Source organism: Falco rusticolus, chromosome 1, assembly GCF_015220075.1.
Source record: "Falco rusticolus isolate bFalRus1 chromosome 1, bFalRus1.pri, whole genome shotgun sequence".
NCBI lineage: Eukaryota > Metazoa > Chordata > Aves > Falconiformes > Falconidae > Falco > Falco rusticolus.
In genome coordinates this window covers 3,341,657-3,588,899 of record NC_051187.1, presented here as the reverse complement: position 1 = coordinate 3,588,899, position 247,243 = coordinate 3,341,657, and the positions used below count along the sequence as shown (strand labels likewise).

Below are 247,243 nucleotides of genomic sequence, written 5' to 3'. Positions count from 1 at the left end.
CTTTTAGACATGCATGCTTTCCAATGAAGATTTTAATGTGGATGAATATACCAAGCTGCTTCTTGATTGTTGATCCTCTTATCTGTCATTTGGGAGAACCAAAGAATGGCAGTAAATAAATCTGGTAGTAGCTGAGCTTTCTGATACTATCATGGCAATGTGCCAAGGGAGGCACAGGGTATTTAAGACCGCTCTTGTTTACCCAGACATCCCTTATCGCAAGGGATGGAGTCTTCCTAGCATGAAAACTAGCAAGGATTGCTCAGCTGGATCACAAAGTGGTAAAATACTGACAACAATTTTGAGGTACCAAAAATGTAAAGTGTGTTCTTGTAGCACTGTATTTTCCTTGGAGAACTTGCATCAGATCCTGACCAGATCTGCACTCTCTCCGGCTTGTAAACAAGGTGACAACCAGAGGCAATACATATATATATGAAAAAAAAAAAAAAATTAAAACCAAGGTCAGATGCTGCTCCTGCAGAAATCTGTGGCATCTGGCTTAATAGAAATCAGAAGAATAATGATGAAGTGAACCTTGAAAACTTTGTTTCAAACTTGATGGGAGAAGAGAAACGGTTTGGCCTGAGCTGGGGGAGCACTGGTCTTTTCTGACCTCTCCATTAGGCTGGCTGGCTTCTCCCTTGAATGCAGTTGTGTACCTCTACATCTGCGCTGAGGGAGAAACAGAAAGATGAAGCGAGGCAGAAAAGGGTGAGAAGGTCTGTGGCTCCATACTGTGCTCTTATGTTGAATTCTGAGAAGCTGTCCCTTGCAGAACTGTCACTGCAGATCCAAACTCTCATAAAGAATAATTTGCCCCCAAGGCTTCCTAATTTAACATTCCCGATTGAGAAATTTAACACAGAATATTTCAGACAGCGTTTTGATGAATTTATCAGAGGAACAGATTGTTTCACGACATTTGAGTTGCAGTAGAACTGTGAGAGAGATTCTCCGGATTTTCTGTGCAGAAAATGAGAAGGTGGAGAGGAGGAAGTAGCTGTAAAATCCTCTTGGGTTTTGTACACTGTGAGTTTAATGTATGTGAAAACTAGAACACCTTCATGCCACTGCAAGAGAAGATAGGCCTACAATCACCTAGAAAATTTGTTACTGCCAGCCCTCCACATCTCAGATTAATCCAGGATTAGGTATTTTAATACTACATTTCCAGTGAACTGGTGGGTGCTTGTAACGATTTAAGGTCTAGGACTAAAAAGACAATTATTTCACTAACTTCAGAAAAACCTTTCTGAAACATCAGCGATAACTAGGACTGCAGTCTACTGCTAAAATACACTGCTAAGTGAAAATAATCTTTTTAAGATATACATAGACATTGCTTACTTCTTATTTCACTGAGACATTCTTTCAGGTCAATATTTGTTACTGCGTGTTTACTTCCAACATCTCCAAACACATGAAATGTAAACTTTCACTGGAAAATAACACACTGCAAACAGATCTTGGGCTTCTGGCTGGCTGAATATTTTGCTAATAATGAATGTACATATCCAAATTATCCATACATTAAATAGTAAACACAACTGATATACAGGAAGTTGTAAAAGTCTCAATGTGTCCAGAAAGTAGTTGGGGTTTTTTAAGGCTCAAAATGACTCAGTTTACCTTCTTAATTTCTATTTCTTAACTTTTCAGTGCAACAGAGCATTCACTTCAATATTGGATGTATTGAGTAGAGGTGATAAAAATGTTTGTGCGGTGCATAAATGAACTTTGAACAAATGTTAATAGAACTATCTTGGCAACACGAAGGGCAGTGATTGGACCCGTGACTTAACACCTGCTCCCGCAGAGGAACAGGGATACATCCCTCAGCCATCTGACCATCACCTCTTCACACTCCAGAGGGAGGAAAGGGCGCACACAGGAAAGCTCAGCGACTTTCATGTGAAACAAAAGGAACAGTGTGAAGGAACCTGGAATCTGGATATCCTACCCTTGCAGGAAAAGGATGAGATTGTCTGTCCAAGTACAGTCCCAAGGCCAGCTTTCATGCCAGAAAGAGCGCCTCAGCAAGCAGGTGCTGGCACATAAGGGAGGACTGCATCCAGGCCTCTCTTTATTATTCTGCCTCAGTGTCCCTAATCAATATGTTCCTGTTGATTTGAGAAACCTCTGCATTTTGAACTGACTATGTTGTGCATTTTCTGGTTGAGGGACAGTCATTAAATCTTGAGAACGGTGGGTGATGCAGACCCAACACTCACTGCCCGAATGGACAGACTGCCAGGAAGACTGTGGCAGGATCAGAGGTGTGACATATCCTACAGTATCAGGAAAATTACAGCATCAACTAGAGAAGCAGAAAAACAGAGTAGAGGAAGGACATAAGGTCTGGCTCATTAGCTGGGGAACCTTACCTCGCACTGACCTTCAGACTGTTTAGTTCTTCCAAACTTTCTGCATAATATCTGTAGGAGAGACCAACTCCTGTCTGAAAGTCTTTGTCTACCTTCTTATTATCTTGTACCCTGATTATTACAACGTCTTTTCCCATTGCCATGACAGCTGCAGTTGACCTCTGGTGTCAATGAAGAATGCTGCTGCATAGACTGTTTTTCATTATCATTTTTCTTTCAGCATCCTTCTACTATTTTTTCCCCTCCTTCTCTTCCATATGACAGTTTTACCTTCACTTTTAAAGCCTTTGCTGGCTTATCTTCTTCCTCACTGAAACCACTCTGATCAGCCCAGTGATGCCAGTCTCCATCATTTAATTGCTATCTTTTCAAACATGCACTCTGATCTCTGCTGTGGTGCCCTTCATATTTTTGGCTGGGCAACACCGCTTCCACAAAGCCCGTTTGTTCACATCCCTCCTGCAATCTTTTAGGTTATGCTAGCACAAAACTGGGTAATAATTAGACTGCTGTGATACCAATACCCCACATACAATGCTAGCTGATACCATGTCAGGACATTCTTGAACTACTTTCTCAGCTTACATTTATAATTTCTTTCCTTAGAATATAATATTTTTTGTGGTAGAGACCATCAGTTTGCTCTGTATTTATGTGGTCACTAATGAAACAAAAGTCTGCTTCATGATTTGCTTTATAGGAGCTGTAAAAATAAATAGCAGACATGCTAAAGGAGCAAGCTGGATTACATGGAACATTAGATGATATATATATAATTGTATACTATAACCAAATACAAAAGAACTAGGTTGGTTTGATCACGCTCTGCCAAGGTAAATCCATACAATAATAACCGCATCTTCTCCAGTTACTGGAAAAGACACAGCTATTTGTCACAAACATTCTAAAGTTTCTTATTGCAGAGAAATAAGTTTTCAAAAAGAATCACAACATTGGCAGTTATTATGCAGTTGTGTGAAATGCATACTTAAATATTCATTCCTTAGTTTCAATTTTCAGAGCAGTTATCACACACAAAATCTATGGCAAAATTAAGGTGCGTATAATTTAACATACACACACCCCTTTTTTTTTTTTTTTCCTTCTTCCTCTCTTCCTAAAGTAGTATAGAAAACTTTCCAGTTCAAGTTTCTACCTGTAGGGTATATGGTAGAGTACATTCTGCCATCTGCTGAGCACAGGGAGAAATGCTCGTATGGTCAGCATCGAAACGGATAACACTGTGCCCATCTATTCCTGTGCTATTTTAAACACAGGAAAGAATGTAATCAAAACAGCAGGCGGATCTAAGGAAGGATTTAAACCAGAGGCAAGAAAGTTCATTACAGCATTGCAGTGTGTTAGGAAGGGAAAAGATACTTGTGAAATTTTGTAGAGAAAGAAGAGGAAGAAACAGGCTGTGACAAATGGAAAAATACTCAGATGTAAATACAGAAAATTAAGTCAATTTTTCCTGTTGATTTAGCAGCGGTACTTTGCCCTTAGGCACTGTGCATTTGGTAAATATTTCAAGCAGGACAGTCAGAGCATTTTCTTTCTGAGAAGAATAGCGTGTTCCTAACTGTTCAACGCTGTGGCTAAAATTTGTATTTTAAAAGCAAACAGAGAAACTTTAAAAAACAAAAATAAACAAACTAGAGATCACAGCAGTAAGAGTTTGACACAGCCTAGCTTCTCGTTAGAGCTTCAAATGTCCCTCACTCCCCCTCACAGGCTGTGAGTCAGCAGGGGAGGAGGATACTTAGATTAGAAACACCAAACTGTGGAACAATGATTACACAAATGTTATTTTGGTTGCACTTCAGATGCTCCTGCAGTTAAGATCTGCTAAATTCAGATAACTGCAGTGATCAGAACTTCAGCAGATATCTGTGGAGTTTTGACTTGAGGACCCCAAATCGCTGTGCTAAAACAAATTTTTACACCACCCAAAAATATGGTTTAAGTTTGACCCCCTTGTCACAAACAAGCACAGTCCAGAATCGTTATTTCACTTTTTCTGCAGTGGTGGCATTGTGAGCACTGTCTCTGTTGCTTTTAGTTATCTGTTAATTGAAGGATGCTTATTGACAACATGAATCTGATCAAACAGGCCCCTGAAGCCTGACATTTCAGGCCAAATCATCATCTAGTGTAGACTGGCACCAAATTGGTATTATCGCTAGAGGTGTATGAAAACACCAATTTCACTCCATACTAGAAATTTTGCCTTAAAAAACATTTTGTTATAACTCTCAGGAACCTTTGGTACATTGAAATATACACGCGCAAGTGATAGGTAAACAAGAGCTTCTTAGTGACAGTTCTATTATTTGATCTAATAGCATATTCCAAATATCCTCATCCTCTAAAGAAGCTGAGAAGATAACACTGTTTTTTTAAAAAACATTGGTCCCAACAGGAGATGCTCCACAGAAGCAACCAGAGAGGAGAGGTTTTCAGTGGAAACCGCTATTTCAATTCCTGCATTATGTACGAATGCAACATGTGATGGTTGTTTCATCCTTTATTACAAGCAACACAAGGAATCTTTTATCTTCTGTTTACAAGGATGGGAATAAATACAAAGAGTTAATATGTAACTATCTCTTTGTGGATGCCTTTATTTTTAAGAGAAGAAACACAGGACCGAGGGTCATTTGGGAAGCTTGTGGACTGGCAGCAATGTACTCCCTGGCACTGGTTGCGTGTGTAGTTGCTGTGAGCCACTGTGCTCTTGCAGGGAAAGGTAAGTGTCTTCCACTTTCTAAGGGCAATACTACCCTGAAGTGCAAATGAGGGAAGCTGGAGAAAGCAACAGCATTTTAAAGCCTTTAGAAATTCTGGTCAAGCTTTTTGAACAGGAATTTTCTCTGAAAGCTGTTTCTCTTTTTTCCCCCTTCCATTCCTTCCTCTGTCTCTTCCTATGGTGAGGTGAGTTGTTATATACAAAAGTATAAAATGGAGCCAAACAGAAGAAATATTGACAGAAGTTGTGGAAACCAGGTTGCCTGCATGCTGAGGCACATTGCGTGTGCCAGGACTTAACCTCGCTCTGTCCCTCTGCCCAGCTCCCTGCTCGCCTCGCTCTCCCCTCCGCTGCAGGGGCTGCCTGGCACAGCTCCTGCCTTGCTTTTCTCCTCCTTTCCCCCATTCCAAGAGCTCCTGGCACTGTTCCGTGTACTCTCCCCCTCTGTTTGCCATTCATTTCTACCACATGAGCTCTGTGTCCCCCTGTTCTCCCCCCCCCAATCTCAGCAGGAACCTCTCTCCGCGTCCTTTGCAGGAGCACAGTCTGCACCCTCTGTTCCTCTCGCTGCTCCCCTCCTGTTCTCGCTCTCTGGGTGATGAGTTGTTCACACTGTCAACACATTAAAGCTGTTCTGGAATCAGAATTGTCTAACGTAAGAGTGTTTGCCCCACTGAACAGAAAAATTGGGGACAGCAGAGAAAAATAAATTTAATAATAATAAAAAAATCATCTCATTTCTGACCCCACCAAACTAGTTTAGATTAAAAATGAAATGCATTTGTTTGCTTCTAAGTCCCTCTCAACCTCTTTTGTCCACAATAATTCACCACACTTGACTCACTTTGCAGAATACCTTCATAAATCTATTCTGAAGCAAAAGTAAATTTTAGTTAAAAAAAAAGTGACAGAAAAATCTAACTGAAGCCATTGATAGAGCTGCTGAGGAGAAGGGTAAGAACGCATTTTTTTCTGGCTAATACTTGGAGCAGCCATCAGCTGCCTCGGTAAGTTACATAGCTATAGATTACAGGGGGACCGGTTAGCTCAGTGCAGGAACATTTTCTGGCTGATGATAATACAGAAACCTGTGCTTCCATTTGAGAAAACTCCCATTTTCTGCCCGATTTCTTGTAAAGCGTCTCCTTTCCTCCAGTCTGTCCCAGGCCACCAGAAGTGCTATTTGCCACAATTGATGTAAACAAAAACGTGTATGAAGTGGGTGAGGAAATAGAATATACCTGTAGGCCCGGGTTCGTCCCCAATAACGGCCAAAGGAAGTACACCTGCCTGCCAACTGGCAAGTGGCCTCTCAATACGCTGCTCTGCCTACGTAAGTAAAACAAAGTAAATCCTACTCCTAGATTTTATGCCATGCACTGATCTGAAAAGGATATTTTACAGTCCACGTGAGGAATCTGATGTATTTAAACTGATATACTCCTGTTCTCCAGTTGTTCTTCCCTTACTTGCTGGGAGACAACTGGGTGTGGGGTCGAAGAGGGGCAAGTGGCGGGGGAAGGATCTTCCCATACATATCCTACGCTTCCCTTAAGCTGCTGCTCCCAGGTGGTGATGGACATAGGACCCAGACAAGGTAAATCTTAATTTGACTCAGACCAGCAGTGCTTATACTCTAATGACGTACACTGCTACATAACACCTGCATTTACTGTATCCTTCATTGTTCATTTTTATCATGCCATTGCATAGAAGTTATTTTCCTCAGAAAATCGAATGTTAAAAATTATTTAATCACGAAAACTCTGAAACCACTATGTTTTAAGAGAAATGCAGAATAGCTAATTTATGAAGCATGGTACATGACAGTGGAGAAATGTGAAAGACACCAGGACTCCTTTATGATCAACTTGTTTCCATTATCCTAGCTTCATGCCTTATGAAATAATACTAGTTTTTAAAATCTTAATTAACAGCAAAGAGATGTCCCAGTCCTGGACCCTTGCAGCACGGAAAAATGGATTTTCTAGACCTCCGCTATCAGAGTTCTATAAGTTTTTCATGTGACCCAGGGTAAGTGTTCCCTTCCTCATGCTGTTTAATAAAAAGCCTAAATCACGTATTACATTCCACTATCTCCTGCTGCAGTATAGCAAGCCACAAAACTGAGAAAACTGCACATAAAAACCCACTTCCACTTCAGAATCTTAAAACCCAAAAAACCACACACCCCCACCCCCCCCCCGAATATCTGATGATCCTCCTCTTTTCAGGCTTGGCTATGACATCCTGGAGCTTTGCTGCTCCAAAGCAATGTCTTACAGATGTGGAAACTGTCAAAATATCAGAGATTTTATTCAAAGATTTATTCTGGACTGCTTTCCCCAGCTTTTTAAATCCTCTTATTACATCACAAGATGAAATCCTACAGCAGAGAGAAGATAATCTCTATCTAAGTTGTTATGCTGTTCGGCACTAGAGACTAAAAATTTTGTTTCTATGCCTCTCCAAGCTCAATAAATGAAAACACGACATAAATCCTAATTTGGCCCCAGGAGCAAATGCACTTTTACTCAAGGTTGCTTGCTAGCTTTAGATAGAGATAAGGATGCACTTAAAGAAAAATAGTTATGGCAAATGCAGGGAAATATTTGATAGTAGCATGCAGTTAATTTTACTTGGGTAATTAATGAATAAACAGCGCTTAGCTGGGAAGATCACAGACAGAGCCTAGAGTTTACTGAGAAGTGTCAACAACCTCAACTTCCTCCTCCTCCTGCTCCTGCAAAACAGAAGCAAGATAAGGAATAAATAAATTCAACTGTGACATCAAATGTAGCAATGGGACTTGATTTAATTTTGCTAATTGTAGCTTACTGTTTTTCAGCTGAGTGATAGGGAAATGATAGATATTTGATAAATATTTTTTTAAAACTCAGACTAAGTACTAATAATATAAGTATGGAGGATAGGAGAGAAGCATTTAGAGTGCATATGGAAATTAAATTGGGCTATCTGGCATGAAAATAAAATAATGCATCTCAGTGACTTTAGTTCTTAAGTGCTGAGCTCTTTGCAATTGTTTGATCCCAATTGTCATAATTAGCTAGGAGCTCCTCCCAAGAAACCATAACATTTACATTGGCAAGCACAGATCAGTGTTCACTACTTACATATATTCACAGTATTAATCAGTTGTAAAAATTAATATGCAAGCTAGAATATATAGTTGAAACAGCAAAACATATTGTATCAAGCCTTTTGTCTGGATACTTGGAACACTCAAAGACTAACATTTTTCGTATTTGAACCTAAACTTCCTTTGAGGTCAGTAAGTGCTAGAACTAGAGAATGATTTCAGAACTGGACTCTTAAGTGCGTTTATGAGAAATGATAATCTTTCTTGCAAAGAAAATTGGATTCTTCTCCATGTTCATTAAGCTTTCACATAAGCAGGTGTTTTTGTTTTCAGTTACAACCTTGTTGGGACAAGAACGAGCCAATGCATGGCAGATGGAAAGTGGAGTGGAACTTTTCCACAGTGTGAACGTACGTGTTTGAATACTAAAGAAACAGTCTATCCTTACTCTTATAAAGAAAGATTCCTTTACATTGCTCAGAATTACATGTATTCTTATTCAGAGGCTTCCTATAGTGCCGTGCAAAAAATGATTAGGAGAAATCAAGAAGAACCCTCTAGGTTTTGTTTTAGATGTATGGATTCTAGTTTCAGAAAAACACAGTTTAAAGGTCTGTACAAAAGGCCAGGATCAGGGATGCTATTTACAGCTGAAGGTAAGGTGCTTATCCACTCACATTCATTCTCCCTGTGTACAAAAAGAGGATATTGTTGTGCCTTTGCAACTGTGTTACATGTTTTTGCTATAACCTGTCCTGCATAAACACTACTGAAAAAACAATATACTGCATAATATTGTCTGCAAAATATAGCAAAAATAATGAATTACATACTCTAAGGCTCCTGATACTTTTAATTTGAAATTTTTGGTTTGTTAGCTACACTTCCATAACGGGTGGTGTGGATTAATTTGGTTATAAGCATGTTGCTCCCGTGATTCTAGTAGCAATTTGATATTTAAGCTTTAATTTCTACAAATGCTATGCTTTTCTAGCGGTGACTTGTGCACCTCCCTCGCTTCCTGAATTTGGAGTCCTTTCTTACCGTCGCTTAAAACCTGGAAATATTTCACATTTCCTGGACACAATTATTTTTGAATGTGTACCTCCTCTTGCACTTATTGGGAATGAGACAGCTACTTGCATGGCCAATGGCAACTGGAGCAGCATTCCAGAATGCAAGGGTAAGTTACTTACTTTTATAAACACCTAAAAATATTCCCTAGAATTATATATATTAAACTATATGCACAACCTTAATAATATATATATATATTTTTACAATTGTTACTGCAAGCATACAGTAGAATTATTCTGAAAGTCAGACTCGTGCATGCAAGGTGATTGCTAAGAAGATTGCACTCAACATGGGATTGACGAAATATTTGCTGCAGGTATAAAGGTTATATAAACAAAACCTGCTAAATGTAGCTCACAGCGGGGAATCATAGCCTGGCCTCCAGAGCGCAGCAAGTATTTTATTCTGCTAAGTGCTAGGATTAATCTAAGAAGTAGAAAACTTTACCTTTAGTCCTAAGAACTTCACTGGTTTCACTGAAACGATGCCAGATTTAAAGTAGGTTTTGGATATGACCACGGACTGCAATAGATATGTATTTAAAAACAAATAATGTTTATTTATTGTGGTGTTTTAAACTGTCTTTCTTCTGGCTGTGTTTCCCTGTGCCCAAGGCTCAAATGAACCACCACAGAAGTTTCACATATTTTTTGAAGTATACAGCGTGTCTTTTAGAACCACAACATTGCTAAAGCTTTGGTTGTTGTTTTTTTTATTTTTTTTTGTACCACAGTTGTCACATGCCCCACTCCAACAGGAATAGAAAATGGATTCATAGAGTTTGCTGTTCGTAGAACATACCACTATAATGAAAGTGTCAGCTTTGGCTGCCAGTCCAGCTATGTGCTGGATGGACCTAAGCATTCCCGCTGTGAAAAGGATGGAAACTGGTCCACAAAGCCAACCTGTAAAGGTATACACACACTGTCGGTTAGAAACCACGTATCAAACTGACTTTTCCTAAAACACCACTGCTCTGATTTTAGTGAGCTGTTACTTCTTTGTGCAAGAGCTGTCCTCAAAAGAAAACCAAAATAGCAATTTCAAGGCCCTGATAATCTAAGACCACTCCCAACACTGTACGTTGTATGATGTATCTGAATTGACTTCAGTAATCAGCCATGTAAATTTGTCTATCTCCTCTCCTCTTCTTATTTAATAATAATCAGAAATTTTACTAAGGCTGGATTTTCACCGGAAACTTTAGACCCTATACTTAGGGGTCTGAAATTCTTCAGCATTGTAACACCAGCAGAAGTACTATGTATGTGTGGGACACATTATTTTTCATTCCCAAATGTCACTTGTACAGATTTCTGACAGGCTCCAATCTACCCACTTATCAAAATAGAGTCCTAATTATCCTTACATGTTGCTTATAACTGGATTTTTTATAGGACCATGTAAAATACCAGTTAAGAAAGCTGTAGTATTATACAACGGCGAGAAGAAAAGAGTTCAGAATGATCTTAAGGAAGGCATTCAGCATGGTGAAACTATATCCTTCTTCTGCAAGAATAAAGAAAAATCCTGTGCCTATACTGTAGCTGTTCCATGTGTGGATGGCAACCTTACTCTCCCTGCCTGTTTCAAAGGTACAAGCTAGGCTAATCAGAAAACAGCTTGTGTGAGTGGAATGACAAGTACTTTAGTGTGAGAGGAAAAGTCATAATTGATCTTCAAGTACTATTTGACTGGCCAATTCATCTGCCTTGTACTAAAGTTACTGGGTATTAAGGAAGAAATGGCCTGAGAGAAGGAGAGAATGTACCCCAAGACTTTTAGATACATCAGAGCCCTACTTTAATTCCTGTTCTGTTCTTAGAAGGTGTTATTTAGAGGTCTAGCCCCCCCCAAAAAAGGCCATATGTAAAGTATTCTGGAATTTCATGAATCCTCAGGTCAACATCTTCTCTAGAGAAGGTATAGAGCCTGAATGCTGCTGCAGCCTTCAGAACCTGATGTATTCACTTCTATTCTGGTGAATTATTCCCGCATTATGCTGATAGGTGACACACTGGTCTGACTTTAGAGAGTTAACAAGCAGCTGATAGCTATAGTGAGGAATTGGTGCTGGACGAACTGGTTCACAGGCACACAGGATATCAGAATAAATACTAAAGTTGGTTAGCAAGAGGAAATGCTTTGCATTTATCATATTATTCTCATTTGTAAGTGATGGAAAAAACACAGCCTATGCATGATGAAAACATCTTCGTATTTGGCTTGGCTTCTGTGTTTATAGCTTAGCTTTCATTAAAATAGGGTATTTCTTCTAGTGGTTTTACTATGATGTGAAGAGTGAGTGCTCACCTAACAGGGTCCATGAGACATACTGTTTTAGCTATCACATTTCAAGAATTTAACCCAAGTTCTTGTTTTCAACAGAACGTGGCTTTTTCTCATCTCTTGTGAAGAAGGACCCATCAGACATGAAACCATGTGAAGACCAAGAATGAATCAGAGAAATAATTCAGTACAAAATTTCTGCCTTACTGAAGCAAAACGTTACATATAAGAGAGGAAAATTGTGAGTGTAAATTTCCAGGTGAACTCTGGACTCTGGGAATGCAGTCTCAGCCGTTTTCCCTACTGCCATCCCTACCAGGCTGTTTCACAAGCTATGACACATTATTTCAGCCATTAACTTACATCCTTTTTTGTCTGCTTTCTTCAAAATCCCTGCAATACAGCTTCTCTTTCCATATTTCCGACATCTATGCAACTACAAATGACTTTCTCAATAGCAGTCCCTTTACAATAAAGTAATTTTCAGCCAACAGCGTGCTCTTATTTAATATTACCTAATCATCAATCAGATCCTTCAGCTCTTAAGTGATTTACACAGAAAGGCCTTAGTCATCGGTAATTAGCTGGGTTCTGATTCCATTACTGCTCCCCTGCGACAGGGGGTAGACCTTTAATTGTAGAGAGACAGAGGGTCATCAGCCTGGGATTTTCCCAGATTCATGTAAGTAGGAAGATCAAGGTTTCCAAGTGAGTTTAGAAGCCAAGTGTCCAACCATGGTTTAAATATCAATAGCACCAGATAAAGGGTTCTTTTTGCACTTTTTTAAAAAAAATTGCTCAAGTTAGTAAGACTGTTTATGTTTTTGAGACTCTTAACTTCACCTGAAACTGTTGCTTTAAACAACTGTTAATTTTTACCACTGTTTCAATATTACACAATGTAACTGACTCCTTTTTCTTTTTAATTGCACATCACTGGGCAATAGTAATCATTACGTAGCTTTGAAGAAAACTGTATTTTTAATTTGATTTATGATACACATAGTTCACTGATATGATCCAGTCTGGCAAGTTTTGTGCTTACATCTGTATGCTATTCAGGAAAAATAATTATAACTTCAACATACTAGAAAGTGAGACAGAAATATTTGTTGTACACTTACAGTAAATTGTCATGAGTCATATGCGGCTCCCCCTGAAGTATAAAAGCCTTCTCTCTGATTAACAGCAGAAGCTACACAGTAAGCAAGCTACTGTAGACCTTTTTAAAAGAACCATTTAACATTAAGATCAAACTACTTACACGATGCTACAGCCACCATTAAAAAACACTCAACATATTCTAATTATCTTTTTTTTTGAAGGCTGCACATTAATATTTTAATAGTATGACTGATATAATTTGTTCTTATATTTCCTCTTTTTAAGGAGAGATTGAGGCAGCCATTATTAAGTATTTAATACTTTGTACTCATCAGCAATTTAATTCTCTAATGTAGAGAGAGACCAATTCACGGCAGCAGCTGAAAAGAGTATTTTGTTGGTACAACGTGTACGGTGTTTTGGTTCCTAACATGTTTAAGTGGGATCCTTGAATGACGTTGACTTACAGGCCAAGATATGTGTAACTAGTCTAGATCAGCTGGCAGGAACCTATCTGTTTGGAAATCTAGTCTAAATGTTGTGTGGATACATGTCTGGGATCAGGATGTTCAGGATGGTAGCTGAGATACCACACACAGTTTAATATTAACTTGTCTTTCACAGCAAAACACTGTGAAGTTGGTGTAAGTAAAGTTAGCACTCACTGCCAAAGAAATGCTGCTTCTCCCTGAAATGATTTGTATTTTGCACAAAAACAGCTGCCCCAGGAACATTAGATTTTTCTAAGCAAATTTTCCCAGTTCTAATTACCCATGCAGCAGGATAACAACTGATCGTGTCAGCTGGCCCTGCTTCCTAGCTGGGTATGCGGTATTTGAATACTTGAAAGAACCACCCTTAGGAGCCAATGTTCATACGTGGAATATATTATCTAGTCTCCTGAAGCAGTAAGAGAGAGAAAAAAATCTGTGACCTGATGAGTCTTTGAAGTAGTGAGGTGTTTGTGAATCACAACTTTTCAGACATGAAAGGTTTGCTTAGAAGGTCTGAAAAATGTATTGCAACTAGAGGTATTCCAAATGCTGCTGTGAGGGAGTGAAACCTGCTTTTTTTTTTACATTTTTTTAAGATGTTTGAAATAATGCCTTAAGCTGTGCTTATGTTACTTGTGGCAAACTGCTGAGACAGTTGCAGAGATAAGAGAACATGGTAAAACGAGATGAAGAAAAAAAGTACTGAATGTGTTTTACTTAAATGAACATATTTTTACAATTCAAACTGTGAATTTCTTCTGTATTCTGGTTGGGATATCTGTGTGCTCTCTAACGGTGTATCTATAGTGATTTCCTCAGGAGGGCCAGTGCACATCAGTACTCATCATGTCCAGGCTGCAGCTTTGGCTGGAGACAAGACCTCAGTCATTTCTTGAATCTTTAGTTTCTCTTCCTTTTTTGGATAGAAGTTGTGCAACTGCCAAATCAATGCAGGTAGGCCTCAACCCCTCTGGCCAGCCTGCTCTGCATTGGTAAGCAGACCCAGAAACTGGATCTATTCCCTCAGGGAATTTCTCCTGGAGTACTGGTTCCAGTTTCACTGGTTCCGCTCTGATTCATGTTCTTTTTCACCATATACCAGAAAATCCAGTTTTTTGAAGTATTTTGTGATGAGCATTGCAGAGATACATTCAAAACTGAAGGCAATGTGCAGATACGAATCAATGAACAACGACATACAAAAAAGTTGGCTTAGAAATTGCAACTCTTTTCAGATGTCAAAAAGGAGATTTGCAAAGCTGGACAGAAATGCAAACCTCCCATTGCATCACCGGTCCAATAGGCTGATGTGTTCCTCTTGAAAAACCTGCCTGGAAGGAGTCACGTTGTTAAACCTGTTCAGCCTTCGATATTCTACTAAAAAACTCTTGTCTGTCTCCTGTGATTTGGACAATCTTGGACACATTGATTTCATAATGATTACAAAATTCCCATGACACATCTGCGTAACTGAAGTGGTGATTCAGAGGTGAAAAGTTCAGCACATTCAGTTGTTTGAGCAAGTCAGCCACCCAGTAGTCTTGCTGTGCTGCAAGAACGTACCACTCTTTTAAAACAGATTAAAAGTAGGCATATATTAAAAAAAATAAATAATGAAATGACAGTTGTTTTAAATTTGAAATTTAAAGATAATAAATAAACTTTGTAATCTACTCATGAGGTTCTACCATGGATTAAATACTCCACCACTGATTTCTGCTCTGCTTCTAAGCAACCAGTGTAGCTGTCATAGCCATCACTGAATGAGCCCTAACGCAGAATCATTCCTGCTGAAGATGAGCTAAGAAATCAAAGAAATCAAAGAAAACAGCCAATTTTCTACCATAAATTTAAGAAATTGTTTGATGTATATGTGCATGTGAATCAAGCTTAGAAGAGCTGAAGAGTTTAATCCTTTGAGATAAAAGCATTTTAGATGCTATATACACAGGCTGACGACAGATTTTCGGGAAATAAATGAATCAGAGGTCAGATGTTTTATTTGGGATCACACATACACACAAACATTTCATTAACTGAGGAAGAGACTGAAGAGCTGAAAGGACTAGGAGATTTCTCCAATTATTTTAGATTAATTGATGGTTTTCCTGACATGGCCACAAAACAAGTGTAACCTATGTCTTTTGTGTAGAAACGTCAGGCATGGACTTTCAAATTTTTCTATTCCCCAACACCCTCTCATATGCTCCATCCTTGGGATAGGAGACAAACCATCAATGAAACATGGGCAATATTGAGCATATCAAATGTTTTAATGTGAACTCAAAATCACTGTTTTATCTACAAGGATATACTAGAATAAGTTTTACCTAGAAATAACCAGAAACTGTGGATAACATTTGCTGTGATTATTCAGCCTGTACCCACAATTTCAGTAGATAAAATTTCATTTTATCCGCTCATGTTTCTGGCACCCACTCTGGAGCTACAAAAACATTGCCCAGACTCAAAAGCTGCTTCTGATTTACTAACCTTTAATTTTGGACTGGCAAATATTTTTCACCAAGCTTTGAGTGGAAGCACTTTTATCCCCAGATATTGATCATAATGGAGATATAACAATAGATACAGCTGATCTCCAATTAGCAGCAATTAAACCAAAGAAACACATCCCAAACAACCCGGAGTCATCTCCCACTGCTGCTGCACCCTCATGCTTCCAGCCCAGGCCCTATCCCCACGTAACGCCAACCAGAACCAATATTATATTTGTGGCATCCCCCATTTCTCCCTTGGTGCCCCCTCAGGCTCTGCTGGGCCCTCCCGAGGTTTGTAATGCCTATGTGTGACTGAGTGTATAAATAAACATTTATCTATGTGCATGTATGTATTTTGGAAGGGAAGAGCGTTGGGTGTAGCGGTGATTGTGCTGTTTGGTGTGGTGGGCCCAGCTGGGACAGCTGCTGCTGACCGTGCACCAGGTGACATTAATCACTTTGGTAATTAATAATAGCAGGCGGCGACCGCGTCTCTGCGGTGTCACAGAACCATCCCCAATGCACCGTTTTACTCTCTCAAGCCCACGAGTTTTTTCAGTACTGGCTGACGGGCACACGCCGCTCAAGCTCTGCCGGCCCTGCCTCAGGGCTCTCCTCAGCGGCAGCGCCAGGGTGGGCGGCCACGTCAAGCCTCCCGCCGCCTCAGGGTGGGCGGCCGCCTCAGCCAGGCCTCCGGCCGCCTCAGGCCTCCCGCCGCCGGGCTGTGGCCGGCCGCGTCGCCTGGCAACCGGCGGGCGGCCCGCGGAAACGGAAACGCGCGGGGCCGGCCGCCGGCGGGGGCCGCCGGGAGCGGGGGTGGGGTCGGTTTAAACGGTTTGGCCGCTCGGCCGGGCCGGCGGGTTGGAGCCCCCCCTCAGCGGGGAATAGGCCGGCCCGGCCGTCTTTACCACGTGGAGCCAGGCCTGGGCGCTGCGGAGAGCGAGGTAACGGCGGCGGCGTGTCCCGGCGGAGCGGGGCCGGGGGAGTCTCGCCCAGGGGTGCCCGGCGGGGGCTTGGGGGCGGCTTGTGGCATGGCGGGGGCCGGGTGTTTCGCTGAGCGCGGCCCCAGCAAGCGGCCTGGTCGGGCAGCTGAGGGAAGGGAAGCAGGAAAACGCTTGTTCCGGCCCGGCGGCGGGGCTGGAGGTGTTGCGGGGCCAGGCCCGGCGCTGCGGCAGCCCCCCCGCCGTGTGCGGCTGCAGGTGGCCGAGAGACGCTGGTGGCGAGCTGGGGTACAGGGAAGGTGCGGGGCCCAGCTGGGAACCTACTGACAGGTGACCTCGGGTAAGGGGCTCTTGTTGGGCTGTCTTTGCAGTACTCCTTCGTTAAAACCCAATTCTGACAACGTTTGCTTGCTCTATTTCTTTTAACTTACTTATTTGCTTATGTTTATGTGTATTTAACAGGTTTATTTGCTGTTCTCCATCCTTTTTTCCCCTCCTAAAAGATAAGATACTAAGTCTAAGGGAAAAAAACTTAGAATGCAGCTATGACGCAAATGCCTTTAGGTGGTTTATACAAATTGTGTGTAATTGAACACTTGTGTGGTTGACTTTTCATTTTCAAATCTCAGCAAACCCATTTTTGAAATAAGCTGAACATCTGTTGTTTGTGAAGAATCATCTTATGGTGTTTATTTAAACATAATAAAGTACTTAGTTTTATTTTCCATATAGTTCCAAAGTATGTCTTTGCATGGCATAAGATGAACAGAGACTAATGTATAGAATCATAGAATCATTTAGGTTGGAAAAGACCTTTAAGACCATCAAGTCCAACCATTAACCCAGCACTGCCAAGCCCACCGCTGACCCATGTCCCCAAGCACCACATCCAGGTGTTTTTTTAAATACCGCCAGGGATGGTGGTTCCACCACCTCCCTGGGCAGATGTTCCAATGCCTCACCACCCTTTTTGTGAATAAATTTTTCCTCATATCCAATCTAAACCTCCCCTGGTGCAACTTGGGGCTGTTTGCTCTTGTCCTGTCACTTCTTACTTGAGAGATTGCCCCTCACCTTGCTGCAACCTCTTTTCAGGTAGTTGTGGAGAGATAAGGTTTCCCCCCTGAGCGGCCTCCTCTCCAGACTAAACCCATGCCCCCCCCAGTTCCCTCAGCTGCTCCTCACCAGACTTGTGCTCCAGCCCCTTCAGCAGCTGTGTTTCCCTTCTCTGGACATGCTCCAGCACCTCAATGCCCTTGAAGTGAGGGGCCTGAAACTGACCGTAGTGTTTGAGGTGCAGCCTCACCGGTGCTGAGTACCAGGGGATGATCATTGCCCTGGTCCTGCTGACAACACTGTTTTGGACAGAAGCCAGGATGCTGCTGGCCTTCTTGGCTACCTGGGCAAGCTGCTGACCCGTGTTCAGCCGGGTGACATCCAGCACCCCCAGGTCCTTTTTGGCCGGCCAGCTTTCTAGCTGTTGTTCCCCGAGCCTGTGGGGTTGCTGGGACCCAAGGGCAGGACCTAAGCACTGAGCCTTGTTCAAGCTCATACAACTGGCTTTGGCAGTAGTATAGTGGTGTTTGATCTTTTGTACTTAAATGTGAATAATTTTGCAGGTTACCTTGTGTTCTTTCAAAATGAATGGTGAAGAGGAAGTCTGGGAAAAACTAGATGCAGAATTTGATCACTGTGTTGTGGATATAAAGCCTCATGTTCTAAAACTACAGTGTAGGTCAGGTAAATATGTTAACGTGCATGTAAAGAAACACTAATAACAAAATCTACTGATAATTATCATGTGTATTTATATCACTTTATTTAACCATACACTTAATTTTACAAGGCACTGTTTTGATGGGGAGTTTGTACAACATCTGAAGGTGGATTTTTTTTATGTAGCTACTGCTATTGTTTGAGCTTATCTGTCTTACCTTCGTGATGTAAATGTACTTTTGCATAAATACATTAATGTCTTTTTTTTACAAAAACAAATCCAGTAGAAGCTAAAAGCTTTTAAAGGACATTGTTTTTGAGACTGCATTTACAAAATTGCAAATTTTTTCAGAGATAAAGTTTTTAAAATTTGGCTTAGGAATGCATAATAATAGAAACATCAATTGATGATGTTTTGTAAATCTAATGATTAGAACAAACTGGTTATTATTAAGGACATGAACTCTGCAAATTAAGACCTTGTTTTAGAAATATTCAATCAAATGAGTAATTTTATCATGTGGTAGAAAAGCTTGTGTATATAGTGTTTTTTTAAATGAATGAAGATTTATTGTGTGTTTAAAACATTAATGCTCATGCAAGCTTTACGTTATAGTCAGTGGCAGCTCTTGCAGTGAGTTTAGAATTCCTGGTGTTGTATGAGTTCTGTACTTACTAGAGATTGATTCCAAAACATGCTGTTCCTAGAAGACATGTAAACTTCTGGAAAACAGGAATTTATGGAAAATACTTCTGGATGATGTAAATATGAACTATTATTAAAGACTTATTTTTGATCTAGGTGTTCAACCATTTTTGCCCTTTGGTTCATACATTTGGGTTTTTTGTTTTGCTTTAAACTTTTGGATGGAAGGGAAACATCTACAAGATCAGTGACCAGTAATGGCTTCTGTTATCTGTGTGTTGATTTGCTCTGAAAATGTATAGTGATTATATATATCTATATTTTTAGAACGACAAAGGTGTGCACTGTGGATTAAAAAGCTATGCGAACCCTCAGGAGCAGGCACAGGAGCGGCGGGAAGGAAGAATAGAAACCTATATGCAAAACTTTTGCTCCACATGCTAAAGCGAGGTGTGCTGGAAGGTCCTTTTACACATAAACCAGAACCAGGGATACTGAAGACTTTACCTTCATACATGGTGGGTGTAACTTCTTTATAAGACAGACTTGCAGTAAAAGACTCTAGAGGATGTACTTTGTCTTAATCAGCAGATAGTTCTTGTGAAAGAAAAAACCCACTTAAATGAGGTGGTTTTGTAGCCTGAGGTGACTATTGCAGTCTACCTTTCTATGAGAGAAAAGATATTGATATTTCACACAGATATTGTTAAGCTTGTAGTTTGTTTTCTGAAGATGTGATTATACTGTGGCAGTCATTGGCATCAGCTTTAGTGAGGTAACAGTCCTAATTTATGCTAAAATTACCCATACTCAAACAAGTAGAGTACTGGAAAACACTTAGACCATTGCCTGTTGTAGTAGTTTCCATGGGTTGGGAAGGTAATATTTGCATATCTCACTGACTTAATTGGAAAAGGAATTTTTATACTGCAAATATTCCTGCAAGAAATTACGTAACAGTGTAAAGAATATGTTTGTGTAACTATAGTGTTGATTTTACATTTTTTAAATTATAGTCAATTTATTGTGATGAAGCAAATACAAGAGTTCGGAGTAGTAGCCCAGACTGCTTACCTGACTGGGTAGTGGGAGAACTAAGAAACAGTGAATCTAAGCAGGAAGAATCATGGAAGGTATCATCTAAAGAGGAATTACCTTTAGCAACGCCACTTACATATGGGTAAGATTCCTGCATTTGCTTTAATCAATATTTATTCATATTTAATAGATGTTTGATATGATAAGCTCTGTCTGTTTCAATTTGTATGTATGAATTTGTCACGCTGCCTCTGGGACTCAGCTTAAATATGGTGTTTGTACTTTATATACAGAGACTCTGATAATAGCTTCTAATTTATGATAACTTTTATGCTTTTCTGTTATTACGTTCCTCTGTTATGTCTTCTTCTCTGGCTTCTGTAAGTCTTCTTCTGTGTCCCATAGCTCTATCCTCTTTCCCTTCATCTTGTTCTTCCCCTTTCAGTTACAGACACTTAGCATGGAGGATCAAAAAGGCCTAATAGTTTGAGAAATTTAGCAGCCGCTGAAGAGAGGGCTTTACAGTGATTTGGGCTGATGGTTACCATGGGGTACATGTGACTTGCACAAACAGCCTTTCTACAGATGTAGGAATAGTCAAAGTCCACTTTTTTTGCACCACTAGTTGTCTTCATGCTCTGTGTAGACTTCAAATGTAGATAATAGCTATCGTTCTAATATTCTAAATATCTATCAAATAAGCTGGTACTCTGGTTATGTTTTTGAGACCTCAGATACTATGGTGGAAAAGCACAGTGGTCTCAAGGCAAGAGACAGAATTCATACAGAATTATCTAACTGGGAGTGGGAAGCCCAGACAAATGTGGACAGGCAGTAAGGAAGAAATGTGGTAAAAGACTGCAGAGATGCAGAAGACTCTCAGGCCAGATTTTTCTTAAATTAGATAAAAATAGTTGCTGTCCCCTTGGAGTTCTTGTACATTCCTGTTTTCTGCATGTTGATGTATGAAAACTGGAAAGTGGTATTAACTAATGAAGCTGAGGTGGATTAATCTTCACTATTTCTGTACAGTTCAAAATATAAGGAATGTACAGTAAGCAAGTGACAAAAAATGTGGGGAGCATAGATTTATAATATTAAATTTAAAAGTTATAAGGTCCTAATGGTAAAAGGAGCTTTTATATAAAATAGTTTTAAATTATTTTTTCTGTGGAGGATAGAAATATAAGCAGGCATACAGATGGTAGATTTCAAGGATGTTCTATCGTTGTTGCTCACAGCTCTTTTAGAGGAAACAGAATAGGGGCTCCCTGCAGATAGGCAAGTTTTGCTGTTCTGTGACAAAGGAAGAAAAATTAGATGCATACAAAGAAAGAGGAATTTGATCCATCTTTTTGTGAGCATGTTACTTCTTATTAAACACTTACCTGTTTGTCTTACGGCTTTATGAAATAGCAAGATTTCTTCGTATTTCCTTTGAATCTTGGATTACAGAAGGTCAGACTGGACCAGATATACTTGTGAGAGCTGCAGCCTGTGGGTTACTCTGCTGTTTTGTTTTGTTCTCTTGTGTGGGGAAGATTGTTTGCAATGACTCCATCCTTGTTTGAACAATCTCTGAGTTTGATTTAAAATCTTTTGATTTATATCATGCTGTCCACTACAGACATGCTTTGTTGGTGACTAGCACCCCCTATGCCTAGATCGGGTGTTTGTCATTTGGGTAACGCAAAATTTTCAGTATTCCTCATTTGCAGCTGTACAGCAGAATCCTGAATATCTGCAGCTGCACCTTGTTAAGGCAATCCATCAGACAGTCTCTTTTGGTAGGTTTGCAGGAGCCAGTAAACTTAAGCTGCATCGTTGGTTCCAATCCATTGGGTATATAGAGCTGTTTACAGAGCAGGTAGGGGAATGAAATGTATCAGATTAAGGCTTGTTTTCCTCTTGGCTTAGAAAAATGTTGCTGCATTATTGATAGTGTGCCAAGCTGGTTGGTTGGACACTGTTGAAAATCACAAGCTTTTTTTCCTGTCCTGTTTTGTGGGAATCTTGGGTAAATTTCAGTTCAGTTTACATTCTGAAGTATTTTCTTTCTTGTTTTTCTTATACAGTGCAATTTTGTGCTGATTATCAATATCTGTGTTATTTTTTTTAATGTGGCTCTGCATTAAAGAATTCATGGATGGAATTACCTCTTGTTTGCTTGTTTTAAGGTTTAGTTAATGTTTAAACTCTCTGAAATCTTTGGTGAAAAAAGCAGTCTTAGAGGTAGAGTGTGAATATTATTCAAAAATCAGTAGGTGCTGTACAAGAGGAAGTGTGTGTTTGCTCTACTTCTATATGAAACTTCTGGTTTAGTTTCATTCCATTATAAATATGCTCACAGGTTTTGTTTCAGAAGTCTAATGCTCTTCTTATGTGTTTGCTTATATTTTTCATAAATTGTTATCATTAGCTGTTTTTTTTATATATTTTATTTTTAGGTACACTGATGTTTATGCTATATATCACAGTGCAGAGTCCCACATTTTTTAACTTCTCAGTGATTTGAATAGATGACAGATAGGCACTCTTGCAAGTTACATCACATTGATATCGAGTATCATGAAACTTTTCCTCTGTGTAATTCTAACAGTCATTTGAAAAGTTGCTCTTGGGACTCTTGCATCTCCTCTTTCTGAGTACTGCAGTGTTAATGCTAAGGGGTCTTCTGGTTGCTTGAACTCAGATGCTCTGTGGTTTTGATAACAGACTTGTGGTTTAAGAAACAAAAGTGGGGAAGGGAGAAATTGCCAGCTTTGTTACCATTAGTGCTTTAGTCTTGCTGATACAAAGAACTGTTGGGAAGAGCTGTTCAGATGCCCTCAATAAAAAGAATGAAGTTTGATCTTATGAAAATAAGGAATGTGTTATGCTTTAGAAATGCTGTCGTGCCGTGTCAAGATACCTGGCATATATCTGATCAGATTGTCTTGGTTGCTGGGAGTGGTGCCATCATGAGAAAGGATCACTCTGGGTGTTCAAAGTAATTAAGCAATACCAACACAACTGGGCCCTATTAGGCCTAATCTAGCATGTTGGTATCTCTACAAGGCCACATCTGCAGCATAAAAATGCACCTAATTTCTTCAAGTTCCTTACCTGTGCTGTCAGCTGCAGTGTTATTTGAGTGGGATGAGGCAGCATACTTTGGATCCAACTGGGGCTTGTCACCATTTGAGGAAGGCTGAGTACAGTTCCATCTACTCAGTCTCTTGATTCTCTGTGATGTTTTTCCTCTCTTTGGTACTTGGTTTATAGTAGAATATTGGAGATCTGACCCCTTTTCCCATTCACTATCTGAAGCTAAGATTCAGCTTGGTCTGGCAAAGTTCTCAAAGTCGTAGGTGGGCTATTGAGACTTTATTTCATTTACTTTGTCCTGTGGGACTGTAGCAATACCTGACATTGGTGATCAACAGATGGTTCCCAACGCTCTGAGTTTTCTGGAGACCCTTACTGCATATGCATTTCATACCAGCAGAAGCACGTAAATGGTATGGCATAAATTGCTGGTTTAAAGAAATCTGAAAGTGAAATTTAGCTGTATAGGTATGGCTGTGCTAGTGGGTACTCATACTGAGAATGGAGCTGTGTCTAAGGAAATTTGAATTTTGTTGGCAATTAGAAATTTTGATAGCTCTGTAGATTACATACATTAATCTTCATAGAAATGAAAAACTTGTTACATGTATGAGTTATGCAGGAAGAAATAGTGAAGGTAAATGTTTCAGCTGTTACATTTTGTAGAAATAGCTTTTTAAAAACTTATTTACAAGTGTCTATATTAAGATGTTGCTATACTCAACATATAGATCCTGTCTGTCTTTGTATTTACAGTTTTGAATGAGCTGTCAGTTTAAGATGTAAAATATTAATTTCAGGAATCTGCAGTTTGTAGAGAGAGTCAGCAGATGGTGATCTTGTTACATTAGACTTGTCTCTTTACTCAGAATGTGCATCAGGAAAATTGTATCAACAGGCATGTAATATATGTGGTTGGGTGAAAATTTTGCCTTCCAACCATGACTCAGTTCTTACAGATAGACTACAACGTTTTCTCAGGGTAAAATAGATAATGTCAGTGAGAAATGTTTGAGTAATTTTTTTGATGTTGTTTATCTCAAGATTCCCTCCTTTTAAAAAAAGCAAACAAATTGAGAAGTTCTTTTAGAAGTTATTTTTATCTTTCAGTACACAAACAACTTTACATAGAAAAGCCAAAATACTCATACAGAGAAGTATATCTGGCTAAATAAGAAGTAGATAGACAAACCTTACTTGCAAAAACTAGGACGTAAGTGAGTAAGACCAAGCCAGCTGGTGCCAGAAAGGTGCATCTTTATTTTGAAACATGAGAGAATTTGTTTTAGGAATGTGTAGTTTGGTTTGAACAGAAACCTGGTCTTTCTGACCCCATAGGAAAATTCTACTGTATGTTTATAGATAATGCCTGAAGAATATTGTTAAAGGTCAGTGTGTAGCTGTTTTGTACCAGGAGGAACCATTGAGTTTCCCTTACTTTGTTCCTAGTAGGAAATTATTTACTGATTTTTTATTAGCAGCAAATTGCTTCCTTCTTCCAGGCTAGCTCACTGTTTTGGCTGAAGCAGGGCTGTTGTCAAGACTCTGGTGGTTCCCCACTCACCTGTTGTGGGAGGAAAGAAAAAAACTTTGTAATTTCTGGAGCCTGACTTTGTATCAGCAGAAGGCTGGGAAAGGGAGTGAGTGGATAGTATATTCTTGATATGAGCAAAATTGTGGTCCATCCTTAATGGTTTTTCAAATTCTGTTTATAGAATAAAGCAAAGCAATTTCCTTTTCAGTTCCTCTTCAAAATAGCAAATACAGAACTAAGAATGTATCTAGACTTTCCCCTCATTTTGTTAATTTAGAAATATTGCAAGTAACTTGGGTTGGTTTGAATATTTATTGATATTCCTTAATCTCTTAATGATAGGGGCGTGGATTCTGTTTTCTTCCATTTTAAACAATTGAAACTTTATTGAATTTTTAGGTCATCTGAGTATTGTTCAGGAGAGTTGGCTGATGAAAGTGCAGATTTACTGACAGGCATTTGTCTCCTTTTAATGAAAGATAATTTTGTGTCAAATGAACACTTGGTAAGAAATGCATTATTTGGAATGCTAGAGATAGTCATTGCATTATATTTCTTTTGATCTTTTTTACTTCTGAGACTTTGCTTATCTGAAGTATTTACTGCTCTGTAACTGTTATTTTGCGTCCAGGTATGTTGTTGGTATTTGCTGGTGCTGGAAGGGAAGGTATGCTCCCAGTTGTTATATTTCACTGTTCCCTGCTGTTTTGATGAAAGCTGGGGCAGTGTGCTTCATGAACAGTTTGTGTTTGTCTTCCTAGAAGTGACTAGTTTGTATTGTACATCCAACAGTTGTCTTTCTGTTCATAAACACTTAATCCGTCTCTGTCTTTTTGGCATAACTTACTAATTTGCAGCCAGATGGAAGGAAAGAAAGGTATTTTAATGGTCTGATTTGATTTTAATACAATATAGCTAGTCATAGGAAGGTGAATGGATTAAGAGGATTTTTTTAATTACTTTGTGTGGATTTGACAGCGGAGTGTATGCCGAAGGGTGTTTTGCTACTGCTTTGGATCTTTTGCTATATCAACCTATTTAATAACCTTATTTTTATTTTATTTTGTTCCAGGCTGTTCTTTCCTTTCACTGTTCTGTAGTTGAGAAGTGTCTGTTGACCAGGTGCATCAGTGAAGGTTATCTTCACCTGTCTGCTATTCTTAATTTCCTTTTGTTCAAGTGTTTTATTTATGACAAAAGCTTTTCCAGAAAATCCCTGTTCTCTATTTTTCTCTATTGGACAGAGTACTTGTTCATGCTGTACTTGTATCCTGAGTTGTGGGCCTTTCTTTACCATCCCCCCGTACATACCACTGTAGTCCGTAAAATAGAGCTGAAATAAAATGCAACTAATGCAATCTTTATGACTTGTATCTTTGACATTTTACTCTGGCCTTTCAAGTCATCACTTTTCTATTGAGCTGTATGTGTAGTTCTTGTCCTTATCTTTGGGTTTGTATGTTATATGATATACCTTGATCTAACCTATTTTTTTGGTCTTCAGAGTCTTCTCCTCTATGATGTGGCCAAGCATCACCTGAATTCTTTTTTGTTCTCTGACTTGCTGGATTTTATCCTATGCTGTCTCATATGCTTAGCAATTTTGTTTCAAAAATATTCTCCTAGATCAGCCTTGTTGGCCAGCTTAGATGTATTCTAAAATTTGTTGGGAGATGTTGGATCATGTAGTAATAGAAATGCAGAAAATGCCTTTTAATATACTGTGATACACACAATATTGCTGGTGGTTTTGTTGGTGTGGGGTTTTTTGGGTATTGGTTTTTTTAATGGGATGCTTAACGCTTTTGTTTGCCTTTAACAATAATTTTTTCTTCTACTGTTTTTGATCTTTACATCTTGACAGTTATTCTCTTGTATATTTTCAAAGATTTTATTTTAAGATTAACATCCTTTGTGTGGCACAAGTTGTTGAAAATGATTTCTCTTTCTGCTTGCTTTTTTTTTTAATAACAGGGAAAGATTCAAGTACGATGGGAAGTCAGCATTAAGATCACATTCTATGAGTCCTCCTCGCCAGACAGATAGAGATAACCTAGCCACACCACTGTCTGTAAGATGCTTCTCCTTTTTGCCATAAAACTTGTTCTAGTTTCAATTAATTGTTTGTGTATATCCCTGTAAAGCTGTTACATCTAATTGCATGAGTCATGATCCCTGTGTACAAGTGCAGACATTTGGGAAGGAGATTTAGGAAGGACTAAAGCTCATCAAAATCTGCCCTCTGCCAGTGCAGGGGAAAAGAATTTCTTGTAGGATGCTCTCAATTCATCCTAATGGTTGACCTCTGTTTAGTGTAGTGTGTTTAATGTCTGCTGCATTGTTTTCCCTTAGGCTTGGCAAAACTGACTGTATTGACATCATCTTGTATTTTGCAATAGTAGATTAAAGAAAGCTGCATAGATGTCTTTGGCTCTGTTTAGTGATGGTTGACCTCTGAAAGAGTGAATTTTGGACAGTTCGTTTTATCAAACTTTCCACAACTAGCATTATGGCTGATGGAAGGACACTAAACAGACTTTATGTAAAACCCTTTTAGTCCAAAATATTTAATAACATTGTATGTGTAATTGCAGGCATTTAAACTGAAATTTACTCCTGACAAATATGTTATCAACTAGTATGCTGTTTTCCTTCACAAATGTGTACTGTAGCCTTGTAGTGTCTAGTCTTTATTATTGGAGAGGTCTGTCTCGTACGATTCTTTTACCACAACCAGTGCATCTGTAACAGCTCTCATTCCTCCCTGAAACACTGAATTTGCTGTATGTCTGTTGTAGGTCTGCCCACACTTATTTTTTGATTGTATCAGAGGAAGTTTAGAAATATTGCAGCTGGAAGTGGGCTGTTGACACCTGAGCAATTCATATAGATTATTCTTACCCTTCTTTACTGAGCACAATCAAGAATTTATGAGGACATGAAGTGCAAGTGGGTTAAACTGGAAGCTTGGTTGTGAGGTCTGTCTTTCAGAGGAAATTTGTGTTCTGCTATGCATTTGGAATAGAGAACTAGCAAGGGGATGCTTTGTTGTGGCAGGCTGCAAATGGTCTGTGGGCAAAAATCGAATGTCTCTGCTCTAGGCTCTGGTTGGTATGAATGTACTTGTGTGTCTTGGTTGTATATATACAAATGTAATTTTAAAAAGAAATGCCATCATGAAAAATAAAAAATAAAACAGATGCTGGATTTACTAAATTTCTCCTTATTGGTTTCCTGTTTGTTTTACTTAAAGAAATATTTTTTATGGAATGGTTATCGTAAAGAAAAGGATTTCCTTCATCTGAAACCTGGATTTGGGGCTTTAAAGTTTTTTTGGGTTTTTTTTGTTGGCGTGGTTTGTTGTTGGTGGCTTATTTTTTTTTTGTTGTTGTTGTTTTGCTTCGTTTTTGTTCCTGGCTCTGCCACAGGCTTCCAGGGCAGTATTAGACAAATCACTGCACTTCATTGTTCTTCAGCTCCATATACTGGATTCTGCTGGGATTACAGCTTTAAAAGGGCCTTTAAGTGAAATAATCCTCTCTAGCTTTGCCAAACAGTTTGATGGAAGTTTGGCTGGCTGGAACAAATAATATCTTGTTCTGTTGTCAGTGACGCACAGATGTTCTGGCATAATTCAGGCCCAGGTAAAGGAACAGGGAGTCTTTTAAGAAACATTAAGAACTGCTTCAACCAAGTGTTGATTAACTGAAGTCAAAGCTCCATTCACTATATGTTCATAACGAATGAGCAGTTTTAAAAAAGAGGTGCTTGCATGCCAATACACAAACCTCTTGCTGACAAAACTTGGTGAGACGAAGTAATTCATGCTTCATTGTTCTGTTTTTTTAAATAGCCTTATATCTCAGTTAAGGAAAACTTTCTATACCAGCTCCCCTACTTAATACATTAAATACAACCAGTAGTTACTGTTATCGTAGAGGAAAAACTTTCTTCTGAAAGACATAGCCTGGCGCAACAGTAACGACAGTCGTTACAGAATGTTGGAAATTCTTTCTGCAAAGAGGACCCCAGGCTTGAGCTGGGCAGGAGTTAGGCAGTCCTCCGCCTTGGCAGTACTAGCCACTGTAACTATCGCTGCCTTGCTGTGTTTTTTTGTTTTTGTTTTGGTTTTTTTTAAATTTATTTGAAGGCTGATCTCTGAATTCTGGATTAGCCCCACAAAGACACTGTTGAGATGGATCATTTCTAGAAAAAGTATGTTGCCTGAAGAACAAAGTATTTTGATTTTTGTGTAGTAAACTCACTCTTTGTAAAGGAGGCTGTTGCTTTGGAAATAAATAAAATAAAGAACAAAATTAAAGTGAGGAGGCAGGCTAATTTATCATCTGAATTCCTTTCTTAGCACAGTATCCTACTGGTAACTGAGCCATTTAGATTAAAGCTGTCAGAGGTATCGTGACACTACTAAGAAGTGCAGCATAGGCACGGCCAAGTCAATGAGAAGCTTTTTTTTTTTTTTTAGACTATATATCTGCCAACTCTTCTAATATTTTCTTTGACTTTTTTATGTTCCAGGACCATCGTCATAAAAAAACCAGTTCTTTGGATGACAGTGACCTTGAAGCACGTCTCAATAGTTGGAATCTTGGGGTAAAATAAACAGAGTACTTATTTATTGACCTGAAATGACAACTCCTCAATAATGTAGCCTGCATCTGAATTTAGTCAACAAAACTTTATGTAGGAATCCATCTTCTAGAAATGAATTGGTAAAGCTTGGAAAAATTAATGATGAATGCATGTCATTTTGAGAAGAAAATGTTAAAAATGCCTCATTTGTAAACAATAATAATCCTATTGTATTCAATATAGCTACTGATAGATCAAGCAAAATAACAATACCTGCTGGTCAAAACCAAGTGTCTTACTCTGGTAGAAATTCAGACTGTTTCGTGGTAACTCAACAACATAATTTTGTATTTATGCTTGTATAAGAGAAAGAAAAGCTTGCCTTTCTGTATTTTATTTTTTTTTTTTAAGGAATACATAATTTGCAAGCTATTAATACAACTTAACAGGTCTTTTTGTCAGAGTTTGGCTCCATTTGGAATTGTTCAAGAAGTCTTTCAGTGTGTTCACCCCTTTCCTTTTAATAATTAGAATCTTTAGACCAGCTTTGTGGCTTTTTCTCATGGAAAGAATAACATGTCTTTGCAAATGTTTTGCTGAGGAAAGAATCTACCTTTGTGGAAGCTTCTGCAGCACTTTGGCCCATGTTCTTGTTTGGCCTTGACTTTAGAATTTTTTTGTGAATATGGTACTTTTGCTACAATGCTGAGATTTTTTCCTGACTTTGATGCATCAAAACTAAAGTATCTGAAAGAGAATCTGCTGTGGATAGGATAAGGAGGAGTTCTTTCTTGGACATCTCAACAGCTTCAGAACTAGTGTTTATTGGATCTCAGCAAAAACTTAGAAGATACTTTCCCAAAGCTTTCCAAGTTTATATCTCGGAGGAATTTAATCTGTATTAAAATTTTTTAGGCTCTAAACCACTTTTGTAAAACACTGCTGTAAAATCAAATCTATTCTCAAGCTTTCATCTTTTCTTAGGATTTGAACACATCCTCTATATTTTTGGGCTGGTGAAACTCAAGAGGTAAATACAGTGAGGCAGTAAATACATTTTTAAAGGAGAGATGAAGAAATTGCTAGCTATGATTGATGCAAACCTGTGTTAATTTTCTTTGATGTTTGTACAAATTTAATACACGGGGCTTGATCTATGTGGTGTTTCTGAACAGCTAAATATTTTGGACCTAGACATATTAGATGACTTCAAATTTTATTTTAAGTCTACTATCCCCTTGGTTGTATTTTCTGTGGTATTGGTCCACAACAATATTAAGGTCACAGTGAAGTTCCATCTCTCTGTAGCTGTATTCTGCTGTATTTTTTCTGTCATGATGTTTTGTCTTTTTTTTAACCCTTTTGCTTGTACCACCAAATCTTTAACCTGTTTGATTAGGATTAATATCCTCTTAACAATTTAATTTTATGAAGATCACTTATTTTAATAAAGATTGTTCTTTCTTTTCTTTCTCATTTTCTGCTTACTCTCACAGGTTGAAAGCTCACTCAGTTGTGTTTGGGAGAGAGGGCAGCTGAAGTTAGGAGGGATGAGAGCTTGTTTCTAATGAAATACTTCAGCTTTGTTTTTTTAAACATAGTCATGTATTTTCATGTTGTCATTTTAATCAGTTACCAAATAATCTTCCTTCTTTCTACACTATTTCAGCCCAGAGGGATATGACAGCATTTGAAAATCTTGCCTATTACACCCAATGTTTTGCATTGATGGCTAACTTCTCTTCAGTAAAAACATAAATGTTAACTGTTTTGTGTCCTTGGTGTTTCTCGTGCCATTTTGGTGCCTCTTTGCATTCTAAATGCAAATTGCTTGCTTGCTTTGCTTCTGAGAGAGAAGGAAGTCTTGACCTTGAGACAATCCAGGAACTGCCTGACTGCTTTCTCCAAATTGAAGGTGGAGTTTAGTGAAAATGCTGGTCTGGGTGCATGGTATTGCTCTTTGGAACTCCGTGTCTTTTACAGGGTAATACAGGAACCACTTCTAGCGCTTCCAGAGTTAAACAAATGTGTGTTTTTAGGAACTGCAGTTTTGTAAGGTGGGGAGACTGGATCTTCAGAAAGCTTTTTGATAGCAGTCAACTCCAATTTGCAAAAGCACTGTGCAGGTGTCTTTCAGACAATGTGCAAGCAGTCACTTGCAGTTTCTATATGTTTGGGCTGCATAAATACCTGGATTATAAGTGCAGATAATTTTAATACTTTGAGCTCTTAAAGCTTAAGGGGGAAACTTGCTCATGGCCATTTTACAAATTGTTCCAATTGATGCTGACAAAGAATCTTTTTATATCCAACGTTCTTATATCAGTGTTGATCTGCCTACTTGCTTATCTCTTTAATTTTATTTGTTTTTTATTTCTTTTTCTAATTGAAATTCCAGTTTTCAATCACATTGTGTTGATAATGGATGGTTATTAAACTATGATGATCCTCCACTGATATGGGAGCTCTCTTGGATAACAAATTGGCTACCGTGACACATAAATCAGTTTTTCAAGTCTCCTCTCCAGGGATGGTAATTAAACAAGTCGCTAGTGAGAGACTTTGATTGCCTGATAAGACTTGTTGGGAGTTACTTGACAAAGAGGATTTGAGGTTGTAAAAGAGCGGTCTGTCAGCAGTTGCTGTTGAGCAGTGTTTCCTTGCTATGGATCACGGCCCCCAGTGGGTTCTCAAACGGTCATGAAGTGTTAAGTAGAGTTGCATGCTTACAGAAGAATATATAATTAAAAAAAAGAGCTTACTAAATGGTGGCAGCACGTCATAATCTGGAAGGTTTGAGTGTAAGATGTGACTATTATTTTAAGCATTTACATTGCTGTAGGAGCATCTCACTATCTTTTAATTGCTAGCCACATTTGCAGACCATTTTGAGAAACTTAAGTGATCCCACCTCAGATACAGAAGACCCTTGACCCAAAAGAATATTTCAGGAATGGGGAAAAGTTAGGAAATGCAGAACAGCTTTCACTTTCAACTGCCTACTCTAAAGAACAGTTGTTTTTAAAACGCTTTTCAAAATTTCTTTGGTGGTGGATTTTTTTATTTTTAGTTTTTCTTGTGTGTCAAGGAATAAATGTTGAATCGAGGTTGCTAGTCTGGCAGAGAATGTGTGCTTCCATACATTTTCTTTGCAGTGATGGTGACAGCTAATCCTAGGAATTTCAGACAAGTCCTTATACAAGGATTTTTGTCGGTAGCAATCCTTGAAATTTTAGGAAGCTATTTTTGTTTCAAGCAAATATATGTGGAGAATATGCTTTTATTCAAGAATCGGCAAGTATCTAGATAGGTGCTCTGCGTAAAGGTGAAAAAGGTTAACATCTTCCAGCTTGAGTTGTTGCTACACCTTCACTGTTCCAGTATAGTTTGTCTGGATTATAATGACCGTTATAAACTGCTTATCTTTTGGGCTTCTACTTTGATGTATTGTAAACTTCATTGTCTTCAAAGGTTGTGTATTTTTAAGGTCACAGACTGAATGTGTTTTCACTTTTTATTATATGCTTACATCAGTGGCTGAGATACTTTTATAATTAAAAGTATTGTAGAAAGTTTTGGGAAATAATTTTTATTATTTCTCTATTAAGCAGAGACGTCAAATCTTAGGAGACTGTAATATGGAGGCTTCAGATATCTGTTATTAGTAGTAATAACATTTTTTATGCAGGAAGTAAGACTGCTGCCTTACTTTGCAAATATTGTTGCTTCCCGTGAGTAATAAAATATTTTTTTCCATTTGCCTCGCAGCATTCCTGATTATCTCTATCAAACATTTTATTGTTCAAGTTCTTTAGATTCTAGTCATGCATGAATAAATGTTGGTTTCTTTTTTTTAAGTTGAGGTTTGATTGTGATAAATTTGCTTTTCATACATAGAATACTAATATAAGTAATTTAAAATACATTATAAAATGTGTGTTTCTTAGCTTTTATTGACTCTTATCTAAACTGATGTGGGCACTATCCTTTATTAAGTGTTCATTCCTTGAAGTTGCGTTTGCATTGTAGAAAATAAGAAATCCTATTGTGTTGCCATTCAAAGGGAAAAGTTTCAGAGCCAGGAGTTGAGCAGACAAATGCAAGTAATCTTTGGTTGTGTTGCCGCTTTGAACTTTCTTTGTCATTCCTTAGCTGTTTAGGGACAGCCTCAACTTCACATTAGTTATATCTCAAAAATAATAGAAATATTGTGAAATATATTTAATATCGGGAAAAGAAGCTTGCTGGATCGTGGAATTAAACTCGCTACACCCCTACTCCCCAACACCCTTCTTATTTTTTCCTCTTGTAGTTAAGCTTTTTAAACTGTAGACAAACATAATGTTTGGATAGAAAATTTTGTGTAAAGGAACAGCAATGAATTGAACCCCTGCATATTCTTACCTGACCTGCCTATATATATGTTTCATGATGCTTCTGATCCAGCTTTGTTTGTCATTGTAGCCAATTTTAGGTGTGACAAAGTAACTCTTTTAAACATCCCAGGAAATTCAGCACTTCCGTTTTAGGTAAAAAACATACAAAGAGATTGTACCCTCGCAAAGGGGGTTTTAATCAGGGAAAATGTAATTTTTCATCACCGGAATTCAGCCAGGACAAGAATTAACTGTTTAGCTTTTTCCAGAAGTGGTGTGGGGTCTTCATCCCTGGACCCTCAGGACTTGCCCAGAAGAATTTATCATGGGAAACGTTATTGCTTAGTAAAGGTTTAAGAGGACTTAGACCAAAGAAATTCTGTGGTCAGTGGCTGGCATTACATTCTCCTTTCTTGCAGAAATTACATATAACGCAGGGTTAAAGCAGACGCAAGCACAGAGAGTTCTTGGGTGGCTGCAGCAGCAGTGTATGGTATGCCTGTTTTGTGTACTTGGCTCACATCTGCCTGTGTCTTTCCAGTCTAGTTAAGCTCAACCATTTCTGTACAAACCATTTGATTATCTTTTGTTTGGTTTCTTAGTCTGTCTGCTTACTATAAACATACCTACTGTATATGTTGTGGTGTTGGAGGGCAGCAACACTGTAAAAACTTTCCCACAGTGAACTCCAAGTGATGTTGTGACTTCAAAAAATAAATTCAACTTCTATGCTGACAAACAATCTTCATGTGCTTTAATGTCCTTCCACTAAGACTGCAGAAGCAGCATTAAAGTGAACTTCCCTACAAATTATGATGTTAGATAAGAATGTCCTTACTCAAATTTCCTGAAGCTACTCAGCAGTTATTTCTGTAGGGAACATGCTAGCTGGGTTTGTTAGATTAAAGTAAGAATTTAGGGCAAGGTTCAGTTTAGTTGTTTACCATTTCAAAATCTTAAGTGTTCTTAACTCTTTCATGTGTGTGTTTTCCATCCTTGTTTTGAAAACAATCACATTCTCTCTTTGAAGAAGCTTAAGGGGGAATGTGCAACAAGTCTGCTGTTCCAAATGTGGTTTTTTTTCCCTGAATCTTAATACATACAACATACCTTCTGACTCTGTTACCGAACTGTAATAAGCTACAGTCATGCATTACTGAAGATAAGTGTACCTTGATAAACATCTTCCAAAGAACGAAATGCGACTTTGGAAGGGGTAGAATGGAAGCATAACATTAACGTTGTCATTGTGGTGGTATTTACTGTGTCAAAAGAGCAGAAGCTTTGGTATACATGACAGATACAAAGTTTTTGCACTATTTTCAGCCTGAGGGATGAAATGTAGTTGATGTCTGAGGATGAGTCTGGTGCAGGTACTTAGTGCTCAAAATTGTAAATTGTGCTTTTTCTGCACTGTTCTTGATTTTGGGGGAAACCATTTCAGCTCAGTTTACTTTTATCACTGCCTCACTCATTGCTTGCAGTGGTAGCTTATGAATTGTATACTGCAAAAATGTTTCATTTTGACTGCTGTAGGTGGTATTAAATAGAAACTGAAAATACTAAAGTTAAAAATTGCAGCTAATTTGCCTCCAATTCAGTTTTGGAATCTGTGTTTTTATGCAGACTTCTGCCATACCTCTTTCAATTTAGGAGGATAACTATATTTTCATGAAGTAGATAACTCCTCTTAAGTAATAGGGATCTCTTAGTGGGGATCTGATCACCCAAAGCCTTCCCAACTCTGGTTTATGAGGACTCAAGTACTAGAAGGTGACCATGCTAGTCCTCACAAATTGAAACATGGTTTGTTGTCGGTTTGACGGCATAATAGAACAGGAGAATCCAGAATCTTTTCTACAAAGAAATTCAAAATGCCATTTTTGTTAAGAAGTGGTATTTAGAAGTTAGAGTTCAATTCTAGTTCAAATAAAGATGTCTTTCATGATGACATTTATTTGGTTCATAGTCTTAAAAAAGCATGTGATTTACTGTTCTTCTCATGGCCGTCCTTCAGTTTCATACATATGTATTTTGGTTTGTCTTTGACCTTTTGCTTGTTATTTTTAAATTTGCATGTTTCTCATAAATACAAGCTTTTTTCTTTTTTGGGCATTCTTTATTGTGATATTCCCTCTTTAATGTGGTATAATTTTGAGAACAAGAAGTTTTGCAGAAGACCAGCATGAAAAGAATGAATGTTGAGGCATTAAATGTTTACAGATCAGTTTAAGTGGATATAATCCACAACAAGTAACAAAGTGGGAACATTTAACTTCAAAGCACATATGGCTGCTGTTACAAAATCAAAAAATGCAAGACTAAAGCCATACAAAGTATTAGAGACACATTTTCCTTCTTTCTCATAAACAAGTAAGATATACCTTAGCTTTTTACATTGGGTTTGAAATGAAGACTGTAAACATTTCACGGTCAGATAAAGTATTTGAATTAATTGCAAATATTTACAATGATCTTTAGCTTTAAAAAAGCAAAAGTAAAGGGTGACTGCATTCATTCTGCATAAGAGAGGGGGCTTTTGGAAAATAGTTATGCCTTTGAAATGTGGTTCTGCAGCCTTACCTGCTGGAATTCTGCGAAAGCTATTGGTGAAGGCTTTCCGAGTTACCTGCTGCTCTGTTTTCTGGGGAGCCAGATCAGGCGTCTGCCTTGAGCGTTTGGCAAGTTGCCTTTAGTGCTGGGCTATCTGTGCAGGTGGTGGTGAGGTGTGTGGGGGGCATGGGCAAGTAGGTGAAATGACCTAGAAGGAAGAGTAAAACCAGAGAATTATAGACAGAAAATACTCTTGCAGGTACGCATGTCGGACAAAGAAAATCCTCCTAATTTTTTCTGGTTTAGAATGTCTGTACTTTTGACTTCCTCCCTCTCTTGATTATTTATTTATCCCCCTCCACTGTTATCTATCTTCTGTGGTTAATGTCCTGTGATGTTCTCACTCCTGTATTCCTCTCCTCACCATTCTCCTCTTCTGTGTCCAAAATTATATTTTTTTTCTTTTTGCAGTAGGTTCATGCAGGATTCCTTTATTCACTCATGTCCACTCATGTTTTTTGTATGCCAGTCATTGTGGCGTAGTCAAAAAAAGACACCAAAACCCACTGAAATAAAAACAATCTAGGATGTTTTATATGAAAGGAAGTTTAATGCATGTGTTTTAGTGAAGTCATTGACAATAAAGAGGAATAGGTTATTTGTTAGATGACTGGTGTTCTTATACTTTCAGCTACAGTATTAAAATATTAGATAATACTATTCATTGAAATTGAATGTATATGTTAAATGTGAATACCTACAACTACTTTTGGGTGAAATATGACAACTCTTGCACAGCATATAGAAATCCTACATAACCTTTTAGGACAGGAAATGAATAATACTGTATCAAATTGAAATTTCAGAGGGATTAAGCCTCTTTTTCACTGATAAATTCAACACAAATTTATTTCATAGTACTGGGGAAGGTGCAAGCATTTGATAGATTGGCCTGCCTCATAGATCAATTTAATCTTAAAAAAAAAAAGTAGACTAAATGTTGTAAGAAGTGAATTAGTCACATTCATATTCCAAATCTCACTGCCACATTTTACAAGATTATACCCTTGGAAGCTTTTCTTGGGTGTTACGCATTCTCTGTGATGTGATGTTTGAGCCTCATCGTCTGAGAAAATTAAAAAGATATAGCTGTCTGATAGAGGAAGTGGGTTGTGAACAATGTTTTGTATTCAGTTCTTAAAAATAGTGATTAAAAGAGCTGCTTTAATTATACAGTAGTGTTAATGAATTATTTCCGTATGTTTTGCCTCTATGACTTACATGTGTGGATATAGTTTCAATGCAGTCAAACTGTAGTTTTTCAAAAAGACTAGATGAAAATCACTGTAATCTGTAAATTTATTCTAGCTTTACACTGATTTAAATGAAAAATTATACAATAAAGCTGGAAATCTTTTGCATAAACTATCTATTTCACTGCCAAATTCTTTTAAAACATGCATTGATGGCATTTTTACAACCACTGAAGGGTTGTTTTTTTTTTGGGGGGGGGGGGGGAAGGTGCGATTTTTGATCCATTTGCATTAGGAAACACTAAAATTTTAAAACTTGCTGAGTAGGTAATGTCCAACAGAATGATCTCTTACAAGGATTTTCTATTTCCATAACTTGTAAAAGGTGGCAGTATGTTATTGGACCTTTGCATTCTGCTGAGTGCTTTTCTTAAGGATTGCTGAAATGTTCTAAAGGAGAAAGAATTACGCCCTGGAAAATTGTGTGTTACTTGTAGGTTACAGACATGTATCTAGGGACAGTGCTATTTTGATTATTTGCAGATTAACTGTGTTTTAATAGATAAAACCTGCTTTCCACTAGAAAATTTGATTGAGCTGGTGTGTATGTCTGAAGGCATGCTTAAATCCCTTCTACTGTTGTTCTTTTGAGTTACGGTGTTATATATAAATATAGTTACTGTGTTAAGTGCATCCTTGCTGATACAGATTACCTCTCAAAGGATGCAACCAAAGTTGTCATTGCAAACTTTTATTAATACTTGGAGATATTTCTTAGTGTTGTAAGAAAAAATAAGGCATAACCGACCTGATTACTTTCTCTCTAACTTGTTTTTCAGTTAGAAAATCCAAGATACTTGCGAGAAAAACCGATGCCAATGTCTTTGGTAGGTGTTTATATTCCCTTGATATTTTATAAGAGTGAGAAAACATGCCTAATAATTTTCATTTCTGGTTGGGATTGATTTTACTTGGAGTTACTGCTTTGAACTTAATCAGTTGTTTTCAACTTGTTCTCATTCAATAGATGACACCCAAATTTGGCCTAGGAAAAAGTAGCACTTTCCGTGATGAACAGACACTATTTCGAATGCATGAAAAAGAGGTAAGATTCTTTTTGGTCTTTTTAGAAAAAGAAAATTACACCCAAATTAGTATTAGGGCATTTTCTTTGGAAATTAAGTATTCACAAAGCGGTTTGTTATAGCAGAAAATCTCATGTAAGAGAATTTTTGCTGAAGTGACAGGGCTTTTCATTAAATACTTAATGTATTTCCCAATTAGGGAATAAGACAGCCTTTCTGAACACATTTACTGTTCCTTTAAAGGAAATTTTAGTGTAGAAGAGTTTAAATTCTGGGAATTTTCCCAACTACCTTTAAACAGAAGCAATGAAACCCTTGATTTAGTGAGGATTTTTGTTTGCTTTCTATATACCATTAAAAATCTGCAGATCTAGACCTTGTTTCTATTAAGACCTATGTTATTTCTACATTTGCCTCATTTAGCTCCATTTCATTTTTATTCATATAGGGTTTTGTATTATTTCTTTTGAGTGTTGTTAATTGGTGAGATTACTGCCAAAGCGTGCCTAATCTGATTCTCTTATACTGTGTAATTTTGTTTTGAACATGTACAAAAGTAAAGTTTTGTGGTCATTTTCACCTTTGCCACAGCTTAAGGAAGTTGTATGCCTATGATACTTTTGTCGTAAACTACTCAGTTTCTCTAAAACATCAGTCATGAGATACAACTCAAACGCGCTATGTTTAGCACATAGATATTTCAGATTATTCTGAAACCATGTGAGCATTACTTTTGTGTGTGTGTGTACAATCAGTTAATCAATACTCTGGTAGACCAAGCTTCAGGAAAGGAAATTCAGTTATGTATTAGGAAAATGAATCAACCCCCCCCACCAACCACCAAACAAAAAACCAAATCAAAGCAAAAAAGCCCCAACAAACCAAATCCCACCCCTTCTCTCTTTGCCCTTCAAATTTCTGTTTTCATCCGTAAGCTCTTGGAAAATCGAGGCATATGTAAACGGTTCCCAAGCTATGGACATGGACTTCGACCTACACAGGGCTCCAAATACGTACGAGTGGGAAAGGAGGGGGCATCATCTACAAGCCATGAAACTGTCTCTCCTTTTACTTGGGTGGTTGTAAGAACAGTTATGAGTTAGAACTGTCCTGAAGTTATTTTCAAGACACTTCAGAAGAAGTCTTTAACTGAGATACAGGGGAGGGTAAATTGTTCTGCAGATACTTCCATTGTCAATGAAGTAATGTATATGACAGTCTGCTTTATGTTGCTAGCTGGCGGCCTGGTTTGGTGTTTAAACAAGCAGCCTGATACGGCAGTTGCACAATACATGTGCCTTTCACTCTCTCTGCTCTGCTCTAATATTGACTGTTCTTTTGTATTGACAATATTCAAACCACCATTGCCTCAGGATGATGCAAGGTTTCATAAGATGTGAAAATAGACCAAAAAATAAATAAATTGAAAGCACAATGTTGTCATTTAAATAATATTTTCAAATTAAATAAACAGGAATGCATGCCAAGTAGCCACAGAAACTACTCAACGAATACTTTGCTAGTTCAGTGGAAAATCCTCTAAACCACATAGTAAAAATCCAGTACTCTTTGCTAATGGTACTCAACTGTGGGCTGGTTTAAACTGGAAAGGTTATAGACAGTATTTCACAATCACCATGTGTGTGCTATTAAGTAGAGAACTTAAATGTGTTTTCATCTTATTCTGTTTGTGAAGCTCAATTAAGAGTAAAGCCTTTTCATTTATAGAATGTAAATGTATTAGCAGAAAAATAGTGCTGTACAAAAGAGTTTTGGTAAACCCTTAACTGTTTTCAACCGCTTTGTAGTAGAATGGGAGAACATAAAATAGGATAACTGTGGGTTTCTGCTTTTAACCTTTAGACCTTTGTTCATAAACCATTCCTGCACCTGTTTTGATTCTGTAATGCTAAACACATGGCTCTTTTCAATGATAACCACATCACAGATTTATGAAAATGTGAATATCATCAAGCATTGGTTTTTAGTCGGATTTTCCCTGAATACTTCTGACATGGATTAAACCGTTTGGGAAACTGTCATTACTGAAATACAAGTTCAGACCAGGAAGATGCAACAAAACAGGGATGTATCAGTTTTCAGCAGTACAGCAAAACAGAACAGATGGCATGACTGGCTTATCTTGATAAATAGGAAAAAGTGTCCCTTTGAACTTCACCTTTGGTCATCCTGAATGCCACCCAATACTCCATGGAGCATAGGAGGGGGGAAAGAAATAGTTCTTATTTGTGATTTTTCAGAAAAACAGAACCAATGCATTTTCATGGATTGAGTACCAGAAGTAAGATGAAAGAAGTGATTTTTTTTAATGTATTCCCAAATGCTGTCTTTTAAGATGCAGCCTTTTTAAAAAACTATTTAGAACCTTTATCATCTTAATCTTTATTTATGTTTTTCTCCTTTTTTTTGTGAACACTCTCATTTGCTGCGTGACATAAATTTTGTTTATAAAGACTATCAAGCTGTGTATGTAGTTTTACTACACCAGAAGTGTTGGGATCTAGTGATATATTAATGTTAAGATAAAATCAGCATGCTAAAGTGATGATGTTATAGTTAAGTCTTGGTCTGGCTAGAAGTGTTCTGAATTTAAGGTGTTGAAAGCAGCAGATTTACTGTGCTTCTCACTTATCTGGCAAGAGATAGTAACTTGAAATGGAGAGAATTGCATAAGGGCTGTGATTCAGATTTTCCCCAAAAGGGACCATACGTAAAATGTAGAGGAAAGAATGCAGGGGGGAAAAGTAAGTTGTGGAACTTGGGACGGAGAGTGAATAACATTTGCTGGAAAAGAGGTGGGATTTTAGGGGAAGAAAAAACCCAAATACTTGAACATAAAAATATGTGTCCCGGCAGTTAGGAGGAGAATGGTGATCAGTGAGCATTGCCCTTTTGGATTTGATTTCTTCCTCTTAATTGCTCTCTTCTATAACAAAGTATTTAAATGCATAAATGTTTCATGCATGCCAAATTAAAAGCAATAAATAAAACTAATATGGAGACAGTATCCTAAAAGTAGGACTACTGTAATTAAAGTTAAAATTAATTTTTACCAGTGTTAAAACTAACATTGTGCTTTTAGCTACATCATGGATTTGATATTTTTCCTCACTGAAAACAGCTATTTTGTTCACATCTTCCAAGAACATTAACAAAATATATCAATATTATTCTCTTCTGTATTGTAATAGAAGAAAAGTGTTTGTGTGCTAATGTGTATGTATGTCTCTAGAGTTTAAATCTGCTTGCTAGATGGATATAGATACATATGTGCATCGAACTAGGAAAGCTGAATATAGCTAAAGGAACATACTTAGGCATGTAATGGGGCTGGTGGTCCTGTTTATGCCTTTTAAACTCCAAGGTATTTACTAATAATGAAAGTGTTTTTGATGGACTTTCTGGAAGCATTTGAGTTCCAAAGGTATCTGTAGGTGGGCCCAAAACTTGACTCTTAAAATAACTGGACCTGTGTGTGTTGGAATTTTTTTTTTCATCCGATCCCTCTGTTCTTCACTTCCACTTCTCTTCCTTTACTGTTCCCCTTCTTTTGTCATCCTGTTAATCCAGAACTGTTCCTGTCATACTTCTGCTCAGAAATGTCTTGCTGTTTTCCAAGGAGTAAGAATTGTTAAGTTTTTTAATTCTGGTGAATATTCTTGTTAAAATGTAGGAATGTATGTTGACTCCTGTTCACACAGGTGTGTCCCGTGGGAAGGGACAAGAAAATGCAAAAAGGCAGATATGACATTATTACTTTCATCTTGATTTTTCACTTTTCCGTAACTTTTTTTCTTATGACAACTTGGTTCTGAAAATACTGGTTTTATTCCCTTAAAAATATTCCAAGCCGTGTGTGTTGTGAACTTGACTATTATCTGGTTCATTTGAATTTTCTCCTTTTATCCACAAATCCGATGTCTAGTTTGAATGTGGTGTCTGATTTATATTGAGAATTCAGTTGTAAACTGATTCTCACCACCGAGTAATTGTTCTGAATAGGAATCTGTTAGTTCATGTTTTAAAAACTCAGCAATCTTGACTTCTGTTAGCATGATTCTTGGCTGATTAATGTCCTGTTCCTAAGAACATATGCAAGTTGTCCATTGTCTTCCGTGTGAGGAAATTGCATCCTGTCTTGCTTTGATAACTCTTCAGAATGTAACGTAATAAACCCCAAACTTTATTTTATTGCTAGACTGGTGTGAGACATACAGTCTGTGTCAGGATGAGACATGTTTTCATAAACTGGCTTGTGATTTATAATTCCCAATACTAATTGGTCTGGTCGTGGAGATAGATATGTACATGTACAGTTATTTTTTTTTGCAATATTTTGTGAACTATGTCTTTAATTATTGCACATATGTGCTAGAGACATTGAGAAAGATCAAAGAGGTAGGTTAGCAATTCAAACTAGTGTTTTAACCAGTTGACTGTCCAGATGGTTGCCAAGCAGCTGGGAATTAATCTTTTGCTGCATGATTAATCTCTACCTCAAAGTGTCTGTCTGTCTCTCAAAAAAAAGAAATTTTTTTGTGTGGTTTTTTGGGTTTGTTTGTGGTTTTTTTTAAACCATGTATAGATCCTGGTTTTTAAGGGAGAAAAGGTATTGACTAGGAAAAGTAGGTACTATCCACTGTTATTGCTGCATGTTGCACTTGTGAAATAAAGGTAGGAGTACAGTTTTAATGTCTGTTTCAGGAGATCCTGAAATGAGTGTAAAAAGTTCAGTAGCTGCTGAAATAAAACATATTAAAAAAAGAATAACACTGGGGAGAGAAAGTAGGTGTTTTTGACTGTATACAGACTCATTTACTTCACTGGACTTGCACTGTATGTAGTAATACAAAGTTTTCAAGTAGTGTCTACTCTTCTGTTATACTCGGGTTTTACTAACTGCCTTTGAAATCTGTATGATTTCTGCACGTTTGCAAGGTTTATCTGGGTTCAGTTTTCAGTGCTGGCAATTGAAGAGATGTTTTGTTGCGTTTTTGAGCAGTCTTTTGAGAAATTGCATCTAATAAGTTATTACCACATGTAAGCTTTCACAATTTCTAAACATATTTTGAACTTATTTTGGTACTTACTGGTGTCAGTCTCTGCTACTAGTGGCAGACATGTTTGTTATGTACGGAAGTGGGGCACTTGCCACTCCAAATAAAGCTGTTTTGTAATATATTGTGCTGTGGTGCTAATATGCATGCTATGTTTACTAGCTATATAAAATATCCTTTAGAGTGAAAATACCATTTCAAGCTATTGCAGTTGTTGGGATACAAACTGTATGTTATTCTCCCTATTCCCACTACCCCCAACTTGGAAATCTGTGAAAAATACCTTGTTGTCTCTTGAAAGAGACTAATGACATTTACATATGAATGAGAACAATTGTCCATTCAATTATTTTTCTGTATACAACAAATGTCTATTAATGTTCTGTGTCATTTGAAAAGTCAGACTTTTTCTTGATGGGGGAAGTCTGGTATGATTTGATTTAGGACAAAGCCTTTCATTTTTAGTGGCTATAAAAATGGGGCAATATCATATTAATTTTTTACTTAAGTGAATATCTAGTTTCACTTCAAAGAGTACTCTGTAAAAATGTTGTAACTGGAAGTAGCAGTTGTAGTGTTTTTAAAGAGCAAAGATACAAAGAAGGTTAGATCTGTGGAGAGAAGTATAAATGTTTGTTAGGTCAAATAATATAGTCCAGATCATAAACATAGACTTTTGTGGAAGGACCTTTGAATCTGGGCAAAATGCCATGTTTATAAAAGGTCTTTTTACATTCTAATTTCTGGCTTGCACGTTTCACTTGTTTGATACTGCTTTTCTTTCAGTCAATCTCTGGTTTGTCTGGACTGTAAGCTCTTTGCAACAGAGACTTTACCAGATATTTATTTCACTTTAGGCATTGCGTTGAATAAAAATGTTGATGATATTCAATGCAGAATTTGGAGCAGTTATTGATTACTGTTTCAAAATGTAGTTAGAAATATTTTTTTTTATTTCTGCGTTACACTCGGAGGGATGAGTACAAAACATCAGGCAAAAAACCCCCGATGTTAATGTGAATTCCAGATGGAAGACCTGCTTTTATTGTGTGTAATGTTCCACTAGGAAAAATATTATTTATGACTTCCTTTAATTTATAGGATGTGTTCTTGAAGTCCAATAGAACCTTGGAAATTTCAATCATGTGAAACCAGCTAGGTGGCAAAATTATACACCGCCATCCCCACCCCACCCTCTCTGGACATTTTTGGGAAATGTCTGCATCCAAAACAGTGAGAAATAATGATCTTTGATACTTAAAAGAATCTCCTTTGCATATCATAAAAATCCTTCATGTCAAAAACTCAAAAGAATAGTTCTTTATTGTATAGACCCCCATTTATGAAGGGGACCAAGCTGAAGCTCAGGGAGATGCAGCAGGTACCCCTTTGGGACCTGCAGCTCCTCTTGAAATCTTAACCTGTGAAGAAAAGCAATCTTCTCAATGATGTATTTTATTTTGTTCTCAACAAGATGTTCATCCTTATACCTTGCTTGTTTGTAAGGAGTTTTGGTAGGTCTGCAAGACTGTCTGTAGAGCTACGTTGCTTTACCTTGGCACAGCTTACATCTTTGGGTTTTAGCCTTCCTGGAATTTAGTGAAGTGTTACACACAAGGTCATCCACATCATGTCTGTCTTGTGCTTTGTTCAAGTCTTGCGACTTTTTCACCTGGTATCCCTCAGGAGGGTTTATTCTAAGTGGTTTAAGTGAACAACACAGGCTTGATGGTCTTAATTCTTCTCGAAAGTAATTTTGCCTCTTACCTGTCTTTTAGACTTCGAGTAAAGCTGGCTAAACTCTCCTGCACCGTGTGCTCCTGGAACAGGCTGCACTTGCAGGGAAATCAAACCTGCTCGTGCTTTTAAGACCTGTGGTCACATTTGATACTTTTGTCATGATACACACATTTCATTGTGCTATAGGCCCAGAACATCAATAAGTCTTCTCTCCTAATGTACTTTGCCTGTTTTAATTGTGAAGATTTTCCAGCTCTTGGAAGTCGTGAGAAGGGAAGATGATCACCACATTCATCCATGTGTGAAAGATGAAGTGTATTTCTGAATGAGTCTTACATGGTTTACCCTTTTTGCTTTCTTTTCATATTATAATGCATTTCTCTCTTCAGTTAAAAACACTTCAGGGGTAGATGCTGATCTTTAGAATTGTTTGAGTAAGTATGTAGAAGCTGCTCATTAAATATGAGATGTGTTGTTAAGTTCTGTATTGCGTGACAGACATCTGAATGCAATGAAGCTGGAAGCGAACAGTGTTTTTTCCACATACTGTAAACTAAGCGCAAGTTTTTCAGCAGTTCAGTTTGAAAATGGAAGATTAGTTCCAATGTGATTCAATTTTATACTTAATGTAGAGACTTCTGTTCTAATAAATTGTTATAAAATATGTTTCCTTTTTTTCATGCCATTGAGTTTATGATATTTTGGTGGTTATTCTGACTCTTAAATTGTTCTGAATGTTAGAAGTATGACTATACCTCAAAACTAATCTTAAAAACTTTTGAGGATACAGTCTAAGATACAGAAATAACACAGTGAAAAAAGATAGCTTGTTAATTATGATGTGAGATAGACTATTCCAGATTATTTTGTCTGAAGTCAGCATGTCTTTATGTATAATAAATCTTGAATGTTTCTCAAGTACAGTATCTCCTGCCTTGGCTTGCCTGTATTGTTTAAAACACTATTGTTTATTGTTTATAAATTAGTGATATTTATTTTTTTTAACCCTGGATGCGAAAGTTGAGTAAACATGATGGGTAGAAAGTTCTACTTGTTTGTTGTTTTTGTGGGGGGTTTATTTGGGTTTTTTGTTTGGTTGTTTTTTTAAGAAACCTTTTTCTTTTAAGAAAATATCAAAGCTTTGTATTGTGCACTGATTTCTTTTAGCAGCTGCATAACACCAAGACAAATAAGTTTTGTTATATATTGTAAGATGTACGAGTCATTGTTCTACATTGTTAGTTTGACTTTGAAGTTCTCGTTTATGGTTTACATCCTTCTCCCCCTTCCTCGCTTCCTCCCTCCCTCCCCCGTATATTCATAGACTTGGAAAAAAATCTGGCAAGCAACAAGTACTGTTTTGTCAAATATCCAAAAAAACTCTCTGATGGATGTTAAACCTTCAAGATGCCACCTCTGGCCTAAGGGTGATCCCTGTAATGAAGACAAGTGAATAGGGATCAGTAGTTCAAAGCTATCTCCAATTAATATTGTTAGTCTCCTTATTGATTTACTTTTAAATCAGGTATTTAAATATTTCTACAAATTTTTTGTAAGTGGTGACAAGATGAATGCTTGTCTTGTCATGAAAACCTGAAGTATCACTCCCCCCCCCGCCCCCCAAAGATTTATGACACTTACAGGTTAGATTTTGACAGTTATGATTTAAAGTTTTGTAGCACTTAACCTGTGCTATTAAAATATAGGACAGTGATAGAAGGAAACCTCATTTTCAGGTAACTATTTGCTGGTTTTGGTGGTGTGGGGTTTTTTTTGAAATTCGGAAGAAAGTGTGACTAGGCACATAAAAGCAGTTCTGTTGATACCACCCTCCATGGCTTTAAATAACAGGGACAGCACAGATGTTTGACATCAGTATTGTTTACATGGCCTTAGGGTTTAATTGCCTCATACTCTTTGTAAGGAGAATAAACAATGACAGAAATCCAAAGGAATGATGCTCAGGCAACAGCAATGGCTGCGTTTCATACCTAGTTGCAGACTGCTCAACTACAGCTAAAATTGCTAAATTGCTATACTTTTTTTTTTTTGTCTGAATGGTCATGTGCCATAAATTTCATGTTTTCTGCTACCTTTTAACTGGTAATAAATTGTATTAAAACTGATGAGCATGAGTGCAGTTAATTGCTTCTAACAAGGTGAATGACTTTATGAAGTTGTTTTCATCTATTTTCTCTAAAACTTACAAAGGTCTTTGATACTGTTGTAGCAGATTTTGTTTGTCAATATGTGTTTAATAAATAAAGTAAAGCCGAAGTGCAAAGGGCTCTTCGTAGAAGAGTAGCGCACAAGGTTACAAAACAGGAAATAGAGACTAACTTAGCAAATGAGGTTTGACATTTGGTAACTACAGATATGCAGTTGACACAGTTTGGTATGGTTTTAATTTGAAAGATACTCCTTTATTGAAATTAGTACTTAATAATGTGTTTAAACTTTGAAGGGGAAGGGGAGAAGTTTCACTCCCAGTTGTGAAGGGATGAGCCCATTTGCTTCATCCCCAGCCTTAATGATATCACTTTAAAAAATGTGTTTACATGACTCAGTTTTTTTTATCTACTTATGCGGTGAGATTGGAAGTCTGCCTTACACAAAGGGTCGGTCAAAAAGCAGATTTATAAATGAAACCAGTGCTCCAAGCTTTGCAGTAGGACTTTGGTTGTCCTTGTGCTTTCTGGCTTTTCCAGCAGTTTCTCACAGAAGAAATTCTAAGTGTAAGATTTTTAAACCAATATGTCTTTATTTTTACAGCAAATGCTCAAGTTAACACTTCCAGAAGTTGTGATGAAAGATACCTGTGTGTCTTGGAACTGTGTACCATTATAAAATTAAAATGCTGTTGGAGATTTTTTTGTTTTATTGTATTTTTTACCAGTTACTCATTATAAATACAGCTTTCTTTGTAAGACTAGCTGAAAACTCCACATGCGCATCAACTATTGAATTTCAAACACTTGAATTCAGGATTTCAGAAAGTTTATAGAAGTTGAGGACCTTGAATGCTTCTCAAGGTATCACCTTTTCAGCCCTCAACTGAGGAGGAATTGGTCTTTGTGATTTTCCAAATAAGAGAGAGTTTTCTTTTTGGTCTTAGTTTTAATATTCAAAGTAATCTATTTTGTTATTAGTGTTTGCTGTCATTAAGAGCTGTCTTTTGTGTCTTGGACATGTTTTTCACATTTGTTGTTGTGTTGCAGCTAGCTCTCCTTTTTGGAAATTAGTCTAAATTCTGTGAAATTGTGACACCTGTTCTACTGGAAGTAATGCAATGCATTCATGAACTAGAATTGATGAAAACTGGTGCAAATGCAAGAATGGTGTTAAGTGGGAGATTAATGACGAGAAGTGGGAGCCAACTTTCAAGTACAGGGATTTCCACTGTCAACCTGTGGGAAAACAGCCACGTGCCAGAGAACAATCACTCTCACTAGAAAATATATGTCTGTATTTAATGCAAGACAAATTTTAGATTTTGATTTATTTTTACGTTCTTTCAACGTACAGATTAATGACATGTAGACCAGATCTCAGCTGATGCAAACTGCCAAGGATTAATTTACATCAGCTGAGACATTCTCACTTTATTAATGAGTTTTAAATGCAATATGTTTGTGTGGATCAAATGGCTATGTGATTGCAATAGCTATACATCAGTAATTCATAAGTTTTAATGTAATTCCAGTCGATTGGAGTCTCTTTCATGTTTAGTTTCTGGTATTTGTGTTTTGACAAACCCTTCATATTTATTTATGGAATGCTCACACACTGTCTATCTGGAAGTGGATTACTGCGCACTTTTTTTTTTAAATCAACATATTTATCACCTGGTACTAAGATTTCATTCTGTAACGTCACTTTGTTGGAAGGATTTATGTATGGTTTTTCTTTTTTTTTAATATATACTATGTGTATATTTCATGAGTAGAACGTGCTTTTGTATCATGAGGCTTATTTTTGGATGGTAGACGGCTGACAGCTGAGAACACTATTTATTTTCTTTGGATTAATTGTAAGTCTTAACCTTTTTTTTTCCCTGGTAATTTGCATAAGTCTACCTATTTAGGCTATGGGGAAATAGCCTGTTGTATGTGGTGTAATAAGCAGGTGGGTACTTTGGATATCAGTGATCTGGAAACTGGAAGAATTTGCTGCTGCTTTTTTCAGTTCTTGGGGAGTCTTCCGTATTTACTGCACAGCATTTTGCATTTTCGAGTTGATTTGGATTTTTGTAGCTCACATTTTCAAGTCACAGTAAACAAATATGTAAGACAAAGTAATCACATAAAAGAAATCAATGATTTGCATGTGTTTATTGTTTGTGTATGTTAGATAAAGAATCATGCTTGAATGACTGCTTTAGGTAAGTCAAAGGAATTAAAGGCAGAATGAATGGTGCTTGTTGGCTGCTTTAGAATGTGTTGGTATTTGAGGGAATTAAAAGGCAGCTTCTTACTGAGCTAAACAGAACGGGAGAACTGGAGGTAGCTGGATGGTGACGGGAGGCCAGTGTCCAGCTCCAAGGGGACTCACCTCAGCACCGTGAGCTCTTAGAAAAAAAATTTCTGTTGACAGCAGACCACAAGTCATCTTCTGGTGAGGTCTTGGTGGTCCCACGTCAGTGATTCTGGTCTGCCCTTTATAGGGTGAAGGGGGGTCGTGGGGCTGCTTGGCTGTGCGCTTTGGCTCTGAGCAGCAGGAGCATCATGTGTGGATGTGGAATAGCCTGAGCCTGAACTCGAGGTGTCACTTCTGTCATTTACAAGACTGAGAAACACGAAATACCTATCGCATTTGCAGAGTCCTGAGGACAGTCTCCAATGGCGTAGTGAAAATATGCAAGGGATGTAAAGATACTTTAAAGGTGAAAATGTAAACTCTAAATAAGAATTGGCAATGTGTGAGCGTGTCACAGGGGTTCAAGTATGCTACTTGGAACAAACAAAAGCAGAAGTAGGAAATGTATTTTAGCAATCCAATTCAGCAGTATATCCTTAATCCCATTATAAGTAACCTTTCAAAGGAAATGTGTTTATAATGTGAACTCTATGAATAATAGAAAACAAACAAAAATAAACATGCATCTGGGCTAACGGACATTCTTTGTATAAATGTAACACCTGCCTAAAGAATAAAAACAAGTTTACCATACTTGGTATATTAACAGAAATGTTAAAAGTTTTGTTCTTAAGTGTTTATTTAAATAAAGGATGATAGCTTTTCCTGGGCAATAGCAGTTGTTTTTATTGCCAACTAAAACATCTTAAAAATTCATTTTTTAAATAAGTAGGTTTAGATCTTTTGTGTTTTATCAAATAAATATGAAAATACTGGGAAACTGAATATAGATTTTTTCATAGCAGTTATTTGTTAGTGACTTCCCATTGCCTTCTTAAAGACATACATGAATAATTCAAAAGTTTTATGCGAAGGTCATTAGTGCAATGTATTCTTTATTTTAAATAAATTATCTGTCTTCTCTATTTTTCTTTTAAAGCTGGACATAAAAATGAAAATAGCGGAAGGTAAATTTCATGAAGAAAAACTTAAATTACAGCAGAAGCATGATACTGATATTCAAAAGGTAAGAAGTGTTTGTATTTTTTCCCCGAAAACAGTATAATTAAACAAAATAGAGAATCTGATTATAATAATTAGCAGTTTTACTTTAGCTTCTTCACCATTGCAATTAATGTTCCTTTAAAGTAAGATTGTAGATAACAGTTTGCATAAGCTGATAAGAATGCAGAATATTCTACGATAACACAAACTTAGGAAGGGAAAAATGCTTGCAGAAAGCATGTGAAAATACAAGGTGATTTGGTTGTTTGAACAAGACAACCTATCTTACCAGCCTAACAGCTTCTGTAGCTTCATATGCTGATGAAATCATAAACCTGCGATTTTTTGTTTAGAGAGAAAGCACTTGTATTATAGAAAAGTGTGAACAAAACCACTTAATTATTTTTTTACGGACAAAATACAAAGAGTAACAGTAGGAAAATCCACAAGTATATCACATGTGTTCCTGCTAATACCGTAATAGTGCTTGTTCTCATGTCTCCATTTTGACACTATCTTAAAGTGTGGGCTGGTCAATAAACAGTTTGTTATTTATGTTATTGCATTGTTAAAGCTATATTGGCTTTTAACTCTTCACAGCAATAAAATGACACCAGATATACTTCCTTTGGATTAAGTTGGATTTGTCTTTATTGTGTTGGGTAACACCACTCTTGGGGAGATTACAGAAAGACTATCAAAGGGCATACTGTTACTTTTAATACCATGTTTTAAACATGTGGGGTAAAGTTCTGCGAGGTCTTAAGTGCCTTCTGAGTCCCTCCTATCCCGGGAATGTAATGTGAGTTAAATGCTCAGCATCAGGATCACGACAACTTATCCTACTGTAAGCTTTGTGTTACTGAGTACCTCTGTTTTGTTTCTTAAGACTGAGTCACAGCCTTGGAGGAAGTCAGTTGACACAACACTATGACACATCAAAGCCTCCTGAAAGGATGTTAATATTTGGTCAGGTGCATATTTGGCTCATCTGTTCCAAAGTCTGTAAGCAGAACTAGCTAGCAAAGCTGAGAGTCTAAAGGAAACAGCTTTGTGAGAATAAGAAATAGTTTAAATGCTTTCTCATCCCTTGAGTTGTCATCCTTTTCTAACTGATGTTAGAATTCAGTCTTTTGAAGTTGTTTAATAACGTTGGATATTTTAGAAAAGGTTAAATAGTGTCGTATTAATCTTTAAAGACACAAAACATTTAATGCAGATGGAGTAATATTGTTTTAAGATGAAAGCTGCTGTTTGATGAGAGATTTGGGGCACTGTTATAAAATGTGTGTGACTTTAATGTTTATCTTACATGCAAAGTTTGAATTAAAATACTGTCTCAAAGTGTGCAAACATTGGAGCATTTTTTTCCCCCCAAATCAGCGTGTACAGAAATAAGAATGTAGTTGCACCTCAGATACTTGCTCTATTCCAACCCATTGTTTCTTGGAGTACATGCAAAGGATTGCAGCTGGTGAAGTACAGAAGAGTGCAATTCACCACTTATTTAAGTATTTCTAAAACCTGATGAGAATTTTAGATGCTTTTAAATAGTATCAGGCAACATAAATATGAAAAGAGAAACAAATCCTTTCTATTTGCAGTAGTAGCACTGTGAAACTTCCAAACTCAACATAAGCAACATTGGATTTGCCCAAGTTTAAAAGAAAATAAAAAGACCATCCTAAAACGTGAAATTCCTTTTTAATCTACTACCTATATTTATCTAAATCTACCCTTTGTTTATGCCTTGGAAGTCTTAGTTGTGAAAATTACTTAGATTTAATCACTTAGTCCTGCACAACCTAAGTGCTTCTTGAAGGCTGCTCCTTTGACCGAGGTCATCGTATATTATTTTGTGCTCTGGTTGTAGTTTTCGGTTTTTGGACTTTTGTTGAAGAATTGTGATTTTTTCCTACAGATTTTGGATAGAAAGAATGATGAAATAGAGGCATTGAAGTCCCTCTACAAAAACAAACAAAACGAAGCTGAAGAGACGATCAGAAAACTGGAGAAAAAAGGTGATTTTTATCTTCATGACTGTTGTTTTTTGTGTGGTGGGATTGTACTGTACCCTTCTTGTGGCTGTGGGCTTAAAAGTTCCTTCTAGGTGCACATGTCCCTTCCCTCTTCATTTGCCAGTCTTGACCTAATATTTTCCTTTAGATTTTGAGAGGCTTGTCCGGTTGTCTTTGCTGTCCAGTTTCCAAACCGATTTTTCCAAGAGGCAGTATGATCTTGTTCCATCTAATACTTGCAGGTTTTATGAGTATCACCAAAAAAAGTTTCTTTGATGGTACCGAAGTATTTTGACCACTTATTTCAAAATTTTTGGAATCTCTGGCTTAAGGTTAATTTATTTATACGTTCATTACATTTTAATCAAACCACAATGTTTTATTTATTTAGGACTATTGCGGCAAGAGATTTAAAATGTGAGTTGTAGTCTTGAATATGCCATAAGTATGAAACTTGGCCTGTGTGTGGCTTGTCAGCAGTTTTTGAATGTTAGTTTCTTTTAGAATTCCTTGGAGTCCATTTACACTATGGACTAAACCACAACGTAAAATAATACACAAGTTTGGCAATCTTTGTTCGAAAAGGGAAAGTCCCATGTACATTGGTTCCTGCTCCTTGGCAAAGTATAAAGTGTCCAGCAAGGGATCTGGTGCTTCTCTTGGTGGCCTGGTGGTCGCGGTCCTCTGTCACGGGTTGTGTTTGAGTCACCTATGCTCATGCCAGCTAGTGAAAATCATCAGTCACTCCTGAAAAGTGAGTAGGTACCTGCTTTATTTTCCAGAAAAATTGTTAGACTGTGAATTCCTGATGCAATCACTTGCAATTTAAGTTGGGGAACTTAATTTCCTTGTATATCTTGGGTATTCAACCTTTACAAGAACTCTTTCTCTTAAGGATGCACATAAAATCAGGTGAAAAATACCTGTTTTCTTTAAGTCATACAGAATTCTGTTGATGTATATTTACTGCTTCAGTCAGGAGAAGTCACTATGAAATATTTTGTAAATAAAGTAGAGAACACCTTGTAATATTTTAGTGACACAGAATCTTAAGCACTAAATTTTACAGAAGCACATGCATTAAGTACTTTTAAGAGCCAAAAATCCACCAGAAAGTCAGGTCAATTGGAAAACTGATGTAATCTGCATCTGTTGACAACACTGAAAAATCCCCAAGGTATCTCTTGAATGGTTGTTTATTTTCCCATTTTTGACAGTGCAGACCCTTGTTCGTGAATCACAAGTCGTCAGAGAAGCAAAAGAGAAGCAGATTATGGAGCTGAAGAAGATGTGTGAGCAAAGCAGTGATTCTTTGAAAAATGAGTGGGAGAAAAGGGTAATGAATAATACTTGCTTTCTTTCAAAGACTCCTACATTGTGTATGTGGGGTAATACATTCTGTCACTTAGACAAAATTAATATAAGGAGTGTGTTACTTCTAGCAATATTTTCTGATGCTGATTTATTTTTTTTCGGGAGTAATCTTGCAAGACTTCTTTTGCTGATGCTTGTACCCCCACCCCTGGCCAGCTCGTCACTGTTCCTGGGGTTCATCTGCCCCTCTTGGCAACTCTGGGTGCATTAGGGAAATGTTTATTTCTGGTTGACCTGACGTGGAATTTTAATCTCTGTAAACCTGCTGCTACCTGCTGCCACAGTGATGCCTTTGAACTATGATTTTTGCATTGGGTCATGAATTCTTCAATGTATTTTTATTTATTATTAGACTCAAGACAGCAGCAAAGCAGAGAGAAAAAGCATGTTTATTGAGAGACAGCTTCACCTTTGTCCAGTTATTGTCAGTATTTGTCTTGCTTACGCCTCTCAGGAGAGGGAGGGTCACAAGAAGGGCAAACCCACCTCCCATCACAGATGAAGTATGCTGTTTAATTTTTTTGCAGCCCTGCATCTGGAGGTGATGTTGATTTTAATTCTTGTCTTGTAAGAGATAATTTGTAAATCTTGTCCTTTGTGCTTAAGACCTTGAGGCTTTGGTGTTAGGTGGTTGGTTGGTTTTTGTTTTTTTTTTTTTTTTTTAGAGGAGCATTATTTTTATTCAGAGGTCATCCCACTTTTTTCACTTACCTAGCAAGTGCTGTTCCTACACCTGTAATTGTTGTCAGTGATGCCAGTGTGCAAAACAAGAAGGCAAATTAAAATGCTAATATTAATTTTAACTTAATGAATTCGTAGAAGTGGAATTGGAGCATGTGTTATTATGGAAAAACATGGTTTTTTTCCTTTGAGGTTATTTAAATAGATGTTGCTGACTATAATGCAAATAGTACTGTATTGTGTTGTACAGGAGGAAGAGACATTCCCAGCAATTTTGGTTTTATTTCTATCTTACGCACCTGGAGATTAAATATTTACTTATTTATTTTCCCAAATTATTTTTAAAATGATCTTAAATTCAGTCAATCTTCTGAACACCACACTGTATATATGATACTTATAATTTATTAGCATTCTTTAATTTTGGATGAAGACTTTTATGTTAAGCTACTGCACGCTGTTGAAGTCTGTTAAATAATGGTCCAGATTTACTAACACCACCATAGTTTTGCTTGATAAAAATTCTTTGCTCTGTTGGTAGGCATGGTAACAAATAACTTTCTACTTCTCTACTTGTTGGAGAGAAAAACCCTATATTTGTGCAAATTAACCTGATTTTAGCAATGTGTTTAGAAAGATGCTTTTATATTCCGTATTGCAGCTTTTTCCTTCAGCTGTGAAATAATTGGTTAGAAACTTGAGAAATAATTACTAGCTGTTATACAACTGATACTAGCTGTTATACAACCGATACACTGTACAAGTTTTGTGTGCTAATTTGATGTGACATTATTCTTTACTATTGTATAGATGGAAAATTGCAAGTTGAGGCTGCTTAACTAGAGAGGCCACTGGTTTTCAGAATATAAATCAAGGGTTAGTAATGACACAAATAATCCTTTTGTTAGACAAGTAGATAGTCAAGGCTCTGCAGCTTCTTACAAACTGAGAGGCAGCTAAACTGGCAGTGCAAGTGTCTGGAGAGAGTATTAGTGTTTCTGTGATAGAAATTAATTAATTTTATGCAACAATTATTGGTGTTCAGCGTGAATCTGTAAAGAAATGGAATATCAAAGTGTGTCAAAAATACGTATGTGTTTTAGCATTCTTTATGGATTAAGTTATGCCCTCTACATTTTTAATTTACTTATACCTCTAAATTAATGCTTTGTAGAGTCATAGTAGACCTATTTAGCGAGACAACGATCCCGTTCTTTTATAGAGGACAGAAACGTGGCCTGTGCTTTTTCAGTTATTCTGTTTATATGCTGTAATAATATAATACTTATAAATGCTAGTTTTATATGTCATTTATTATTTTGTAATGTTTTATGATGCAGCTTCACAATGCTGTGGCTGAAATGGAAAAGGAGAAGTTTAATATTCAGAAGAAGCACACAGAAGATATACAGGAACTGGTTGAGGACACCAATGCTTGTCTTAGCAAAATGGGGGAAGATTATATGGAACAGATAAAGTCAACTGTAAGTTTTTTGTAAATACATAACGATAACAAGTGTCTCTTGCAATATTCAAATCTCATGCGTTTGTGCAAAAGCATACGTAAATTCAGTTGGGCTGAGAAATGTTTTTGATGGTGCAATGCAGTGGTTGTGTCTTGGGAGAGGACAGTGTCCTGGCAGCCTGTCCAGCCAAGGATTTTTCCACCAGATAAAATTCAAAGTGCAGCCCTTCAGCGAATATTGCACAGACATATATTTGTATTAAGGACTGCTCCTAGCATTTCTCACTGTTTTTCATTCAAGTTAGCAGAACTCTTGTCTCTGTAGGTTTCTAGACTATACAAAAGGTTTTATATAGTACATGTATTTATTTATATTATTTATAATTATTTATTTATAGTATTTATATGTACATTATATAGTACATTTTCGTAGATACATGTGACTTCTTACCCACCTCCTCTTCAGAAGATCAAATGCTTCTGTTAGATTAAAGATCAGATGAAAAGGATTTTAAAAATAATTATTGTATTAATCTCATTTATTGCATTTTTACTAGAATAATTAGAAGCGTATAAGCAGGTGTAATCTGAATTTTGTGCCCACTATATAAATGATGCAAAAAGCTAAAAATTAGCAAGCATCCTCAAGAAAGATGTACTTTTTATCAGGATGAGGTATGAAGAAAATCAAATGAGTGAAAAGACAATGTCAAACAATTTATTCCTTTATTAACGAATGTTGAATTTAAAAATTAGCATTCAGATCATGTCATAGGTAACAGTAAATACAGAGAAAAATGGACACAGTCTGTCAGCAAGATTGAATTTAAGAACCATCAAAACCAGACAGATCTTGCTGAGCAGCTTCTGATTTAATAATTAAACAAGGTAGAGTTCAAGGCACGGCTTAAGATGAAAGACTAGACTGTCACTGGAAATTAGTTTTCTTCTTTTCTCTCTCTTTCTTTCTCTCTTCTGATTTTTGTTGGCTTTTTTTGTTGGCATTTCAGAGTTTCCTTGTTCAGAGTTTCACGTTGTCAAGAATGCCATTGCTGTTAGCAAGTGAAATTAGCTGAACAATTTAACTAATACCATAGAACTGATAAGTAGGGTTTTGTGGATTGAACAATTATTAACTTCCTTGAGGGGTGGAGGGCCAGGGGGGAATTACATATGTGGTGATACGTTAGGTATGTAGGGTTGGGGTTTTTTTTGTTTTTCCTGTGTTTCTTTTTTTTCTTAAAAAAAACCCAACACACACACCCCAAACCTAAAAACACCCCCCAAAACACCCCTGTTCTGTGCAGCTGGCTTTGCAGTGATGGAAGAGTTTGGTGTACTATGTTCATGAAATATCTTAAGCCAGTTGACAAAGTTCAGGTGACCGTTCTGGCTCTGTGAGCTTCTTGCATTAGTCCAGGCTCATTTAATAATCCTGTGACAGTTGGGGCGCTGACTTATGATGGCAGATGTTTTGAGTTTTTATTTTACTTTAACAGAGGGTGAAAATACTGTTCCACTTCCCTCATCTTGGGAGCTTTGTTCATCCAAAAATAACTATGATACATACATCCTGGAAGGACAGCTGTGTTTTATTTTTTGACTCCAGCCTCCTGAGGAGTTCTGTCATTTCCATGCATATTAACATAAATTTAGGGAAGAATGGGAAGTAGTAGAGTAGTCGCATGCTACCTGCTTGTTCTCATTCTGCTCATTTTCAGAATTGTTTATGTTAGGAGATGAAGTTCTAGGAAAAAGATACAACTTTTGATAGCTGTTTGTAATTTGTTGAAAGGAAATCACGGTAACTAAAAAAATTATATGGGGAAGTGCGTTAAGGAAACGTATACCAGCAGAAACCTGAGGAATGTGCTCTGAGTCCTGATACGGGTTTGCTATATTCCTGTGCACAGCACTTTCCCTTTCTGTGTGTCTCCATTTTCCAGTAATTAATTACCTTAGAAGGTTATTGGTGAATTATTTAGTTAATATTTGCTAATTGATTTGAAACACAACTAGACAGCATTTACACTGTTACTGTAGCGTTTGTGTAATAACATTCTTCTTACACCCTCCAAATCCATAGCAGTCATTACTGTGCCTTACTGTTTACATGCTTGGATGTCGTTTTGCCAAAGTGTGCACATAAAAGGCAATTGTGTAGAATCTATAATTCTTTAGCAACCCAAGTTCATTGGTCTTTGTTTTAGATTAGGAATTTGATAAATATTTTTGTGTCTGTAAACACTGATGGTTGTAAAAGTACTCAGAAGAGTGTTTTAGCATGGAAGAGCTACGGACTTCACTGGAGGCTATACAGTTTAATGTTTTCTGGCTGACTTTTATGGCTGCTCATGACCATAATGATCAGTAGAACCTTTATATATATGAAGTTTTTTCCTCAAATACTCTCTCACCTGCAGGTTGTATATATTGCTAGCGATAACATGTTTCTTGGTTAATGGAAGTTTTAAAAATGCTTCACTTGTATTAACATCCCTTACAGTTTTCCATAGAAATATCTTTTCTCTCCCATTTTAAAAGTTTCATAATTCAGAAATTTGTTGCATATATTTTTTTGCTTAAGGGAGAAGACATGTTACTTTGGGGATGTGGAAATAGACATCCATATTTTTAAGATTCTATTTTTTTTATACAACATAGAAGTTACTGTCATGATTGATGACAGCTTTGCTATGGTAACTGTTGTGGTTCTGGGCCACCAAAGAATCTTGGTGCTCTGGGCTACTGAATAACAACAGGGGTATACCCTAGTTTATTCTGGTGTTTTCTCAATGATGACCTATACTTTTAGAACCAGACAGTCAAAAAACTAGAGGCTCGTGTCCAGCAGTTGACTGTTGAAGCTGAAAATAGTAATTTACAGCGTGAAAAATTATCTCAAGAAAAAACTGATGCAGAACAACGTTACCAGGCAGTACGCTCGGAACTTCAAGAAATGAAAGCAAGGTAATTAAATAGCGGTTACTGTTTTTAACACTGACGAATATGGAATTTCTGAAAGCAAACAATGTTAATTTTATTTCAAGAGCTTAATGAGTGATGATAGGCATTAGAAAATTTGTCATGAAAATGTATTAATTGTTGTAAAACTCATTGTGGAACTGACCCAAATGACCATCGTTAGGAGTATGTCACCTTTCCATTATTTATGAGCGTTTCATTCTGTTACAGTGAGCACGTGGTACAGGCAGGCTTGCATGCTCTGTAGAATTGATACTGAGCAGGTAAGATGCCAAAATTTGAAAGCAATTTCCATATTCTGTTTGCTTACTACTTGTAGGCACAGCTCACTTCAGAAAGACAAGGACCGTATTATACAAGAATATGAGGAGAACATTCAGCAACTACAAAGTAAATACGATGTTGATATAAATTTTATGAAGCAGGAACATGCTCTCTCTGCAGCTAAGGTATGCTTCCACATATCATAGGCATTAAAGTGTGTGTTTTTAAAGTGGCCTCATCAATATAAATCTAATGCTTATGGATAAGTCCAAGGAGATGTTTTGTTCCCAAGTTACTCATGCATACATTTTTTTAAAAAAATTGTGATTTAATTGCTCATTTCCAAATTTAACTGAAAAATCACCCGAAGTTGCCTGGTTATTCTGGCGGGTGTGTGTGTACATAAAAGTGGTATTTCCATAGCTGATTCAGATAAGGTGTAATTGATACTCTGATTTTGTTTATGCTTCTGTAAAAATTCTGGATACCAGAGGACCTTAAAGACTTACTGTTTTTGAAAGGCCTCTTTAATGAGGGGAAAATATTTTTTCCAGAAACAAACTGTCTTGCAGGCCTCTTAGTATGGAATATTATGTTAAATATTTGTGTGTTTATGAGATTATTTAAAAATTCCACCCAAAATGTAATAATTTTGGTTTCTTTCTGTAAAAATATCTTATCAGGTTGATACCTACATTGATGCATAGGTAGATATATAGTACATATTTAATTTCAAGTTAAATAATTGTATAAAAGGCTCATGTTTTAAATACCATCTGCTAATCCTCTAGAGGGATAGGACAAACTGGGGCTTTTGAGTTGATTTACTGGAATTCCGGGAGCTTTGATGATACTCCATTTAATTTACAACGTAGTTTTCTTTCTTTCAGTGGGTAGTGCCGAGGTTCTTTTTATTATTAATTTTTTGGTGGTTTTGTTCACATTTCTAAGTTCACCAGATAGAAGTGACATATCCAGAGTTGTAAACTCACACAAGTTTTTTCTCCACGTTGATAATTTTTCTGATTTCCAGGCACCTTTGAGAAATAAATTTAAGTACACAAAAGATGTATCTGTAGAGCTAATGAAGAATGCAACACAAAAATTCCTTTTCCTGTTAAATCCCTACAGGCATCTGATGCAACTGAAGAATTACAGCATAGTCTGTCTCAATTAAAGCAACAGTTACAAGATTTAGAACATCAAAGACAGCAACAGCTGAAGGTGAGCCCTGAATTTCTTAGTCAAGAATGACCAGCCCTTTTTACTGCTTCTGGTGCCCTGAATGTTTAGATCGCCATACTAAAATACACACATGGAAAACATGCATCTTTATATGCATTTTATTCATAGAAATATGTAAAGTGTCACCCTATGCTTAAAGGTTGATTTAAAAAGGATGACTAAAAGTGATCACTTCATGGATAAGAGCAGAATTTTCACAGGAACATTTTGATCATTTGTTGTAATTCACATGTTAAAACAGTATAAACGTGTACCAGTGGATTTAGAGAAGCATGTCAAAGATTTATAAGTATCTTTTTCTTTTCCTAAACCATAAACAATTCTTAAGTATGTTTCAAAATGGTTTTTATTTCTGTTGCTACTCAACAGTTCGGGTCAATATTCCATCTTTAGGCATTTAAATCAATCCTTCTATCTCAGGGTAATGAGTTCCACATCTGTATCATGTATCAATCCTGTCTGAGTTTTGGCATCTACTTTTCCTCCTCATGTCTTTCATTTCACAGCTGATGTAGTACAGAATGGCATTTTAATAGCTCAGGAGAACAAGTTGCTTTTTCTCTTTAGAAAACATGAATCCTGACTTTTGCGATAGTTTTCTTTATATGTAGATATTTTTTCCTTTGGTTGAATTTTTTTGTATGTCAGAGAATTCCTCAACGATGATATAAAGTGGATTTTTAATTTTTATCGACCACTCTGTATAATAGCACGTGTGTGTGTTTAATGACTACTTTGAAATGAAAGAAGAATGGAATTTGTTTATTTAGAATACAAGTCTCTTTGCAGGATCAAGAATACAAGCTTCAACAGGAAAAACTTCATTTGGAGCATGTATATGAAAAACAGGTAATGTTTTCAGGAAAATATACCATCTTATGCACATTTCCAATTTTATTGTATACATAAAATCATAGAATCATTTAGGTTGGAAAAGACCTTTGAGATCATCAAGTCCAACCTAAAAGTTGGTTAACCCAGGACTGCCAAGACCATCGCTAAACCATGTCACTAAGCATACAGAAGGTGTAAGTTTAAATTCTGAAATCCCCAAAGAAATAGATTTTGGAATCAAAGCATTTCACAGAAGTTGGAAAAATAATTGGACAAATTCAGGCAAGATTTTAAGTACAGATATTTAGGTACACAGATGTTGCTTCTGATTCTAGGAATCTGTTGCCAAATGATGGAGGCTGGGAGAGCACTGTAAGCCTGCCCTGTTTGCATACCTTTCTTTTGTTGGCATCTGATGTTAAGTGCTATTAAAGGAAAAAGATAATGAACTAAACTGAGCTTAGCCTGACCTGTTGTCAGTGTTCATATGTTCTTCCATACTTCTTTTTTCCCCCGTGTGTCTTTATTCTTTACTTCTTCACGATTTGGATATGTTCTCTATATGTTGTCAACATGCACTGTTTTTACATTAGAAGCTTAAATTAATAAAATGTAATTTTCATCAAAACCACTTCATCTTAAAGCACTGTGCAAATACTGTCTACACTTTTAGACTTTAAACATCAATCGATTTCAAATTAAACTTCCATTTTAGTGATGTTATATGTTCAACTCATGCAGTGTTTGGTAAGAGGGTGCGTTAGATGCCTATTTAATTGAAAGGATGTGTTACTCAAACATGTCATTTCCAAATGTGGCAAATTTGTAACATAAAATAATGAAATGTGATCACAGCTACTTGTCACTTGGTAATAGCATTTGCAACATGAATTGTAGTGAGTTTTTGGTTTGAGTTAGTGCCTTCTGCTGACTTGAAGTCAAATACTTTTTTATTCAAAGAGATGTTTTGGTCTAATCCTAGCCTACATTTGTCTTTTTAGACAAGTCATGTATTTTATGAATGTTGGCCTCAAGAAAAGCCTAGGACTGGAATAGTGTTGCAGGTCAAAAGAAAAATATATTGGCATAGTTCGGATATCTTTTAGCTCTTGAAGTATAGTGGGCATTGGTTTATGGCAATACATCCCTTCCCCTGCAGATGAGTCCAGATTAGATGTGGCTGGCAGTGTTTCCAGGCACCAGGTCCAAATGCCATCACATGGCTCCCATCTACACTATTAGACTACAATCCCTGTCGGTGAGGTGGATGCATCTGTATTACCTTTCTGCTGTGGTGCCTGTCCTGTGTGAATCTTGCGTGAGGTTTGAGGATCGTATGGGAGAATGCTACTTAGCATGGACCAAGAGCATGCCAGCAATCACGCTGCACCAGTAAGCACAGATAGTGAAGTTGTAACTCTTTCAGTAAACAAGAAAGTAGACCCCTTATTTTTAATAGGTAACTTTACAGCAATTTTCCTATTCATAAATTTTGTTGTAACTTGGTTTTTGAAATCAAATCTTTGAGAAAGTGGGAGGAAAAAAACCTACACGTGAACAATCTATGGATATAAATCCATAAAATAGCATAGATTGGCCCATAAAGTACTAAAAAAAGCTTGCTTTAAAGTAGAGGAATTGTGAAGTCTGGTACAATCTGTTCGCCTAAGAACCTGCCCATTATCTGATAATCTTCATTAGTCTACAGTGGCTATTGCCTCCTAGGATATTTAAACATCAAACAAATAATAGGTAGTAACCCTAAATGTCGCTGTTTGATTAAATGTGCTTATCTGCTGAATCAGGAACCAGTTAGGCTAAATGGTTTTACAAGCAAAGGAAACACCTGCTTTTTATACATAATCTACCGCTTGTTTTCCAAACATTCAGCAAAGCCTAAGAACAGTGACAGATTATTCCTGAGAGCCATTCTGAAGCCAGCTGTTAAATATATGTAATTTTACCAGGTTTGGCAATACCTTCTTTACCTTCTGATAGACGGCCCATCGGTTTGGAGGCTCCTTCAAACCTACTAAGTATTCAGACTTCCATGTAATATACACCTACGTGGAACTGCTTACAGTAGAGAATCCCTAAATTTGTTTTTTCGTGGGTGTATACTCTTATGCTTCTGACGATACACTCATTAAAACATGTTTTTTCTTTATTGTAGTGACATAATAGCATGTAACGCTGCAAATTATTATAGGTGAATGAAGGATTTCCTGTGCTCCCCATCTGGTAAAGAGAAGCATGCTCAGTACGTCACATTGCCACACTTACATGAGCAACCCTAAAAGCAAAACAAACTCTTGTACCTATTCTGCCTTTGGCAAAACCTGTTGTGAAGACCCGTGGTTTGGACCGTGCGTGGGAAGCTGCCAAATTTCCTTTCTTGATCCAGAAGTACTAGAGAAAAGAATTCTTCATAAAAATGTCTTACTCCTGGTTAGTGAATTTAGGAAGTGGGAGTCAGATTTTGTTCAGCGTTTTTTGTGAGTGTATGGCTTTATAGGGAGACAAGCAATTTCTCAGATTCCTAGAATATGATCCTTCAAAGCTGCTATTTTCATTCTGCATTGATTGAATACTAATGGGATTTAAAATAGTATTTCAAATCTAAATAACTAAAATATACTGTGAAAACCCCCAAACATTTAGAGGGTAATTAAAGGGACTCAAAGTTTTTTTGCAGCTGAATATTTTTAGGAGATTTATGTAAGAAGTCTGTCCCACTTCTGTGTGCAAATGTCTTAAAATATACGTGTATAGGTATTGCCTGGTGTGATGGCAGTTGCACGGAGGAGATGACTTGGAAATGTACAGTTTGCTTGGGGCGATGGAAAGGACGAGCGATGAGCAGTGCGGTGGAGTGGAGGAGAATGGGGAGGTGTGAGGCCCCGTGATGCTGGCAGTAGTGATCCTGCGCGGCGCACTGAGGGCACGTTTCGTGGTGCAGACTGGTTTTATACTGCAAGGTTATTCAAAGTGAGCACATAGACTGATGCTGATCTGGGGAACAGATGAGAAGGAGATGGGGGCAGCTTTTTTCTGTAGGCTTTCGGGTTGCCCTGGGACTGAGTTCTTGCCACGTCCATTGGAGTGACAGATGATTCTTCTGGATTTACTCTGTGTTTTAACCGCATAGGGTCACAGTTTACTATGGAATAATAATGGTTAGCGAAGATGCTCTATCATTTTAGATGTGTCTGTGGGCTTTTTGTGGGTTTGTAAGTTGTGCGCTTACAGAAGAGTGCCATACCCCCACATTTCCAAATGGCACTTTTAATGTCTGGATGCAAAATAGAGGAATGAAAAGTTTTATATAATGATTGAAGCACTCTGGTTTGATTTCGTTGGGTCAGGAATTCGTTAGTAGTAAACTACTTTTCCTCAAATTTTTACTTTTCTTAGGAGCATCTACCCTCAGCTAGTTAATGCTTGAGTATGTATTATTCTGAAGTAATATTATTTACTATCATTTTGTTTAATTTTTTTTTATTTTTGTAATAATTGATAAGTAGTTCACTTTGGGTATTCACAAATTGCTAAGTAGGAACTGTGCACCACAGAGAATACATGTCATTATTTTAGGCAGATTTCTATACGATTTCTGTGTTTATCTAAGGAAAATCAAGTTCCTTTTAATGTAATTACTAATATTTCTTAATTATAGAGAATAGTGTTCATTTTGAGAAGAAAAATAGCTCTATTGACTATTCTCATACTTCATCTCTCTGTTAATTGTTGTTTTTGCATTTCATGTGATTTTAGAAATATATTGATTATCTACATCAGTGCGAAAAATGCAAAATCAATAGTTTTTACAATTTAAAATAACATACTTTTTTTAAAAAAAAAATCAGACTTTGTTTTAGCTGAAATGTGGTATTCTTTCCTTCAAATGGTAGATTCAAGACATCCAGAATGATCTTGATAAAGAAAGAGGAGATGCTCAAAAGAAAATTCGCAGACTGGAAGAAGCTTTGAAGTAAGTGAGTATGGAATATTTGTTGAATCATCCCCAATTTTTTAGTCAAATTTATTAGATAAACTTCTGCTTTGTCTCATCTGACTGCCTTCCTATAATTTGTCTGGGTTGTCTTCCCGTTGTAAAGCTGCATCTTCAGGGTTCTAGTCAGCCATAAAAACTAAAAAAGTAAAGCAAGAACCAAGCCACCCAAATCTGTTGACTTTCAAGTGTCAGGAATAAACCAGAATCAGTGATGTCAGCTGGCCTTGCCGGTCAAATAAATCAAACTGGCTTCAAGTTTGAATGGATACATAGTAGGGAAACAACCCAAACTAAAGACTGATTGCTTTGGACTATTCTAAAATTTGAAAGATGTATTTATTTAAATGGTATTTTAATTTGATTTAGTATATGATATTTGTGATTATTTTAATGTCCATACATTACGACTTTAATGTGGATTTTTCCTCTTTGATACCACCCTATTTTGTGTGAATAGTTGTTTTTCAAATGTAGCTAAGGCTCGGAGAAATGGTCTGCAGCATTAACTGACTTGGAACAGCTTTTTTGCTGACGTTGTATATTTAAAAACTGATCAGGATGCAACAAGTTTGATGTTTTCTGAGTAGGGGAGTGGTTTACATAAGTAGATGCACATGTGACAAGATTGACTCTTCTGATGCTGCTTCCATTTTTGATTATGTAAAATATTATTTTCATATGTTTATCCAGATTAAATTAGGGATTCAATTAGGGATTAAATTAAAAATTAGGGAAGTACTATCTAGGGAAAACAGATTATTCTGAAACAAACCAGAAGTTATTTGCTAAAGCTACTCAGTTAAATATCTTACCTAGGCTGACAGAGGCATTGTGAACTTACTTCAATAAAAGTCACAGGGCTGAAGTCTGTATTCCTTTATTTCTGTAATCTGAGGTATTTGGCAAAAATGGGGCTATCTTAGATCACTAGAGACATTAATAAAAATTCTAGCTTTTAATCCTTCAATTCTTTGCACTGAATTTTATAATTCTAGGGAGATTGAATTGATATCAGGTAAACTTAATCTTTTAGTATTTTGAAGTCTGATTCATTGATAATGTGGTTGCATTAATTATCTTCCATGTCTTTCAAATAACTTGTCAGTTTGTGCTAAATTATGTTAATAAAACAAGTCTGACTTTACAGTCCGCTGGCTGCTCAGAATTTATTCCCCATGCAGATGCTCCCAATGCAGAGTAAACACGGTGCTGCTCCACTTGAGGCAGGTGTTTGTAAAGCGGGTTAGTGTGCCGTGGGTTTTGAACTTCCTTTGAATGAGCAGCACCGTGCTGAGAAGCTCTTGTAGATAGTTGAGGAGGTCCTTGTTTATTTTGGGTATTCCCTAGCTATATTTAAGCTTAGGTTTAACATTTGGGTTAGAGTAAGGGTTTGAAAAACCAAAGTTTCAAGAGCCCAGTTTACTGGTGGGTGCATCGGTGCCCACAAATAAAGATGATGCTGGAAGAGGCCAGTCCCAACCTTGTGCTTTGTGAGAGTGGGTCCTTTGGCGAAAACTGCGGATGGGTCAGCCTCTGAGATCAAAGGACCCCTGGAGACTGCATGACAGGTTAAAAGCACGTCTAGGCTATTTCCCCTACAGTGGGCGATTACTATCCCCGGTTTTCAAAGTGTCTTCTAAGCTACTTCCACTCATATTGTGGAGTACTTTTCCCAGGTTCAGTTCCATATGGCACTCTGCTTCTGTTATGCTTTTATTTTGCTTTTTTTATTTTTTTATTATTATGCTTTTGTTTTATTTTATTGCTTTGATTCAGAGTGTTTAAAATGTTGTGATGTCTCACATGAAATGATATATCACTCTCCTAATTTAAAACAGGGAATGTTTTGATTTTGGATATAGGTTACTCTTTAATAATGAATCTATGCTGCTATTCTTTTGGTTGTTTCATAGCAATGATTTGGGGTTAATGTTAAGATTTTGTAATGGAATTAGTAATGCTAGTAAGTAATTATTTTGTAATTGAATACGAAAAAAAATTAGGTTTCATCCATGTTTTTTGTCTGGATGGGGTCAGAGGTTAGCAGAGTCATCAGGGTGCATTTGTGCTCCTAAAGGTTAAAAATACTGTATTTACAGAAATGTAGTGCCCTAGCCTAAGCCCAGCATATATTCTGCTGGCCAGTTCTTTCAGATTTCAACTGTGGTGCAAAACCTCAGTCTTGCATCTGTACGTCTCTGATCACAGATGTGTCGGTGCACGTGACTGCTAAGAACAGGCTCGCGTGCCCATTATAGAAGGACTGCTAATCCTGCAAGGCTGACTTTCTGCAAACCAAGCCATTAATTTAGTACCAACGTTTCTGGAAATTATTAAGATTTTTAGATGTATATGCTTATATACGTAAGTAATACATAACAAGCAGTCACATTTTTTGTGTCAGAAATGGATGGCTTCCTTATGTTGGTTTTTTCCCCCCATTGCTGCAAAAATTAGTCCTTTTAACAATCTCTTGCTAATAATATGAATTCATAAGATCCAATGTCTTATGTGAAAATATTTCATTTTGCTGTATTTCTTTGACTATTTGTGGAATCAGATTAAGTAATTGCGAGCTAAGGCACACACAGTAAACCTTTAGAAAACAACCTTATCTTCCTTGAGATGGGTGAAAATACAGTTCACAGTCTTCAATAGAAACGACTGGTGGAAGTGCAGCTCAGAATCTAGTGGGTGAATCAGTGATTTCTCATAAAGTACTTTGATCTGAAGGCACTTTGATACCGAAATGGCCACCGGATTATATCCTGAGTAGCTAGTCAGCTGCAGACACATAGTAAGGGAAGTGGCAGGCATTTTAGTGGGTGGTTTTATTATTATTATTCTTTTTTCAGTGGTGTGACAGCAAACAGCGCTATGGCAGTTTCAAACATATCCACACAGATGCATAATGAAAGTGGTTTGAGGCATTGCGTGGAATAGTAAAATCCACATTACTAGAAGTACCTTTCACTTCAAAAAACATAGTGTTGCCAGAGTTTTAATACTGAATAGGGGTTTAGATAGTTTATGGAAGGTGTTTTTTTTTTTTTTACTTCCACCATAAATTTCAGAAGAATCTGTCAAAAACAAATTTTTGCAAAAGAATTGAATAGCTCTGATACTCATGACTATTGGTGCTGGCTTGTAGATATCAGTTTTATGTTTAGTTTAGCAATGCATGTCATAGGCATTACCTGATAGTGAAAGTCACTATATAGGAAGTGCGCCAACGATTTTTCTAGAATGTCATTTAAACTGCATTTGTATAATGACAAAGTATTCTTAAAAAGCTTCTGTGTAATTACTTAGGGGGAAAGGTTGTTTCTCTAATCCCTTCAGTTTGGTTGCATAAAATGTGTCATGGGAGTGGGTTGCAAATAGGCTAAATCTCTGCGGTTCTTATTTCTTACTTTAAGTAAAGGAATAGGAAATAAAGAGGTGTAGTTATATTACAATTTGTCACACTACAGACTGAGTTGAATACAACAGAAAAAAAAAACCCAGGAAAAAAAATCTGCATCTATTTGTTCCTGAAGAAGTTACATGGAAGAGAAAGAAAAGGTCATGATGGCTTTACACAGCACTTTTACCAGGAGTAGATCTCAACAGGATCTCTTGTGTCTTGCTTTGTGAAATTTGGATGCCTATTTCTTAAAAATACTTTTTGCCTCCGCTAGTATTTTAATATCCAATTCTTTCATAATTTTAATGTAGTAGGCTGTAGGGAAATATTTCCCATTTTATTGAAGAATTGAAATGCAGAAGCTTAGAGACTTGTGGACATTTAGGGAACTGGAAACTGTCACGGCCTTGATGTGGTTTATAAATGAAGCTAGGACATGTATGTTAAAGGCTTTTTGTCTGTTTTTACTCATATTTCCATTTCTGTGATCATCTTTGAATCTACTTTAATTACCGGATCATCACTTGAGTAATGTTCCCAACAGTTGTATTGCAGGTGGAGGATTTCTGCACTTTTCCTAAAGACCTGACAAATGGCTCTTTTCCACAATAAATAATTGTGTTAAAAAAGAAAGAAAGGAAAAAAAAGTACCTGATCATTATGGTAGAAATGATCAGGATAGACTGTAGTATTTATCACTTACTGTTAATTTTATTGAGTTTAAAATGTTTCTGTGATTAAGCTCCCTTCAGTTTGGACCTGCTTTGCACAGTCTCTTGCTGTGTCTATAAGTAGCAGTTTTTAGTAAATATCTGTCTTAATTACTAAACAAAAGTAGCATTGACCTTGTTTTCATAAAAAGGTGCAAACATTCTGAGCTGTTAATGCTTTAGTTTGATGTGTCAATCACAAACATGAAGTTGCATCTCTTTTCAATAAACGGTGCACTAAATACTGACCTCTGTTCATGTTAGCCCTCAAAATAAAGATGATGAACTCCAGCCCTCTGATTGTAGAATTGTTTGAAGGCATACTGAAGGTTCTGTTTTCTTAAAAATAATACCTTTCCTTTTTTTTATTGTTTCTTTTGGTTCCAAAATAGTAATGTCAACTGCAGACGACCGTCTTCCTAGTCATTGTGAAATTTTCACAAATAATTACAGTAGTAATTTAGTGAAACACCAGTGAGAGTGCATGTTCAATAAGGACTTTGGAGATGATAAGTATATATTATGTTCAGGATTTAAATACTCAGAATTTACCATTAGCATAGTGGTCACAGCAGTAATCCCAAAGGCTTCCAGTGGAAGGATCACAGCCCTGTGCGAGGCAGTATTTGCAGCCAGCCGGAGTGCCTATACTTTAAGGCTGGCCCCATTTATTTCTGATAAACAAAGAAACTTAGAACATTGTTGCTTAAGATTAGCGGTAAAAATCTCTTTTACGGTCCAAACAGTGAGCTGAATGGCCACGTGCGTTATTAGTATTTATATACTCCATCAGTGTTCAAGGTATAGTTGCCAGCTTGACCTACATCAAGGAGGATACCAGGTGTACAGGGGGGAATGATTATTTTGCAGCATTTAGTTTGAAGTCCATGTATATGTTGTTAGTAGTAATATATAAAAAACTAAAGATGAAACAGTAAAGAAGGGAGGTTTTGATTGTAAAAGTAAATAGTTATAGTTACAGGGGTTTATGGAACGTGAATACAGCGTATGTTTAGACCATCTCAGTTGTAACGTGGTTGGGGTTTGCCACGTCCATTCTGGAGTCCATAATACCTTTGTGACTGCGTAGACATAAAGTTGGTCCATCTTGAGATGGAGATGTTGACTAAATTTTGAACATAGGTAAGAGCTGAGGTTGTTTTGTCACCTGCAGGAAGTGCAGACCACCTTGCTGCTGCTGGCTTCTCAGGGTAACGATTGTGATGGTTCTCGCATATCGGAAATAATTATGAAATCTGATTTAATGCTTTTGGGTTTGCATGTCTCATACACAAACTCGTATTTCTTATGCTTCTGAAGTACAGCTTTCCTGATTTCTTACTCTCCTGTTCTGTGGTGTGACTGAAGGAAACAATTTTTAAAAAGTCATGTTAGGAGAACCGAAATGAAACGCTACTTCTCCAGGTGCTGCATTGTAGTTTAACACTGAAGTGTCAAGCAGCACATGCGCACTATTTACAGTTCAGTGCTTCAAAACAGTCTGCCTCTCAATCTTGGCTTTTTTTTTTTCGAAACCTGCCTATGGAGAGCCAAATCTCAGCACTTTGCAAGTGGTGATGATACAGAGCAAATGTTTAGCAGCTGGTTTATTGAAAGTCACTTAATAAAATTGTTTGTTTACATAAGAAACTAGCAACACCTCTTTTTTTCCATTGCTCCTCTACCCCCTCATCTGAACTTGTTTAAAACTCTTCTGGGGAAGAAAGAGAGGCTAAATTTCCCAGAAACCAGCAAAGCCGCTCCTATCTATTAGCAGATTTGTATTTTTACAACAGTTTCTAAAGCACGTACGTACAGTTTTCACAGTATTTTGTGATTTGTTTTGGATGGCAGACCAAAACGTTTCAAAGGCCTTTCAAGCAGAGGTGTGGTATGAAGGGTGGTGCATGTACGTGTTCAATAAAATACAGAAATGAAAATTATTTACTTTTCTTTTCACATCTATACTTGTGTACGTGCACATGTTTTCTCTGGAAATCCTTGACATGAAAGTCAAGGAAAAGAAGTTGATTTGTCTTTGGGGATTGGTGCTGTGGAGTTTCCTCACTGTAGACTTGAAAAGACTCCTTTTGTTGCTTTGCATCGTTCCTAGTATGATAGCTGCATCAGTTCTCTAAACCTCCAGATGCTGATGCTAGACTGCTATTTTAAAGGACTTTGCCAAGTGTGCTTCAGTGATACTAATCTATATTTTAAATTCCAATATTTGTGTATAGTACAGTTGTTACTGCTACAAGGTGTTGTCTCATAGAAGTATCTGATAAAACTGCATTTGTGCTTGTATTTACTAAAACAAGTTGGAAAAATGCTGTTTTGGGAAAGAAATTTTTTTTTTGTACCAGTTACTCTTTTTGAAACCTTGGTCATTTCTCTGTTCAAAGAATAAAGAAATAAGTTGCTTCTACTTCTCATCTCTTAGTACGATTTGCCAGTCATTTGGTTGTTCTGAGTCGTTTAGTCCCTACCTGGCATCGTCACAAGGTAGATGCAGCAATGGAGCTGGAGCTCGTCAGGCTTGTCCTGCGGTTTTAAACTCCATACTGATACTTGTAAAGCCTGAGGAGAATGGCTCTGACATCGCGCTTACTGAAAAGCAGCAGGTAGTGTCAGTACGTTCTGCAAGAAGAAATCTGATTATAATTGTGCTGCAGCCTCAGGCTGAAGCCCTGACAAAAGGGATGCTGGATTGCAGCTCCGCAGACGTTCCGTACGTTCCCATCTCTGCTCAGTTTTACTTCCATGGGGCTTCCATCTGGTTTGGACTCTGGTGCAGTGGAATGATTTGAGTTTCCCTGATCCTGTTATCATGCTGCCCTGAGTATTTTATTTGATTTTTTAATTCTAAGGCTACTTGTCTGCCTCTGGCAGGTGCTTTGCCAGGTGTTTTCCACAGTTCACCTGTGTCGGTGAGATGAGGACAAGACAAAAATGGCAACAGGGCAAGATGGTCCTTCACAGAATCTTTGTTCTACTTTTTCCTACAGCTGTAGCTGTGTAATGACTCATTTTTCATTGTATAGTTTTCTTTGATATACAAAAAGAAGGCCTGGGTTTGTTTGGTCTGAAAGGCTCTTTTTGCTTTGTTCAGAATACATAAAAATGCATCAAAGTTTAGGACCAAAAGTTTTATGTAAGGGCCTTCTAGTCTTTGAGATTAGTAATGTCTTGCAGAATTCCCATGGTGTTTGTATAATTTTTCTTTTCTCTCTGTAATATCATAAAAGGGACAATGTAAAAAAATGAAGGTACCTAAATTTGAGAGAAATGGTGCACATAGTGCTTCTGAGCAAAGAGGGAAACAGATGAAGGCAAGGATAAATAAAAATGTGAAGATAGATGGCAGAAGGAGGTAGAATAAATAGCAGAAAATATAATTTTGTTTTGCAGTTAACAGTTGCATAATTGTTGGATCCCAACATTTTTAAAAATTAAATTTGGACTTTTCAAAATATTCAGAAATTGTATTTTTAAAACCCTGTGATTTACAATGAATCTTGAGGATTTGATTATGCCTAACCCTTTGAGAACTTCATTTTTAAACAGCTGCTTCTTCAGAATATTATTATATGGTTTGTATTGTATGGACTTCTTGTAGTGATACAGGTCCTAAATGCTGTTGCACACAGAGAAATACAGCTGCATGATAATCATCAATAAAATGATAAACAAATGGAGTGATGGCTTTAACAACAAGTTAATTTTTTTGCTTATTTCTTTTTTCCTTTCTTGCTCCTCTAAGTTGAGTCCAGTTTCTGAATAATTGCTTGTTGTTAATAATTTTTAAGTGTAGCTGTTTTCCTGTAGTTAATTCCATTTTTCCTTGAAAATGATGTATTTGTGTGTAGAGGAATTCTTGTAGGAATGGAAAAGCTATTACTATTTAAAGCCGGAAATAATTAAAGAAATATGAGAAGGCATTGTCTTTAATTCCAAATGTTGCAATAAAGAGCAGTTAAGAGTTTATACTTGTTTGTTGTGTTCATCATTTTCTTTTGTTTAGTGTTGTCTTGTTACAGCAGCTGTAATATGATGAAAAAAGCAAACAGTGATTTAAAAATAGTGGTAATGTTAAGTGGCTGAGGAGTTTGGATATAGTTTTACTCTTTCAAACAGGGCTGTGTGTTTTTGGTAGGTTTTTTTTTTTCTCCTCTAATAATCAGTGGAAAAACAGCCAGCTGTTCTCCACTTGGTGCTCTGTTTGAGCATCTGAAACCTTTTAGAGCAAAAACCAGTCAAAGTTTCCAGCATATTGTAAACATTCCTTTAGCCCTAGTGAACATGCTGACATAACCCTCGCTTTAGGGGGCACAATGTAAAGTATGAACAGGGGACAAAAAAATGTGGTAGCTTTATTTAATAGTCTCACTTAAAAGAAAAAATAAAGTGTTCTATTAACTATTTACAGCCTTTCATTTTCTTTCACCAGTTTCTCTGGAGACCTACTGGCAATAATGAAATATGTATTTAAAGGAAAGCTCCAGTTGTACAAAAAAAAAGTTACAGTTGATTTTTAATCCTTGTCTATGGGACTGTTATGTCCCTCAAGATGGTTATAGAGGTGTCATGTGACATCTTATTAATGGTACCAACTACGAAAATGTTTCGATGCAATATACAGCTGTATGAAATGAAAAGTATTGCCTTGTGAGATGAAGCGTACCATGCTATAACACTTAGGTTAGCTGCTGTAAATTGCTATTCTAGTAATTAATGTAATTAAAGGCTGTAGCTTTTGACTTCACTAAATGAATATGCAACTAATTAACGTAAATGTCAGAATTGTTCCCTTAGTATTCTGAAAGGCTTCCCTTTCACATTAGTGTATCTTTTAGATTCAGTGCAGCGTATTTCAAGACTACATAATGCCCATAACACTGATGAAATGAGAAGAGCTAAAGAAAGTCTGACAGCTGATTGAATTCAGTTGCTGATTTTCAATGAGCATAAAATGTTTCAGGCTGTCACCTTGTTTGGGTCACTTAAAAACTATCTACAAAAATAGTACGAGGAATAACTTTGTTCCTTTAGTTGCTGTTGCTAGATGATTGCGATTGCTAGACTTCAATTACACTTGCTAATCTTAAGTTTACTTTTTACATAGTTTGTACAGCTTTCCTCCAGCTTCTTCAAGAACACAACGAGCCTTCACTGAGGAACTGATCTTTCAAACAGTACTTTTACTGGAAAAAATAGTGTGAAAATCCATGTCCACCATACCAGCCCCTTAGAAACTGATGAGCTGAGTAGATACTCATTGTTACTCTGTTGTCCATTACAGCATGCATATTATTATTCTGACTCCTAACCTATAATGGTACAATTATTTTAGCCATAAAAATGGTTACTTTAAATATGTAGAATGACAGAATGAAGACTGTATCCTTGTACCTCCTTGTACAGGCATGCGGCGTGTTTGCTTTTTCGCTTCAAAAACCATTCAAAACTGGTGTGTGCTGGGGTAGCCATCGTTGTCTGAGGGTAGAAGAGAAACGGGATTGTTGGGAAAATATTTTCTTAAAGGCTTTTTGACCCAGGATGTTTTTAGCAGCTGCTCTTTGAACTAATAAACCCGGTGTATTTTTAAGCTGAAGTAATTAGATGTTTCATTTAGAATTCTGTATTGGAAAAACTGGAGGTAGTCTTAATGCTGTTATTTCATCCTTGTCGTCTTTGACTTGCCAGCCACTGTTGGCCCTGCCACTCATAACACATCTTGGGCTGGTCTTTGTTAGTGTTTAGTGATTCTTCTTGCCTGGCTCTCCTCCCCTGCCTGGTGATCGCTCCCATAGTTTGCCCTTTGGGTGGTTTATTTTCTTCGCTCTCCACCTTCCTGTGCCGCAGCACTGTGCTCTGATCCCTATCTTTTCGTCCTTTGCCCCTGTTCTCTGGGTATCTCGTGAATCTATTTATTATCTGTGCAGCTGACTTCTGGTCCACCTTTTAATTACAGTCTTGTCTCCTTTTTTCTGAGCCATTATCTGCCCCCGTCTCTCTAATTCTCCCCTCCATGTTCTCCTTGTTGAGGTTTAGCTGTCATCTCAGCATGTAAAAGCCATGACTATTAATCTCTGTGCTAATCCTCCTCTCTTGATAACTGAGCCTCTGTGGCCTTTCATATATGTGCTGTATCTAAATCTTGGAGACTGTTTCTGCAGTGTTGAGTGAAATTATAACGTTTTCCTTTCCAGCCACATTTACACCACTTGCCCAGCCTTTTAACCCACATCTCATTCATCATTTTGCAGTTCGTTTTTATTCTGTTTGCACAGCACCTAGCACAACAGTACCTTGTCATTATTATAATGAGAAATAGTTATAATAATTATTAGTGTGTTTAACCAATGTCTAGTTAATTTGTGAGCCACTAATTTTGAGTGTAATGCATTATTCTTCTTATTTCACAGAAGTGTGATACTCCACACGTGGAATATTATTTACTCTAAATTAACAGCTTTAAGTAGTGGTTTAATATGTTAATGTTATCTCTTGATTCATTTAAAATGTAAGTATATAGTTTAAAATAATAATTGAATTGTAAATATCATTCAATGTTATAGCTTACTTGAAGGCATGCAGACCAGCTTTTTGACGTTAACATCTCAAATTATGCAAGCTGTAAACAATTTATAAGTGGATTTGTGCTTTTTCTCATAAAGACGAGTTCATCTTATACTTAAAATCAGGGAATGAAAGATGAAATTGTTCTCTAGTTTATATTTTTGGTGTTATTTCTTTGAAATGATGAAACAAGTTAGAATGCTTTCTAACAACTTCGAAATACTAAAGTGCCCAGGGACAGGATAGGGATGATGTTTTGAAGGCAATAAATATTTCAGCTTCACATTTCAGTCTTTCTTCTTTGTTCCTTTGATCTGCCTTTGGTTTAGTTATCATTCCGCTTGAATGACTTCACACTGTCTTTTTTCCTCTCCACACCAGAGAAGTGTTCCGCACATATTCCATATGTTTGGGTGCCCGTGTTGTAGGAGCGCCCTCGCTGCTGCTCGTTGTTTGCGGGCGATAACTGTCCCTACAAGCCAGATGCTCTAACCACAGCTGCGATGGGTGCGTTGGGGCCCACTATGGAATGGGTACAAAAAGCCGTTACTTCTCTATCACGGTTGGTTAAAAATAGTAGAGCAGGAAAAGTAACATCGGGGTTTGTGTATTTCAAAGAATCGCTATTACTACTGAAGCATTTTCCTGTAACAATAAACTAAACCAGTAAGCCCATCTTTCTACAAACATGGTACTTCAGGCCTTAATACATTATTTGTGTAGTTGAAATAGTCTGCATTCTGGAAATTAAATTAAAGGAGCTGCTGCGTGGAGTGTTTTTTAGTGGTTGTCGCACTCAGCTAACACGTGGTGTCGTGGATCTTGCATTTGGCTGAAAACTGATGAACTGCTGCGTTCGCGTGGAGTCCTGCCAGCATCGGGGCACCTCCGTGTGAGAGCCTCTGAGATCGGGGCAGGATCATGGCTTCACATATTTCTGTACACAAAATCTTACATATGCGTCCGCATACTGGATGGATACTCGTGTTTTCTGTAGCTTTTAGACAAGAGATGCTAAAGTAAATTTTCTGAATTTTGCTTTTGCAGGGGAAGATTGTGTATGTTTTGATGGAGGTTATGTTTTTAGCTACTTGATAATCTGTGCATTATGTTGTCTAGCAAGTTGTGTTCTCCTTTGGGAACATGTGCTTATATAGTTTTTGTTAAAATCTAAATGGACTATACAAATCGCGATAACTGATTTTGTTTCAACACAGCTTAGTAAAAGAGTCACATTTCTTATGTCAAGAAATAAAAAGGAAAGCTGTTTGGAAACAAACCCAGCAATATTCTTCCTCAGCTGCCTTCCAGTGCGTGAGTAGTTTGCAGTTTGGGTGGCGAAACTGGTTTCCCTCAGAGGTGTTAGTATTTGGGGAGGAGAGGAAGGAGTGGGCAAAGACTTGTGTAAGTGCAGCAAATCCAAATAGGTAGGATCAGCGTATATATGTAATGCAGCGTCACTGGGGCAATCCGCAGGAGAACCTGGCCTTTCCGAGCAGGTCACCAATGGAAGATCTCGGCTTCATCACCGGGGCTGAAGGCTCAGCCCTTTCTCTGCTTTTCCTGTAACTCAGCCTCATAGCGCAAGATTTGTTTTGCTCTACAAACATAAACCCAGAGTCGTACTGACCTGTGGTAGACTTAGACAAGAGATAAAGCCTTCCCCTCTTGCGGAATCCATCAGAATCTAAGCTTCAGAAGCTTATTCAGTGGCAAAATGTATCCTTAGCATAGAAATTCCTTGCTCTGCTCCAGCAGTCGGGACACAATGGTGCGTTTGGACACGAGCAGCTTTTTGCTGCTGCCAGCAGTATTTGAAAACCTGGCAAAGAATTTGCATAATCACAAATTAAAGCCTGGTATAATTTTTACAAGAACACATCAGGAGTTTCACCATCTAGTTATTTTTCACGTCACTGACAAGCTGTCTAAACTACACACAGGGAGCTTGTGTGCAGATTTGCTGATGGGATGTGAAACTCGCTGTCCATGAGTTGTCCACAGGTAGCTTGTGGAGGTACTCATTTTGTACGCGTGTGTGCTTACATGCCATCTGAAATGTTTTAATTTGTTGAAGAGGTTGAGACCAAGACAGGTGCACCTCCTGCTGTTGTTTGCTGTTGGTGAGCCCTTGCTTTCCTATGGCGAGAACCCTGTGAGTAACCGTGCCAGTTCGTACTACATTTGCTGGGATGTCTTGAGTTGAACCTCTCCTGTAAGTCAAGGGATTGCCCTGTGTTTCAGGAACTTGACTTGCAATGTTGTGATGCCTTACTGTGTTTCGTTGTTACCTCTTGGAAGACATTTTACGAAGCAAGGAAAATATTGATGATAAAGCATGAAGAGGAAGTGTGTAAGATGTTTGTATTCGCTATTTATCAGTACACTTCAGAGTGCTGCTTTCTGAAATTGCAATTCTGGACTTCACAGTCAACTTTCACTGAGATGTTTGTGCTGTCTAAGATTGCTAATTCTGTTGCCGTATCCTTTATACACTGAAACAAAAGGAATTTGCTGCTTTTTAAATTGGGGCCAAAGAGTAAATTCACCCTATTTTTATATTCAAGCCGGCTCAGCTTTAGGGGATTTAAGTGATGTAATTGTATTGTATTCAGCCCCACAACTAGTCCAACTGAAAAAAATAATCTTCAAAGTGAATATTTTAGTGCTTCATGCAAGGCACATTGCTCAGTGTCTTGGGAAAAAAAAAAAAAAGTAAAGCTTTTCTTATATTTGTGAACTGTGGCCCATTGTTGTACATGTTTTCTAAGCTTCTGTACAAATCTTAACTGCACAAAAAGTAGAGAGAGCTAGCTCACACTTCGTTAAAAATGAAGTTTTATTCCTGGTTATAGTGAGACGTTGCGTTTATTCATGGGATTAAGGCCTTAAAAGAAAGGAAGGTACATAAAACTAGATTCCTAAAAGTTTACATCATAATATTTCAAAATAAAAATACATTCCGAAGGAAGAAGATGCATACATTTGGAGGCTTACTATGAGCGCAGGGACCAACATCTTGTCCTTTTATATTTGGATTTGTTGCATTTCCATTTGACTGGACCAGAAATGTTGTTCCAATGTCTCTTGACGTCAGCAGTGTGGATATGCTTGAATACGCTTTGGGTTTTGGTTTTGTTTCCAGTGTGGAGTGCAAGTCTTAGATGTATTTTGCAGGGAGGGAGATTTGCTACCCAGTGCCTATAACTGGATGAAGGTTCTTTGGGAGGAGTAGTTGAGGTTTTCCCCTCTCGGTGTTTCCTCCGAGGTGGAGCAGGTGGGTAGTGCTCTGCTGTGAACTGTGCTGCTGCCCGTCCCATCTTCCCTTCCAGGATGCTGAGCCCTACGTCGGTCTCGGAAGATAGCTCAGCCTCTTATGTATTCTTTACTGTGAACTGCTGGTAGACTTTGTTCTGGGAGACAGGAGCGACGTGCTCACCATCATTCAGTATCAAAAAGCTATTAACACAAAAATTTCTATATTTATCAGCTCTGCAGTAGGTGGGTTTTGGGGGGATAACTGAGCCAAATGCCTTTTGCAGTAGCATTGATGCAGAACGAGCTCGCTAGACAGTTCAGATCATTTTTAGCTCTGGAAGCATCGTTGGTGTGCCCATTCTGAGAAATGTCTGAGGGGTTTTGTGCTTTCAATTTTGATCTTTTGGATCCTTGGTAGTAGAAATTTAAATCCCACACATGCTTTTTACCAGTTGAATTTAGATGGCGGGAGGGGGGCGTGTTGCTTTTGGTGGTCTTGGTTTTTTGCTGTGTGATTTTTATTGTCTCGTAAATGAATGGAGAATATAGTAGCTTAGATGAATATACAGATATGCTCCCTCATCAAAGGAGTTTAGAAAATGGAATTGCTGAGGCAGTAGAAATAAAGCATATCTGTGTAGGGGTGATGGATGCTCTTTGGCAAATATGAATAAATAAATTTGCACAGTTTTCTATGAACACAAAACCAACCCCCCTAAAGAATTATCACCAAAAATGTGACACAGGATTTTGTTCTGGTTTGCTCCAGTTTCTGCTAGGTAAGGGAAGGTATTTTCCTTTTTCTGTCTCCTTAGGTCTCAATTATTTTGTCAGCTGTGAGTAAGGTACCAAAATCAAATTTAAAAAAAAAAAATATGCATAATGAAAAAACTAGGAAAGTAGACAGTAATACACTTAGGGCTTGTGGCATTTCTTTGATCTCTTTGCTAATAGAATTACCCTGCCCTCCTACACTGCAAACAGATGCTTTGTGAAGATGCAGGATTATGTTCTTTGTCCCATTGTCAGTCTGGTATGGAAACCACAGAAGAGGATGTGAATACTGTAACTTTGGGCCTGGCAGCTTCCTGACCTTTATAAAAGGCTTGCTCAGGGCTGTAATAGCTAGTTAAGTGCTGGCAAGGTGACAGACTAGATGCATTAGCTGGTCTTTTCCGTCTCTTATGTGTCAGGTTCTTTGTTTTATATGGAAATAATTTCTGTCAAAATGGGAAATTTGTCATGAGGTACTTCCTCTGCCTGTAAAATGAAAATGTCAACCACAGGTCTGTCTGAATGTGTCTTCTGTTACAAACCACTGGTGGAGCCAGCTTTGTCCATTGATACCACTGTCACGTTCCCCGGTGTTTTAACGCAAAGTCAGGCTTCTCCACTGACCTGCAGTAATAGAAACATGTAACAGAGAGTTAATAACGCTGCCTGATTGTTTCCTATGGGAGGAATCACATCAAATTTTCCTAAATGTTTACAATTTATCAGAATTCTGGTTTGCGATGTGTCAATATGGTGGATGTCTATTTATTAGGTATGTGTATATATATGTGCATGTACATAAAATGTTATACACGCATTCCTATTGTTATGCTATGATGTCTGGAGAAACCCAACCTGATTTCTATATATGTATTGACTTTAATATGTCAGATAGTATAGGCTGTTAATATGAAATATCTTTGCATAACGATTTCACATCTGTCATTACTTTAAAGGCTGAAGAGATATTACAGCATTACGGGTTTCTAATAGATTAAGAAGGCACCATATGTCACACGTTGCCCTGCTTTGCATTTTGATGTGTGTCAAGCAGTGAATAATCCTGCATCTTGTCTGAAGAAAGATGGCACTGGGATAATCTTTTTGTTTGTTTCTTCTAATGGGAGAAGATGATGCTACTAAAAGGAATTCATTGCAATATGGGGGGGCGGGGGGCCGATATACTTTTAAAGGTGAGATTAAAGACAGGGGCTGATGCAGCGGGTAGTAAACCATTCGAGTCGGCGCAGACTTTGAAGATGGAGGTGTTCTTGTCAGCTGTGAACGCCGTGTTTAGGCGTGCAAAATTCAGTAAGAGAAAGCGAAAATAACTCCAGCCTTCTAGTCCTTTCTTCAAAGTATTGCGAAGGGAAGTTTGGCAGGAGCTGGGACAGGAAATTGAAATCTGAATACTATTTTATACTGATAGGGTTAAAGGCCTCTCTTTTACACTGGCACACTTGTTCTTTTATTTGATACTTGAACTCTGAAAATTTTCTGTGACTTTCTAGGGAGAAGGAGGAGCAGCTGACTCGGGTGACAGAGGTACAGAGGCTGCAGGCCCAGCAGGCAGATGCTGCCCTGGAGGAGTTTAAGCGGCAGGTGGAGCTGAACTCAGAAAAAGTCTATGCTGAAATGAAACAGCAGGTGAGAAGGTCACAATGCCAGCCTTTCTGAAACTCTGTCTCAGTAGGATAGCATATTCTGATCTTATAATGCCAGAAACATGCTTCACTTGAGAGTGCTACATCAAAATCTTTCACAATGTAGTGTCTTTGCTAGCAAGTCAAAAAGGGATGTTAGCAGTTGTTTCATCTGTTTAACAAAGGCAGAATTGTCATTGTTATAAAGGTATCTGCGGTTATGATACTGATTAGGGATTTTTCAGGAGTGAGAGTATAAAGTGTTAGTTTATACACCCCCATGGAGCAACGTTTGTAATTTTCCACTTAAATGTCTGTCTCTTCCTACTCTTTTTGGAACGACTCTGTCTTCCCTTAATGAGGTCTTGTAATCAGTTTGAGCCTAAACAGGGGCAGAGCTGTTTTGGCTGCTGGCAGGCCTGTGCGGAGGACAGAAAAATCCCTTTTTCTGTCCCTGAAAACTAGTAGCAGGCCCTTATGTAAAGAGATTTTAGCGTCTTAAATTCCTTATGGAGCAGACAATAGTTAAACCATTGTCCTGGGGGTTTTACAAATGCAGCACAGTAAAGGAAATAAAGAACAAGCGACAGGTGATGAAAAAGAAGGAGAGCGGGGGGAGTTTTTCCTTCGCTTGCTCATGCGGTCAAAATCGCAATACGTGACTCAGGTTCTAGTTCTACCTGACCATATACTCAGTTTGCCAACCTCACCCATCATAACCAAACTCGCTGCTGACAGTAGGATGCTGCAATCAGACTCTAATGGATTTCTAAAGATGCTGCCTTATAACTAAACAAATTCTCTTTTTGTTGTTCTTGTGAAGTTTTCCTTCTGAAAATCTTAAACAAAAGCGAGAAATTAACTAAGGCATTACTGATAGTTTTAAGACCTACGCAAACAGCAAATAATGTAATTTGAAAATTAAAAAAAGCAAGAACAAACATAAAGGCAAGATTTGTTCTGCAAACTAGACCCATAAGGGCAATACAACAAATCCTACAAATTTTAATCACATTTTCTGTGCTGCGAGACTCTCCTCCAACTTCTTCACGATGACTTAAAGTAATGTCTTATTTCTGCTCCAAAAAGGATATGGTCTAATTCTATAAAGACTAATAATAGTTTCATTCACTTAAAAAAGAAAAAATCCAAACTAAAAGAAATATGCAAAATTATTTGGAAAACTTAAAGTAACTTGTCATTTTAAAAAAGACTGCAGGTTTCATTTAGAATATTGCTGTGTTTTGAAAAAATTTGAAAACACATTTTGCTGGACTCCCAAGAATCAGCCACGGGCTTATTTTTTCCCTACTTGCATGCTAAAATATAGAAATAGTAAATTGTATTGTACGATTGAGCAGTACTGTTCTACAGGAACCGAGGTTCAAGGAAATACATCAAAGAAACACTACTGAGGCTGTCTTCATAGCTTTGTCCTTTCTCATTCTTCTGCATGCACATACTCTTTAGATAAATCACCTGTTAGACTGTAACATATTGGAAAATTCTGGTTTTTGTGGTTAGGTGGAATGTATTACAAAACCTGTAGTAGCTATAGCAACACTGGACTTTTAACTACGCTAGAAATACTGGGCTTCTAAAACCGTGTTTTGGTGTGTGGTAAAGTTAATTATGAAAATAAGCAGGATGGGGTCCGGCATTTTCAGTTCTTGTAATCAATATTTGATTCGTTAGTTTGGCTCTGTCGGTTTTTTGCCATCTGCTTCCTATTTTGTCAAGCTTGTGATTATTCAGAGTCACCTGATGCCTGTGATGGGCAAGTGGTACATTTTAAACTGTAAGATCTGCATTTTTTTCCTAATAGAAACTAGCAAAAGGACAAACAATGCATAGGTTATGTCACGGTACTTTAGATTTAGTGTTTCCTGGGTTTGGCAAATAATGATCAAGAGACCTCGCTGTGCTTGTAGGAAATATATGAATGTGACCTAATGAATAAAGCACAAAAGCCCATAGATTTAAAGCATCTTTGCACATGTTTTGACTATTTCGCTTTTTAGAATATTTTCATTCTCTTAAAAAAAAAAAAACCAACCCAACCAAAACCCAAAATAAAAATGCTTAAATAAAGTAACAAGATCTTTTATTTTTCTGGGTTTTGAGCTGAATAAAATGTGGCTATGGACATGCAATTTGACTAAGTTTGGAGGTGGAAGAAATTATCTGTAAAAATATTCATTGAAGTCCCATTTTCTTAAGTAGCAGATAGTAGCGGTGAGGTTCAGAAGCTACTGCAAGGATAACCTGTTCCTTTCTATTCTGTTTTTCCACTTTTGCTCTGGCCAACTATTCCTAGTCCCGTATCTTCCTTTCTTGCTGCAGTATTTTCCAATGAAATGCTCTTCCCACTCCGAGTAATGACTTTTCTCCTCTTTCCCTGGCTTAGAAGTGATGTCCAGGCCGACTGGCAAAGACATCTGTTGAAGACAGAACATTCCCTCAGGCCAAACAGGATTTTGGCTTGTGGTTCAGGAATTCATGCGTTTCTTCTTTTGGTGCAGCAGATGGACTTGCAGCGGCGCTGGTCCTCCTGACAGCTACACCCTTTCCCTCTCTTCTTTAGGGAGACGCTTTATTTGCTGCTCGTGCTGGGACCCAGATCTAAAAGTAATTGATGAGTATGCACCACAGCATAGTACTATATATATGTTCCCCTGGAAACACGCCTGATGCACAGCTAACAGTTGTGCTTTTGATACAAAAGCCTTTGTTAATTGAGTTATGAAACCGCTTCCTTGATGCTGGGTGCTGGAATCTGTGGGACTCATTATTCACAGGCGATGACTATCTTCAGAGAGCTTCACTTGCAGCCAAATAATTCTCTTTTAAGTTATTTTACTGATTTAATGTAAACTTACTTTATATGTGTAGCTTGTGCACTGACTCACACATGATTTCCCTTGAATTTCCACCGGCAATATATTTTTGAGTGAATATATTTGAGTCTTAAATAGATCTAGAAAAAAGTATTCACTTAATTTTGATGGGGTGTTCGCTACTGTTAAGTGAAAAACTGAGCCAATATTTTGTCGTCAGGGAGCGACATGGTATAGGTGATCACTATATCCTGAAGTAACTAATAATCCCGTAGCGATTGAATATTAATTTTCACTGCATACAAATAGTGTTGTTATCATTCTCAGCAAGTTATGCTCACCTCTCTGATGGTTTGCAAACAACTGCAGAAACATCAAAACGTTTCAAGCTATGCCTTTAAAAAAAAATTAAATATTCCCTTTCTTTTACCATGTAGATGGAAAAGGTTGAAGCAGATCTAAGCAGATCAAAATCGCTCCGTGAAAAGCAATCCAAAGAATTCTCCTGGCAATTGGAAGAGCTCAAGCAAAGATATGAGCAACAGGTTGGTCAGTTTGCTCCTTCAGGTGGAGGGGAGGAGGGACGTCTTTCCATGCAGCTGTAGGTTGGTTCCTGTGGCAGGCTTAATCCTGTCCTCGTTGAGCCCTGCTATTCTTTGTATAAAGGCAAAATTTATAGGTGTGCAGAACTTATGTACTGGGGGATGGAGGGGGAAGAGTCTACACACAAAATATTTTTGTTTCCTCATTGCAATCCTGTGTACCTCCGACTCTTTCAGATTGTTTCCCAGGCTTACAGGTGGCAACACCTATTTTCATAATGGCCAGATGAAATTTTTTTAACGCGTTATCTGTTTTTCTTCTTGTCAAGAAACAGCGTTTTATTCTTTTTATCATTTTTAACATGGGGAGTGTTCATATGAATGCTTGCTTTGGCCGGCTGATAACGTTTTTCTTTATTGTAATATAATTTTAGGGTTGGGAAATATTCAGGAAACGTTTGGGTGGAGACAAGAGAGTTGACTTCAGTAATGCTATGCCAGTGTAAAGGGGAAAAAACAGAAATAGAAGTGGACAATTTATTGTATGAAATAGGCTTGAGAGCTACACCACTGAAACAGCCCATCTAACGCTTGGGTAAGGTGGTACTTGGAAACTAAAGTGGTGTCAGTTTGGTAGCACCTGTTAAAGGAGGGAAATATTTTTATTTTTTTTTTTTTACTTTATAGCAATGATATGGTTAGTCCGTAAGTTTAAAGGTCTCTCTTATCAATGTTTTTGCGTGGGTATGACTTTACGTTTCCACCAGGGAAATGTAGTTTCATTTCTGTTTTATCTTCTGTGCTGGTCAGAGGATGAAATACTGCAGTTGGCTTGTGGTGTGAGACCTGCTCTGGTCTGGAAGAGGCTTTTTCAAGTGACTAAGGGACAGGATCCCTTGGGTAGGTGTTGAGAGAGACCTTCGCCTGTGCGTGGGAGAAACCACGGTGTGCTTTGTGCCTGGCTGTCTGAATAGAAGAGAGTCTGTTGGTTCAGATCAAAGTATTTTCCTTATCCCCACTCAGAATTCTCAACGTTACTAATTGGGTTCCCACCTGACAAAGGGTGAGAAGCTGTCCTGTGTAATAGTGAGATATGTCGATGCGGGTGTTGTGTTTAGCTGGGAGATGCTATTTCTGATTCTTGTATTTAATGAGTCGGGAGCAGTCTGGGTCACGGAGGTATTGGGGTTTTGTTCCGTGCTCACATCAAAGGTGAGGAAGTTTGTTGTGTCAGTTAGAGGACGTACTGAAGGGAGGACAATGGGAAGTGTTGGGGTTAGTTGGGCGTCCGCCTCGAGGTGGAATTTTTTTATGGAATCTTTATGTTCACATCATTTTAGTGGGACAGTTGGTTCACTTTCTTTTTTTACAGTCCTCATAATTTGTGGTGCGTCCTTAAAGTCCAAAGTAAGCATTTATTTGAAGATTTTGTTCCCAGGTATAGGAACATGATCTATAGAGATAAATACTAATCTACAGTTTCTCAGATGTTATGACGTTCCTGTTCCTACCTGCAAAGGGTTGTTTATTCTTTCAGTATACATGGTAAGAGCTACCAAGCCACAGAAGCAACCTTCTTCTGCCAAATGCTCAGCTGGTTTTGCACACTAAAGGCAAACGACAGTGCCTGGTAGTGTAACAGTTTGGGGTTTATTCGTTTTCTTGTATCGTCATGCCTATTATATTCAGACCTTCTGGAGAATGGATCAAAAAAAACCCAAACCAAGAAATGAATGTGATAGTTACAACTTTTTTGGTGAATCTTTTTACATTGGTATTCTGTAGCAATGTTGATATTGTGGGAACCATTAGTGAAAGTGTTTGCCACTAAGAGGTGGTGTTTACTGTTTCACTTTTATTTCATTTAGGGTAGCTACTTTTTACTGTAAGAAAGAACAGCTACACTTGATGAAACATCACTGAAACCCAAGGAAAGGGTTTCAGCACTAAACAACTAAACAATGAGAGCCTCAGAAGAATGTTCAGAGGAATCCTGTTTATGCCCTCTCTTAAAATTTATTTCTTTTCGTACTTCATTTGGAATGTTCTTTGAAAGCTTGTAAACATGAAAACTATGTGACCCTTCCTGTGGATAGCAGTGGGTTATCGTTGGAAGCGGCGTTCTTTTTGTATTGTCATTTCTGCAGCACAAAGCTCCTCCAGCCACAGAGCAGTATGAGCTCAGTTCTTCCACTCTTAACATTTCCTTTCAGAAGTTCCAGCTTGTGTTTCTCTGTATCACACTCTATTTACGCTTCAGAACTTCTAAACCATTTTTGAAGGAGATTTTTCCTTGCCTTGTTTTACTCCATATTTCTTTGGTTCCCCCTTGGGGAGGAATAGACTGATTGAAAGTGTTTAAATCGAGCAGGGAATTGGAATTGGTGCTGCGTTTCAGCAGCGCTCTTGGAGACTTTCAGGCAAGAAACAGACACCCAGCCCCAAGCCCGAATACCTTGGCTACCTGAGAGAAGCAGTAATTGCTTTGAGATGTTCTGCTGCAAGTGTCAGAATCTGTCAAATGGAATTTATACACAAAGGGAAAGAAAATTGACCTTCAGATACATTTTGCATAGGTTGGCATGACGAGTAGCAGAGGTAGCTCTGACAGCATACTGGGCAATTCGGTTGCCCGTAAATTTAATCGAGTTGGTAATGAAGAATCAAATTAACTGATGTGTTATCCAGTTCTCCAATCTGAGAAACAGTTTGGAAGGATAGGAACTTCAGTGCTGTGGTTTTCCCTCTCCACATCATATGAACGGTTGCCTGTGCTTCACGGGGCTCTCCTTGAATATTGATCTCGGATTACTGGGGTGAACGTGGACTGTTGGTTGTGGGGCTGAAAGGTTGCTCTGCCTGTAGATCAGACATGCTGATGTATTGTCTATTGATATTTATCTGATATTTATGTTAATAAATAACCTGATACATATTGAGATATATTTTTTTTATTTTCCTTGAAAAAGAATTAGGAAAAAAACATACAAAACCATGGCAGTTACTATTTTGTTAACTTTTTGAATGCTTTGGAATCCATTAGTAAAGTGAAGAAGTAGTTTGGGATCTTGCAGTATTTGGTTTCAGCTGTCACGTGTCGCTCCTGGTTCCAGCTTCATCTGATTCAGTGCCACGTTCTTTTGAAGTATCCACTGAGAACACTCTTGGAGAGAAACTGGTGGCTTTTTTTTTTTTTTCTTTAAATATACTTTAGCTCAACTTTGTTCTACTTGCAGCTGTTAGATTTGAAAGTATATTTTGAAGAAAAAAAATAACTCCAGCAGCACCACAGTTCCTATCTGCTGGGAGCAGCTGCTTTCGGCACTTCAAAGCCAGTGGACACCACAGCGAAGGCCTCAGCCTTTCCTGCCTTTGAAATGGTTGCAGTATCTATAGTCGGGCTTTATGGCACCGTCAGCACAGGAAAAAAGGTTGTTTGGTTTTTTGCATCCCCTCCCTTTTTTTCCTTTTTTTTTTTTCCTACTTTCTAATTACATCCTCAGTTTAGCTCAAAATATCTGGGAAGTGTTTCTGCTGAAATCGTTTTCCACAAGCCCAAATGTTTGAGAGAGCGTGTGCCCAAACTTACCACTAGTGGGGTTTAGGCAGGAAAATTTGACAAACAAGCTAATGAGTTTGCTTTTTTTCCCCCCTCCACATCATGTCACTGGGCACTTTCGGAGGGCACGTCTCTCGGGGCAAGCTGCGGTGCCACGGCAGGGTGCTCGTGGCGGAACAGGGCTTCACCCAGGGGCGTTTTGCAGCAGTCAAGTACGTACTCACCTTCATTTCAAGCAGATTTTCATAAATTGCCACAAATGGCATGCTTTCAGTGAACTTCTGGAGGTTGTACTATGTAAATGTCATTAGCTCATCCTTCTTTTTTGAAAGAAATACAGTAATAGATCACTATGAACACTGTTACACCCATTTTTTTTTTTTGCTATAAATAGTTGCTGAAGTGCTGTGACTGCCTAAGTGTGGAAAAAATGGAGATGAAAGATAAGCAAGAGAGCCCAAGTCTATGAAATTTCATTCTCCTAGCAGGTAGAACGCACCATGAAACAGCTGATGGATGACTGGTCGCAGGAGGGTGTTCCTTGCTAGGTTACGGACATACTTCGTGAGATTAGATGCCAACCTGAATGTATAAATAAGCCTTTTGTTTTGGTTCATCTTTTTTTTAACTTGTTTATTCCATTTAAACATAATAATTATTCATGCTTCCATAGCAAAGTGGAAGGCTGTGATGCGATAGCTGAAGAATCTCTCCATATCTCAGGAAATCCTTTCTTGTGACATGTATTGTTGAGTTCTGACTTCTGTAAAACTTGTGAGGGAATAATTAGAGTTTCCGTCTTGTCCTATTTAGGCAAATAGGAAAGAAACAGGACACCTTCAGAAACGTTTTACTGGGTATTTAACAAAATCACTTTGAAATCATGTTAAAGATGAGAAAATAGCCTACCCTTTTAAGTTGGGAGCAAGACGAAGGTGTGGTTGAACTTAAATATGCCTTTTATATGAAAGAAAGAGAGTTAAAAAGTGCAGAATCAGCTGGTTAAAAATGAAAAAAGCATGTCTGTAATCTTACCTGCCAGCAGCAAGGACGAGTATTTGAGGTAGAGTTGGGAAATAGTTCTCCTTTGAGCAGAGGAACGTACTATTAAGAGGAGAGGAAGAATATTCTTTAGATCTTTCTGTATGTTTTCTTTTATAACTTTCTAGTGAGGTTAATTTAAAGAAAAGAATGAAGTTCTCTCAGGTAAAATACGGATTTTGTAATCACAACCATTGCTTTTATACATAAGTGTATATATTTAAAAACAAATACCTTATTCAGTGCTAGCAGCACCATTTAATATTAAGGTTCCAAGCACAATCTCATGCTCGGTTGCTTAAAAATATTCTGAAATGTTGTTTAGATTAACATTTAATGGTTGGGCATCCCCCTTGCCAACTTTTAGCTGTTTAACTTTGTGCCAAGAGATTTCACCGATGTTCGGATGATCAAGGCTGTGATGACACAGTTTTGCTTTTGCTTAGAACTGTAGCCATAGTTCCTTGAAACGCAGGAGATAGGGTGGGTTTGACCTGGGTGTGGTTTTATATTTTTCTCTTAAAGATCTACTCAAGCGTATTTAGGTAATAAACATAGTTTAATTCAGATGTTCAAGGGTTCAGCAGCTAAATGTTCTGAAGAGTCTCGCTGAGAATTTCCAGGTGCTCTCTGGGAAATGGAGCCAGAACAGTCTGTGTGTGAGAGAGTGGTGAAGGGCTGTGACCTTGGGAGAGGCGAAAACACAGCATAGGTGAGGAACAGAGTAAAAGGTGGGGATTAAACATTAAACCACAAAACTGCTGTGACTTAGGGATGGGGCTTGGAGAGGAAGCCCCTCAAGGACAGTAAGTTCTGTCTGTGGAAAGATTTTGTGAGTGGCTCTGAAAGGCAGTGCAGCAGAGTCTAGAGCTGTATTAGTGTCATTTAGTCCCGTGGATCAGGAGCACTGGAGAGGCAGGTCCTGCAGATGGGGTCAGTCGGAGGGCTGGTGTGGACCGAGGGGTGCGTTGAGCATCAGCTGGCTCTTCGAGAGGCACCGTTCCTTATTATCTCCTGCTTTAACTCTGGCCGCTCTGCCTTTCTGCGGTAGGCAGTGGGGAGGATGACTTCTGCATTGCATCAACTGCTTCTGCATTGGATGTGTTGAGTTTACAGTCCTATTGCGTTTATTTGGCATATCGCTTTTAGTTCAATTCATACTCCAGCTGCTGGTCTTCAGAACTGCTACAGACATCATCAGTCTTATCAGAAGAGACAGTCACCAGAGGTGCACCTTAAACTCTGACTCCAGTGCCATGCTCAAGCCTTCAGAGATATTTAGCTGGACACACCAACAGAGATAACAAGCTTAACATTGAGCTCACTCTGTCCCCTTACTTTTTCCCAGTTAAGAGTTCCTGCCACTCCACTTCCATCCTAGCTTTTCTTCTGGCCTTATTCTTCCTTTTCTGTTTCTTCTAACTTCTTTTTGACCAATCCATTACGCACTCGAGTGAAGAAAATGTTTGCAAAGGTCTGCTTGAAATACGGTATTCCTCCGACAGACTGATGTTCCTGGCATTTCCTAGCTGTACTTTAAACAGTCCAGTTTTAATCAGAGATTCACGATCCATTTTTAGTGTGCTGGTTTAGGTACAAGGAGAGTCTTTGTAAAAAGCTTTGTTCCTCTCCTCTTTGTCTATAGTCTAAGATAATTGAATTACAGTCCGTTCTTGCGTGGAGGCCAAATGAGCACATTAGCAGAGGCTCTAAATTTTTCATGTCATCAGCAACAAGCTGCATAAATTTCATTTAATAAATTAATCAATCTAGGATGCATAAATGTTTCCTTTGAACCATCCCAATGCGCAGATGAATGCCATTTGCGCAGAGTATCTGAGGAATAGTTTCTTCAATCATCAGCATCAACTTTTCACTTTATGGTATAGCTAAAACTCACAGAAGGGAAAACAATATGAGTTTAACCTCCAAGCAAAGAGCGGCTGGAAATCTTCTCACTGTACCATTGCTGTTTGCAGAATTGTTAAGCAGGCAGATGGGTATTTACACTGTCTCCTTCAGGCATCTAACTTGTGTGTGATTCAGAGTCAAAAGCCTGAGCTCCCTGTATAGTCAATAGAATCAGCTTTGTGGGGAGGAGGGAGAGGGGAGGCGATCGCAGGAACATAAATTGGTGCCTGCAGTAAATAGCAAGTCAGGCTGCCAATGCCTGTGAAGTCAGTTCTGCGTTCAAAGAAGGTCCTTGGATAAACTCTGAATCCCTAAACAAAGGCTATGTACAGTAAATTCTGTACCAGAGCCTGCTACAAACAGGCGTTTGCAGTGACTCGAGGTATATCGGTTTTGAAAGAAGTATTTCTGTTCGCAAACCGCGTTGGCTTTGCCGGAGCAGGTGGGCTGGGGAGTGGGACCTCCTGGCATTTGTCGTGGGCTGAGTGTGATTTAATCATAGGGATGCAACTTCATTTCTAATATGTTGATGCTTTAAAAACAAATTTACTCATGGCAGGAAGACTGGAAAGATTGAGGTGAGGTTTGTGCTGCCCATACTTTAAAAACATTAACGTTCTGAAGGGCCTTTGTAAGTAAAAATGTACAGGTCGGGTATATCATTTTCTATACATGGTGAGACCACTTGGGTATATGGTTGCAGCAGGGAGGATAAATCAATCTGCAGTTTGGCTAAAGGCCAGCTTGTCTCCTTTAGAGAATTTCTTGCAGTTCTTAGTTTGCAATTGAAATAGAGTTATTAGTGGTTGATTATAAGGTGAAGTATAACAGGAAACACAGTCATGCCAATTAAATTATTGCAGTCTGCAATGAAATAGAAAAGAAAATGCATTCGCTGTGCATGTATATTACCCTATATGTATTTGCTGCTTCAGTGGTAATATGTGGTTCCGCACTGATATATTTTTTCACTGTCCCGTTTGCCCTTGGCTCATTACAGCCCTTATATCTTGGGAATATTTTGTGTTCCAAATTATAGCAAAATCTTGAAAAAAAAAATGTGTACCTTTTAAAATCCATTTAATTTATCTGCTACAAAGTAGTTCTGGTATGCTCCCTTGCCTTGCAGTGAAGATTCCTCTTTTCTGTCCAAAGTTATTCTAAGCCAAGCCCAGCATAATTAATACTCGATCCTCCAGCCTGTTATATCAGATTACTTTTAGCAGCAGTCTATTTGTGGAGATGGGTAATCCCCATATCCTCGTGAAACACGCACATTTATTTGTAGGCTTAGGAGGCAGAAAACACTAGATTTTACCAGAGTTGTTAGTTGGGGATAGATTGCATGTGGTACGCTGCGCTGGGCAGAGGTTAGGGCTGGTTTTGAGCAGAGCAATGATAATGAAGACACCTGATTTACACTCTTAAATGCTTATAAAATACAATGGCTGAAAAATAGACGTGCTGCATGTATGCTGTACGAGTGAGTTTTGTTCGGTTCTTTGGCATGGCATGTGTAACTTATTGGTGGCTTCTCCAGCCCTCAGAAGTTCAGTCACGCCAAAACAGCACTAATAAAATCATCCTGCCATGCAAGACCATGTTCTGTATAGGTGTTACTTACAACATTTCTGGGATTGTGGACATAAATTTACATGAATTTTCATACTCTCGTGTCAAATATTTAATGTAGCAGTTACATTTTTCAAAGAGGTAGTGAGCTAACTGATTTCCTTTCCCTCCTTTGGGGACTATAAAAAGAATTTCAAAGGCATACTTGTTCTTGAGAACAAGCCGAAATTGTTCTAAAATTGAAAAGCCTAAACTTAGTGAGTGATGGAAAAGCAAAAACTGGATAGTAGAAGGTCTCGTCTATATTAGGGACTTTAAAAAGGTATTTGCTGACGTTGATTATGTTACAAGTATTTGGCTTCTGAAAATATCTTCTGCAATCACAGGCTGTTTACTGATCTTTGTTCTTCAGATGTGCAAAGGGAACCAGTGGAGCAGCAGCGTGATTTCGCTGGAGGTCTGTCTTAGCTTGGCTCCCGTTTTAGCAGGTTGCTCTAAAGCACCTCCCCATTCTGGTGCAGTTACATCTGCCTGCATTAAAGGCCATCGTTCCTCATCATTCCCCAGTCCCTGCGTAGGATGGGCACAAACCACACTGCCAGGTTCGTTTGGCAGTTTGTGTGTATTTATGTGGGTGAATACCAAAAAGCAGCCACAGTTCTCAGATTTGTCTTTTTTAGCTCTTTGTGGAGAATTTTTTCATCTTTTAAAAATTGTTTTCTCTGCAAGAGTAAGGAAATGCTGTTAGATTTCAGTTAAAAGCAGAAACTTAAAAATAAATGCTGTCATTTTGGTGATGGCTTAGTAAATCGGCCCTTGGCTGTTGCGTTGAACATGGTTCTATCACACTGGTTTGGAAGCAGGGTTTTAATTAAAAATTTGTGTAAGAGGTGATCATAATTTTAAAAATAGTTGTCTTGGTAATAGCAGTGTTTCACAGTAAGAACAGCTATATGGGTCGGGCTGTCCCGCTTGGCGTAGTGTCCGGGCCACGGCTGGAGATGGGAGCAGATGTGCAGAGAAGAGAATAAGAGATTTTCATCTTTGGGAGGGCAAGATGAGGAAACATCTAAGCCACAATGAATACAATCTGATTATGGTAATAGGGTGCACACTATTATTTAGTGAATGTTTCTTTTCAGCGTTGCCTCTAATTCCCGTTGTGAATATCATGTTGCTTGTCTGTCTGAAATGTATGGCACCTAAACCTGTCTGTCTTCTGGGCACTTACATACTGGATTTGAGCAGACGTTTTAATGTAATCTGATGAAGTGCTGAGCATCTAGGGGTAGGTGAAGAAAGATCTCCACACGATACAGTTTTTAAAGGGGGAGGTTTCGTTATATCATTCATAAAAGGCACTCTTTACCTCAAAGAGGAGACAGAATCCATACTGATTTGTGAAGAAATAATACAATTTTCACGCAGCTCCCTGTGATGAAGAAGCCCTGTTGTTGCTGAGAAACAGCACGGGGTTTTTTTTCTGTTTGTTGGTATACATAATTTTTTTTTCCTTTTAAAAATACCCAATAACGATACAAGAATGAGAGAGGCAGGAGTGGCAGAGAAGCCGTAGCGCTTGGCAGCCGTTGTGGGGAGAACAGGGGGCTCGGGGAGCTTCACCAGTGCTGTCAGATGGCTGCTCCGTGACTTCACGTTGTTCGACAGGAGAGCATGTTTTGTTGGTTACGAAGGTGGAGTGCTCGTTAGCATTCATCAGCAAAGGTGGGCCTTCTAGGCCTTTGAACTTGAGGGAAGAAAATGCAGGGGTCCCCATCCTTTCTCTCCTCTCCTGGCTCTTCACCTCTGCTCCCTGCCAGAAACCTCTAAAAAGCAAAACTGAACCGTTGTGGGGAATACTTTGCTTTAAGTGGTGAGGGTTTTTTTGTCCTTCAGTGAATTTGGCTTTTATAAAACACCTCCCCTCACGCTGCCGTCCTTTCTCTCCCCAGGTAGCGGTCTGAGGGGGCACCCCTCCTGCGTACAGACCCCTCCCTTTCAGCTCTTTCCACCTCTTACATTCAAAAAAGTTGTTTCTATCACATAAACGTTGTGAGTGAAGAGATTACTAAATGAAGCTGTCACTGCTTTGGTTGGGTGAGCTGGTGGCGTGGATGTGTATGTGTAACTGGCTGCTGAAGCAGGATCTGTCCCGTGCCCCCTGCCTTGGCTGCAGTCAAGGAAATGAAAACCTGAAGAACTGCAGATCCCCACCACAAACCGTGTTACCCCAGATCTTACCTGGCACAACCAGCTGAAAATCCAGTAACCGGGAAAAGAAAACGTTTGAGTAAAAAGACCTCTCTTGTTGAGATTTCTTTTTAATCAGGTCTGATTGATGAAAAACTGCTCAACATGTTTTCCCATAACTCAGGGAAAGCCTTTACAGTTATTTTGGGGAGCAAGAATTCCTTCAGTTAGGCACACTGAGGACACTGCCTTGTACGCAAACCATGGGCAGAACCCTGACTCGGAGAACTTTGCGTGAGGATCCCAGGCCCAGTAGAGATAATGTCTGCCTCCTGGGGGGTAACGCCTTCTGGGATGTCAGATGTCTGCTAATGAGCTCTTTAGTATTATTAAATAATGTAGATACGTTAAACCGTAGAATATTGCATCTGTTCTACTTGTTCCGTTTTCGGAAGGATGCTCCTGGCTGCAGTGCATGTTTGCTAGTCAACTCGGAATACACTGATCTGTAGTTTGAGAAAACGCCTTTTTTTTTTTTTTTTTCCTTCCTTCCTTATATTTTTGGTTTTTTTTTCTTTTCTTGAACTTTGCTTTAAATTTTAAGCCCCAAAGCCACACGAACAGCTAATATCATTCCAGAATAGACTGCTACAGCTTTAAGATAAGGTGCCGGGTGCTCTCAGCGCACACACAGCCGGCTCCTCCCGTTGGCTTTTTTTTTTCTCATGCTGAAAATTACCCACCATATTCATAAGAGCATTTTTTTCCCTTCTTCTTCTTCTCCTTCCCCCCCTCCCCTCCTTCTCCGAAATCCACCAAAACTGAAGAAAAATCCAAGTGACTGTTCTTAGCAGCTGTGTGGCCCGGAGTTCAGTGGGGAAGCGGCTTCCTGCCGTCCCTATTCATCACCTGCTTCAAAGGCAGCCTGGCTGCTCCAGTGTGCAGGCCAGGTAGGGTGCCATTGTGCGCAGGCGGGGAGGATTAGTATCAAAGCTGCGGCAACCAGGCCCTCGGTCTCAGGCTGCCATTCAGGCTAGCAGGGAGAGGCTAAGACTGGCCAAGGTCACAGCATCCAGTGTGGTGCAGACTGGGAAAGGATCCTGAGAATAGAGGGCTTCTTATGAAATCATGGTGCAAGCTTGCAGCACAGCAGGTGCCCTTCTGGAACACATACATCTGTTTATGTTGGGGTAGCGTAGCTGACAACGGGATAATGGAGCTTTGTTTTTTATAATTTTCTTTCTTTTTTTATTAACAAAAAAAAAAGACAACTGTATGTAAGGCAGCGTTGAAGAATATCGAAGGAAGAGCGTTCGCTTCGGAAATCATAAAGAAATCTTTAAAAGACTTAATTGCTAGGGTGGGGGGGTCGTGTGTGTGTACTTACGAAGGGGAGAGCAGGCTGCCTATTAACCATTTAGCATCCTCAGCCCTGCTGGTGAGGAGCAGCAGGGTACGGGGGGACCGTACACAGGATGCGACAATGCAAATTTTTTTTTTTTTTTGTACGCTCCGACATTTGTACCAACAAATTGGTTAAGGATGCGCTGGATTTGCTCAGTTGTCTCCATTGTTGGAATTGTCTGGAGGAATTCTGTCACACTAGCGGTGGCTTTTTAAAAGGTGAGGTAATAGTGACGTAAAAATAAAATTGCCAACTTGATGAAATTAAGGGGAAAATTAAGCTGTAGACGAGTTGTCATGACGACAAGGATGTTCTATTGATGAACTGTACTCCTCACTGTCCAATCAGATAGTGGAGCTGAAGCTGGAGCATGAACAGGAGAAGACGCACCTATTCCAGCAGCACAACGCAGAGAAGGACTGCCTGGTCCGAGACCATGGACGGGAAATCGAGAAACTGGAAAAACAGCTTTGCGCTGCCATGGCAGAGCATGAGAGTAAAACTCAAGAATGCAGGAAACGAGACACACAGGTAATGATCAATAATGTTTGAAAGGCGTATGCTTATTAGAAAATGCTAGTAATTAGTGTTTCCTGTTTGCCAGCATTGTTGGTGATGCACGCTGTGTGAGCATTTGCGAAACTGGCACATAAACGTGATTTCGTTTTTCTTTTTTCTTTTTTTTTTTCCGCTTTCCCCCCTCCCTTCCCACTGCTGAATAGGGCTTTAACTGCAAAAACCACAGGTAGCCAGATTAAAAATTCCATGGTGCGCTATAACTCGGCCTATTTATAATCTTGTCTCATTTTCTTTCATGATGGATTTGTTTAAGAAAAAAAGGTATCTGTTCTTCTCCCCCCCCCAGCCCTCACACTCACCCCTCCTTTTCTCCTTCCTGGGCAAATCCATATGAATTATATCTGCTTCATTCGTATGCTCTTTTTTGTTTCAAATCCCTGCAGGTAACTCACAAATGGCTTTATTTCATTTTGTTCATGTCTTTTTGTTTCAGTTTTGTATTCTAGATTTGCATTGTGTGTCTGGCAACGTATGTCAGATATTTGATAAGATGATGTGGGTTTGGGGTTGCTTACCATCACGTTTTATTTTCCTACACACACCCCTCCCATCCTCCATCTCTGTGGTCACTGTTGGAAGCCATTTGGCAGAATAACCCCCAGCTGGGGTAGCATTTGACTCTTCAAACTTCTGGATGAAATGCACACTGTCAGCATGGAAAACGATCTTTATGAGTTTTCAGTTCAAAAAACATCTTATTGCATTTTTTTCAATGTATTTTGTGAGGATGGCATGGTATATTTTCCTAAGAGCCTATATTAAAAAGGCCTGCAATGGCAATGTTTAAAAAAATTAAGGTGCTTTTGTGGTTTAAAGAGTATTCAGAAAATAATCTTTACTAATCAGCATTAGAATTGCTTATCATGCATGGATTATTTTATACCAAAACTGGACATTTTGGTAAGGCATCTTTAATGACATGTTTTCCGCGCACCACCGCCTTCCCTATGAGGTGTAAGACTGAGGCATTTTCACTTTACTTTCGTGTAGACTAGTAGGCTGTGTCTTTTACTGGCAGCTTTAATGTAGCTAAGTCAAACTGAATATTTAGGGGTTTGTTTATTTATTTATTTATTTTACACAACTCGGACTCAGTCGAAATCTGGCTTAAGTAATTCCGTTGGAAAACAAATGGCTTGTTGGGGGAGGATGAGGGATGTATTGCAGAGCCAGGACTTATTTCTCCATTCCCACCATTATGGTTTTCCAAGGAAAATGAGAGATACTTTTGTGAGAACGCTTGGGAAGAGGATATTCAGGTGGCTTCTGAAAAATTAAACCTTGCCCTTGATTTCCACTTTATTGTAAAAGTGAACAAAGACTGAAATTGTTAAAGGGATTGGGGTTTATCTTTTTTTCTTTGGCCCAAGACAGATGCATCTTAACTTCATAGCACTTTGCGAGTGCCTTTTTCAAAGTTGGATCGTCCTCTCACCTGCATTCCTGGTGGTGTGTTTGTGTACAAAGGCAGAGCTGGAGCACTCAGGTTAAAAAAAGAGGTTTAGAATTAAACAGAATTACTCTGTCCACCCGCCAGCATTCATTGCAGTTAGTGTATTGCTCTGTGTGACGCTGAATGCAAAGGTAGAGGGGCACCATCCTAAGCAAATTCAGAGAACCTGGAGATGCCTTTTAAGTATCTCTCGCTCTTTCGTTCTGTTGTGGGTCGTTTCTGGGGAAGATTGGAGCCCAAAGCTTTGGTTGTGCTTTCTGTTTACAATAGGATATATAATGCTACTACAGGTGCTATGTAGAAAGCTGGAAATTATCGCAGCTACTAGGAAAATCTGAACAGCCTGAATAGCAAAAACTTTGGCCTTTTTACAGAGCTTTTCTTTGTAGTTTGGATATCCCTGTACAGTCATTTGAGCATTGCTGCCATGAGAATGACATGTAAATCAGGGAAGAAAATGCAGTTGCCTTTGACTAGAAGAGCCGTTGTTTATTTAAATTCTAATAAGAATCTATCAGCTTTCAAGGACGCATATTTTTTCCATCTTTTGAAAATAAATTGTTTTTCTGTCCTTCCTCTGGTCTTTGTGTTAGAATTCACTTTTGTCTTTGCAGTGAGCTCAACAGACAATACAGGTGTTTCTTATGGAATTATGGCACATATTTTTAATACATTTTTTAATTTTTGCATATGTTTACGAAAATGCGTGTTTTGGACATCTAACGTGACTAATGGCTGATGTGCTTTATGAAACATTTGGCAGTCTCTTAACAAAGATACCACAGTGATTTAATGAGTTTATGTAGACATAGCTTTTTAAGAATCTGTTAAAATTGAACCACGTTTGTCAGTAATTTTTAGGACTGCTTTATATTACAGTGAAGGTGCGATGAAACAGGAGAAGAGGCCATTTTGCTTCGCTAAATGAAATGTAGATTTTCTGGCTATTTCAAAAAAATTTAAATAATTATTATTAATCACCTACAAGTAGCTTGGTTTGAAGGACCTGTCTGTTCAGTGTTTGGTGAATGATGTAAAAGCACCGTTATTAAAGGTATTGACTGTTTTTCTTTCTTAAATCCTTTTCCATATGAAAGAGTAACAAATGTTTATCCATATTTCTTACTGTATTGCTAAAGACGGCTGTGACTTGAGTACTGCAGAACAATTTCTTATACTGTTATTGAAAAGATTAATTTTTTATTGTATAGCCAAGGTCTCTACTTTCACGTAGGTCTTCAGCTACTGTGAAAGATAGTATACAAAACGGTTAGATTTTATTCAGGTAGGAATAAATTTATTAATGCTTTAATCGGAACTAAAGTATACAAATTAAGATTTCAGTGCATTGCCAGATTTTAATCAAATATAAAACAATGTTACTGCTTCCTTGAAATAAAAGCTTAATATATTTTAAGGGAAGGAACTTGAATTAAGTGGATCACCTTTTCTATTGCTGATGAATTTCTGGATAACAATTGCATTCCACTTTAGTTCTTGGATTTATCCATTTCTAGGAGGCTTGCTTTGATTTTTTCACCTAGGGTTGTAATGCTTGGGGAGGAGTAAATTGACATGTAGGTCAATAAAAGTCAAAGCAGTACAAAGGCTTTTATACCATGCTGTGTTCTTGTAGTCTCTTATATCCTATAGGTTTTCTATGAACTGCCATAATATTGTTATTCTTTAAAAAGTAGCTAATAATACAGGATATTTTCTTAAAAGGGTAGTTTTGAATCGCTATTTCTATTTAATTTAGGGTTTTTTATGTTATCTGGATTTTCTTTAGGAGCATTTTTAAGCTACATTTTGGTTGGTTATTTGTTCCCCGCTGTCCTAAATCATTTTGGTTTATACAGTAGTTCCCAAAACAGGGAACTTCTGGGCTGATAGAGGTCTTCCTTTTGTTTTAATAAAAGCAGCCTTGCTACTGAATCGGCGGTTTTTCTAAAGCAGGACTTCTGATCACAGAGAATAATACATCTAGTTTGCTTCTGTGAAATAAGATAGCAAGGGTAGGAATAACTGGTGCCAGATGGGCTGCGGTGCCAGTTGTGCCCTTATATTTTCCCTTTATCTTGTGAATGTCATTCTCTCCCCAGCATCTGACACGTGCCCTCAACCAGCTCAAAGATGATCGTGTTCCAGCTGCTGTACAGAGCTGGATCATTTTCGTGCTTGTTCTTTGACCATTGACCTTTGGGCAAGAAGAAATAAAAATCGTACCCCTGTAACTTCAAATATAGCGCTTTGCACTAAAGCGGGTGGGGGGGGGGGGGAGTTTCCGTGAGGAAACTGAATTCCATTTCTAGGTTCTGTTGGGAGGTAATTGGCAAGTCCACTGTTTTCATCCATTCATAATTGGGTCAAGAGTAGCTTGGACGCTGAAGCACGTTTTGCCAGGATGTGTCACGGAAGTCACGGTGTTTAATTTTAAAATATTATGTTTATGCTCTCAGAAATGAGGCTGCTTTGAGAGAAGATCACTGGTGTTTGGGGTGCCTTAGGGCTCTCGATAAACCGTTATTGGTTGGTAAAGGAAAACCTCCAGCAGTTCTGCAGGCATGCAGATGCACACACTAATAGAGGTTGTTAGGGGAAAAAAAAGAAAAAAAAAGAAAAAGAGAAAAAAGCAGGCTGGAGATGGTGAGAAAAGTTAACAAGGTATTTTTCTGTGGCTGAAGTATCCATTTCGTTTTTCCCATCTTGCTTTTTGTATTTTCCGTAACCCACTTAGCCTTTACCATCCCAGTTTGCTTTACCTTCTCAGAAACCAGTGGCTCCTTCCTTGGTGCCCAATGCATGGAGCATCCTTTCACTTCTTTCAGTCTTCCCCTTTTGGAAAACGTCCTTTGCACTTGTAAACAGTGATGTTTCTGCAGCTGTTGCTTTGCACCTGGTTTTGACAGAATTAATTCTGAACTGGTCAAGCCTGTTAACGATAAAGAAAAAAAACACCAAAAAAACCAAGCCAAACCAGTAATGATTGTTATTTTCATTCCAGCGAGTCCTTGGTATATGTTTATGGTTCTGTATAGATAACTACTGTACCAACAAAGCAGGTGGACAGAAGAGATTTATCTTGCCTCCCTATACATAGTCAGGCTGAAGTGGTACTGTGCTGATGTGTTTGTCTGACAGAGAGCTTTACCAACTGTTGACAAGAGAAAATACAGAAAAAATTAATAGAAATACTATATACTTCTTTGATGATGACTGAGCACCCCAACGCACGCACAATTTCTGTCCGTGTGTAAATATTGCTGGAGCAGTAACTTTTTAGTACCATACTATACAGAAGGATTTCAGGAGCATTTGTTTCACAATAGGAGACTTTCTTAAATTTTGATCTGAAAGAGCCTGTTGTTACCGTACAGATCAATCACTGATCAACTCTTCTGTTTCATTTAATTGTTCTAATATTTCCAAATGCTAGCTTCCACAGGGTTATTCTTCCAGTATGAGTGGAAGCAATTGTGTCTGAAGGGTACAGATAGGTGTAGCCCGTGAAACGTTCAGATGTTGATGGTGCTACTGAAATTGCTTTCGAATTCAATTTTGAGTTAATAAATTCTACGACTCGTTTTTTTTTCTTTGACTTTTTTTTTCTTTTCTTAATAGAAGATGTCTTTGGCAGGAGAGGAAATGCATTGTTTGCTATGCAGGCTTTCTCTGCAGACAATCTAAATCATGGAGTTGCAATCTAAATATGTTTGTTACATTTTACTTGGAGAGCAGCTGTTGGCCTGACAGTCAAGCTTCTGTAGACAGCCAGCCGTTCCCTTTTAGCCTTTCCTAAACAAAAGCTTTTGGCTATATTGCAGTGTCTTTAATTTACCACCAATCAACCCAGGATAATGAACATGACTGTTGATGTGAAATATTTAAAGTACCAAATATTTGTTGCAGCACTTGTGTGGTTTTCCTTGGTGGTTATTCATAGTCTGCTGACTCAGGGGTGGCGTGGATCCCATTGATGGGGAATATCTACTAAAATCCAGGATCTGATGATGGGTCCTAAAGAGCCATTCACGCTGGGCTCTAACTAGTAGTATTGCTGCGAAGCTGAGAGTTCCATGAAATGGGCAAAGGCACCAGTTTCCCGGGGAAATACTCAAATACTGTCCCAAACTGGGCTTGGGTAATCAACACCGCTCTTTTCCGCTGTACTTGAGTCAGTGTAGAGGGGCTGCGGGAAGAATTTGGGCTGCAGCGTACACGTAATCGTCGAGATTAGAGGAAGCAATGAGCCTTTGCTCTAAAACTGAAGCACGCAGCTCAGGCTCAGGGTTCCCCCCATCAGGGTGAGGGTCTGGGCCCCCCGTGCACCTTCCCCGTCCCTGCTCGGATGAAGCCACCTTGCCACGTTAGTTGTTTTGTGTCAAGCTCTCTGCTTCTGCTTCCCACTTCTAAGCTGCTGCTTCTGTTTGAGATGCCTTTCAAAAGGCTGTTGAACACGCTATAAACATCTGCCACTTCCTCGCTTAATGGAACCATCAAAGTGTTCTCGTGCTGTAGTGGGTGATCATCTATGATCTCTTCCATATTTTTCCTTGACTCTGGCTTTTTACGATAGGACTGAAATTAGATGGAGAGGAATTTATTGCAGAAGATGCGACTGTACTTGCTACTCTGTCCTTTTATACTTCAGGCTCTTTAGCATCTGAAATACTTACTAAAGATGTTTTTGGAAGCCACACATATTGGTGCATAAATTGTCATTTTCTGATTAAAAATGTTAAGTTAGCTTAGGAGAAAACTGACATTTTGTGCTGTCTACAGTGTATGTAAAGGAGAAAGTAGTTGCCATAGAAACTAGCCCATCATATAATATGAACTCTGATTCTGAGATGGAGTTCTCAGCAAAATGGACTTTCTGTTTAGATAATATGAAATTGAGTATGCATGGTAGTTATCATTACCTTGTAATCATTATTTTATATTCTTTTTAGTTTTAATTTTAAATATTGGCAGCTGAAAAAGGGGAGTATGTAATTTCACTTGTGTAAGGGCAGGATGTATATCTTATGGCAGTAATTTTTATTTTATACCCATGCTCCTTGTTTAGGAAAAAGTGATTATTTCCTGTATAGACGTTAATAATTATAGAATAATTGCTCTGACAAAAGATGAGATCAGTCTTGCTCATCAGCAGAACAGAAGGTCTTTATGCCAGTTTTTAACACACAAACTAGGTGTGGCTTTGCATACAGGGTTTGTGTGTGATGGTTGCAAGGAATGATTAACACTAAGAGACAATAATCTATACATGGTGTGGAATTATATTTAAAATTAAAGTTATGTAAAGAAATACTGAAGTCAGAAATTATCAAGTACATGATTAAACACAAAGCAGGTGATAGAAACTGCAGCATTTGAGATGGTGTAATGTAATTTCTAAGCAGAGAGGAGAAAATACTGTGCAGAAGTTGAGACCTCCTGACTCTGCAGAAATGGTCGACTTAACAATGTAAGCTCTTGATTTTGAACAGAAAGGAGCATGCGCCTTCTGTGTGAAGCTCAGTGTATGGCAAGGCCAGACTCTGAAGTTGCTTATTGAAATGACTTTCAGTTGTAAGAATCTAAATCTTCTCTTCTGAATGTAGTTTCTGTGATATTAGATTGTTTTGAATATTAAAACTAATCTGGTTTGGTAAATATCTGCTGTACTGAGAAGAGGATGCTTACTCACAAAGTTCTTTATTAATGTTTTTTTAGCTCTTTTAAAAGTGTTTCTTTAGTGTTATCTTATAATTTGCTTGCGAGAGCTGTTGGATAGAAGGAAGCGAACTTCTCTTAGTCCATGGAATGAGTACAGCAATTTGGAAAACGGCAGTGATGCCTACTTCAAACATTCCACTGAATGGCTGAAGGAACATCCTCTGATGGGAGATCAGGATTCATATTGAAGTGTTTTCACAGCATCATAGAATAATGTGGATTGGAAGGACCTCTGGAGGTCATTGTGTCCAACCTCTTGCTCAAAGCAGGTCTAACTTCAAAATTACACCATGTTCAGGGCCAAGTCCAACTGAGTTTTGAAAGTCTGCACTGATGGGGATTTCACAACCTCCCTGAGCAATCTCTTCCAGCGCTTTCCTAATCCATTGTGAAATTTCCTTTCCTTTATATCCAGTTGGAATATCCAGTGTTAAAATTTGGATCTGTAGCTTCTTATCCTTTCACTGCCACCTTCAAGAAGAGTCTGCCTCTGCCTTCTCTACAATTCCTTACACTCAGTTGAAGACAGCAATTAGATTTCTCCTTAGCCTGCCGTTCTCCAGGCTGAATAAACTCATTTGGTGAACTTCCCGAAGGTCCCAGCGGCCCATTCCTCCTGCTTGCAGAGTTTGAGGTCCCTGTGAAACGCAACCCTGCTCTCCAGCACACTGACAGCTTTCCCCAAAAGATGCCATCCACAGTATTGCATGGGCTTCTTTGTGTTCTGTCATCCAGGTCGTCAGTGAAGATGTTAAGCTGTATCAGCCCTACTTGAACTTTGAGAAATGCCACTTGTAGCTGATCGCCTGTGGACTCCTACTCTTCAAACCCCATGAGTGCTCCACTCACGCTGCAGTACACCCAGCCGGTCTGCGTCTCCTGGGTTTGACTGTTACCGATGCCATAAAAGCCTGTACGAAAAGCCTTGCTGAAGTCAAGATAAAAGACATTGACGGTTCTGCCCTTTCCAGAGTTGGTCATTTCACTGTAGAAGATGATTGGTTTGGTCAGGTGTGATTTGCCCTTGGTATATCCAGGTTGGCTGTTCCCAGTGACTTTTTTATTCCTCATGTGTCAGGAAATTAGTTTCATGGAGTTTCACTCCATCGTTTTTCCTGCAATGGCGTTTAGGGTCTATCCTGTCTGTGACTACCTTCTCAGGTGCTATGCATTGCAAGTGAAGTAGTTAAAATTTTTTAGTGTGCTTTTCTCTCGTCCCTTTTCTAGAGAAAGATTATCCAAAATCAATTTAGTCTTTCTTCCTTAGGTCAGCAGATGTTAATTCCATTCACTCACTGCCACCATAAATCAAGTTTTGAACAGTAGTCTAGCTGTTAAATGATTTATCTGATAGGAGAGATTTTATGATCCATTCAGTTCCTCAATTCAAAGGTATTATAAATACCAAATGAAAGAATGAAACACTAGATGAGAAACTATGACAATCTGCAGTTTGGAATGTTAACACCACTTGTTTTGGCAGCATTACTGGTCTTAAAACAATAAGATCCATATGGATGCTAATTTTCTCAATTTTGAGTAATAAATACAACCTCTTTATGGTTTAAGTAATGATATTACTCAATACCACTGCAGGGTCCAGTAGACGGTTTCATGATGAGGTAATAAATAGCAATTTTGGAGAGCTGATTTATTTGTATTTTTCTTTTATGTGGTTTATGACGGGGGAAGAAGAAATCACAAAGCCAGTGAAAAGCCTTGCCCTCTCCTGTAGCTGACATACTTTGGCTGAAGATATGTCAGTTGAGAAATATGAGATGATCCATAAAGCTCCACACGCTCCCACATTAAAGTCTTATAGAGAAACCTTCAAGTGGAAAACCAGTAACAAATTGCAGCTGAGATGCTTCTGGCATGCTGCACTGTCCTGGGTGCCCTGCCACCCATCTGCTGATTCCTCCGTTATTGCTTTAGTCGGGAAGCGAAGGGGAAGGCTTCCCTGCTTCCCTTCTATTTCATGGACAGGAGCTATGAGGGGGGCAAAAAAGCCCCAAACCCCCATGATGGGTTACCTGCGGGTCTGAAGATGATGTTACTGGCACAGACGCCAGGCTGGCTACTGTTAAACATCTCTGCAGCTGTTTGCCCGCTGGCCCGAGCCTGGTGTCTGTAGCAACTCTTCGAAGTCTCCTTTTCTGCCTCAGCTGTTAGGAATTTGCTAACCCATCAGCTGGGGCAGCCAAGCACTCTGCACACTCTCAGCACCACTCCTCACGCTGGGGCCGCGCTCGGCGTGTGCTCCCAACCCCCTCCCCTTGTTTCAGCTCCAGGAGGCAGTTTCACATCCACTCCTTCCAATCTGCTCAACCCCCTTTCCTACCAAAGCACCGACGCTCGGCGCACCCTGCCATGCGTGCTGCAGGCTGGGGCTTCATCTTCTGCCGGTTCTGAGCAGGAACAAACATGTGCCGCCGGCGGGGTCCTGCCCGGGCTCTGCCAACCGAAGAAACGGGGCAGCTCGGCGCAGGGCGAGCAATCCTCTTGGAGCCGGGTGGTGGAACCTGTTGGTCACTGCTCGTCTGCTCCGCTCAGCCCCGCTGTGACCTAGCTCCTCCCAGGAGGCAGCTCAGGAGGGACCACCGCTGCCCATCCAGAATGGTGCTCAGCCCCAGCTGCCCTGGCAGAGCCTTGGAGGGCCCCAGTAGTTGCTGGGGTTGCTCCACGCTTCCCATCCTGGTGTGCCATCTCCCAGGCTGTTCTCCTGCCGTCCGCGTAAGGGCAGGGATTTTAGGTTCTGCCTTTGGGGAAATTCCAGGCAGAGAAAGTGTCCTGTGTCCTCAGCTATAGGCTTTGGACCTGTGCTAGCCTTGTGTGTTCAGTCTTACAGAAGTGTATGTGCTTTCTTTTTGCAATTTTTCTTCTTGGAAACCTTTTGTTGTTGTTGGGTTTTGTTTGTTTATTTCAGGAACAAATTAGAAAATACATTATTTTAAAATGTGGTGAATATTTTCAATATGAAGTCAGACAGCAGAGCTGTTCTTTGGTCCAGTCACCTTTGAAGAAATGACTGTCATATTACTTTAACAAATACTGTTTCTTCATTTCGAAGGAGTGGCACAGACTCTTGACAGTGATTTAAGCTCTTTAGTGTTGATTTCATGCGAGAAAATATTTTTCACAGTATGACTTTAAAGTAGACTTTTTTCCCCCCAATTACTCTACATGTTGGCAGCAGATTAGCTTTGAGGGAATATTGTGCACATCATAGTTCCCTGTTGATGTATCGGGGAGTCATTTTTGGATCTTTTAGCTCAGTCAGACCAATGACTGATGTTGTTCACGTCTTCTGTTTCTGTAGATTTGAAAGACTTCCTTTTGACAGGGAAGGCGACGTGGAGAAAAAGAAGCCAAAGTACAAGAAATGATTGGCAAAGTGATGATATCATCAAATGTTCAAAGACTTTGCAAATTGAAGCTTATTAGGCTGACATTTTGTCTTCTATTCAGCACTAATTGGAATCATGCCTGGGTGCATGATGTGGAAGGTACTTAATACCTGAGTGTTTATCATGACAAAATGACAGGTATCGATGTCAAGAATGCTGTAGATTTCTGTTTAATGGAGAAAACAATATATTTCAAACTGTAATTACATATCTCATAGTAATTTGTATTCACATTTATGGAAGTCTTCCTGAAATATTGCAAGTAAGAAAAGTTTGTTTGGCCACTAAAATATTGTCCTGATGGTGAATATTCCATTTTCAGGGTTTAAAGTTGTTCTTCAGAGTTCATAAAAACAACACTGATGTACTTTAAAAAAAAAAAAAAAGACAAAAACCCCTTACACAGTGTTTTTACTTGAAACAGATCTGAAAATCCCATGAAGAGTGAACTCGGTCTTTTGCACAGGTGATACAATTCTTCTAAAGTTGTCTCTGACAGCTTGGATTCTTTTGTAGTCTGTGCTTTCTGCTGTATTGGCATCTGTAAAATGAATTGAGAAAAGAGAAATAGAGAGGAAAGTGATTTTTGGAAAGACAGCCAGTGCAAACACAGAGTATGCTGGAATATTTGAAACTAGCTGCATGCTCTGCTGCTGCACTTGGTGTCATTAGGGATTTCTGAGTTCGAGGTGCCTGCCCCTCTCAAGGGCTCATGTGTGCTGTCTGGGGTGGTACACGTGACCAGAGCGTAATTCTACGTCTTAGACCTTGTAAGTTTGAAGTCAGATCTTCAATTAAACCTCTAGTATAATATAAAAGCAATATTTATTCAAAAGCCATTGGAAACAACTAGCTGTTAGTTCAGAAATCATTACCTGAATTACTGTTTCCAATGAAATACAAATTGATCATTACAAAAAGAAAAAAAAAAAACACCAAAACCCAACAAAACAAAAAAAACCAAGAAAAAAACACCCCACCCCCCCCTCCCAAACCAAACAAAAAACAAAACCAAAAAAACCCAAACACAAATCAGTGTAGTCTGGATGCTCATAGGAGATACTGGTCATTATGTGACTGATAGAGCTGCCTGTGTGTTACTGTAAACTCCAGCAATTCTGTAACTAATAAGATGTTGACAAGCAGTAGTTTAGGGGCTGATGGTAATTAATTGTATTGCTGGAATCCTCTCAGGGGTCTGAGTCTACTTTGTGTTAGTGAAAATAGATAATAACAGACAGTTCCTGTCCCAGTAAGCTGGTAACATAAATGTGCTCATAGGATGTGAGAAGTGGGTGCAGCCAGCAGAAGGGTGAGGACCTTCATAAACAGTGAAGTTTATCAGTAGGTTGCCATGGTTTGAGCAGGAAAGCAGGAGACACAGCACGTGAGCTGCTCCCCTCAAGTGGCTCTGCTAATGGCACCATAAAAATGCCTTTGCGTGATCTGTCTGTAGCATTAAGAGACACCTAAAGTATATTGGATACTTGCCATGGCCGCAGCGGCCGCCGTTATCGCAGGTTTCTTGTGTGACTGAACAGAAAAGTGTTTGACTTTAGGTGGGAGATGACGTAAAGAACGTTTTTTGTCTGTTCAAAGCAAGAGAACCTTCCTAACTATTTACATTTGCTTGTAGAAACGCTAGTTGTTCAATCTACTCAAGCTACGTTTAACAACAACTAACTGCAAACCTGAAACGATGTATTGTATTGAATTCCTTGCAGGAAAGCAAATTTAAAGAATAATTTGTTGTAACTTTTGATCTGTTGGATCCGGTTGTTGGGGGGCTCAGGGGGAGGGAATGGAGCAGGACCCAAGCTGTCAATATACCGCTGGTAATATTAGAGAGAAAATGCTAGTTTTCCAGCTAAAGTCCTCTTGGGGGGTGGGGTGGGCGTGCGGGAGCGTGTGTGTTTGGATGTGCAGATGTGTGTGCGGGTGTATGTGTTATTGCCCTCTAATGGATAGAATCCGAACGGCTCAGCTCTGCAGGCTCGTATGGCTTGCTGTAGCCAAACGTTATTTTCCGAGTGTCTGATATTTCACATTTTAGAAGAATCTTGTAGTGTTTATTTGTAAGTCTGAGACATCTTTTGTGGGTAACATTCCTTTGTTTGTGAAATTAATTTGAAATTCAGTAGGAAGTCCCATTGCTTAGAGAAGCGCCTTTTCTTTGTTCTCTGAAGTTTTATTTCAGCTAAATTATAACCACTTAAAATTGGCCATTTTATTTTCCTATTTTTACCATCGTGCTAAAACAATAACTCTTTATGAACAGAGAGTACTGTGTCTCTGTACAATGGCAACGTCAACAGCCATTGAGGGGAGCAGATGAGCAGAGCTCACCCCTTCTCCCCCCACCCCCCCCCCGCTTAATTACATGCCACGAGTGTCCCTGTCTCAACGCTCCTGACCGGAGCCCCACGTAACCGGCATCTGCTGAGCTCCTGCGGTGTGGTGGGAGAGGGAGGGAGCTCTTCATCTCGCTTCTCTGGCCCACACCTTGGCTGTAGGGGTCGTCCCCTGTGGCCACTTGCGCCCCATCCTGCCAAGCAGCTTCCCAGCTGCTTGTACCTGCCGTTTGCTTTCTAGGAAAAGCGGGGAAAAGCGTGTAACGTAACATTCAGAGAATGAAGTTTCAAGTCTCTGTGAGATTCATGATAAAGTCAAGTATTCTAGTGATGCAGGGTCAGTTAGGCTTTGTGTTCTTAAATAAAACTATCCTTGAAGGTAACTAGAATAACCTGAGAAGGAAGGCTGCAGGCTAGCTGGAAACTGGGTTTACAGTTGTTTGTGCTGACAGTTGTCCACTTCTACATGTTCTTTATAGTGGAATCCTAACATAGGCGTGTTTTTCCCTAGCAGGGCTCTGTTTTCATTCAGTAAATACTTTTGGGAGAACTATATTTCAGAACTACACTTCTCTCTGCAGCCATAGACTTTTCAAAATTTCCAGCGCTTGCTTTTGCGGTTGGATAACCATACAGTGTTTTGGAAACATAGCAGGACACTTGTTGCTCACCACTTTCTTCATCTCCAACTGTAGATGCATCACAGAGCAGCAGTGAATATCCAAGAGTTACCTTCCTCCCCTCGAGGAGGTTCGTGATGGTGGTGGTAGGCAGCATGGTTATTACAGAGAGGTTCCTGACAGATATGGATTGCAACAAGGCAGATATTCATACTTATGAAATCACGTAAATGTGCTGGGGAGACCAGCAACTGATTTCACGAAGCTCTGCTAAGGTACCTCCAATCTCTCTGGATGTTAAGTTTTAGCCGAGCCCCCACCAGATTTCAATTTATGGTCCGATTAACAAGCTGAATCTAATTTGGAAGAGCAGAAAGAACAGTTCGTTAATCAGATTCCCTTATAATGACTGTGTTGTCATGTGAATGACTTCTCTCAGGTGTGACAGAGGGCCAGGCATGCAGTACCGGCTGTTCCTGTCCCTCCCCAGGGCTGGGTGCTGCCTGCGCTCGACCCGCTCAGCTTGGCGGGCACGCTTTCACAAGGGACGATCCAGTGATCGAGAGCTTGCTCCTGGGAGCAAAAGAAGTTGTCCCTGGGGTTTGAGCTACTACAGTTTCCATTCATTGTGAAAACAGGAAAAAATTGCATATGTTAAGAGAGGCACAAAGGATATTGCAGGAGCATCTTCTCAGCCCAAGGTGGGGACTTCATCTGCATTTATAAATATTAGTGTTTTTCTTCTGAAAATGATGTTTCCTAGCACTACGGAGTGTTTTTTCTGAGAAAAGTTATTTTTCCGTTTACAATACATTGGCAGCCATTGTTTGTATTGTTTAGGATCACTTGAGGAATTTTTCTAAATGTTATTTTGATTTGATGACTTTGTTCATCAGTGAGTTTTGAAAGCTGTGATTGTTTAGGGCACTAGAAGGGTACAATACGTTACTGGGTCACATGCTGGCTTAATGCATGCCCATTGTGATGGCAGTAGTAATAGCACCGTTAAAGAACAAAAGGTAGCAACACATAGTAGCTCTGTATCTGGCCAATCCCCTCGAATTACCATAAATATTTGAGCAATCTGAATAGTTTTGGACTCTGTAGTAAAGCTTTCCTGTTCTTATCTGGCACTGAAGGAATGTGGAATAAAGTATTCATTTAACAAAGTATAAAAATATGTATGCTATGCAGTTATAATCATGTGTCATTAATCAGAAAATACTGCAGAAACTCTGACAAATTAAAAACACAAGGATGTGTCTGCAAGGGCTTTTTCAGTCATTAAAAAGCTGCTTCACCTCTCAGGCAAACTATTTAATGGCAACTTCTTGCTCAGTGTACTGACATCTTCAAAGGCTCTGACATCTGTCGGCCTTTGAACTACCATTAAAAAATATTATCCCATTTCCATTCTTTTATGCCCATTTTTTTAATTATAGCCCTTCTTTCAAGTTAGGAACATGGTTGGTTTAAATGATGCTGTCCTTTCGTTTTCAGCCACCCAGCTGCGGTTTGAATAAATTGATGTAGAATCAAAGGCGGGACTTTAAAGGGAAAAGGTTTGATGGACTTGGACTCCGAACCAGATGAGGTTTTATGATGAAAAGGGTTTAATCCCAGCACAGGCATCGCTTCTATCAGTTGAGCAGTACAAAGCGATTCATATATATAGGTTCACGAGAAATGATCTATTTTTTTTTTTAAACAGCACAGATCTCTTCAGGACTTGCAAATGTGGCATTAGCTAATATTCAGAGAGCTGATTTCCTTTCATCCACCAGAAGCTTATGATTATAGTACAGTTCTCGAATTGGAAATGAGAGCTGCAACACAGATTTAAAGCTATGCTGTCTGATTTGTATTCAATATACATGTCACTGCGGGACAAGCTGGTCTAGGCCGAGCTGGTTCAATAAAGGGAAAAACAGTTTCAGCATCTGAAATTCTGGGGGGTGGTGTGGGGGGGGTGGGAAGATACCAATTAATTCTTACCTGCTCTACCTGAGTGTTGTGTTGGATGCTTAGTAGATTACTATCATTTCTGAAGCTGTGCAAACAAACCCTTGTGATAATGTTTCTTTGGCATCTTTGGCATCTTTTGCATCAGAGGCTGCGAGCGAGTACGCAGCATTAATCAGTAATGGCTTCTAATGGAGTCATTTACATGGAAGGCAATGTTGGTTTTTCTGTGCCTGAGTTTCGGGGAGGTTTAGCAGCGACAGCCTTCCTATTCCTTTACAGTAATAGCCTTCATTAACGTGGTAGTTAGGCATGCACGGAGCAAACTGAAATATCTGACTTAATAAATGCATCATTTGTCAAAAATACCGCCTAGTGGTATTCAAGAAAAAAATCTTTTTATTAGTTTCCTCATCTTTGTGTTCATGTTAGTCAAAATGTGGTACACAAGCATGATTTCTTTTACATAATAAGTAATGCATAATAAGACTATGTCCTTCAGAACAGTGATGCTTTCCAGAAAAGTAAAGTAAAATTAAAAAAAAAAAAGTAAAAGCAGTAATTTCAAAAGTCTGCAAATTATGTCCTCTTAAAAAGACTGTGCTTCATTGTTGTACAGAAAGGAGCCTGCTCCATTTGGTCCTCTGCCTCCAGTCAACAGTTTTTCCTTCGAGCCCTTCCCACAACTGTTGTTCCCTGCCAAAGTATTCAGTTTAGGAGTAGTGCATTGTTCCTCATCTCTTAATGCAATTTTGAGGTTGGATTTATTTTATTTTTATGGCAGGATGTGTAGTAAACATAAACATGGACCTGTATGAATGGATTTATTTGATGGGTTATTTTATTTTGCTGGTATTTCATAGAGTTTGTGTGTTTACATTTAAACTATATATTAATATTTATTCAAAGTACAGTAGATTCAAAACAGTTGCATAAATAAATCTGAAGAAATTCCTGTCCCAGGATGCAGTGGCCTGTTTGTCATTCAGAAAACGAAGTGGCATCAACTGAATTCAAGGACAAACTGAGAAGGATGAAAAGGATAGAGATCAATGTAAAGGTGCCAGAGGAAGATACTGAGCCAAACATACTCTCGATTGCAAGAAAAGGAATGTTATGCACAGTTTTCATTTATTTTGTACACAACATCCTGTGATTGATCTTGTTTTTCTGAACTGGTAGCTGTGGAGCATGATGCGTCCAAAAGGTCTCTGAGCTCAGAAGAGCCACTGTCGAGATGATGGGATTAGTGCAACCAGCACTTGAGGATGAAGGTGCAGAGAGAGGGACTAGAAATGGTGTCAGCTATTGTGTGTGACAGCAGGTACCGTCATCGGATGCCCGTGACTCTGACCTGATGCCTAGGTTAGACTAAAGACTTCCTTCTCGAAGATTTTCATCCGCAGATGGAGGTGACAAATTTATCCACCAGATATAAGGATTGATGCTAAAGATAGTCAACTAGAATATGCTTCTTCCAATTAGAAGTTGATTTCAGAAGGGAGAAAGTCAAAAAGTTGCACATGTCTGTAATTTTGCATCTTATTTGTGTAAGCAGCTAACGTACTGATAAGAATGTCCCACAACTTATTGATTAACAGCAATACCGCAACCACTGTTACTGCCTTACAGAAATGAAGGCTCTTTGTAAAGGTAGAAACTTTAAACCTCTAAGTGACACAATTTTTATTTCTGAAGCTGCTGGATTTCAGGATTTCTGCCCACATGTACCGCCATTCATGAGACCTAGAATGAGGACTTCATGCTTGCTTTGAGACTGTCACCTTCAATACAGCAGATGACATCAGTAATGAGAGGTTCCCGCTGTATGAGGTTCTTCAGCGGAGCAGAACAGTACACACAGGCTAGTGCATTTCAGTCCTCTTCAGGCATCGGCCCAGAGAATAACAGCATTCAGTTCCTTAGTTGCCTTTGTGTGATTACGCTGGAGTCTTGAAAAAATTTATCTTTATCACCTTGATTAACTGTTAGGGCAGAGCTTGGACAGCAACGGGAACCACGAGTCTTCCTCAGGTCCCTCAGCCGCCTGTTGGGGGGCGTCACGGCAGGTCACCTGGACAGGAGTTAGTATCCAACGTTTGCGTTTCTACAAGTAGTAACTTCAGAAGTTGAAGATGGGAGGTATCTTATGTGTGAAGAGCTTATTACTTAGGCTTTTATCTGCATCTTGTCTTACGTCTGTCCTGTCAAGTTCTGCAGCCAATGCCATTTCCATTACAGTCACCATACATAAACCCCTTATGGGACGCGTGGGGTGAAACTTCTGGAATATTCAAAAGATGCACTTGCTTCGAGCAGTAATTTAAACAAATGCATCCAAAAGAGAAGTGTGTGATGCTTTTCTGAGTGGGTTTTTCTGGGGGGTTGGGTTTGTTGTAGCTTTTTTACTTCCAGTGAAGGCTTTTCGTTAGTTGACAGGGAAGAGACATTTCTCATAGACAATACAGCCTGCACCTCTTCTGGGGACAAATTAGGAATGATAATGCGTTTAATTTTGCTGCCTCATAGAGATGAATGTCTGTAGTAATCCTTAAATCTGTAATACATCGTGTCTGCATTTAAATCAGAATTACATGTTGTCCAGGAAATGTTAATGCTTTTAAATTTAATACATGCAAAATTTAAATGCAAATGTTTTTTAAAGCTTTGACTTAGGGGATGCTGGACACAGAAATACTCTCAGGCTGCTGGGTAGCTCTTCCCAGTCCACTGCAGAGATCCTCAGCCTCCATTGCTGTGTTCCGCAGCAGGAAAGTCTTCATCCAAAAGGAACACTTTCCTTTCACATCTTGAAATACCGAAAATAAAGCTTTAGATTTTTTCATAAAGGAAAACAGGGAAAACTAAACACGTGTCTGGTGTAATTTTCATCAATCGTCATTTAGGGATAGGTTGTTATGGTTTGTATGATGCAGCAAACCTGGTATTAGATAGAGATTTTTATTTTTTTAGCCACTCTATTTCATCTATATTCTGCTTTTACAAGCTATTTTAGGGGTTCACTGTGTTAAGCAGGTATTTATGACTGGTTGATTATTATTTTTCTTAATCTCCATCATGCGTAAGTTCCATTAGTGCAGTTAGGTAGATTGTTAGGTGCTCAGCTGAGTATCTCCGTTAAAGTTCTTAGCAGAAAGACAGAAGGAAAAGAGTCCTCCGCCTGATCCTTTCTGGGTAGGACTCTCAGTAGTCTTATTCAAATAATTTTGTTTATATGACGAAAAATACAAATGTAAACATTTCTTTCATCAGATAAAAAGAGAGGCGAAGGCTGGATGTTTTAATTTTTGACTCACTAATGTATTTTAAAGAAAATGCCATAAATCAGGTGATACGAAACTGTTCTGGATCTGTCTTCCAGGAAAAAGGGCCAAGTCTTTTACCAGCCTTACAACTGTTAAATGGAAAATGTGTTTACTTTTATCTCAATTTCAACTTGGGAAGTAATCCTTTTACTCACCAGCGCACTGTATTGTTTAGTTACACGTGTAGGGGTTTGACTAAAAATCACTTTATTAGGAAGGCAGTGACAATAACCAACCTATATGAAGTTCTGCTTTCTAGCTGCTGTTAACTAAATTGGAATCAAATGCACTTATGTAAATTAAGAAATCAAAGTAAGCGCCGTTAATTTTAAGCTCTTTGTGGAGCTGTTCAACTGGATGTCTCATTTTCTTTCTTCCTCACTGTCGTTGTCCGCCCCCCCCTTTTTTTTTTTTTTAAAAAAAAAAAAAAAAAAAAGCCCAGTTTGTAGCTTAAGTGCCATTTACATTAACCGGGATTTAGGCAACTAACTGGCTTCTTTAAAAGTCCAGATCTGTTTCAGCGCGCTCCTTTTTGGGGAAAAAATCATAAAAATTTGTGTTTTGCTTAATACCGCGTCACAGCAGGTCTCGAAAATTTGCTGCCCCTTTTTCACATGTAGTCATAGATGTAGAAACAAAAATGATGCCAGTATTTTCAGTGTCACTGTTCCTACTGGCGTTTTGATACCCATCTATTACATATTTCTTTTCAGCCTTCAGAAATACCTGGCAGAGTTAGTGAACAGTTTGGGGTTTAGATTACCTATGGAAAGGAAAAGTTGCCTAAGCATGTTTCTCTATAGGAATTGCAGGGATACACTCTTCATTTTCAATAACATTAATGAAAAAGAGCTAAGCAGAAGGTAACTAACTTCTCTTTATTGTTCTTCATGAGTCAACACTTCCGTGGTGGTTCAGGAAAATGCTGAAGTTGTAGAACAAGAGTAGACAAGATACAGCAAGCGTGTTACTAAGAAGTAAAATGTAGTCTTAAAGGGTGCTGGACTTTTCTTGGGACTCTGTTATGTGCAGGAGTTTGGGGTGGAGGGCGGGAGGTGACCGTGGTTTGAATGTGAAGAACAGGGTGATGTTTAGCCTCCAGCAGCACTGTACAGGTAGGGTGGTGTTAAACCTGCCCCCAGCCCTAACTAACACCCTAGTAGGTACAAAATAAGCAAGGTTGGTAGGAATATACTTTTATCAGATGCCTAAATGTTAGAGTTATTTTTCAGAGCATATACGATGTTGAAAAAATCCAAGTAAAGAATCTTACCAAGGAGGTTTGACGCTTAAAAGCAGCTTAATGCTGTTAAAATTAATAGAATAAATATGTAAGTTAGCAGCTCAGCACCTCACTTTACAAGTCCTAGTGGATATTTTCAAAAGAGATGTCAGAGGTGCATTTGCAAAGGTGAGAAGCTGGGATTGTGTTGAGATGGAGTTGATACACCTTTGCATAAGCCCTATAATACGGGAATTCAGATTTTACATTGGTGAACAGCAAACATTTTACTGTTAGTACTGTTTGCCATCTGCGCTGCTGTTACCTAAGTTTTTTTTTTTGATACTGAACATTCATCTGAGTCTAGAGAGCTGCCACTCTTTGTATGCTGTGCGAGTTAGGGAGTACCACTTTGGTTTGTGTAACGGCTTCCCTACAAGAGAATACCTAAACGTCATATTATACAGCCTGATTTATAAACTGCCAACGTTTGATTTAGGAATGCATTAATAACTTCACCCCATCACTGCAGTGTAGGCACATATAGGATGAAGATGCCTTCTAGTCAGGAAGTTGTGCAACGACACCAGTGTTACGGACGGAGTTTTTTCCCCTCGAGAATGAGAACATTGAAGTATGCACAAAATACTGTATAAGCATAGAGTAAAATGCATCTCTTTGAGTACTGAAGTTTTAGCTTTGCTGATCTTTAATGTTTCCAGGAAGTACTAAACTACTGATAGACTACTTACAATGATGGTGGTGCTACCAGGGCTCCTGTGCTTCCATGATTTCAAGAGCTTGCACAGCCCCATGCTTTTTGGAAGATTCCTTCAGTGCTCCTAGGAGGTGAGACCAACCTGTTGGTCATTGAACTGTTGCTCGTTTTCACTTCACTTCACACCATTTCATTTATCTGCTCCCTTAATTACCATATTTATGGGCCTGTGTGTTCTTACCCAAAAGGCATTTAAACTTGACAGTGTAATAGATTGTGCTGTGAAAGCTAAATAGCTGTTTATTACTTATCCTTGTTAATTTGTGCTTGGCCACATCATTACCCATGTGATAATGTGCGTGACATTTGCAGTAGTTTTCTTTGCAAATCAAATCTATCTTTTTAAGCATTCATAATATTGACAAGTTGCTGATTTTACCAGTCACAAGAGAAACTGAACAATAAATTCTTAACATATATTAATTGAAATTGCTGTAATATAAAAAATATTTTCAATATAGTTGGTTAAAATGGACATAATCGAGTTAATTACAAAACTTTAGATGGGGGTAGTTGCCTAAAACGAGAATGGAATCAAGTGTAAGACCTATTACTGTGACTTGGTGAAACTGCAATCGTAAGACTGATTAATATAAACCAATTTTGTTTTAAACACAAATGAACATTACACATCTTTGAAGGTCTTACAGCTGTACTTTTTTTCTAAGCTTAGGGCTACAAACAAATAACGTGTTTACTTTTTTGCCATTCTTTTATGTTAGATGCATTGCTTATTTTTATGATGTCGGAGAAACTTGTATTATCTGTTTCTCAGGGCTTTCTAAAGCTTTGGTGGTTTAAACTACTTTAGCTTTCATATTAATAATCCCTCCTAAGGTATTTTACAATAAGTATGCCACCAGTTGCTGTGTGTCTGGGATGGTATGCCTCATCCACCTCTTCTGGGACGTTGTACCGATCGTGGGTAAAAAGGGAGTCATTGTCACCACTGAATCACTGGGAGTTTCTACTTTGTTCCTTATTTTCCTTTTAATTCTTCATCATCAAAGTGAGATTTGTTTTTACTACAGACTTCCTTTCCCTTGACTGGCCTGATCTCCTTTCAAAAATAATCTGCTACCCAATAACCAGCGTTACGTATACCTCATCCATCTCTGTCACATCACGCCAGTGTAACAAGACACAAACAAATCTCCCTTTCAGAGGGTTCAGCTGACGGTCCCGCATCGCGCACTGTTCGCGTGCAGGCGCTGATTTTAATATTCTTCCAGTGGAGAAAATGCTGAGACAGTGCTGGCACGTGGAGGCAGAAGGTGGTTCTAACAGGGCTGTTACGGGCTGATATTTTCCGTTATTATCCTAGAAAGGATCATTGTGATCATCTAACCTGACAGTTCATGTCTGAGCTAAGTCCGTGGAACTGCTCAGAGGTTTTGGGGGGTGGTGTTCATTTTTTTAAAATGTTACGTGCAAGCCAAATTCAACACGGCACATTGAGACCTACGCAGTCATCTTCTGCTGAAGCCAAGTTAGCCCAACGCAGAAGAATTTTGGAACTCCCATTTGAAGGGTTGTCCTGATCCACTTGAGAACTGCAGTGGCCTTTGTAAGCGATGCGCTATTTCAGCAGCCGGAGTACGCTCAGCAGCGGAGAGTGGTGAAGGGTTATTGCAGCCTCATCTGCTGGGAGATGTTAGTCACTTACTGTACAAGCTGCTGAAGCAACACCTAAATGACTCTAGATCTGAGCCTCAGGGAATAAGTGCAGAGTGGATTTGATCTTTGCTCTGCACTGCCTTGTTGATGTGACTTTAAAGTGCCTTTGACACTCTTTGGAGCTGAATGTGGCGATGGGGTGGATGTGGTTTGGTGTGTAAGACATTGAGAGGGAGACAGTGGAGTCCGTGTATTCCGTCGCTGTGAGTATAAAAGATGCAGTCATGCTTCAGCCTCTTCCTTAGAAAGTGATCCAAGTAAATGCTTCATGGGGTTGAAGTAGTTGCTCCTGAAAAATAAAGGGAATATTATTTTTATTTTTTTTTAATTAGAATGTAGTCATTTGGTCCATTGCTCATCTCTGTTGCATGTAACTGTTGCAGAGTTTCAGACATCAGCAACAGATTTTAATTTAAACGTTTTGCCAACTTTGTATTTTCTTATGCAATTTACTTTTTAAAATTAAGAGCACATGTTTTCCTTCCAAATAACTTGCAGTACATTTATTGGCATTTTAAATAGGCCAAAGTGAGTGAGCAACCTTCTTTTTTTCTTTCAAGTCTATTTTTTCCCTACAGGCAAATTGCTGTGGGCTTATGACCCACCCTTTTTATGACACTATTTCAGCACAGATATTCTTGGTTAGAATTCTAAGTTATTCCTTTGAAACAGAAATAGAAGTCACCATCTCAGCTAGCAGTTTCTTCAGCTATGGGATTGTCATATAAGGGTGCCATATAAATTCATATAATCTCTAAACCCATGCAGTTTGCATATTTGTATTTTTGTTCCATTTGGGATACTCTGTAAGCTAGCGTTTTCTTTCTATTTGTTTTCCTGTGTGTGGATTAATACTCATTTTGCAAAATGCTTTTGTTTGGGGCACGCTGCTATGGCATGGCCATCCTGTGGAAACACTGCGAGCTTCTGCTTTCCTTGTAAAAAAGATACAGATCTCTTTTGTTTTATTTGCTCATACCTATACAAATGAAATAAAGACCATAACGTTTTGATCCATAAAGGCAGCAAGCAGCAATAAAACTTCGGACCTGTTGTATAGTTTGAAGTCTTTATTTCTTAAGTTTAAGCCTTGTGTTTAGCACAAGAATGATTTGCCCTGGTGGAGTGTTTAAGGTGTATTTCTCACAGCAGCTCTTGTACCCAGGTTGTTGTTTGGACCATGCAAACAATTTGATAGGCATGGCTCACAAATGTGGATTTGAGCAGCCAGGAAAAGAATTTAAGAAACCAATACTGAGCAAGAGGGTTCAATTTTACAAAGAAACCGTGCGTTCCGATCTCAAGCATGAGAAGTGAGCTTTTGTAATTGCATCTTTTGTTTTTCCCCAGAACTGTTAACAGAAGACGGTTACTCTAAAGTTTTATATTTCATGGATTTTTCACAACTGAGAATTATGTCATCTTGGGCTTTTTTTCCTAGTAGTACTAATGTGCCTACATTTAAGTCTAATTATAGTTGTTTAAACCTGGCATGTGGAATAGCAGGATCTTAGTGGTGGGAAGTTTGGGATACATTTCCTTTAGCAGTTTGAAGACATCCGTGTCGCACCAAGTTGTCTTATGCAGCAAGTTGTTCGGTTGTAAGCTGCTTCTGCCAGTGACTTTGTTTATGGGGAAAAAATAATCTGGCTGTGAGAACTAGACTTACTTTAAGTAATTGACAAGAACTGTGTCTGTGATCCCCAATATAAGCTTTTCCCAGTCACTTTGGAGAGATTAGATGTCTCTTAACATCATCTTACTAGCAGTGAAGTTGCTCCAAAAGGACTCATTTAATCATATTAGTTTCGCTGCCATCACCCCGTCTTCAGATTCTTTCTTCTTTCCTAATAGAACCAAATCTGCTTTTGCCATCTATTAGGTCCAACATTAATGCGCCTTTGCATATTAATTACTGTTACTTTACCTATAACATTCAGCCCACTATCTTTTGGCTCCCCACTTTTGCCTCGGAAGGCTTGGAGCTGTTACTACTTCCACGTGGCAGTAGAAAACACTGTATTGTGCTATTCAATTTTCTAAAGGTTTTGTATGAGAATTATTGAATATAGGATGAAGTAAAGTGGAGAGACCTAACAGTTGAGTTGGGAATTCACCCAATCTCTATTTGGGCTTGTAATATGATTTATGAATGAATTTTCCCTATATTATAAGAAGTTAGCCTTAGCTCCTTATCCTAGAGATTTTATCAAACTTTTCAGGAAACTTCTGAGCAATGTAATATCTTAGTTTCACTTATACGGGGGGGGGGGGGGGGGGGAAGAGTTTAAGGATTTTTTTTTTATTTAAAAAAAAAGGAGGAAAAAGCAAGTGGTAGTGGGAGGGGGGATGAGCTCTCAAAAAGAACACTCACAGATTAAAAGGTAATTGTTACTGTTCCAGGCAGGACTTGCAGTGGAGTGGCTATTAAAAACCCAAATGCTACATATGTCAGTTTAGAACTCAGCGAGTATCATCCTGTAGAAATTGTAGCTGTTATCTTCATTGACCTAGTATTTCTTTGGTTAAGTAGAAGCCAGTTAGGCTATCGGGTTTTTTAAATGCTCTTGAGGTGAAATTATTTTCCAAAAGATTTATAAAAGTATATTGTAGATTGTCATTATAGACTAAAAAGTACTTTACATTTTTCATCTGTGTACAGATTTAATTAAAAATTAAACATGTGTAGAGGAAAAGATCAGGAAAGGAAGGAAAGGATCCAGTGCAGATTATACTATATGAAACATATGTATGAGATGATGCTGATATAGCTGAAGTATGTGACCCGTGTTATACTGCTGTACACAAATTATGTGCTCATTCCATCTCTACGCACACACACACAGAATTTTACCTTTGACGTAGTAGGGAATAATGCCAATGAGTAATTAAGAAAGCATGGAAGCAAAAGTCAGTCCTGTGATAAGTTTCCAAGATGGTTAATATTATTTAATACATGTTACAGCTGTGATAGCTGAAGGACACAACTGAAGGTTTGAGGGGAGACATGTATTTTATTATACCATATAGTTCAATTAGTTTGAAAAAAATAGGCAAACTTTCAAGCCTCAATGTGTTTTTTTTTTATTTTTTTCTTTCTTTCTCTCAGATCACAGTGTTTGTAACTGTCTGTCTTGGGATGTTGATGTACAAGGCAATATATCTGATAGTAACTCATTTCCCAACTTTGGTCAGAAATGAATGTTTCTTTTTGAAAGGTTTGTAGTAATGTGGTTCTCGGGGACTGCAAATAGATGGTTTAGCTGAACACAGACAGTACATTAAAAATGTCTAAAGAAGAAAAACAGTAGTTGGAGAGAGAAATCAGTTCAGAGCTCTAAAATCAATAACTGGCATTCCAGGGCAATGGGATCTGTAAATATACAATCAATTTTCATCGGATTTTCTTGTGAAACTTTAAATAAGCTTGAGCCAAGTCACCTACATCTGTTTGGTAGAACATCAGTTTCTTGTCTCAGTATTGTCACATTTCTATGACACAATTCCAGGGAGCTGTGAAGTTACTTGTAAAGCAGGGAGGAGGAAGGGGGAAATACTGTGTGAGTTTTTTCATGAAAATGCTCATTTTCAGAATTATATTTATGAATGGAAACACATATGTGCTTGCAACACCATAAATGAGAGTTAGCTGTAAGGACAACTGGTTTGCGTCCCAGGTGTGATGCTGCTATACTTCATTTAAGAAGCTACAGAAGAAATGCATTAGAAGAGTAACTAGTAAGAGTTATGTGCAAGTGTAATTCCAAAGTAATAAATGCGTACTCTACTGCTGCTACTGTAACATAGCATTGTGTATTCTGTATGCTGTAGGAGTAACACCACATATAACTGCTGCTGTGTTGCACGATGTGTTTTGCCTCCCAAGGACCGAAGGATAATCTGTGATCACACAAAAGAGAGTTGTGGATTCTGAAGTTTGTCTCTTGCATTTTAAAGGTTGTGTATCTTATCTGTGCTGTGTTTGCAGAGTCATAAGGGTTCTCTGCATTGCCCCGTATCATCCTCTCTCGGCGTGCTCCAGTTCCCTCACCCGGAGGAGGGTGTTCTTTGATACGTTCCTGGTGCGCATTAGCACGTTACGATGAAATACGGTCTATAATCTGTAGCAGCGATTGAGAAATGATTGATGATACACTGATATCTCATTAGAAGGTGGCAGGTCGTTTCTTAAGGGAAAAAAAAAAAAAAAAGAAGACATGGGCATCTCATGTAGTGATTACAGGCCAAAATAAATTTCTTCACCTTTGGGGTACCCTCTTCAAAAAGGTAAATCTAGCTCCATCCATGATTTGGGCAGGGGGAGCTGTATTCATCTGCACGTGTGAAGAGAAAGGGAAGAGCAATAAGAGAATCATTTAAGTCTGCTTCCTACCCCAGCTTAGCAGCCTGTCAGAGAAAATCAAGTGGGTTTTGGTTTGTGGGTGTATTTATTTATCATTTTTTTTTACTTTGTTCTTGGTTTCAGGTTATCTGTGATATGGAGAACCAAATCCACAAGCTGAGGGAAGAGCTTGTCCAGGTGAACGCTCAGTGGAAGAATCAGCTGCTGGAGCTGAGCCATCAGTGGGAAGAGGAGAAGCAGAGGGCAGCTCGAGACCATGAGACAGCAGTGAATAAGCTGAAAGTGGAGGCAGAAAAAATGACATTAGACCTGAAAAAATTTCATGTGTCAGAAACAGAGGTGGCCTTGGACAAGGTAAGAGGCTCACACAGGGCTGCTGCTTGTGGCATGGCAAAGCGGCAGCCATCACCCCAAAAGTCAGATAAGCAAAGTTTTACTGAGGAGAAATATTTAGGGGTCACTTGGGCTGAAAAATGAGATGTATACTGTAGATCTGACATGGGATGCCGCGATCACAACGTGAGTTTTGTGGTTCTACAACGATGGACCTGGAGCACGCAGTGGCAGCGGCTGCTGCTGGGGCCGTTTTCCCTGGGAGCGGTGCCAGGGCAGCACCTTCCAGCCGCGGTGAGTGCGGAACGGGGATGACCATGTGGTCCTCGGGAGCTGGCGGGACTTCAAAAATCCAAAGGATTTCAAAAGCAAAGCCAGCCAAAGACTAGGCTAATCACTTTTCCTTTGCTGGAATAGGTAGAGTAGAAAGGGCAGCTCTGTCTAACCAAGCTTTTTCTCTGTTAAAAAGTGGGGAAGTTCTGAAGGAGGAATAGGTTCAGGCTAAAACTGCAAGGAAATTGGTCTAGTTGGTCACAGTGGCTGGTCTGCTTTTGGCTGCATGCACCGGGTGAGCAAGGGCTCTGTGAAAGGCTTGAAAATACAAATTAACATTTTAGAGGCATCAAGACTCCCCTGCCCCGTGCTGTTCGGTGGGGTCACAGGCTGCGCATCAGTGCTTGCTGAGCATCCCCTGGTACCAGTGTCTGAATTCAAGTATTTCACCACATTACGGATGATATCAGCTAAAACTTGGGAGTTTTATTTCATAAGCTAAACTAAAAAAAAAACCCTACTTAGTATTTGTGGTAGATGCTGTGTATGTAAGCAGATAGTTGTTGAAGTATCTTTTATATGCATTCATGTAATACATCATACGTTTTATTGCAAAGTGATGTTGAGTGGCACAAATTAACGATCTGCATATGCTGTTTGAACAGCCTTTGTGAAAGTGACATTTCATTTACCTGCGTCAGGTTCTTGGTCTGTAATTTTAAACAGCATTTGGAGGATTATGTTGGAAATCAGCCAGTCTGAAGCCATTAAAATGGCTGTGATCAACAATTCAGAATCTTTTCTGAATGTAAGGAAAGCTCCGCTTGGCATAATTATTTAAAGCCAAGGTCACAGAAAGTATTTAAACCTTTGAAATTCATCATTAAAGGATTAATTTTAACTCAGGAAGACATTGTCATTTTTGCTTAAAAATGGAATTTGAATCTCAATTCTTTTCTTTCTTTGATCTTTTTTTACATGTGTAGTATAGCAAAAGAAAAGTTAACTTCTTTACATCCTCAAATTAAAGTTACAAATAATCCTTCATAGGGCAATATCTTTAATACTCTTGAATTGTCATTTCTGTCAGAAATAGTATTTTTTTAATTTGTTGGATTTTTTTCTATTTTTCAAAAAAACCCCTTTAATTTTAAGCTATATTAACTGCTATTGAAATTGTTTTTATTTAACCTACTTCCCCATTTTTACCTCTAATTAGATGAGCACATGTTGAGTAGAAGATAGGAGGGGGGAAAAAAAAGTATCTCTGTTGGAAAGTCTTTCACAGACATGTGAAAATACCTTGCATTACCTTCAAAAAAACCCAAACCATTTAACATTCTGCTTCGTCTCTGTCTTCCAAATGTAGAGCTGTGGAAATTGGCCACAAAGTCCAAAAGTTAAAGTAGCTTAGAGGGCAAACTCCATTTAAAGCTCACAAGTTACAGTTTCGGCTAACTTGGTTCGAATCTTGATCCTATTAAATGCTGCAGAACTTTGATGAAGGAGATTTTATCCAAGTGGGGGGTTAGCAAAAAGCATCTTAATTGCAGCATGAGTTTTGAAACTTGGTTTTAAAGGTCTTTTTATTTTTCTAGCAAATCTTGTTACCTTGAAATTTAGGACAATATGGGAGCAAAATTTGTCCTCTAATTTGATATTTTTTTTCTGCCAAGTCTGTAAAGATTGCTTAAAAATCCAAAGGGAAGCTGAATGTCACTGTTCAGGCATGGAACATCTGACTGTCCAGATTTTCAGGAGGTTGGTCCATTCCCAAGTGAAGGATCTCATTCCTCTGTGGTCTGTGTTGTGAGTAATACTGATTTCTGCGTGGCTTGCTCAGTGTAATTGTGGACTGTCGTTCACGTGAACATGATGAAATACAAAAGAAATGACAAACACTTAAGTGAAAAGAAAAATTGAAGTAAACATGGGGTAGAAGGAGATACAGGATTCATATGGCATTGCCCTCCCCGTAGCCCTGCCACAGTGTGGATGGCAAGGAGGAGAGCAGGGGGCAGAGGAACAGTTTTCATTGCCAGCATGCTGGACATTTAAATATTTGTTGGTATTCGTAGACAGCTTTTCAATATTTAGGGCCACATAATTTACCAAGGTCTTTCATTTTTTGTTGCTTAAAAATCTCAACTTTAAAGATGGTACGTTGTTTATTGCAATATTTCATTCATTTTGTTAGTGATTACAGCGTGCAATGCTAGGAAGTTGCTCAATGAGCATAGTACGAGAATGTTTTTGAACCTGTGATTCTAAAAGCAAATATCTTTTGACAGATATTGCATCTCCCGGTTGCTAGGGAATGATAAGTGGGAAAATATTTAACAGGTTGCCAAATGGCACCACGTAACCTGCACTATAGAAAAATAAACACGGCATCTGCTGTTGTGGAAATAATAACAAAGGTGCGTTGGGTTTGCATGGCAAGGTTTTCATAGGGGGGTCTGCAGGGGTGGCTTCTGTGAGGAGCTGCCAGAAGTTTCCCCTGTGCCTGCTGGCTCCAAGAGGGACCCGGTGCTGGCCACAGCCAAGCCCATCGGCCACGGGGGTGACAGGTTCACAGGGGGTGGGTGGGACAGTGGGGCAAGGGCAACTTCAGCCAAGGAGAGGAGTGAGTCCGTGAGAGCAGCAGCCCTGCAGGCACCGGGGCAGGGCAGGGCGGGCTCCAGGCACCAGGGCCGACAGTCCCCAGCAGCCCGTGATGAAGCCCATGGTGGGGCAGGGGGATGCCCGAAGGAGGTGGTGACCCCGTGGGCAGCTCGCGCTGGAGCAGGTTTGCTGGCAGGGCTGGTGCCCCTGTGGGGACCCTGCTGGCGCAGGCTGCTCCTGAAGGGCTGCAGCCCATGGAAGGACTGGAGAGAAGTTCATGGAGGACTGTCTCCCATGGGAGGGACCCCAGGCTGGCTCAGGAGCCCTGTCCCTGCGGAGGAGGGAGCAGCAGGGGCAACGTGTGATGAGCTGACCACAGCCCCATGCCCGTCCCCTGTGCTGCTGGCAGGGCGGAGGGAGAGAAATCAGGAGCAAAGTTAAGGCGGTGAGTAAGGGAGAAGTGGGAGGATGGTGTTTTTAAGATTTGGGTTTATTTCTCATTCTCCTGGTAATAAATTAAACTAATTTCCCCGAGTCAGGTCAGTTTTGCCTGTGACATTAATTGGTGAGTGGTCTCCCTGTCCTTATCTCAGCCCTCTATAACTTATCTCATTCTGTTTTCTCTCCCCTGTCCAGCTGAGCAGAGGAGTGATAGAGCAGCTTTGGTGGGAACCTGGCCTCCAGCCAGGGTAAAACCACCACAAAATCAAAAAAGTCTGTAATTTTTCAGTGACCCTCCCTGTTGCAGGTATTATTTTCAGTTAAACCCCACTTTCTTTGGCGTTTAACTGAAGTCTCACTTCAGTACTTTCATAATATCTGTTATCTGTCCCTAACATACAAATGACTTGAGAATATCTCCAGTTTATTTCTTGTCTATTTGTTGAGGAATCTCATATATTGTTTCAGAAGAACACTTGTATTCAATCGTAATCATTTTGATTTACTTCTAAAGTTTAAATCTAATTTGCTTGCATTTCATTATATGGAGTGGTTTATAGCATTTTCTGATGAGACGGTGGTTTTATTTGGCTTTATTTGAAGTCATACCTCATTATGATGAAATATAAACTGTTTAAGAAATAAACATACTAGAGAATACCTAGTACTGTGGTTAGGCTCCACTAATGACTAATTTCAGCAGGGAGACAGGTGGGTTATAGGTTGCAGCAGCAGCACTTAGGGCACGAACGCTAATCAGCCAGGTGTAATGGACTCTACAAAGCTTATAGGCATTTTCAGGTTTGCCAGAAATCGCTAAAAGCGAGAGATGAACTGCATTTCTAAGTGCGTGCAGATGTGAAGCTTGGCTAACGCAACTGTTTGTAATGTTCATCTGTGGTATTTTCTTGGCAAAGCAAATGAGCGTTCGGAAAGCATGACCCGAGCAGATCAGCAGACATGCTAACAATGCTCAAAGGAAGCAGCTTTGGAACACTACAAATATCTCATAAAAATGCTCTCTTTGAGCAGCACACATGAGTAAATTGGAGTGGGAGAAAAAAGTGGGTTTTCTTCCCCTCCCCCCCCCCCCCCAAATATTTTTCAACATTTAGGGTTTTATTGACTACTTTTCTATATTTAAATAGGTATTTTGACTCATCCTGTTAAATCTTTGTGCAGATTCCAGGAACATCTAATTCTTTTTCACTGTTGCTTTTCTTGTGGAGAAGTAATTTACATTTTTGTGTATTGACTGTGCTGAACACACGTGATATTTGATTACAGGGTGAAGCTGTAGTCAAAAAAAAAAAAAAAGCGTCAAACACTTTAGTTTCTGGAATACAATTCTTCTGATTTCAGTATTTCTGAAATGCTTTGCTCTGAGAGACAGACTCCAAGATGACATGCAACCTGGCCAGCGCCATGCAAATCATGCTTGGTAGATTTTAATTATGTAGCAGTTAGTTGTACTCTGAGATTTCAGTTATTTTAAATAAATTTTGACATTTTCAATGTTTTCTAGTCTATACCTCTTACAGTCACTCCACCCACATCTGGTGGGAAGTCCACATGAAACTGAAATGCCTGGGGAATTAGAAGTTAAGGTCACTGTGTGAGTACCGCTTCCCTAATTAAGAATAACTGTTTGACAGTTGTGTTGTAATACCATGTTTTTGTAACAGACCCTTTTTCGATAATCTGCAGACAATGTCCTACAATTAGATGCTTAATTTTTGAGCAACTCCTACTTGCATTCAGTTGCAACTAAAGTACTGATGATGTGCCCCAGTGAACATTTCAGTCCTTCCTTTAGCATCAAGCTTTGTGATGCTGGATTAATTAACTCGCAAGTACAGCCCTAGGATGCAGTCCAGTTGGAGATGCTCGTTGGGCATATTTTCACACGGCAGATGTAGGAATCTCTTTGATTCACAATATCTGTTTTGGCGCTATTGTCAGTACTTATACAGATGATGTCATGCTGTTCACCACTGGCAAAGAAATAGAAGATGAAGGGAAAGAATATGACATCTTCAGAGATTAAAGAGATAATCCAAGAGATACTCTATTAAAAGTATTGAGTTTCCCCTAAGCAGTTACTGCTCATAAAGAACAAGCGCTGCATGCTTTCCATTAGCTTACGTTGTTGGATACCGGCGCTCCAGCCCTTGCTCTTCTCTGCCAACTCTACGTTTCATTAACTACCAAAAATGGTTCCATCTTTGTATCTGACACCTTCTGGGAACTGGACCATCTCTGCAGCAGTTCTGTGGGTACCTGCTTAGACTTCTTAGCATAATGAAGTCTTTGCTCTGAGTGACACCTTTCACTTCATTAACTGGAACACTGATAGCCATAGTACGGGGAGCTTTGTTTATGTGAGCATCCACATGAACTATTTTCACACTCGTTGCAGCGATACCCTGGTTATTTACATGGGGGCAAATAATTCAGCCATAAAATGTGGACATGTATTCTTCCCAAGTATAATGATATCATTAAATTGGTATCTAATTATAATGTAGACCTATGTTTTTCTCCTTGCTGAATGCATTCAGTTGTTGTATATGTGGTATTTTTTCAGACTAAAATTTTTAAATGTTTGCTTGAGTCTATTACGTAGATTCTTTTCCCTAGGCCTTAGCTGTGAATAATCTGAAATCTCTAATTCTTACCCAGAAGAGTTGGATGTTTCCTGCATCTCTGAATCTTTGTCATTATAATCTGAGAACTGTTGTCTATGATGCTATCTCTCTGTTCCAGAGTAGCAATATTTTTGGTTTTGTTTCATAAACTCTGTGTACATTTACGTAGATTTGGTTCTTGAACATTCTGACACAGTGTTAGTGATTCACCAACTAATATTAATCAAAATGAACACAGTATGTTGGCTTTGTTGGGGAAAGTCTGCCAAAAGCCTAGAAGATCAAGAAAAAAGAAAAGTTTTTCAAAAAAGATAAAAATTTCTATAGCAAAGTTGGTGTATGTTAGCACAAGGAGTGCAGATTATTTAATCTGCCTTTAATAGTACCTTCACAGCAAATCTTGCAACAAGATTTTGCTCACAGATGAGGGGAGGGAAACCCCTCTCCTCTCTCGTGTGTCCCTTTTGCACTGCTTCTTATTCCTCCAAAGGAAAAGAAAGATGATAGTGGACCAGGAATGTGGTCACAGGAATTGCATCATCCCTTAGGGGAGCCATTTGGAAGAGTCTTCAACCAACAGAGCCAAACATGAACAAAAATATGGCAGAATAATCTCAGGGATATTTCAATCGGATGAGACTAAACGGCATTTATGGCACTCTCCTTGCTGGAGATGTTTCAAAGCAATGGTCTCAGTTATTCACACAAAATTACTCTGCTTCTACCTCCTTTGAAAGAAAACAAACAAACCAAAAAACCCTCAGAAAAACAAAGCAGAAGACAACAGGTATGATTTCTGCCCATCAGTTGTATTTATTAATCTGGCTCCAGAGGTAACCAAGAAGAGTTGGTGTAACTGTCGCTGTGGAAATAAAATAGGTGCCCGTGAGCGTGAGGTTTACTTTTTACCACCTTCATAAATGTTTGGAGAAGAGATCGAGCACCGTGTTATCTGGATTCACAAATAACACCGTAGGGTTAAAAAGTAAAATGACTGATGCAATACTGTTAAGAAATGAGAACCAGACAAGAAGCATTATTTAGCTAGATGCTAAATTATGACAAAATGTGGAATTAAAAAGATACTTTTCAGCAGGGCAAGGACTGATATAATTAAAATTAGAGCTGTGTCACGTGGCCTGTCTTTCAGCACGCTTTATTCACTCATTGTATCAATTATAGTTGGTTAGTAGTTTGAGAACTTTGGTGGGGTTTTTTGGTGTTTTGGAGGTTTTTTTAATTAACTGACATTAATCTAAGGTATCTGTCTAAGAAGTATTTGCAGGTGGGTTTTTTTGTCTTCTCTGTCTCCCGTTTCTTTCTTGAGTCGGTGTCAGACCCCTGCTCCCGCCCCGCCACACCAGGGCACTTCAGATGCTCTGTGGCTTGCAGGCTGTAGGCTTTGGGGCAGCTTCAGAAGGTCAAGACTCACAGAGCCGTGGAGGTGGTGGGTAAGGGGAACGTGGAGTCGTTACTCACCACCCAAGAACTTGGGCGTAGTTGCTGGCAACAAATAAGAGATTGATTGAAGGCTGGTGGAGGAAGGGTTTTCTCTGACCGACAGACGGTGAGCTCCTCCGAGGGATTTCCGTGGTGTTGTGACGGCAGGTATCATCAACAGGGTCAGAAAAGGATTGAACAGCTTTATGAGCAGCATGATGGTAACCAGTCACCGATGGGGATACACAGGGATTTAACCTCTGACTTCCCTGAGGCGCAGCCTGGTGCGGCGGCAATGCGGGGGGCAGGTTTATGCGGTCCCTGCCGTGGCGGCTGGAGAGGACAGTGGGCTCGGTGGCCCAGGAGCCTGCCTAGGGGTGGCGTACCTGGTGGGTTTGGTACCACTGATGGTTCAGTCTTACTTTTCCTGGGAATAAAGCGCAGGAGGCTTTTCCAGTGGCAGAACAACAGTTCTAACTATTTTTTCAGTGGTTTCCTGAGCTACTCTGTCTACTGTACTGTCCAAACAAACTGTAACACACCAACTTTATCTTGTAATACACAATTGCTTATTTTAACTTTATTTAATATTTTCAAAAGCCAAATTGAATCATTACCTCGTTCTGTCTTTTTTTTTCCTTCACAATACTACCTGTCTTGGTGGAGGCTGGTTGCATGTACATACTTCTCCAATTTACCAGTTTCACTTATCTTTACATCCCAGGGTACACTGTAACATTAGGAATAACATTGGCTATTTTCCAGTACGGTGGCTGATTGTAATGTGAGATTTTTTATTTATTTTTTTTTAAACAACTCTGCCAATTCATTCTTAGATTCTTTCAGAATTATTGAATGAATACCATCTGGTCTGGGTGCCTAGCCAGGAGTGAGAGGACAGATCTGACAACCGATGCCCCGTTACTGGATCCCAGTACCTGTGGTGGTCGCTGCTGATTTCACTGGGTCTCGTTCATGGTGGTGTTTATACAAACAACAGTAACTGGTGTTTGTTACCTGGAATTAGTAAGTACTAAATGGAAATTTCTTCTGCATCCCATGCCATGAGCTCCATGTTCTTACTTTTCTTGAAAGTTCCTGGGGGTAGTGCATCCCTTACTCTCAAGTCCCCCAAACCCAAGAGACAGCACAAGCCAAAGCAAAAGCTGCCCCATGGAACATGTCCATCACGTCCCCACTTAGGTCAGTATTTGGATGTTGCAGTTTTTTAATGTAGCTTTCTTTAGAAAAAATGCTCAGTTATCAAGACAAAACTAATATAAACCATCTTTATTGCATATTTAAATTCTGGCACAATTTGAAGACGTTGTTTACACTTACTTGCTCTTTCTTCATATCTTTATAATAGAGAAAAGCTGCAGGTGGCTTTTTTTTTTCCTTCTGCTTTTTGGAGGGGAAAAGGAGTGTTTGGGAAATAGGGAAGGGGCAAAACGGTGTTGTTAGTCCTTCAGAGTCTTTAATGTGAAGAAACAAAAGTGTTCCAAAACGACTTGCTTACAGCTGCAGAACATGTCACGGAGTAAAACCCACCTTCATTAAATGAGTGAGAAAGAATTCTAATTGTTTTGAAGTTCTTATGATCAGTCTGCATATGCTTCATTGTAATGTGATACTAAAGTGCCTCAATTATGATTTGTATATTTTGGTGCCAGAAGGTTTTTTTCTTATGCTAAATTATTAAGTTCTGTCAGCTGCTGGGCTGTCATATAGAGATACAGTAAATCACATTATATTTTGTCATGGATTACACAGAGCAATAAATTTGGGAACAGAGATCAAAGTAGTTTCACAATCACATCTGAGTGTAGGAGGGGTGTTTAACTTGTAGAAAATCTGATTTAGGTGAAACTGTTGCAGTTCTTGTGTGAATTTGAAATGAATTTGAGTGTTTGCTCGAAAATGAATAAGGTACAAATCCCCAAAAGAGTTCTCCTGTATTTTATTTCAGAGGAGTTAATTCTGACCTACAGCTGCAGGATGGAGAATGGATAAATAATTAAACATTGGGAATGTTAAGAGTCTTGCAATGTCTTATTTATGTTTTTAATTGCTTTCATGATTGAGCAATATATTCCATTCTCTTTTTAATTGGGACTTTGCTGGACTTGCGCACAGTTACTCATCGGTACAGTAATGCTTTCTGGCTCCGTGAAGTCGTCGTCCTTTTGGGGAAGCTTTGTTGTATTTAAAACTACGAACAGTAATCCAGCATAATCTTGCTAAGGAACAGTGATTGCTTCAGATCATAGATTTGTTAGGGGATTTTGTTGTATTTTCAGTGTTTGTCTTTCCAACTGGAGAAGCTTAACTTTTGTTGGGCTCTCATCGAATGATGTAAGTTAGTAATACAAGTTAACTGAGTAATACCGAGCCTGTCCTTTTGTTTCCAGTTTTCCTTCTATTTAACAAAAAGAGGTTGTATCTCAAAATGATACATATGTAGCATTTTTTTCTAGTCATCATCTTCCTAACACTTGCTTGTTATTGCCGCAAAATTCAACTTAAAACAGCAATCGAGAATCTAAAAAATACAAATGGCATTTTCATCCTTTTGTAGTCCTTTCAAGAGCCTTATAGCCTCTCCTTGGCAAAAATCGAGGCGTGTAAACTCAGCTGATATATAATGATGAAGGGCATAGATCTCAGAAATCTCCCGTTTCATGTTAAGTAGTCTTTAACTGAGTCAAATCACGGATCAGCGTCACATCTCGGTACTGTTGCCTTCTGTTTGCGGAGGAAACTTTAGCTTTGACTTGCATCTTCAAAGATGTTTAGCAGCCTATCCTTCCGTGACTTTACTGGGTGTTTAGCTGTTTGGGTACCAGAAACATCTGGGCCTGAGTGATACAAGCAGTTCTGTAAACTCCTTTATCTTGGAGTGGGAGAGAGAGACGGAGTGCACATGAGCAAGCGAGGTGCCTGTGCAGCAGAGGTGCCCGGTATTTCTGATGAATAAAGGCAGCTTGTAAAAGCTCAAACAGTTCCCATTGGGTGCATGTTGTATTTGTTAAGGCTCTGCAAAAGAAAACACCGCCCCTTTTGATAGAACGTCTTAAACCCACTGTAAATAACAGTCTTAATTTAGTTGGACAGAACAGAATAAAACCAGGAAATATTGACGATGGTAATCCAGACATGTATTTGTGCCGTACCAGATTTAGGCATGGAGCCGCGGGAAAACTAGGCTTCAGTACCCAAAAATGGGGAGTGTCGCAGTCTCAACATCTTCACTGGGTTTACTCGGTTCATCTTATTTGAGTGTTGAGCAAAAGAAGGAATCGTGCTATAATGTGAAAGCCACCTGCCTCCGCACTGTTTTGGCAAAATGTCGTAGTCCATCCTCACATTAAACTGTAATTCACTGTCGGTGCTTTAAATGCCTGATGCATGCGTCGGTACTACCTTGTATAAAGTATAGTTAATGTATCAAACGACCTCACGTGGCAAACTTAGACTATTCATCTAGTTTTAAAACCTTGTCTTGTATCCAGGGCTTGTATTTTAGGCCAAATCATGCAGTTTGTTTTAAATAAGGGCCTGGCTCGCTGCAATGTTGAATAGAAATCTGTATTGGTGATGCTGGGAAATATTTAGATGCTTGATAAATCCCTTTAGGTGAAGCTAGTAATTGCATACTGGTGTAAGGACGGTATAACTTTGGTATCAGACACCGTGAAGTTGGAGTCCGGTAGAAGAATTTTTGGAAGAGTCAAATTTTGGTACTTAATTTCTCTACATCATTTCAGAATGATTAGAAACGCACCGTCGATTTAAATGAAAAGACTGGAAGTCGGAATTTTCCTAAGGCACAAATTGCACGAGCAGTTTTTCAGTGAGCCCCCATTAGCACAGAACTGCAGTGGCCTGCAGAAGAGGAATTCTCCATACAGGTGGAGTGTCAAATTCATTTCTATTCATTCTTGGTTTTTTTCCCCAATGAAAAGTACTTAGCACATGAATGAGAGGGTTCTAAAGATATATTTTTTAAAAAATTTTAAAAAAGAAAAAGATTTATAGACCTACAAAAGTGTAATATAAAACAGAATACTAATAGGATTTGGGGATTTCTATCATTCATTTTCAAAGCCCTTGAAGTCATTTGGTACTTGACTAATTATTCTGTTAACATCATTTTGGATATTCAACTATTTTTAATAGTTTTTGGGTGGCTCAAATGACATGCTTGAGCTGGTTTGCTATTTTCACTGTTAGGCAGAGGTTCAGCTTTCCATTTGGTGGCTGGCTGGCAGGGAGAGCAGTACAAAGAAGAGTAGTGGTGTAGGAAGTCACCCACTGGTGGTATAAGAGGCACATAAGGAAAACCCACATTTCAGGCTTTGAGGTGGAAATGAAATTTTTATGTACAATCAGATGAACTTAAAAGGTGATCTGGTAATCTCTGAAGTTTAAACAGATACTGTACAGAGTGGTTTAACATACTTGGTAACAAAAATTGCTACAGTTAGCCATTCTGAAGGTCATTTTCTTTTGACATCTGTCAAATTACACAATCTTGAATTTTCGTACAAAGCATAATGCTGTCAAACTTAAATAGAAATATTCCAGAATGTGGTGTGGTGTGTTGTTTTTTAAGGTAAATGGGCCCCATTTACATTAGTTCTTTGATGTTAAATTCTTTGCTGCACATCAGAGAACAGTTGCTTCTTCCCTGGAGCAAGTTTTCTTTCTTCTCCTTCCCCCACCCTTTGATTTTTTCCCTTTTTTTTTTTCCTCTTTTTTTTTTTACTTTGCTTACACTTTTATCTAACTAATTATGGAGGATCAACTTATGTATGGCCATCATTTAGCTAGTTGCAGGCATTTTGAAAATGATTCTTTCATAGCTAGTGCCCTAAACAAGTTTCTTTAAATCTGCTTTTCTATTAGAGAATATGGGTGGAGAGAGAGATAACCTGGTGGTTTGAGATTTATGTTTGTGACGTTTTTTTTATTTATGTGTTGGGGAGATTGAAATCAAATTGAAACACTGTGGAATCTGTCACAAAACTGTAATTCATATAGAGATGAACAGCATTTCACAATGATCCTTAACTCTTACAGATCTATCCGCATTTGGGTTGCAGGAATTCATTTTCCCATTAGTTTTGTAGCATTAATTGAAGTCTCACTTACCATCCCAAAATCACCCTTCCAAAACTGGAAGATAGCAAATCATTTAGGTTGGGAAAAGTTAAGATCAAGTCCAACTGTAAACCTAACATCGCCAATCCACCGCTAAACCATGTCCCTGTGGACAAATCCATACTGTTCCAGAAAATTCTTAACAGCTGCATTTTTGATAAACATTCAAGACATCCTAAACACCTTCATGGATGTTGATGGGGGATGAAGTTGTCCCTGTGCCTGCCAACTCCATCGTGCAGCTGGAGCTACTCGTGACACCAAGATGTGGTCGTAGCGGTGAGAGCCCCCAGGGCTGTTCAGGGCATGCGTTCCATCAACTGGACCTAGAAGTCCCCTCTAATACATCTTACACCTTAAAAAGTCTTTTTTTAAGTTTATTTAAAAATTTAATTAGTAAAAAAAAAAAAGTAATGACTTTATAAATAGGGTAGGATGTGGTATGCTTTTGCGTTGTGGTCCCATCATAGATCCTTGGCTCTTCTATTCTTAGTAATGCTGTTCCATTTCATGAAAGGAAAAAATGAAAATCAAGTGGTGTTAGAATAGCATCTATTAATTCAGATCCCACATCTGCAGTGCTAATACCATTTTTAATTTTTATGTGAAATGTTTTGTTTAAGTCATTGCCATTTTACTCAGCAACCACAATATGATGCTTTAAGGCTTGTAGAATTATAGTTGGTTTTTAAAGCCAATTAACTGTAACAAGGACGTAATCTTTTTAATGCAAAAGTCCTCATGCAATATAAAATAACTGCACGTAAAATTGTCATAATCAGATAATTTTAGCTAAAATATGTATTAACTGTGTGAAACTAAACAGAAGTTAATTTTTGAATCAGTGGAATTCCTCTATGGCTTACCCAATTTAAACCTTTTCATTATAAAAATGGATATTACAATTGATATTTCTGACAAGCTTTTGCTAAGTGTGAATTTCACCAGCTACCTCTCACACACGGAAAACTAGTTTAAGACCATTAACTATATTTGCAGCGCTGCCCATTGCTATAAAAAAAGAGTTAGACTTTAATGAATACTGGCTGACCCTCCGAGCATTCACCTTCCAGTTAGTTTCTTATTCATTATGTTTCTGAAAGAGCATGTAACCTGAAAGGGAGGGAATGCCCTTAAAATAATACAGAAGCGGCTTTGGCTTTGTACAATGTGTGAGACGAGCAGCCTCTTAGAAAAGAAGGAGCCCAGGCAGCTGCTTGTGAGCACCGTGCCGGTGTGAGCCTTCTCCTTGGTGAAGAGAGGTGTCATAGAGACTCGCTGCGATGCTCGCTGTACACAGCTACGCGTATTTACTTTGCTGTAAGTTGTTCCTTAAAAATAAAAAAGTAAAAAGGTATTTTTTTGTGAGCCACGATGCTGTATGTGCCCCTGGGAGGCAGGTTTCTCCTCCCTAGGCTGCACAGCGACAGCCTCTAGTTCAGAGGTATTACGTTAGTTTAGTTGTAGGTTTTCAAAAGGGAGAAATTTTCTATTTCTGCAGTAAAAGGCAACAACGGAAAAGAGTGTTGCCACACATCACCATGAATTAGACCTTTTTCAGATCTTTCCAGTGTGCTATAACATGTAGAAGCTGCCTTCTGCAGAGCTCCACTGGTGCTACGTGCGCAGCCGTGACGATGCCAGACCTGCGAGGTGTTACAGACCTGGAGAGAAAAGCTTGAAATCAGCGGGTGACTGTAGCTTTTAGTGCCACAAGGTCGAGATCACCACTTTTGGACAGCTAGAGCCGGCCTAAATGTGTGTTTGCCACCTCCAGTGGAAGTTTTGGTAGCTCAGTACTTCCAAAAATCAGACCTCTCAGTTGAGGGTGTTTGGGACGGCAAGGAAATGTGAGAATTTGTGGTTCGTCGATGACTGGGAGACGACTTGTAAACATTTTGCTAATGGGAATTTTTTAAAGCCATTTATAAAATAAGATTTTATAATTGCCTTTAAATAAACCGGTAGGATATACTTTTTCTGCCTTCAGTTAGGAATGAAATGCTGAAATTCAGCATATCTTTCTTTTGGATCGCCTCTGTCACATCTATCAGAGGTCATCCTGGTCCTACTCAGTGTGAATAAACAAGTTCTAATTTGTTTATGGAAGTTATGAGTGGTTTTTTTATTATTTATTGGGATTTATTCTATGGGTTCAGGAGGTTATAAAGCTGCTTCTATGAAAGATGAAGACTTTTACCCCAGGCAAGTTGAGTGAGAGCAGCTGTAATGTGATCTTCTTTGCAGTGCCTTGCTGGCTAGTATCGCTCCCTTTCTGGGAGTAACAGTAATTTATACTATTACTGTAATTTATTTTTCACTTTTTTTCCCCTAAAGATAAACTGGCAGCTTCAGTCACTTTATGATATGCAGGGGTGGTAAAACGTAATCTGAAACTAGACGACAGTACAGTGGAAAGAGTGTTAACATGGGTCAGCCTGAGTACAAAGAGCAATGCAGCATGCCTGGCACCGCTGCTGCTGTGTTACTGCCCGCTTTGTATTTACGCAGCCCCACGGTATGCCCTTGTGGTGTATGTGGCACAATTCAAATGATCAATGTAGAAGAGGAATTTTAATTTGTCTGCTGCTCTAGCATTCTTGGATGTGCCAGTATGTAGCGCCATTATTTATAAGAAAAAATGACCAAAACATGTGTTCTCACAAAGTATGCACAAACTTGATAATTGGTTTCAATTAATGTTTTTGGTACGTTTCTTAGTACTAACGAACAGATGAAATAGACACCTCTGTATGTTTCATAATCTTGGAATTTTAAAATTTAATTTTTTATTAAAATTAAAATTTAATATTTAAAATTCATAATCTTGGAAGGTTTTCAAGATCTTAAATTGCAGTATCGTGTAAACGTCAAGATTATTTTTAACTGGCTGTAATATACTTATATTAAGCTGCACTGTGCGTAACTGCCTGGCTTGTATAAGGCGATCGGAGCCCTCGCGCTTGGTGGTGATTCACAAGCACTCTCTGCAACTTGAAGCTCCTAAATTTAGAGTCCAGTAAAATCAATGAGACTGTTTGCTTGACTGAAATCCCTGGTGTGTGCAGAAATGGAGTTTCAGTCTTGCAGCTGGATCCAAGCAGGGTCTGGAGGCTCCTGTGGTCCCCCAAAACGCCCGCTGGCACACAGGCAGCTGAAGGAGCGCGCGTGTGCTGGGTGCTGTGCCGTAAAACCAAGGGCGACAGATCAAAGATTTGAACACGAGGTCAGATAGGTTTTGAAAATTTAATCAGCTTAAATTTGCTTCAGGACCCGGTTTCATAATATTCTGTCCCCCTAAGAAAATATTTTTCTTAGACACCTGTCCTCAAATTTTAGAGCCAAGAACGCGCGAGCGCTTAGCAGTTCATCTGAGGACAGCGTTTTGCAGCTGGGCTATCAGTACAATACTGTGGCACTTTGCAAGAAATGCAAAGAAATCGCAGTTGTGTCCTGAAGTTAAATTGAATCTACTTTTTTATTATTACTATTATGGTTACTGAATTATTTATTATTTGTGGAAAAAACCTTAAGAGCTCTTTTACCCCAGCGGTATAGAAATATGTGCTTATTGAATTCCAATATGACAAAGCAGCCTTGTTTTCCCTTTATTTTATTCTTTATCTTTGAGTTGTGGAAAAAAAAAAAAAACCAAACAACAAAAAACACGAGGAGGAGGAGAGGGCTGTATGTTCCAAGAGCCCCTGGTGGGTTCATCTGCACCTTGGGTGGATTTTCAGTGTGGTCACCACCTTTAGCTGGGAAGGGACGTGCACTGGGACAAAAGGCAGTTGCAGACACCAAGCTGAGAGGTGGCATTGTGTCCTCTGTGTCACGTTGCACCCCGGCAGCCTGTGTCTGGGGCTTTCTCCTTGCCTTTTCCCTCTGTTCAGAAACAAAATCACCCTGGAAAACTCGTGTGTGTGCATTGCCTCCTTCCCCTGCCACACACACACACTCACTCACTCTCTTTTTTTTTTATTATTTTTTTTTTAATCCGCAGAGGTCTTTATGTTTTTCTAATAATTGGCAGCAGAGGTACAATTTCTCCCCTCTTTTAAGTGATGAATAGTTGGCTGGAGATCAAAGGCAAGCCCTTGCGGTTTTTTGGCTGCCACAAAAGGGCGTTGGGGCTGGCGCGGGTCCCAGCCGCTCGGCGATAGGCATGTGGATGAGGTGCCAAGCGGAGGGGTCGGTGGCAAAGTGTCTGTACACGTTCTTCAGCTGAGCTAATCTGGTCGCCTTTTGTGTGTGTTTCAGGCAAACAGCCGGCTGAAGCAGACTGAGAAGGAGTACAGTCAGAAGCTGGCTAAATCCTCGCAGGTAGGTAGCGAGAAGAGAGGAACCTCAGGTGAATCCATTTGATTTGGAAACTTGATGAAAAGTGTAATTATTTCTGCTTTTAAGTGTGGGTCTTGATGATAAGAGAAGTCATAACCACGTCCCAAATCAAACATCTAGTGTCTGTCTTGGAGGTTTTTAACTTCTCAAAAAACACAGAGCACTGAGCTGTCTAGAAGCAATGGGTGGGGTTTTTTGGAGTTCCAAGTTTAATCTTTTTCATCTACTTTTTAATCTCCTGAGCAGCCAGGAGGACTGAATCCGCCCTCTGTCAGCGGAGGGGAAGGTGAGGTGCCCCGTCAGCCAGCACGGCTCATAAAATCAGGAGCAGTTGCACCACCAGGGCTTGCGTTCCGTGTTGGGATGGTGTTTGCCCGCCTGCTGATGGCAGGACAGCCGTCCCCACGCTGCCTGCGGCATGTTGTCGCTCCTAGCCAGTTCAGCATCTCTGCCCAAAATAACACTTTGAAGAATGTCAGTGTCCTGAAAGCAAACTGGTTTCGACTTGAGTTTTTGTTCTTTGGAGTGGTCTTTTGAACATGGAAGAGGAAAGTGTGTCTTAAATTCACATGTATGCTTTAAAATGATAAGACGGGATGATTTTTACATATTTCAGCCTTCAGTTTGAGTGACAGGTAGTACTGAAGTGTGAAAAACGATGGAGATGCAACCAGAAGTTAAGCTTTTAATAATAAGAAAATTGCCACGAGGATTTACGTGGAGGTATCATTCTTCTCATTCCTCCCAACCGCAGCAGAACGCCTGCCTTTCGCTCGCAAAGTGCGTTTTCAGCAATAGTAGCGATAGTCTAATAATACTCTTTTAAAATCAATGAAAACACTACGAAGAATGGTTTGGAAGCCTCTAAGCTAGGCGGGAGCCATCAGTGAGACAGTAACAAGAAACTGCAAACTTTACTGTTTTACCAACACTTTAAAATATTTTAAAACTCTAGATTTCAGCTTTTCAGCTACCTTTTGGGCCCCACTCTCTGTAACAGTTGTCCAAAATTGTGACTTCAGTTGTGCCAGTGAAATTTATTGGACTATAGCTTTTACACACTACATTTTTGGGAGGCTGCATTTATCAGAATCGTTGCTAAATACGTTTTTACGTTATATTTCTAAAACCTAATGTGCTTTTTGCACATTTATTTGCATACAGAGAGGTTGTGGGGTCTCCATCCTTAGAGATATGTAAAACCTGACTGGAAAGGACCCTGAGCAACCAGCTCTGGGTGACCCTGCATGGAGCTGGTCCCTTCCAACCTCCCCCATTCCATGGTTCAGTGGGAGGCCAGAGCAAACGCTCTCCTAAATGCCCTTTTAGTCATTTGGTGAGAGCCTTATTTAGCAAGAAAGAAAGAACTACCACCACCAAACCCTACTTTTTTTTTTTTTTTTTTTTGTCTTGCCCTGTGAACCGGCATAGCAGAATATCGATAAAGCCCAAGCAGGAAGGTTTAATGCATGCCAGGTCTTGAGGAGGAGACCCTGTCATTGCTGACAGGTTTGCCTTTTGTCACTGTCGTTTCTGTTCCTGTCGTGCCTGGTGAGTGCAATCAGACGTCAGCCTCTCGGTGCCAGCCATAGCGTACTGCCAGTACAGAAACGGGTCTTGGTCCCTTGGTTAAAGACAGATGGAATAGTTTAAGCATTTCTGAATTTTTAAACAAGGGATAAGGGAAATTGCTTTAATTGTTACAGTGGGAACACCTAGGTAGTGTAGTACAATGTAATAACCTTGTAACCTAAACGTCATAATAAATTTTGTCAGACTGAAATTTATTGGCTTGTAGAATGGAAACATTTTTAGACTTTTTTTTTTCTTTTTTTTTTTTTTTTTTTTTTAAGCTAGGCATTGCTGCAGCTAATGTGCTGTTCTCTTTACTGGGGAGAGCTGGACCCAGTGACCAGGACTGGCACGGCTCCGCGCTTTCTGTGGCAGGCACAACACAGACATCATATGTCAGGGCTATTTGGCACAATACAGCAGTTTCGCCCTAATGTCTGAATTTCTTTACTTTTGTGGGTTTGAATCAAATCCCTAAAGTTACTTGAACATAGCTTTTTGTTGGTGGTTGTTTTTTGGTTGGTGGGTTTATTTTTTTTTCTTTTTTCTTTTTTCTTTTTTTTTTTTTTTGTAGTTCAGTATTAATAATAGGTCAATTGCAACTTTTCTTGTGGTCATGTTGCTGACAACATCTGTCTAATCTTACTCTCTGTGGCCTCTTGGAACATTCGCTTTTAACACCCACACAGAGAAGATATTTCAAGAAATTTCCTCTGAAGTTTATGCAAAGTAAACAGATTATTTTTTTTCCCTGAAAAGTACTGCACAAAGCAGATCTTTCTCCATCAATTCATGCTGAAATTTCCTTGCATGCATTTCAAACCCCTATGCTAGTCCAGGGTCTTAACCCAGTGAAAGCTTTAAATCTCATTTTTGTGGTACCTTAAATAGTTTGTTACTTTGTTTTCTTTTTAAAAAGGGTCAAAATGAAACATACACGAAGTGGTATAGGTTGGCACGGCTTCAAGATGCTAGCTCAACAGTTTGATCCGTTGCTTTCTCCTGCTTTCTCGCTGCAGGTGTTACACACCTAGCAAAGCTGAATTTGTGTGAATTGTGTCATCTAAATGATGACCTAAATTGCTAAGCCACTGATATCGCTTAATTCTGCCTCAAGAGTCGCACCTATCCAGATAATCTCTAAACTTTGGCCCATTGATCTCATTAAGAGCAAACTGCCTCCCTCTTGATTGGCGGTGTTATCTTTTTTAGTATTTATTCGTTTTTAGAATAGAAATACAGAAATATCTGTCTAGGTGTTACTCATCATCTGTGTTACTTTCTGGGGTTTTCAGGGTGTAAATCAGAGCAGTAAATTTACAGTAGAGTTTTAATCTTCTTTACCCCTTCCCCCATGATTCTAGTACCTTCACTTGAGCACATTCCTTACTACGTAGTTACTCCTGTCCTGTTAGTAGTTGTTTCAAAATGTTTTTTTCCTAAAGAACTGTGGCCTGAGTATAGTTGCGTGTCTGTGGCAATGAGGAGGCCTTGCAAACACCCAAGGCTGAGCACTCTGGTCGTCCCTCCCTGAGCTGCCTATGTGCTAAAGTGGTTTTAGAATTAGGTTGTATTATGCTGCTGCAGCAGCTTAACCTTAAGCTTGAATATATACATTAAAGTCAGCGACTCTCCCATATGTTTAAGAGCTTTGGTAGGTGATGACATGTCGGCATAAAATTCTGTAAATATGCCTGAAGGATCAGGTTTAATTATGACTTTCCACAGTGATAAAAAAGGTGAAACAAGTCCATTTCAACAAATCAGGAGTGAATGGTTTAAGGGTCCTGGGCACTGAATGAGGCCCCCGCTGTCCTGCTGAGGAGAATGTGCTCCTTTCAGCAGCTCAGAAACTTCACCGTCAAGTTTAAATTTCAGCCCAGTATGTAAATCTGGGTGTTTTCTTCTCTGCAGTATCAAGCTATAAAGTGTCCTTCTAGAAAACACACACCACCATCATCACGCTGTATATTTGCACTACTGGTTTCGGTGCAGTGAGAGACTGGGAACGTGCTTGATTTTGAAGATCACAGATGTGCTTTGTTCTCATGAGTAAATATTTTGGAATGTCATTGCAGAGAACCCTTCCAAATATTTTGTGTTCAGCAATTTTTGTCATTCGCAGCCTTATTCTCTTCCTTTTTGTCGCGTGGAATTTCATGCTTGCTAGCATGTAATATTTTAATTTTAAAATATTCAGCTTGCCCAGCAGAGTTTGCCAATGCCATGCCTTGTACCGCACGTAAAAACATGCAACACACATGCCTTTTACTGAAGAGAGACTGAGCGTGCTGTTTTCTTTGCAGATCATAGCTGAGCTTAAGACAACGGTTGCGTCCCTGGCGGAGGAGAGCAGCCGGCAGCAGCTCACCGCCCAGCAGCAGCTGCAGGAAGTTGTACAGAAGTTTGAAGATACGAAGCAGCAGCTGATAACGGATAATGACCGAGCGATCAAGGTAATCTGGGGAGTGTAGTCACCCGTGCTGCTGGCTGTTGGAGTGTAATTAAAAGTTCTGCAGTAGGCAGATGAATGCAGTTATCATTCCTGTTCGCACAGTGCTCGCTGGTTCCGTTCGCTGGACCTTTGACTTTGACGTATCTGATGACTCAGGCGCTCTCCTCTGGCTGATCAGGCGTCTGCGTTACACGTTGGCTTTTGGCGAGTCTAATCCATCCACTTCAGTCAAATACTTAAAACTTTCCTGTTTTCTTTCTTTTACTGGTGACTTAGATATTTTAACATATTTTCAGCACCTTTATACAGTGCTTTCAGTACTTGGGGTAAAAAAAAAAAAAAAAGCTGAGAAGTAGGAGAGCTGAGCTGCACCACCTGAGAGCCAGCGGCACAGGACAGCACGGGCTTTAGCCTGGTTTTCACAAAACACTCAACTTGCATGTTTAAGGATGCAATGAAGGAAAGTATGTTCTTAGGTTCCATTGCAAACTAGATGCAAAATCTGTGCTGAATACAAATGGGATAAAGTATTTATTATTCGTAACTTTTTTTGTTGGATTAGATTTCCATACATTTTGCATCAGAGTTGCGTTCTCTGGCCTTTTTCAAAGCAGCTTTGATTGATTATGGGTTCTGGCCATTTGGACTCTGCTCCTTGCTGCTTTGACACCTTGATTCAAAGTGGCTGCAGAGAATCCCACCTGCAGAAGCAAGCAGAATTATTTTCCAAACATTTTTCCTTTCAGAGTAGTAAAGAGCAATGGAAAATTTTTCAAACTATATAATCTGCTAGGGTTGACAACGAAAACACTTCATTAAAAGTTGTATAGAAGAAGGAAATTCCTTTTTTTTTTTTCTTCTTCATAAAGCCCTCTACTAGTACCAAACAAAGAATTACATTGTTAAATCTAGAAACTCATGAAAAACATGAACTCCTACGGTTTGTCTAACTTGTGCTGTAAAGAAACCATGGGAGCTTTTACATGTTAGAACTATCTGATGTTCAATTACGGTACAGTTAATGTTGTGCTCTATATTGAATGATTTGCATAATGAAATTAGGTTGACATTACTATCTTATCATCTGTGGAGTGTTCTTTTTCCTTTCTTTCGTAAATTGTTTAATGATTTTTTTTTTCTTAAGGAAAATATCTGCCTTTATTTCTGTGTGTGTTGAGGAGCAGAAATTTCTTTCTGATCATTCCGTAGTCTCTTCTGTCAAAGCTATAACTGTTATCATGTCGGCTATAATCTGCTATCCAAACAGAATCACCAGAGGGAGTTTGCGTTATCACTAGGCTCTACAAACAGAATTCAAAAAATCACATTCCTGAGGGGTATAGGTGGATTTTGCCACTTTAGGAAAATGTCCTGTTTGTAGTTCTCCGCTTTTGCAGTGGCCACCTAGATACAGAGACCTGGAGACAGTGGGACAGTCTTCCGTGTAGTCAGATACATGCTGTAATTCCAGTTATCATGCTTACTTTTTTGAGTTATATGTTTGAAAAACATGTTTTAGACAGTTTACCAGGGTTTTTTTCTGAGCACCTGGGTGCAAATACTACCGTTGCATTTGTAGCTTCACTTAAACTCAGTTACTTTCAGTGGAAATAGTTCAGCTGTTGGTATGGTTCGGTGTTGAACACTAATGGTTATAGGTTGTATGAAATCCTTCTCCATGTAAATCTGTGTTCAGCTATTATAAACTTAATTTTTATGTTATTACCTCACAATGTAATGGAATACATAAAACCCACAGAGGGATTCTGCACGGGGTTTCTGAGCAGGTGTCCCAGAGAGCTTTTTGTACGGGTACTGTGAGCATGTGTTCTGTAAGATTTGGTCAACTTGGGGAAGAAATTGCAGGAGCTGTTCCTCATGGAGTTCTTGAACTTTGTTTAATATCATTAATATTGTACTACTTAAAAAAATCTTCCTTTGAAACCACTGATTTAATGGAAACTTGCTGAAAGCCAGATACCCAAACAGTTCTTAGGAAGGTAAACTGCTGTGTATACTTCTGGAAACAGAAAGAGCTGGGTTTAGTATTTGATCACTTGGTATTTTGAAGGATCACACAAACTTCTAGATGAGCATATGCAGAAATACTTTGCTTTTTATTAGCCCGGGGCAAAAAAAAATTGGTTTGGGTGAAAGTGGAATCATAGGTGCTCTGGAGATGGGGAACAACATCTGACCTAGGGCAAGCTGAAGACCTTGAGAGATGATGAAGAAACATTCTAAAAACAAAGCAATTCCTAGTATAGCATAGGCCTTTGGGAAGACTTAATATAGTATAAGCTATTAAAAAGACTATCGTTAAAAAGTGGGCATTTGCTAAATATAATGTTGGTTTAAACGAACGTTGAGGAACAGATTGCAATTTCCTTTCTATGCTCTCGGGTGACTTCCTGTAAGACCTTCCAATTATTATTTCCTTTCAAAGGGAGAAATGCATTTTTACAGAAACCAACTGGCTCTCAGAGAACTTTTGGATTTAGTCAGTAAAGTGATATCCAGATGTGGATGCCATAATACCTGATTTTGATGTTAATTCAAATTCCTGACTCTCTTTGCTAGGTAAAGATTTCTAAATTGTCATTTTTTCATGATTGCATCCATTTCCTTAATCTTGATTAGGTGTTTTAAATAATATCTTAAACATTAGTATAAAAGAGTAAATGAAACTTCTAAGAACATTTCGCTTCTTTTGACAGCCCAAAATCCCAATCTGAGCAACCCTTTTTGGCTTCAGGTGGCCTCTGGTTGGGTCAGTTTGAGGCAAAGGCTTCAGAGACTTGGCGTTTCATGTTACACCGTGATTTGTCTGGCCTAAGGGCAAGTCAAACTTTGTGCTGGCAGAATCGTAAAATCGGGATAAAATTGTGGCTCATCGCATTCCTTTCTTGTGGCTTGTAAGGCAACCAGTCGGGATGCCGTGGAATCGCGACGTCGAACAGCCAAGCGCGATGGAGCAGGGGTCTGGCAACCGAGCGACTCCTGCGCTGCCTTTTCGCTGCTGTTGGGTTCGAGCCTGCTGGGATTACGACAGCGCTGGCGCGGAGAGCGATCCCCAAAGCCTGTCAGTGCCGCGGAGATATCTTTGCTTTGAACTTCACAGGATTTGCGTTCTTTGGAGCAGAGTGCAAGGACGCTGGGCTGGCCTGGCACGGGGAAAACCCAGCACAGCTCACCTGGCCTCTGTGCCATGCCTCTCCCATGCTGTGCTTACACTTCAAAGATCAGGAATCATTGGTTTAGACCATAGGATTAGTGGAGAGCACAATTATATGAATGCCCTGCAGATGCTTGGAAAAGCTGCTGAAATTGCCATGTCTGTTAACCCAGTTGTGATGCTTTAGACTGGGATTTCAGAAGGCACCTTCCAGTAAGGGTCTGGGTGCCGAGCTCCTGAGAATGCCTGTGCAGGAGCTACCTTGGTCATTGAAGTGTTGTGTAAACTTATAAAGGCTAAATTTAAACTAGCTTTCTTGCATCCCTAGCAATTCATTTTGAACTAGCATTCGTTGCTAGATAGCAATCTAGCCGCAACAACCCGGAGCTCAGTACAGTCAAACGGTCAGAGGATTTACCGACCTGGTGGCTGGTGGGGCTTGGCACTGGCATGAAGCTGATTGCATTGTAGAGATACCTGGAGGTTATTTATGAAACCCCAGCCTTAGGTGCTTTTTTTTCCCTTTTTTTCTTTTTTCTTTTTTTTTTTTTTTTTTTTTTTTTTATTTTAAATGAAATCCTTTTGGATTCTGCAATTGAAAGTTCAAAACAGTTTCTGGGTTTGGAACTGCAAAACATGTTCAGAGCGTTTTAATGTAGAAGCTCATGGCCAAGTGGGGACTCCACATCAAAAAGTAGATTCTGGAAAGAAATGGATGATGGAGAGCATGCAGTGACAAACCACAACAGAAAAGGGAGAAAATTATGCTTTTTTGCCAGAGGAACCACATTTGTTCTTTGGCTCATATTACAGATTCTAGGATTCTGTTCTATCCCCTGAATTAACACCAAAATTTCATTAGCAAAACAGGGTTTGAAGATGACATATTTCAACACTTTGTGTGTCAGCCAGCTTATGATCAGATTAATTCTGTTAATAAATAAGACTTAAAGGATTTCTAGGAAAGAATGTCATATAATAATGTTCCTCTTCATATGAAAAATTTTGAAGCAGTTGTTTTCTTTGTTAGGTTTAAAAACGTTGAGAGGGAAAAAAAGTCAAAATTGTATTTTATGGTCACAGCAGAACAAAGGGCAAAACTTCTGGTTCTAAATTATCTGGCACTGTGTGGGCCCTGGGTGTTCTCAGCATCGTCATGTATTTGTTAGATGCCGTTGTATCTTGGAGCACAAGATAATTTTCTCTAATCAAAGGTTGGACTGAGGGTTTTCTCAACACAGTGAAATTTCTCAATGCAATTATAACAAATCATTCTAATGAATCATTCTAATTTGTTGATGTAGGGGTCTAAGCAGAGCTAACTGTCAGTGGTTTAGATGTCCTTGTTAGTGCTTATCAAGGGAGGAGAGGTGTCGGAGAGCACACAGCCTGCACTGACCTGACCGAGGGTTCAGCGAAGCAGCATTTTTGGTCTTGTCTTACAAATGAGACGCTGGAGGGTAAAGTCTTGACTTTGTCCGTTTGTGGCAAAGATGGAGATGAACCCTGGGCTCCTAAGCTCCGGGTCCACACCTCTGTTGGGGCATCAGCCCTTTGGCGAGAAGAGTTTCAGGATCCAGCCAGCAACAGGACCGTGCAGCGCTGTGTGGTTGCAGGGATACTGGAAGTGCTGAGCCCCCATCTAACCGGTACGCTCGGGGTCTCATCAGACCCTTTTCGGAAAGCTGGGCCAGTTCCGTTCGTCACCTTTTTGTTAAGGCTGCTGACAAGTCTCCAAGCCTTGGCGAATAAAGCGGGAACAATTTACATGTTCGGCATTTTCTTTGTTTTTACAGCAGAAAGACTGTAATGACTGCTTGTTCAGAAAGGCTATGGCCATGTGTCACTGATAGCAGAGGACATTAATTAGGAAACAAAAGCCTCAAAAGCTTTTAATACAGTGAAAGAAAAATGAAAATCTAAAACTTAAAGTGAAGACACTTTATTTCAAGGACTTTTTGCTGAGTCCTGGCTTGCTCTCTTCTCCGCCATACATTGGTGCAGTAGGGTTAGCTGTTGCAGTCTAGACTGCTGTTGAATAGCTGCATAATGAACTTTTGTCAAGAAGACCTACATTTTTAATAAGCTTTTTAAAGTATTTTATTTTTTGTGTGAACTTGACAGAAGGTGTAGGGGGTTTGTTTGGTTGTTTTGGATTTTTTTCAGCTAACAGTGCCCGTAAAAAGGAGGTCAGCATTTCGCTGTTGAAGCTGACGTTGACTCATGTCTTACAAGACATCTGGTCAGAACATGCATTACTGTGTGCGATGGTTCGATGGCCACAGACGTGCCAGATTCTGTCAGTCACTGAAGATCTTCAGAGATGTCTGTGTCACAGAGTTCTCCAGAGGGATCTCAAATCCATCTGATTGCTTTTGTGGCTAAACATTACCACGATAGACCAGTTGGCATGGAGCGATAAACAGTTTTAAGGGACCAGCTTGATGTTAAATACGTGGAGTCATTTTTCATGGGTTTCTCTCTCTTTGTCGATGACTTTAGTCTGTAATAAGATAATAACTCTGCAGTGTCTTTTATTAGCAGGGAATTACAAGGCACCAATGTTTGTACCTTAGCACTGTAAAGCAGCCCTGGAAATTTGCCAGGCAAATAACATTATCTTGCTCATAATTTCCTATATTCTGTTTGATCAGCAAAGGAAGTCATGTCTTCCAAAAGGATGGGTAAATGAAATCGGCAGGTCTTTTACGGTTTTCCTTCTTCTTTTACATGAGGTCCAAACTCTGAGGCACCTGTTTTTCCACACTCTTTGTTTATATGAATATTAGCTTCACCCTGGTTCTGCCTGTTAATGAAACGAGGGTTTAGCCCCGAGTTGTGCAACTGTGGCTCATGCTCTGCCTCTTGGTTCCATTCCACGGTTGTCTTGAAAAGGCTGTATGGACACATTCATTAGAAATGGTAATACCAACAGGCTGACTTTTGTGTAAAGGTTAGGTAGGTATTGATCGCAACTGAAACTCGGGTTTCAGAAAGTCCTCTCCCCTTTGCAAAATCATCTCTTTTTCTGTGGCCACAGAAATGATTTCATTGTCTGAAGCGTAGTACCTTCTCGTCAGAGCTACAGGGTTTCAGATGTTTGGCCAATGAGGCGATGCAAGTGGCTGAGCATCTGTAAGTACTTTATAATATCTTTGACATGCTTTGTAAGACAAAGAATTGAGTCATCTTTTTCTTTTTTTTTTTTTCTTTTTTTTCTTTTTTTTTCTTCTTTTTTTTTTTTTTTTCCTGCAGCAAACTCTGCACTCTGGCATTTTTCTTGACTTTTCATGTCTCAACACATTGAAGAACTTACCGTGGCCAGCAGCAAAATCATACTTACAAGTTTTATAAAAGACTAGAACTAGTGCTTGTCTAGTCCTCTGAACTGCAGGCCAGTTTTATCCGGCAGGTTTAAAAGTTTGGTTCTTTACTTTTTCCTACATTCTCATTGTTGTCCTTGGTGTCTTGCTTTCCCTCCAGAAGACACTTTGCTGCATGAAGTCTTTTTTATTCTTCTTTTAGCCCTAGAAGGGATGCCACCTTACATCTCCCAGTCTCCAAATTACAGAATTAAAGACTCCATAAATGCATAATCATAATAAATATAAAGTCTTATATAGCTATGCTATCAGTTTCCGTTAATGAGGTGGACTATGCTAATTTTGCACTGGAAAAACAGCAAAAAAGAATTAAAGCAAGCCGTAAAATTCACTACTTTAACTGAAGAGGCAGGAGTAATAACACTGAGTGGGGTCTTAGGCAATTAGAAAGGTACAGGGGAAACACTCTTAGTAGTAAGTGTTAAGTAACACTGACATAAGCCTACACAGCTAATAAGATAGGGCAGACAATGTGTATAACTATGATATGAGAAAATGAAAATTAGCTTTTTTAAGGCTGCTGTGATGGTTACAGTTTGCTGTTGCATTTCAAAGATGTTTTACTCTCCAAAGAGCACAGGGGCTTTTATGTGGAGGAGAAAGTAGCGCTTAGAAAGGCAGGGCTGGGGAGATACCCAGAAGTTACGAGGCAGACCGCCTGGGAGGAAGAGCCTGTGCTCAAAAGTCTGGGGCTCTACTGGAGAGAAGAAAAGAAAAAAAAAGAAGATAAAGATAAAAACAAGTGTCTAACGTCCTCCAAACACAGGGCATCTGTAAAACAGTCTGTGCATAGGACTGTGTAGACTTTCCAAGGGTTGTTCTTTGTTCCAGTTCCAGTGAGTTCCTGGAACGCAGCCGCCTTCCCTGCTCCTGGAACGGCCTTGACTGCAGGGCTTCTCCAGCCGTGTAGGTGGAAACACAATATGTGTGAACCGTGTATTCAACCAACAAAAGACTGCTGGAGAAAATGACATCTTCAAAGCAAACCTTCCATAGTCCACAAACATTTATTACTCTGTAGTAAAGATTTTTAAAGCCTGGCACGGTAACACAAGTTAGAGGGTTTGGCAAATAGAGATGTGGGGATGTGGACCTGGTCTACTTATCAACAGATATTTCTCTTAGATATCTTTCTTATGGCATGGCTCATCCCGGGAGCAGGCTGAAATAGCACCAGACTGCACTGGCTGATTCCAGCCTGCCTACACAATTTCCACTATTTGTGTAAACATTTTTTTGCAAAACTGTACGTTCTTCTATAGGTTGCTGTTGGTTTTGTACTAATCGTGGTGCTGGCTGCTCCAGGGATATCAGCAGGAGAGAGTCACTGAGGATTTCAGCTTTATGCATTAAAATGCTCTTGCCAAAGTGAGTGTTGACTTTAGAAATCTTCAGATTCCATTTAGAATTTTCTGCTGGCTCTCTGGCTTTATGTGTAACTGAAACTCAAGCAGATCAAATATCAGAGCATTTTTTAAAAAACGACTGGCTAACACTTGAATGGCAGATCACAGTGAAATAGAAATATCTTTGTTAAACTTACCATTTTCATAATAGTTGGACTTTCGTAAGCGTAACAAGAGAAACCTGGTGAATCTGATACCTGCACGGGGTTAACTATTTACCAATATTTAAAGGCAGGGTAGCAGTAGAATCAAGTGGTCAGTAGCATTTGCAGCTCTTGGAGGGCATTGCCCTTATTTTCTGTAACTAGAGTAGTTTTTTCCATACAAATGAAAATACATATTGTTGCCTTAGCATTAAAAGATTAGTTACAAAAAGCTAGTAAAGGAAAGCAGCCAAAGCTGCCATATTTCTGCCACTTTCTTGCATCAGTGGAGTTGAGAATAAAGGAACTTTCCAAGTTACAGTACTGTACTTGAAAAGGAAAAAAGTATGCGGTGACTTTTATCTGTGTATTCAGTAGATCAGATGGCAAACTCACCCAGACAGCCTAGCAGGGGAGCAGCTTCTGCTTCTCTCAGTAAGCCCCGAGTGGTGTGAAGCAGCACCAAGTACAACATCAAAAGATACAAATATGCATCGAGTGTGAAGTTTGGAGGTTTTAAGCACATCTGATTAGCACAACTTGTATATCTGTGAGTTCTAGCTCTGACTTTCTCACAGATTAATGTTCAGCAGAAGTGGCTTTTTCATCTCACAAATTTATGTGAGAGGTTAAACCTATAAATACTGTCACCAGACCTGACCCTTCAGATCCTTGATATAAACCTATCCTGTTTCCTTCTAGCATCAATCGCCCCATTGTGCCCAGCTAGAAAATGTGAGAGGTAGCTGTCAGCCAAATTTTTTTCTAGAAGAACGGGATTGTTTTAATTGAATGTTATTATCAGCCAGTTCTTGTGGTTTGACATGGATTCAGAATGAAGCAGTTCATCTGCTTAAAGAATGCGTAGGCACTAATGTAATAACCTCAGTAAGTTTTCGGATGCCTCCATCCTAAGGGAAATTGGTTTGACTTGCCCTTCAGTGGAAATTTTGTGTACTGTTGGCATCCAAAATAGCACTAGAGTCCAGAAACAGGAGAAATTATTTTCCTGTGTATCGTACTTTGCTCCTTTTCCCATTAAAATCTGTATTGTAAACATTTTCAGTCGGGCTGGGTACACCTTGTTGCCTTGCAGTTCAGGGAAACCGTCTCTACATGTTCATGTAGTGCATGTGTCTATAAGAAAGTGAAAGTAGGTTAGTTTTATCAAAAATGCACTTTATTCCTTGAGCCTTTTGCACATGGATTGTGCATACTCCATCTTGCATGGGGTTTGGGATGCTTCCCCAGGAGTGGTTTATTGCAGCCGATTCATGCACAGCCTGTGCTGCGTTGATTCTCATCATTGATGGACGGGATTTGATACAGTCAATGTTTTATTTGTTGACCCTTGAACACGTTCATGAAGAAGACTGAGGACTTGAGGCTGAAGCTGATGGGGGAGACTGGGAACCTCGAGGCTGAAGCTTTTTCTTAAGCTCGCCTGTGCAGTCATCAACAGTTTTATATCTTTGGCCTCTTCAGGAAGCCTGAGGTCTGTCTGCTGGTGAGGAGATCATTTTGTGGAGCAAAAAGAGTTCACCTGTTTTCTTCTTCAGGGGGCTGTCTATGAAAGTTATTCTCAGGAAACTGAAACAAGCGTTGCCTACGGGATAAAATTTAGGACTCTAAATGAGCTTCTTGGCAATATCCCCTTCAAAACTGCCAGATAACAGAGGACTGGAAGAGCGGTAAAGCAGAGATTCGTCAAGCACAAGAACTTACTCCTCTGACACAGCCACTTTTTGACTTCTACTGTTACTAAAACTGTCTCTATTTATTTTTAGTTCAAGCTTTCACGGCACTGAAGTCAGTAACTTCAATTAAGTCAATATGTTAATAAATACAAGACCAAATCCTTCAGGACTGCTGCATGTTCCTATAGGAATCTGATCCCTGATAAAACACAAGCAGTTACCTGCAGTACTGGTGAAGGTACCTGTTGGAACTGCCTTCACCAGCCTGGTCAACCAAGAGACCCAGAATTTATACTTTTAGAGTTGACTGTCTCCTGCATTTGGCACCTCAAGACAAATATATCCTCAGTGAAAATCCCAGATTGCCAATTATGAAGAATTCATTAAGATCTGCTGAAGTTCAAAGCAGAAAGGCCAGTTCCTCGCAGGTCAGGGCAGCTCTTTTCACGGTTCCTGCTTTGCCTCCAGGAGCAGCTCATCTCCAGAACCTGTTTATTTTTCTGCCAGGACTGTTGGCAGGTGAATAGAGTCACATCAGATCACCTCATGAGTATTTTTATGCTGGAATCCTATGCCCTGAACATGCCATTTTCCTGGCCCAGCACGACATGAGATGATGGGTTCAAACCTGTCTGTGTTGGCCGTAGAAGACAAAACACGTGATGCACCATTCCATTCCCTCTCGCAGATCTGCCGTAGAGTCACAGCTCGGGTTGGCGCTGGGGTTTGCTCTCCTGCACGTCAGACCACGGCGAAGGAATAATGCTTCTGCCTGGGGAGGAAGGAGAGCATCGCTTCGTCGCGTCCTGAAAACAAATCAGATCGTTTGTGAAACAAAAATGAGCGAATGCAAGTTCTTCTAGAACCAGACGAGGAGAAAACAAAACGGTCCCTTTTCCTGAGAAGGAGTTAGTTAGGACATGTCAAGGCTGCATGCAGCTGTGCCATGGCTTAGGACAGCGCAGCACTCGTGCAGTTGCCAGATGGGCAGCGGTGCTAGCCCAGGGTTCACCCAGGCTGCTGCCAGCTGCTGTCTTGGGTGCAACACTTTAGTTTCAGTAGAAGGTTGTACTACCCCTCTGTGTTAGAACTGTGGGAAAGACATTTAAATCCTGAAGTGCTGGAACGTTTCCCTTTGCATTTTCTGCTCAGGGACTGCCATGGGCGAGCTTGGCCTTTTTATTCCAGTTGCCAGCGTGACTCCCGTCTCACCTAGTGTCCACCCTTCCACCCCCAGGATCCAGCCTGGAGGAGGCACGGGATGAGGATGTGCTTACTCGGGGAGGGACGATGCCCCCGCGCCAGGACCCTCGGGCACTCTCTGTGCCGCTGCTCTCTGCCAAGCGTGTTACATAAAAGGGTGAAAGTACAAACGGGAGAAAACTAAAACATGAAAAGTGAGTCGGTTTGCTTACTGAGAAGCTTGGGAGAGGCAGAATGAAACTGTATAAAGAAAAATTCCGGCTACCAAATATCAGATACCCGCAGGGACACCTGCACAATTGGACCAAGCCAGAACTCTGCGGGCAGTGCAAAGGAGAAATCTAAGACGTGCATTGGCTCTCTCTGGCTTCAGAAAAAAACATTGCTTTTCTTGATAGGGCTATGTTTAAATTCCTTGGGGTTTTTATTCCTATTGTTAATATCGTTCATATCCTTTACAGCTTTGCACTTGTAACTCAGCAAGGCAAGCGAGTGATTACCAAAGGCTATGTAGCAACTTGAATCCCATCAGGGGATGGTCACGTCCCGCATACCTGGAAACACCTTTGACCACAGCTGTGCTCTGAGCTCCAAGGAGGAACTCATACCTGATGTCCTGTTTTCTTCCTCCTACCGGAATAACACATCACTTCTGCTGACATTGGTGTAAATCCAAAAAGCAAGGAGGGCACAGGACACCGTGAAGTACCTGTGTTGTGGTGTAACCCCAGCTGGCAGCTGAGCCCCCGCGGCCGCTCGCTCTCTGCGCCCCGCTGGGATGGGGGACGGAGTCGGATGGGTGAAGGGAGAGCGCTCGTGCCTTGGGGTAAAGGCAGTTTAATAGGTGAGGCGAAACCCGCGCTCGCGAGCCCAGCAAGACAAGGAATGCGTCACCACTCCGTGGGCAGGCGGGTGCTCAGCCGCGGCCGGGACAGCCGGGCTCCAGGCGCGTCACTGCTACTGGGAGGACAAACGCCATCACTCCGAGTGTCCCCCCTTCTCCTTCCCCCAGCTGTATGCCGTATGTGACGCCGTATGGTCTGGGCTCTCCCTCGGGACAGCTGTCCCGGCTGTGTCCCCCCACCTCCTTGTGCCCCCGCCTGCTGGCTGCTGGGGGGGCTGAGGGGCAGGGACGACCTGGACTCTGTGCACACGCTGCTCAGCAATAATAAAACCATCTCCATCGTATCAACACCGTTTTCAGCACAAATCCAAAGCATCGCCTGTACCAGCTACTGTGAAGAAGATTAACTCTATCGCAGCCAACCCCAGCACAGACTGATGGGCAAAGGATGCAGCGAGGTCTTTGTTGTCGCTGTTAACATTTACCCTTACCTTAACTGTTTACATACTGATTTTTCCTTTCTGCTGTCCTCTACCAGGTCTCCCCTCCATCATGAACCATATGGAAATGCACATTTGCAAGCAGAGTTTGGCATTGCTGTGGGCTCTGTTGCTAGCACCTGTCTCTAATAACCCAGCCGTGGTGGTGCACGTGGGAAGGCTGGTGTCCCTTCTCCCCCCCTGCCTTGCCATTTGCAAAACCTCCCTCTGCAGAGGACAAGCTTATTGTGCTTCCTTACCAGATCCTGAAACTAGATCAAGATTTTTGCAACTTTAACAATGCCGGAATTCCTAGTTCTTTCACACTGCACCATATATTGGTTTTCCTGCAGTTTATGTCCATTGGTGATAAGTTTTGAGTGTGGAAAGCTCTGCTCTTTGTGCTGCGCAGGTCTAACAAGAGATGTTAGTATGTAGCTGCACAAATGAGAAACCGGTGGTGCTTTAGAACTTGATCTGTTTTCTGTTATTTTTAATGCTTTTGCATTTTAAAAATGTCATCCATATAAGAATATTTGGAACTACTTACATAACAAAAAAAAAAAAAAGAGAGAAAATGAAAAGAGCCTGCCTTCCTTTTAGATGTGCCAAACAGGTTTGGCATGATCGAGCATTCCTCAGCCAGTCGAACTCTTGTAGCATTTTCTACCTGCACAGAAACATCCTCGCCAAGTCTTTCAGAAACCCGAAGACACCAGTTGGGTTCTTTTTCTTGCTCAGAGCATTTTGGACGATGACTGAAGCGTATTGTGGCTATGCAGATTTGACCCTTGTCATTCAAAAGCTGCAAGTCCTGTAGAAGAAACTGCAAAGATTGTTTTGGCTCAAGGAGAATGGAAGTGGCTGTGCTGGGTCAAACTGGGGTCCATCTGTCTGTCTTCTGGGATGTGGTATCCAACAACAGGTGTCCAGGAAGGAGTAGGAGAGCAGGCTGAAGGTTTAGGGACATTTCCTCAATATACTTTTCGATTCTCCAGCAAGATAACGGTTAAGGGAGTTGCTGTCTGTATGTAATAGCCTTTGATGGCTGTTTGTTCTGTGGATCTGCACAGCTGCTCCTTGAGTCCTTGTGTCCATAGCACTCACAATGGTCTGAGGCAAAATATTCCCTACTGTACGATTTCTGGGCTCGGTGTACCTTTTGCAAGTATGACTGCCTTGTTGTGACCCTGTGGGAGTTCCTTAGGAGGAAAAGCAGAGGGATGTCTTGGGGATGCTCGTTAGGCTCACAGGTAACTCAATGAAAACTTTAGGTCCTCTCCTGTCTGCATTTCCACGTAACACTTTTCTGCCGCAGCAGAAAGATCTGCCAACTGAACTAGCACAGTCTTTCAGCCATCAGCTCAAAACTGGGTCGAAAAAGACTTAACAAAAAAAAAAAAAAAAAAAAAAAAATCAAAACTCCATTGAAATCAGATCTGCTTTGTCACAACTGTGATAAGAGCTCTTGACATTCCATGAAAACTATATCTAAGACACAGCAATAGCTTTGGCAAGTGTTTTCCCCCCTCTCGTCCTCTTCCTAGTTTGCCTGTGTATAAATTACACCTAATTTATTACCTGTATTGGTGAAATTATCAGGGGCAGAAGATCAGCTGTAGGGTGTTTGTTTCCAGTGCAGCCGGGCGGTTGCCTGTTGCAGTGATGCTTGTAACAGCAGGGACTCCTGTCTGACCTTCCCAGGGCTGGCTTGGAGGGCACAGACCTGCTGGAAGGTTGCAGATCAAAATTGTCCACTATGCATCGGTCCTCAGAGGCGCAGCAAGAGTCACTTGAGTGGTTTAAATGATTGCTTTTAAGGGAAGTGCAAGCAATAAACTTAAACTAGGCAAATTCTTAAGTTTTTTATTGATGATGCCAGTTCAACAAAAAAGATTATGCTAGAGCTGAAGAAATAAGGTGGTGAGTCCTCCCAGAAATGAGTTATGCAGCAATTAGAGTAAAATGTTTTGAAGAAAAATCTAGCAGAAATATTTAAATAGGTTATGGGGCCTGGTACTGGTCTTTGCTACATGTGTATTTGTCTACCTAAAATATTCTGTACTATTATTCTAGAGCTCTAAAACGGAAGGAAAGACTTCTGAAGAAGCTGAAATAGATCTTACCCATGTCTAATTTTGGAAAAAAATCTGAACTTAAAGGATTTTAGAAATGTTTAGAACCATTGGCATTATGACAACAAGTATCTCTGTCATAACATCATATGATTAACTAGATCAGAAACATTCTGGGATGTTCTGATCAGTTATGTTAATGCGTCTTTTAAAAAGTATAAATCTAATGCTCTATAAAATAGATACTTGAAAAACAGTTTTCGTTTTCCTCAGGCTAGTGAGATTAGAGTTTCATAATCTGTTTGACCAGCTGCAGAGGACGTTATTTTTCATTTTTTCTTTTTAAGTAAATGAGCTTCATCTCAACATGATTAAAAAAAAAAAATCAAGCTTCAAAAACGCACAATTTTTGCACATACTGTTAAATAGCAGTGATTGTGTTGTCATGTCTTGTTGCAAATGTAATTGGGTTGGAGGTCATTAAAGGCTCTGAATAAAAGTATTTCCAAGTTTCTGAGTGTGCATCCTCCCCTGTCAAGAATCTTCCCATTTTTGGCTTGCAGACATAATTTTTGAAGATACTACTTTGCTGCCTCTCACATCTTACATGTATCGAGTGTGCAGGCACTGTTGAGTCAAGCTCACTCTTGTTTGGTTCAAAAAGCAGGGGCTTGCTATGCAAGTTAATATTGTTGATTAAGGATACTTTGAAAGGTGTAAAGCCATGATTAGATTCCTTTGTGTGTGTGTGTGTAAGAGAATATGTGTTATGTCATGGGAGAATTCCAGCAATACTGGGCAGTCTGCTAGTTCACTGCACAAAGTAGTTTTTCTTTTGTTCTTACTGGGAATCAGATTAGCCTGTTGATTAGAAATACCTTTCATATTTACTTTTTAAAAGAGCATAGCTAAATAAGATGCTTCGTAAAGGCTGTTAAAAATGTTTCTATTTGCAGGTCTTCATGCATCTGTGGCTAGGAGTGCATTTTAAGGAGGTGTTTGTAGAGAATAGGGGTCTATTGGAACCTCTGCTCTGTCTCCAGGTGTAAAGTTTCCGAACACCCACTTAAAGTGGCAGTTTGGTGATAAACTTAGCTGGGAATGAAGCCCCCGGTAGTGAGAAGGTTGCCTTGTTCAGCAAGTGATTGATAAATATGCTTTATCATGAGTCAGGCGTTCTCTACGTTATTGCAGGAAATTCTGCTCGAGCCCCTGATGTTTGTGTTTTGCAGAGCTGTTGGTAAGAATACAGCAAGCAGCAGAACCAGATGTTTTACCAGGTAATTTGTATTCACAATAGCAGTTTTTCACTAGCACAGCGTATCCATTGATGTGACGTTTTGGAGATTCTTATGACATAGCATCAAAAATTCAAGAAGTTGTCTGAAAACATTGAAGCCAACATCAGGTCTTCACAGGAAACCTGCTCCAAGGATGGCAGACTCCTTGCCATTCCCTTTGATTGCAAAGTGTTTAATAAAAAGCAAATTAGGAAATGAAAATTGTCTCATGGATCAATCAGGCGCAGCAGTTACGCCTGTTCAGCATTATCTGTCAGACATTAACCTGATTGGGAGTGTTTTATTTTCTGAAATAGTCTCAAAATCAGACTGAAAGGTTGACTTAAAAAATACCTGATGGATTTTGCGTGTGCTCTGAGGCTGATAACAAACTCTGCAGTTCAAGTTTTAATAACTAGAGGGGAGCTAAGAAACTTCAAAAGGTTTGTGATAAATGTTTTTGACAATGCGTCAGCTGAACATTAGGCAGAATCTTGGTAAATCCTCTCATAAGTGGTTTAAAATGGAGTTCTGAACTTTTCCTTCCTAAGTGTATGCTTAAGATGTCATGGTATCTTCAGGTTTAAAAGATTCGTTTTATCTGGTGTATGTGAACTGCTGGTGTTCCTGTCTACACCTCTGAGAGCGAAAGGGGGAAAGAGTTCAGCCGTTTTCTCCTTTCGGCAACCTCTGCCCCTGCTCTTGACCATGAAACTGGTGGAGGCTGGGAAAAAAAAAATAAGCTGGTTTTAAAGCATACTAACAAAATACTCCAGGTAAACATTATAGTAAATCTCCCGAGCTGACAAGCTTTCCGAATGGCTTCGTCACGACAACCCTAAAATGTCCTGGTAATAGAGAAGGCGACGACGGCGCATGGGGGTTTGGGGTTCCTTGAGGAAAGCAGGTGAGGGCAGGTTTATGGCTGCTCTTGGGACCTTGCCTCCCCCGCCCTCTCCTATCACCCCAGCCGCTAAAAACAAAGCAAAACCGACTCATTCCTTGGCTCCCCCTGAAAAAGATGCCTAACTTTACGATGTACGCTGCTGTTTTCTTTCCATTTTTATCTTTGCAGGATTTGCTCTGCCTTGTGACGTCCTTTGCATTTCAAAAGAATTGAGTTTATAGTGCCATGCGGTGCAGCCCTGACTCAGCAAAACGCTTAGGCTCCAGCCTAATTTTAAGCCTTTGAATAGCTCTGCTGTTCCTATCAAGGTGTTTTAGGGATATATGGCTAAAGACTTTGCAGAAAAATGGCCCTAAGACTTTGGTCAGCTCAACTAGATATTTACAGAAAACACTGAAAGCACACCAGTATTTTTTGTAGGAACAAATCGGGAGAAAATACGTGTGTTGACAATCCTAACAGCGCTCGGGGGAGCTCCCAAAGACACCGATCCAGATGATGTCTGATGTGAAAGTGTTAGACTGCTCAGGGACTAATGCGGGTGATCCACTCAGGAGCCAAAGTGTGTAACACACTGCTCATCAGTGTCTTGCCTGTACATTGCGAAAAATGAAAATAGCATATCATTAGAGCCTTCCACCTGGAAAAGTGTTTGCCTATATGTTTCTTTTACATTAAGTGACCTACTTTAAGAATTTTTCACTACTACTAGAAAGACTTGATTCTGTTCTTTGAGTCAAATTATTCCCTTGCCTTCCTGAACCCCTTGCTTTCTTCCTTTGGGTGAAGAAATTGTTATACTTCACAACGGCATCTCCTACTGGCAAATCTCAGAAGCAGTATGGACTGGTGCAAAAAGGAGCTGCTTGACTTGAGTGAATGCGCAAAGCCCACGGCTTGGGGGGTTGCAAGATCTCTGCTCCCATTTTGACATGTCAGCAAAGTGGGCCAGACTTTCAAATGTGCCCAGTATAGGAGTTCAGATTATTCCAAGTGGGAGCTGATGAATTCTATGCCTTTGAAAATTGCCCCCATCTAATTCATGACCAAAGAAACGGGGGGGGGGGGGGGGGGGGGCTCATAATGATAGCAGAAAATGGGCAACCATCTCTTTTAGGGTCACATTTAAAAAGGTCTTACCATTTGCATTTTCATTCCATGTTGTAATTCATGTTCACTCTTCATGAAATAATGTTTAGTGGTTAAAATTATATATTAGGCACAAAGATTCCCAGATCTGCCCTTCTGTCATTGCCTAGTAGGACACCGTGCAGGCTGGTCTTTGCAGGACTTCTCCTCCCCACCCACCCCACCCCCCTACATCGTTGTTAGCAACTGCACCCAGGTAATGGGATTGAACTGGTGGTGAAAGGCTAGGAGGTCAATGAATGGAAGGAAAGTGGTAGAGGGATGTAAAATATCGCTTGAGGTGTTTTAATTTCTGTTCCTGAGAAGCAATAATGCATACATTTTCTGTACAGTCATAATAGTAATTGTAATGTTACCTATAGGATGGAAGAATAATTTGTGTTATTAAACACCGTGACTGTTTTCAGTATAAAATAATAGATTTTCTTTTCTGTTGCAGTAATGTTGGCCCCTGCATATAGGTTGTGGAAAACTTTGTTTGCAAAAACAAAGCTATTGTTTTAACAAAAACCACAGAAATTTTGCCTTTCATATTGAATCAGTAGCATAATGAGTAGTGGAGCAATAGTTCAACATCAAAGGAGACTTCTTGGATATATAGTGTGTTGCAACAACAGCGAAAAAGTTCCCACCAGAAAGGAATTTGCCATATGTGAACAGCAAACATATGTATTAGGTTAAAACCATAAGATTTCCTTTGCTTTGCACCGAAAACAAGAGAGAACTTAAGTCCAGAGGTTTTCAAACAGTTGTGTGCTGGAATGCAGCACGGAGAGCGAGCAGTGTCCGACGTTCAGAGCGATGTCAGTGGACAAAAGCTCTGTGAACACCCAAAAACCATTGAGGAAACACCAACAGTTTGGCTCCAACATCAGCAAAATGCACTTGTTTTGCTCTGACTCATGGCATTACACCAGAGATCTTCATAGATCTATTTGCCCAATTTATTTATAGTAGTAATAAACCCAAAGTTACTTATCTCCATAAAATGTTATAGCAAAAATAATGATTACTTTAAAAAATTGTGAGGTTAATTTTGATGGGGTACTTGGCCCGCTCTCTTTGAATGGAGTTGCATTTGACTCTGAATTGTGAGACCGCCTAGTACAGAGGAGAAGGTTTTGTCCAGATGGCCCATACTTCCAGCTTCATGGAGAGGTAAAGCTACTCAGGATGGAGCGTTTTAATGACAAAATGTTAAAGCATCTCCTTATATATTTCTGGAAGAAAATTTGCTTTCGTTTTTGTAAAGATTCGCATGGCTTTTTGTTAAGGTTCCAGAGCTAGGTTTTCTTCTTGTGAATGGGGAGGGAAAACACAGCAGTGGATGTAATTTGAATTTAGAAGGCACTTGAAGAGGGGCCTGTATTCAGAATTATTGTTGGCACACGTGTTAAGGATGTAAAGTGGGAAGCCTTCTTCTGTGGACATTAGTAAGGAGATAATTAAAACTACAGTAGGTAATTATGGTAGCTTTTATTACTGCATCTTTCATTAACTAATTATATTAATTTGGTAATGTTTGAAAAATTCTTTGAAGATGAAAAGTGCTAACTATTACTACCTCTGGTTGTAGTATTACTCTGCGCTGGTCATAAATATCGAGGTCTTTTCTTGATACAGATGCACATCCACGTGTGCAGAGCTGCTGGCACCGCTGAGAAGAATTGCATATGTGTATCAACAAAAGACTCTGCCATGATCTGGCATAATCTGCTCAGGATCAGCAGTGGCTTTCCTGCTGACGCTTTTTGTTTCAAAGTGAAAATATAATGGTATTTAACCTTTTTTAGAAGATTTTCCTTTCCTTATAAGTGTCACTTATTTATTCAAGCCTCGGTGCCAGAGAGGCAATTCATGGTGATCCCAGACCTGCCGCTGATGTGATGGGAGCAGGGTTCAAGCCCCATCTACTCTCACGAACACACCAAAAGTAGGGAATTATTTCGGGGTGAAGAAGCAAAACATCACACCTTTGTAAGTTCAGTATCTGCACAGTAACACTCAATACCAAGTAATTGAAAATAATAATTATTTCTGTCTATGTAATTCTTCCAGAACTGAATTTTCTTTCAGGGAATCCAACACTTCTTTTTTTAAAACATCCTGTGGTTAAAGGATAATCAAATCAGTTTTCATATATTAAAGACTAAATCCTTCATATATTCCCGTTCCATACTTGTTCATGTGATTCTTAGAACTCTTTCTCTTCCCAGCTTTTAGTTGATTTAGGTTAAGCCCTGTAACTAATGCCAAAAATGTATTCCTGCCCTGAAAAGGGATTTTGTAACACTGGCATCATACCTTTTTGTCTCTCTATGGCACCTTGTCAAAACTATCTGCTTTACAAGCTGGGTTGGTTTTTTTTTTTAAAAAAAGGAAAACTTTTTTGCAGCCTGAGCCTGGCACCCAGAAGCCAGGCTGGATTCCTCCAGTCTCGTGCATCATCCCAGCATCTCCGTGAGCCACGCAAGCCAAACTTGGCACTAATTCCATCTGGGCTACTCTGTCATCTCAAAAATGCTCCAGGAGCAGAGCTGGGTTCAAAATGAACTTTGTTAAACATTTTGCTGGTGATAATTGAGCCACAATAGAATAACAGGAGAAAAACCCTGCGCCTACCCAGAGATGCAGCTCAGATGTTCCCTTCTCCTCTCGTACCAGCCGGTGCCCAAAGGTTTTGTGTGTCACAGGGGCAGCACCGACTCGCCCACCAGCTCCCCTTCAGGTTCCAAAATCTGACCGTAATATTTCACTGGCATGTTCTCAAAGCCATTGCTTTTCTCTTCCATCCTTCTTGTGTCTCTCAATCTTCTATGCGACCAAAACATTTCCAATATGATTTAGGATCCTTTCCATTTTTATAAGTAAATCAAATGAATGTTCCTTTTATACAGCTGTAATTCACCCACATTGTTGCAGTAGAGCTTATTATCTCATTTACATTTTTAAGACCCTTTCAAAGTGTAGGATATCTGGGCTGGAAAGCAAAACGTTTCATTTCTTTGTTCTCAGGCCAACACAAAGCACTTCCAAGGTCAGGTATGGTGTAGACGTTCAACAGCAAACATGTTTACATGGCATTTGAAAGCCGGTTTAACAGATAAAAAACAAAACCAACCTGTCTTTGTAACAGTGATGCAAGTCAACTTAGGAAAGCTGAGGGATAGGGATTAATTCTGTACCTGGAAAAAATTAACTAAATAAGTTAGGTTTTGTTTTCCATTTAGGGAAAAAAGGCTCTGCACTTAAAAATTGGTCTGTTTATATATATATATAATCCCTTTTTATTCATCTCAGCAGTTATTAAACATAAGCTCTATTACTCTTTGGGCAAAATCTGACACTTTGAAGGTGTAGAATAAAACCTGCATTTCTAAACAAAACCAAACAAAACCCCATTGTTTTAATTTTACAAAAGAGGTGCTCTGTGGTGTACCTGGGGTAAATCCTCTGCTGTTTTTTAAAGAGTATTCCATGTGATAAAAGCTTCTCTGTCAGATACAGAAAAAGATTTTTGGGACCTGGGTAGCTTCAGAAGCAGCTATCAGCACGCAGGCTCTGGCCACCGCGTGTGAAGCTTTTTGACAATAGAGAGAATTTTCAGTGTGATCTTCAAAAGGGTGCATTATTCATGACATCCATCATGATTCCGTCTAGAAAATTAAAATCATAGGCAACAAACTTGCTTACATCTAATTATTATTTTCAGAGCTAATCATATGCAGGAATCTACAGCAACCATGAGATTTTGATGGGGGTTTTTTGGTTGGATTTTTTTTTTTTGGCATGGCTTTGATCAAATACTGATCTTTTGGTTTTACTTTTTTTGTCCTTATGCTGATAGGAAAGCTGAAATCCCCAAATGAACATTAATTACTCATGGATCATCCTTTATACACAAAACTAGATTCTACAAAGGGACTGCTATGCAACACAGCAATAGTCCAGGAGTGGTGAGGTTAGAGGTGTGCACGACTGAGCAGAGTTAAGTCTTTTTTTCTGCCATCCCAATGCAAAACAGCCAGTTCTGATGTGATTGGCAACGTCTGTAAACTCATACAGTATGTTCTGGTTTGGGCAATCGGGGAATGGATAATTATAAAACTTGAAAGTTTGCTACACTTGTATGCTGTCGTAAAAATACCTGATTTCTAAATTGTACTCGTTAAAGATATTGCTCTCATAATGGAACAAAATACATGCGCTCCATGCTGGCAAGCACTGTCTAGAGTAGGTGGACCTAACGAAGACTGTGTTACCTGAATTTCCCATGTTAAATTACTTTAGGACGCATTGCAAACTCTCAGGTTTAAAGAAACCTCTCATTTTATGCTCTGCAAAATACGTTTGTCTGTTGTAAGAAAAGTAAAAACAGAGATTTTAAGGAAGGGGACAGGAGCGCACAATTCCCTGCCTTGCCGGTGTGTGTTGTCCTCTTCACCAGGAACAATTTGAGGTCCTGGTTTGTATTCATTACTTGCAGGTTGGTGTGATGGAGTGTGATATAAATCTGCTCTCGGGGACATATATATCTACATATTCATTTGTACATACACGTTATCTCTTGACCGACCATCTTCAGAGTCCTGTGAAAGAGCCAGACGTGCTCTGGAGCACCAGCAGGGAGTGCGGGTCGGACGGCTGATGAGCAGCGAGCTCCCTCCCGACGGAGTTTTCACCGTGCCAAGCTGTTTGGGCTGTGTGAGCTGGTCATGTGGGAACAGCAGGAGAAGACAGGTCATATTTAGTAGTTTATCCAGTTCTGTGCCCTGTGCATGGTCCTGAGAGTCATCCTGTACCAGTTCTGTCTGGACTCCTTGGAGTTACGGCAGGACTTAAGTCAAATTCACTGGGGCTTTGGTGATCCATGGAAGGGCCCTGCTCCTTACGGCATTCCTACATGGCATGTCTGATCCTTTCAGCTGTTAAATCAAGCTGTGCTTGTTTGTGTTTTACCTTACAAAACTAGATGTACAAAAAGAAAACAAAAAGCCTCCAATTCACACATATATTTCATTATATTAATGCAAATTCCTGGCGCTGCAAGACTTGTTGAGTATTGAAAACCGGTTCTACACTCAAAGCCTGGATTTCAACATTTCTCAGAAGCAGTGATAGCATAAAAGTCCCTGGGCAGATCTGAAGTTCATGCTTGGGTCTGGTAACATTTTTTGGCATCAGAACATGTAATAGTTTTATAGCTATAAGACTTGAAAGTTAATGCCTGGCATCACTTCAAAACAACATGCAAGATCTATCATAAGTAGTCCTCTTATCTTATCTCAATAGCAATTTTATCCCGTAAATTATTTGAGTACAGTATTTCAGTGCTGTGGAAAAGAGCAAGGGGGTTTTCTTCTGTTAAATCTTTGCACTGCAAGTACTTTTAATGGTCCTGGTTTATACAGGGGTGTCCTACTAGGAGGAAGCCAATGTTAACCATGTTGCACGTTCTGCGAAGTGCACTAAGAGGCAGTGGACTCGCCGGTCCCTCCTTCCAAGGGCGCTCTGCAGAAGGTCTCGGAGCAGCTCAGCTTTTTAAAAAGCAACACTGGAGGCACCTTCTGTGCCATTTATAGCGTATCTCCAGCGTGAGTCCCTCCCCGGGTCCACTCCTGACTCTACACCGTGCTTTTCAGCTGGTGGGGAGCAGTGCCCTGGTTTCCTGGCATACAAAAGATAACTCAAAATATTCCCTTTCTGCTTCCACAGCCGCCTCTGTGTTGATGTCAATCTAACATCCACATTGTGCACTTTGCTTCAAGTCAGCACTTGCAGTTAACAATGCCTTTATTCAAGCTGACAACGTAACTAAGCTTTTAGTAAATGTGTAAGTAAATGTTAAGTGTGTATTCAAACATTCAACAATGACTAGGAAACTTTAAAAAAAATAATCTTTGAAACTCTGTATTGTTTGTTTGGTGTGTATCTGTTAGAAATAACATAGACTATCAGTTCCTTGGGGCATGACTGTTCTTTTGTTAAGCGTATAACAAAAAGATCAAGGCTCTGAGGGACTGCCATAATAAAAATAAATATATAAGAAGAACAATGATGACAAAATAAATTTGTCAATGCGTTTTTACGAGCTTGGTTTAGAAGTGATTATTTCTGAACTAAATAAAGACTGGATAGTTGTGGTAAAGTGACATGATCATAATATTCCTTTTATTTATTGCCATTTATACTTCATTTGTAGATCACATGCTAGACTTTGCTGCAGGGCAGGAGGGGAGCCCCTCGTCTCAGCGAGCATCCCGTTTCAATAATATGGAATACATTTTCACTGCAAATTCCAGACAAGGTTTTCCAGTGAGAGGATTATTCCTCTGGCTTAAAGGAAAAGTTATTGGTACACTGCAGAAGCGTTCCTAGGAAGCACAAATAAGATGATAACAAAAACCTGAGGCATTTGCAATTGCAAATGCAAATGCAGTTGTTGCAATTGCAACATTTCCATTTCCCTTCCAACCTTTGAGGGTATTTGCTGCATTTTTTGTATGAATACTTGGAGCCTGAGATAAGATAGAACTCCTAAGATCTAACTACTCCTGTTCAAGCAATGGTCTTACCCGTGCAGAATAACTTTCCTCCATAAAGGTGGCCGAACTGGGTCTTAGCAGCTATCACGTGTGGCTGGAAGCATCTGCAGCTGAAGAGCTGGGCTGATACTGCACTGTTTTCTTAATCAGCTCATTGAAAGACATGACCTGTAAGTTTTTCTGCCATCCTGTGTTTCTCACCTGTGTTTTGCATCCCTTGGTATTGTTTCAGGTCTTACAAGATGAAGTGGAGAGTTACCGCCTTCAGGCACGGGCTGCAGAGAAGAAGCTGCAGCGCAGGGAGCTGGAGACCCACGAGCAGGTACCGGGCACCGTCCCCCCTCTCCTCTCCCCTTGGGCGAGGAGGTTCGAGGTTTAAAAATAATACCTTGCTTGAAAGCAAAAGCACATATTTCCCTGAAAATTTTTCAGCTAGCTTTCTTTTCTCTTTTTTGGGGTAATAAAAGAGAATTAAACTGTCTGAACCCTACAGGCAAATACTTATCTCATGCTCTCTATTTCAAGTTGGTATTTTAACTATTCTAGCTGTTAAATGATGCATTTATTTTGAACTGGCTGTACTGTTTAATAGAGATTTCTGAGACTATTCTAACCTGTTGTTTAATGGCTTGTACAAGGAGATTTATAATGGGACACTAACTGAGCTAAAAATAATCTTTCTTCCTGATCTTATGCATTTATTGTCCTAGCATGTTGTCTGTAAACAGTTCCATATGATTAATAGCGCTAAAATTATTCTGGACACTTTCAGTGAAATCAGAGTTCCAGTGTGCTTCAGGCAACATGGTGTGTGTAGTTTACAGGCTGGTGTTGAAATGGAAAGTCAATGATCTGCGATCAACCCTGATTAAATTGAAGTAGTCAGGAAAATGTACAGGTGGTGGATATCTGAATTGCACACAAGTTCACAGATTTCTAATACAAATCAGTTTTTGCAGCATTTGAGAACTTTATTTCGTGCAGAGTAAGAAGTATCTATAACATATATCCTATATAAAGCCTTTATAAATCTATAACTGCAGGAATAGTAAGTTGGGGTGGTTTCAGGAGAATAATCATCATGAATTTTAAATATTTTTTCCCCAGTTTTTGTCATCCTTCTTGCACACGGGAACCCTCGTTTGCCCTTGGTGTTTACGTTCCCGTATTTTCCCTCGGGAGAGACGGTGCTCAGCTCTCCTCCCCCTCTGCCTCCCAAATCCAGGTGCCGGGCCAGGGTCACCCTTAGCTGCAGTGCTTGCAGCGTCGGAGGAATTTGGTGCAATGAGCGAGTTGGCTACAAGCCTTGCATTTTGGCTTCAAAGGGTCTCCTGGGGAAGAAGAAGGAAAATCAGCTCTTTGGCGCATGGTTGTCCCTCCCAGGGAACAGCACTGCCCTGCACGCTGTGAGATCCTCTTCCAAATCTCTTTTCTTTAATCTCTGCCATGGCCATTTTGCTTTTTTTCTGACCCATTTTAAGAGAGGATCCAGGAAAAGAAACAAAAAATGACTTGTGAAATGCTTCATTGGAGGGCTAGACATGCAGATGCCAGGGGATGGTCCCCTCTTTCTGCCTTCCAGGTTTTCTCTTAGATGAGCGCCGGGTCCAAACCAACCCACAGGGCTTCCCTGATTAATCCATTAAATTAAAGGAGGACTAGCTCAGCTGGGAATGGCCCGTTGCCCGGTATAAATAGAACAGAAATGTTATTTAAATGACATTGCACCATCCAGCTTAGAGCTTTTCCTACAAAGCAGGAATATGTTACAGACTTAGGGAGGGCTCATGTCGGAGTGCATCGGTGGGCTTCTTTCTGCCGTTCATCCGCTGGGACTCTGAAGAAGCTGGAGCTGTGGAAGATCTTTGCCTTTAGGTGGCTTTGGTCTATTTTGCAGACAAACATGTTGAAGGTTGTTAGTGTGTCTTCTCTGTGACTGGTTACTTCATTAGTTACACTTATCTCTCCAGAAGAAAAATGCAAAAGTGACAGCTCTGACATATTTCCAGTTCTTTTCTCTTGGCCAGGCTACCTGTAAGCATGTTCATCAAGCATTAGCAGTAGCTAACAACTCGTCAGTCGATCAGAGAGTTGAAATATTTAAGGCAATAGCTTAGAACTTGCTTTCTCCTTTCACCAAATATTGTCTGAATTGGAATTGCACAAAACACCAAGATTTGCACTGGCGCTGTTACAAAGGCCACTTTTCTGCGCTCTTGCATGTCTATAAATAAGGAAGAGAGAGGGTTAAACAGCTTCTGTTTTTCATTAAGAGGAAAAATCTTGTGTTTTGATTCTATAACAACAACAAACAAACGAATGAGACATGAAAAAACATTTTGTTGTGCTTTTAATTAAAAATAAAAAGCTGTTTCTCGTTATGGCTTGTTGGGTGGTATCTTAGTGCTCCATGTTTGTCTTTTTTTTCAGTGCAAAGTCCTTACAGCTCTTGAGTCTGTAAGTGACTGACAGATCCATGAAGCTTAACTCTTTGTTACAATAACCCTGTGGTGATCGCACAGACTTAACCTTTTTTTATTCTAATTATCCAGAAAGACAAACTATCCTATAAATAAGGGGGGAAGATAGACTGGCAGGACGCTGGGGGCAAGCCCTGAGCTGTCGAGAGGCGAGCATGGCACTGCGCTTGAAGATGAGCTGTTGTTTTTGCGGAGCTTTTTCATGCCAATACTTCATGTTCCTGTATGAACAGGTGTTTACTCCTGTTTACTTGTTCAGTCCTCTTTACAGGGGAAGTAGATACAATCACGTAGTACCTGTGGTGCTCCATCAGTGGTGCAGTAAGGCAGCGTTCTCTGAATGATGAATTCCAATGTCAAAAGTGCCTGGGAGCTGTTCCCACTTGGGCTAACCTAAATGGTTTTAGCTTTTCCATAAAGGTTGTCCTGTCTCTCCGAAGCATGGTTTGCTAGGACAACAGTCCATGTGTTCAGCAATGCTGCACTTCGCGTCTCAGAACTGTTATCAGCTTTCTTCATCTCAAAATGCTGGATGTTTCCTTCAGAAATTAGGTGGCCACCTTCTTAAGACGTATGTAATTGTATTCATGGGAAGTGGCAAACTAGCATTAAATAAAATGATGCATAATATGTATTTATTTTATATATATTATACAACTAAATATTTATATGTGTGTATATATATATATTTATATTTTATATATATATATTTATGCGGTTTTGCTATATAGTCCCAAGGCAATTAAAGCAGGCTGGGAAGGTTGCTAGGACAGTGGGATGTGTCCAAACCTTTTCCTTGCAAAGCAGTGCTGACGTTTCCTACATCTGGGTACTATGTAATTCCAGGAGCTGGCCTCCTGTCACCTAATCCCATTTAACTGATGTTCCTGTATCACATACTCTTGTAGTGTATCGCTTGGCTGTCTCTGACACGTGCCTGGATCTAATGGAAGACAAGATTTCTGATAGAACGATCTTTCATTCTACTAAAAATGTTTCTCTTTCTTGAGTCATATGGCTTTGTGCAGTTGTCAGTCATAGTTAAAAAAATCTAAATCTAAATACAACAGACTTTACGTCCTGTGAATGTGTAATTGAAAATGACGCATAGCACTGAGGGCTTGAGCATGTGCCTTAATGTATCCAGGAATTTCGGCATGTGCAACAAATTTTGCTGAATTGGGGCTTGTATAAAAATTAATGGTAGTGATCTTCTTGCTTTATTACCAAGATTTCTTTAGAATACCTCCTTTCATTTCAAATTCCTCTTTTAAGGTTGATCACCCCAACTCGGTATACCAAAAAGCTCCAAGAATCTGTCAAGAATTGCATGCAAGAATTTTTTCATTAAAAAAAAAAAAAAACAACTGTTCTTTTCATTCCATGTTCTAATGTTTTTAACTGTAGGGGTAGATTGAGTATGATGTAAAATTTCTGACTGGGAGTAATAGAGGGAAAATGTTCCTCATGTTTGCAAGCAACTGAAGTAGCAACACTGTAGATACTGAAACCTCAGGAATAGTCCTCCAGCAGTCAAGTCACAAATAGAGTCTTAAAAGAGAGAGATCTCTGAAGACGGAAAATCAATTATATTCAATCCATGTATATTACTGAGGAAATGAAGGCGAATACCAATGTAGATTTCCAGCCCTTTAATTTCTTTTTTCTCAAATAGATTATAAAAAAGGGAGAGAAGAGTTATCTGAATAAGGATGTTGTAGAAGTATTTGGAATAAAATGGAATGGCTTAGTTTAAGTGGATTTCACTCATGTTCAAATGAAAACAGGAGTGATAATTGTAAAAGAGCTGTGATTCAAAAGTATTCAGCCCGTTTTCATTGGTAATGTGTATTATTCTGACTCGCTTGGTTTTTCAAGGCTGCTAGATATTTACCCCGTTCAGCTTAACTTACTGTTTCCATGCCAACTAAATATATTTGTTCTCAGATGAATGCCGTGATGCATCGTTCTGCAATTTTAGTTGCTGTGTAGCACAGAGAACTTCTAACACTTGCCACCCCTTCTGCTTGATGGGAACAGGGCTGCTGCCTGCGGAGCTGCGAGCAAAGGACCTGGGTCCAGGGTAGGGGTCCCGGGTGGTTCTTAACATAGGGATGGCTGGAAGATTTGAGGCACGTTGTCCCTTTAGCTTAGGGGGTTTGGTCCGTATTTCTTTTCAGATTCCTTTTTAAAGGTATCACGGAGTTTTAAATGCAATCGGATAAATTCACAGCAAGTCTCTGCCCTCACCTCCATCGTCCTGCCCTGCTGTATGTGCTCAGGAGAAATCACGTGGAGGCAGTGGAGCTGCCTCCATCTGGAGGTGGGTGGACCACTGCAGGTGGTTTGGTGCGAGCCCCGGCGCTCCCCGTGGCAGGGCTGCTAGCCCAGGCACCTCAGCTGACTGCAGAAGCTGCTGGGGCCCCTGCCTTGAATTCCCACACGTTCTCAAAGGGTTGTCTTTCTCAGAACATGGTAGAGTCATCTAAAATCAGTCTAATAAGCTCTACCTTCTGCATTGAAAAATAAAAGGTAGCTCCGTGGCCAGCTGATGATTTAGGCAGCGTGTGCTTTGCAGAGCCGACGAGCACTTTGGAAACTGAGAAACAAACAGCACGCACTGGAGGCAGTGATGAAATTCTGCCATTTGCTCTGGTTGCTTCAACCCACGTCACTGAAACACTTCCAGAATTTTCCTCCAGAGACCCATTTCTGCTCCCACAGAAATGGCAAGCTTCGTCCAGATTGGAATGATCTGAACCGCAGGAGGGATTCGGGGAGCAGGCGATGGAGCCGGGCTCAGCAGCCTCTGCGGCCACGCAGAAGAGAGTGAGGGGCTGAAAGAAGTTTCCACTGTGACTTTCAAGAACAGCGACACTAGATATCGTCACGTTAAAGGAGTTCCTGCCATTTCTGTACGCGGCCAGCACGGAGCAGGAGGGGTTGTATTTGGAGAGCGAGTGTTCTGCAGCTCGGCGTGGCCGAGGAGGGTCCTTCTGCCCACCCTGTGCTCTGCCAGCGCCCCGTGCCCTGGGGTCAGGAGGGTTCTGCGTCCTTCAGCTGTTTTCCTCCCATAAAACATTCCCTGTTTGTCTGTATATTGTGAAAAACGTAGGGGACAAACAGGCAGAGAGGGGTCGCTCCCCGCAGGCTGCCACCTGCAAAGCTGCCGGCACAGTGTCTGCAGGCAGCACCACGGAAGATTTCTTTCCTCACTAATTACGGTAAACAAGTCTGAAGTTTAAAACGTTTTTATTGATGTTGGAGAGCCACATCCAAGCAGTGGAGGATCTGGTGTGAGCGGGAGCGCGCTGGCCAGGCTGTTCGGCATGCGCAGACCAGAACATCCATTTCTTAGTTGCTCGTTTTTCAGACGCCCCGATGGAGGCTGATGGGGAAGAATCGGACTGATTCCCACTATATCCCTGTAAGGGACCTTTCATGGATACGGGTGCCCCTACAGGTGTGTGGCCATGTTGGCTTAGGCACCGTAAGATGAGTACTGACATGATTTGGAGCCCAATTCTACCACTTCTACGTTAGCTCGTGTCTACCAGACATGCAGTTCCATTGCTATATTAATTGATCACTTTGATACAAAAGCACCCCCCAATTTTTAATGAAGACTGAGATTGCTAGAACAAGTCATGCTTTTGCATTTGACTTATTTTACATTTTGTATAGCATTTTCTTGGGAGGCCTGCCATGAAAGGAATGCAGAATTAAACTGAATATGGTAAATGATACTGTATAGCACGGAGTTTCAGATTAGCAGGAGATAGAAGCTGAGATTCAAGCACAGAAAAACAGATTTGCAGGTGGGATTTGAAAGGAGCTGGAAATCAATGGAGTTGAAAGTTCCTAGGAGCTCCATATGGCAGGAACTGCGGGAGAGAAGGCTCTCACCAACTGTGCAACTGTCAAAGGGAAAAGAGGTAGATGATGATGATGTACGTGTGGAAGTCAACGATCAAGTGTTAGCTGTGGTAATCAGACACAACCGGAAAACACACAAATGTATACCCACTTTATAGAAGGGAATGAATTATTGGAACGAAGTGGCCAGCTGGAGAAAGACTTTAAAACAGAAACAACTACAGAACAAATAGTTAAAAGGAAAAAGAGTGTTTTTTACCAAAAAGGAATAGAAGCATATGCTGGCATGCAGGAATTAGAGAGTGTTTTAAAATGTCAGTTTTCTAGCGCTTCTGTTAAGACAATAGGAGTGACTGAGAAAGAGAACTTTCTTTTAGGAGAGCAGTACATCATTTTAGAGCATCTGTGGTTTGCTTGCATATTACCAATTAAGCGAATTTTGTTCTTTCAGAAGGGTTTAAAGTGGGACTACAAAGGGCAACAATGCTGGTATTTAATGCAGGGAATTAAAAAAAAAAAAAATGGCAGAAGAGCACAGGCACCTCACCTCCGGTGTGGGCTCAATTAGTGAGCTGTCCCATTCATTTTTTTCTAGGTGACGAGGTGCCTGGCCGGGGCTAAAAAGGACTGGAAAAGACCAACTTTGTGCTGATCTTGAATATCATTTAAATTCTAAAGTATTATTTTGTTTGCCATTTAATCAGTGCCCAATGCCCCCCATCAGAAGCCCATGTGGGGTGCGCAGCCGTGGCAGCCTGCGCTGCCCACCCCCACCCATGCCCAAGAGCAGACTTTTACCCCACCCTGATGCTTCCAAAACCTAACGGCGGCTTTTCCAGTTGAGATGCTGATTAGATTTTTCTTCTTGAAAAAGAAGGAAATGGTGATAGCTAAAGTAGTTTCTGATGATTATCTACAAAGGTTTGCTTGTTCGAACAGCCAGTGTGAAGATAGGGAGCCGCATCCTGCACACTGCTGAGTGTTGGCAGCTCTGGCTGTCGTTCGTGGGCGCTCAGCACCTCCGTGCATCAGGCGCTGAAACCTTGACTTGCTGAACCGCCCCAAGATGGAAAGGATTATATGGAAGGTAACACATGCCGGAATGGAAAACTGAAATACATAAATACCTTCCGGTGGTGGTGTCAAAAATGCTTATAGCTTTATTTCAGCCTTAATTATCTTGCTGGCGTATTGGGAATTGGCGGAGCCGGCAATGAGCACCCTGTGTCCCAGCTTTGGCCCCTGGTGCCTGGGCTGGTTCAGGTTTTGTTGCTGCTGCTTAGGGTGGTGACCCGTATCCCCGAGCCCCCGGCGCCCGGCGGAGGGCAGGACCCTCCTGGTGCAGCCTGGCCACTCCGGCCGATGAAAGGACAGCGTTGACAAGAGCTGGAGGAAATAGTGCTCAGGGACAAAGATGGCATCTGTGATGAGTCATGTGGAAGGAGGGGGAAAGAAGTCGGGGATCCTCCAAATCCCAGCTGGAACAATAGCAGAGCCCTGGGGAGGGGGAGGCTGAGAGAACAGCGCGGATTTTCTAGCCACAACATTCCTGGTTGTTGTATGGTGTTGACAGTGAAAGCTTTTATTCCTCTCCAGCTCGCGTAATCCCAAGAATGCTGCTCTTGCCATATGTAGCCCACTGGTGTTTTTTTTTAAAAAAAAAAAAAAAAAAAGCTTTGCCTCCCTTCCCTTCCTCTGCAGCTATGAATTATATAGACTCACATTGCTGAACTACAGAGGATTTTCCAGGTGGGAGATCTTGGTTAAGAAAAAGATATCAAAATACAAGCCACTGTAATAAGTAATAAGGCTTCTTGGATGCAGGTTGGAAAATAAAAAAAAAAAAGAGCAGAAAGCTCAGTGCTCGGCGAGCAGCTCAGCATAACTGGAGGTCCCTGGGGGTTAGTAAAACAACAAGGCAAAAATGTTTTGGACGCTGCGATGGTTTACTAGCTAAAGACAGGAAAACAAGGAGGACGGCTATGCCACCAATTTATGTTTTATTGAAACTGTCAGAACAGAGGAGGTTCTCCAGCAGGATTTTCTCAGTGGAGAAAAACATGGTGTACACTTGACAAAATAACTTGCTCAGCTGATCTTGCTTGGTGACTGTTTTCCACTGAGCCAAATTCATGCGATTTATAGCGTTCATTATTTTTTTCTAAAGAGCATGAGAACATTTGTATCAAATTGCATTCTGTTTCTCTAAATCTGGAAGAACCGTATTTCAACGTACATTGCACAGTAAGAATAGAAATTCCCACTGCCTCGAATAAGAGAGGATGTGGACTAAAAAGCAGTGGATATCGTTCTTCACTGGAAAGATGGATACATCGTTTGATTCTTCATCTCAAAATGGTTTGAGATGCTTTGAAGCTCCAGTTAAATATTCTCTTACAACAGAAACCTGAGACATCTGAAATTTAAGGAAATTGCAGATTTTGGTAGATGTGGCTCCTCGGTCACAGCCGATGAAGGAGGGGGCCGCAGGGGCTCGTAGTAGCACTTTTGCAGGAGTAGGAGTTTAGGAGCTCTGAGAAGCAAAGGTGGAGTCACTGCAGTTAGGGAGGACACAAGCAAGCAGTGATTATTCATTACTTTGACATTTTTGGGTTGTTTGCTTTTTTGTTGATTGGGTTGGTTTTTTTAATTGGGATGGCATTGCAGTAATTTGTCCCTCGCTTGCCCCTTTGAAAGTGCTTTCAGAAAATTACTTCAGCAATCTTCACATCACCTGAATGAAGTTGACCTGTGCATCATCATCATCATCATCATTATCATCATCATCATTATTATTATTATTATTATTATTATCCTCATTTAGAAGGATGATACTTTAGTCTGAAATTATTTGCCTAAGGCTGAAGGAGTTATTTTTACCTTTTTTACCCTAACCTGTCTTCAGGTTTATTGCAGCAGATCTTTCACATCTTCCTTCAGAGAAGTGTACTAGAGAATAGATGCATAATCTTTTTAAAGAGATTTCTCTTTTAAATGGCATTATAACATACCATTGTTTAAATAATGCAGGAAAGGATTTGAGAGATGCAGAAAATTACTTTTCTCATCTTATTCCCCCTGAAACGTGGAGAAAATTTGATAATAATTAAAATGATCCTAATTATGCCTTTTGGTCACTATCCTAGTATTTCCTGGCACACATGGAATTATTACCCTTCTTAACTATTATAAACAGGCAGAAATTAAGATACTAAAAAAACCCACAACACCTTCATTGAGTGAACTGCCTTTTGATTCTTATCTGACATAAACAAAATGTTAACTTCATGCCCCTCAAGGCAAGATTTATTATTTTTAAAGGAACTTGAACAAGTTATTCTGTGGTCCCTTCATTTGCTTTGGCAATGTCTACTTCAGAGTTTCTTTTGCATTTTCTGTATGTTCCTCTGGTACAAATAAAGTCATCTACAGTTGGGAGATGTGGAGATGATTGCATTTGGGGGCAGGGTGTGTGTGTGTAATTTTTTAATTTTTTTATGAGGTGGGGATTTTGCACAAGGGCCAGTATATTCAGGATGATAAACTTGGCATCACAGACCTCCTGGAAGTAAGAAGGGGGGAGCTGGCTGTTGGGAACCTGGAGAAGTCATGGCGTGGTTGTGGCTGTATAGCAAAGCATAGAAGGAAGCAGAAGTTCTTCTGCTTTGCTGGCTGTTCTTAGCGCACAGACTACAATGCTTCTGGTCATCTTGAAGATACCGTATTTCTCCTGGATTTTTATTTTAAACAGGCAGGAGAGTGACTAGGGTGCAGCTGGGTGCCAATGGGACCTGTCCCTGGTGGGTCCTGTGCTCCCCCCCAGCCCCACAAACATCCTTCTGAAGCCTTTAGAAACAATAAGTAGCTGCAAAACTGAACTGTGCCACCTGAAGAATCCTTGAAGTAGTAAAATAGAAACTCATCTGACGTTACTGAAAAGCGTTGGGCCAGGCCTGACGGCTTGGTTTGGGAAGCTCAGATTTGGAGGTTTATCTTCTGGGCATCAAACCCAGCTTTTATCTCTTCTGAGAATGGTTAATGCCCAGCTATGACCAGATCTCGTTGTAGTCTGTGAAATTACCAATTCCCTGCATTTTGCATCACTTTGTGTAATTGTGTGGATATTTATCTCTCTTTTTTCTGATTTATCTCATGACTAAGCATGCGTGAGCTATGTGTGGCAACTTCAGCTTTCAGTTGTTTCTGCTGACACCAAAGATGATTGATGGTAAAACTTTCAACCTCATATGTTAGCCACCAACCTGAATAAACAAAGACCAGTGTGGCAGCTTAATATTAAAAGCTATAAAACCTTCCTGGGGGTTCGTGGATTAAATCAACTCACCAAAATGAATTTTTAGAAAAAGCTTTCTCAGGACTGAAGAAAAACGAACACAACAGTAAATGAAATAGAGCTATCCACATCCAACGGACTAAAGCCCTCCTGAGGGCTGAAGTATTGCAATTTTAAACATCTCTCAAGAGTGCAAGAGGAGACACAGTATTTGTGGATCCTAGGGAGGCAGCTTAAGGCTGTAAAAGCCTTTAAGGTACAGACGCACACGCAAAACATTCCTGCAGACATAGCTTCCATTGGTCAGAAATAAGTGTTAAAAAAAAAAACCAACCTTTCCCCCATTACAATTAATATGCCTTAGCCCACTGTATGTTATTTTTCATTTCTAAGAAGTGATTTTGATTTTTGCCGTCCACTATTTTACTCTCTTGGGTCAATAAACCTTGATAGTCACTTCAGCCAAAAATACCAGCATGTTTTTTATCGTGATGTGACAGGAAACAGCTGGGATCTTATTTTTATCTTATTATGATGCAATTGTTAGCGAGCGCAGTTGAAAGTAACACGTTTTGTCTTAGCAAACAAACCAATTGCAGTTCTAACCCAAAAAACAGCTTTCACTGACAAAAAAAAGTGCGAGTCTTCTCTCTGAAATAGAGTAAGAAATCAGCCCCGAGCAATACTTCAGCTACCAGGGCTTGTTTCTCATTTTCTTTCTCCATTTTCAGCTGACCCAGTAATAGCTACCCAGACTTTAAAGCACAGTACGTATTTCTTCCTGACTTTCCAAGAAACACCTTTGTCAGAAGGGAACCATCCCCTTGCTGCTTTGCAGAGTTAACAGCAGACCTTAACAGCGGTGTGAAAGTAGGTATTTAGAGGACACGTGCAGATTAAACTATTAAAACCAGTGACCTGGTTGAAAGCAAACTGTCGCACAATTAGATCATTATTTTACTCACAGAGCTGTATTACAATTTGTGTTGCAGCTACTTAAGACGAAACTTTCTTGACTTTCCTCTAGAAAAAATGGTACTAAGGGGCTCTCGCTGTGTGCCTGGCACTGGAGGAAGCTGGTGTGAGTCCTGGGGGCTCGGGGGGCACGGCTAGATCACGGTGTGGTGAGTTATATCGGAGTCTGGGCTCAGCTCCCGAAATCGGCATCGCCTGGAAGCACGGAGCCTGGGTGCGAGTCAGGCCCCTGCCGTGGGGTTTCTGGGCTGGCTGGGTCACCCCAACGTGTTGGCAAGGCGATCGTCCAGACCCTCTCACTCGTGAAACAGATCTTATTCTTCAAAAGTTAGGAAATAAAAGCCTTTTGCTGTCCTAGCTGCCTGTTTCTGCTCCCGTCTCACCAAGAACAAATGTGATGTGTTGAATTAACTGAAATATATGCTGCTGCTCTATCAAGGTCCCCACCCAAACTGGCTGTTGGCTCAGAAAATATTTATCCTGGCAAAGCACCTATGCATAACTTTGAAAGCCTTTATAGAAATAGTAGCATAAATTTATTGGAGTAACTTTCAGAAACATAAATTCATGGCTTATATACAAGCAGAGTTCAAACAAGGTTTCCTGTCTCACCATTTATTTTTTTCCTTCAGATTTGCATAGTGGCATCACTTGCAGTTCACAGGGAAAGCCTCTAATTGCTTTTTTGCATAGAGATCTGGAGATTTCTTCTGCATGGCGGAATGACTCAGAGAGAGATTTTTTTTTTTTCCCCTAAAGTTTCATCAGATGGTTTTAATCCTTTTGTATTGATAATTATATTATGCCTAATGCATATTTTGGCACGGCTTGCTTTTACGGTGAGATGGTAATTGGCACATCTTGCAGTGAACTCTGTTGGGTTCTCACGTGTGTACGCATGTGCGTGCCGGGAGCTGGAAGGTGAAACTCGTGGCTTCTTCAGATGTGAGGCTGAGGTTTTGATTTGTGGTCGCAACAGTAGGTTGAAGCAATTTGGTAACTAAAACAAAATTAGCACAAAATGTCGTTGGGGTGTAAATCATTGGGGAAAAAGATTCAATTTGAAAGTTTTAAGATATTTTATAAGTTAATCTGATCTTGAATCCCTTTCATCCTTTATTTACATATTCAGCTGCTAATCCAGAAAAGCACCTAAGTACTTGCTTAGTTTGAATTAAGCGGTTAATTCTATCGGAGGTTAAGTACAGGTGGGAGGCCCTGATTCAGCCAAGGAATAATGTGTGCGAGCAGTCCTGTGCGGCTCGATGGATGGAGCTGAACCAGGCTCTCCCTGCTTTCCCTGGGTCAAAATTCGGCAAATACAGCCACGCCGGGCAGAAGCACAGTCCTTCCAGCTGGTCTGTCTTCATATCACACGGCTTTGGAACTGTACTGTTTACTCAGCATCTGTTGGGTAAGGTTACGGACCAAACCGTCCTCCTCTAGGTGGGATGGTGTTGGTGTGAACATCTGACCTGGTAACACGCCTGAGGTGCTCAGACCTGGGGGCTGGAAGTCCCATAGCCTCAGTGAAGTTGAGGAAGACACAAAGTCCGATGAAAAATAGTTGCATGATGAATTTTGAAAAGTCAAAAAAAGTTAAAAGCACCTAGAAGTTGAGAAATTTACCAGACAAAACCTTGGGAAACAGTGATTCACCTTGTCTAAGGGAGTAAGGGGCTGATATTGCTCTGCTGACCTGGTTCAGGTCCCACCAAAGACACAACAGAACTTCTGACTATGCAAAGTGTATGTCTGTATAAATGCTCTATTGAGATGGATTTAGGAATGATTATTGCTTCTTCAGACCATGTTCCAGCAAATGCCTTACTGTTTCCTTTTCATTATTTTTCCCCTCCTCTCCATATATTCTTTGTTCTTACGTTTTCTTTCTCCTTTCTTCCTCTTTTTTACCTCTTTTTGAGGTTTACAGGTCTTTGCCGATCTTCTCTCTCCATCCCTTTCCTTGATATCACGATTCCGGTTTACTTGGACTCCAATTTAGGCAAAAGAAGCAAAACAGTTACTCTCTGGCTTCCAAGAGTAGCCACCTGAATATAAACTTATTTTTGTTCTGTTACAGATGACCCACATACGACAAGAATATGAAACCACACTCAAAGGACTGATGCCAGCATCTTTGAGACAGGAACTTGAAGACACCATTGCATCTTTAAAATCTCAGGTAAATTCTTATTCATCTCTGACTTTTTAGACTGGGTGAAAAACATCTCTTCTAGACAAGAAATATGACTGTCTACAATGTGGCCAAAAATGCTGAGTAAGTCTCAACACCAAATTATGGCAGCACGCAGGTGCTTCTCACTCAGTCATCTTCCACAAGGCTTCTCTCCTCCAGTTTCCTCACCTTAAGAACTACCATATTGTACCTTTGGATCCCAGATTTTGCTTCAGTTGGCAGCCGAAAGTAGAAATTACGCTGTGTTCAGTATTAGGGTTTTTTTCTCAACCTTTCAAATATAGCACACAGTTCTCTCTCATCTTCCTTACCTTGTTTCTCCTAAAGGAATTGTTTAAAGGTTGCATGTGAAGGGTGCAGAAGAGAATTAGAAATAATTTTGTTTTCAATCCAGCCTGTGTACAGCAAATGGGAGATTTCTTTTAAGATATTAGTCCAAATGATAATTGTGTTATTTCTGGTTTCCTATATAAAGAGGCTCTAACAGACTTTTGTAATGCTTTGTCTTTAATATTGCAAAACACTAGCTCATCTAGAGTCACATAGAATCAATATTGTTTATATGAAATAGACTATTAAATTCGCCAATGGAAATATCAAAATGCCATTGTAAATCGGGAACTGCTAATGAATTGGGCATGTTTCTCATACACGGCTCCTGCAGAAGTTATTTCGGGCTTTCCTATTCAGTATATTCGAGGTGGAAAGAAACAAAACGTCATCGTTGCCTGAACTCACAGGAGGAAGGGTAAATAGCAGTGAAGGGGGGTGATCATAGATGTGGGATAATGGCAATCCGAAGAAAACGCTGTCAGTGCTCACATGTGGCCCAGTGCAGGATTGTGCCTTTAAACGTGTTGGGGAGGACTGGGATCTGCCCGGGCTGAAGGGAAGAAAGGAAAGGCAGGGCGATGCTGGTGACTGTGAGCTCTGGGGAGAGCAGGAGCCCTGGGGACACGGTGGACAAGTTTAGGCTTGAGACCAGCACACGCCTTACACCAATTCTCAGGGCTGTTTTCCAAGAAATGATGGATCTACAAACTCTCCGTTTCTTTTTCTCATGCCATCTCTCTCTATGGAAGGTGGCTGGTAATGTAATGGAGCTGGGATTTTCTCCCCCTTTCTTTTTCTCTCTTTACAATGCATTAAGTTTATTCCATCACATCTTTTGCTACGCATGAGGCAATTCTCCAGGCAAAATGCACCTTTAATAGAAGTAGGAAATTTTCATTGGGGAAGCTTTCCTATTCCCATGTGCTGGTAGCGACACAGCTTCAACACTGCAGTTGTAAACACTTTTCATACGTATCAAGGGGTACCTAATGGAAGTGATGGTCTTTCTCATTTAAATAGTTGTGGGAAATAAAGAGTTAAGGATCTACTGGAGAAATCTACTTCCAGTTGATAGTAAAAAGCTGTTTTTAAAGCATCATTGCCTATTAGCACTGTCTGGTAGGAAGCGTTACTCTGGAGCTAATATAAGAATACCACACCTTTTAATGAGTTAAAAAAAAAAGTAGACTCTGATATCCACCTGCAGGGCTTCTGTAAGCAGCAGCAGCATTTCAAAAGAGTAAAAGTAACTACAGACATTAAAACCTGGGTGCTATCCCAGAAATACATAGCTGCTGGCTGTATTTCCAGCGGTACACTGTCGTCGCAGACCACTCAGTCAGTAGGACTCTTCTGAAGCACAGGTGTCCTGGTTTTTGAAAATTTTTGACATTCCTGTTTGAAAACATCAGACAAGAAGGGCAGTGGAATCTCTGCACCTGTCAGGAATTATTTATTGTCAAAGGAGGATGGAGAGGATAGGCTGGGTAAAAGCACCAAGCAGTGATAAAAATAAACAACAACAAAAAAAGAGAAAATACTTGAGGCTTGGGCAAAGTTTTCTAAAAACCTTGCTCAATATAAAGTACGCTGTCCAATTGTCTGCTCTTGGTGAGTCATCCTGAAGTGGCCACAGTGTATTAATAAACATTAATTTTCATACAGTTGAAGAACAGGTGAGTGCCTTCATCACAAGAGCACAAGCGCAGGGATCAGAGCAGAGGCATCATGTCAGAGCTCAGAGTAGGGTTGGAGCTCCCAAACCCTCGTGTAAACCATTCGATACCACCAGCTGAGTTTAAAAACTGGTTTGACTCTGTTCCTAAAGGAGCCAACAGTGTGCATCTGGAGCGGGGCCAGGGAGGCCATGCTAACCATCGTCTGTCAAGTATTAGTGCTGGTATGGAGCTGAAGTGTTACTGCATTTTATTTAGGCAGGATAGAGCAGAAAAAAGAAAGAGCTCCTTTCCTTTATGAAAGGAGCACAAATTTATTAATAAGAATTTTGTACACCGTTTTCACGTGGGATATATTTTACAGGTAAATATGCTGCACAAAAGAGTCGCTGTCCTTCAGGAAGAGCTGAATGCCTGCCACGCCAGAAGGTACGTGATTATCTTTGATCAATTTGTACCATTTCACACCTGTGGATCCCGGTTATTGAAGTTTTACGGCTTAATTAAAACACTCAAATATGGTTGCAGTTTTAAAAGATCCTTATTTTCAGTAAACAAGCGTCTGAGAATTTTCCCAGTGCTTAGTCAGTACTATTAGAGCAAGATTAGAGAACTTGCAGGTGCATTGCAAGTCTGGGCTTTGCCTGGATATTCATGATGAGACAGTGGCCCAGTGCACAGCTGCAGCTCTGCGGTGATGCCACCTCCTTTTAAGATAGAAAACAATGATGCAATGTGTAATATTACAGATCACATCTTCAAAGTACCGGATCTTCATGAGCCTGAGCTTTTTTTTCAGACGCTTACACCCTCCAATATAAATTATGGCAAGTGGCGCAGCAATAAAAAGCCTTGCTGTGCCTTTAGAGTAAGTGACTCACATGGAGAGGTGAGTAAAAGGAAACTTCCTAGGAAAGCCACTCCATCTTTTTTATATTTATAGACTTTGACGGTACTTTCATATCTCACATGAGGCTTTCTGCAAGTAAGAATGAGTGCTCGTAAAAGTAGTGTACAAATTTGTAAGATATTTAAACGTTTGTAAAGATGTTAGCAGTGTGAAAGTTGTCTGAAAATAGTAATCCTAAACTATTTGTTAACGAGAATTAGCTGAAGCTAATTGGGAACTGAAAATGTCATAGATTCTTGGTAATATGTCCAGCGTGGGTAACTTTGTTAGATAAATATAAAGGTGTAAGGCAGCCTGTAGACTGTCTGCAGCAGCAGCAGCAGCAGCGGCAGCATTACCAAAGGCTGCATTTTGGCTCAAGCTTTTTCTGAACTGGTGTCTTCACAGCCAGGGAAACAGCTGTTTCCAAAGATGAAGAATCACCGGCCTTTAGGTCAGGCCAGGCCACAAGGGACTGAAACACCGGGGCTGGAAGGAGCCCCAGCCACGTCCTGACGGAGAGGAGGGGCAGGGACGGATCCGGCACAGCATGTAGCAGCTCCTCTCCCAGTGGGGCTTGTAGACTTGGAGAAACTTCTGTGCTGCTTCTGCTCAGGGGAATTATCTTCCTTTTTTTCCAAGAGCACATTCACACTGTATTTTGTGTTACCGTTTACCTGGCCCTCATTCACTGAAATACTGCTTTTTGCTGCTTTAACGTACACGGATGCTGGCACGAGGCAGCTCCCCGGTGGCACGGTCCCCGGCGCAGCAGCAGGCACAGCCGTCTCCAGACCCGCTGCCGACTGGACCCAACCCCCGTTTCAACCTGTTGTGGTTTTATAGTAAGAATAACAAGATGCAGCTAATGAGAATGTCTTCATTTGCAGGTGGCTGCCGGAGCTGTCGGACTCGTGCGATTGCCAAACGGACTGCTTTGAATAGGTTTGAAGATTTGGCTCTTGTAAATTAAAATGCAAAGATCAGTGGCTCTTTTGTTAGCACATGAAGTGTAATGAAGTTCATGAAAACACATTCATTGCTTGTGCCAGCGTGTTTTTAGTTGTATCTTCCATGATTTTTTTTATCATTCTCTTACTACAGACTTAACGCTTTCAATATACTGTGTGTTTGACGCCGTGCTGAGCTTGCTTACCGAGCGAGTAGAGTTTCCTCTACTAATATTTTTATTATTACTTCCCAGTACCATTCTTTTCACTTTTATACATGAAGGAAACTCAGTTTTCTATTATTATTGTCCGAGATATTTTAACATATTTTGACATTGTTTTGTGTCCATGTGTTTACATAATATTAAAATATTATTATTTTGTACTATTCTGTTTTGACATTATTGTCCTGCTGGGGCATCTCACTCACCTAAGTAGCCACAGTGCATAGGAGAGGTTTTTATGGTTTTGTTAACCGGGAAAATATTTTCGTGCTGTGTTTCAAGGAAAAGTCTCGGAGGAGAATGAAAACACCGTGATGACAAATGCAGCCACGGCTGCCCGTTGTATCTGGCGCTGGGGTTGCGTACGCCGGTCACAGGGCAGTCTGCTGTCAGTTACTGATAACACAGTTGTGGGGCGTTATTGAAGAAGAGTCATAACCGATACGGCCTTGATTGCATGGATGTGTGCAGGCTCTCTTGGATGACCCTGGTAAATCTAAGCAGATTCCCGAGAGTTTGCAGGTTTGGGGTTTGAGCAGCAGTGGGAAGCTGAAGGACCCAGACAGGGAGTCATCCTCGTAGCTGGCTCTGCCTCCCAGGCACAGGAAGGCTTCCTTGTCTCCTGGCCACCCGTGAGCCGGGGTGTACATTAGTACATTTGTCACCTGTACGTTTAGATACGCTGAATACAAGAATAGCTGGTTTTTTTCCTAGGCACCATCCTGCCAGCAGCGTTCCTGTCAAGGCACAGTTAATGGTCGGAGTGCTTGAGAGGGGGCCAGAAATTCCTGTCTTCTGGGTCCAGCTGTGGTACTGGCAGCAGCAGTGAGACCCTCCGCATCACTGCTGCCGTGATGGCCACCTCTCCTCCCTCACCCCGGTGGCACTGGCGCTCAGGCACCGCAGTCCGGGCAGGATTTGGAGGGTCCTGACCGCTTGGGTGCCCAAATCCCAGCTGGCCAGCTGTGCTTATCTCTGCCTGGCACAGAGATCCCTGGAGATCCGGGAGCGGAGGCTCTGGCAGGCTGGGCTCCAGAGATCCATGGAGATCCAGGAGCGGAGGCTCCGGCAGGCTGGGCTCCAGCCGCCCCCATCCCGGCAGCCCTGGCAGGGAGCTCCTTGCCAAAAACCCGCTCCAGCTTTGCTGGGTGCTTTGCTGATCGTCAGCCTGGTGGGAGCCTGGGCAGGTTTTCCAGCTTCCTTGAATCAACAAGTGATTCTTCTAATTACAGATAAGGGGTTGTCAAGGTTCTGATAAGCCAGGAGGTGCTGCGGCAGGTGCCACAAAGCCTCGCCGGGGGCAACGGTGAGTTTTAGGAGGAGGAATTTGTTAGGATGCGTTTAGTTAATTGTGAGCAGTAAAATGAAATGTCTTTACTCCAGGAGGTGCAGGGCAGGGATGGTTGGGCTGGTCGGGAGAAGCCCCGGGAGCTCACAGAGCTGCGGGCTGTGTGCGCTGGGATTTACCCACTGGAAGCTGCTCTGTGTCCGACATGGCAATGGGGGAATCTCTTCTTGTGCGTGAAGGGAACGAGCCGTTTCTGATCTTGCTGTTCTGCTTGAGGTTTTGCATGCTGCCCGCCTGGCTGTAGTGCCTTCGGAAGCGGTAAGGGGGCTACATCCGTAAAGAAACATGGAGCCTCTTCTGGCTGGTTGAATTCAGGCCTGAATGTCCTTATTTTTGATGGGATCGGGTTGCTGATGTCAGTGATGATCAAAAAGCAGCTTGAAAGAAGTAGATCTTGGTCAAGCAGGGAGTTGTAAAACTCTGAGAAACTCTCTCCAACATCAAATACAGTGCAAGGGCTGTTTTGAAGGCACTTATAAACCTGATCAGAAATTAAATTCAGGCTTGGTTGGAGTTCTCTTGTAGTTAACATTTCTTTGATCATTTTTTTGACAAGAGATAGAGTCCAAACTGCAGGATTAGAAATACTTTTGTACCTATTACTCGCTCTCTGCCTCTCCTTCCACCCGCTAGGTGAGGAATTGCCAGCGGCCAGTAGTTGGCTTCATCATCCATAAAACAAGCTCTGGCAAAACTGGCTCAAGTATGTTTACACCTTCACTTGTACTTTTTATTTATTTATTTCACTGATTTCACTCCTTGAAAGAAGGTTGTTTCTATAAAACCCCACCAGAAACAGGCACCATAACATTTCTCGCCTGTATCAAGGGAGGTGACCCTTATCAAGGTGACACTTTATTTTGGTGCCACTCACCGTTCTTGTGTTACACGTAACAAATATGCTCATTTCTGGCGCAGCCGGAAGGGATACAACCTCTCTCCTCTCCCAGCCCTCTGCTTTCCTCTGCAACAGTGCTTGGATTGTGCCGGGGACAGCAGACACTCCTGCTGCTTGCCCAAATCTCTGCTGACTGTGGTTGCAAACGGAGAAATGATTGTGCTGCACAGAAGATTTTGTTGTGACAAGAAGAAAATATTTGCAATCACTAGAATGTCTTACAGTAGTTTATTGCATTTTCTGAAAAAAACATGCACAGCTTTGATTCTAGTGACCAGCAGTCTTGATAGAGTGTATATGGGATCTGATTTTTTTTTTTTATTTTCTTAATATGCTGCAAGTCCTCCCCAAATCGCAAAAGATACCGGAGGCACCACACCACTAAATTATACTTGGTCGCATTCTGAGCGTACAAAGGAAAAGTAAAACGTCAGATATTATATGAAAAAGTTTCAGAACACCAAGTCATTTTAATTCAGACTTTTATTTTTTTCAAGGAACTATCTTTTCTAAGCTTTGATATTTTGTTCAGAAAGGTCATTTCTTTTAAGCCTTTGTCATTAAAGAAGACTTGTTCTTTAAAGTGCGCTATCAAAGGGTGCAGAAATTGCAAGTTACTGAAACTAAAATGCATGATCAGTTTTAAGTCTGCCAGCTAAAGCCCACTTAAAATTAGATGTGCTGTGGTACTGGTGGCTTCTTTGATAAAGCCAGTGGAAGACATGCAGTTGGTCAATTCAAAAAAAAAAAAAAAGAAGATAATGAAATAAAACTTTTCCTCCCTAAATCAGAAATCATTTTTTCTGAAAAAGCATGGAAAGAACTGAATAAGGATCTGATCCTACGAAAATGTGTCTTGTGTGAGAGAAAGAGAGTGCGCTGCGTTTGGGAGCCATTTGTAACACTTTTACGTGGCAATTATGCAGCTCTTTCGTGTTATCTGGCATTTGTAGTAATGCAAATAAGTCAAGCCCCTGGACAATATATCATAAATCATTTATTTACTGTTGGCTACGACAAGATGATATCTCCTTCACCGACAGACAGACATGGCAGCAGAAAAGGGTGAAGCCCTTGTGCCATGCCCTCGCCTCGCAGTGCCCGATCCTGCTCCCTGCTGATGCAGCTTTGTCCCCTGAAGCTGAGCGGTGCTGTGCTGGCTTCAAGGCGTCCTCAGGAGAAGAGATGTTTTCTTTCCTGAATGGTTCTTCTAACGCTGATGCTAGCAACAGGGAACTTGAAGTCTTGTTTTAACCCAGATATGTCCAATATTCCAAGTAGTCTTCTCAGAAGAGCCTTGGGAAGCTGGGCTGCAGCTTAGCTCCACACAAGGAGGGTGTAGAGCTGCAGCCTCCTTTGAGCAGCTCTTAAAGAATTTTGTCTGCAGAGTTGGGTCCCAAGAGCCTGTTCCATTTCGCGTGCTCCATAAACATATAGCTTAGAGGAAACGGAGATTTGCTTTATATATGTCAGCACAAGTATCAGGCTTAGTCTCTGTACTTAGGACTGAAAACAAGGAAATGCGTGTTTGTGGAACAAGCAAAGTAATACCTTTGTCTCAGCTGAGCAGTTAAGTTACAACATAATGCATCCAGCTTCATGACATCTATTCACCAGATTTATCCTTTAGGAATCTTGTTGTTCTCCCATTTGAAACCCGGTATCAGTGCTTAGTAACAGATGGTGGATCTGGCCATCATTTCAGGACAAGGCTGTGGGTCCTAATTCTGCCATTGTTCTTATTCAAGCCAAACTAATGCTGAAGTTGACTTTGTCCAGCTTTGCCCAAAGAAGGGCTTCAAGGGACTTATTAAAATTCTAGGAAACCCGTAAGAAACCTCTTGGTCAAAGTGATCCTGAGCTGAAATCAAGGACTCTGTAATACTGCCCTTGTCTCCTCCCCGATGACCAGGGCAGTAGCGCCTGGAGGGTGCAGGACATGTTTAAGGAGATTGACGTGACAATCTGTGTCACCTGGGAGGTAGCCCCTGCCCCGTAACACGCAGTACTGGGCCAGCTGTTGACCGGCTGGTTTCCTTCTCCCCGAACTCCAGCATCAGCTGTAACGTGGGCTCAGCCCCTGGCACGGCACGGAGGGTGCGGATGGGGGGTCAGGGGGGGTTGGCTGCGACGGCCTGGGGGGTCACAGCTGGCCACGCTGCTTCCAGAGCAAGCATTTTTAGGAGGAGGTTCCTCAGAAATGGCACTTGCTCTTTAAAGGAAAAGCCCGCTGAAACCTCAGTAAGGTTTTTATCCAGTCGCGCTGTCATTCTAAGGGTGGTGGAAAAACAGACCTAAGAAGGCTGATGACTCCAGATGGATTTCATGAGCAGCCAGAGCCTGGGTGTTTGTAAGGCTGTGTTTAATTGTGCTCAGGAATGATGTTACATCTTCAGAGACTTATCGACACTTGCTTGTCATCTTCTTGTTTGCTCATCATTGTTGGATGAGATCATCGGCTAGCTATTTTCAGTGTAGATTTGAATCTATAATGAAAACTCTGATTTTAATCAGCTCTTCCTCCCCTCTCCCTCATCTTCCCTGGGCTGTAGTAGATGAAATGTTGCTTGTCCCACGTTCCTGCTGGAGGAGAGCGAGGAGGGGCAGCGAAGGGATGGGGAATTGGCCCTGGGAGAGAGGAGCAGCTCCCGGCCGTGCTGCACACCAGTGCCATGGCAGGGTGCATCGCGCAGCCCACTCACAGGAGGTGCTCACAGCCTCTGCTCTGAAGAGGTGTTGAATTCGTGTGTGTAAAGCTTGGCTGGATGAAACCTCAAAGTGCTAACTCAGCTGCGTATGTAATTGATGCTCACAGACCATAAAGGATATCTCGAATGCTTTATTTAGCATTTCCATTTGACCTCACCAGCAGCCTGATTGCACCTCCAGCCCACGGAGCCCACATTCTCCCCCGCTGGTTGCACCTCCAGGAAGGCGCAGGTGCACCACAGCACTGGCAGTGAGCGTGGACGGCACTGGGGTGCCAGCGAGCCCCCCACCAAAACCACCCAACCCATGGCTCTGGCTGCCTCAGCGAGCTCAGCACCCAGTCCCTATCAGCAGTAAATGTATTTGCATCAAACCGCTGTGCAGAAGTTTGCAGGCGGTGGAGGAGAAGGCGCTCGCCCCCGTCCTTTTCCCCGTTGGCTTTCTCCAAGAGAAACTCGGAGCTCGAATAGCAGAGCAGAACAGCGGCTGCATCTGTCTGACGAGACTTGGGCAAGATGGAGGGAGGAAACTTGAGCTGCGTTTCTTCAGTCCTCTGCTTAATGCAGATTTTTAGCCTGCTTGAGTGAGATTTATGTGTCCGTCAGGGTGCCTGCCTTGGACCAGGGAAGCGGGTGCAGCTGGTGGCCTGCCACAGGTCTGGTATCGCTGGGTACAACATAAAGCCCCCCAGGCATTCAGGTACCCAAAGCATATTGTAAATTCCAGGCTAGTGTAGTATGAAACTTAAATACCTCTCCAACATCTGTAGCTGCGTATTTCAGCAAAGCGCCTACTTTAGGGTGCTCAGAGCACCACAAAGGGTGAGTCTCCCGAGCGCTTATTTACAGAGCCCACGGGGCGGTTACAGCACCAGGAACCCGTTTAGCAGATGATTTAGCCATTGGGCATCCAGGCCTCATCCAGACGCAGATCCGGAGCGCAGCAATCACTCAGCAACTCCATCTACCATTAGTTACTGCTTCTAGTAGAGCTGAATATTACAGCTGAAACTGTCAGTGACCTCTGCGGAAGAGATCACGTTTTGCTGGCTCTCCCCCTCTGACAGAGCGCTGGGCTGTCCAGTTAAAGGTGCTTATGGACACATTTCTGGAAGTCCTAAAATCAGGTTGCGTGAATCCATCCGCACTCATATTTATTTGAAATGTAACTGGAAATAACACAAAATCAGGTGCTTTGCACTTGAAATAATTGGAGAAACATCTTCCATTCTATTAGATGTTAGGTCAGTAGAGGCAGTTTGCTCTGAACTGAGCAAAATCTCTCACCGGGCCCTGTAACTCCTCATAAGGCAGGAGGGTAGAAAAGCTGCCACCCTTGAGGAGGCAGAAAGTCCTAATGGTTTAGTGGGAAGCCGGAGCTGCCAAAATATAAAATTAAAAGCCCCGTGTAGGTTTCAGTGTAATGAGGCGATAAAACCGTCAGTAAGGGGGATTCAGCTCCCAACAAGAGGTGCTGGCTCCTCCTCAGGCAATTCCCTTCCCTCCTGCAAAGGCTGTTTTATCAAAGTGATGGTGCTGGGGGGTCTCCACCGCGGAGCTGCTGCAAGAGGGAAGGGGGCCTGGCTCTGCTGCCAGAAGTCTACTGAACCTCCCACAAATCATTCTGAAATGTCAGCCTTTCCTCATTGTAGCACAACACTTGGAGAAACCAACTGAATCAACCATTTTTTCAAGGTAACCCGTGGGACAGGTAACAATTCACAGAGAGAAGGAACGCAGAGGTGTTTGCAACGCAGGCGTCTCGGAGCCAAAGTGACGGAGGAGCTGCAGAGCAGGCAGGGGTAGGAGGCGGCGACAGGCAGGTGGCAGGGGGTAACCATGGTCCTACCACCTACTTTGCCCCTTTCTGAAGGATATGCAGGTGGTTTGGAGTAACACGCCATAAGCAACAGTCTCCATTTTCTCCCCAGCTTCATAACGGAGACCCAGTTTTGTTGCAGTATTTGCTATCCTCATGTTTAAAGCTTTCCTGCCTTTACAACCATGGAGCTGGGCCTAATCCAAACCCTTTAAACTCAAAGAGAAACTTTCAGGAGACGGCAGCTGGCTGCAGACCAAGCCCTGTAGGCTCACTTCAGAGGACCACCTATGTTACCGACATCTGCGGAGGGTACGGCAAGCGGGGCAGCTCCGCACAGGAGACCCTGGGAGCGGCAGGATCGGGCCGGTGTGGCTTTGGAGCCTTGGAGTTGCTCCCTTGGCTTCTCCTCTCTTGGCACATGAGCATCGAGGGGGTTTGTAAGATGTGGCTGCCACGTATGTGAGGTGGACACGTGCCTGTGCTGGAGGCAGGCGCAGAAATGCACATACCTATCTTGCTGCCCCAGACATGGCAAAGATAACCCATTTGGGGCTGCACCTGAACAAGTGCAGAGCAACAAGGACCCACCATGAAACAGTAAACGAGGGGCTCTCTGGGCTGTCCCCTGGCTGGCTGGTCCAACTCCCAGGGCTCGTGTCACACAACCGACCCAAGCTCACCTTGCTGTTGCTGCAGCTTTTGGCATAGAGAGAGGGGATGCGAACCTCCCACGGGCACAGAGAACCATTTGAACCTCCCACAGGGCTCACATCACCCCCAGCTTGCTCCTGAGTAAGGAACAGCAGGACCCACAGCTCCCCACCTAGAGCAGACTTCGATCTCCTGAAAGTTTACAGGGTTTGGACGAGGCCCAGCTTCCTCACTGTAAAGGCAGGAGAAGTTTAAACAAGGGGAGAGCAAACACGGATCCCCCGGTTCCGCAGCACAGAGCGGCCACCCGGAGGAGCATCCGCGGCGCCTCGGTCTTTTTTTCCAGAGCTCTGACGTGGTTCTTCCTCCGGCTCCACAGGTGCCGTAAACCACCAGGCTGCAACGCTACAGTTTAAAATATAAATACTGGGGGTAGTAAAAGCCAAGCACCTGCAGCTGGGCTCTGGTTACAGCAAGGGGGTCCCACTGCCACCCCACACCCTGCCCCAGCAGCAGGGCCCCAGCGCCTGCAGGTCCTGGACAAAAGGCAGCAGGAGAAACCAGCTGGTTCCTGGTGGGGCTCTTCCCACCTGAACCTTCGGCCCTGATTCAATCAAGCACATGTGCAAACACTTAACCTTAAGCCTGCACTTAAGTCCCGGCCCATCCCTGTGCTTGGATGCGCTGTAACCTTCTGGGGGCTTCAGACCTACAGCCAGGTTGGGTGGTTGGCTCCTGCTTTTAGTGCAGGTTATACCTGAGGTTACACCTTCCTCAGGACTGAGACAGTCCCCTGAACAGTAGTATTGTATGTATAGAATCATTTAGGTTGGAAAAGACCTTTAAGATCACCAAATCCATCCTTCTTCCTGCCTGAAAAATCCTTCAGCATGCTACAAGCTGTGCTTGCAGCCCTCTGCATCAGCAGCTCTAGCTTTGCTGCTGCCCAACTGGAGATCAGCTGATGGAACCATCTCCTCGGCAAAGGACGGCTACAGGTCCCACCCCACAGCACGTTGTGGGAGCTTCACAGGGTAGAAGCAGCTTTCTAAGGGAGCGGGTTTCTGTTTTGGTACTATATTGGTTGGTATGTTGGTGGAATCAAGTTATTTAACCTTCCTGATGGCTCTAGTAAGGGATGTAGACTGTTTTCTTTCACATGTTTTTGGTGGGGGTTGATTCTTTCTCTCCAGGTGACACTAAACTGTATTTTAGAGTAGATGCAAGAGCTTTGCTCCTAGGAGCGAGCCCACGCCGTTGTGGCAAACAGGACTAAGTTGGCCTGCGATGCTGAGCCTCGCACAGGACCCAGCCAGCTCGTGACTTGGCATGATGCCATCTCAGCAGATAGGTGTGAGCATCTAGAGATGCATGTGAGTGCTGGGGGCTGGACCGCCCCGGGTGCCCCTGCAGGGAATGCCCCTCCTGACCCCTGAGAGCGGGTGGCCCTCCCTGCCTGCCTCCCTCCCTCCCTCCCTAATTCGCAACTCTACCTCGCTTTTATCTCTGCAGAGGAAGACGAGTCGTTTGCTCGGGTTGAGCCTCTGCAATGTTGTGGTATTTTTTGAAAACTGTGTCTGCTGTTATATTGAACCTATAGAAGAATGGGATGGGAAGTGCTTGGAGGAAGAGGGACTGATGGTCCTGCACCTCCAGGTGCAGGTTATTACAGAAAGTGCTGGAGTTTGGCCAGTAGCCATTGTAAGGAAGCAGGTGAGAAATGCCAAGCTTAAACTGAAATTATATTTTTAAATTCATGCAACTACTAGAAGCTTTCTAATTGATATGTGCAGGTCTCTCTGGATCTGCAGACCTTTCTTTCTCTTTTTTTCATATGGCAGCCAAGTAAATGTACACATACCTATATGAGTGCTAAGCTGTGAAATAGCCACCTGGGTGCTTAGAAACTTGTATTTAGAGATCTAAAAACCAAAAAGACTTGGGAACGGCCTAGGGACACCATTCCTACAACTTCCCTGAATTAGTTTTGCGCTTTAAATCCAGCGGGTTTGGCTGAAATTGGCCATCTCTATTAGAAAAATAACTATGATCCAAATATTATCAAAAACCTATTCTGCATTCTTACTGACTGTGAACGGATCCCCTCTGATTAAACCTTGCTAAGCAGAACAGAGCAAGTTCCCTCAACCTTACAACAGGCTGTAACTTCCTGCTTTGTCATCATCATGTTTTTTCTCTAAAATTCCATGAAAAATAATACCCAGTTAATTCAATAGGACATTATTGAATAGACTGGCATTAATTATAGTGCATTCCTTTAAATCTTTGTTTATTGAGCATCAGTCTCTTATCCTATTTGGAATTAAACTCGGGGCTTAGGTTAATAATAATGAGGACCATCCCCTATGTCTTTAAATACAGGCAGAACAGAGCTGCCCTCCATGCTCCCCCAGATTTTCCCTCTGAGCAGGACATTTTGCAGAGCGTGGCAGTGCCCTGCCAGGCTGCTGGGGCAGCTTCTGGAAAAACCTTCTGGAAAAGTTTTAGGCAGCTTTGCTGTTACGTTTTCCTGTAAGATGTATAATATATTCCTATGTTATCTTTTGCAACAGAAAGGTTTTGTCTCCATCCTAGTAGCTTACCTGGCTTTTTCCCAAGTACAAGTCACTCTTGACTTTTCACCCTTAGTCTATCATTTTGATCTAGTAGCAGACAAATACGCAAATCTTCTTTCATTGCAACATTTTCTTAAAATGAACTGTCTTCAGTTCTGCCCATTAAAGATTTTAGCACGTCCTTTCGCTTGATTTGTAATTTCTCCCCCCAGTTTGGTGTATATTCATTACCTTCTCTTCTTAATTTGTGTTTATTTTTTTATTTTACACTCTGCTGCTTTCACTCCCTCTGCACGCTTACAGGTTCCGTCATTATAAAAACAATTATCTATGATACATTGGTTTGGTCTAGCTAAAAATATTTTCAGGGGTTGCAATTATCAGTCACACTTTTTTTTTTTTTTTTTTTTTTGTCAAAAAGTTTCTTCCTCTGTTGGCTTCTCTTCTCATTGTTTCCAGGCTGGTGAAAAGCAATGCTGTGAAACGCATCTCTCACGGGCGCAGCCTCAGAGCTGCCCTGCATGGGCACAAAAGGTTGGGCTTGGGAGAACAAGGGGGAAAGTGCAGTGGAGGAGGCATCTCCCTGGCTTACTTGTGGCGTGATGGCCAGTTCCAGTGTTTGGGTGAAGGCTGTGCATGGAATCACCTTCCGTGGAGTCCTGGGGAGTCCCTGGAGGCTCCCGCAGACATTTGTACCCCCGAGGTCGCAGCTTGCCCCCGTGCACAGCTGGCTCTGTAGCCAGGAGCCCTTCCAGGGCGTGTGTTTTGCTGGGCAGGCAGGTTAAAAGCCGTTCCCTGCAGCGTGCATGTGAAGCTGTGTTTTCAAAACAGCTATGGGTTTTGATGCTTGCCCTGATTTGAATGCCCTAAGGGCTCTTTGATTGAGACTCTTTGCAACCTAATGTTCTGCAAGAAACCCAAACACCCTCAGTAATTAACAATGTGCAATTATGGATGGTTTTATTTGTACCTCGACCTGTCATCTGGGCTGCGTTTCTGGTGTTGGAAGACTAGAGAGGAGATTGGGCTGGGGGTGGGATTGGATCCCCCTCCAGGGATGGGTCTTTTGGGGGGGGGGGGGGGTCAGGCCGTGGCTGAGCTTCAGGAGGCGATGGAGCAGCGGGAGAAGGTGTCTCACCCCAGCCAAATGCACATCTTGCATCTGCAGTCACCTTTGGCTTTAACCTTTTCTTGCCTGTGGAGAGATGAAGGCTGCATTGGGGGGGGGTCTCTCTGTAAGCACTTGGCATCTCCCATTTTTCCTCCCCAGGCGGAGAGGTATCAGGGTTACAGAGAGCAGCCGTAGCTCTGGGGGAAGTTCTGTCCAGAGGCAGAGCATTACAGGGTGGGCGTCACGGCTGGTGTATTTACAGTGATGCTGCTTCTTCTGTGTTCCCAAGACGCAGGCGAAAGTAGAACTGGCAGCAGCTCCCCGCGATGCAGAAGGCGCGGAGGTACGCCGTGGTTAGCCGTGGTTACGCGAGGCACCGCTGCCAAACCATGTTTTCCTCCGTATGTGGCTTGACAGAACATTGTGTTTAACCTCAGACTAGATGGGATAAAACAGGGTTTGCTGTTCAGGGCTAGAAACTCATGTTTCCATCTGCACCTGAAGTCTATCTTCTGCTCCTAGCTCCTAGTTTCCATCGGGTAGACGGATGGAATATTTTCATGGGGACGTAGGAGGTTAAAGTCTTGATCCTTTTAATCTGAATTAGGTTCCTAAATTCAAAGCTGCCATTGACTTATGCACCTAAACCATTTAAACACCTAGAAAAATGCCTTCGGTCCCTAAAGGAGAGCCCGTGCAGTGCTTTGCTCGCCAGCCCGGCCCACATCTGCTCACAGCCAGATGTTGCCTTGCTAAAAGCAGACTGTTTACTACCAAGCGTTACATATGTGTTCAGAACGTTTCGTCGAGCCCTGAACGGGGTTAATGTATAACAGGGCTCTCAGCTCGGCATCTCTGAAAGGTGTCCAAGGCAAGCCTGTCCCCAGCGTGTGGCTCTCCCGTATGGAGAAGGAGAACGGGGACCCAGCTCCATCCCGTGCGGTCCATGTGTGGAAAAGCTTGCACGCTGAGGTTCTGCAGCGCAGCTCCCCAATATAACGGTGTAATAATTAACAACAGCCTCTGTGGTTATATGGCACCTTCCATCTGAGAGTCTCGCAGCACTTTACAGGCCCGTTTCCCTCAACACGTGATGCTGGGTCCAAGAGCCCCATCTTGATAGATGATCTCCTTGGGGTGGATTTGGGGCATGGAAGATTTGTTGCTTGTGCTTTGGCATGTCTGTTTGAGAAATGGGATCAGCACTTCCGCTAGGTGCCAAGGGGCAGGAGCTGTTGGGAGGGCTGCTGCATGGGCCAAGGCTTGAGCAACGCTTCAGTGGCATCTCTTTATTGCTGACCCCAAACCCGGCCCCGCTCAGCCACTGCAGGAGAGAGCCCATGATGGGCAACACGAGCGATCTGCTCTCAGCCTGATGATTAATTAGCCATTCGTATATGGAGCCGAGCATGATGCCTTCTTCTGGGGGTGGCTTGGTTTCAGGGCTCCTCTAGGACAGTGCAGAGCAGCCCCTGAGTGCCCTAATGAGCCCCCTAATGAGCTTTGTTCGGGGGCTGCAGGCACAGCTGCCGTGGGGACAGCTGGGAGATACACGGAGCTCCTGGGCCCTCCATATGGATGCTCTTGACCTCTGAGGCCTCCGAAACTCCATGTGGCTGCTGAGGACACTGGAAAGGGTCAACCCCGTCTCTTCATCCCCAACAAAAGGAGGGGTTTGGTAGACACGGTCAGGACAGAGCGGTGGAGGGGTCTTGGATGGAGGTGGGTGGGGGGAGGCACTGGTTTCCATAAACACAGGTTGGAAAAAGCAGCTACTGCAGCCACAGCCCTCGCCGGGTGCCCGGTAAACGGGGCCAGACGGGTCGGACCCAGCCACCGCTGTCCCAGCAAAAGGCTCTTGCAGCTCACCCGGGGGGCGCGGGGAGACTTTGAGCCCCCTCCCCATCCCCAGCAGCTTTGTTATCGATGCTATTATGGGGCTGGCGGAGCCAATCCCCGCCAGCCCCGATTCAAAGTCCAGGTGCCAACCAACTTGAACTCTCCAGCATCCCTGCCGTGAAGCAATTATTCCCTCAGACACATTCATTGTTCTCATTACACCGTAAATTGTGAATGAATTAAACATGCACTTACCACCATGCACTACAGCTGTCAAGGAAAATAACACACAAATATCACACAGGGCTGGATCCTGCTCCCAGTCCTCTCCTAGGAAGGTTTGCTGCTCGCAGGGAAGGAGGCGGCAGCCAAGCTGGCTGGAGCTGGTATTTTCTTTATGGCGAGGCCAAATCTCTGTTCTCACTTACAGCAGCGCAGGGCAGGGCTATCTCCATTGGATTTGATGTTTTAATTGTGGGGATTTGTGGGGTTTGGGCCATATTTATATCACTGTTGCGCAGAGGGAAGACTGGCTGCTGAGCTTCCTGAGATCCCAGTTTGACCGTGCCTTCCTTGGGGCACAAAATCCTGCTGTGGCTGTAAGAGGACAAATGTGGTATCGCTTTGAGCTGGTAGGGCTAAAACCATCCCAAGCCCCTGTGCCACCAGCAGCACGGTGCCTGGCGTGGAGCCCCCCCAGCTCTGGCACAGGGATGCTGGGCTCGCCGCTACAAGCATCCCAGCCCGTGCTGGGGGATTTCGCTATATGTGGCTGACAGCTGGTGAGGGAAGCTGTAACAGAAAGGTAATTCAGAGTGCCTGACCACTTCTTACAGTGCCATATACTTATATGTATATATACTTTCCCAACAAGAAGCATGGGCATTATTTATTTTCTAATCTCAGTTGCATGTCCATGGAGCTTAGAGAGTGGGGACCAGTCTTCTAGCGTGTCAGCAGATAAATTCCCCAATTGTCGCTGCTGCAAAGAGGGGACCTGGAACTTGCGGCTACCTTGGGGTACGATGTCAGGATTCACCAGACAGGATTACAGAGGGGGCTTTTCTTCTGAGTGCGGGAGCTGGAAGTTTGTCTGCATTTCTCTTCTTGCACTGCATCTCCAAGGAGGTTTTCACTTTCTAAGAAGGATGTTACCCACTGAGCTATTCATAGTAGTTAAATGAGAAAAGGGGTTAATAAAATACATGCTAGAAAAAAGAAAATAAGATTAGAAGGACTGATGTTTTGGCTGTGAGGCCTTCTGTGGGCTGCGGAGAGAGGGGGGAAAAAAGGAACAAGATTATTATTTTCTTTTCTCTGGCTCAAAGAACTTCATGGCCAGAATGGCACCACTAATCCAATTTTCTTTCTAACAAGTATTTTATCAACACCTCTTTCTTTTCCCCCCTCCTCTGTTCTCCTTTCCCCAGTCTCTACGCAGACATACGATGAGTTGTATTGCAATTAAAGTTTCCACTACACGGTGTCTGTGCTCTGCACAAACAGTAGTGGGGCTCGTGGGAGCCGGGGACCCCCGAGACTCTGTGCCCCTCTTCCCCCACATGCACATGTCCATGCACATGCAGTCATTGCACTTTTGGGCACCTGGTTTTCTCTCACCGACCACAGAAAAGTATCTTTTACAGCCGTTCAGCGCTGCTTGGCAGAGGATCAGATAGCAGCTCCACTGAAAGCAAACAGCCGCCTTTCCGAGGGAGTAAATATTTCGCAATGTGTTACTTCAGTGTTATTTATTATGAACATATTTTCCCTTTTATCCGGGGATTTGCCAACTCTTCAGAGTCACAAAACCTCACCGTGGCCTCGCAGAGGGCGGCTGCGCTTCTCCTTCCCCTCTGCCATTTTTTGGGGGGACCCGGCAAGGTTTCATCCCTCCAGGAGAGGAGGATGTTTTGCAGGATCCTGGGATCGCTGCCTGCCCCCTGCAAGGGGCACCTGAGACAGGAGCTCTGGTTTAAGCGGTGGCATGGGTCATGTAATCAGAGTAATGAGTTGCAATGGGACCAGTCTGCCCCAGTACACACAGGGCACAATGTCCCAGGGGAGCTTTTGGGGCAATACACTAAAGGAATGGGTAAAACACGGGAGGGGAGCTGCGCTCGCTGGTTATCTGTCTTCTCTTAAACCCGGTGGAGGCGGGGAAAGGGAAGATCTCGGGTAGTGGAGGGTGCTGGAGGAGCCGGTGAGGTTGAGGGAACCGTTAAGACCAGACTCAGAAGAGGACCATTATATCTTGAGCGGGAGAGAAAAAGAATTAAAGCCTTAAAAGAACCTGATTGATGTTCATTAGCCCATGATTCCTGTCTGGCTGTGGGAAACTGCTGCTACGCTGAGCCCCCCCTTCGTGGAGGTGTGATGGGGCTGGGATGGTGAGAGGTCCTGCCGCTCCAGGCACTTCTCTGGATACGTGGTCTTTTGCTGGCATGGGTTTTTCCCTCTCTCAAGGACTAAGGAGGCTGGTCCCCTCCCTGCCAGGTTGGCTGGGGTCTGGGGGAGGACATGATGTAGGGTTAGTCCACCAGTGAGTGCAGCAGCAGCTCTCGGGGTGCAAGCACCGGTGCAGCCTTGGCCCAGGTCAGTCCCAGCCCCCTGCATTCCTCGGGGGCTCGGTGCAGGGAGCAGAGCGGTGCAGCGATGTGTGCTCGGCTGCCTCCGCTGCTTTGCAGAGAGATCGGGACCTTTCAGAGCAAAGCAACCTTGTATACGGTATTTCATTCCGTTCAATATAACTAGCTGAGGGAAAAAAATGTTAAGTAATAAACATAGTGCAAGAGGGTACATTGCTGCAGCCAGCCCCATCCTATGGGATGGGGCCCAGTCCTCCATGGGATGAGCCCGTGCTCCCCGCAACACAGCCAGCTGGGATTTCCAGTGGCAAGGAGGCTTCCCAGGCAGGCTGGGGCAGGCTGTCTAGCAGAAGCGTTATTACAGAAGCAACAAGAACTTGGAAGTGTTTCTTTCTTCCTTCATTACCTTCTTACATTACCTCCCTGTTGCCTGAGTATCCAGGTGCTGGTAATTGGCCAAACATCAGAGCAGCTGGAGCAGGAGCAAGTGGCTCAGCCCCGGCCTCGCTGCTGCGATTTGGGATTTCTGCTTAGGCAGGAGTTAGCTGGGATGGGGAGTCCTGGTCCTCCTGGGCTCACGCAGGAGAGGCGCTGGAGGTAGAGAAGCAATGACCCGCAGTGGCTCGCTGCATGAGGAAGCCATCTCGGGGTGTTCCCATTTGTTTCTAATCCTTCTTGGCACTTGTCTTCACTAGAAAATTAGACCGTGTTGGAACATGACTTTGCTTCAGCATATTAATTACTAGGATGATTAAGATAGGCCAGCGGTTAAGTGCAGACAGGCACAGTCATGCTCAACATAATGTCAAGTGATGGGAGTTAATCCTGCGATTCCAGTAAGATTCACTCAGGACCAGGTGGTGTAATTATGACCAACTGAAATTTTTTAGTCAAATTTGGATTTTGATGGGAAACCAAATTTTCTACAGAGAGGAGTTTCTAACTCATGCTCCTTTTCCCTTCTGTGGCAAAGCTGAAACTCCAGGGCTGGTTTCAGCCAAAAGCCAGAATGTGTACATGCTGAAATGCAGCGGCGATCCGTGGTGGGTGGCATGGGGGTGAGGTGCCTTGACACTGCCATTTCCCAGTATATAGGCGGTAAATATGGGGTTTACCAGGATTTTTTTAAAAGTCAGCTCAGTTTTCTTTGGAAAACCCTTCCTACCAGTGTTTTTTCAACGGGCTCGATGCGCAAAGACCAGCAGGAGCCCATTTAACCAGGAAAAAACACCCAGTCCGGGCAGCAGCACGAGCATCCTCTTGGGGTGCATCAGCTGTGCCCTCCCTCCCTCCGCGGGGCTCAGCGATCCATGTCTCGCTGTGCTGCTCTCGGGGGTTTCCTCATCCCAGATGTGGTATTCGATGTCCCCGGCTGGTGTCACCTCTTCCACCAAACCTCCTGGTCTGGACCCGCAGTGCCATGAGCCCACTCCGCAGCCACCCCTCGCAGGGCAAGGCTCCCGCGGGCGCGCTCCTTTGCATCCCGTGGAGGCTGTCATTAGTGTTTCTCAATCAACGCTTTCTGGTTAGTGACTGGGGCCAGTGGGAGCTTTGAATGAAGGTGGGGCCAAGCCCGAAAAAGATCCTCTCCTGAAAAATTATAATGAAAGCAATAATGGTTGGGTCCTTGAGCAATGCCTGAGTATGACAATTGTTGTCTGGAGGCTACCTTAATTACGAAACAGTGTTCTCAGCCTCAGGCTTCACAGTCTCAGTGCCTTTACTCTCTCTTGAGCAATATTTTATTGCTATTGTCCTCAACCTGTTTCATATTAAGTTCAGGGTATCTGAAAGTTATATGAAATACATGTTTGTTTTCTATTCTATTTGCACAAATTTCTTGTATTGTGGGGGGGGCGTTTTTTTTTAATCAGTATCTGAAAGCCTAAAGCCGGGATTATCTAAAGGATTATAGGAGAATTAGGCACCGAAAGCCAATTGATTTTTCACTGTGAATTAGCCAAGTGCATTTGGAGGGCTGGAGACTTTGGTCTGCGCGTGGTTTCAGGTCCAGCTCATGTCTTCTGGGTAAAGAGACCTCAGCGCCTCTCAGATGGCCTTAAAGAGGTGCCAAAGCAGGAGCAGCCAGTAAGAAACTGCAGGTACAAGGAGGCAGACGTGGCCCTGAGATATTAAACTACCTTTGAAAATCTCATTCTGACTCCCTTAGGCTCTTTTGTAAACGCCACTCTAAGTTACCATCAATTTCGACAATTAAGCACTGATTTAATTTTAGAGTAACAATAATTGTCAACATTTTCCAACCCAACCACCTTAAATTAGACACACAGATCCAAGTGTTGGCACTGGATCAAAGCGGAGCGATTTTGGGAGATGCTGAGCGCACGCAGCTCTCGCTCGACCGTGTTGCAGGTTGCGCTCAGGACTTCAGAACACGGAGCCATTTGGGCCCCATCCCCTGCCAGACGCCGGGTGCTCAACATGCGTTTCAACACCTTGCTTTAGGCACCTCGGATTAAAAAAAAAAAAGTTATTGGCCAGGAGTATTGCACTGATTTTCCCCTGGCAGAGTGGGAGTGGAGGTTGCTGCCTCTCCGCGGGGAAGGCGCTGGGTCGCACACCGGTGTCCTCGTGGGATGTGACAAGGGATGTCACCAGCATCCTTGCTGATGGTGAGCGGGCAAGGCGGAGATGGCAGGCAGGGTAATCCTCTGAGCCCCCCTCCCTGGGCCTGACGTCCTTCAAGGAGGGACCCCTGTGTCCCCCAGTGGGTTCTGGGGTGGCTGAGGACCTTCTGGGGGCCCATGGGGTGCAGGTGGCAGAGGTGCTGCTGCTCCTGGGCCCGGGCAGGGACCCCTTTGCTGGGCAACCTATGCCCGCTGGGACGGATCCCTCCGTGTCCCACCATACATCTCCTGGGGAGCACTGGCTTTGGGTGGGGGGTCATTGCTGGGGCCGGGGAGGGCAGCGGGACCCCGGTGCAGGTCCCTGCTGGGCTCGGTGCCACGGTGGACATCAAAGCTGTGATTAAGCCAATACTTTAATCGTATCTCCGCGCCTTTGATGAGGGCTTCACCTCGCCGTGCTCTCCCCACACCCAGCCCCACCCTGAATTAGGGCTTTTGCTTTATTTTTAGCAGTGATTTGGAAATTGCTGGGGCTCCTTTTTTCCTTTCTTTCGTTCCCCCTTTTTCACCCCTCTTTCTTTCCTCTTTTTTTTTTTTTGTTTTTTATAAGGATCATGTCAGAGCTCAGTGTCCCCCGGACCCCCAGCCAGCCGTTCAGGGAACATTCACACCTATTTTCCTTGCCTTGTCTCCCCTTTATTCTTATGAAGCTCTCATTGATTATTGCCCTTAAATTCCTCAGTCCGGTCATAGATAAAAGGATAACCACTTCAAAGCAAAGTGTTAAGAGTTTAACCTCGAGCTAAAAGAGTGGACAACAAGGTAATTGAGGGTAATAACTGATCACAGACCTACTTTCAAAGGCACATGCAAGCCTCACTTTCAGATGGCTTTAATTTTATTAACATTTGTAGCAGCTCTAGATGCTTTTGAATCATTACAAACTTCAAAGCTTGAGGTAACACTCCAAATGGAGAACCTGACACCAGGTTTTTTGTTCAGACCCACATCATATTGATAGTCTCTGTTGCAAGCATGTAACATCTCTTCTCAAACTATAAAAACCTAGATGAAAAAAAATATTGCCAATGGAGAAGATCAAAGCCTGAACCTCACTTTGAGTGATCCCAAAGAAGTCAAAACAGAAAGCAACATGGAAAAAAATAAAGTATCTATATTATCCCAACTATCTTTATCCATATTTTAAACTTGTCTGCTTGAGGCGGAGGAGTATGGATAATTCTCCCTGCGTTTTATCAAACTGTTTGGCTGATCATCTGTTCCTCTTTGGGCATTTGGACTTGGCCCTTTTGCTGTCCATGTATGAGGCATTTAAACCCAAGAATTTGGAAAAGGCACATGAAGGAACAGCCCTGACTCAGCTGGGAGGAGAGCCACGTGAGGCAAACGTAAAAATTACATTTATAAACTGAAAACACATGGACTGAAATCAAAATTATGAAAACACCCAGAGTACTCCCATCTCCAGCCCCTGGTAGTTATGGGAGAAAAAGTCATCTCTCCACGGCAAGCTGTTCACCAGCTAAATGGGTGCCAACCCCCAGCGTCGGGATGTGCCCGTGGTCACCCTGGCTGGGTTTGCTGGGGCTGGTGCAGCTGTGCCTTGCCCGAGCCCAATCGTTCCTGGGGCCGCACGGTGAATCAGCTGGAGGAATTGATCCAGGGTATAAATAGCCTTTTTCTTTGTCTATTTTTTGTGCGGGGGAGGGTTATTTTTAGCTGGGTGAGTTCCCTGAGCTCATGCACGAAGCATTTGCGATGAAGGGGGTGGCCCAAGGAAGCAGGCTGTCCCTGCTGCCAAAAATTACACCCCAGCTCCCCTCTGCAGAAAGGTTGCTGCCACCTCAGGCTGGTGTCAAGGCTCCATGCAACTTCAAGTAGTCAGGGAGAACCTCCCCAGCTGCTTCAGCCTCTGTAAAGTCATCAAGAGAAGAAAAATTACTTAGATTTTTTTTTTTTTCTCACTGGTTTATAGTGGTGTCCGGCAGGTTTTAGGCTGGTGTAATCCTTTCCTCCTGATTTGCATTGGTGTAACAGCAGAGAGAAGCATCAGGCAGAGTATTTTTTTAGTGCACGCCAGGACGAAGGGCTGGGTGTGAGCTCAGGGCATTTAACAGTGTCTCAGCTGCTGAAGGGGCTGGTCCAGTGGTGTGTCCCCCCGACAGCCCACCCCTGCCCAAAACCCTCCGCCTGCTCCGGCTTGGCGATGCAGAGCCAAACCGTCAGCAGCTCCCAAGCACGGTGGCTTGTGAGAACTCCTGAAGGCGAGGGCTCGATGCCGATTAACCCCGGGTACCTGGCCCGCAGGTTTTTTGTCATTTTTTGCTTGCAGCCAGCATGACAGAGCAACATTGCCAGTGTTGTCTGGTGTCAGGTGTATCACATAAGAGTCTCATTATCTGTGTACGCTTCAAGAGCAGATGTGAACGTGCATAAGCTTGTGGAAACCGCATACTTTTACATGGATTAAATAACTTCGGGTTTAGCCTGCACTGATATAACATTCTTTATGAACTGAAATCAATGTAATATAAGCTGTTCTCTCTGTGCTCATGTTAGGTGCGTGCCTGTGGGATGAAAGGACAATGGTATATTGATTAAATCTATGGAATTTATGTTATTGTCTGAAGTTATGGCTAGAATAATAAGCAGTTATTTCAGCATTTCTGTTGTGCTTTTAATGAGTCTATTATCAGTTGCACAGACAGGGCAGATAAATGGGACCCAGTGCTAAAACATATGTTACAACTGCCCAAGGCAAGCCCTGGCTTGCAGATCTGGATCTATACAAAACATGCTCAGAAATCGCCGCCTCTGTGGCCAGTTTGTTTCTTCTGCTGTTGCTCACTGGAGCTGCCACCCACGCCACACCAGCCCGGGGATGGGCATCCCACCAGGACGTGCCACACGCCTGGCAGGAGCGTGGAGCAGGAGCTGCCCCATTTTCCAGAGGGCTCACCATCATCCCCAGCTCACTTCAGTGGGACTGCCGTATTATGGCAGCGCTCGCGTTTAATTTAATCAACCAGTCAAGCAAATGGGGATCATAGTCATCTCTACTGTTGCAAAGCTCTATTTCCATAATGCCATTTCCAAGCAAAACCCTTCATGTGTGATTAAGACGATAGGAGTGCTCTCCTTTCAGCTTGCAAGGGGCTTGTGTGGAAGCTCTCATTTGCGTTAACGGGAGTCACGTGCACAGAGGTAAACAGACCCACAAATATATTGTTAACAAAATCCCCAGAACTGGTATTTTTTATGGATTTGAAACACTGTAGTGGCATGGTTGTCCTGTAGCCCTCACAACCTGTCTCTGCGCTAGCCACAGGAGGCTTGCAGCTTTTACTGCCTTCTAGGAGTTTTTAGAGCTTCCTCCAGGTGGAAATATTCCTGTTACAAACCGAACTCATCTCAGGAAGAAGCAGCTGGGACTAAGGAGGTGACAGCAAGGTCCTGCTCCCCTCGGTGCTTCCTGCCATGGCCACCATCCCTGTCAGGGGCTTCTGCTGCGTCATCACTAATAAGCTCATCTGCATGGTCCATTAGAAGACCTTGGAGGGGATATGGGACACGTGGGAGGGAACGTGATGGGCATTCCCAGTGCAATAATAGCAAGCTAGGAACTGCTTCGATCCTCGGTGGAGCCTCGTGGGGATGAGTTGTGTCTTGTACAACCCCATGGGCTGGAAGGGCTCTTGGAGGAACCAGAGGACCACAGGGAACGGTCATCCTGCCAAATGCAAATGCTATGAAGAAGGAAGGGGGGGAGCTGTCATTGGTGATGTGAAAGGGTCAGGAATATGCTCTCGAGATAACAGGAGACTCAAGTTAGATTGGTTTTCAAAGGGAAAAAAAAAAAAAAGGGGAAAAAACAAAAGGTGTCTTAATTTGAGTTGTGTGAGGAAGAGAAAAAGAAGCCCAGAACCTGGTTTTAGTGACTATAGTGGAGGATTGCAGAAGTGGGGAAGCGGTCTAACAGTTTCTCCCATTTTTCAATGATATGAGGTTCCCAGTCCCCCCAGCTTCTTATGGGGAGAAAGGATGCTGGGCAAGTGATTTCCAGGCTTCTCCAAAAGGGTTAGAGAACATAACTAGCAAAAGGAGAAAAGACTAAAATAATATTTTGATGCTCCCACAGCATGGTGATTTCTACTAAAAAGAAAAAATCATTAATGACTCTTCACGAAACATATGTGCAAGCAGCTGCTTTTTTGGGTCTAGTCTGGAGAAAGCCTGACCTCACACTAGCTGAGCTTCCCCAGCATTTAATGAAAAGGGGAAACAAAGACGCCAATATTAGCCAATATTAATTGTTTAAGCGCTCTTGAAAGGATCACAGTGGAGGTTCCCACAGTGGAGGAAAACACCTTTTCATACAATCGATAGGGCTTTGGCAGAGGAAGATACGATTGACTAAAAAAAAATAATCAGATAAATGGGGAGAAGGGGGACCCATGCAATCTGATACTGGATGGGAATTTGCACTTTGTGCTCCTTGGGCAGAAGGCACCCGGCAGCGCCAGTGCCACGACACCCAGGCAAAATTTTCCCGAGCACCATCCAGGTATTTGCTTGCGAGCAGGATGGCCCCATGGTAATAAATATGTTTCTGGAGTTGCTGCACCTCTAGAGGACAAGAGCTGGCAGCTGGGTGTATGCTGTGCCCCAAAACCACAGTGAGGTTCTTCTGGTTTGAGGAAATTATGTCAGGAATTGCGTCAATGAGCCTGATGTGGAGGATCAGGCCCTACAGCACAAATCCTGCCACCCACTCAGTGGATGCTTTGAACAAGGGGGTACGTGAGAGGCAACCTTGAGGGCTTTTCCTTCGGTCCAAGGCAATGAGGTAGAGCTTAGTACTCAGTCCATCTCCATCAACCTACCAGTGGTGGCTTTTGTGAAGGAGAAATCCAAGCAAAGGGCATTTGTTGTCTTCTGAGGGACTGTGCTGCTTTTTCCTACATGGTGGGAAGTCCCATGCCAGGTGTAGGGGTTGTTTTGTTTGGTTTTAGAATTAGCTATCCACTGTTTCCTCTTTTAGCTAAAAACATCTGTCTCCTGGTTCCTCTCTATTGTCCCCTCTGTCAGATAGATACTGCGATACTCTTCTCAGTGCTCTTCCCAGCATCGAAAGGGCTCAGATACAGGACTTGATTGTGCAACTCTTTGTATATGGGGTACTCCAGTGACTTTGAGGGCCCAGTTGGCATCTGAGGACCCAGTGGGTGATGTGGAGATTAGACTTTCTCCATGCAAAGTCTCCTCTCTCCAGTCTGTATTTCACACCTGGAAATATAGTCATCCTTAAAAAAAAATGTTTCTTTTGGGGCCTCAGTAGTGGTCCAGCTTGTGAGAGGCAGGGTGGAGGCATCATCCAGCTCCTGACACCACCGCAAGGGCTGGAATATCATGCCCTTCGCTATCCTCCTTGATACTGAAAATTGAATCGACAGGCAGAAACAAACCAAAACAGGTATAATTTTAGGGTACTCAACTTGGAGAGTGCACCTAAAAATAACTGTGCATAAAGGGTTTGGGTTGGTTTTTTTTTTTCCCCTGGAAGTGAAAAGTTTTATTTGACTTTGTGATTGAAAAGTTTTCCACTAGCCCGGAAAGCCTATTCACTCATAGCCGTTGTCTCTCCTCCTGCTTTTTCCATCATCATCATCCTTTAAGGGCTGTGTGAATCGGGATATTCAGGGTCCTGCTCGATGTGTGGGATGCCCAGTAGCAGGCAGGGGTCAAAGCGCGCTGTGCCAGCCCAGCAAGCACCCTGCTGCGTAGGAAGGGTTAAATTTCATGCTGCAGCTGCAAAGCCCAATTTCTTTATTTCCTGTTAATGACATTATTGCCTACATAAAACCATTGAAACATGTTTCTTTCATTTGTTTAATTTCAAATTCTGAGCACACTAGCTGGAAACTATGTTTAATAGTTAAACTCAAAACATTTGGATTTCCTTTCCTCGCTGAGATTTGCAGTGAGTACACTTCATACTTAGTTGAGTTTTTAAGTAACCATTTTTACACAGCTATAGAAGCCAGCCAGAAAACAAAAAGGATTATATTGCAGAATCAAATCACATCAGTTCAGGCTAGTAACACATCATATATTTCACTTCCTCCACAGTCGTGCCAAGATACCATCAGAGCCAACACCTTACCAAGCTGGCCATGTTCACTTCCAGGAGCGTCCAGCCCCTGCAGAACGAGAGCCAGCACACCCCACTTGCTCTGTGCATGCAGAAGGACTTCCCTGAGCATGCATGGAAAAAATGTTCCTGTTTCCATGAAAAAATAGGATGGAATCTAATTCAGGCCTTGCTAGCGCTGATGATCCCATCACCTCCCCATGTTTCTCCTACATCCTCCTGTTGAATCTCACATGCCAAGTTCTTGCTCCCAAGCGCTCTCTGGGCAAGGGCAAAGTGGGAGCACAGAGTAGGCAGGATGAGTGCACATGTAGGTAGATCTGAACCATCACAAATTTGAAGGGAAATCCTTGAATCTGAACTCGTTTAGCAAGCAAAGATCCAAAGACAAAGACGCATTATCTGTTGATGCTTTTAGCAAACTGCCACACACTCTGCAAGGAGCAGGGGGATTTAGCCCTGTCAGGGTGATGGACACCTACAAGCAGTTGTTGTGTAAAGCTTCACTGCTTGTGTGCTGGAGTGTCTAAAAGTCACTTCCACAAATGCTCACGAGATTAGTGTGTGGAGTACTGCAAAGAAAACTGGGCTTTAAACCACATTAGATTCAGATTCCCCTTGGCACGTGTATACGAAGGAAGCCCAGAATCAATATTAGGCCTAGCAGAAGCAGTGAGCAGAGATGCAGCAAGGAGGAACGTGGCCCTCAACGGGACTTTCTAAGGAGTTATCACCTGATCCTGACAAGAGGGCCACACTCAGTGCCTCTGCTGTGGCATCACAGATGCATCCCCAGCAGCCACAGCAGTGCTCAATTTTCTGTCAAAAAATCCGTATTTGACTAAAAAAAATCAGTAGGGCTTAAATGTTACCTTCAAGGGTGATGTGTGGGCTCCATGTTGCCTGTGAAGAGCTCAGCTGCTTGGGCTAGAGAGGCTGCATACCCTTGCCGTGGTGTTTGCATCCCAGTGGCACACACCCAGGCAAGCCATTGTCCACCAGAGGTCTTGTAGACCTGGTGTCCTACTAGTTACTTAATCAAGAAGCTAGCAGAGAAAGTGATGGCTCGTTCGTGCATGGGGAGGAAGGGATTGTGGAAAAAGTAAGTCGTGGGAAGTTGTTCATAAATATCCTCGTTTTCCTCTTTTGCCCCCACCCTCTTTTCAATCTCTATTCCGTGCAGGTGAAGGCAGCAGTTCAGAAATGTTAATAGATAGCAAAGTGCTTATGTGTGTTTTATCAGCTCTCATAGAACGGTTAGCGCTGATACGGTGCCCCTTTTAAGTCTAAAAATTCTGGCCAAGCATGTGCAGATAGCAGGGAGTGCGCTGAACAAAACATCAAGGAATAAAGTCTGTAGGGGGGAATGGAAATGTTAAAAGGATTATAGGACGAGAAAATGTATCGGACTTATCTGGCAATACTTGGTAACAAAAGTATGTCGGTTTGTGAAATGGACTTCAAATCCCATAAAACTAATTGTGTGTTTTCTTGTCTTATTTTTGAGTATCTCTGGCAGTACTTTTTTTCCCCCACTGCAAAAGCGTGTCTGCATGTGGATAATACTCTGTGCTTGCAGTATGGAGCAAGATTATACAGCCAATTGGTTTTATACCTCTTAAACTAATGATGTTAAAGTAGTTTATTAAAAAAAAAAAAAGGAAAAAAAGGAAGACTAACTTCAAAGGTTTACATGTGGGTTGCAAACCTCTCATGTCTTCTGTATACAGGACCTTCCTCTTATTTTGATCAAGACTGTTCCCAGCACTTCTGTTGAAATACTTGCAAGCCTTTGATCTTGTTATCAACATGACCACCAGTGAGAGCACCCCCGCTTGCTGAGCGTGTGACAGGGCAGGTGACGTCAGTCACCGTCTCTGACTAACACCGCTTTTGGGTTGAGCTCGTACTGCTGCGCCGGTCCTCCTTGGGCTGCGCTTATCGCAGAGGAGTCTTCCTGCCAGGAAAATGATTTAGACCCCGAGACGTCAGCCCGCCATGGCTATGCGTTCCACCAAGGTCACAAGAGTAAATAGCACTGCTCGCCCTCCCCTTGCTGGGCCAGGGAAGGGGAGGCAAAGAGATGGCATGAGGAGCAGGGCGGGGAGAGGTTGGAAGGGTCTTGGGGGGGACTTGGCCCCAAGTGGGCCATGGAGAGCAGGGAGTTCAGCATGGTCCTTTCATCTTTCCACTGAATTTTCCATCAACGTCCTTGTGATCTTACTGTAGTTTTAGCCAAGGAATCACTTTTGAGGTGCATCAGTAAGCCCAGTGTCGGGCAGCGGCAGCATCCCAGCGGGGGCTGGCTGGGCTTTGGGCACCATCCCTCACCTTCCTCACTGTTTTGGTGTTGCCCGTAAGGACGGCGCTTCTCTGGCCCTCGGTGTCTCCCTGTGCACGGTGAAGGACACCGCCTTTGACCTCTGTTCTAGGACTTGTGGTTCATGAAATGTGCAATGTGAAATGTAGGCATCACTGTTACTTGCTGCTGCTGTTCGATTCGGCTGCGCTCCTCGCACCGCTGTCATCCTCGCGCGGCCACACACAGGGACAAACAGAACAGCCCTGGCATAGTCCTGAGCCTTAACATTCCCGGTGTTTGACCTAGTTTTCTGCAGGAAGCCAACAACCTGGAGACAGCTCTTTTGGAGCAAGACACCAGCAAAATACCTGCCTTGCGGGCAGAGAAGGCAGCGATGGAGCCAGCTTAGTTGGGTACAGTTAGGACAAGACGGGGTGTTGCATTATGAGCCCAGGGAGTGTGGACTGGCACATCTGTCAGTGCTGCCCCGAGAGCGATGCTCTTAGACCAGCACTCAAGTCCTTAATGGCTCCCACCGCTTTTTTCTTTCCCACTTTTTTTTTTTTTTTTTACTACCTGCTCTAAAAATCTCTTACACACACACACACACACACAAAAATCTCCTTATTATGTAGCTTCACTGTGAATTGACTCTTTTCATCTAAAATTATTCTTTTTTGGTGCCACAATCAGACTTCAAGCTTCTTTGCACTGCCTGTGAACGTGATACATCGCCGCAGCCAGCAAGGAGGACACGGCTGGCCTTTGCAGCGGCACCACCAGGGCATGAGCACGGCTGGGTGGTGCCACTTTATACAGCTTTTTGCAGTCATTTTCTCTACACATGGGCTGAATTTTTATCTAAAATGCAGAAAGGCTAACAAATAAAATATAAATAGTTAATTTTCCTTCTGTTCCGCCTGGGAATTCAGATTCAAGTTTAGACTGGAAAATCAGAAGGAAATTCAAAGATACTCTGCTTTCTTGATGACTGCAGCTGCTACCTGAACACAGAGATTCCCTGTAGATCTACGAACAAGGACTTCCAGAAACTGATAAAGATGAAGAAAACTCTGGAAGACCTTCTTGTACCTGCCACCGCCTGCCTAGTTCATCGGATTACTTTTAAACCTCAGGCACTACGTGACTCTTCCCTGTCAGCAGAAGGAGAAAATAGACTCCCTGAGTGGACGTGCAGAAAATGAAGGGGCCACCGCAGCTTTGGGAGGGCAAACTGCTCCACGGGCACTTCCACACAAAGCCCCGTCCCCAGGGGCTTGCCCTCCTCTCATTTTGTCCCCAAAGTGCCCCTTTTTGGTGACTGGCATAGAGAGGGTGGTGGGCTAGACGGGTCTTTGGGTGGGCTGCTCTTCTGCATGTGCGATCCCAAATAACACAGTCAATGAAGTACCTGGTTGAGTGACTTGGTTGCTTGGTGTGCTCCCAGGGCACCGGTGCAGGGCAGTACTATTGCCCAACGCAACTTGGAGAAAGCCGGTTGGCTAAGTGACATTTTTATGAAATATAATGAATGATACTTAATGAGATTTTCATCCAAAGTGGAAAAGTCCAAGGTTTTCAGCCTCCATTATAATCGCTTCATTTTCTGTGCTATAGTAGCAAATGGGATTCAGGGAGTTTTTTATGCCACCATCACTTCAAAGCAAGTTCGAGTTCAAGATGTAAGTAGCAGGAGGTGATCAATCGACCTCTGGTGGCTGGAGGTCGTGGGCTGGAGGTGTCACTGTCACCATCGCAGGGGGCCCAGGGGACACAGGCTGTTCATTCTCCCCGGAAAGGATCATTTTGTGTGGCTCAGTAGCATCTGACATAGTGGCGTGTCGATACTTGGCATCATCATCAGCAAAAATATTAGTATGTCTAATGATTCGTAACTGCTTGTTGTGCCTAGAAATGGCTTTTACTGCTCGGCTCGTGGGTTTGGCAGAAAGTTTGCTTTCCATGCCCAATGGTAGCCATTCCCAGGCCTGAAAAAAAGTGTAATTGGGCAGCAACAACAAATTCACCCACATGTTATTTCATATTATTAGCCCAGATTGTCCAGTCCAGGCACCTAGTAACACACATGGCTCGCTCCTCGCTGCTCTGCATGGCTCTCAGATGGGCTGAGCCAGCCCAGAGCTGATGAAATTGCAGCTTCAAAGGATGCCACGTCCAGGGCCACCGCGACACGGCCTCTTTGGTGTTTTGCTTCTCATCTTGGTGGAGACGGTGGTTTGAGCAGGGCCTGGAGGAGAGGGAGAAACAGGGAGCTCTTCGGCACAGGGCAAAGCCAAGCGCCGTGTTCAGCGACGGTGCAAACTAGTTGCTGTTTCTCAACAGCACGTATAGCAAAGCGGCTTGGGCGGGAAGGGACAGGCACGGGTTTATGGACACGACTCTGGTTTCTGTCTTCCCATTTAGGATCAGGGTAATCCCCTGGGACTGGAGCCGGGGTTTCCCCGGTGTGCCCGCTTCTGGGGTCCCATGCGTGTCATTCCCTGGGGGTTTTGCTGCAGGGCCGCAGAGGGTGGCAGGGCAGGAGGGAGCTGGGTGAGGCTGGCAGGGGTAGACCTCGGTGGCAGGAGCAGGTTTCGTCTCAGCTCCGTTTCTTGGGGTGCAGGTGTTCTTGTTGGCTGGCACAGGCGGCTCGGGTCTCTGTGCCAGAGGTGGGCTGGGGGGATAGGGCAGCATGTGTGCCCCCACGGGCTGTGGGCATGGGGAGAAGGGCTGGCTTGATGGTGGGCTACGCTTTGCTGTTTCATTTCCCAGGAGATGCCATAAACCATGTTTAGGAAAGCCAGAAATGGAAGGTGCCGTTTATTTCGGCAGAGGTATTGCCACGTGCGCTGCCTGCACTGCCCAGCTGCCTGGCCCTTCCTGGCCCCACACGCCAGCACGCGGCAGGCCTGGCAATGGGGGCAAAGCATTTTGCAAAGCTTTTTCCTAGGAAAAGGGGGATCATGGGTTGCTGAGGACCCCTGCAAGCCTGGGTGCAGGGAGATATGGGTCTCCTTAGGTGATGATGCCCGCTGCAGTCCCTGCCTGGGGGCTTCGGGGTGGGGGGACTGGCATGTGGGGTCTTCCGCTTACGTGATGTGCTTTTCAGAGTGGGGCCTGATCCCAGGCTTTGCTCAGGGCTATGGTAGAGAGAATCCACCTGGGGCCTCTGGAAGGACTTGCAAGCTATGAATTAATGACAAAAATAAAGCAGAACTTGACTTCAAAAGCTCCCACTACGGTGGCGTTATCCTCACCCCCCTCTGCCAGCCGGGTCTGAGCCCCCTGCGCATGGAGCTGGGGCAGGTTCACGGGGTGCAGGGCAGAGCCAGGACCAGCGGTGGGCTGGGGGAGACCAACCCGAGCCCCCATGTCCAGCCTAGGAGCAGGACAGGGAGGAGGGCAGGAGGCGCCTTGTATCTGGAGGACAGGTTTGGGGGCCAACCCCTAATTAAAACCTTTTGTATGGAGTTTAAAAAACTCCATTCGTGTCTGTTTAATATTTAACAGATGGGGGGGAGATGTGAACACAACTGCAGACAGAGTTTGGCTATTTGTGCCACTTATATTGCAATCAGATACTGTTTAATTAGCATGCAGAGCGAAAACATGTCTTCGAATTATTTATTTAAAAAAAAAAAAAAAGTATGAAGACCCGCCCTATTTTCTCCCTGAGATGAAAAACTTTCCGCGAAGTTTTTATGCCGGGGAGTAAGCTCCGGCCCTGCAGTGCTGCGACCAGCCGGGGGAAGAGGCAGGAGGCTAGGCAGGAGGCTGCGCGGAGGGCTGCGCGGGAGGGCGCGCAAGGCGGCGCCTGCGCCTTTAAGGCGGCGCCGCGCGGGGGGCGGCGGAGCGGCGGTTGCCGATCGCTTCCCTTTGATAAGGTCCTGGCAACTCCGTAGCCGCTCCGGGATGCCGCGGGAAGGGAGCAAAAATAAAATAAATCTTCCCCTGAAAATATAATTATTTTATTTTATTACGAATGGGGCCCCTCCCCCCCCTCCCCGGGCAGAAGCTTCCCCCTGCTCACGCCTAGCAGCGGGGATGCCCGGAGGCGGGAGCACCGGGCGGCGAATGGGGTGCCCCCCCGTTTCTTCTTCTTGATTTTTTTAATTCTTAAAATTTTTAGGAGCTGTTTTTCCCCTTTTTTGTGCGTGTGCGAGCGTGGCGGGCGGCGCGGAGCCGTGCTACCGCCCTTGCAGGACCGCTCCGCCGGCCTCCGCTTTGATGCGCGCAGCGCTGGCGGGGAGAGCCCGGGGCGCGGGGGGGCGGGGAGGGGCGGGGGAGCAGGGGGAGGAGGCGGGGGAGGGACCAGTGCTTTTGTATTTAAAATAAATAAAATAAATAACCAGGGGAGGGAGAGGAGGGAGGCGCGGATCGCAGTGGGCTCCTTCCCTCGCAGCCCCCCCTCGCCCCCCCCCCTCTCCCCCCCCCCCCCCTTCCCGATGCTCTCCGATGCGGTTGCACCGCCGGGGAGGAGAGGAGGAGGAGGAGGAGGAGGAGGAGGAAGAAGAAGGACAGCGAGGGGCGCGGGGGGAGCGGGGCCAGCCTGCGCGCTGCCGGCGGCGGAGAGCGGCAGGGCCGCGGGCGCGCAGCGAGCTCCGGCTTCGCGGTGAGTGGCAACTTCGGGGGCAGCGGGCCGCGCTCCCGGCAGGGCTTATTTTTTTTTTAATAGGGGTATTTTTCTTTTTTTTATATTTTTTTTTTTTTAATTTTTGTGTGTGTGTGCGCGCCTTGCGGTGCCGCGCTGCGCGGGCGCGCTGCCTCTCTCCGCGGCCAGGCTGGGGCCGGCTGTTGCACAGGGCTCGGAGGATCCAAGTCGCTCCGGACTTTCCCCCCCCCCCCCCCTCCTTCCCCCCCACCCCAGCTCCGGCTCCGACCTCTCTCCTCCCAGCCCGTCGCCATTTCTGGAGCAGGTTTTTATTATTATTTTTATTATTATTACTATTATTATTTATTTAGCGCGCCGCTGCAGCGCCAGGCAGCCCGGCCGGCCGGGGTCGGCGCTTTCCGAGGCTGCCCCCTTCCCCCCCCTTCCCCGTGTTTCTTTCTATTTATTTCGCTCTCCCCGGCGCGGTTCGGGGGCTCCCGGCCGGGGGGGCGCGGGGCCAGGATGCCCCGCAGCACCCAGGTACCGCGGCCGCGCCTCGCGCCCCCGCCCCGCAGAAGGGGGGGTCCATATTTTTTATTTTTTTTTTGGCGGGGGGGACCTGCTCCAGCATCTGGTTTCTGCAGGGAAGCCGCCCCAAAAGCCCGGGGTGGGGGGACACGGTCCCCGGTTGCGCGGTGTTGCTGGAGCGCGCAGCGTGCGCGCTGGAGGAGGGCGAGGGGGGTGGGGGGTGCAAAATGGGAACCAGATGCCGGGGCAGGGGCACCCCGTGCTGCCGTGAGCTGGGGGGGGGGCAGCACACACAGGCACCCCGGCCCGGCCCCGCTAAAGTGCGCCGGGAGTTCAGCGGAGCGGATCTGATAGTCGCGATCGGGCTGGCGATAGAGCCGCGCTCCCGCTGCCCTGCCTTTCTCTCTCTTCCCCCCCCTTCTTTTTTTTTTTTTTTTCTCCCGAATGTGAAGAGTTGAAAAGCCTGTTTACTTTTTGCCTTTGATGTTGGGAGGATCTGGTTTTGATTAGATCAATACTCCTTTTTTCTCCCCACCCCCCCACCCCCCTTTTTTTTTCCCCTCCCTCTGCAGAGAGGAGGCTCAGAGGATCCCCTGCTGACTCCAGGCAGAGGAAGGCAGAGGCGCAGGCAGCTCCTGGAGCAACTGGGAGCCCCTCTCCCCACCGGGCTGCGGAGCCATGAGCAGCGCTGTGGTCCTCGCCCACCTCCCAGACCCCAGCAGCAGCTTCAGGGAAGACGCCCCCCGACCCCCTGTCCCGGGGGAGGAAGGAGAAGCACCATGCCCGCAACTCGCCAGCTCGTTTCTCCCCAAAAGCCAAAGCTTCAAGGCCATGCCGGTGCCTCCTGCCCCGCGGAGGAATGAGAACGGACTCGGGGAGCCGGAAGGCAGCGCATCGCCAGACTCCCCTCTGGCCAGATGGACCAAATCCTTGCATTCCTTGTTGGGAGATCAAGATGGTGCCTATCTTTTTCGGACCTTCCTGGAAAGGGAAAAATGTGTGGATACCTTAGACTTCTGGTTTGCCTGCAATGGCTTCAGGCAGATGGACCTTAAGGATACCAAAACTTTAAGAGTAGCCAAAGCTATATACAAAAGGTACATTGAGAACAACAGCATCGTCTCCAAGCAGCTCAAGCCTGCTACCAAGACCTACATAAGGGATAGCATCAAGAAGCAGCAGATAGATTCTATCATGTTTGATCAGGCACAGACTGAGATTCAGACTGTGATGGAGGAAAATGCTTACCAGATGTTTTTAACTTCTGATATATACCTCGAATATGTAAGGAGTGGAGGAGAGAATCCTGCTTACATGAACAGCAATGGACTGGGGAGCTTAAAAGTTGTCTGTGGCTATCTCCCGACCTTGAATGAAGAAGAAGAATGGAGCTGTGCAGACTTTAAAAACAAAATCTTGCCTTCGGTAGTTGGACTATCCAGCAAGACGTTGAGGGTTACAGCAAATGTCAGAGCTACGGAGACGATGGAGAACGGATACAGGTAAGGGAGCCCCTGGAAGTTGTGCTTTGTTTTAACTTCAGGGACTTTGAGAGCCCTGTTGGGGTCGTGTGCCGGGGAGCTAGCAGGGGGTTGAGGGGCAGCAGGGCTTCCCGTGGGGCTGGGAGCACAGGTACTCCTCCATGCCTCCCAACACTGGAATTCTGGGGGTGTTGGCTGCATTAGGGGCTTTTCCCCCCCTTCTGTGCAGAAGAAGGCAAGATCCTGTGCTCTTAAGCCCTATTGGCTCCTTCAGATCTCTTATAGATCAAAAACTTCATAGCAACTATGTCCTCCGGACATGCGTTAATTATTGGTTCAACTTTCAAACCTATTAAGAGCAGTAGTAGAGTGGATCATATAGACGCATGAATAATGTAACCTACTCGTTCCCCAACTCCACCATCAACCAGTGTTTAACTACGTTGGTTATGTGGGAAGCAATTGTGCGGTCATGGAGGAGGAAATGTATGCACTTACTACATCAAACTCTGCAACTTGCACAAAATCTGCTTTTATTTTGACGGTGCATGTGTGATGTGCGGCCTCTCCCATCGCATTGGGTGTTGGTATCTGTCAAAGCCATTTAGGGTGGCTCCGAGCCAATGCATACAGGAGGATACTTAAGATTGAGTACTTAAGGTAATAGAGACATGCCAGGTACAGAGTAATAGCAGATCCTTGGTGCTCTCCTGTAGGTCTTTGGTTGGCTGTGCGCTCCAAGTTGAACTCATTAAAACGTGGTTGTGTCTGATGGCAGCGCAGAGGGATGCGGGGAGCGTGGCGTGGCGGTGGGGTCGCCTCGTGCCCTTGTCGTGGGGTGCATCTGCGTGGCGGACCCCTTCTCTTTTGTTGGGAGTGTGGATGGCACAGCGGTGCGAGGGTGAGGAAAGTAAGAGCCAACGCGAAGTGAAGGGGGGGATGGGAAAGGGAGACTCTGATGAGCAAATGATGAGTTGTATAATCCTCTGAAAATGTATTCTTTCCTCTCCCCACCCTTGCCATAAATGTGGATTGTTGAATCAGGGCTGAGAGGAGAGGGCTCTGCTGGCAGATGTGCGCTCTCCTCCGCTGGCCCAGGAGGTTGGGGTTTGGTATGGTGAGTGTTTGACATCTCCTTTACAGGAATTTTGAGAGTGTGTCTGTGATTCACAGACATCAAAGGGAGTCAGGGCTTCTCCTGGGGAGGCTTTGCTGGAGCTCGCCCTCCTCTCCTGCCCCGCGAGCGCTTCCAGCTGTGCCGGGCTGCCCGGTGCCCGGCTGCCGAGGGAGCCCCCTGGCCCGGGAGGCTGCCGTGGAGCCAGAGGCCTCTGCTGCCGTCCCTCCTGGTGGCCCTGTGGCCGAGGGGCGATGGAGGGGTGCTGGCCGCGGGTGCCGGCCGTTGGGATGCGCTCTGTCCTGGCGTGGCCCCTGGACCTCTCCTGCTGGGGGCTGCACGGGGGGGCTCTCGCTGGCAGCTGCTCGGTGGAGGGCTTGGGGTTTGGGATCCTCATCTCGTGCCTGAATGTTACTGTCTGAGCATCTGCTGTTCTCCAGAACTTGGTTTGAACTGCTGCCCTTCGCTTGCTTTCCAGGAGGGGGGCGTTTGATGCTTTTATCTCTCAGCCTTTGTTGGTATTCAGTGCTGGAAGGGCTTGGCTGTAATGTTCTACCAGAGCTGCAGGCCCTGCTAAAAACCTACATGTGCCTTGTCCAGGAGAGCTCTCGCAGAGCAGTGGCTGCTTGCCTGATTAGTGCTGGGTTTTTTCCTTTTGTTTTTTTTCTTTCTTTTTTCTTCCCTTTTTTTTTTTTTTTGTCCAGGGATTAATCCAGCTTGCTCCTCACATGTCAGATCTACCCTCCTAGGACATTAGGTACTGCATTTTGCTTTGATCACCCTCTGTTGAATTTCCAGGAGCTTTGGCTCTCCATGGGGCCAACAGATCTCAATGCAAAGAGAGGGAGGTCAAGCTGAGATGCTTCTCAGTTCCTCCCTGAGCTACCCATTCGTGAAGCCACTTGTGCTAGAAGCTGATGAGCATATGGATGGGTTATCTCTCATCACTCAGCATTTAGGATTGTCTTTAGGATTGGAGCTGAAGCTTGCACAAAGTCTTTCCTGGTGAGTGGCCAAACCACACCTCCCTCCTCGTGCGTGTGTGATGGAGTTAAAGAATTTCTGCTCGGCGCGTTATGGTTTTTTGAAGCACTGTCCAGGCTCTTGCCATTCGCCTCGGTGGGTTTCAATGTGACTAGACCAGGCAAAGCCGGGAGTGCTGGGCTGAGCACACCTGATGGTCGGAGCAGGGCAACCTCAGGCCAGCCCCGTATTTGGGTGGGAAACCACCTGGAAATCCCAGGGCATGGAGTCACGGCCAAAACCAGGGCAAACGGGAGATGGCAGAAACCATACAAGTTGAAAGACTTCGTTTGGCCCCAGCATCAGTGATGGACAGGAACAGGAGAAGTCAAGTGCAAACACAGCGTTTGCACCTGGCTGCAAAGCAGGCGTATGCATGCAGACTGTTGGTTGTATATTTGGAGCCCTAATACAGGGAATATTTTGAATGCAGGACTTCCCTCTTGTCCTTCAAAGCGACTCCCCTCCCCTGTAGGTTGTGGTGTGGTTAAAAGTGGCCTCCCCACGCTGCGCTGGACCTGGCCCCATGCTCCAGGAATTCCAGCTATTATTTATACACGCTTCTAAATTTACCACGCGCGACTTTGTGTACACAGAGAGTGCTTCTTCCTTTGCAGTGCCGCTGTGTAGCATGGTTTTGTGCAGGCCAAGGTGGACTCATCTGCCTCCCATTAAGCTCTTAACATCAGTGGAACTGGCCTTGCTTTGAGAAGGCTGGAGCTTGCAGATGGCCTTCTGCCGGCTCCCAGTGCTTCCTGGCCTTTGAAAGGACCCGCCAGTGGAGCTCCTTGTGTGTGAAGTTATTGGAACCAAGTTTGGCTTCAATTATCAAAGTAAATGATGCCATTGTAAAGCTATGCTCGAAGCAGTGTTCTACAATTAGAGCATGGAAGCTGTGATTAACATATTTTAACAAAACTATACTTCCCCCCCCCCCAGGTTTGTGCATGCATGTGTTTTTCCTTTTTTGTTTTCAAACCCACGATTGCCCAGTGATGTTTGTCCCAAGAAAATACTTAATGAGATTCAATTTTACCTCAAAATGCTCCTTGTAGATTTTCTTATCTTACTGTATAAATCTGTGGTTTGAACTGTCAGAGCGCTTTTATTTCTAAGAAGCAGAGGTTGACAATAAAAAGAAAACAAACAATGCCCACACTCTGAAACTGTACCCTCAGAACAGGGGGTACAACCAAGAGCCCCTGAAATTTTCATGGCATTATAATACCTCTGATATGCCCATTGCCTAACATAGCATGTAGGGAGTTACATGCTGTGTGTCATCGCATAAAGATAAGAATAGGCTGAGAAACATCAGACATTCTCCTTGAAGCTCCAGAGCAACTGCTACCTGACAGCTGAAAACACTTTGCATATTGCGTTTGGAGCTGGGGTGTGTGTTTGTGTGTGTAGCATCTGTGGCAGGAGACCACCGCTTTCTGCTGGAATTTAAAACCCTCGCAGGCAACTTGATGCATCTGGGTGCAATTACTGTAGTAAGGTGGTTAAATTAAAAAAAAATTAAACATAGCAAAACGGCCCTCACTGGTTTGCTTAAAGGATGGGGCGATTTCTGTGGGGCGGTGTGTTGGGGGTGGAATGTGGGAGCTTACTTTAAAAATGTCAGCTGTAGGGGTTCTTTGTTTTTGGTCCATGAGGTGTTGGGAGGTGAATGGGTGCTGCAGTTCAGTACTGATGGGAAGATGAGTTAGTTGTGGCCACTTTCTCTAATTATATCTTTCAAATGCTGTATTTGGACACACCTCTCCCTGTGCCGTATTCATACAGACCCGCTGCCTCCGCCCCCACGCCAGCCTCTCCAGCAACCCGTCTGCTGGAAGAACGTGGCAAATCAGCCCTCCTGGATGTAACCAGGAGTGACACAGCCACCTCCCAGCAAGGTGGTGGTCCTGTGCTGGGGAGCATCCGGCACCCCTGCACCTCGTAGAGCATCCTGCACCCCTGAGCCTCATGGACCTCAGATGGGCTCTCAAGACCTGAGATGGTTTCAATTCAAATAGTTTTAAGACCTGCATCCTCTTGCACAGTTGACCCGAAAGCCCCCCAAGGACCTAGGAAGGGGCGCTTGGACTGCACAACCCCCTGAATCAGAGCAGAAGACTACATGTTTTTTTAGAGGAACTTTTTTTGTAGTAGTAGTAGGATAACTTAGCTTTCACCCACATGTGGAATTAATTTATCTTTGACGATTTTACTTCTTTCCTGTGGCATTCCTTACTATCTCATATTTTTTTTTGTCTTCTTCTTCTTCCCAGATAGATATTTTTTAACATCTTGATCTCTCCCCATCAGAAATGCCTTGGCCTCCTTCAGAAAGGAATGCAGCCCCGGCTAGGCTGAATACCTGCCTGCAGCCAGCCCCAAGCCTCTCATACCAGAGAGGCCCATCTTCCCCACCATGCTTCCCCTTTCCCTTTTTTTTTTTTTTTTTTTTTCTTTTTTTAAACTTAAGCCTTTGTGGGGGCTCCTGTTTTTGGTGCTGGCGGTGCAGGAATGTGGGGCAGCGGGGGCATGGGGTGCCTGGCTGGTTGTGAGGGATGGAGAGCAGGGCGGTGGGAGGACATTGCTGCTCACTTAAACCCAGCTGCTCCCCTCCAACCCCCCGGGGGGGGGGGCAGGGAGGTGGAAAGCCCATTAAAAAAAAACCTGCCAAGCCTGCTGGCACATTCCTTAGGCCCCCAAGTCCTGGGTAAGTGGCCCTAATTATTAAAATCAGCAGTCCTTATCAGATGACAAGGCCTTTTGCTTTGATATACAAAGGCAGAAGCTTAACAACCCCATCTTTCCCTGGAAGAGGAACAAAATGTGCACCTTAACATGCTGCTTTCAAACCTCCCTGCATAATCCCCTTATCACCTGCTGAAGATATGTATATTGATCCTGGCTGGGAAGTTGGAGTAATGGGAGGCAGCAGGGGCGCCAGGGTCTCCCCCTTCCCTGCGATGACCTCGCCACCTCTATCACAGCCCATGTCACTGCCCATGAATTTTTCACTCGACCGCTCTTGGGTACTCAAACAGCCAGGCTGGGCTTTGGGTTTGCTTCTCCAAGTGAAGCCAAAGGTGTTGGCATCAGTAACCGCCATGCTCATTAATACAACCTGCTGCTCCTGTCCTCGCATCCCCCATCCTCCTCTTCCCTGCACAAAACCACAAGTTAAACAAGTAGTAGGTTTTCCTAAGAACTGGGCCTTTTTATTGCCTGCTTTTATAACGCTGGGAAGATGGCACCCATCTCTGGGGGGCCAAGCCTGAGCAGCAGGTTTCAGCCCTGTCCGTGGTGGTCCTGCTCCAGTAGTTTCGGGCAGTTCTCTTGTTTCAGGCAACGCTGGTACTGTAACTTGTATTCCCAAAGGGGCCCTAACTCCTGTTTCAGAGCAGACGTAAGCATTTATTAGCTGATGCCTCAATGGCTTTCAGTGGGACTTGAGCTATGAACTTCTTGATCTTTTGCCTGCCGATGCCAACGGCAAAACTCCTGCTAACCTCAGCAGTGCAGCGTCAAGCTTGAAGGACCGAGTTTTTGAAGGTATCAAAGTATGTAGAGGTGCTTCCAGGGATTTTCTAAAGCATGCTTCCAGTGCTAAAAGCGACACCTTTCAAGCTGGACTTTGAGTGTGTTTAGACAGAGCGTGTCCTGGTTGCCGCTGGTCTGAGCGGTGGATGGTTGGTTGCTTCTCAAGAGGTTGTGCAGCCAGTGTGCGTGTCCCGTAAGGACAGTGCTACCATGAACCCTGTGTGCTTCTCGCTAGCCTGACTGACTGGTAACCATTCCTCTTTTGCTTGTCCCTAGGTCCTTCAAGAGGAACGATCCCATTAACCCATACCATGTGAATTCTGGCTATCTTTTTGCTCCAGCAACCAGCGCGAATGATAGCGAAATATCTAGTGATGCCCTGACGGACGACTCCATGTCGATGACGGACAGCAGCGTGTAAGTATCTAGTGTGGGCTGGGGCCCTTTGGGATGCACCAGCTGTGGATCTGCTGTGCCGATGCACCATGGGGGCTTACGGGAGCGATGGGTCCAGGGGCATCACCCTGCTTCTGCTCGCTGTTGAGTAGGGGCTGCCGAAACGGAGGTGTGCACCTAAACCGAGAGGTGTAGCAGGGCATGGCAGCCTTGCTCTTCATGTGGTCGTCGGAGGTATCGGATGGAGTAAAATAATGAATCCCTCTATTGCCATTTTGCAACTGCAGCTGAGCAAACATGTTTTCCCCTATGCTAATGGGGCTGCCTGACTAACCCAAGGAGTGTATCTCCCTGAGCCTTTGTCTTAAGGCCAGGCTTCCTTAACTAGTTATCAGTCATCAAAGAGGAGGAGATTACTTCCTATAGGAAGTGCTTTCTGTAATTAACGTTCATCATTAATGTCAGAATGTACATTAATAGGGCCAGTGACCTGAAGGGGCAAATAGCTGCTCATCTAATATGGCTGGGGCAGTCTTCAAAGAGCCATTTGAATGGAGCTGCATGGATCAGGTCTGGGTGCCTCAGGAGTGTAGGGAAGAGAGATGATGCTGTGGCTGAGCCTGGGAGTTGCAGGATCTGTCTTTTCCTCCTGACTGCTGAGAAGTGGGCAACTGGGAGCAAGTCATTTGACTGTTCTTCCTCGGTTTGCTTTCCCCAGCAGGAGAGAAATGGTGCTTTTGTGTCTTTAGAGGAGACAGTAAGACTCACTTAGTGTTCTTAAGGACCATTTTCTTCAACTGGACAGAAGGCAGATGTTGTCATTTGTGTTTTGTGTGCTTCATTTAAGTACAAGTGCTCTAGAAAAGCCCACCTGCAAACAGTGCTGCATTCCTGGTCTTCATCTCATAGGTGAAACTTCCCCAGTGTCCCTGTCAGACATGTCCTGTGGTTGCTGTGTGTTCCTCCAGGCTGGGTTTTTAAAGTCAGTGTGCATGATGATGCACAACGGAAAAGAGGATTTACCAAAAATCCTTGATGCATAAACAAACTTTTTTTTTTTTTAATGCACATGTGTGTTTTGAACTGATATTATGGAAAAAAATAGTTTGTTGTCCCACCAGATTCCCTTATTGAACAATATTGGCATTAAATAAAAGAGCTGAATCATAGGGTGACTTCTTTATTTCTTCTTACTGGCTCTGGTTGTATGTGATCATGTGTCAACAGAGCATTCATTGGGTTAGTCATTTCTGGACCAGTGTAGGGTCACTTGGGATTCACAGGGCTAGGATTATACCCTCTCTTCACAGCAATGCCAATTGTAGGCCTTATACAGATGAGAGCACTGAGTGAGAAATAAAGTGCATGGTGGATGAAAGGCTTAACTGAATCGCTTTCAGCCCATTGTTAGTCCAGGGGAGCTTAGCGGGGATGAGAGGGCAGCAGCCCGCTTTGAAATTTGCTTGAACAAGTGAATAGGAGCTCCCCATAAAGCAGCGCGTGAAAGGAGCCTGCCTGTTTTTTCCTGCCGTAACAATAGCCGGCGCAGGCTGTGAGAGTTTGGGGAAGCTTGGCTGATTAAACTGCCCGCAGCTCCAGGTTGGGGGGCGGCGGGGAGGGCTGGGGCCGGCGAGCGGGATGGTGGAGGTTGCAAAAAGGAATATTTCCTGCTGCAGAACCGGTCCCCCGGGCATCCCTGCAGCCACGCTCCATCCGTGGGGTCGGGAGCCAGGCAGGCATGCCGGGATGGTGGGTGTTTTTGGAAGCGGGAGAGGTAAATTGGCAGTTTTGGAAGCTGGGCTTAAAGTTAAGGCTGATGTAAAACTTCCTTTGCAGAGGCGAAGGGCTGCTGCCAAGATTGCAGTAAAGCATTTGGGATTCACAGCCCCTCCTGGCACCTGGCTCTGCTGGTTGCTGAAGATGCTGTGGACGTGTTTGGGGCACAAACCCGCTGTGCTCTCAGGCTGAGCCCGGGTGCTCCCCTGCCTGCGAGGTTTTACCCCCCTTTAAGAGAGGACCTGGGTTTATTCTGTTTCGTCAGTGTGAATGCAAATTAGTTCTTTTGGCTTATATTGGTATCAACTGAAGAGGAAAAACTCGTTCTGGAAAAGTCTGTCAGACATAGCAGTAAAGTGAGGGGTTTTTTAAATAACTCTAAATCCAAACTGTACTGGAATTAGGAGAGTCTCCAAATAATGCACAGTCTGCCTTTTTATTTTATTATAGATGCCAGGGATCAGTCTGTCCGTATATATTCTGTAATAGCCACAAAGCATCATGCAAATTTGTATTTCCATTTCTTGATTGGGGGGGGGGGGGGGGGGAAGGAAAGGGGATTTTTTTTTTTTTTTATTTGCTTATATCTTATTTATGGATTTACTTTGGACACAGGGGAATGCTGCTGAGCAAACTTCAAATATTACCTTATCTTACAAACCAGGCTTTTGATGTTGGCAAGATCAGAGGCTTGTTTCAGAGCCGTTGCCAAATGAAGATGGGAGTGAATGCATATGCGCATGAGTCTGATATTTCAAAGCAGCAGTAAAACTACATTCAGGTTAGGTCAGGCACATCTGAGTCAAAAGGCTAAGATAATTGGCTCAGCTTAAATGGCAGCTGACTGGGTAGAAGACTTCAAACTAGTGTTTCCCCCAGAAACAGATTGGCTTAGCCCCAGCCTGGTTAGCTGAAATGTTTATAATTACACTCTACTATTTAGTGCCTAAACTCTAGCTCTTCAGCCCGCAGCTTTTAGTAGCCAAGAAAGTGAGTGCAAATGTTTGCTGCTGGAGCAAGGGGAGAGCTGGCACCTGGAGAGCTGGGGTTAACCCCTGTCCTGCTCCAAAACCTCTGGCCAAGCTCAGCCTTTTCATTTCAAAGGTACTTTTTCCTGGTCTGGGGGGTCTGCTGCAGCATCAGGGTTCCCCCTGCCCCCTGCATCTCTTGCTGTACTGAGCCTGGCTCCAGCTCTATCCATCTGTCCCCCCTGCAGTTGGGGATCAGCCGTTGGTCACCCCTTCAGCCCTGGCATTGTCTCTTTTCCCCCCTTTCATGTGGAAGGGCTAGGTTTAGACAGCGCTCGTCAAAGTGGCTGTAAAAGTCCCTCCCCGTTCCTCAGGCTGTCTTTCCCAAGCTGCTCTGCAGCCTTCCCAACCCAGTGAAATCCCTCTTTTTTTTTTTTTTTTTTTGTAAAAACCTTTTCTTAATTCTGCACATTGTTACAGGTTGTAAAACTCTTCTGACAGGCAGAGCTGTAGAAGCAGGGAGCAGGTTTGATGTGGGGCTTGTTGGTGCAACTGGAGGAGTTTTAGGGGGAAGGAGCTACTTCTGCGCTGACCTGAATGAGGGCAGGTCTTAAATGTAAGTGAGGAACTGTGCTGTTGGGTCAGTGTCACTTTTCCTCCTCCTCTTCAAGCCAGCCTGCCTGGAAATGGCACATGTCCCTGCTCCTGCTCCATAGCCTGTCCCAGGACTGTCCATTTGTGCAGAGATGGTCCCCCCGGAGCTGGGATTTCAGGGATGCATTGCAAGGAGATGTGCTCCCAGCTTGGTGGCCGCAGCAGAGGGCTTGGGGACAGCGTCTTGTGCTTGCAGACCTGGAGGGAGGTGGAGAGCACAGGAGGGCTGCAGGGCTCCCCATTGTCCTTTGGTTGTGTCCTTGGGTGCCTTGTGTTGAACGCACAGACCTTCAGCTGCTTCCCTGCTCTTCTTCATCTGGCCTCTTGGACTGCCTTTTGTAGAGGACACCTCCTCTTCTTTTGTTGAGTATGTTAATGGGATTAGTCCCATGTGTATGTGTACATGTGACATGCTCATGCTGGCATTTTTACTGACCTTTAAAATGCCTGTTTTACTGGTCATTCCCTATATTGAAGGTCTTCCCTAAGAGACCCTGATCTCGGGAAGCCCTCGTTATCGAATGCTTCTCTGAAGGTACAGGTGATTTGGTTTTCACCTTAGATTTGCTTTTTTGCCCATCCTCCCCCAAAGCTAAGGTGTGTCATGTGTCCCAAGCCCTGTTGCCCCATGGGTTCTTGGAGCAGAAATGCTTGGCGGCCACCAGCAGCTGCAGTTGGTGGCCATGGCCAGCTGCGTTGGCCAGTGCATGCTGGGCTGCTTCCCTGGCAGGTGCTCCAGAGCCCTGTGTTGTGCGGTGGGGACATTAGGACAATTCGCTGCTTTCACTTGTAATGTAACGTGTGTTCATGGACTGTGTCTGAAAGAGGCCAGCATTCATCTTGTGGCGTCAAGGACTTTCTCTTTTGTTATAAAGATTTTCCCAAGTTTATTAAGATGAAATTGTTCTGATCTTTCACTCCAGACTTTGCAGCTTAATCTGGCTTATTTATTTAACGGCAACTCAACGCTTTGGCCAAGGTCTTCACAAAGGCCTGTGATAGCATGCTTCAACCCTTGAGCGTGGAGCGATGGCACCTGATCGCTCTCCTCAAGAGAAGGGACATGGTGTCCCTGGGAAGGTGTTTCCTCACACCTTGTCTCCTGCTGCGTGTCCAGAACGGGTCGGTGTGTGGCCAGCACCACCGTGGCCATGGGGGGCAGCACTCAGGGACGCCATGACACGTGGGGACGCCATGGCACGTGGGGCCACCATGCCACGTTGGCTCCTCCAGCAGTGGCACGGGGCCACCGCTGCCTGCTCAGCTGCCGCTCCTCCTGGGCAGGAGCCATTCTCTCCGCTCAGGAGATGAGTCAGGTGTGGGGGCAGGTGGATGAAAGGGCTGGGGCCGGAGATCAAGGTTATTCAGGCAGTCTGAGGAAAGGGGTAGGATTAGACATTCGGGATCTCCAGGCGTGCTCTTCGGGCTGTCCCCGCTGTCTGTAGGAGGCCCTTTGATCCGAACGGAGGCGATCCCGCGTGCGGCCACATGCCAGCGTGCCCGGGGCGGGCTGTGCTGCGTGGGGGCCGTTCCCAACAGCGCTTTCACTGGGTCTCCCCTCATGGCTTCTGGGCGAGGGGAGCAGTGCCGTCCCCCGAGGGTATGGCCTGGCTTTGCTCGTCCTTGCAGTGGCCCACCCGTGCCGGCCAGCCTCGGGGCAGGGGGACGTGGCACCTCTTGGGTAGGGCTAGGGATGGGGAGCAGCCTTTGGGTTGCTGTCCGTCTTCAGCCTCTTCCTTCTTGTTCTCGTTTTTGCTCCGTGGGGTGTTGCAAAGCTTGAGGAAAGTTGTGGCCTTAGAGAGCGTGGTTCGGTGGTGAAACAGCAACAAAAATAAAAGGGCAGAAGCAGCAGCCAAGCATTGGAAGGGCCTTGCTGTAAGCTGCCTCAGCAGAGAAGCTGATGGGACCTGCGGGCGTCTTCCCGCACAGAGCTGCCTTCAGCTTGCTTTTCAGCTCTTGCTTAATTACCACATATCCCTGTACATGGTGGCACAGGCGATTCCCGAGCTGCCAGATGTTTAAGGCTTCAGGTGACAGCCAGAGAGCTTAGCACCCCTGGGAGCGTGGGCCTGTAGTGTGCCTGGGTGGGTGGTTTCAGAGGTGATGGAGAAGCATCACCTTGGTTAGAGCGTGGGGAGAGCCCCAGCTGATGATGGTCACCTCTCTTCTGCATGCAGAGATGGGATCCCCCCGTACAGAATTGGGAGCAAGAAGCAGCTCCAGCGGGAAATGCATCGGAGCGTCAAGGCCAATGGTCAAGTTTCTCTACCTCATTTTCCGGTAAGTTCAGGTGGGAGCTCCTGGGTGTGGGTTGGCCGTGGGATGTGCTGGGGCTGGGCATGAGCACGCGTGGAGGGAAGGGAGCAGGGGAGGAGAGCGTTGCCATCCCTGCGGGTGGATGCCAGAGAAGAGCTGCTGCTTGGTGTCGGGCAGGAGCCATGTGCTCTCGGCATCCTTGCAAAAACCTCCTTGTGTACAGCCCCATTTTGGTCCTTCCCTGAAAACCAGGTGCTGATGAGGGCTTTGCAGTGGCACTGAATTTGTCCTGCTGGTCTAAAGCCAAGCAGAGGTGCCCCGGCTGGGTCTGGTGAGAGCCTTGGCTCTGGCCACCACCCTGACACCTCCGCCGGCGCCGAGCAGACCGGGGCTTGGCCTGCTGCGCATCACTGGCGGCCTCCGAGAGCACACCGGCTGTAGGCTGGCGGTGAGCAGGATCTCCCAGAAGAGAGGCGTTTGCAGCAGATACATGCCTTGCTTTGAGGGGATCCAATGCGCGGCACTGCCGTGCTTTCGAAAATTAACTCACTGATTTGCTAATTCAGTTGACTTGCAGACTCCTGATTCCTGCACTGAATAAACTGTTTACACAGACAAGTATAAACTTATCTTGTCTTGAGATTAATATGCTAAAATTCCTCTTTCTGCTGTCTTAAGCAGCAAGAAATCATAGGTGATATTTCTGGTGGAGGGAGGGGGTGGTTTATGTGGGCTTTCTTTTTGGTATTTTTTTTCCCCTTCCTCCCTAAAGAAAGTTCTATAGCCTGAGCTTGTAAATTAGATTATTTTGTCCCAGGGCGTGCAAATCGACTTTCTCTGTAAGGCAGTGCTTTGATCAGGGACTGAATAGAGCCAGCTTGTGTAAGAGTGACAATTTCCAGCAGAGTGGCCTTTTTCTACCCTCACATCATTTCTGGAGCTAAGTGGTTGCCGGAGAGAGGCCCCACCTCATCTGGTGGGTAGTATGTGAAAGAGTTGGCAGTTCAGCTTTCTGCTTTTGGGGGGGGGGGGGGGAGAGGGAGAGAGAGGGAGAGTGGAGGCGAGGAGTGGGGTGCATGGGGGTAGCAGGAGGGAGGGCAGAGTCGGGTGGGTGGTTTCTTTTTCCTTTTTTTTTTTTTTTTTTTTTTTTTTTTTACCCACCCCTTTTCCTGCCATGTTTGCTTCTTTTGGCAGAAATTCACGTTTTGCCTTTTTATATTCTGCACTTGATTTGGAGATGTTCCCTTTTTCCCTTGATAGATCTGCTTGAGGCAGCCAAGCTCAGCAGTGTAGCACCGCTAGCCTGCAGCAGCTTTCTTCATTTTCTGTACAAAGAGATGGAGGGGGGGGAAGAGATCTAGGACACTGTTGAGACAACACTACCTCAAAGGTGCCCAGTGTGTAGCCAGGAAATAAATTACCAGCACTTCTCTGATCTGCAACCGTTTGACTTCTTTTTTTTTTTTTTTCTTCTTTTTTTTTTTTTCCTTTCCCTTTTTCTCCCCCATCTTATTTTTTTTAATTTCCAACTCCTTTCTGTTTATACTCACTTTATTCCTTGAGTTAAAGTCTCTCCCTCCCACCTCAGAGGTTTTTTTTTTTTTTTTTTTTTTTTGATGTTTGACAACAGTCTTTGAAGATTTTCTACTTCAGAGTAGCTACTGATGGGCTGGTTGTACTACAGAGAGAACAAGCGGGGTTCCTCAGAGTGCGACCAACTGCTCCTGCCGAAGGCAAACGCTGGTGGGGAGGATGTCACTCCATGAGGCCACAGCACTAGCTCATAAAAATCCAGAGCAGACCATGCCTAGTTGCGGTCGTCTTTTCATCCAAACATGGAGACACAACAAGCGTAGCGGGGCTGGCGATGCTGCTCCGGCTAAGCGCCCGCGCCCCGCGCTGCCCACTAAACATGCCTTGTGCCTTCTGTCCCCGCTCCTTGTAGAGGACCCACCGTCTTCCCAGGGAGATGACCCCGGTGGAGCCAGCTGCCTTCGCTGCGGAGCTCATTTCCCGGCTAGAGAAGCTGAAGCAGGAGCAGGAAACCATGGACAGTCTGGAGGAGAGGCTGCAGCAAATCAAGGAGGTAGGAGGATTAACCCTCCCGGGGCTGGGCAGAGCTCGCCGCATGCCACCCGGCTTGGGAGGGCGTGGGAAGGGGCTGTATCCTGCCCACGGGGAGAAACGCGTTTCAATTGCACTGCAGTTCACGAGCCCATGGGGGGGACACTCAGGCGCACGCCTCGCCGCCTCCCCGTCCTCTTGCATTTATTCCTTGCCATCGCTTGGCCGGCAGGATGAGGAGAAGGAGGGCTCAGAGCTTCCCGCCAGCCTGCAGAGCAGCAGGGAGATGGTGAACCCCCAGCATCCGCAGCACCCGCTCTCGCTCCTGCCCTCCGGCAGCTACGAGGAGGACCCCCAGGCCATCCTGGACGAGCATCTCTCCCGTGTGCTGAAGACCCCCGGCTGCCAGTCGCCTGGCATGGGCCGGCACAGCCCTCGTGCCCGCTCCCCTGACCGCCTGCCGATGGGCAAGCTGCAGCCCGGCGCGGCCTCGCTGGCGTCGTGCGCCTTGGTGGGTAAGGGATTCATCACCAGGCAGACCACCAAGCACGTCCACCACCACTACATCCACCACCACACCGTGCCCAAGACAAAGGAGCAGATCGAAGCAGAGGCGGCTCAGCGGGTGCAGTGCTGCTGCCCAGCGGGCAGCGAATACTACTGCTACCCCAAGTGCAAGGGGCACCCGAAAAGCACAGACCCCCCTCTCCCTCCGCCGGAGCCCTTCGGGTAAGTCACGAGCATCTCTCTCCATCACATCCACCCCAAACCATCACCCCGTCATCGGGACAGCCCCGCAGCAGCGCAGGGGACTAACAGCGGGCTTCTGTCCCCTTCTTGCCATCAGCAGGGCGGGGACGCTGCCGAAGAGGCCGGGCAGAGGAGCTGAGAGCGTCGCCTTGCCGGCCGGGGACGGGGGGCTGCCCGGCCCCGGTGGGGTGCAGCTACCAGGGGGCGAGGCGGACCGGGCGCAGAACGTCTGGCAGTGGATGCTGGAGAGTGAGAGACAAAATAAGCACAAGCCCCATAGGTAAATACGCAGCTGTCTACAGCAATATCGCTCCCAGTAAATATTTATATATTACATGGGCTGTCTATTTTTACAATCGCTAAAAACAAATGAGACTCTTTGCTCCTCCGGTTTAATATAAAAGCTGTTCCGCAGAACCAGAAAAACCACAAAAATGTCATGTTTTTGGCAATAAACCTCCTTTCATGTTATGACAGACTTTTGAGAGGGAGCGAGCAGAATAGGAGCTGCTATTAAAGTCATATTTTCCAGCTTTTCTAACCCGACTTCTTCCCCTCCCCAAGCACACAAAGCACAAAGAAGGCCTACAGCTCCGACTTCACCAAGGGGGCCCCTGGCCGCCACCACCCATGGGGCACCGGCAGCCACCCGCGCGGGGCGCAGCCCGCCCACCCCTTCGTCCAGGACCCCGCCATGCCCCCGCTCACCCCACCCAACACCCTGGCGCAGCTGGAGGAAGCGTGCCGCCGGCTCGCTGAGGTCTCCAAGCCGCAGAAGCAACGGTAATGGCCACGGGAGGGACGGTCCTGGTCCTGCGGTGGGGTCCGGGGAACGGCGGGGGTAGGAGAGGTTTGCTGGGCGGTGGGCGTGCTTGTCTTCAGCCAACGCGCAGGCTGATGGCGGGCAAGGCGGCGGACGTGGATGGTGTCCTCCCTGTCTAGGTAGAGGGTCAGCCATGGGGCCAGACCATGGGGACATGTGACGGCACGGCTTGGCCGAGCCCCAAGGATGAGCCTCCTTATTACAACCCCACCCTACCCCGGCGCAAATAGTTTGAATCCTAGACTATTACTTCCACTCTTTTGATGGCTGTAATTTGCCCATTTTTCCTCTGGGACGGACTCCAGCTACATACCAAGTGAAGAATTGGACTGGTTCCTTTGATTGTTTACAACATGCGAGGGTTGATACAAAGAGCGAACTTAATGACCCACAGGAGACTTCAATTAAGAAGATTGTATTTCAACAATTTTTTTTTAAAGTGTGTTGTTTTGTTTTGTTTTTTTTTTCTCTTCTTCCCCACTTGCCCTCCCCCTCTCCACTTCAGATGTTCAACCTCAAATCAGCAGAGGGATCGAAACCACTCCGCTGCCGTTCAGGGGGGAAACACCCCTTTCTGCAATGCAAGTCTAACGACAGAAGAGTGAGTACTGCACATGCAGAAAAGGATTGAGAAATATATATATATATATATATATCATGATTATATTTTCATTAAATGGATTGCACTTCGAAAAGAGAGGAAGTTCTTATATCCAAAATTTCGTCTTTCAAACGTTCTTCTTAAAGAAAGAACAAAACATTTTCAAGTCTTGTCTCTGGCTCTTTTTAACTTGCATTCCTGTAAAGTGGACAAAGATTGGATTAGTCTAATTACAGGATGGTTCTTTTAACAAGAAAACTGCTACAGAGAGGTCTAAAATGGCCTAAATAATTAAAGTTTTCTTTCTTACCCTCTTCATCTTAAGCAATGAGTAATGTTTGAAGTCCAGACTGAGCCACCTGACTAGAGCCTTTCATTTTTAATTGGTTGACCTTAAGTCCACCAGCTGTCTTTGCTAGCAGCTTTTTTTCTGAAGCCACTCTACAAAGACTTAGAACAAATTAGGAAGACTAAATTACTGCGGACTAACACTTTGTGACCTTTTGACATGCCAAGTGTACATTGCCTCAGAAGCAGTTGTAGGTTTGGCTGCATGGTATTCACTACAGTGTTGCCATTTTGCTGGGTAATATTGTTTTAATTATTCTTTAAGAAGGGTTTCTTAGTGCAGATGACAAGATCCAGTTAATTGTGTCCTCACCGAGGAAAAATAAGATTACCTGTGTACCCCAGGTGAAGAATGTGGCGGTGGTTTTGCTTTGTTAGCTGTTGGTTGTTGCAGGTGGTTTTGTGCGTGCAGAAAAGCTGGGCAGATGCTTTGTATGAAGGCAGATGAAATGAGCCTTTTAAAATCAGAGGTGTACAGTACCGGGGCTCGCTCGCCTGGCCTGCCATCCTGCTCTGATGCTTCCAGCAAGCATCTAACCTCCATCCCTCAGTTCTCCCATCCATAAAATGGAACGAGATCTCTGCTGCCCGTGGCTGCGTGCTCTGCAATGCCACGATTCCCACCATCACAGCGAGCAGGAGCTGTTGTGGGAGCCCAGCAAAGGGCTGTGCAAGTGCAGCATGACAAATTCACGGCGAGTACAGGAATATCTGACTTCTCGGGTCACACCCAGGGTATTTCCGACCAGCGTTACGTGTGGCAGAAACACTGCTGGCTTGCGTGCGGTGAAACGGTCTGTTCTCAAATGGGAAAATAGACGGGTTTGTGTTTTCTGTTTTTCAGTCACAAAGAGCCAAAGAAACTGCCAGTTGTTCACACCTCTCAGTCTAGTGAGTTGGTTGTCACCTATTTTTTTTGCGGAGAAGAAATTCCCTACAGGAGGATGTTAAAGGCCCAGAGCCTGACACTTGGGCACTTTAAAGAACAGCTGAGCAAAAAGGGAAATTACAGGTAAGAATCTGTGATCTGTTTGTTCTTTAGTATATTCTAATAAGTCAAAAGTATCAGCAGATATTTTGCAGGTCTACCTGCAATGGCACATTTACCTCGCTTTTGGATGCTGTAGATCTTCTTATTCTCTTCCCACGCAAACCAAGAGCAAGTTGGAGATGGAAAAGGGGGCCCTGAGCTGCAGTCTGGCTGCGGGGCCACCTCCTCTCCATCTCTCTCCTCAGCCTCCTCCCCCAGTTGCCTAAGGATGCAGGCTGGCAGGCTTCGTGGTACACCCTTTGTCCAAAAAGCTTGAATACCAGGAGAAGCTGGGATGGTCTTGCGGCAAAGGCACGGAGGAGTGGGGCTTGGTTTCCAAACTGGGGTCAGCATTCATCTTGGTGCTGGCCTCCTGCATTGCATACTAATTTAATTTTTCCATTTTTAATTATTTTTTTCTTTGCGTGTGTGCAATGGTGTGGCTGTAAATGGGATCGGTGAAAGGTTGGGATGTTGCATCTGGATGGACATGTAGCTGAGATGCAGCGAACGAGCTTTTCTCTTCACTGGGGGAAAAACCACCTCTGCCCTGCAGGGAAAGCTCCATCAGCTGTACCGAGTTCCTCCTCAGAAATGCCAAAAAACCCTGCCTGGCTGGTTTCCAGGGCCCAGCTCCCAGTTTAACCAGTTTGCTGCTTCCCCTGCTCTTCTAGTTCCCATGGTACTAGCTTCATGTTGGCTGTTTTCGCTGTATTTTCCCAGTGGATCTGGCCACTGGTGGGATCCTCTGTTGGCCACTTCTCCTGCAGGGTGAGCACGAGAGGGAAGTTCCAGCTTTAAGTTTTGATTCTGTACTGAATTTGGTGGTGCTTCAAAGAGCCGGGAGGCTTGCCCTGTAACTGGCAGCCTCTGGTTTACCCTCCAGAAGGTCATTTGGGTTTGGTCTGAGGACTTCCCATCTGGTGCTCCATCACTGGCCTGTCTCTAGCTTTACAAAGTCCACCTGTGCAGATCAGCCGTGGGTCACGCAAGGGTGCTCTCAGGCGGGGGGATGCAGAGCTGGGGTCTGGCTATGGCTGATGCACGGGGGGGGGGGTGGGGGGGGGTGGGGGGCTGGGGCTGAAATCCTGCCAGTCCTTCCCCAAACCCATCTCTGCAGCCCGCCCAGCTGCCATCAGATGGCAGCAACCTGCAAGTACACCCAGCCTGGACAACCTGCAGGAGAGGGCCCTGGGTTTCTTGCACCCTTGCACCATTTGCCAGCCCCTCAAGCCTCCCTGGTGCACCATGCTCCTCCTCCGGCTGCTGCAGCCTCGCTCCCCAGTTGCAGACCAGTTTCTCTGGCTTCACCACCGGTCTGCTGCTGCTCCAGTGGCTGTGTAGTCCCCCACCCCTCCCCAAAATAGATCCTTTTGTTTGTTTGTTTGTTTGTTTTTTGGTGACATTTTTTGGGTGATGCCCAAGCGCAGGAATAGGCTACTAAAACCTCTGTGGCCCAAAAGCCCCTCCAGGTGCAATTATTTGTGCCTTGTCAGACTGTAATTACTTTAGAAAATGTTTTTAAGTGACTGACAAGGATGAAACAACGTTTTGCTTAGATCTCACCCCTTTACACCTGGGTAAAGACAATACAGAAATTTATAAAAGGAACTTGGGTACATGCCCAGTATTTTATCTTGCACAGACACAAGGTGAAACTAATTACACAAATGTGTGTACCTCCAGGGAATCATTTTGATCTAAGCTTTGACTTTTGGCTGGACTTTGAGTGAAACTGCGGGTGACCTTCAGGGAAGAGGTCCGCAGTGCCCGGAGTAGCGTGTGTGTTAATGGGGAGGCACTAACTAGGCTGCTTTGGTCACATCTGGCATTGATTTCTTTTTAAGGCACATTTAATAAGCATGTCTTTGAAGCCGTTGCCTTTCATTTAATGCACAAAGACATGCAGAAATGCTCCGCTCTCCAAATTCTTTATTGATTGGATCAGTTTGCAAGGCGGGTACCTCGGGCTCCCGCGATGCCAGAGCCGCATGGCCAGCCCTGCCGTGGGGCAGCCGCCGGGAAATCGCTGCTTTGCTTTCCTTCCCACCCCCCCAAAAAAAAGGAGGAATTAAGCAGTGATTTAATACTGATGGCGTTAACAAAAAACAAACATACACGCACAAAAAACTGGGTGGTGTCGGGTAATCTGAAGATGGCAGCGGTTCAAAACAGAGCTGTAACGCCAGGCCTGCTCGCCGCGATTGGTGCCAGATGTCCCAAAAAATAAAATAAAAAAAAAATTTTAAAAAAAAAAAAAAAGGAAAGCTTGCCACATAAAATATGTTTCAATGGAAAGCCCGTTTCTGAGCAAATAAGAGCAGAGTGACTTGTTTGAAGATGTTGTGGGGGAGGATTTTTCTGCTTTGCCTCCTCTTTCTTTTTTTTCCCCCTTTTCTCTGTGAAATAAGGTTGTAATTATGTAAAAGGTCATAGCATGTTTTCTCAAATAAAAATTTTGTAAACACAGCCAGGGCCTGGGCTTGTGGAGGAAGCTATTGGGAAGAGTGGCTGTTATCTGGAGAGGGGCGGAGAAGGGGAAAGGGAAGAGAAAGTTCTTTGTAATTCATTCAAACTTTCCTTGGGTTTTTTTGGTTTTGTTTCAAGGCTGCTGGCCTGGGGAATTGTGGCCTTGACCTGCAGCATGAAAGTTGGTGGGAGCTGGGCCATTGACTTCAATGAGTGCAGGCTCTGAAGGACTTAAATAAGATGTTTTTCCTTGCTGAGCCATTAAAGACGCAACATGTGTCAATTCAGCCTGGAATGACTTTACAAAAATAAATCCTAACCATACCTTGACTAAATGGAGCTGGCTTCATTTCTTTAACTAAAATGCCAGCTTTTATCCCCCTACCAAAATAATTTTAACATACCCTAAAAATAAAGAAGATTTGCCAGGCGGCTGTTACTGAGCATTTTAAAAATGCGTAATAGAACAGTCACAAAAAATATAAACAAATAAATTCTAAAACCCTGCTGTGGCTTTTTCAGTTTTAATAGTAAGTGAGCTTAATCTGATCTCCTTTTCCATCCTAAAAAAATTAATAATTGCAAAACCCTTTCCCCTAACAAACATCTGCCAACCCCAGTTGTCTGGAAACTACAGGGGAGGGGTGTGGGAGGGGTTAATTTTTTTATATTTTTCTTTGTAATCCATCTGATGAAGGTTTTTCCATCCCTGGCGATCAGATGGCAAAGCACTTTTCCAAGGGAGCAGGCATGTCCGAGGAGGTGTGCGGCGGCAGACGGACAGGCTCCCTAAATGCTACCCCTCTGAATGGAAGCCCTTCATTTGTGCATATGCAATTAAGCAGCCTTAGAAGGAAGAAAGCTCCAAACGGGATAAAAGGAACCTTTAATCAAGAAGCTGAACGGTCTAATTCAGGATAATAGAGGGGTCCTTACTGTTTGACACAGGAGGGGTGGGGGTGCTTTTTGTCTCTGGGAGCGTTGGCTTCATGATCTAAGGACCCGGAGCAAAAGAGCAGGAATGCAGGACACTGCTACTTGACCTCCCCGTGTCACGTCCCAAAGGCTGGACCAGGGCTGCTCTGCGCCTCGGACTGCTAGGAAGCATCAGGAAACAAATACAGGAGTTTCTGTCACTTAAAATGGATATGTGAATTAGGCATTCGGGTGTTTCGAATGTGAGGCTCCCGGGTTGTTTTTTTTTCAGTGGGAGTACCACAGAGTTTCAGCTTTTGCGTTGCAGGAAGCTGGGACGGTTTTCTTTTAATCCATCCGTATGCCTAAAAAGCCTCTCCTTTTAATAACAGTTGCTAATTTTAATGTTGGGCTTCAGCTTTGAAACAAGAAAACACATGAAAAAAAGAAGGTGGGGAGAGAGGGGAACCTTAAGAAAGCCTTGCTTTGAAATTCTATTTATTTATTTTTTAAATAAGATATTTGACCAGAAATCACCATGCTTTCTAATTTTCTTTACGGCTGAGGATATCCACTACCAACACGTATAATTTACTCACTGTAGAAGACTGTTGTCACCGCTGAGTAGTGTGCACAGCCCTGCTCCTCTGTCCCATCGCCATCCCTGCAGCCCTGGGGATGCTTTCGTGTTCTTGGACCTGAGCAGCCTTGAGGTTTTCCTGGCCAAGCTGGGCACTGGAGGAGCATCCTAGGAGAGAGAGATTGGAAATGTTGTGGTTAAAAGAACTGCCAAAGCATCCTTTGCTTTACCTTTTGATTTTTAAATGTGTTTTAATTCTCCTTACCACAGATACTACTTCAAAAAAGCAAGCGACGAGTTTGACTGCGGTGCAGTGTTTGAAGAGATTTGGGAAGACGAAACCATCCTGCCGATGTACGAAGGAAGGATTCTCGGGAAAGTAGAAAGGATCGATTGATGGCATCCGTGTTTAAGAAAAGTTAAGCTAGAAAAGTCTTTGGACACACAACAGTAGTGATGACAAGGAAAGTTGAAAAAAAAAAAAACTCTGAAGGAAAGTTTTGAACCAATGAAGAAAAAAAGTGAAGTCTATGAAGACTTTACTGAATTAGCCTTAGAGGAAAAAAATGGCATTTATTATTCATGAGTTGGGTACTGAGATGATAAAAACCCTGAACTATTTATTAAAAACATGACCACTGTTGGCTATTGGAGATGCAGACTGTGTTTGAGAGACTTCCATACATAATATATGATTTCCTGGGGATCCGAAATCTATGGACTAAGAGAAACTGTGTATAGCTTACCTTAACAGTAATCCTTATTGATATTTATTGAACAGTCTGTTTTCCCTTAAGTCCAGTTTTTGGATATGCTGCTTTAAAAATGGAGAAGAGAGGGGCTGGGAAGTGGGGTGAGGGGAGGAAGGATTATTTTATTTTTTTATATTGTTCCCACTATCTAAAATTTAGGAGTTTGGCTATGAGCGCATTTGTGATTTTGTTTTTTGAAGGGGGAGGAGGGAAGGAGTGACGTCGTGCCCAGTATTTCTCTCAGTGAAGATAAAACTTTTCTAAAGAAACAATAGAATTAATAAAAGCCGAAATAAAAATACTGTCCTACCATTCATCTAGAGACCGGTGCATTTTAATCTATGCTGCTCTAATTTGAAATAAAGGTCTTAAGCGTTAAATATGTTAGATGCAATATAATAACAGCAACTTGTTATTTTGTCCATGGATTTCTGTGGTGTGAGGTTTTCGCTTTGCTGCTGGCAGGGGTGAGGGTACCAGGTGGTGTCCAGTGCCTCTCTGGGTTCAGGCAAGGCAGAGCAAAACCCCGAGCCTGGGAGAGCTGTAGAAGCAGCCAGCCAGTTCGCGTCTCCATACCTAGCACACCAAAAGGACATGTTGCAAAAGCCAGGTTAAAAATCCCGTATGTATTCCACATAGCTAGCTAATGGTTGGGTTTTTTTAGCCATTCTGCGTCAATGTTAGCACAACTTGTATTTCAGCGACATGGAACTACGATGGGGCGTATTTTCCGATCGGTGTGGAGCGCGTGATTTGTTGTGTGGTGTTTTTTGGTTGGGGTTTGTTGTTGGGGTTTTTTTTTGCCTTACCCTCACAACACCCACGTGAGCCTGTGGGAGATGTGGGCAAAGGCTCTCCGCAAGCCTTGGCAGTAGCTTCGTGTGTGCGTGTGCGTGGGTGTCGGGACAGAGCGACCCTTTCCCGAGAAAGACCTTGCATTTCTACAGTTGGGTTTTGTGTTGATTAAGTTAATCTGTGCGTTCTGTTTGCCATTGCTACTTTGTATAAGTCTGTATATATTGTAGAAAATGTATGGTGAAAATATTAATACACTATCTCTAGTGTTTTTAAAATTTAATCAGTACAGTACCTGTGCCTGCATGGTGTTACGAGACCATGCGTCGCCCTATATTCAGGGTTCAAGCTTTCCCTTGTTTGTTTAAGGGGTTTATGTATAAATATATTTTATGCCTTTTATTACAAGTCCTGTACTCATGACTTTTGCCATGGCATTTTGTTCTACTTATACTGTAAATTATGCATTATAAAGAGTTTCATTTAAAAAAAAAATTACTTGGTACAATAATTATTGTAATTAAGAGATGTAGCCTTTATTAAAATTTTATATTTTTCAAATTAATATTGTCTGACCTTTTTTTTTTTCCCCCACCCTTAATGCCTTAAAAGGTTTCTTCTCATGTATGGTGGTGGCTGGAAAGGGCCGCTGAGCTCTGCCCTGCCCTGCCTTGGCAGGGGCTGCTCCTGCTGGGAAGCGGTTGCAACTCAAGCGGACCAGGCAAAGGCTGGGACTGCACTGCCATGCAATAATTAAACCTTTTACAGCTCCCTCAGCTAATCAGGCTGTAAATTTAGCATAGCCTTACTGCCCAGGTTGCACCGCCAAGCCTACCTGATGGGAAGAGACCAGGCTGGTAGAGGAGTGGGACTTGCTCTTGCCCTGGAAGCGGGCTGGTGAGGCCAGGGTGCGATGTTCGGGGGGACGGGGTGGTCCTGCTGCTGGAGCAATCCTGCAGGGCCATGGCACATCAGTTAGGTGATGGAGGGTTGGTCACAGCCTTACCCAGGTGCAATTGAGCTGGGACTTTTCACCTGCATCGCCTGTCGGAGCAAAAACCAGCTTTGTGAAGCCCTGGCTAGTGTGGCCGAGCTGGGGAGAGGGTCGATGGCAGCGGCTGAGCAGGACAAACGCTGGGGAGCTCGTACCCGTGCGCCTTCCCTCTTGCCAGGATTTATGGTACAGAACCTATTTTATAGCTGAGCAGGCTTAATTTGTTCCTGAGGGAAGCTGCCCATACCAGGGATGGATTTGTCTCCCAGCTGTCGCCCAGACCTTCCCCGGCTCAAGCGAGTAACCCTGGGAAAGCAATTGTGGAAATGCTTTTGGTCTGTCCTGTTGGTAACCAAAGCCAGCCTCTTTTCTTTTGCTAGACCAATGGCACCGACTAGGGGTTTCCCCCCCCCCCCCCCCCCCTTCTCTCTCCACCTTATTTTTTCTATGAGGTTTTTAAATTATCTGGGTTATTTTGTGTGTATGAGAAGACTTCATTTAAAACATCAGTAAAACTTCCATCAAAGGGCTCAACTTCACACCGAGTACACAGAGCTCAGGACTGAATCCTGCAGTTCAAGGGAGCTGCAGGCAGTTTTACACATTTAAATGGATGGTGCCTTGTTTTAAAAAAAACCATCTGAAGTTCATGGGGTTCATCTTAATTGATAAGCTGGACATAACGGATGGGTGTAGGGAGACTTCAACAACATAAGGGAAGAAAGATACGGGTTTTTTTCCTCTCTCTTTTTTTAGTCTACCATCAAAGGTTGGGAACTTAGCACTACATCGTAGTATTATTTTTCTTCTGCTATTAAAATGAATCACACTGTGCCTAATTCTTCTTGGGAAGATGAATGTGTTTGAGGCAGCTTGAAGCCATTCAGTGCCTCACAAGCCTTTGCATCTTTCTATCAATGTTCCAAAATACTCACCTCTGTTTTTTTGGATGTCTGTAGAAACAAAATATAAAATGGCTTCAAATACATGGCAGGCTGTTTAGCGGAGATGAAAGGGTATTTGAATAGTCTTTTTAAAATGAATGAAAAGTGAATACTCTCTTCTGTTTCAATTATAAGTGGGACATGGAGATCGTTAGACACCACCTTAATATGTGACACTCTGAAAATGTTCACCTACCTTCAGCATTTCAGAAACATTTTGTTTTTTAGCTTGTCTCGAGATAAAGATCGTGATTACAGGTCTGGCTTGTCAGCTGCTAAATGGAGAGGCAGCGTGGGAAAGTTCTACTGTTACAGCTTAAAAAGTGTAACATCCAACCAAGTTTTTTTAAATGGTACGGAAGATGGGGAGGGAGCAAGAACCTTATTTTGACCCAGGTGGGTTTTTTGGTTGTTTTTTCAGTTTAGCTTCAGTTTATCAGGTTTAACAAAAACTATGTAAACTCAAGCTGAAAAAAAAAAAAAAAAAGCCATTTACAGGGTTATGGTACCTGCCAAAATGTCGTGGGTTGGTCCCTTCCAGCGGAGGGACTCCAACAGCCAGAGCCCTGCTCTGCAAAAGCAAACCCAAGCAGGGCTGGAGCATGGCAGGAGCGAGACCTAACCGCTCCACACGCTTAAATCACACTAATACCTAACACTTAGAGCATTTCTCGTCTTCAAAGCATGCTGGAAACGTTCATTAAGCCCCACAACACCCACGGAGGTGGGTAAACCTGCCTGTGTTAGACGGTAGCGCGGTGGATAATTGGCGGCGTGGCCGGGGCCAGCGGCAGCTGGGCGAGCTTCAAAGCCACGTGTCTGCTCTGCAGGCTGGGTCACGGTCCAACACAAACACCGGCCCTGCTTACTGCACAATTAAAACACGTTGATGGACCTTTAACGGTTCTCGGGAGCATTTGGGCCTCAGAGCCCAGAGGGAGCAGCGGGCTGGGAATCATGGGCATGCATCACCTAGAGGCTTTTTGGGGGGGAAATAAACCACTTTCTCAAGTGTTTCACAGCTGGGATTTGTTGGGGGCATGTGGCAATGAGCGATGGTCTTGCTTGGTCCCAAATAAAGGGTTGAAGTGGTGGGGAGTGGGGCTGGGGAGCCGC

The 247,243-nt window shown here is 42.0% G+C and overlaps 3 protein-coding genes across 8 annotated transcripts; all 3 read left to right on the top strand.

Moving 5' to 3' along the window:
• Positions 1-5,004: 5,004 nt before the first annotated feature.
• APOH (apolipoprotein H) lies at positions 5,005-12,093 on the top strand. Of its 2 annotated transcripts, XM_037405044.1 has the most exons (8): positions 5,005-5,136; positions 6,293-6,469; positions 7,074-7,170; positions 8,570-8,646; positions 9,231-9,419; positions 10,047-10,226; positions 10,711-10,908; positions 11,702-12,093. In XM_037405044.1, exons 1-8 carry the CDS (start codon positions 5,073-5,075, stop codon positions 11,770-11,772), a joined length of 1,053 nt encoding a protein of 350 aa, XP_037260941.1. In that variant the 5' UTR covers positions 5,005-5,072; the 3' UTR covers positions 11,773-12,093. The 2 variants fall into 2 exon arrangements, with proteins under 2 accessions (XP_037260941.1, XP_037260949.1); XM_037405052.1 differs by lacking the exon at positions 10,047-10,226.
• A 4,390-nt stretch (positions 12,094-16,483) lies between these two features.
• Positions 16,484-188,000, top strand: CEP112 (centrosomal protein 112). Of its 4 annotated transcripts, XM_037405009.1 has the most exons (27): positions 16,484-16,642; positions 18,259-18,379; positions 19,329-19,519; positions 20,018-20,181; positions 26,635-26,731; positions 29,197-29,271; positions 38,272-38,319; positions 38,460-38,537; positions 50,851-50,937; positions 52,837-52,936; positions 54,151-54,269; positions 56,329-56,472; positions 59,269-59,423; positions 59,758-59,887; positions 60,834-60,926; positions 61,737-61,796; positions 65,693-65,772; positions 82,035-82,170; positions 85,441-85,548; positions 97,572-97,754; positions 124,806-125,036; positions 141,845-141,907; positions 145,804-145,953; positions 170,471-170,560; positions 183,947-184,048; positions 186,437-186,501; positions 187,852-188,000. In XM_037405009.1, exons 2-27 carry the CDS (start codon positions 18,280-18,282, stop codon positions 187,904-187,906), a joined length of 2,904 nt encoding a protein of 967 aa, XP_037260906.1. In that variant the 5' UTR covers positions 16,484-16,642; positions 18,259-18,279; the 3' UTR covers positions 187,907-188,000. The 4 variants fall into 4 exon arrangements, with proteins under 4 accessions (XP_037260906.1, XP_037260931.1, XP_037260922.1 ...); XM_037405025.1 differs by lacking the exon at positions 16,484-16,642 and having other exon boundaries at positions 18,258-18,370; XM_037405018.1 differs by lacking the exon at positions 16,484-16,642 and having other exon boundaries at positions 18,272-18,374.
• A 31,142-nt stretch (positions 188,001-219,142) lies between these two features.
• AXIN2 (axin 2) lies at positions 219,143-243,708 on the top strand. 2 transcript variants are annotated; one of them, XM_037404983.1, is made up of 11 exons: positions 219,143-219,350; positions 220,430-221,359; positions 227,289-227,429; positions 232,984-233,086; positions 235,008-235,148; positions 235,359-235,855; positions 235,977-236,156; positions 236,441-236,659; positions 237,205-237,300; positions 238,493-238,660; positions 242,913-243,708. In XM_037404983.1, exons 2-11 carry the CDS (start codon positions 220,536-220,538, stop codon positions 243,037-243,039), a joined length of 2,496 nt encoding a protein of 831 aa, XP_037260880.1. In that variant the 5' UTR covers positions 219,143-219,350; positions 220,430-220,535; the 3' UTR covers positions 243,040-243,708. The 2 variants fall into 2 exon arrangements, with proteins under 2 accessions (XP_037260880.1, XP_037260878.1); XM_037404981.1 differs by having other exon boundaries at positions 235,974-236,156.
• The last annotated feature ends 3,535 nt before the right edge of the window (positions 243,709-247,243 follow it).

What these genes read in the sequence shown, in the direction of transcription:
- APOH (XM_037405044.1), top strand. Translation starts at nt 5,073, where the DNA reads ATGTACTCCCTGGCACTGGTTGCGTGTGTAGTTGCTGTGAGCCACTGT. An exon ending in AACTTTTCCACAGTGTGAAC is followed by an intron (nt 8,647 to 9,230) that starts GTACGTGTTTGA and finishes ATGCTTTTCTAG; the next exon opens with CGGTGACTTGTGCACCTCCC. An exon ending in CAGCATTCCAGAATGCAAGG is followed by an intron (nt 9,420 to 10,046) that starts GTAAGTTACTTA and finishes TTTGTACCACAG; the next exon opens with TTGTCACATGCCCCACTCCA.
- CEP112 (XM_037405009.1), top strand. Translation starts at nt 18,280, where the DNA reads ATGAATGGTGAAGAGGAAGTCTGGGAAAAACTAGATGCAGAATTTGAT. An exon ending in TTCGAATGCATGAAAAAGAG is followed by an intron (nt 38,538 to 50,850) that starts GTAAGATTCTTT and finishes TTTCTTTTAAAG; the next exon opens with CTGGACATAAAAATGAAAAT. An exon ending in AGCAAAGATATGAGCAACAG is followed by an intron (nt 85,549 to 97,571) that starts GTTGGTCAGTTT and finishes CTGTCCAATCAG; the next exon opens with ATAGTGGAGCTGAAGCTGGA.
- AXIN2 (XM_037404981.1), top strand. Translation starts at nt 220,536, where the DNA reads ATGAGCAGCGCTGTGGTCCTCGCCCACCTCCCAGACCCCAGCAGCAGC. An exon ending in CCTCCGCCGGAGCCCTTCGG is followed by an intron (nt 235,856 to 235,973) that starts GTAAGTCACGAG and finishes TCTTGCCATCAG; the next exon opens with CAGGGCGGGGACGCTGCCGA. An exon ending in GCAAGTCTAACGACAGAAGA is followed by an intron (nt 237,301 to 238,492) that starts GTGAGTACTGCA and finishes TCTGTTTTTCAG; the next exon opens with TCACAAAGAGCCAAAGAAAC.